Source organism: Apodemus sylvaticus, chromosome 15 (assembly GCF_947179515.1).
Source record: "Apodemus sylvaticus chromosome 15, mApoSyl1.1, whole genome shotgun sequence".
Taxonomy (NCBI): Eukaryota; Metazoa; Chordata; class Mammalia; order Rodentia; family Muridae; genus Apodemus; species Apodemus sylvaticus.
Window position 1 is genome coordinate 7,601,980 of NC_067486.1, and position 280,937 is coordinate 7,882,916.

At 46.4% G+C, this 280,937-nt stretch overlaps 1 protein-coding gene and 1 long non-coding RNA gene across 2 annotated transcripts; both read right to left on the reverse strand.

Moving 5' to 3' along the window:
* Nucleotides 1–107,754: 107,754 nt before the first annotated feature.
* On the reverse strand, nucleotides 107,755–226,830 carry Hunk (hormonally up-regulated Neu-associated kinase). Its single transcript, XM_052158547.1, has 11 exons — nucleotides 225,729–226,830; nucleotides 177,240–177,532; nucleotides 157,764–157,819; nucleotides 151,742–151,877; nucleotides 141,711–141,838; nucleotides 132,929–133,064; nucleotides 129,166–129,328; nucleotides 123,864–123,947; nucleotides 119,297–119,344; nucleotides 113,636–113,816; nucleotides 107,755–111,174 (listed from the first exon to the last, which is right to left on the reverse strand). Exons 1-11 carry the CDS (start codon nucleotides 225,987–225,989, stop codon nucleotides 110,516–110,518), a joined length of 2,145 nt encoding a protein of 714 aa, XP_052014507.1. The 5' UTR covers nucleotides 225,990–226,830; the 3' UTR covers nucleotides 107,755–110,515.
* A 46,086-nt stretch (nucleotides 226,831–272,916) lies between these two features.
* On the reverse strand, nucleotides 272,917–276,646 carry LOC127666089 (uncharacterized). The gene is made up of 3 exons (XR_007973540.1): nucleotides 276,541–276,646; nucleotides 275,037–275,156; nucleotides 272,917–273,896 (listed from the first exon to the last, which is right to left on the reverse strand). It is a non-coding gene; the product is annotated as an uncharacterized LOC127666089 (long non-coding RNA).
* Between the last annotated feature and the right edge of the window lie 4,291 nt (nucleotides 276,647–280,937).

The window sequence follows — 280,937 nt, forward strand, 5'->3', positions numbered from 1 at the left end:
TTCCCAGAGTGAGGCTGTAGTGTTGCATGCGGAAGCTCTTTGGTTCCCGCCATGACCGTGGGACCCTGTCCTCTCTGCACCGAAGTCCCAGTGACTCGGGCTTCAGCACACGAGGCTGTGCCCACAGGTGATGATTCAGCCCGTGTCCAAATCCCACTCTGCATGTGTGAGGCCTTCCTAGCCTGCTCATGTGTCCTCTGAAAAATCTAGTTTCCACTGGTCCATTTTTGCTTGTCTCTTTTCTTCTTTTTGGGGTGAGGTTTCAAGTCCCACTTGTCAATTTTTACTGAAAAGGGATGGGGGTGCAGGGCGGGGCGCACAGGCACCGAAAGGAGCCCATGAGGTGGTGAAACTTCATCGTTACTAGCATCCCACAAGGCCACGGTGGTGCATTTTGGTGTGATATATTTTCAGTGCTCTGAGGGCAAAGGGGGAAGCTGTTTCCTTTGATTTGTCAAACTGACTCATCTTGTTGACATTGTTGGTGAGAGCTTGGTTTGTGAGCTTGCTTTTATGAAGAGGCAAAGTTTTGAACAAACCTGACCTCAGAGGGACCCTGAGTGTCTGTCACAAGGGATACAAGATCCTGAGCCCGGAAAGAAATGAGGGTTCAGCTGGGGTCTTCTGAAATAGGTCTCCTGGCTTCCCCAGGCCCTGGGGTCAGATGTGGAAGAGCCTTGCAGAGTTGGAGGATGGGCAGATGTTTCCTAGCTAATTTAATGTGCAATTCGGAGTCGTCACTCTGTTCACTCTCTGTACTTCCTTTTGTGTAAAATCTGGAGGCATCGAGTGAGTCTCAAGGTGGATTCTCATGGTTTGAGGTTTTGAGGTTTGAAGAGTGGTATACAGTGTACACTGGAGCAGGCCGGAGTGTCTGCAAAGTCAGCGGTTACGCTGGCTTCTAATTGTTCTGCTTTCTCGGTTTCTCCATTGGCTCACGCTGCTGTTTTGCTGCTGTTTTTGGAGATGGGGTGTTGCTATGTCTCCCTGGCCAGCCTCGAACTCACAGCACTCCCCCTGCCTCATCTCTAGAGTGCTAGGATTGTAGGTGTGAACCATCATAATCACTGCACTTGATCACTGTTACCATCAACCTTCACTCAAGCCCAGTTTGGAAGACACGGACGACCTGCGTGTTATGTTTGAGTGATGTCTTGGCTATTTATAATACCAAACGTGTGACGTGGCTGTCCTTATTACTATTACATGATTCTTTCCCACATCGAAGATTGAATGCCCAATTAGGTTGTGTGAGTCATCGATGGCCAGATATGACACTGTGTCCCCACCACCCAGGTCTCCTGATTCCCAAATCTGTCTTGCTTTCCTGTCCTAGGACAAAAACAAGACAGAGGTCTACTTCTAATACTTAGAACAAAATTATGTAGTATCACGGAGCTTGGGCACTGGGGGGTACCTGGGTCCTCCTCTCAGACCCCTGGGGCAGTTTCATCTGCTTAAAAGAGAAGGTTCTAGTCCTTGTTATGTAACAGCTGCTGAGTTTCCCAGGAAAATTACGCTCCTTTCAGCATCTCAGCTTTGAAAACTGCACTGGGAATGGTCTGCTGGATATTTTGGGCCAGATCTATACCAGGGGAAATAATCAGAGTAATTTGAATGAGCTTTTTTTAAGTCCACTAAGTACTGTGGAGCATCTGTGCGTCATCAGACACGTCACCTGCTTCTCTGAGGTGGCTCTCTATGGCTCCCACCATACCAGAACATCCCAAGCTTGCGAGCCAACAGGCCAAGCCAGGAGCTAAAGGAGCCATCGGCTGCATCCGATAAATTTAGAAGGATCCAATAGCTTCTACCATTAGGTCAAGGAGCTCAAACGAAGGAAATGACAGAGCGGAAGGTATCGGCTAGATGCAGGAAACGCTGCACTATTGCAGGGCACGGTGGCTAGAGAGAGCGATCTGGGTGCAAGTCACTTGTTGCTGTGATGACCTGAGCAAGCTAACTTCAATGAAGGAAAGCGTTATTTCGGCTCAATCTTAGTGAGCTCAGCCCATGGTTGTTCTGCCCCTATTGTTCCCGGGCTTTAGTGTCTTAGGGTTTTACTACTGTGAAGATACCATGACCAAGGTGACTCTTCTAAGGACAATATTTAATCGGGACTGACTTACAGGTTCAGAGGTTCAGTCCATCATCATCAAGGTAGGAACACGGCAGCATCCAGGCAGGCATGGTGCAGGAGGAGCTGAGAGTTCTACATCTTGTTCCGAAGGCAGTTAGCAGAAGACTGGTTTCCAGGCAGCTAGGGTGAGGGTCTTTTTTTTTTTTTTTTTTTTTATTATTCGATATAATTTATTTACATTTCAAATGATTTCCCCTTTTCTAGCCCCCCCCACTCCCCGAAAGTCCCGCAAGCCCCCTTCTCTTCCCCTGTCCTCCCACCCACCCCTTCCCACTTCCCCGTTCTGGTTTTGCTGAATACTGTTTCACTGAGTCTTTCCAGAACCAGGGGCCACTCCTCCTTTCTTCTTGTACCTCATTTGATGTGTGGATTATGTTTTGGGTATTCCAGTTTTCTAGGTTAATATCCACTTATTAGTGAGTGCATACCATGATTCACCTTTTGAGTCTGGGTTACCTCACTTAGTATGATGTTCTCTAGCTCCATCCATTTGCCTAAGAATTTCATGAATTCATTGTTTCTAATGGCTGAATAGTACTCCATTGTGTAGATATACCACATTTTTTGCATCCTCTCTTCTGTTGAGGGATACCTGGGTTCTTTCCAGCATCTGGCAATTACAAATAGGGCTGCTATGAACATAGTAGAACATGTATCCTTATTACATGGTGGGGAGTCTTCTGGGTATATGCCCAGGAGTGGTATAGGGTGAGGGTCTTAAAGCCCATGCCCACAATGACCCACCTTTTCCAACAAGGCCACACCTGATAATAGTGCCACTCCCCAAACCAAGCATGTACAAACCATCACAGTGAGGCAGAAGGTCATAATGGGAATCATGTGTTAGAATGGCGGGCGGGGTGGGGTGCGGGGAGGGGAGGGAGCCAATCCCAGATAAAGGTGTTTCTGAGTGACTTCCTTAGTTGTGTCTCTCCTACTAACCCACAGCTATGAATTCACAATGAATTAATCTATTAATTAGGCTAGTATCTCTCTCTAATAGTGCTGCCAGCTAGGGATGAAATCTTCAAAACATGAGCCCAAGGGCTGTGGAAACAGCCCAGGGGTTGTGAGGGCTTTTTCCACCTACAGAGGACCAGAGTTTAGATCCTATACCTTCAGCTCTGAGAGATCCAGCACCCTCTTCAAGCATTTGCACTAACAAGCCCATACCACCACACACACAAGCACACACACACACACACACACGCACATGCACACAAACACACACACACACACACACACACGTAAGTCCTTTGTGGGGGATACTTTAAATCTACATTTTAACAGCCATGAACCCTACATTTCAGAAGGATGGTTTTTTAGAAGTTTTCATCATAAAGAAATGATAAATGTGAGCATATATATATATATATGTATATATATGTATATATATAATATGGGTGTGTATGATGTCTATGTCTATGTAATTTGAACTTAAACATTACACATGCTTATGTGTATTGAACATGATGTGGAACTCCACTAGTCTGAACAGGTTTTATGATTTTATGAACCTACATCAAGAAAAAGATTGGATTCTCTAAATTATAGAACCAACCCAGGTGTCCAACAGAATTGGTGAAGAAAATGTGGTATGCTTCATATGTATGCTATGGAGTTTCTTCATATATATGCTATAGAATTTATTCATATATATGCTATAAAATTTCTTTCCAGCCATGAAGAGCAAAGTTTTGATATTTATGAGGAAAATGGTTGCAACTGGAGCTAATCATGTTAGGTGAACTAAGGCAGTCTCAGAAAAACAAACATTGTAATTTTTCTCATTTGTGGCTCCTAGGTTTTATATAGATACATACAACACGTGTACATCCATGAAACTGCCTAAAGGAGCAGAAGGGACCAATGGGACAGGCAGTAGAGAGCAAGGGCTTATGGGGGATAACCTTGATGTTCATGCTTCCATGAGAGCAAAAAATGATTCCTTATTTTTCAACAGAAAAAAAGATTTTTATTTATATATTTTTATATTTGATGTGTTTGAGTATTTTATGAGTTATGTCTATGTGGTGTGCTTGTGGTATATGTGTGTATAGTGTGTGGTGTGTGTGGTATTTGTATGTGTAGTGTATGTGGGGTGTGTGTGTGTGGTGTGGTATGTGTGTGTAGTGTATGTGGTGTGTGTGTGGTGTGGTGTGTGTGTGGTATGTGTGTGTGTAGTGTATGTGGTGTGTGTATATGTGTGTGGTATGTGTGGTATGTGTGTGCAGTGTATGTGGTGTGTGGGGTGTGTGGGGTGGGGTGTGTGCATGGTATGTGTGTTTGTAGTGTATGTGGTATGTGTGTGGTGTGTGGTGTGTGTGTAGTGTATGTGGTGTGTGTGTGTGTGTGTTGTGGTGTGTTTGTGGTATGTGTAGTGTGTGTGTGTGTGTGTGTGTGATAGAATCCTGTTCATTCCTGGTGTCCTTGGAGGTCAGAAGAGGGCATTGGATTCCCTGGTACTGGAATTAGGTATGGTTGTGAACCACGGTGTAGGCACTGGGAACTGAACCTGGGTCCTCTGCAAGAACAGCAGCTGGTTTTAACTACTGAGCCATCTTTTCAGCCCCAGAAAACAGATTCTGTTGTTCTCAACTGTTCTCTGCTGGGGTTGTCAGAGAGTTGCCATTAAAAGGTAATGGCAGGGCCTGATGCTAGTTTTAAGAAATGATCATGTGAACATGTTAGAATCAATATAATATGGGAACCATAGGCTTTGGGTCTAATTATAAATCTGTTCCATTCACTTAGGTGATTTCAAAGATTCCACCTCTTCGCTCTTGCCCTCAATTTCCCCGTTTGATTAGTTTTGACAGTTTGGTATGGTGAGCTCATTTTTTAAAGCATCTGTAATTGTCTTGCATGGTTAATCCTATTGCTAGTGAGCAGAGGGTGTTTGCTGCCTCTCCACACCAAGTCCATGGGGGAAATCATTGTTTTACTGACCCACATAGTTCACACTCAAGGGGGCATTTCTTAGAACCCTCCTCATACAGCAGGCTGTGGACTGCATACTGTGCTCCTCACTCCAAATTCACATCCTGAAATCCCAACCCTGACATAAGAAATGGGGACTTTGAGAAGTGTCTGAGTCAGGAGGGCAGAGCCTTCAGGCATGGGACTAATGTCTTTTTAAAGCCCAGAAGCTTCCTACACTCATGTCCAGATTAGATGCTTCTAGGTTCAGGCTACTGATGGACTCAGAAGGAAAAAAGTAGCCAGGAATCTCTCTCTCTCTCTCTCTCTCTCTCTCTCTCTCTCTCTCTCTCTCTCTCTCTCTCATTCTCTCTCTCTCTCTCCTCCCTCCATCCATCCTTCCCTCTCTCTCCCTCCCCTCCCCCTCTTCTATAACCACCCAACCATCTACTCATCTACTCACACAGTCATCTACCCATCCATAGAACAATCCATCTATTTACTCACCCATCCATCCCTCTGTTCATCCATCTACCCAGTCATCTATCCATCCACACATCCATCCATCCATCCACCCACACCCATCCATCCATCCATCCATCCATCCATCCATCCATCCATCTATCCATCTATCCATCCATCCATCTACCCACCCACCCACACACACACCCATCCATCCATCCATCTATCCATCCTTCCTTTCTTCCTTCTGCCTAATCCACATGTCTACTTATCCATCCATCTACTCAGCCATTCACCTACCCAGCCATCCATCTATCCACAATGCTTCCAACCAATCATATTTTTTCTCCAAAAGTACATTTATTTAATACTAACTTTATTTATGGGGACAATGGCAAGCCCTGGGTGAGAAAGAAAGGCATACTGAACAAGAGTGCTTGTCATGGGAGAAAGAGAAGTACACTCAGCAAAGGTAGAATAGCTGGAGTGATTGGAGCTGAGGAGTAAAGAGAGCTGCTGGGTCCTCTTCACCCTTCCTCTTTACCCCACTCATTTTCTTGGACACCTGGGTACCAGGCCTATCTTTGTGAGACTTGTACCCTAGCTGAAATGAATTATGTGGTCACACTTACACAGTTGGGGAAGAGAACACTGTGTAGCAACTCCACAAAGGCTCCCAAAATGAATGGCTTTATTATACACACCCAGGCTTCCTAATCACCAGGGAGTATCACTGTGGCAAATGTCTCATTTGCAGAGCATATTCATACAAAAAAAATGAAAATTGGATGTGCTTTCTTTTGGATATAGTCTGACAGAATGATTTCTATTCAGTCACTGTTATTTTATTATTATTATTATTATTATTATTATATAATTTTATAATTAAAAGAATAGTATAGTTGCTGTTTTACTCTGACCCTGTGCCTTTGAGGGTGACTGTGGTGAACTAGAATTTGAAAGAGGGACATGATAGCACACCACGTGAACATTAGCAGTCCAGCATGGCTACACTTGTAGATGGTTAGCATGTGAAAGAACTTCCACACACTCTAGGAGCTGCCATACAAAGAAGGAGAAGGTTTGTCACACACCAACCTCAAAGGTCAAATCTGGGACACAATTTAAGAAGAATTTTAGTTCAATGTGAGATGCTGCTCTTTGAAGCCACTATTAAAGAAGTCAGCGGCAAAACATGCAATGGAATGTTGTTTAGCAAGAAAAAGAAAATGTGTGTGCTGTGATCAGATGAGCCTTAAACACATCATGTGGTGTGATAGGTCGCACACCGTACAATTTCATCTGTGTGAGATGTCCGGAGTGGGAAAATCCGAAGAGACAGCAATTAGATCAGGGCACCTGGGGGTGCGTGTTCTTGCCAGTTACTCGTTTAGACACACCAACTGTTCATCTGCTTTCCACCTGCCTAGATAGACATTCACCCACCCATCCATCTATCCATCCATCCATCCATCCATCCATCCATCCATCCATCCATCCATGTGTCCATCCATCCATACCCTCCCAATCACTTATCCAAATCACTTATCCATCCATCTACCTACCCGTCCATCTACCTGTCCAATTGTCCACCCTCCCATCCATCCATCCATGCATCCATCCATTCACCTACCCACCCATCCATCATCCACCCTCCCATCCATCCACCCACCCATCCATCTACCTGTCTGTCTACCCTCCCATCCACCCATCATCCATTCACCTATTTGTCTACCCTCCCATCCAAACCACCCATCCACCCACCTGTCTGTCTGTCTACCCTCCCATCTACCTACCCATCCATCCACCTGTCTGTCTACCCTCCCATCCAATCCACCCATCCACCCACCTGTCTGTCTGTCTACCCTCCCATCTACCTACTCATCTATCCACCTGTCTGTCTACCCTCCCATCAATCCACCTGTCTGTCTATCCTCCCATCCACCCACCCATCCATCCACCTGTCTGTCTACCCTCCCATCAATCTACCTGTCTGTGTGTCTACCCTCCCATCCACCCACCCATCCATCCACCTGTCTGTCTACCCTCCCATCAATCCACCTGTCTGTGTGTCTACCCTCCCATCCACCCACTCATCTATCCACCTGTCTGTCTATCTACCCTTCCATCCACCTGCCTATCTACCTTTCCATCCACCTGTCTGTATGTCTGCCCTCCATCCTCCCACCCATCCATCCACACCCACTCACATGCTTAGCTACTCCCTGGATCCATCTAGCTAACCACTCACTTTCCCATGCATGCATCTAGCCATTCCTGGTTATATGTTTTCCTGATATATTTATTGAACAACCATTTTATTTGTAGGGAGTATGCAGAGAAATAAGCTACTGTTGATGGTGACATGTTTTCTCTTTAGAGTGATGAAATGTGCTAAAATGGATTGAGGTGATGGTTGTACAGCTCTGAATTAGAAAAAAATGCATTGAATTTATTTACATGGTCAAATTTTGTATGATATGGAAATATTTCAATAAAGCAATAATAAAAGTAATTTGATTATTTTAAGCTTTTAAAATAGAAACTTTTTTCATTAATTAATGTATTTATCTAATCTTCTCCCAGTCTCTCTGTCATCTCTCCTCCCTTACCCCTCCCTTTCTCCTCAGAAAAGAGGAGGCCTCCCACAGATATTAACCTGCTTTGGCATATCAAGTTACAAGGACTAGGCATATCTTCTATTGAGCCTAGACAAGGAGCCCAGTTAGGGGAAAGGAATCCAAAGGAAGGCAACAGAGTCAGAGACAGCCCCTACTCCTGCTGTTAGCAGTCCCACAAGAAGACCAAATTGTACAATTGTTACATATGTGTAGGAGGCCTAGGTCCATCCCATGCATGCTCTCTGGTTGGTGGATCAGTCTCTGTGAGTCCCCTTTGGGTCCAGGTTATTTGATTCTGTAGGTTTTCTTGTGGTGTCTCTGACCCTTCTGACTCCTTTAATCCTTCCTCCCACTCTTCTACAAGATTCCTCAGGCTCTGCCCGCCTCTTATTTGGCTGTGGGGCTCTGCAACTGCAGAAACATTCTTAATCAGAATGTAAATGTAGAAAAGTGCTTGCCCCAGGGAAGGGTCGAGATATCTCATTTGGCTCTCTTTATTGGCTACCATGCTTTGCCCAGCAATGGACATATGTAATTTAAGCCATAAAACTGATCTTCCCTGGAAATACCAGAAAACACTGGCTAAGCAAATGAAGAGAATTGTAGGATAGATGGATGGATGGATAGATAGATAGATAGATAGATAGATAGATAGATAGATAGATAGATATGACAGATAGATAGATAGATATGACAGATAGATAGATAGATAGATAGATAGATAGATAGATAGATAGATATGATAGATATGATAGATAACAGAGACAGCACAGCTATTGCTCTCCTGTTGGTTGGGAACAACTCCTTAGGGGTTACTTCTCCAATATTGTCAGGTTACACTTATGTATGAGCTAGGAGGACACTCATAGTTTAAAGTTTGATGCTTGGAGCCTTGTGTTCTGTGTTTGAAGGGTGTAGAGGGATTTTTTTTAGCCCAGCAATATGGCTACTCTGGCAAGGGATCACATCCAAAGACCTAGGTCTGTGTGATCCAGATGGAATACAGACATGTCCTTAGTACATGCCTTTAATCCCAAACAATAACGTCTAATTGAGAGGCAGACAAAATGAGGAATCAAAAAAAGATTAGACAGAATGAGTCAGAGATGGGATATGCCCAACTCTTGTGAGAACAGACAGGAAAGAGAGGCTACTTAAGAGAAGTGCAGGAAGAGAAGTTGAATTGAGTTGAGTTGAGTTGAGTTGAGTTGAGTTGAGTTGAGTTGAGTTGAGTTGAGTTTATGGAGTCCAGAGGAACATTTTCCAAGCAGAGCAATTCAGCCAGAAGCCGAGAGAGAAGCCAATCAACTCCTTTCCAGTCGGCTTGCAGAGGAGTTTGGGCCAGAACAGTTGAATTGAACCAGCCAGCCAGAGTTCAGAAAGAGCTGGGAAAAGTGAGTTTATTTAGCAGTAGTCTCAGAGGCTGAAAGATTCTAGGTCTAGGTTAGCAGATGGAGGAAGCTGAAGCCTCCAAGGTGTAGGCTTGCAGAAGATCAGATTGTACAGAGGAAAGAAGCTTCCAGGTCTAGGCCGAGGGGTGGATAGAACAGAAAAAGAAGCACTCTGGGCTCAGCCGAAGCCGTGTACCCAAAGCTTGGGTACAGGTCTCATCTCATCTGAGGAAATAGAAGGGTCATTTACAAATGGGAATGCTGTGGGGAAAGTGATCTTGGGCTCACAAAGAATGTTCTGTTTTAGCTGTATTTTGGGTGCCAGAGACAATTTTGTGTATTATGGGCACCAGGGACAATTTTGGCTCAGATGAGCAATTTAATGACTATGAGCAATGCCGTAAAATTGAAGTAAAATACAGCAAAACAAAGCTTTCCCAACGAGTTACATTTGAAAAGCACAACACAGGCAGGTTTGGTTTTGTTACTTGCTAAATTATCTCTGCACACACGCAAACATTGGGTTATGAGCGAAGATGTGTTCATTCCCATGGTCTGGAGTGAGAAGGGATACCTGGCTGATGCGTCTCTTCTTTCAGACAGTGAAGCACATTTTAAGATGTTTTTAGATCGCAGCTGAGCGGTGAAGAGCCATTCCAAGGGAGGGAAATGGAATAACACGTTGAGTCAGAGGAGAACTGAACTCTGGTCTTGCCTCTGTTTCCTGAGGATAATGTGACCTAGGACTGTGTGCCTTCAAGAGCCCTGAGGTTAGTTAAGGTCCTCAGTGGAAATAGAACCAACAGGATGCATAGGTATGTAAGTGTAGATCAGTAAAAGGTAGATAGATAAATATAGACAAATAGATACCCCTTCATATACATCGCTTCCATGTATATGAATTCAACTAAATATGGATCAAAAATATTAAAAATAAATGCCTATACTGAATATATAGTCTTTTCCCCCCTCATAATTGTTCCTCCCAAACACATGACATTTGGATAGCATTTATACAGCATTTGATGTTATACAGGATAATGTACTTAGATCATATGGAAATTCTTTTTATTTGTATGTGTATAGATGTGTTTTTGAGACAAGGTCTTGTGTATTATAGGCTGATCTAGAATCCTCCTGCCTCAGCCTCTCATGGTCCTGAAGTAATAGACAGTAAAGGGTGATTTAATATGTTCAGCGTGTATACAGACTTAGACAAGTAGGTAGAGTAACAGAAAGATGGGTGATTCATAGATGTATGTATGGATAGACAGACAGATGATAAATAGACAGACAGACACAATCAGCTAGGATCATGCATGATAAGTAGAATCATAGAAGATAGATAGATAGAGAGAGAGAGAGCATGGATGGTAAAAAGGATCATAGATGATAGATAGATATAGATAAGTAGGTATATAGATAAATAGATAGTATGGATGATAAATAAGATGATAGATGATAGATAGATACATAGATAGATAGATAGTCAGACAGATAAACAGACAGTCAGACAGATAAACAGACAGACAGTCAGACAGATAAATAGATTTGAAGGAATTTCTTTAGAACCGACTCCGACTCCTCACAGGGGTGGAGCTTCTGCCTCCAAGCCTGACAGCCTGAATTCCCCATGGGCCCCACATGTTGGGAGAAGAAAACTGACCCCAGAGCTTGTCATGTCACCTCCACACGTGTACTGTAGCATGTTTTGGCATGCATGTAAGCGAATGCACATATACATGCATACAATGAATAAATAAATAAAGTGTAAACAAAAGATTTCAAGAAATTGGCCTGTGCAATTGCATTGCCAAGCCTGATGGGACACTGTACGGGAACCTGATATTTCAGTCCTGAGGCAGAATTTTTTTCTTTCCTAGGAAATCTTCATTTTTCTCCAAAGACTTTTTTCAACAGATTTGATGAGGGACCACCCACATAGCCAAGAATAATCCACTTTACTTAAAGTCAACTGACTGTGGGTGTTAACCATATCTATAAAATACCTTTGCAAGCAACCCTGGGACCAGGGTTTAATTAAATCCTGCAGGCTAAGGCCAAAGCAAGCAGACACCAGAGAGAGACCTCCACTCGGCCACTGCGAGGATGTGGTCCAGGAGCAGCACAGGTTCCTCTCAATCCCTCCACATTTCCTGGATATGGCTGCATTCCTGGATTGCAGCCTGAGCCCCATTCTCTGTTCCCAGAATTCTGGGAAGCTCAAGCTAAGCCCCAGGACCTAGGCTTAGAGAATGTGACGCTGTGGTGGGCCTGTGTGGGCTCGAGAGGAGCCCTCGCTCTGAATGAAACATCTCATTATTCTTAGAGGGCCAAAGGCCACGAACTGGAGGTGGGAAAGGGAATACCTTGTTTAACCAAATCTCAACTTCACTCTGAGCGGTTCTTACTCTCTTTCTTAGAAGCCAGTGATGTCTTCATCTGATAGGCAAAGTTTACAGAGCACATCCCCTACAGAGCACAGGCCTGCAGCCTTTTCCCTTGAGAAGGATTTCTTGATCGGGAGACAAGGGGAGCAGCCTTTATGCAATTCAACATTCTTCTTGAACTGTTTTCAGTCAACATAACCAGACGTCCATATGTGTCTGGGACTCTCCACTTCTATGCAGGCTGACCAAAGCAAGCAGAACATGACTTCATGTTGGGAGTCTGCTTTCTCCAGTAAGGAAGGAGCTCTGTAGCTGGGAACACACTGAATGCCTCTTCTCCCAGCCCTCTTTGCTCCTCATTGGCTGGTCTGTTAAACCATGTAATCATGGGATGGCTAAGCTCAGTGGAAGGCTCCCATCTCTGGGTGGACATGTTTCCTGTTCTGGTGATGCTTAAGCGACGTTTGAGCCAGTGAAACCCCTCCCTCCTCTGTGGCCTATGGAGGGCTCTGTGGAGGTTCTTGTACTTTCTACACTGCAACTGTGCTTGCCATTTTACTTGAGAAAATGTCCCGTGACTGAAAACAATCTAAAAACTATTGCTGAGGCAACAGGAGACAGGCTATGTAAGACAATAGACTCAGATGTGATTGTTGTGGAAATTATTTAATCCCAATTTGGGGTTTCTACCCCACCTTGAAAACACATGCACAATCTTTATATTTACAATAAGCCTTAAACAAACAAGAGCTGGGCAAATATCTACACTCTATACTATTAGAATCTACTTCCCTATCTATAACCCAGAGGTAATACTTACTCTGCCTCATCTGGGCTGCTCTTAACTCCCTCAGGACCACGTTTGCATGACTCATTTAACCCATGGATGCTTCTCTCTCCCTCCTCCACCTTCTATCTCCCCTTGAGGTCCTCCTCCAACCCCCAGCCCAGGACCCTAAACCCCACCTATGTCTCTTCTGCCCAACTGTTGGCTGTCAGCATCTTTATTTACCAATCAGAAATAATTTGGGGGCAAGGTCACACAGTGTCTATGTGCAGACGCTGGGGCAACTAGTCTTGAGGAACCAATATTAGCATTAGAACACAAGCAACATGAGTCCAGCCCACTACATGTGATGGAAAATGGTCCTGTGCTAGAAGCAAGCAAACACACTTCAGATAACAGAGAAAGGATCTACGTTTTGGCTTTGTTTGGTTTTTGCTTTACAGTCTAACATAACCCAGGATGGCCTCAAACTTGCTGTGAAACTGAGGATAGCTTTGGACTCTTTTGTGATCCTCCTGCCTCATCCATTCCTCGAATGCTAGGGTCATAGACCTATGGTATCATGCCTTTGTGATTAATTTTGTGGTTAGCATACAAAGAAGTGGATTTCATGGAGATATTTTTATACATGGAGAAAATATCGCTTTGTCCTTATTCCTTTTACTGTTCCCATCCCTGAAAATGATCTCCCTCTGTCCTTCCTGTCACATATAGTCCATCCCACCCCAGAGAGACTCTGAAGGAGAGAGCCATTTGTTTGGGAGTCAACAGAAAGAACAGTGACAGATCAATGCACAGATACTCAAGGGACCGGGGTAAAGGACTCCCTCAAAGGCAAAATGCGGAGGAGCCTATTTTTTGTAATCCTTGGCCACAATGATGAAAAGCAACAGTGATCAAGGACAGGTAGCAAAGGTGATTCCAGTCCAAAGTGAACAGCTTTTAGACAGATGGCCTTACAATGTCTGTTTGCAAGGCTGTGGCCACACAGAGTCTCCTGTGACAGTTCTTGCTACTGGGCATGTATAATTGAACCTCCCTCCTTTGCTACCTCCTGATTTTATTGTATTTTTATGTTTTCACATGTGGGAGTGTGGCCCGTATGTGTATCCACACGTGTGCTCACGTGTGTGTATAGGCCTGAGGCTCGCAGGCAGGGCAGGGGAGAGTCGTCTTCAATCTTTCTTCCACCTTATTCACTGATGCAGGGTTTCTCTATCAAGCCCAGAGCTTGCAAAGATGGCTGGTGTCCTTGGACAGCTTGCTTAGGGGAAGGAAGCTGGAATTAAGGGGTGCCACCACACCTGACAGGCATTATTCAGGTTCTGGGTATCTGACCTCCAGTCCTCACACTTGCCCAGGAGGCTCTTTTACCATCACGCCCATCTCCCCGACCCTCTTTTAGATTTTGCCAGGGACCTGACACAAGCAACTCCATTTCGATTCTGAAAGTTTTCACTCATAAAGTCTTCTCACATATTCCTTCCAACTCTTTTGTGGCCGGCCCCTTCCGTGGGTGTCAGAATTAAACATTTCTGTCCTCGCACACAGTAGTGGGGGGGGAGGGGAGGGGAGCATGGCACTGGGCCAGCCATGTCTTTCTTGGAAGAAGTTAGGATGGGCCCTAGGATCCCTGTCCCACATGTAGACATGAGGAGAGAGCCACTCAAAGCAGAAAGTGACTTGTGTTCAAAACTAGATCGACTGTAGGCCCATCTGTTTCCAGAAAGTGAAGAAAGAATTGGCCTGACCTAGAAGCCTCAGCCGAGGCTTCCAACACCTGGCAGCCTGGCTTTTCATCAAATGGATGGTAATTTCCCAAGGCAATAGCTTCACACTCACAGAGCAAAATGTCAAGCCCAGAGTGCAGCCCACAGTTTAGATGAGGAAGTCCTGTTTCTCATAGAAACCCCTCTTTCTCATTTTCCTCTGCACATAATTAAACAAAATTAAAAAGGAATGGCAGAGCCTCAGAGGAAAAAGAAACACCCTCTGAAATTGTAAGAGCTTGGTGTGAGGTTGCTTTTTGCTGTGTTTTTGTTTGTGGGAAATAGTGCTTCATTGCACCGAGGCCAAATGTATTCTGAGAGGTCATTTCGGTGTTCCTGCCCAACCAAAAGGCACTGTGACCAGATGACATTCTCTTCCAGAGCTGCACTTACTGATGGGACAATGACCAGTAAGTAGATATACAGTTTACATGTCAGACTGGAAGGAAGACCTAGGGGAACCTGGGACAAGATGTGCCCTCATGATAGCTGGTGACAGCAGGCATGGTTGAAGGGCCTGGCTTCTGGCGAGCAGTTGCAGTACTGAGGTGCAGCCATGCTGAAAACTCCATAGAATGCAACAGGTGAATTTGTGAGTCTTGTCCTCTGGGCTCTCTCCCTAGGACGCTGTGACTGTCAGTTTGACAGACTCCAGAATCACTTGGGAGATGGACCTCTGGACGTGTCTGTGGGGGAAGATCTTGATTGCATTCATTGAGGTGGGAAAACCTGCCCACTGTGGGTGGAACCATTCCCTATTTAGGATCCTGTCCTGTGTGAATGGAATAAGGAGGTTGACTTGTAACATGTTTTCTGACTGTGGATACAGTGTAACCAGTTGTTTCAAGCTCCTCCTGTCTTCCATGATGGGCTGTACCTTGAACTGTGAACCTGAATAAACCCTTTTCTCTTAAGCTGTTTTTGTCAAGACGTTTTATCACAGCAACAGGCAAAGAAACAGGTCTTCTGTTGTCTATATCCATTTCAGACCCTGGAGTAAAAGAAAGCTCTCGCCTTCTCCCTGTTTGGGCTTTTTCTTTTTTTTCTCATAGACATGGTTGTGTCAACCCAAAGCTGCATATGACTTGGCTCAGGCTTCCTAGTTTTCCAATAGTTCTTCTATGTCTCACTTGAGAGAAACATTCCTCCATGGTGAGGGTCTCTGGGCATGGGAATTTGCACCCTATCTCTGGATCTAAACATCTCTGCTTCTGCAGGAAGGCGGAAACCTGCTGCAGATGTGGATCTGGAAGAGGACCAAGATGTTGGAACATGGTTCAATTGACAAAGAGGGGTTCGGGCAGAAGTCAGGGTCACCAGATGGGATACATCAGGGTTCTCTACCTACTTTTGCTTGCTTACCTGGGATCGACTAAAGGATTCCATCTTGTTTTTCAGGTATGCTGTCTGAGCAGTTCTGCCCTGTTCCCTGTCATGGGCGATGCTTTATCTTCAACATCCGCCCATCTCTGGCTGTAGGCACTACCAAGAGCCATTTGGACAAGATCCAGCTGTCACTGCTAATATATGTCTTCCACCTCCCAAGGGCCTTACATCCATCATCACCTACATCTACCCTGTAAGGTAGGTCTTCTGTCTTTCTCACCCTGACCATGAGGCAACAACACTCTAATTAAACAGTTGACAGGGGTGGGGGTGTGGCTGGTAAGTGGCCGATGGAGGCTCCATCCAGGCTGCAGTTGTCATCCCTGGCAATTTTATAGTTTTGCATTTCATATTTAGTTCTGCGACTTAACTGACATGTTTCTAGAGGGTGTAAAGTCTGTGTCCAGGTTACTGTCTTTGCACACAGGAAATCCAGCTGTCCCTGCACACTGATTGAACGGTCTTCAGGCCTTTATCAAGCACCGGTGGAATTTACTTCTGGGTCCCATTTCAATCTTCTCCATCCATCCGATGTGGGTCTTCTCCCCAGGTCTACACCGTCTTGATTGTGAGAACTTTACAGCAGGTCTTGAAGTCTGTTGCTACCTGTTTTCCAACTTTCCTTTTGTCTTTCAGTATTGGTTGGGTTCTCTGGATCTTTTGTCTGACCATGTAAACTTCAGAAACAATTTATCAATATCCTCACAAGAGGCTGCTGGGAGGGCTGATTGATTTTTAACAAAGACACAAAAACAATGCAAGGGAGAAATGAGAACAAATAGTTTCCTAACGACTGGACATCAATAAACCAAAAAAAAAAAAGAAAGAAAAAAGAAAAGAAAAGAACTTTACCTAAGCATATCATATACAAAACTGACCCTGACTGGATCAGAGATTTAAGTGGAAAACATGAAGTTAAAAAACTTTTAGAAAATGTAGAAGAAAATCTTGTAACCAGGGGTGAGGTATACTTCATTGACAGAATGTCAAAAGTGTGATCTATTAAAAATACAAGTAAATCTGCCTTTATCAAAATTAACATATCAGATGGTACAGTTATCTGAACTATAGTTGGGCTGTTTTTATTTTTTATGGTTGTGAGCCTAGCCTTTAACGGCTGAGCCATCTCTCCAGCCCTGTTTTTATTTTTTTAAGAATTAAACTGATTTACCCCATTACCTTCCATTTGCCTATTTGGGCGTGTCTGCCAAAGAAATGAAAATGTGTGGCCACACAAAACCTATGCTTTTCATTGCCAGGTTTATTGGAAACAAAACCCTAATTTCAAAACCCTAAGATGCTTTTGAATAAGGGAGTGGCAAGCCGTGTGGCGGAACCTCTCACTGTGGGCAACTACCTAGGCCTAACTGGAAGACACAGCTCCAACGAATGTCAAAAACATTAAGCAACATGAAAGAAGATGGCTCAGGGGTTAGGAACTCTCGATTCCCCTATAGAGAACCCATGCTCCGTTCCTAACCTCCATTCAGAAGGCTCACAACTGCCCATAACTTGAGGGCCAAGGGTACTCAGTACTTCCCTCTGGCTTCAGTTAGCACCTGAACATATATGGCATACATATACAGAGGCACATATAAAAATATAAATATAAATAAATATAAATAAATCTTTTAGTTGAAGAGAAGGATCCAGAAAAATGACCAAGGGTCCACTTTCAATTAGCTGGTCAGCAGTTTACACAGGCTGAGCAGGCAGAGAAATTGACTATATCTACCTGGGAAAGCAAGTGCCCTGTGCCTGGATTGCAGGTCCGAGAGGCAGACCTGTGTTCTCTAGCTGTATTTTTATTCCAGACAAGAGAAGAGATGTGAAACTATAACGAGCAAGGGAATGACAGGGTTGTTTCAGATGATTTCTGATTTTAAGGATTTTTCTCTGTTTTCCGTGTACACAACGACCTGGAGGGGTCAAGAGTGGGAATCCAGAGACGGGCTGGAAGGCCATGGCAACCGACCCAAGGGTGAGGATGGAGGCGGGACCACCAGAAAGACGCAGAGGACAGAGGTGAGGCCTGAACTCGCGTGTAATCTGACCCTTCTGTACAGCACACCTGCTCTTCTGGAACACGTGCTTTAGAGCTCAGAGAGAGCCTCTGTGGTGATGGCTTTAGACGGGAGAGTGTATTTATACACCAAAGAACAAGGCTTTCTCCTCAACCTACTTTAAATTGGAGACTGTTCATCATCCCACAGCTTCCTTCCAGGGAGGCCTGTCTGGATGCTGAAAGAGAAAGATGGGAGAATTTGGCCTCTGTTCTAAAGAACTGATGTGGGGGAGAGAGAGAGAGAGAGAGAGAGAGAGAGAGAGAGAGAGAGAGAGAGAGAGAGAGAGAAGCTCCTTCCCTCGCTCCACCCCGCTCCGCCCCCTCTGGAGCTGAACAGGCTTCCAAGGCCAGATTACCAGGGTCCTAACTTGTGTCTGACTCAGCACACGGTTGAGAAAATCTCTCTCGTTCGCTGAGTCCACAGATGGCACATATGTTGTGCTTGGAATTCACTGTGAAAACTATTTCCACAGTGGAAAAATAATCGCCCATGCAGGGGATTCGTGGGAAGAGTAATCATGGTTAAAATGTTTTCCCTAAGGCACGTGAGAATGTTGCACTAAATGATAGGACCCTGGAGTGGAAACTTGCCTACATTTGGGCCTTGCAAGGAGAGGGGTAAAGAGCTCAGAACCACTTTAAGATGTTGTTTATTACACTTAAGATCCTGGGATCACTGACAGGGACAGATGTACAGAGTCACAGCATTTGGGTAATGTTTAAAAATGTCTTCAACAGCAGAGCAGCAGAGATGATTGGAGCTGATCACCCTGGGTTGGCAGTTGCTGAGGCGGTCCCTCCGGCAACTTGCTGACATCCGGGAACTATCCCTACCCAGTGGCTGGCTGGTTACAAGATGGTTGTCAGAACTCCACTCTGTCTGCACACCACACAGCCCCCACTCAGCGTCTCTCTTAGAAAACTTAGTACGTTTCTCCTTCACCTCTTTGTCCAAAATTACATTTTATGCTCACCCCTAAACCATTCTTTTTACATTCTAATTCACACTGTAAACGTGTGGTTTGAATGAAGGCTGTCTCTCATAGATTCATTTGTTTGAACACTTAGACTCCAGCTGGGTGCATCATTTGGGGATGTGGTAAAACCTTTAGGACATTGGTTCTAGCTGGTGGACATAGGGCCATGGCTTAAACCTTGGGAGTTTTGGCCAGCTCTCCCTCCATGACCCGGTCTGTATTAATGTAACAGGCTAGACCAAAAAACTATTGCTACCACAGATGAAACCCACCGTGGTCACTGTGTGCTCCCAGATATGAGTCTAAACCAGGAGCAAAGACAAATCCTGCTCCCTCTAAGTTGCTTCTGTTAGTGTCTTAGCTAACTTTCTAGTGCTGTGGTGAGGCACTATGACCAAAAACAACTTGCGGGAACAATGTGTCACCTCTGGGAAGCTGATGAGGAGTCTTCTTGTTGCCGGGTCCCTCGGGAACTGCCTGATTGGCAACATTGTTACAGAGTTTCTTTGGGCTGTCTATAGATGTGCCTGATTGCTAACAGACTAACAACTTGAGCTGTTAACACTACACTATGAAAACATGTATGAAATACATATTTTGTGTGTGTGTGAGGGTGATGGTGACAGTGAACTCTCTGAAAGGCTATTTTTTAAGTCATGCAGATGATTTATTTTTGAAGGAAGCACACAGTAGGTGTGACTGGACTAGGCTGGCATGAGTTGTCTGAGGGGAGGGATAGTCAACCTGGAACATCTTGTGATGGTGGTGTCTCTTGCACAGTCGCAACTGTCTGAAACAACGTTATGTGTGAGGACCCACAGTTCTCTCTCTATTGACTCAAAAACAAATGAATGTACTCACTCCCTCAGGCTGCCACGACAAACCTCCACAAGCATGGAACCTTCACACAATGGAAATCCATCCTCTTGTAGTTCTTGACGCCAAATTTCAAGGTGTGGACAGAGCTCCTAAGTCCATGCAAGGTTCTATTCTTGCCTAGTCCAGCTTCTGATGGGTGGTGGCACCCCCAGGATGTGGTTTCATGGATTCTTGCTGCTACCTCTGGGTGGCTACCCTCCCCCTTTTCTTCCTTGTGGCTTCACAAGGGCACTCACCATTGAGCTTAGTGCTACCCCAAGTAATCCAGGATGATGTCATCTCGACATCCTACATGAAGTAGATCTGAAAAGTCTCTTTACCAAAGTGTCAAGTCAGAGGCTTACATCTTGGCCACAGTTTAAACTATTGTTAAGAGGCACAGATCTTAGAGTATTATCCAAATATAGATATATACAAATAGAAAACAAAACAAACAAAAAACCCAAAAACCAGCCAAAAGGAATTTAACCACTCTCTGTCTCTATCATCTATCCATCTATCTACCTACCTATCATCTCTATCATTTCTCTATTGTCTATCTATCTATCTATCTATCTATCTATCTATCTATCATATACCTACCCACCGTCTATCTATTTATCTCAACAGGCTTTCATTATGTATCTTAGGCTGGTCTTGAGCTCACCATGTAGCTCAGGTTGGTCTCCAACTCCTAATCCTCCTGCATCTGTCCCCTATGTGCTATTGCAGACCTGTGCTATCACTCTGAGTAAAGACGGTTACATTTCCAAAGGATCTAAGAGAAGGGGTGCTCTTCCACTGTTTTTCTCGCTTTTGCTGGTTTTAGTTTGTTTAATTATTTTTTTTCCTAAATCCTTGTTTCCCTGTGATAAGAGTTACTGGAAATCTCACGCACTAACTTTATTGTTGAAAAAATTACTCCTCCTTCAGAGTTCTGCAGTATAAATTCCCAAGGAAGACTCAGATTGGCTAACCTGGGTCCCATGTCCATTTCTATAGAGGATGTGCTTCTGTGGTGACTTCTTGACAGTGAGTGAGACACCATGAGAACCAGAGGGAAGAGACACAACCCCGGGGGAACAAATATGCTACTGAAATATGTTCTTGTCCCCCCCCCATTACTATTGATATACAGTTTTCTGTCTAGAGGACTCCAGCACCCCTGACTCTGGAAGACATTGAGCAGAGAGCACACAACACTGAAACTTATCACCGGGATGTGCTTTGAACAGAGTGTGGTGAAAGGGGAAGAGCTAACTAATGACCACATACAAGGGGGAATGTATAGAAACCTCCTCAGCAGCTGCAGAGGAAGACGGTTTGGGAGACCAGATCCTCTCTACACATTTACCTTCAAGACCTGCAGATGATGAAAAAAAAGTATTCATAAATGCCTCAGATGCTTAAAAATTAAGCAACATACTTCCAAATAGTCTATGAGTTCAAAAAGCGATTACAGTAGATATTAGGAAATACCTTAAACTGAAGCTTAAACTTAATTGAAGCTTGTGAGGGTGCAGCTAAAGCCTTGCTTAGAGGGAAATTTATAGCCTTTATTGCACATGCCAGGGGGAAGAGCTGAGAATGGCACAGAGATGACGAGACTCTGAATACAGAATGTCCCCTAAAGGACCTTGTTCTAATGGTTTGGTCCCCTGTTGGGTGACACTGTTGGAAAGCAGGACTTTTAGGGTGTGGGTTATTGTGGGTCTTTAATGCACTGAGAACACACCTTTGAGGGGGGGCTGTGGAATGACTGTGTCTTCTTCTTTCTCTTTTCCTGACTCCAAGGTGATGTGCTGCCCTGACAGAAGCAAGGGTCCACAAGACCTTGCACTTGGGCCAAGTGTTTTCTCTGTAAGTTGACTGCCTTAAGCACTTTTTTTATAGAGACAGAGAGCTAATTAATATATACAAATTTCAAAAAGTTAGAGACTTTTTTTTTAAAATGGGAGAATTTTTGGCTCCCATAACTGAAAATTTCAAGTGAGGTTTTATTTTTGAAACCGTGTTAGAAGACTTGTAACCTAAATGTCTCAGGAAATGACCTCATACGCGCACCCAGTTTGTGCTTTCCTGACACCTTACGCATTCACCAATGTGACGCAGCTGCCAACCAAGATTAACCATCGTAGTAGGCAAGTGGCTGTCCACCTGGAATAGCCACAGTGTCTCCTCCCTCATTCTCCGAGCCTCTTGGAGAAGGAGTGACTACATTCACACCACCATGACTTGCTTAGCAAATTACAAACATGGGCCAGGTTCTGCTTAGGGGGAAGAGACACCATCAGCTACTCAACCAGAGCCAGTGTGCAGTGACCTGTTTCTGGGACCAGCCCAGTGGTAAATCATGCTTTGAGTAGGAAGACCCCTGGCTCTGTGTTTCCATTGCCAGATCAGATTATCAGAGACCAGATAATTTATAAATAATCATAGTTTGTGTACTGTGTGGTTCTGTTCTGGAGACTGTGAGGGCCTTTTCTTGGTACTGCTGAAGGTTCTATGGTCCTTTGTGACACGGAGAAGGGCATTACACAGGGAGAGACATCAAGTGTGCCCATCCAGGTCACTTCCTTATAAAACCACTATGGTAGGCCTCAGGGCCCTCACCTTGTTAAATCCTTAACTACCTCTGTCTTAGGGTTTTACTGCTGTGAACAGACATCATGACCAAGGCAACTCTTACAAGGACAGAATCTAATTGGGGCTGGCTTACAGGTTCAGAGGTTCAGTCCATTATCATCAAGGCAGGAACATGGCAGCATCCAGGCAGGCATGGTGCAGGAGGAGCTGAGAATTTTACATCTTTACCTGAAGGCTGCTAGGAGAATACTGACTTTCAGGCAGATAGAAAAGACCACATTCATGGTGGCACACCTACTCCAACAGGGTCTTACCTTCTAATAGTGCTACTCCCTGGGCTGAGCATATACAAACCATCACGACCTCCCAAAGGCCACGCCTCCAAACAATATTGACTTGACAGGCAACCAGAAGATAAAGCCTACAACACATTAAATTTAGCGGGTACACTCAAACTACACCAACTTTCTAGACTAGTAGCAGCCGACAGTGTCCAAAAGAAATCTAGACCAGCTGTGGAACCCAGCTCCAATAGATTGCACCAGGTACAGGCACTCTCTGTGCCACTTAACAAAATAATCTGGGTGCATAAAAAGAGGAGGCTTGGCTCAACTGGGTCCTTCACTGGTCCCCCTGAGCATGTGGAGGGGTCTCTCACCTGCTCTCACGGGTCCACCCTACACCCTAACTTCTTCCACCTAGAGGTTATACTCTGGACACAGGAGGGGAAAGAACTGTAATCAGCTTGTTTGATTTCGATAGTTTATACAGATGTCTATGGACTCCTAAAAAGACTGTGAAAATGGTCTTCTAAGATCTGATGGAACAGTGCAGAGAGGGAGAGGGTCACTCCTCTTTTAACAACATCTCATTAGGAGTCAGATCTATCCTCGGAAGTTCCTCCCATCCTCCTCGTTCGTCCTCTGGGGTTGAAAGAGCAGGATAGCATCCCCTTCGCCTGCTGCCTTTACTGTTGAAGAGCAGCTCTTCTTTTCTCTCACTGGCCAATTCCTTGGGCTAAATATATCTTATTTTCCCATTCTTCCCTTCAGGATGGTCTGAAATCTCTTGCCCTTCAAAAAGCCTTGATTGGAGAACTCCTGAGATTGCTAATGCCCCTCTTCAAACGCAGTCCCAGGGACTGAAGCCAAGGTGAGAGCTTGTCCATGGTGTGCACTGCGGAGGATGGGGCGGTCCTGCTGTGGTCAGGCACACCCCCGGATGGGGCGGTCCTGCTGCGGTCAGGCACACCCCCGGATGGGGCGGTCCTGCTGTGGTCAGGCACACCCCCGGATGGGGCGGTCCTGCTGCGGTCAGGCACACCCCCGCCTGGATGGTTCTACTTTCCTCGGGATCGGGTTGCCCTTGGCGTGCTTGGAGCTTGTCTTCCCACATAAGCCGGTGCCGTTCGTGTTCCCTCACATCCTAAACTCAGACAGGAGGTTTTCCCCTAATGTAGACTCTCATAGTGAATACTATTCCAACCCATTTTAATCCTTTAAAGAGAAAATATGCTTTCCTGCCAATAGCAACTTTATCCATTCCAAAACCAACGACAACGACGACGACTACAACGACACTTAACACCTTTGTCCAAGAGAAAAGCTAAAAAGAAATCCCACAAGAGGAAGAAGGAGGAGGAAGAGGAGGAGGAGGTGAGGAGGAGGGGAAGGAGGAAGATAAGCAACTGCTTTGAACTAGGTATTAAAGAGAATTCTCCAGAAAAACAAAAGTCAAGAAACATTCATTAAAGAGATAATTCTTCTTATGCACCTACCATGCTAGTCAGCAATGAATTTTAAGCAGATGGTCTGAAAATAGTTACAATAAAATGAGGGAGAGAGAGAGCGATCATTCGTCAACAAGCTGGTTAACAAACAGCTATAAATACACTGAGTACAATTCTGTCTCATTCACAAAGACAATCATGAAGACTTTGTCAAATATTTTGTGGAAATCAGATCAAGGATTAAATACTATTTCTAGTTTTTAAAACTGAAGTTCTTAAAAGATAAAAATAAATGAAACACTGTTTTCTAATTATTACTAAATAAAAACGTTCCACAAAGCATGGTTTTAAATTATTATTTTGTGTGTATGCAAGCCTCAGATGTGTGTGTATGTGTATTTGTGTGAGTATGTATGTGAGTGTGTGTTTGAGTATGTGTGTGAGTGTGTGTGTGTACATCATGGTACACATATGGCAGCCAGAGAAGAACTTTCTTTAGTCAGTTCTCCCCTCCAGCTGTGCACAGCTTCCAGGGACGAAGCTCCAGCCGTCAGGTTCATGCTGCGGTACAGTGACTTTGAGTCACTGAGCCATGTCACTGGCCCCGTAATGTCTACATAGCATCTACTGTATCTCACGCCAGCTGAAAGTATCTTTTCTCTATATTCATTCATTAATTTAGTTGGGTATGAGACCAAAGCCAGAAGAATCAGTTAGTTCAGGGAGCTTCACTGGCACACTTTAGAAAGAATCCTCTTCACCATAAAGTAACAAATTGGAGGAAAGAATCCAGGCATATCAAAAGTCTAAGTCCTCTGGATACGGCTGGAGTTAAAGGTGGTTATAATGTATGTATGAGATCAACCAACCCAGGTCTCTGTAAGAGCAACCATTGCTCTCAGCTGCTGAGCCGCCCCTCCAGCCCCTCGGTGTATCTTATAGACCACATCATGTCCTGTATCCCTTCCTTCGCTTCTCGGCTGCCGTGATGTGAGCGGCCCCACCAGGATTGGTTGAGCCCCTGAAACCGGGAGCTGAGATAAATCTATTGTTCAAGTACTTTGATCTCAGCATGCAAAAACATGTAATTATCCTCCACAGAAACTCAGAGCCCTGTGTGAGGTGGGGACGCACACAGGGAGAAGAACTTCCAGGAGTCAGGAGTGTGAGTGAGAGTCGTCTGTGCTGCTCAAGCCTGCATGCGCCTGTGCAAAGCTCTATTGCTGCCCCATCTGCCTGAGGCAGGGTCTGAGATGGGTGAGGTGAACCAGTGCCTGAGTATTTGAGGAGTAAGGAATCAGGGTAGTTTTACCCGTTTTTGTTTTTTGTTTTGGTTTGGTTTGGTTTTTGGTTTTTCTCTGTGTAGCCCTGGCTGTCCTGGAACTCACTCTGTAGACCAGGCTGGCCTCGAACTCAGAAATCTGTCTGCCTCTGCCTCCCAAGTGCTGAGATTAAAGGTGTGCGCCACCAATGCCCAGCTCCTGCTTGTTTTTAAAGATTTATTTATTTATTTATTTATTTATTTATTTATTATATGTAAGTACACTGTAGCTGTCTTCAGACACACCAGAAGAGCGTGTCGGATCTCATTTCGAATGGTTATGAGCCACCACATGGTTGCTGGAATTTGAACTCAGGACCTTTGGAAGAGCAGTCGGTGCTCTTAACTACTGAGCCATCTCTCCAGCCCCTCCTGCTTGTTTTAAGATGTGGCTTTGAGGCAGTGTTTTCTCTTTCCCCGGCCTTGGCATCAGTGACATGAGAATAATAGTAATGACCTCATGGGCTACTGAGTTGACTGGGATTTCCGTTTGTGCTGGAGACCCTTAATCAGGTTCCCTTCAATGAGCCACACGCCTGGTGAGGGAAACAGCCCAGGTCTGGGTAGTGCTTTGCCTCGAGCTCGCTGACACTGAGAAGCTATAAGCGCCACAGCCTTCCCTCGCTGAACTCATCCACACCAGCATCCGGCTGCGTGTGGGGTAAAGGAGGAACGAGACCACAGCATAGCAGATCAGGGGCCGGCAGGATTTAATTCCCGTAGGACAGGGGACCATCCCTGCAGGTTCCGGAGCGGGATAGGCAGGATGCAAAATATACACACAAGCTCTTGGGGATCCACAAGGAATGTGGCTGGTGTTTTAAAGTAAAGTGAAAGTGCAAAGGAAAGTCTACAGTGACTTTCCTTTGTGGTTCTGAGTTGTTTGTGATGGGGTCAGGGCCTGGGACGTGAACTTATCAAATGAAGACTTCCGTTAACAGACAGAACGTTAACAGACAGAACGCTAATGGCTTCTGAGATGTGCCCATAGGATGCTGTGCTCCCACTCAGCCTCATTCTGCGCAGGGAGAAAGCAGATACAAGATGCGCAGACAAGGAGAGGTCACCTGAGCAAGGCCAGCAACAACCACAACTCCCACACACAGGAAGGAGAGTTGTCCTCAGTGTGCAAAGGAGAGAATTCAGGCAAAGTGTTGAAGCAGCTTTTGGGAGCCGGGAAAGTGGCTGAGGCGGGATGTGAACCTGAGCAGTTTGGTCCCAGCACTCCTCCCCATTTGATGCGGAACTACTGAGGACCTACACTGGCTTTCAAAGCTTCTACTTGAGAGTGGTACAAGTCATGTGACCTTGACTTGCATTTGCTGATCAGAGCCAGTCAGTGTCAAATCCTATGTCAGCGGGTAAAGGCAGGTAAGCTGGATAAAGGGTAAGGGATTATCATTCCCTTTGGGAGGGGCCAGTAAACACTGGAGCATAATAATATCGGCTACAGCAGGCGCAAAGCATTAAGCCCTGGAGGATAGACAGAGTTCTCTGCCTCTAGCATGGCGACCTAATAAAATGTCCTTTCCCTTGATCCTGAAACATCCTAAGGGGAAGAGGGAGGGTGGGGAGCTGAGGGACACGGGGCGGGGGGGGGGGGGGGGGGAAAGGGGGCAGAAAGGAGCCCCCTGGAGGCCAGCAGCATAAATTATCCAGGAAGGGGAAAGAGGCAGCAAGCTCCAGGTGGCATGTGACAAGGGCAAGAGCCCTTGGCCCAGGGGAGGACAGGGTCTCGCTACCTGCTTCCGGGGTCACGTGGGGTCACGTGGGTCAGCAGCTCCCCAGACTCCAGCGGGGAGCGGAGAAGAGCAGAACCCTGTCACTGCCTGAAGCTATTGTCTGGTTAGAAAATGGAGCAGGCATGTCTCCGTGACCCAGTTCTAATTCTGTGGCGAGTTTGTGTGGAAGCTGGGGGAACAAAACTTTAATCTGTAAAGGAGCTTAATTTTTTATTTTTTTAAAGGAGATGAAGTTTCACCGAGGATGAGTGCAGTTCAGGGCACATCCTGGACCAGAAACAGTCGGCGAGAAGGTCACGGGAAAGAGTCAGAGGAAGGGGTCCCTCTGCGTTTAGACCCATTTGGATTGACACTCAGAACCAGCGGCAGTGACACATGGCTCAGGAGTCCACCAGAGTTATGAGCATGTTTCTCAGCAAATGCATACACACACACACACACACACACACACACACACACATATATATATGTGATCTGGGCCAGAATATTTTAAAAGTAAGTTGTCAGTAAAAATCTAAGATAATGTCAAGCAGTCTGCAGGGATTCTTTCAACTGTCTGAACCAAAGTTTTCTCTCTAGGGGTGACTCACCTGAGTGGACCTTACTATTAACTTTTTGAAAACTAGAAAACTTTAACGGCTCTCTATTGTCATCGTGGCGAGAAACATGCTGGCATGGAGGCAGACATGGTGCAGAAGGAGCCGAGAGTGCTACATATGGATATGCGGGAAGAGAAAGTGAGCCCTGGGCCTGGCTTGAGCCCCTGAATCTCTAAACCCTATCCCTGTGACATGCTTCCTACAAAGGCCACACCTACTCCAGTGACACACTTCTTACTAAGACCACACCCACCTCAGTGACACACTTCCTACTAAGACCACACCTACTCCAGTGACATGCTTCCTACAAAGACCACACCTACTCTAGTGACACACTTCCTACAAAGACCACACCTACTCCAATGACACACTTCCTACAAGACCACACCTACCCCAGTGACACACTTCCTACTAAGACCACACCTACCCCAGTGACATGCTTCCTACAAAGACCACACCTACTCTAGTGACACACTTCCTACAAAGACCACACCTACTCCAATGACACACTTCCTACAAGACCATACCTACCCCAGTGACACACTTCCTACAAAGACCACACTTACTCCAGTGACACACTTCCTACAAGACCACACTACTCCAGTGACACACTTCCTACTAAGACCACACCTACCCCAGTGACATGTTTCCTACAAAGACCACACCTACCCCAGTGACACACTTCCTACTAAGACCACACCTACCCCAGTGACATGCTTCCTACAAAGACCACACCTACTCTAGCGACACACTTCCTACAAAGACCACACCTACTCCAGTGACACATTTCCTACAAAGACCACACCTACTTCAGTGACACACTTCCTACAAGACCACACCTACTCCAATGACACACTTCCTACAAGACCATACCTACCCCAGTGACACACTTCCTACAAAGACCACACTTACTCCAGTGACACACTTCCTACAAGACCACACTACTCCAGTGACACACTTCCTACTAAGACCACACCTACCCCAGTGACATGTTTCCTACAAAGACCACACCTACCCCAGTGACACACTTCCTACTAAGACCACACCTACCCCAGTGACATGCTTCCTACAAAGACCACACCTACTCTAGCGACACACTTCCTACAAAGACCACACCTACTCCAGTGACACATTTCCTACAAAGACCACACCTACTCCAGTGACACACTTCCTACAAGACCACACCTACTCCAATGACACACTTCCTACAAGACCACACCTACCCCAGTGACACACTTCCTACAAAGACCACACTTACTCTAGTGACACACTTCCTACAATAAGACCACACTTACTCCAGTGACACACTTCCAACAAGACCACACTACTCCAGTGACACACTTCCTACTAAGACCACACCTACCCCAGTGACATGTTTCCTATAAGACCACACCTACTCCAGTGACACACTTACTACAAGGCCACACCTACTCCAGTGACACACTTCCTACAAGACCACACCTATCTCAGTGACACACTTCCTACAAAGACCACACTTACTCCAGTGACACAATTCCTACAAGACCACACCTACTCCAGTGACACAATTCCTACAAGACCACACTTACTCCAGTGACACACTTCATACAAGACCACACCTACTCTGATAAATTCAATACCTTCCAATAGCGCTATTCCTTAATGACCAAGCATTCAAGTATATGAGCCCACAGGAGCCATCCCTATTCAAACCACCACATTCCATTCCCTGGTCCCCAGAGGTTTGTAGCTGTATCATTTATATCTGCGTTTGTACACATTTATTTATATCATTTATATATGCATTCATATGCATTTAGTCCCAAACTTCAAAAGTCCCAGTAGTCTCTTACAATCTCAATACTATTTAAAGTCCAAAGTCCAGTTACTTTTGAGACTTAAGGCACTCTCGAAACTGTAAACCCTTATAAATAAAACTAAAAAAGTAGATAACACACTTGCAACTTACAATGACACAGGATATGTGTTACCATTCCCAAAGGGTAAAAAGGCAGCATAGTAAAGAAAGTGAAGAAATACAGAACCAACACGAAGCTAAAAGCAGCTTGGCAAACTCCAACTCTGCATCTCCATGTCTCATGCCAATGTCTTCCTAAGATCTCCAACTCCTTTCAGCTTTGTTGACTGCAACACAATTCTTTTCCTTTGGCTGGTTCCACTCCCTGTTAGCAGCTCTCCTCCTCAGGTATCTCAGGCCTCTGGCATCTCTAACCTCCTGGGGTCTCCAAGGCAACCCAGGATCCCCCTTCACAGCTTCACACAATGGCCTGAGGAGGCCTCCCTGCAGGTCACCCCTGCCACATGCCTGACCTCAGCAACTTTTAGAGAGATTTCATAAGCCCTTTCTCCCTTCCTTGACTGTAAAGCCCAAACTGCCAAATTCTGCTGCTTGCAGGGCTGGAACATGGCCCCTTGTTCAATTACATCTTCATCAACTTTCTGCTTTCCATGGTTTCCTTCACAGCTTAAACTTGGTTGTCTTGGAGCTAACTCTGTAGACCAGGCTGACCTTGAACTCAGAGAGCTGACTGCCTCTGCCTCCCCAGTGCTGGGATTAAAGGCCTGCAATACCATGAGAGACCCTAAGGTTTTCTTTAATTCCTTTCTACACATTGGAAGTTTAGCTGGGTGGGGTCTTGCTCTGAGGTCACCACTCCCTTTATTTCATTTAATATCAGGATTTTCTTTCAACTTTTTCCTAGTGCCTCTTTACCCTTCAGACTGTACATGTGTATTTTTCCTTTTTCAGTTTGCTCCTTTTCATTATAGATCTTCATAAGAATGAGCACTAATAACCATGCAATACAGTCAACGCTAGGCTGTTTTGAAATCTTCTTTGCCAGTGCTGTTAATCCAAAACTTTTCAATTTAGCCTCAGGCAAACTTTTTGGACAAGAGCAAAAAGGCTACAAGAATGGTCTTTAGGCCACACACTGATATTTGTCTCCTCTGAAACCTCTTGAGTCAGGACCCCACAGTTCAAATCACCCTCAGCGCTGTAGGAAGCTGCTAAGTGCTGCACCTTAAAGTTTCTGCCTTCTGTCCCCTCGCTGGCAGAAGGCCCCTGAGTATTTAGAAAGCCTGCTACTTCTTGCCCCTTCCGCATAGAGACAGCCTATCAGCAGGTCCCACGGCGCCTAACCTGATTTGATCTTGGGACAGCATAAAAAGGGTTGGTTGGCACTCCCCAGGGGAAGCAGAAGCTTTGTTCAAGGTTCCAAATAAACTGCTTGGAGGAAGAAAACTCCCTGGTGTCGCGTTATTTCTTGCTGGACAAGGGGGGGTCGCGACACAGCACCACTGTCTTCCATGCTCCTACTGGTGTGGCCCACTAAGACCCAGTTAAACCATTCCACTGCTTTCCTAATCTACAATCCCAAACTCCATATTCCTCTAAGCAAATGCACAGTCAGGCTATCACAACAACACCCCACTCCTGGTACCAGATTCTCTCTTAGTTAGATTTCTGTTGCTGTTAAGAGACACCATGATCATGGTGACTCTTATAAAAGAAAACATTTAATTAGGGCTGGCTTGTAGGTTCAGAGGTTTTACCATTATGGAAGGAAGTGTGGCAGCACACAGGTAGACACTGTGCTAGAGAAGGAGCTGAGAGTTCTACATCTGGATTGGCAGCCACCACTTTAAATATTTGAAACCTCAAAGCCCACCCCAGTGACACACTTCCTCCAACAAGGACACGTGTCCTAATCTTTTCAAATAATGCCACTGCCTATGAGCCTGTGGAAGCCATTTTCATTCAAACTACCATAGCCAGCTTGCTGAAGTATAAAAAAATCTTTGGGGGAAAGTGACAGTTTCAGTGTCACTACCTTCTATATATCTACTAGTATGGCTCACTAAGCTAGTAGGGTTAGGAGGAAAAAATAAAAATAAAACAGGCCACTAGTGAGAATAGCCAAGGGTAGGTTTAAGTGTTTTGGGTGTATTTATTTATTTAATTTTGGTATCAATACACAGGTGTGACAAAAGGCCAAATTAGTTATCGACCTTGTTGGGATATGTTAGTTCAGTTGCTTTAACATAGCTAAAAGTCCAAGTGAAGCAAGCAAAGACAATAGCCCCGCCCCCTTTACACTTTGAGTGATCCAGGACAGTGGTTTTCGAAGGTGAGATCCCCTAGTTCGGGCAAGCAGCTCAGCTCCTTCACTGGTGGGCGCAGAGGGTCCCGGGAAGTGTGGCCTTTGTTTGGCTGGGTCTACAATCAGAAGAGTGTGGGAGGAAGAGCAAGAGTGGCCGGAACCACACTGAACCAACAGTAGTAGTATTCATCTGGCGTATCAATACACAGAGCCCAGGGGTCATGATTTCTAAATGCAATGGAAGAGCTGATCAGTTTTCACAGCAGAAGTAGTTCTGTCCTGGGATCTCGTGCAACATCTCTATGGGCTTCGTAACTGTTCACTCAGCCCGACAAGGAAGGGAAACTCACCCGCTATGCACGAGGCATCCTCCCCACATTCTCTGAAACCAAAACTTGCAGAGATCCTGAGATGTACCATAACCCAGGGAAGAACTAAGAGGAAGTGGGAGTTCGACAGGACCCACTCATTGCCCCTTGTGTCTACTTATCTCCATTTCACAAAGGTGCTAGGCTAGGTGATTCCCCATGAGGGAAGCAAATGAAGACCCGGGAGAGTGGGAGCTGGTCCTCAGGGCACAGACAAGACCTGACTTAGAAGGCTGGTTACTGTCCCTTATCCCTTGACAACACATCAGGGCCTGTCCAGTGGGATCAGCATCCCCATTAGGGCCCCCACAGGCACCCAGGTTTCCACAGAAACTGCAGTCCTGTCCTCAGCAGTTCAAGCAGATTCCTCACAATGTCAAGAAAGCAGGGCAGAGAGTGTCCCGTGACAGCGAGGAGGGAGAGTCTTGGCATCAGCTGCAGTCTGGATGACACTGTGAGGGCTGAAGCCGTGTCCCTGCAAGTTAAGCCACTGCTAAAAACGGCCATGGAGACAGGGCTGGCGAAGCAGAAGGGCACACAGATGGAGCCAGCCACCTCCTCCCCATCCCTAGGGCCCCGGAGCTGTCTGCAAGCAGCCACCCTAATGGTGCCATCCTGAGATGCCTGACATTCTTCATCTGCATGTTAAGATTTTCCCGCGGTTGCCGCTTAAGGAGACAGACAGATGGACAGGTGGGGAGAGGAGGACATGGGGGCTAGAGTGATGGGGAGGGGGGAAGAGAGAGGACAGGAGAGAGGAGGAGCTGGGAAGGACACAGAAGGAAGGACAGAGGATGGAGAGAGGAAAGGAGAGAGAAGAAAGGAGGAGGAAACAGAGATGGGGAGGCAGGAAGAGGGAGGGCAGGACTATGTGCGACTACAGGGAAATCTTAACGTGCTGGTACCCAGAGGATGAGCCTGGTTGGAAGCAGGACCACCGCAGGTATCACCCGTGGAAATGCAAGCACACTGGGGTAGGATGGGGTGGGACAGAGTATGATGGGGCGGGTTGTGCTAGTGGGGGCCGAAATCCAATCAGACTAGGCACAAATCGATGTCTGTGTGAAGACAGGAGTCAGAACTACGCCTTCATGAGTCAGCAGTATGTGAAGTTACCACCCGGTAGGGGCAAAGGCATCATCATCCTTTTCTGAGGACAGGGAGGTGAGGTGGGGGGCGTTTCGGAATCCTTACATTTGTGGGTATGGCCCCAGGATTTATTTAAAATGCTTGGACCTTTCATCTCGATAGAAACTGTGACTTCGAAACCAATCAATGTTTATATTTATTAACTCTGCTTCTAGACCGGGTTGAAAACAACGCACATGAAACAGGAGGGAGGGCGTGTGGCGCTGGCTGATGCCAAGCATTCTAGAGGCCAGGACCAAGCAAAGGATTGTTGGTCTCTCTCCACGAGGACTGTTATTTGACTGAAATCTGCCATCAGAGTATGAGCCAAGATGGCATCTAGAATGTTCTCTGAAAAAGACTGGTTTTAGTTTTTTACTCAAAATACCAGTCCTGGGGCTCTGCTTCTGATCAGTTGATCTAAATGTCCTGGGCAATAGGACACAGGATCTGAACTGTCTAAAAGCACTCTGACATGATCAATAATGAGAGAGATATGATGGTTTAGGTATGTAGACAGAAGCCTAGACAAATGTCATAATTTAGCTCATATGTGAAACCTATCAAGAAACAAACACACATACATCAACAGAGAGAGAGATAAAGACAGAGAGACAGAGACAAGACAGAGAGGAGGGAGAGACACAGAGAGAGACAGACAGAGAGACAGAGACAGAGGAGAGAGAGGAGGAGGAAAACTGGGAAGAGAAGGGCAGACAGGTGGGAGGGAGAAAGGAGAGGAGAGGAGGTGAGGTAAATAAGGTCAAAGTAAGCGGTGTGTTGAATAATAATGTCATTATGAAGCCCAGTGCCTCATGCACTGAATATATAATAATGTTATTTAGAAAAGAATAAATACAAGGAGAGGAAAGACTTCCTCATTTAATAAGATGATTCTTTCTAGAACAAGAGCGGGGACGGCAAACTTGCCAGCAGGTGAAGTGTTTTGGCCTTCTGAAACCTATTCCCTTTTCCTTCCTTGAAGCCTGAGTCAGGAAGTCTCTTTGCCAATGAGACAGTAGGACCACAGGCCTGCAGGTGAAGACAGTGTGTCAGTTTGAAGTGCAGCCCTCACTAGAGCAGGAGGAAGCCAGCTACGACACTTCCGCTGAGGGAATCCATGTGTGCACAATGAACCTGACTGAGGAAACAGCTGGGGCTTCTGTTGAGTGGAGCAGCTCACCTGACCCTTCAAACTCTCTATAAGTCAGAGACATGTGTCTTGCAGAGCCCCAGATATCCAGGTAAGTACCAGTATCCTTGACCTTGTCCAAAATTGTCTCTTTCCTTTGCACTGGGATTTGGGTTGCAGGGCTTGGGTTTATTCACAGAATCCTCTCTTATGGTTTTTTCAAGAAGAGGAAATGGCATTGAAAACTCCAGCAAACTGGAGAAAGGAATGGAGCTGCAGACTTCACTTTCAAGGACACCTGGGTGGGCTGGGAACTACAGCTTTCTTCATCCTGGGTCCTTCCTGACAACAATAACCACTGTCAGGGCGTCTCATAACGTGCCAGACAAACTGAGTGCAGATACCCCTCCACCTATTGAGAGAAGTTAAAAAGGCTTGCTCAAGCCCATATAATAGATGGTACCCAACGTCCCAACCCCATACCTTGTACTACTAAGGATAACATGCTTGGATTTTGCTCTTAAGGGAGCAAAATTAACATCTTTAGTCCTCCATAGACTATTTCATTGTTGTGCACTGGACTTCCATAACAAAATTTCCCAAAATGCAATGGCTTAAATGAGACAAAGAGTTTTCTATGTCATGACAAAGTCTAGGCTGGTGATCCAAATCACAGCTTAACTGTATGTGGAGCAATCCCCATTTCTTATCATTTTACCACTGTAGAGATGTAGAGTTCTTAATCATTTCACCACTGCTAAGCAATTGGTTAAGGATAGCTCTCCATCACCTCCACGTTTCAGACCACAAGAAAGGGAAGAGGAAAGAGGAAAATAGCTACAGAACACTCACATATTATTTTTGCTAACACCCAAGTGACCTGGATCTCACACATAGCTGCAAGGGAGGCTGAACACTAGAGTCTTGAACTGAATTGATGATACTGAACTTTCTATTACTATGAGGAAAATGGAGGATATTGTGAGAGATGACAGCACCTTACCACCAAATAAAGATAAATCTCCTTAGGGCATTAGCCAGAAGTTTGGGGAATGACCAGGGTGTGAAATCTCTTCCAGCTTCACTTGGTGGCCTCTGTAGTAACCGCTGCTCCTTCAAGCCTGTAGCATTCCATCTGTCCATTTTCTGTACCGTTTTTATATGCCACTTTCTGTGTCAACAGTAACACTCTGAGTTGTATCCATGTATCCAAAAATATGAATCTAATGATGTCACTTTCCTGCTTACATTTCCTTTGTTGGCCATTCATTGCCTATGGGGCAAAACCTACTCTGCTTATCAAATCCTTAGAACCTTAACAAATGTCTTTCTCACAACTGCTGTATCACTTTCCTAAAGATTGAGCTCTTCCAAATGCTACAACATCACACTTCTCTGACTTTGTAAGCCATGAGTTTATGATATGGGAAGCCCTGCCTTTTGTGAGTAAATATAGCTCATTCTTCAAACACTAAGACTCAAGGCATGGCTAATAATTTTTTTTCTTCCTAGGTAAGCTCTTCTGTACTCCATACTCTCCAAAGACAGACAAAAATCAAAATTAGAGCTACCATATGACCCATATATAACACTCCTAGCTGTGTCTCAAAGGACTCAAATTAACATGCCACAGATACACCTGCACATTCGTGTTTATTAGAACACAAGTCGATATAAACAAGTTATGGAATCATTCTAGACAGGTGTGGTGGTTTGACTATGCTTGGCCCATGAGAAGTAACATTATTAGGAAGTGTGGTCTTATCAGAGGAAACATGGTCTTATTAGAGGAAGTGTGTCACTGTGGGGGTGGGCTTTGAGGTCTGCAAGTGCTTAGCTCTGCCCTGTGCAGAAGAGAGCCCCCTTCTGGTTGCCATCAGATCAGTTTGTAGAAAGAACTCTTGGATCTTCCAGCACTATGTCTGCCCACATACTCCCATGCTTCACTCTGATGATAATGGACTGAACCTCTGAAGCAGTACGCCAGCCCCAATTAAATGTTTGCCTTTATTTATAAGAGTTGCCTTGGTTATAGTGCCTCTTCACAGAAAAGAAACCCAAAATAAGACAAATGGATAAAGGTGTAGGATTTTATTCAGACATGATATATAAGAACAAAATAAAATTATGTATATGTACAAAAATTCCCTTATGAAACCCATGCCTTTGTATGCTAATTTAAAGATGAGTAAGCCAAATTTTTCACCTTCTCAGTGTACCACACATCTTACATACAGATATGAAACAGAGCTTATGTAATGGCTACTCTATATAGCACTGACATTTCTAGGTATCTTTCTATTGCGATCATAACAATACACTGCCATATTTTCCATTTGAGTTTGTTATATATAAGCACACTTTCTATGTTCTAGAACACCTCCTCAGAGTGGGACTGCTGTATAGAAATTTACATCTTTAGCTCACATCTAAAAAAGTAATTTTATTCATATGAGCTGTACCAAAAATATTTGTCTCAGATTTTAACCAAACAAAATAAAAAGAAAGAGAGAAAAAGATTATTATCTCATGCCCAGTTTGTGCAGTTTTGAAGCCTAGGGCCAGTATTTACTTAGCTTGGGTTAGAGTTGTGTAGCTGACACAGTGAGAACTCATGTGTGCTCAGGGATGCCCAGTGCTTGTCATTGCAGCAGTGAGTCACAGAGGAGTGGGGGGGATGGGTGGAGAAGGTTTCAGGGGAGGGGCCAGGCTGGTTTACACCACTTCTTCTTTCAGAAACTAATTCAATCCTACAATACTTACACACTTCCATGGGACAGTATTAGTGCTTTCATGAGGGTGGCAGTCCCTTGGCCTAATTCCCTTTCTCTACACCCCTGTTCTTAAAGGTCCCACAATGTCAGTGGTGCTCAGCTGTAGGCATGTGAACTGCTTAGAGGCAGGTTATAACCAAACCAGAGTCAATGTATATGTAACCAGGAAGATTCTGAGTTCAAGGCCAGCCTTGGGATACATCGTGAGACCCTGTTCCAAACAACAAAAAAGTGTTTACCTCCTAGAACTATTCTTAAAGTTATTTCTCTGTATACTAGTTAGAGTAAAACTAAGTTGCTATAGAATAAATAGCCTAATAGATCTTGAGAAATGGAGTAGTGTAGTCTCTATCTGAAGAGAGGTGTCTGTTATATGGGCACGATATTTCTCAAACTCAACAAACACACATCTAAGATTTGTGTATTTCATTATGTACGTTTTATCTAATGAAAAAATTATTGAGTCAATTTAATAGTATATACACCGAAATGTTCAGGATAAGATGTCTGCTATTCTCTTGGAATTCTCCCAAAAATGGAAGAAAAATTGATGGTGGATAGGCAGGTGCAAAGATGGATAGCTATGTGATTGTCTTAGTCAGGGTTTCTATTCCTGCACAAAAATCATGACCAAGAAGCAAGTTGGGGAGGAAAGGGTTTATTGAGCTTACACTTCCACATTGCAGTTCATCACTAAAGGAAGTCAGGACTGGAACTCAAGCAGGTCAAGAAGCAGGAGCTGATGCAGAGGCCATGGAGGGATGTTTCTTACTGGTTTGCTTCCCCTGGCTTGCTTAGCCTGCTCTCTTATAGAACCCAAGAACCTCAGCCCAAAGGTGGTACCACCCACAAGGGGCCCTCCCCACTTGATCACTAATTGAGAAAATGCCCCACAGCTGGATCTCATGGAGGCACCTCCCCAACTGAAGCTCCCTTCTCTGTGATAACTCCAGCCTGTGTCAAGTTGACACACAAAACTAGACAGTACAGTGATTTTAGAAAGTACCATGAATAGTTAACAGTATAACTCAGCCTGTGGATATATATATGCACTGTATAATTCTTTTAGCTCTACTGTATGTTCAAATTTTTCACAGTAAATATGAATAAAAAGATCTTATCATAAAATGGCCTTAAAATTATAGTTGTTTTTTTTTTTTAACCTCAGAAATAACAGCTCAAAGGAAGCATGGCAGGTTTGTGGGCAGTTCTGTCCCATCTGTCCATTCAAAGGTGCCAGGCCTGTGGGCAAGGACTCTGTTGCTTCCAGATTGTCAGATCGTTGTTCCATCATTTTCTAGGCTCAACGGCCTTGTTCTTGTCTCTAACCAAAGTTGGACCGCTGTCTTTTGATTGATGGTTGGGCCCCATGCAGACTGCAAAACTTCCCAGTACCAAGGCTTTCTGGTTCACTGAATATACATTAGCCCTCCGTTTGAAGTCCTGCAGACAGAGTAAACTTCTTGTGTTGGCTTTTTGTTAGCAGGATTTTCCTGCACCTGTGTATGAGAACTTATTTTTGGTAGGCTGAAATGAAACAGAAATATTAACCCAGAAGGTGTGGTGAGTTTGGGAGGAGGCAGGAGAGATATTGTCTTAGTCAGGGTTTCTATTCCTGTACAAAACATCATGACCAAGAAGCAAGTTGGGGAGGAAAGGTTTATTCGGCTTACAACTTCCACATTGCTGTTCATCACCAAAGGACGTCAGGACTGGAACTCAAGCAGATCAGGAAGCAGGAGCTGATGCAGAGGCCATGGAGGGATGTTTCTTACTGGTTTGCTTCCTCCTGGCTGGCTCAGCTTGCTTTCTTATAGAGCCCAGGACACCTGCTCAGGGGTGGCCCCACCCACCATGGGCCCTGCCCCCTTGATCACTAATTGAGAAAATGATTTACAGCTGGATCTCATGGAGGCATTTCCTCAAGGGAGGCTCCTTTCTCTGTGATAACTACAGCCTGTGTCAAGTTGACACACAAACCCAGCCAATATAGATATGTATCTCCCAAGGTACAGACCCAGCAAGCTTAGACATAGCTTCTGTCTATATTTTATTGAAAGAGCTGAGTCTCGGTGCCACGTGTGACCTTAAGGGAGGCTGAGGAGTAAGAAGCCCCAAGTTCGCCCAAAACAAACTCTCCTCCACCCCCATCCCAAACATCCTGGAACACCATTTACCCTGGGAAATCTGGACACCTCCAGTGATCCCAAAGCCGTGTAGCCAGAGTGTGAGCACTTTATACACCTTTGAACTGTTGAAGCAACACATGGGCTCTGAAATGAAAGGTTTATTGAATGAATGCATGAGTGCGTGAGTGAGAGCACAAATGAATAGTAGAATCAATAGTACATTTATAGACCATAGAGTTCTCATGATGTATCTACTGTTAGGCATGGAAAACAAGTCACATCCTGAACATATATATCTACAGCATGCCAACTCACCCTACGGAGTAATTCAAGCCATCTAGTATATTAGTTCAGGTTTCTTTTCCATATTTATTCTTTCTATGAATTTTGAATTTGTTAGCATCAAACGTCCGCTATTTCAAAATGTTTACTAAACAATCTTAGATGTCTAGGAAGGGAACCACTTAACCTGGTTAACAGTCAAAATTATTTTGCTCTTTGTTAAAGCAATGAAGTAGCGTAATTTAGATCAAAATAATATTAGATTGCTTACTTAGTACCGGTGGCCCATAGACTTGCATTTAGCGCTCATTTTCTTTTAAACCTGCACGACTATCTGGAAGTTAGACAACTGTATTTCTCCCAGTATAGTCTGACAGTCTAATTTTATTAACCCATGTTTAGCCTTCGATGGATTGATTCAGACTATGGACTCTTCCCTGGCCTTCTCTGACATTTAACTTGGGATGTAAGGAAGCATGGCGCTGTTCTAAGTGGGCTTCAGTTCAAGCATTAACTCCATCATGACTGAACACTGTATCTAACTCCCTGTCTCGTGTTCCATGGTTTATTCTCTGGAAAGCTACAGAACTGTCCTTTCTAGTCCTTCCTGAGCCATCAGAGGCCTTCCTGCTTTTCCTCATTTCAATCAAGGCCTCCCCTAAAGCCCACAGGTAAACAGTGGATTTCTCTGGCTCTGTTACCTGGATTCATTTGCTTTTGTGTGAAAGCACTATGAGGTAACACATAGAAAAGAATCGTTTTAAGCCTAGGCAGCCAAGAAGGGAAGCATCAACTGGAATGGAGCAAGAACAAATGTCTGTGGACGTTGGGACGAGGTGTTGCTTGTTGTTTCTCGTGGTGGCACTCTTGCTTGGGAGGTGGCAAAGTTCAATGTCCTCAAGGCCATCTTCATTTCTGATACTGGAAATCACTGGGATGTCCCCAAGGCCACCCTCGGTTTCCATAGTGTGCCAGAAGGATTCATGGAGCTCAGAAAAGTTGCTGTGGTCACAGTTGGAGTTTTTTACAGCAAAGGTTCCAGATCAACCAAGAGATGCAATATCCTCAGGTGTGACATAGAAAAACACCTGTGTCTCCACCAGTGCAACTGTGTGTCCCCAGGTGTGATTAACCAGGAAACCCTCTTTCATCTTGATGCCTTGCAGTCATGTAGAGGTGTCTTACACACTCAATTGACCATTTGTGAAAGGGAAAGAATGCCCTGTTTCCACAGGTCAGGCTGATACTGAGCTAGCTAGGGCTCAGTTGTATGACAAGAGTTTTCCTAATGAGATAGGAAAACAACAGGCACATACACATGAAATCACATACACAAACACACACACACACGCTCACTTGTGCATGCATGTATGCACACACATCTACCACACCAGATAGGGAGCCCATGGTAGTCAAAAGTACAAAAATCACTAAAGTCAATTTGATGAATCAATGAGTTTTATTGGGTGAGGGGTTAGTTACAGGAGCAGAAATGATTCAAAGACAGCTGCATCATCATAGCCCACCCCAGCATGGGTAACAGTTCACAAGAGCTGGGAACCTGGAGCACACTACATAGCCTGAAGGCAGCTCACCGGTCCTTTCCAAGTGACTCAGTTAATATAAATCTCTTCCAGCCAACTCAGCTGGTCCCTACTTCTCCAGGGCCCCTGGTCTAGTTTCAGAGTCTTCTTGGTAGCTTGGTGTGTCTGAGAGTGACTCTTGGCAGCTTCTATAGTTTACTCTCATGAGGGGGAGGACCTAGTCAAACTGGTTAGTTTCAGGGAGTTCCTGAAGCTATTTTGTTTACCCACTGGTTTAAGAAGCTTCCCTGGAGTATAGAGTATTTCAGTCTTGAAGGAAACTGCTATCCAACATGCTCCCACCATAAATCACATTACTACCATGGGCTCTTGGGTACAGTTCAGGGCCCCTCTGGAATCAGTTACATTGTTATGTCACAGACCCTTTGTGTACTTTAGGGATAACTTCTCATAAGCCAAGGGCAAAGGTCAAAACTCTTCTCTGAGATTGTCATTGTGTACGTAGGAGTCCTTCTGTATCACAGCACCTCCCCTCAAGTCTGTCTTGTAGATCAGAGGGTTGAATCTGTGGTCTCGAAACCGTGAAAGGAGACAAGGATCCAAAATCTGAGCAGAAGTTGGGCTACAATGAAGAAGAGTGTCACACCCAGAGGACTCAACTCCAGGAGCTTGTTTTCATCGAGTGCTTAGTCAATCTATAGGAGTGGTCCAACTAAAGCCACTTAAAATGCTTTCAGCCACATTGGTACTTGAGTCACATTGGTTATGATGAGTAATAGGGACACCTGAAAGTTGCCTGGTTATATATAGCTCGGCCTAGTTGTAGAGAAGCTAATCATATCCAGAATAACTGATGCTCTTCATGTGATGATGGACATAACAGTAGCCAGGTGCCCAAGCAGACAACACCCAGATCACATTTGAGAGGACAAGCTTCCCTTCTTCTTGAGGTGGGAAATGGGAGCATCCAATGGAGAAGCCAATGTTACTCATAAAGAGGTCTCACATGTTAAACCACGAGTAACAGGGCCTGTTCCCATCCCTGCTTTGCCTGGAGAAGAGTTGCATCCAAAGCCTTCCTCTCCTTATTCCTCTAGCTAAGTCATGTTAGGTTGGGATGGGGTTGCTGCTAATTGAGGATCTTTAAGGGAAAGATGGAAGATTCTTGCATATAGACTTTGAAAATACTTGTAGCTAATGCTCTAGTTAATCTCCATTGGGAATTATGTATTTATGTATTCCTGATGATGGAGTGAGTTCTAGAGACAGCATCCTAACACTCTTAAGAATCGTGTGTTTTTATCGTTAATAAAATATCCACTCTCCATGAAGGTTGAAGTAACAGAGATACAGCTCTAGGGGATGACAAGTCCAAGATCAAGATTCTAGCAAATTCAGCATCTCATGGGAACCCACTTCCTTGATGGCTATCTTTCACTCTAGCATCTCATAGCAGAATAAGTATTTCTAGAAAGCCTGCTTTTAATCCCAAAAAACCCACATTCTAATGCCTCATTTCTCATTGTTACCTACAGTGGCCGGATTTCATCCTTATGAATTTGGGGGGTGGGAGCACAGTTCAGACCACCGACTTTAGTAAACACACAAGTGCAATGTGCATGTTCTCTTGTATATACAGATCTGTATGGATCTCGTGAAGATAGCATCTAGTTGTACCACGAAACAGAGGCGATGGGATCCAGTGATCTATTTATCTCCTCTTCTTGGACACTGAGAGTTTCTGAACATTTGAGAACCTAGAGAAGTCTGGGTGATGAGGAAAAGTGATTGGGGACAGAGCTGAGAATCAGAAACACAGGGGACACTCAGGGGATTGTTGATGTCAACTCTGTTCCATCCCATTCGTTCGGGTTGTTTAAACAAAGACTATCACCCCTGGAAAGTTCCTTGTCTTCCCCACTGGGGGTTTTTCTCTCAAAAGGAAACCTTTGGCTGACCCAGTAGAGAAGGATCATTTCAGCAGATAGTTGACAGAACCTTTCAGTCTCTCCTCTGGTGCTGAGTCACACTCCTCAGTCTCCAGGGGCCTCAAAAAGCTCCACAGAATCCACTCAAGACAACAAGTAAATCTCCAGAACAGGCCTCTAGTTTTTCTGGACCTCAGTACCCAGTGTGGTGTTTGTTCCTGAAAGGGTCCCTTCCCGTGTGAGAGCTATTCTGAAGCCAACCAGAAACACAGCAGTATTATACAACATTGTATGGGAAATCCACACCATTCCTCCCCTGCCTAGGAAGGCAATCACTGCCAATTCAGGGCGCTATTGTATAAATGAGTCATTTGGGAGGGCGCCAACTCGAGCAAACAAAGGGGGAAAATGAGACAGGCTGATGGATTTGGTAGCATCAAATAACAGGTTTAAATATGATGCACTTCCTAATGCCACATTTAGTAATCCTTGCTGGGAAGGCTCATTAAGGAGGGACTCTATCTACATGTTTGACAGTTATATGATTGTAGTTCTCTTAAAATTTTCAGTTTTGATTTGATAATTCATGCACGCATTTTAAAACTAAAACTGGTAAGTCATCATGTACATTAGGAAATCTGATCTCTCTACTCATCTTTCCCCCTCCTTCCCTCCCTCCTTCCCTCCCTCCTTCCTTTCCTCCCTCTCTCCTTCCTCTCTTTCTTCTTTGGTTTGAGGGATCCCACACCACAGTGAGGAACAGCTCCCTATCCTACAAGCTCAAATACAGTGAAATGGAGAGACATTTCTATCATCCCCCACCCTCCAAGGGACAGAGACATCTAGGTCCAGCTATAAACTTGCTCCACAGGCTTTGGGTTGGAAGATGGTGACACTTAGGAGGGAACAGGAGGAAGGGGCTCTCCTTGCACAACAGTAGGTAACCAGTAGAACACTGTGGTTCAGGGGCTTCAAGCTGAAGCATCTTGGGTCTGGGACACTGGGGCCGTGCACACACTATGTGAAACATTTATCAATCACTTCAATGTTAGGTTCTCCACAATGTGATCAGTGTACTTGGAAGAAGACCTAGTAGACACACTCTCTATGTGTGAGGACATAGCCAGAAATTAGCCACCTCCCAGACAATAGCTTCTCCTACTTTTGGTCTGCCCTGACCTAAAGCAACTGATAAGGAGGTTTTATTTCACGGTGCCCATCACCCATGCAAGTCACGGCAGGAACTCAAAGAAGGAATCTCGAGGCAGGAAACACAGACAGGCACTGGCTGCCAACTCTCCTATGCACAGGCTTCTGTTTATCCAGCTTTTTCTTCAAACCATCTCCACCTGCTCAAGATTGTGCTCCCCACAACGGGCTGGGCCCTTTTCCATCAATTGTCAATTCAGACCACTCCCTACAGATGTTCCCTCAGGCCAATCTTACCTAGGCAAGCCCTCAATTGAAGCTTTCCTCTTAGGTGACTTTAAGCCATGTCGAGTTGATAATTAAAGCTAGCTGGGGCACCTTTCAATAACGACCAAGCAAGCTGAGACACTAATCTCAGGGCCCAGCTTCCAGAACTGTGAGTTAGAAATGTTTGTTGTTTAGATAACGCTGTTCGCGGTCTTTGATAACAGCAGTTCAAGTTGACTGATGCAGCCAAACAAACAAAAACAAACAAAAGCTCCAAATGAGTCAGGCAAAGCATTGAAATGCTATTTAATATTTCTAAATGTTATAGTGTTCTGGTATTGGCCAGATTGTAAAGGACTCGAATTATTATACATTTTTCACCCTAATTTAAATTTTTACTAATCTTTTCTTCATGTTTTACCTTATTTTTCTGTAGAATGGTCCCTCTCCCCTGCACTTGTCCCTAGCTGTTAGTGCCCAAGAGTAGCATCACGAAGTCACATCTACTGAACAATATGGACATGATATCAGCACAAAGCTATCAAACCTGGCTGCCTTCCCCCTCAGTGTTCAAAGGCATGACTTTGGAGACCATTTGAACTAATCAGTTTAAATCATTCCTAGTGTGTTACTGTCGCCCATTGGTAAGAGTCCGATGAGAACCTTAGATATTATTCAAGCTAAGCACTTGAGGAAGTGAAGGATGCAGAGGCCTGAACTATTCTGACATCCAATCCCAAACAGCTAAGATCGGCATCTCAAGGACAGGGCTTCAACATCATCTGTAGCTGACAATTATCTAATCCCCAGATAACTCTGATATTCAGCCTGGGCTAACAGCCACTGGAGAGTCTGATTCGAGAGTGATATGCTATAGTTTGGACATTCAGTGCTCCCAAAAGCTGGTATGTCAAATGCCTAGCCCCCAGCCCATAGTGCTATTGGGAGGTAGTAAAATCTTTAAGAGGACAGACATGCTGGGAGAAAGCGGGGTTCAGTGGGGTATCTTTTGAATGGAATCTGGGGATCCTCACCCCTTCCTCCTCTCTCTGTCACTTTCCAGATGTTGTGAAAGTGAGAAGATTCATGTCTCTCCGTGGTGCCCTTCCATGGTCCCAAATCAGCAGAGCAACAGACCCCGGGTAATACCTGTAACACTATAGCCAGAACAATTTCCTCTCTGAAGTTAGCTATCTCAGATAGTTTTGTTATAGCAATAGAAAGCTAATACTCAAGCCAAGTAGATAGTAATTTTACATCTTCACATTGGCTGCCATTCTTTTTGCAGACACAGATTGGTACAAAGATCCAAAGAAATAGCATTTACTTAGAAAACTAAGAATTGTGATTTGGAAACACTGTGTCGGGGGAGCCCTAACTAGTGTCTCAGAAAGCCATGAAGGAGTACTGCCTACTAGATTGCTTACCCTGGCTTGCTCAGCTTGCTTTCTTATAGAACCCAAGACTGCCAGCCCAGGGATGATAACTACCCACAATGGACTGGGCCCTCCCCTCTTAGTCACTAATTGAGAAAATGCCCCATAGCTGGATCTCATGGAGGCATTTCCTCAAGGGAGGCTCCTTTCTCTGTGATAACTCCAGTTTGTGCCCAGTTGACACACAAAACCAGCCAGTACAATCATTTCTAGAGATATTTAGAGCTTTGAAAGGAGAGTTATCCTAATTTCCTGAACGGAGAGTTGTCCAAGTTCCTAGAGGCTTCCAACCAACTTGAGTCTATGAAGAACCTTCTAGAAAAATCCTTGCTCAACTGTGATCCTAACAGGCCCAGGCACCCCTGCTGTCATGGAGGAGGATGGATTGACAGTGCTCGTAAGTGGTTAAGGATGCAAAGAAGGGAAAAAGAGATTCCTCTCACAATGGCAACAAAATCATAAAATACCAAGGTGCATGCGGGAAAGGGTGTGTGGGCTCTGAGGACAGAACCTGCAGACTACTGAATGAGTGCTTTAAAACTCACTTCACAAATGAGGAAGAACAGATGTGAGGGAGTTGAAGACCATAAATGTGTTTATTTATCCCAAGCTAAAGGTAACCATGTGTGTCCTTTCCATTCTTGGCCTCTGTGTCAATAAAGTTCTTTTTGGAACATGACAACAATTAAAGTGGATTCCATAGAATGAATGCTTCTGGTCAGTTGTTGTTGTTTTGTTTTGTTGTTTTTGTTGTTGTTATTTTGGGGTTTTTGGTTTGTTTGTTTGATTTTTTAAGAGAGACATCTGTGTTTCTCCATGTGTTAAAATACATTTTCAAGGGATCAAACTCTAGACAGAAGGCCATCTCAGAAAGAAGACTGAGGACACACAGACTAGGATGCATGGCTCCAGCTCTAGCTGAGTCTCAACGATCAGATACACTCACAGTGGTGTAGACACGGGGGAAGAATTATCTCCATCCATGGTTTGTGGATAACTTTCTAAACATTTGGAAAAAATAAAGTTGGGTTCCCTCCCATCACAGCTATGGTAATAATGTGCATATGGTTTGGATCTATTCAAAAACATAAAAGCATTGGAAGGAAAGAGAGGTAAGATTTTATATAAACTAATAGAAGGAAAAATTTGCTAAGTGTAACCCCAAAGGAAAAATCAATAAAATGACACGTGGAAATATAAGATGATAAAGATAAGTTTCATGCATAAATTTTTTTAAAAATGAAAATAAAAACATGCATGAAGGGTTGGTTGCATCTGGGAACTAGTCATGACAAATCTCCTCAACACAAGGATTCTCCATAAAATACAAAGAAATTTGAAAAGCAGTTGCAAGACAAATAGCCAAGCGTAAAACAAGTGGGAGAAAGGAAGAGCCTGGCATTCTTATAATAGGTACAAGTAGCCAACTAATGTATGAGGGGAAGCTCTAAGCCTCTTCAGTTCACAGAAACCAAAAGAGGCCAGATTTTTGCTGAACACGTGGGCAAAGCAGGAAACTGGTTTGCCTCCGACAATATAGGCTGATGGGTCATTTCTGGAACAGTCTGGCATTAAACCTTTACGACATTGCAAAGATAGATATCCATGAACCATCTATCCCATTCTGTGGGAGTTCACCTAAGAAATAATGGCTTCCAGGGTTGGGGGTGTAGCTCAATTGGTAGGAGGCTTGCTCAGTGTGCCTGAGGCCCTACGACTGAACCCCTCGACCACAGAAACAGGACGTACTATACAGGAATGTAATCTTAGCTTTGGGGAGGTAGAGCAAGGAGAATCAGGAGTTGTCCTTGGCTACATGGGAGAGTGTGAGGCTGTCTTGGCCTACGTAAGACAGAGAGGATGAATAGGGAGAGATGATGGCATCCACAGGGAGGGATGGCCAATCCATGAGGCCTGAGGAAGCTTAGAGGCCTGAAGTGTATTTCTTTGGGATTAGTTGTCCCTGGGTGCTCAGAACCCCTTGAATTGATAGAAGCAGTCTGTTGGTGAGGCTATTGGCTAAACTGCTAGACACACATGGCCCCAGAACCTGAGCATCTACCTCTGTAGACTGATTGGCAGATCTGTCAGAGAATTAAATGAACTCAGTCTTGTCAAAGACCCAGAAGACAAGAGGCTTTCAATAGATCCCAGTCACCAGTGACGACTCAAGAGGCATCTTTCAGTCACAAAGTCCAGTGCTTCCTATGGCCTTGTTAGCTCCTCTAGAAAGACTTACAGGTTGTCCCATAACCTCTAGTGATCACAGCGGGGGAACCTGGGGTGTCCCAGTGGATGACACCAACTCCAAATTCCCCTCTCTCTGCTCTTCCTCTACTGTGACTGCTTGGGTTTATCACTCTTCAACAAGGCATGAGTCTTCTAGCATGGAGACAGGTAAACCTATGGCTCCTGGAGGAAGCAGCCCATCCCCTGAGGGCTCCCACCTAGAGCCATGTGTAAACTGCTGAGACACACACGGTTCCAGGACCTGAGCGTCTCTGTCACCATCTACCTCTGTAGACCAGGTTGGCAGATCTGTCAGAGAATTGAATAAACTCAGTCTTGTCAAAGACCCAGAAGGCAACAGTCTTTCAATAGATCCTAGTTACCAGTGAAGACAAAGTCTCTCCCTCTGGAAAACAGGAATGTTGGTGGGATAGCTTTGGCAGTGTCAGCCAGGCTGTGAGCTGAACACATGACAACCTCCCTCACCTCATAGAACTAACTGAGTCCCCAAAGAAAGGCTTTGCACATTGTCACTAATTTTCCTGAAAAGATTTTTTTATAATATCCATTTTAATACTATAAATAGGCTGGTATCTTTTGTTTTTTATAGAGAAAAATACAGCATTGTATTCTGGCATTGATATTGTTCTTTTATTCTTGCTTGAAAAAAATCTTTCCAAGTGCTTGCCTTTCATAGAAAAATAAATGGTATATCATTATTGAAGGACCTTGTGAGTGGTTTATTCCTCAGTTTAAAACAAATTTAGAGCCAGGCAGTGGTGGCACACGCCTGTAATTTTAGCACTCTGGGAAGCAGAGGCAGGCAGATTTCTGAGTTCGAGGCCAGCCTGGCCTACAGAGTGAGTTCCAGGACAACCAGGGCTACACAGAGAAACCTTGTCTCAAAAAAAAAAAAAATCCAAAAAACCAAAAATAAATAAATAAATAAATAAATAAATAAATAAATAAAATTTAGTGCAATTAGATGGCGGCCAAGTTAACGCCGGCATTGCTTTTCCTCTGGCTTCTCGGCTACTCTGAGAACATCTTGTCTTGACTCTGTTGGGCTATAGAAACCTCAAATGCGAAACCCAAGTAGGACATTGAAGTCCCTTGGTGACTTCCTGAAACCAACAGGTTTTCAGGAAGAAGTTTCCCTGTCCGAGGATGGGGACTGAAGGAGGGAGGGTCTCCTATGTGGAAGGTGGGGGTCCCTGTGAGGCTCTGAGCTTGAGGTGTGCAGAGACAGAGAGGGACAAATCACAGCAGAAACTCATAGCTGGACTAGGAAGTCCAAGCAGAGACAACAGGAGAAGATGCTCCCTTTTCCTCCCACCGCTGACTCTTGACCCCCTCCAGTGATGCCCTACTCCTTATGGCCAACCCAGGAATATATTGAGAAGTCCAGTCACCCACTGATGGAGGAAGGAAAGTCTTCCATGGCTTTCCACATCACATCCTTCAGCAGAACCAAGTCCATATACCTCCACCTAGGGGAGAAGGAGGGACTCGGAAGGAGGTGGGAACCTGCCCACGTGTCAGAGGTCACCGGCAGACCTTCCTAACTACCCACACCTCCAAGTATAGATCAGACCCTGCTGATACAGTGTCCTCAAGAATCCCTCCCCTCACCCCATGGATGCCACTCGCACATGTACGTGATCCAGCCACTTAGACCACAGAGCTAGTAAATGGGAGGGAGTCCCGGGCCCCACCTCCTTCCTTCTGCTTCTGTCCGCCATGCTGTTCTGAGGCCATGCTGTTCTGAGTGTCGACTCAGGCCTATCTACTTGTCAACCACATCTTTCTCTTGATTGCTCACATTACCCTTGTGTTAGCTTTCTGTTGCTTTAACAAATACATGAGATTTGTTAAGAACTTAAGAAGAGAGGTTTGGGGCTGGTGAGATGGCTCAGCAGTTAAGAACACTGACTGCTCCCTCTTCCAGAGGTCCTGAGTTCAATTCCCATCAACCACATGTTGGCTCACAACCATCTGTAATGGAATCTGATGCCCTCTTCTGGTGTGTCTGAAGACAGCTACAGTGTACTCATATATATTAAATAAATAAGAAAGAAAGAAAGAAAGAAAGAAAGAAAGAAAGAAAGAAGGAAAGGAAGGAAGGAAGGAAGGAAGGAAGGAAGAAAGAAAGAAAGAAAGAAAGAAAGAAAGAAAGAAAGAAAGAAAGAAAGAAAGAAAGAAAGAAAGAAAGACTAAAAGAAGAGATTTTAGCCAGGTGTGGTGGTATACGGCTTTGATTCCAGCACTCAGGAGGCAGAGGCAGGTGGATCTCTGTGAGTTCAAGGCCAGCCAGTTATACAGAGTGGGTTTTAAGACAACCAGTGCTCCGTTACACAGAGAAATGCTATCTCATAAAACAAACAAACAAACAAACAAACCAAAAACAAAACAAAAAAGCCCAAAACCAAAACAAAACAAAACAAAAAAGAAAATAAAAGAAAGGGGGGTTTTATTTTTCACTCAACTTGGAAGAGTTTCTGTCCACAATTGATTGGCCGGCCCATAGCTTTGGGTCTGTGATGAGACAGCTCCATCATAGCAGCCTATAGCTGGGTAGGCGAGAGGTAGGCAGGGTTAAGTTTCTGGGCTTAGAAACTTCATGGTCTCATGAAGTCTTCATGGTTTCATGGTCTGAGGAGAGACCATGAGAAGACAGAGAGGAAGACACCCTGGGGTAAAGGATCATGAGAACTGGCCATGAGGGCTGGCCAGATGGATTAAGAGTAACCCAGGTGGAACATAAAAGTCCTATCTCAGAGTTATTGGCAGAGAAGTAGGCATAACAGCATAGCAGGGTGATATCTGCCCAGCTCTAGTGCTGTCTAAGGCTTGTTATAAATATACAAGTTTTATGCCTTTTATCTGGAGACTGAATGATCTAAGGCAGAGGAGAAACCACTTATTGATATTAAATACTTTCTCCAACAGGAGGTTGCCAGGGTGGAGGGCTGGGAATGGGGAGATGAGTGGTATTTGAATGTGTGATCTGAAATTCACAAAGAACCAAGTGAACATTTTTAAAAAAAAATAATTAAGAAAGAGATGCCAGAAGCCTGAAATACTGACCTTTGGGTATGACCATTGCCTCGAAAGCTTCCCATTGTGCCTTTTAGTGTGATGGAAGGAGGAGGCCACATGGGAAGAAGAGACCTAAAGATTAACTAGGATATAAGCTCCTTCGGACTATGTAGCCTGCTGGTGTTTCTAGGGGGTCTCAGCCTCTTGGGAGTTCTCACAGCCTTGTCCCCAGATTCTTTTATGTTAGTTACAGGTTACTGCTGTGAATTACAGGATCCTAGCCTAACACTGGTGCAGCGATCACGTCCCTAATTCTATGCCAAGCGACCTTGTAACTTGAGAGTAACTATGATGACCTTGAGAGTAACTATGGTGACATACCTCTACCACTCACTCCTATATTTAGAGCCTCGAAGACTATCCAGGTGGAAGACGTGCTCAGATGTTTTAGAAGTGGCTGGAAAATTAAAATTAGCCCCTCTGTAGTCATCCAAAGGGGCAGTTAGAGGTCTCTTTGTAACTGGATGAGAAGAAATGAAGATACTTTGAAGAGACACTTTCTCTCAAACAAAACAGTGAACCCCAAAGAAATTGGAATTTCTGTCCCCCGGCCCCCCCCCAATCTCATTCTAGAAGAAGGAAAAAGTACCACGTGGAGGTGGGGCTGGGGGAGATTACAGGGTGAGACTGAAACCCAGGCTATGGTGGGTTGATGGTGGGTGGGCTACATCTTTACTGGGCCTGCTTCCATGTGAATATGCTTGGCCCATGTTTAAATTTAATCTCACTTCAGGACCCCAAAGATGGACTGGAGGGATCTCTCTGTCTCTCCTTTCAATGTAGCCATTAAATAAATCCCCTTTTCAATTTTCCATCTTTAACTTGGCTCTTTTAACTGACTTATTGAGGACAGTGTCTGGGTCACAAGCTGTGTCTCCCAAGCCTGACACTATCTTCAGTCTTTGGTTAACCTTGCAGATTTCTCCAGTGCCCACTGTAATGATCACAGAGAAAATGAAAGAAGGAGGACAGAGAGCATTCAACATGTGTCAGCTTTCTGTTGCTGTAACAAAACACCCAAGATTATCAACTTAAAAAGCGGTAAGGTTTATTTGGCTCCCAGCTTCGGAGGTTACAGTCTGGCTGGTTTGCCCATTGTATCTGAGCCTGTAGTGAGGCTGTATCCATGATTGTGTGTAGCACAAGTTGCAAGCCTCCGGGCAAAACAACAACAACAACAAAAAGCAGACAGGAGGCATCTTCCTCCCCTGACATGCAGTGCTCCCTCATGCCTCTTGGCCTCTGGTTCATGCTACAAGGTGACGCCATTGGAACTCCCAGAGAGGACACTCTATAGACGTTTGTCTTTCCAGTCTTGTTTTTCTCTTCCTCTCCTCCCAGCTCCTGGTTCCTCAGTGCTTTCTGATGTTGCTTTTCTTAGTCCCAGCAGGGCTCTGGCCTCCTTCCATCTTATGGCTGAGGAGCGCCCAGCTGCAGCCCACTGGAGGAGAAGGGCCTGTGCTGTGGAAATGCGTGCAATGAAAATGTCCTCCCCACAGACCCTCCTGCACTCTAAGGAGTTTGGGATGTTTGTCAGCCCTCACAGACAGTGGAGAATGTCCTCTGGTGCTTGTCTCTGCTTCTGCCATGCCTGGTGATTAGACAGCAGCCTAGTTTTGAGTAATAATCTCACCTCTGTGTTTCTGCAGATCTGTTCTTTCCAATTGTGCTGCTGGGAACCGATGACTGGACTTCTCCGTGACTCAGCTTCCATATCTGTGTAATGGGAACAACAGCACTGTCTTCATCAGATGGTCTCTGAGACAGTGCATGTGAACTGTTGTAACAGCAGCTCACGCGTAGTAGATGTCCAGAAACCAATGGTTGTAACTAAAGGTGTCACATTTTCTCTTTGTGACAGAGAAAAAGCCAGGATAATCTGCTTGGAGATGCTCTCCGAAAGACATGGGGTCTGTGGTTAAGCTGTCCAAAGAGGCAAAAGGAGTCAAAGATTTCTTCTTGATGTTATTCTTGTGGTGGGTGATCACCAACATGGATACTAGAGATGCCACCAGCAACAGAAAACAGATCATCTTGACCTCCAAGGCTCTGTGCAGAGGCTCTGGAGGCATTTCTACCCAATCCTTAATGGACTAACAGTTGTGGATTAAACTGCTTCCCCAATAGGACATTCTAACCCCCAGCACCTCATGGTGTGGCCTTACTGGCAACAGGACCACTATAGATGTAATAAGTTAGCCTAACGCCACACTGGAGTTGAATGAGTCTGATCTAACAGGACCAGTATCCTCCCAAAGGGAGACATCTTTTGACACAGATAGACAAATGTGATGATGATGATGATACCACATAAAGAAGGCAGAAATCATGGGGCTATTTCTTCAAGTCACACACAGCTGCCAGAAGAAAGACTAGGACCAGGTCCACCTCTCTGCCCTGCAGGTACCTGGGTCTTGGCCTTTGACCCTCCTGAGCTGGGGCAATGTGCCTCCACAGCCTAAGGCTCCCATGGTGCTATGCTGCAGCTGCCCCTGGTAGGCTGAGCGGCATTCACAGTTCCTCTGCTCACGGCAGTGCGACAGCTGCTCTTCTTCCTCCGTGAGTGGACAGCCCACTTTGCTGCCTTGCTGCTGGATAGGAATGGAGTTTGGCGGTCTGAGGCTCGCTTATTAGAGACAAAGCTGTTTCAGGATGTTCAGATGGGGAGCCACCACCTACTCCACGTCTCCTGGTGCCAGGCAACACCCATGGTCTCTGGAGCCCAGCCTCTGCTGCAGTCTTAGATTGCTGTCAATCATTTCTCAGTGAGTGCTCAGAACTCTCTTCTCAGATAGGAGTATCCACAGAACCCTAAGGACAAAGAGAAGAATCAGATCAAAAGGCACGAGCCAGAAGAAAGCTGGGAAGGCCCCTGCTTCACAGCCTTCTGTGGGGGCTTTGAGAATAGGTCCACTCTTGTCTAGACAGTGTCTGGCTTCAGGATGCTGGGGCTAGCTGTCCTCGGCCTGAGCACTTTCCAGGAGCTTGCATGCTGAGCGTGCCTTTAAAATCTAGAACCTCTGGATATGAGTCCTAGCGCTGAGGAGACTCTGGAAGATGCTCAAAAGGATGAGGGGATGTCTTATTAGGGATTCTGTTGCTGTGAAGAAACACCATGACCATCAGAGATTTAGTCCATTGTCATCATGACAGGAAGCATGGCAGTGTCCAGGAAGACATATGTGGTGCTGGAGGAGGAGCTGAGAGGTCTACATCTGGAACGGAGATAGAAGACCAGGATACACTTCTTCCAACAAGGCCACACCTCCTAATAGTGCCGTTGCCTATGGGCCTATGCAGGTTATTTTTATTCAAATCACCACAGGTGCCAAATTAAGGAAAAGCTTCCACCATCAGGAATCCTACTAGAAATACCATGATCGTGACGCCCGTCTCTTGCTCTGCAGTACCCTGTGATGGGTACTTTATGAGGACTGGGCGCCATCTTTCTCTAACTGACCCAGTAAGTCAGTCCTTTAGCCATCCTACTGTATTCCCACGGGAGAGAAGTAAGGGTCAGAGATCTCGCCTGTGTTAGTTGGCTTTTGCAGTGCAGGAAAATACCTGAGAGAACAGCCTAATGGAGGAAAGATTTATTTTAGCTCATGGTTTCAATGTTTGCAGTCCACGGCGTCAAGGAGCGTGGGGCCGAGCAAGGCAGCTCACAACACAGCAGCAACAGGAAATGGAATATCCACACCATCTGGACTTCATCCAACTGGGCCTCCAGCTTACAAGATGGAACTACCCACACTCAGGGCCCATCTCCATCCCTCAGCCGACCTCTCCAAATGCACTCACAGGCATACGCAGAGGTAGGCCTCGCTCATCCCTTGGCGTACTTCGATCCAACCAAGGCGGAGATCATGATTAGCCATCAATGTCCAAGGCCACAAAGATAATAGAGCCAGCATTTTTTTTAAAGTATTTAAAAATATTTTTAAAGGTATTTTTAACAATGTATTTACTCTCTGTCTGTCTGTCTGTCTCTCTGTCTCTGTCTGTGTGTGTGTGTTCATGCCCTAGTGCATGTGTGGAGTTCAGAGGACAACTTGTGGCAGTCACTTCACTATTCCCTTTTCGTAGGTCCCAGGATCAAACTCAGGTTATCAGGCTTGGCGACAGTGTTTTACCCACTGAGCCATTTTGTTGATCCAGAGCCTAGCTCTTTGCTGCTGAACAGCCGCTGCCAGGGTGGGTTCTTCTCCTCATGGGAAGTCCCTGGGAAGGCAGCAAGGCACACAGCAGGAGGCCTAGAAGAGAGAAGCCTCTGACGTCATAAGGGGCAAAGTTAAGGGCCAGGAGTCTGCTGGCCTTGTAGAGCTAAGTGGGCATTTGGTGTTTTTGTGGTTCCCCCTTCCTCACACAAGGAGAAGAGTTACCCAAACTCAACAGTATGACAAGGCCAGGAGTAGATGTCCTAGCTTCTAACTCAGTGATCTTTACTAAGTGCCATGTTCTATATGGGGAAGAAGGATTGTGTCCCTCCACATTCAAGAGATTCCCAGCAGATACCAAGGTGTGTTTTCTGATCACCATTTGGCTGTGATGCAGTTGCTTGTGTTTAGCTACACCTATTTTCCCAAGGAGTGTAAAAAGTCGGCTGGATGTTGCGACTTCCTGCTGCAGGCCAGTCTTCTGAGGCTGGCTAAACGCAGGCTGAAGCACCCAAGTGTAGTTAAGGGAATTAATCTATTTCTAAAAATCCATCCACTTTTCTCTGCTAGTTGTACCAGTTGCTGATACACATTAGATGAAGATACATATTTTGCTAGTGTTTTCAGACACCCAGAAAATGCCTATCAACTGTCAATCATTCATAAGACATGTCTACAAAATCCTTGCATTCATTCAACGTCTTATCCATCAATTACTATTGGTTAATACTACTATTATTGCCTACTGGAACTAATTTTCCATCCGTCTGCTCCCTATCTCCTAGCCAGCCAGCATTTATTCACTGGCCACTGCTGTAAAGTATTTTCCTAAGGTCTAGAATTTGCATGACAAAACCTCTCATGGAAGAATTCAGATTCATATCATGGAATTGGGAATGGCAAACTGTATCCACAGCTCTGTAAGGGAAATCTACAAAGCTCTGAGAAGTTGGGGAAGGCTTCTGGAGGTCATGACCTTTAACTGAATGAGAGAGAGAGAGAGAGAGAAAGAGAGAGAGAGAGAGAGAGAGAGAGAATATGAGAAAGGACATTCCTGGCCAAGAAGCGAGATGAACAGAGCTACATTGTGGGGTAGACAAGCACTTATTATGCAGCCCTGGCACTCGTGAGGAATTTGAATTGCACCAGCAGTGTGTATTCATAATCTAACTGTGATTAATTCTTCAGCAACTCTGTAAAATCAGTGCTAGAAATTAAACCTTACAAGATGAAGAAAACTTACAAGATGAAGTCATTTGTTCAGAATAGAGAAAGACCAAGTGCTAAGTAAGCGCTGCTGTGGTCTTGCTCTTTGCCTGGCCCTTACTAGCCTTCCTGGGGGCGGTATTTCACCTTGTCAGGGGCAAGACTGGAAATCCCAGAGTCTAGCAAGCCTGCGCAAGGCTACCCAGCCAGTGGGAACAGAGATGGCACAGGTCTCCCAAGCCCTAGTGCAGGGTAGGTGTGGCCTCTCTGACTGATGGGAGAAGCTGGGGGAGGAAATCTGTGGTGGCCTCAGCATTGATGTTCAGTCCTGGGTTTCGACTTCCTCTTCTACTGAATGTGTCTCTTCCTCACTCACCAACAAGCAGCCGCATTGACCTGAGCACTTGTGTGTGAAGAACCATTCAGAGCAAAATCCCAGACCCACAGAGATGCTGCTTGGGAAGAGCATGAACCTGCGGCTGCCTTAAGTTTGAACCTGCAGCTGCCTCAAGTTCTCTGCTCCCAGCCCTGCCCTTTCCTTCTCCTCCATACAGATTGTACAAGCAAGATCAGAACTTTAAAACTAAATAGACTGTGTAAAGCCTCCTTTCAGAGGCCAGGCATCTGTTTCCAGGTCTGGGGAAGGCCGGGTATGAGAAACGAGGGCTGGCTACGAGTGAGAGGGTCCGGGAGCCTCCTTGTTGGAGCCCTCTAAGAACAGTGCAGCAAGCTGGCAGAGTCCTGCGGCTCAGCTCTGGACAGGCTCCCATAGGCCTGTGTCTTTGAACATCTCTAGCAGGGATGCTGTCTCTGGAAGGCACAGACCACAGGATGCAGGACTTGAGGCTTACATCCTGACCTTGATTCTGGTCCTGCTCTCTCTCCACTTCCTGATCTGTCAATGTGTGAGTGAGCTATGCTGCAGCTCCCACTGCCGTGGATTCTGAAACCCCAACCATCATGATGATCACTGTGATGGACTGTATCACACAAACCATGAGCTGAAATAAACCTCTCACCATTGAAGTTGCTTCTGTTAGGTATTTAGGCTTAGCAATGCAAAAGTGACTAAGATGGGTAGATAAATAGATAGATGATTGATAGGGAGATAGATGATAGACAATTGATATATGAGAGATAAATGATAGATCTATACATGTCTCTATTTAGCAATCATATATTTAGGAGCTAGGTATATAAATTATGTGTATATCTATCATTGTATAATACTAAGGGCATGCCAAAATCTGTAGATTTGGGGCTTGGAACTCCATCAAAACTGTGCTACAAGAATTCCAAGGCAGAATTGCTTCTTGCCTCAAAAACCTATTTGTTAATGAGGCTTCAAAAGACTAGATCAGGGCTAATACTCTTATTATCAAAGATAGTATCCTTTGCTTAAAATTTATTGATTACAGATGTCAGTGACATTGTAAGAGCCAAGGTTATGTTTTGTTTCAATTACTGTGCCTAAGAGAACCATGGAACAAAAATATTCTGACCTGTAAGCCCCTTGTCCAGGATCAGATGCTTTCTGAAATGCTAGAGACTATTGTTTACAGGAGATAGCAAGCTACATTTTCACTTCGCTAAACAAGTTTGCTTGACCCAACTACACAGGATGTGTTTGATCACATGTGGAAGGGAGGTAGGCAGGAAATACGTCAGGATGTAAGCTTGTCCCTGATTGGACATAATGAGAAATGTGGTGAATTTTGGGTTTTCCCTATTTCCCTAGGAAATTGACCTGACCAGGGTCTATCAAGCTAGCCAATATTTAGTTAAAGCTTGCATCAAATTTGACTTTAAATTGTGGTAGTGGTCTCATTCTTGACCAATGAGATTAACAACATCTGCAAAATGCCTTCATAAGAGTACTTAGATTTGCATTTGATTAAATAACTGAGTTTGTAGGCTTGTCATGTTGGCATATAAAACTAACCATCACATGATTTCTAACTACTTAATGTACTTATTCCCAGAGCAGAATCACGGGGAGAGAAACATTTCACAGTAAGTCAATTGTGAAGATTATGGTAACACCTTGCTTCAAAGAAAAATCAAAAACCATAAGGCCCACATCTTCTGCTGGCCAGAATATTCTTCCAGCCACGAAAGGCCAAGGATCACTGGTTAAAAACTGATGGCCTTGCCTAATCCTGAGGGTTTTCTGCCTCCCCTTGTTTCCTGGCAGCCCTGAGCCTTGCTTGCTTCCGTAATGAGCCCGTTAATTAAGACGGATGTTTGTAAGTATCAAAGCACAGGAATCCAGAGCCTTCATGGCTGACTCCAATCAAGTAAATTTCCTAGGTGTGCTTTCTTACTGAGAATTTTACAAAGAATCAAGGTGTGTGTTTGAGGACAGAAGAATGGGTTCTGTCGGTTGGGGCTCTTAACTCGCATCCATGGGGTTCCAGTGTCCCTGCTGTTAACAGCACGGGGAATGCTGAGTGCAGTTTGCTCTGTGGGCAGAGTCCAGGCTTTCATTAGATCTTTCAGGGACTGGGGCTCAATCAGCAACGTGCCTGGAGTGCAGCATGGGGGCTGAGTTCAGATCCCTGGCACCAGTGACAGCATACGCTTGCATTCCTGGCACTGGGAATACCGGAGAATTCCTAGAGTTTGCTGGGTGGCCGATTTGCTGAATGAGTGATCGATCGCCAGTGTGAGACTGTCTCAAAAACCCAAGTGAAGATCAACGGAGGAAGAAATCCAAGGTCAACCTCTGACCTTCAGTTGTGCAAGCACACACATGTGCACACATACTCACATACACATATGCACACACACTCACATACACACATACACATCCAACACCTTCCATTCTACAACAAACAAGCATTCTTATTGAATTTTAGAAAATAATTCTGTCATTTAGAGGCTGTCAAGGTGGTTACTGAACAAGAAATGCTGTGACACAAATTTAATTACTGATATTTCCTTTTTGCCTATGCCTTGCAGATATGCATTTACTAGCCTGCAGGGTTAAAAAGCCATTTCTGAGAGAGGCCAGGCTTCCCCCATCCAAGATAGCAGGTGCTCGGATTGACCTGGAGAAGTGTTCTGGAGCAACTCAACCTGTCCTCAAATCCTGGCTCTCCAACTTGAGAGCTGTTGTACCCTCTCAGCTGGTTTTCTTTTCTGGAAAATGAGGGTGATTGTGGTGTCTACCCCTTTGGACTGTGATGTCAAATGAGTTAACATGTGCAAAGAACATACTGCAACCTTTGGCACAAAGTCAAGAGTCATCAAATTTTGGGGTGTCTGGACCAGCTTCTGGACTTTACTTGCATTTCTTCACATCTCCCCTTATACTTAATACAATCGATGATAATTGGAACAAAGGATTTGTTTCCTAACCACTGCACACACACACACCCAAATCCCATGCTTTCTGCAGACATTTTTCCTCCAAGAGTGTCCAAGGAAGGTTCTGAATTTCTACCTCTAGGTCTATGTATCTCTCTAAGTTATGTGGAAAGTGTCTGTCATCAGTTCACATTGTCTCCATGTATAGAGGGAAACAGATATCATTTTAGAAGGTGTTTTCTTGTTAGTGGAGTCGGGTCCCACTGGTCTGATCTGTCTGCCTCTCACTCTGTCTCTCTGCCTTCCCCTGAGGGGTCAGGTGAGCTCTGATGGCCTATTATGATGCTAATGTGCATCTCACAGCAGATGTGGCCTCTCTATCGAAGGCTGCTTCCAGGTAAATATCCCCTATTTCCAGTTATACATGCCATATGGCTGTGCCCCTTGGGGATGAGAGCAAAGATCTTCTTGTGCCAACTTCATACGTGTTCATGTGGAAGGAGCAGAAGGCCCTCGGGACCGGGCAGACAGTGGAGGAAGAAGTAGTGGAAAATAACTGAAAGCAAGAGAAGACTCCTGAGTGTGGCCTTCTCCAAAACTCCTATTGTCATCAGGCACTGTGACAATATCAAGGATGATTAAGTCATAGCACGCCACCTTCATGAATCAATTAAGATGCCATCTTTGGTTCCCTCCTGGTCTCCCTCTTCTGTTCTTTGAGGACCAAATTGGCTATCACAAGACTGCACTCTTGATAAAAGAATAATTTTGGCTCCATTCCCCTCCCCATGTTCTCCTCATCATAAAGCACCCTCTACCATTGTCTTAGTTACTTTTCTATTGCTGTAATAAAACACCATGACCAAGGCAACTCATAAAAGAAAGCGTTTAATTGGGCTTGCAGTTTCCGAGGATTAAAGTCCGAGATGGTGGAGTGAGGGCATGAGAGCACCCTGAACACTCACATCTCCAATGCCAGGAGGAGGAGGAAGGCACACTGGGGACGCCTCAAGTCTTTTGAAGCCTCAAGCCTTGCTCCTACCCCAGCAAAGCCACACTTCACCTTTCCCAAACAGTTCCATTAACCGGGGACCAAGCATTCAAACACCAAGCCCACGGAGATTATTCTTATACAAGCCAGCACAACCACAGCAAGATGCAAGAAGACCCTGCTAGCTGTGAGGTCCCTGATGTTAAACTACCCAAGTTCCGAGTCTGTGAGGGATAAAGTTCCTTTCCTTCTACATTTCCAAGCTCCTAGCATTCTCTCAGAGCCACAGAAAATGAACCAAGACAATGCCTGTAGCATGCACAAGAAATACTACTGCAAGATGATGCGTAGATTAATACATTGGAGAATGGACCAAAAGGAACGGAATGATGCCTCGTGATGACTGGCATGGTGAATCACTGTGAACATAGGGGAAACTGAGGCAGGATGCCTTCACAGGAGCAAGTAGGCTGCCTTGGGGTTGGCTGACTCTCAGGGCTGCCATTTCCTGAGTGAGACTTAGAACATGGCAGTTCAACCGGAAACCTAGTCAAGCAAGCATTATTCCCCCTCTGTTTTCCTATAACAAAATTAAAAGCAAGTCTAATTATAGGAAATTTTATAAATTCACATATTTATAAAATGCTTGAATTCTTTTTCTCACCTTAATCCCTCCTGTTCATTTATATTACAGAATCTATTATGTACATATATTAATAAATGTTCACAGGATCATGAGTGAGTTCAAGGTCACAGTCTCAGGCAGAGACCCCCATGGGCCTTGTGGCTTAGGGTAAAACACGTAGGTCTGCCTCTGTTACTATGTCGGAGATCAAACTGTGGAAAACAGACCCTCAACAGCTCTCACCTTGAGAGTCCACTGACCTTTAGGTTTACAGCTGAACCACCCCCTTCTTCACACAAAGCTGATCAACTGGTTCTCATCCTGGCCGAACACCTGGGGTTGTCTAGGCGGAACCAGCATTCCAGAAACGCTGCTGGATGCCACAGCCAGCATCCTTTCCTCCTTCTGTGCTTTTAGCATCCCCCTTAGCCCCTCCCTACTTCCTCTCCTGTGTGTTCAAAACCAGGCGTTTTGCTTTTCATTAAAGAGGCTTTGACAAGACCCCCCTTTTTGCTTGGCCTTGCTCCTTTTTCCCCCGCCCATTTCTCTTTCAGGCTTGGGTTCCCCTCGGCTCCCCGAATAACTAGGTCCTGTGAGTCGGGACATTACTATAACAAATAACTAAGGGAAAGGAGTTAATCAATGCTCAAGAAGAAAAGGCTCATGAGAGTTCACAACAGAAACCCTCCTAAGTTCTAGAAGTTTCTGTTCACCACATATTGCTTCTCTTCCCACCCCCGCCCCCACTTTGAGCCTCTGTGAGAGGTTCCGACAGTAAGAGCAAAGAGCCTGGGGCAGAGCAACTTCACTCACCTTATGGCGCGGAAGAAAAAGAAAAGACCGGGATTCCATTACCCGCTTTGAGGGCATGCCCTATGACCCGAGGACCTCCTGCTATTCTCCACCTCTGGAAGGATCCACTGCCTTCTAAGATACTATGCTGGTAAGTGAGCCTCCCGCCGCAAGCTTTGAGGCCCGTTTTGGGTTGAGTGACACATGACTGCTCATTGTGCACTGGTCCCCAGTTGGTGCCGCTGTTTGGGGAAGTTACGGAACCTGTACCAGGTGTAGCCTCGCTGGAGGAAGTACATCACTAGGGGAGGGCTTTGAGGATGCACGGCTTCATCCCACTTCCTGTTTCTTCTGTCTACTTCCTGTGTGGATGGATATGTGACCAGCTCGCTTCTTGCTTCTAGCTCTTCGGTTACCATGCCTTCCTTACCATCACGGACTCCGTCCCTGTGGATCCATAAGTCGAAATAAGCCTGGCCCTCTCCTAAGTTGCTTTTGGTCACGGTGTTCTATCACAGTGGCAAAAATCAAGCCAGAACAGCAACATCTAGATCTATACAGAAGTTTTGATTGTAAGTTCCTAAAAAGCTGGGAGGGGAAGTAAGTGCATGTCCTGGCTGGAATTTTACTCTGATCTCAAAGTGAAAATGCAGATGAATAACATAGCTTAGCGGGAAAGCATCAAGGGAGGGCAGAGCCTTAGTATAAGGAGGCCAAGATGAGAAGATACAGCCTAAGGATGAACATCCCCAGGGTGGTGTGTTTACATACCCATGGGAAGGGGCTGGAGGGCACGCTTCACCCGTAGATTCTTCCCTAAAATAACCTGGAGCCCATGCACGTGCCTAAGAATGAAGCACCTGCCTCTCACCTCTGAGCTGGTCATCTCTTGTCAGCAGTCAGAAGCCCCAGAGTTGGAACCAGAGCTGACTCTAGCCAATTCTTTGGGTCTGGTTGAAGACTGCAGTTCTGGGATTGGCAGTGTGGGTGGAGAGTTTCAGTGCATCATGGGAGATCATGTATGTAGGTCACTGCACCTGGGACACCTCTAGAGCATCCGCTGCTGTACAGCTTTGCTGCATAGCCAGCCAATCTCCCCTATTTTTTCCACATCCCTTTGCCTCCTCCCTCCCTCCCTCCTTCCCTTCTTCCTCCCTCCATTTTGCCTTTCCCTCCTCCAGTCTAGTCTTGAGGAATAGGAGGAAGTCACACACATTAGGAGTTTGGGGGGAATTAGTGAGGAGCCAGATCAAATGGACGGCTTTGCAGGGCAGAGGGGATCAGATCAGATCTTTGACTTCAACTTAGACCAAAATTAATTCCAGATGACTTAAAGAATTAAACATAAAACAGGAAGCCATCCAAAAAGAAACTTCAAAGGTGCCGCGGGTTAGCGGATGATCCAGCAGATGAACTTCCCAAACATGAAAGCGAGGGAAAGAGTCAAAGAAATGCGCTTGCTGGCTTTGGGGGGCTAAAAATAAGGATGTCTTCGTGCCAGAAAGACACACCTTACCAGGTAAGTCACAAAGGTTTGCATCAGAGGCAATAGGTAGCTGTGAAATAATTTCACACTGCCAATATTTAAAGGATCCTTACAAGGAAATGCAGCTAAAACCAGAATGAGCAAGGAAGACAAATATATGCTTCATAGAGTAAATCGAGTGGAAAGTGGACATATATAAGGATGAAAAATGCCGGTAATTATATCCATATTATTTCAACCAACAGTACTGTTTTACTTATCAAAATGAGCAAACACTTTTGGATAGCAGTTTTCCTAGGGGTGTGATTGCAAGCGCGCCAGCGCACTGCAGTGACTGGACGCGGGCTTTCTGGAAACAGACATGCCTGTGGGAGGCTGGAAACTCACTCGGCCTTGGAGCAGCAGATCCCACGATGGAGCCTTAGGAAGGATGTAATAAAAGACGTGAAGACATTGATAGAGACACTCGTTATGTATAACACAGGGAAACTGAGACAGGCTCGCATGCCCACTCACCGTGAACCGACTTGAGAGCCGCACAGCCTTGTGCTAGAGCGTCAGCCATCACACCTGAACTGAAGAGGAAAGAGAGTCCCCCTCCATTATGCACAGCTTCCCCAGTTTTGGACTGCCTCTTTCTTCCCCTTCCTTTGTCTCTAAGCTCAGCTTCTACAAGAAACTTAACCAAAATATTAATACAAGTTGTTCGTCTGGGTGAACGTATTCATAACTAATTATCTTTTATAATTATGGAACACCTATATGGAAAGATAAAAACAAATCCTTCATCCCATAAAATAAACCGAGAATGAGCCCCGTAGCATGACAGCTAGTATGCCCAGGCTCCCAGTGACAGACTTCTCCTTAACCCTGAGAACAAGTTCACACGACGCTCCTGTAAACAGCCAACATTACTCTGAGCCAATGGTGTTTTTTTTTTTTTAAATTGGCTCTTTGAGAATTTCATACTATGCATTTTTTAAAAGATTTATTTATTTATTTTGTGTATATGAGTACACTGTAGCTGTCTTCACACACACTAGAAGAGGGCCTTGGATTCCATTATAGATGGTTGTGAGCCACCATGTGGTTGCTGGGAATTGGACCCAGGACCTCTAGAAGAGCAGTCAGTGCTCTTAACCTCTGAGCCACCTCCCCAGCCCCATATGATGCATTTTGATCATATTTACCCCCCCCCAAGTCCTCATACAACTGCTTTCCTACCTACACAACTAGGTGTCCTTAAGTCTGTCAGGTCTGGTTTGTGCAGCTCCTACCCTCTTTCACTGGTCTTACACTGGAGCGTAGACATATGCTCTCAATTGCCCGTAACTCCTCAGCTAACAGTGGGACTTGATGCCCTTAATGCTGGGGTTTGGTGTGGCTTGAGCTTGCACATTTCTTTTCTTTTCTTTTTTCTTTTTTTTTTTGATTATCTATTTATTATATGTAAGTATCCTGTAGCTATCTTCAGACACACCAAAAGAGAGCGTCATATCTCATTAAAGATGGTTGTGGTGGCTGCTGGGATTTGAACTCAGAACCTTTGGAAGAGCAGTCAGTGCTCTTAACCACTAAGCCATCTCTCCAGCCCCAAGCTTGCACATTCCTTATGCATACTGTCACAAGTGCTGTGAACCAGTGTGTAAGTACCCCTTGTGAGAACACCTTGTAGGGTAGCCATCACTTCTGGCTCTTAGGATCTCTCCCAGTGCCTGGGAAGCAGGGGGGCCATGTAGAGGGGGTAGGGGTGGATGTAACATATATGCTCACTTAGTTGGGGGTACAGTTGTAACATAGATGCCTCATTTAGAGCTGAGCAGTTTGCAGTTGCTTCTTCACTGCTTCTTGACCAGCTGGGAGCCTCTACTACGAAAGGAAGCGTCTCTGTGAAGGTTGAGGGGTGCACTAATCTGTGGGCATGTGGTGGCTTGAATGACAAAAGCCTCCAAAGGCTTATGTGTTTGAACGGTTGGTTCCCAGTTGCCAGAATGCTGAAGAAGGATTAGAAGGCGTGACTTTGTTGGAGAAGGTGTGTCAACAGGTGTAACTTTAATTTTTTCAAACCTTAATTTTAATGATGGTTCTTAAATGCTTTAACAGCCCTTTTAGTCCGCCACCTACCAGAGGTAGTGGGAAAGAAAAGATACTGGGGGTTGGGGCTGGTCCTGTTTAAAAACGCTCCCTGGACAACTCCTGTCTGTGTTGCCTGCAGTTCGACAGTGCAGCTCATAGGTCAGCAGCGGCAGCTCGATCCGCTCACAAACCCCAGCAGTCTAGTTCGATAGAGTCATGACAGCAAACACGAATCAGCAGCAGCAGCAGCAGCAGCAGCAGCAGCAGCGCTACCTGGCAGAGACAGCCAGGCCTCAGCCTCCACAGGAGGGGCCTGCAGGAACTAGGAGAAGATCCCAGCTGTGCCTCTCTCAGGGAAGCAAACATCAGCCATGACACGAGACCCAAGCATTGCACAGTTAGCTGTACCAGCAAGCCGAGCTCTGACTCCGTCACTCTGTCGAGTCTGATTTATACTCTCCAAACATGACACGTCCTCCATGGGCCTTGCCTCAACACATGCGTCCAAACAGCCTCAGAGTCTGGACTAATGGATCTCCTCTACACAATGTAAGGTGGACCAATACACGTGTGTCGTTAGCAGAGACTCCTTCATCACGTGTCCCTTCACTTTCCCGTGTTTGCTGTAGCAGAACATCCTCTCTCCTGTGTCTGCTTCAGTGACACATCCCTTCATGAGCCTGCCTTCGCCTTTTACCTGTGTCCACTTCAGGAAAACACTCCTTCATGTGTTTGCCCCAGCAAAACACCTTCCGACACAACTGACTCTCCAAAAAACCCTTAAGTTTCCACTTCAAATGGGGGTCAGCTTCGAGGTTTCAAAAGGCAACTCAAGGTTTAGTTTGTCCATCCCCCAAGCCTTCTTTCTCCTCTGCCTCCTGCTTGTAGATCAGACCTAAGCTCTCAGCTAGTGCTCCAGTGCTGTGCCTGCCCGCCTGCTGCCGTGCTTCGTACCACAGTGGTCATGGACTCACCCTTGAGACTCTAAGCAAGCCCTCAGTTAAATGTTTTCTTTTATAAGTTGCTCTAATCATGATGTCTTTTCACAGCAATAAAACAAACAAAAACCAAAAACAAATAAATGTGACTCTTTAGAAGTTGGTCTAATACTATGCCCCATTAGAAGAATAAAAGTAATAGGTTCTCCCAGAGGCCCATGACTTACGTAACCACTTATTTTCAGCACAAATCACCATTTCAGTTATAGGTTTCATGTTGTGGAATAGACCCTAAGTTTAATCAGAAAGCAGCTGGTTACTCCCACACATTCAAGCCACTGTTGAACCAGTGGGTGTGTCTGACCAGTGGGCGTGTCTAAACCAGAGGGTGTATCTTGCCAGGTCAGCTGTTATTGTACCCTGCAGGATTCCCGGTTTCTCATATTGCTGTATTCTGTCTTTCCTCCTTTAAATTCTACCCCCTACTATGACCTCTTGCTAATTCCCTGACCTCTGAGTATTCCAAATGAAATACAGGTATCTGAAGGTTTAATGTTAACACCCACAAATAAGAGAAAAGCAGAGATGTTTGTCTTTCTGAATCTGGGTTATCTCAGGCAGAGTGACTGTCTTCAGCTCCATCAATTTACCAGAAATTTTCATAATTTTGTTTTTCTTATCAGATAAATAATATTCCATTGTGCAAATGTATCACATTTTCATTATCCATTCTTCAGTTGATGAACATCTATGTTGTTTCCATTCCCTGTACACTGTGATTACAGCAGGTGTCTCTAGAACAGAATGTAGCATCAGGGCACATGCCCAGGAGCAGCAGAGCTGGGTCATATGGCGAGTCTAGTTCAGCTTTTTGTAAAAGCTCCACTAGCTTTTTCTGGTTGAAGTATTCTTTAGTAGGTCCCACAAACCGACAGCCACCTAGTAAATTCTTCTACTGGGGACTGCTTTCTAAAGTCCCTCCATGAGAGTGGACAACTGGGGTCTCACCATGCTGGATTCTCAATAATAACCCCAGTGAAGTGCCCACAGATGGGCAAGGCTTCAGGGCAGCGAGTTATCAGTCTATAGGTAATGTGCCTGCCCCTACAAGTTTTCAGGTTTTTTTTCTTTTTTTTCTCTTTCTTTCTTTTTTTTTTTTTTTTTTTTTTTGGTTTTTTGGATTTGGTTTTTTTGAGACAGGGTTTCTCTGTGTAGCCCTGGCTGTCCTGGAACTCACTCTGTAGACCAGGCTGGCCTCAAACTCAGAAATCCGCCTGCCTCTGCCTCCCAGAGTGCTGGGATTACAGGCGTGCGCCACCACCGCCCGGCAAGTTTTCACAGTTTTACAGGGTCATATGCATCTGTGCACAGTATTCTTGCCTTTGGTGGCTGTACAACAAAGCCACTAAACCAGCTGGTCCTATTCTGTAACTTAGGGTGTGATTGTTAGAGTTTGAACTTACATGTTTTTCTCTCTCTCCCCTTTCCCTCCCCTTCCCCTCCCCCTCAATTTTAAGTCTCATGTGTATGGGTATCTTGCCTGCATGTGTGTTTTGCACCCTCTGAGCATAGCACCCATGGGGCCCAGAAGAGCGTAACAGAGTCCCAAGAACTGGAGTTACAGAGGTTTGTGAGCCACCATGTGGGTGCTGAGAATTGTATCAGAGCCCCCTGGAAGAGCAGCTGGTGTTCTTAACTGCTATGACATCGCCCCAGCCAAGCCATTCTCTTTTAACAATTTCCACAAAACAGGACCTTCTTTGAAGAGAAAAACCAGAGTCTGTACTCACAGTGAACCACAAACAGTGAAAGATGTTCTTGTGCCCCTGAGGAGGAGAATTTTCATTTCCTTTCTTGAGAGTAATTTGAAATTTCATATCAAAAAGTCTTTCCACATGTGAACTTACTGTGAACTTACTCACCAAGCAATTCTTTTCAAAAATGTACATTCTGCTTTTTAAATATGTGCGTTATTTAGCTACAGAGATGTTCACTGGAGTGGTCATTATGAGGTTGACATGTTGGAGCCAGCCTCGGTCTGTGGTAGTAATGAGTTTGTTGAACAAACACAGGGACATCCATTGATATCCGCCCAAGCAGCCGTAATCCATGTGTTCTGATAGACATGAAAAGTATTCACGACAAAGTGTCCAGTCAAGGAAGACTATACAGAAGTCATACAATATCGACACTTTTTTTTATGATTATCAACAACATAGGACATAGCAGGCAGCCAAGAAGAATCTAGACAAAACTGGAGTTGCTGTGTGATGGGTCTATGGGTAACTGTTGCTTTATTTTATATAAATATATAATATAGAATTTAAATATAAATATATTTATGTCCTATGCCATTTTTCATTCCTACACCAAAGTGGATCCAAATACAATGATGAATCTGTTTCAATGGCACATCTTACACCTGACAGAAACGTGAACAGTCTTCAGGATTAATTTTTGTCTAGATGAATGTCAAGGATCTGTGTTCATCCTTCTGTCTCCCACCAGCAGTTAGCCAGATGGTCCAGCTATGTAGACTAATCTTTCCCAGAATTCCCTTTGCACAATGCCCCCAACAACTCCCACCTCTGTTCTGCATAGTTTGAAGTCTCCAAAAGATTTATGTTTGCTGAAGAACAATGCTCTCGTAACCTAGTGTCTTTTAACAGCTGTGGCCTTACTATTTGAATAAACCATGTTCTGTGGGGACAGCCTGCCTGGGCTCCACCAGGAGTCACCTTGGATAGCTTCAACAGCTGGAGTGGCTGGAACAGGTCAGCCTGGGTCACAGGCCTGGGCTCACAGCTGTCGCTGTTGTAGGGACGAAACAGGCCTTTGGTTCTTGTCCATGTATCTTCCTTCTTCACATGGCCAGCCCGAGTTTCCTCCTGGAGGTCATTTCAGGACACCTGGACTTTCAATATGTCAGCTGACTTCTCCAAGATCACACAAGCATAAACTGTTGGGCCTTTTAACAAAGTAGGTTCAGAAGAGGGGGAGCATCTGTTAGGCCACACTTGACTCAGGCACAACAAAGGCATAGGTCAGTGGCCCAGGTTCGTAGGATATAAAAGCTGGGAGGTGCAGGAAAAAAAAATCTGTTATACCCAGTACTTGCAGGAGCGTTTTAGCAAATTATCTGGAGATATAGGCAGACTGACAGCCCAGATAATCATCACAGACATAGGCATTCCTCTGCTATAGAGTCCTTAAATTCAGCGATACCTATAAAAGGATGGTTCATAATTTATACTTCTCAGTTGACACAGTGCATGGACAATCTCTCCAAATACCTTAAAATGGTTACTCTCTACTAGCCACTCAACGAGAAGACCCCGATTAAAACATCAGCACTGTTCTTACCATTCCCTTAAGTGCGGCCAGTAACAGTAACATCATTCATTCATTCCCTTTGTGCTCAAAGACTGCTCAGGCCTCAGGACCCTGTGCTAAGGTAACAGTGAGGTGAAGCGTTTTGGCCACACTTTCCAGCCAGATCAGCGTCTAGCACAGCCTTGAAGGAATTACTGGAGGAGCCACAGACACTCTGCCACCACACAGAAGTGGTGTGGGTTATGGCGAGCGCATGGAGTATTGTTCAGTGAGGATAGGAGGGTGTGGAAACTCAGGGGTTGTGCAGTGAAGTTCCCACTGCTGTACTCACTCCCCCACCACCCTGCTCTACCGTCTGCCCCCCCTTCTCCCCCACCCCTGTCACTCTGCATGCTCCGCCCCGTATCCTCCCCAATCTGCATGCCCCGCCCCCCGTATACTCCCCAATCTGCATGCCCCGCCCCCTCTGCGCCATTGTCCTTGGTGTTAGAATCTGGTCCCTCACTTTCTCTGCCTTATTCTCTCTACTTTCCATCATCTCCCCATTGCAGACCTCAAGTCGGACCCTGAGAAAGACAATTCCAGCAATGCCACTCACTGGCCTCGCCTCCATGCCCTCAGCCCACAACTGCGCCTAGGGTTCCTTTATCCTTGCGCCAGAGGATAAAGTGCCTCCAAGGGGCCCCTGCACTCCTGCTCTTCCTCGCTTCCCACTGCGCAGGTCACCCTCTTACCTCCATCCTTTCCTCCCCTTATGTAAGTCAGCATTCTGTTACTGTTCCGAATATCTCAGACTTGTCAACTTTCAAGGAAGAAAGGCTGGATTTGACTCACGGTTTTACAGATCCCGGGCCTCCACTGAGAAGGTCCTTTGACTTTGGGCCTGTGGCAGCACAGGACGACATGGTAGAGGCTGTGGCAGAAGAAGCTTGTTTACACCACGGCCGAGTATAAGGAAGTGATGGAGGAAGGTGCTGGGTGCCAATATGGCCTCTGAGTGTGTGCCTGCTGTGCCCTGCTCCCTCCCACTGGGCCTTGTCTCCTAAAACTTCTCCCACCTCCTAAGAGCACCATGGTCTGGGACCCAAGGCTTTAATAGATGGCCTTTGACGAGATACTTAGCCAAACCATAGCACCCAGGAAGTTCAGGGAAAGCTTACTCACTGTGACCACCAACGCCCCGGAAGCACCCTCCCCTCTGTGCTCTTCCTTCTCTGTAGCACAGGAGGCTGTCAGGCCTCACATCCTTTCATGCAGCCTCCACCTGGTCTCAGTTCCCAGAACACCCCAGCTCTCTGGCCAGCCCTTCTTACACCACAGGACCCCCATCTCTACCCATGCCTTGGCATGCTGAGGTAACCCAAAAACCTATGCAAAGCCCCGAATTGCTCTCGAGTTTTACTCTAGGCCATGCGCTTCTTTATGTCTCTAGGAATATATATGAATCCAGAAGCCATATAGGATTTTGTTGTTGAAATATGTTCTCACCGTGTAGCTCTGGCTGGCCTGGAACTCACTACGTATACCAGACTGGCCTCAAACTTGTGGAGTCACCTGCCTCTGCCTCCTGAGGATTAAAGATGTGTGCCCCCATGCCCAGCCTCATAGGAAGTGGCATAAAAAAAAGTTTTTCTTTTTGAGGATTTTTATTTATGTGTTTGTGTGTGTATGAGTATTGTAAGTGTGTGTGTACGTGTAAGTGTACAGGTATGTGTATGAGTCTGTATATGTATGTGTATGTGCACATGTATGCAAGCATTCAAACAGCTTAGAAGAGAGTGTGAAAGCCTGAACCTGGAGTTCTAGGTAGTTGTGAGCCACCCAACATGGATTCTGAGAATCCAGCTCCCATTTTGTGCAAGAGCATAAGGGCTCTTACTCTCTGAGCCCTCTCTCTCCAGCTCTGTGTGGAGATTACTTTCCCCAAAGGATGGCCAGAGCATTTACTGAATCCCCTGAAAATACTGTCACACATAAAAGATGACAAGCCAGTGTCCTGGACCATTTCATGCTGTGGTTGATTTTATTCTTTTTCCAGCGGAGGTGTGGTGTCTTAGGGTTTCTATTCCTGCACAAACATCGTGACCAAGAAGCAAGTTAGGGTGGAAAAGGTTTATTCAGCTTACACTTCCACATTGCTGTTCATCATCAAAGGAAGTCAGGCCTGGAACTCAAGCAGGTCAGGAAGCAGGAGCTGATGCAGAGGCTATGGAGGGATGTTTCTTACTGACTTGCTTCCCCTGGCTTGCTCAGCCTGCTTTTTTATAGAACCCAACACTACCAGGCCAGGGATGGCATCACCCACAAGGGGCCCTCTTCCCTTGATCCCTAATTGAGAAAATGCCCCACAGCTGGATCTCATGGAGGCATTTCCTCAAGAGAGGCTCCTTTCTCTGTGATAACTCCAGTCTGTGTCAAGTTGACACAGAAAACCAGCCAGCACAGGTGTAAATCCTTATCCTCAGCCTAACTTGTGATCCAGCAGAAGTGCCTCAGTTTCTTAAACTCATACACGTCCAGATCCCAGATGGTTAACCCCACCTTGTTTTTTCTCTCCCTTATCAAAATTCTCAAACTAAAGAATTACTTTCTTCCCCTTGCCCAAAGCTAGATAGGGGATAATTAATTAACCAATAAAACCAATTAATCCCATTCCTTCCATATTGTTCACAGGTCCATAATTTTCTTCTATCCCCACCTGTGTTGTCTTGGATTAAGTATAGAATTGACTTAAATATAAATATTTATATAAAGGAGCAAATAACAATTATTTCGGGTTTTGAAACCCATCTGGTCTTAGTAGCAATTATGACTTCACCATAACAGTTCAAAACAGGCCTAGACAGTCTGTGAATAAATGTGACTGTGTTCCAACTAGACTAGTTGTAGATCTTGACATTTCAATCTTATATACTAATATTTTTTACACATCACAGTTTATTGTTTTTCTTTGTTTTTTTTTTCAACTATTAAACACAAGCTGTGTTTTTAGCTTTCAGGGCAACAAAAGCAAGCGGCAAGCTAGATCGGGGCAGGAGACCCTGGGGCAGGAGACCCTGGGGCAGTGGTGGCTTTAGTCACCCTGGCCTGCCCTTCCTCTGATGTGCTTCCTTCAAAGTGCTGCTGTATGCTTCCCTGCAGAAGGGAGATGTGGCTGCTCCCTCCCTCTGAGAACTCTCAGAGCAATCCTTGTTTGCTTAGAATAAAGGCACTGTTGGTATGAGACTGGACGGTTCTTTGCTGATGTAGGATATCTTGTATACTTACAATGTTGAGCAGTGCCCCCCGGCCTCCTCCTGAAAGGCACCATTAACACTATCTTCTGGACGGTTACACTTTTTAAAATGTTCATGGACAGCCAACATGGATGAAGCAGAATCCAAGCGCCTCCCACAGCAGGTTCTCCCTCCCCAGCTCCTCCACTGGCTCTTGCTACTCACCTCCAAGTCCCATGACATTCCGGGCAATTTCCCAGAACACCATGATGATACGCTTCAGGGCATCTGCTTCTTGGCTTCCTCCAAAGGCTCCCGTCCCATTCTGTCCACCGAGTAAATAACCACTCTCTTCTCAGGACTCGGCGCACCCCTCTGAGATGTTTGGAGAATTGTCCTGCCCCCACCCCAGCCCGCACACCCTCACAGCTCCCGCACATCTCTGTCCGAAGGCCTAAAACTCCTTTGCAACGGTTTCCATGCCTGTGTCCATTTTGTCCATAAGCCCCCAGGGAACTCCAGCTACTCTCGATGTCCCCACAGTCCCAGCAATCAAAGCGGGACCCAGAAAGCCAGTGCCTTTGAAGGTACAGCTCAAGGTGGAGAAGCTAGGGCTGGCAGGAAGTCTCCTGACTCCGAATCTCTGTTATCCCTTGACACCTGTACCTGGGCCTGGTATTTGCTCTGCCATCTAAAAACTTTACAACACAAAGTGATACTTCTGGGAAGGAAGGGGAGCAGGGGAAGACAGTTTCCATCTGTGTTACCTCATCCTGTGGACACTGATCTTCTATTTTGCTGGATGCTTTTATGTCAACTTGACATAAGCTAAAGTCATCTGAGAGGAGGGAACCTCAACTAAGAAAATGCTTTCACAGCTGGGCGGTGGTGGCGCACGCCTTTAATCCCAGCACTTGGGAGGCAGAAGCAGGTGGATTTCTGAGTTCGAGGCCAGCCTGGTCTACAGAGTGAGTTCCAGGACAGCCAGAGCTATACAGAGAAACCCTGTCTCAAAAACAAAAACAAAAAACAAAAAACAAAAAACAAAAAAACAAACAAAAAACAAAAAAAAAAGAAAATGCTTCCATAAGATGGGGCTGTAGGTGAGCCTGTAAGGCATTTCTTATTAGTGATCCTTGGGTGAGCACACACACACACACACACACACACACACACACACACATTGTGGAGTCCTGGGTTCCATAATAAGTAGTCTGAGTAAACCATGAGGGGCAAGCCAGGAAGCAGCACCCTTCCATGGCCTTGAGTTTCTGTCCCGACTTCCTTCAGCAATTGACTGTAATGCTGAATAAACCTCTAACCCCCAACTTGCTTTTGGTCATGTCATTCCATCATACCAACAGAAACCCTAAAATGCCCCTGGAGAGATGGCTCAGCGTTTAAGAGCACTGACTGCTCTTCCGGAGGTCCTGAGTTCAAATCCCAGCAACCACGTGGTGGCTCACAACCATCCATAATGAGATCTGATGCCCTCTTCTGGTGTGTCTGAAGACAGCTACAGTGTACTTACATATAAATAAATCTTTAAAAAAAAATACCCATTAAAGCTCTGGGATGTGTTAGCTGCACAGAGCTGGGGACTGACTGCTTTACAGTGCATAACAGCCCCATGCAGAGGGACCCAGAGGAATAAAGACATGCTCTCAGCAGAGGCCACAGAACCAAGGACAGAGCCTGGAAATCCAGATCCCCAACAACCCGGACACTAAAATGCCAGCGGATTATCCAGCTGCCTTAGGGAGAGGGCGATTACTGTAATTAACTCAGGCCGGACAATAATATTGAGACCTTGATTTTTGCCGTGGGCTTTAAGCACGTTCACCCTGCTGGCAACCACAGGATTGTTGCAGCCACCTGAGGTTTGAGAGGCTTGAGGGGGGAGTTTTAGAAAAGTACTCACTGGACTGAGCTAGAAAACATCTGGATTTTATTTGCAGCAAGGAGGTCACTGAGAGGATTGTGAGAACAAAGGCAGGCCCCGGGAAGGCTCGGGTGGTGAGCCTCACTTCCACGGGACTCCAGGCTGCAGGCCCAGGGCATCTGGCAGTCTCTGCCCAACATCACTGAGCATCCAACCATCTGGACTTCATTCTGAGACCTACCCTGCCCTCTTCTCTGCCTTCTTTCAAATGATTCTGGATCTTTTATTTCTTACAGAACTTCCTTCTTCCAGTCCTATAAATCTCACTGTCAATCTATGACCTGGTCAAGGAGCAAAGCAAGTCAGGGCCACCCTGGCCACAGAGTTCAGAGAGCCTGCAGAACAGCAGGTCCTGAAGTCAGGCATCGGCCATCTCCTAACTTCATGGAGGAGGAACCAGAGGCCAGCACAGGAGCAGCTACTCAGAAGGGCCACTTGACTCGGAAGGACTCCTCAGGCCATCAAATGCTTAGCAATAGACATAGCCCCAAATGGTGGTATTCCCCAACTAAATAATATTTCACACCCACTGAGAATGCAGGGTCTCTAAAAGCACTGAGAGGAAACAATGTTTCAGACATTTGCTAAGTGAACAAGAGAAAGGTGAGAGGGGTGACCTGGTGGGTGAGCCTGGGAGTCAGCTTTCTATTACTGTAACAAAATGCTTGAGGTAACCCACTTACAAGGAGAAAAGGTGCACTTTGGCTCCTAGTTCTGGAGTCCCAGTATAGGATTGCTTGGACCCATTGTTTTGCTGGCTTTATCAGCACATCACGGTAGGAGAATGTGTTGAAGCTACTTTTCTGTTGCTGTAATAAAAATACCCTAAAAAAGCAACTTAAGGGAGGAAGGATTTATTTGGGCTCACAGTTGGAGAATGCTATCCATCCTCCATCGTAGTACAGAAGTCATGAGGCAAGAACTTGAGGAGACATCTGGTCACATTGTATCTACAGTCATGAAACAGGGAACAGTAAGTACTATGACCACTTACTTTTCTCACTTTTAAATTACTTTGTGTATGTGCATGCACACCTGTGGTGATTTGAAAATGCTTGGCCCAGGGAATGGCACTACCAGGAGGTATGGCCTTGTTGGAGTGGGTATGGCCTTGTTGTGGGCTTTGAATCCCTCCTCCTAGTTGCCTGGAAGCCAATCTTCTCCTGGTTCCCTTCAGAACAAGATGCAGACTCTCAGCTCCTTCTCCAATGCCATGCCTGCCTGGATGCTGCCCTGATCCCACCTTCATGATAATGGACTGAACCTCCGAACCGGTAAGCCAGCCCCAATTAAATGTCATCCTTATAAGAGTTGCCTTCATCCTGGTGTCCCTTCACAGAAATGGAAACACTAACTAAGACAACCCCTGAGTATGTGTACATGTACCATGTCATTGCACAGGCTTGCAGAGGCCAGAGGCTTGCACTGGGTTCCTTGGGACTGTCCTTACAGGAGATTATGAGCTAAATGTGGTTTTCTACAGAAGCTGGGTCCTGTGGAAGATCTCTTATGAACCACTATTGTCTCCTGTCTCTTCACTCCAAGATCCCAGCCTGTGGAATGGTGCAGCCCACAGTTAAGGTAGCTCTTCCCACTACAGCTAATGTATCAAGATCATCCCTCACGAACATTCCCAGAAGCTCATTTCCTAGGTTCTAGATACTGTTAAATTGGCAACATCAATCAGGAAACAAAAGGATAACGAGGGGCCAGATTGACAGCTCAGTAGTTAAGAACAGATGCTGGGCCATCCAGAAGATCAACACCCACCTTCATAATAATCCCGGTGTCCATGCATGCTTATAACTGCAGCTATCACCCTGGAGAGGCAGAAACAGCAGGATCCCTGAGACTTGCTGGCTTCCAGCCCAGCTGCAGACACAAGCCCCGGGTTCAGAGCACAATTCTTTCATAAAGGAAAATCCTGGAGCCACTTTCCATCCACACTGTCTGCTTCATGCTTGTGGTTCAAGATGTGAGTGCTCATCTCTCCATTCCTGCCAGTCACACCTACTGCTTGTTGCCATGGTGGACACTGATCCCAGATAAACCCTCCTTTTATACATTGTCTTGGTTGTGGTGTTTTATCATGGCAACAGCAAAATAACACAGGCATAAATAAACAAATTTCTTTAAAAGGGGAAGTAGATAAAATACTGCGGTCACACAACCTTCTTTAAAAGCGTGGCCTGGGGGACCAAGAACTTCCCACAAGGCTTCACTTCCTTGGGGTTCACTCCTTTACAATATCACCCTGAAGACAGCCTTACTCACTGGGTCTTCGGGGCATGATCAATTATAGCAGTGAACAGTGGAATATATACATAAACATATGCATACATGTATACATACGTGCTTGGATGCTATTGTAGACATTCACAAAATGAATTCCCAATATCTGGGAATGTGATCTTACTTGGAAAAAAGGACTTTGTAGATGTAAGCAAGTCAGGGGTCTTGAAATAAGAATCATCCTGGGTTTGAAGGATCCACAATCCAATGACAAGCATGTCTATGGAAGAGAGAGGTGGTGCCTGAGACAAAGACACATGGAAGACACTGTACAGAGACACAGAGGCTGTAGGTGTGATTTCACAAGCCTGGAACCTTAAACTTCATTCTTCAGCATAGGATCAAATCAGAGAACATTAGAAAAGCCTCCATAGGACTGGGAACCCTGTCTTAGGAACAATGTTTTAAAAAAAAGATACATAAGGCCTCTATATGGAAACTAGAAACTGTTAATACAAAGTGAAATCTGCACTAGTTTATAGAGTGGAAACATCTAGGGCAGTATTTCTCAACCTGTGGGTCACGACCCCCTCAGGGGCCTAATGAGTCTTTCAAAGAAACCACATTTCAGATATCTACATTATGATTCATAACAGTAACAATATTATGAAATAGCAATGAAAATAATTTTATGATTGGGAGTCACCAGGGGGTCACCACAACTTGAGGAACTGTATTTAAGGGTCACAGCATTAGGAAGGTTTGAGAAGCACTGTTCTAGTGTGTAAAGGTGCCAAGACTCCCCTCATAGAGCAGTGCAGTTATTGCATGGATTAAATGTAATTTCAGGAAAAAGCTAGGCTGGGACTTGAGAAAACATGTAGGGCTGTCTCTCAAGTATGCACTGCAGTTCTAGAGGATAGTAAAGAGGCACAGAGAGAGCTCTGAAGGCTGAGGCTCACGCTACAGGCCACCGAGCCTTACAGAGACACAGCAACTGAGACGCAACAACAGACGGACCAAAGGGACGGAGTGGAGAGCCAAGGCAGGCCACGCATGCACACACATGCATGTATGACATGATTTGTATGCAGTATTTCCACCACAGAGCAACATACAAGAGGCCGCTCAGCTACTATTTGAAAAGGATTTGGCCTTTTTGACATTGACTGCCATTGTGATAGGGTTGGGAGGCAGGGCCTTGCAGAAAAGATTCCAGTTTTCAGGTGGATTTGTGAGTTTTCCTGCAGGTCTGGGTGAAGAAGTCTCCTGGGGCTGGTCAGACTCCTTGGGGTGCACTGTTATACAGCAATGTTGTTCTCTGCGTTTGCCTCATGCCGATCAGCCCACATCTCTCTGCTTTGTGAGTTGCTGCAGCTCAAGACACTTAACAGCCACAGCTGCCTGATTCGGAACCTCCTGACCTCAGAATCATGAACCAAAACAAAAACAAAAACAAAAGCAAAACAAAACAAAAACCCTCTCCTCTTGTTAAAGGACTCAGAGGTATATGTCCTGTTATAGCAATTGAAAAACAGAGTAAGACAAAGTCTGGGTCAATGAACATTTCATACAGATGTATTTCTCTTGCCAGCACCCCAGACCATACTCAGAAACCAACTCTCTATCTGTTGTAATCTAAATGGGATTAATAAGGCATCCCTGGTTCTATAAAAGCACCAGGGAATGTTTTCCTGACCTAAGAATGAAGATTTTTGAAGATGTGTCAGACAATAAACTGTGGGAAACATATACAACACAGTGGGAAACTGTGTGTGTCTGTGTGTCTTGTGTGTGTGTGCCTGTCTGTGTGTGTCTCTGTGTGTGTCTGTGTGTATGTCTTTTTCAGTAAAGTGGATGTACTGGTGGACTTTGGTAAAGCCTTTTGGTCAGAGGATGAGTGGACCCTTCGCAGTCCGGATGCTGTGTTCACAGCCTAAGGATCCAAGGGAACCTTGATTGTTCTGTTCTCAACACAGTACACTGAACTCCACAACGGCATCATTAAAGGCAACCCAAGCCCAGCTGATTCATAAAAATGAAGGAAATAAGAAGAGGTTGCTGCCAGGGAGAACAGGATGGTGTAGGCCGCAGTGAACAGATGAAGGGGAGTCAGGAGCAGCCATCCTGAGACACCGTGTGACAGACACTGCTGGCTGAGTCATAAGCAGTCCATTTCCTCCTGTGAAGAACAGTAACAACACTTGATGTCACAGGTGTGTGAGCGAGCATGTAAAAAAAAAAAACCTAAGACGAGTCATGGTTGGCCACTGTCCCTTTGCTGGTGATTGTTCTAGAAATGTGTGGGATGCACTACCACATGAAGACAGAGGAAGAAGCTGGATGGAGCTTTCTGAGGTTTTGTTTTCATCTCAGATCAAAAGTAGGAGACTCCATGAGGCACCACGCCTCCCTCTTCTGTGTGGCCACAAGGATACATCCCTTCATAGACTGCAAGTCAGCAAAGGGGAAGCCAGCATTTCAGCCCTTCATATTTCTTCCCTACTGTTTCTTGTTTGCCTGTTTGTACGTTCTGGAATGTTTGGCGATGTCCTCAGGCTGGACCCACCAGATTCCAGGATGTGACCGCTGCTCACCTTTGCAGCATGGTCTGGGTGGATTTTGGTAAAGTGTGGCCCACAGTTTCATGTGTCCGAAGCTTGCTCCTTGTATGGTGGGGGAGTCTCCAAGTGATGGAGACCAGCCCAACGTAGTTAGGTCACTCCTATCCTGACAGTCACAGAACCCCAAAATGTCTGTAGATATTGCCCAATGTCCCCTGGGAAGAATTGCCCACACCCTTGAAGGCCCTGCAGTGAGTTCATATGTTAGTTCAATATTCCAGGAACCATTGCTGGGGCGCAGTAACTTGCAGAGGCAAGGAGGCCTTCTTCATCCAGACTTTATGGCTTTCAGGCTAAAAGCCCTTTTCTGCCCCTCCTCCCTGGTCCCTAGAGACGAGTCACCTAATAAAGCAGCCAAACTACAGCTTTAACGAGGTCATGCTTCCTTCTCAGGGGACTGAAAGTGAAATTCTAGACTACGCTCTCTGCCTGTTCTTACTCCTGGGAACCATCGTTTCCTGAACTTTCTAATCCATGGAGTGTCTGTTTATCAGATCTGCAGCACACTGCCGTGGGAGTGGAAAGGTCTTACTTTTGGGTCTTTGAGGAGATGTCTGGCTACAATGGCCCTGAGTGGGCCTCACTTCTAAGAACTCAAAAGAATTCCATTATTCCCTCAGTGGGGCTCAGTGGCCACCAGTGGTTGCCACTAAAGCTCTGGCTGTGTCCCAGGTCTGTGAGCTCCTGAAGGTTGGGGATGGAGACCTGTGCGGCTCTTGTCCTTTCTCGGTGAGCCAAAGGATATGCAGTACAAGTGTATAACCCGGGGGGTGGGGTGGGGTGGGGTGGGGGAGGGGCACCTGTGTATTTAACACCTCCAGCTCAGAGGAGCAGGTAGAGTTCCACAGACCTCCTTGAGAGCACTCCAGATGGAACATCTTAGGGAACAGATGTTGGCCATCCTCCTGAGCTACAGACTGGGCTGCACATAAAAGCTGGGCGGCACCTGAAAACTTGGGCTCTCAGAACCCTTCCCTTCCACCAGGTACGTGGTCTTCTGGAATACTCCAGGATATGTGGACAAGCTGAATGCTTCCCATCTGGCCCCTGTCCTCCTCCCATGGGCTCTGCACCCTGGAGGGCAGCTGTGTGTGAAAGCTAGCCTCCCTCTGCTCTGACCTCAACGGGAAGCAATGGTGTGGTTGGGGGTGGGGCGACATGTTTGCTTTTCTGGATATTTATTTTCCACTTCTTGTTCTGAAGAGTCACTTGGGTTGACTATGTCTGTCAGACAGTCGTCAAGGTCCCCTCAGGGGGAATTTGACATGCACTGCACTCTTCAACAAGGGTTACTGGCCCTCTCAGATCTTTCAAATAAGGAGGTAAGAGCTCCAGTCTCGATAGGTCCCGGCTTTGGCCATACCTTTATAGGTAGTCCTTTTATTTGTCCCTGAACAACCCAGTGTGATGTTGGCTGCTTCCTGCCAGAACCCAGCCAGGGTGTAGAGAGGAAAAAGGCTGGGCCCTGGGAGTTTGCTGTGAACCGTTACCATGATTAATGTTGAATGTCTCTCCTCTGCTCTCTAGAAACCCACCTCCTGACACTGAACTGGCCACAGGCTTCTGTTTTGACTTTAAAAAAAACAAACAAAACAAAAAAACAAACCGACCCTAACAGGTTAGCCTAGCAGTAGGGTTGCACACCTTTAATCCCAGCACTCAGTTGGCAGAGGCAGGTGGATTTCCACGAGTTCAAGGCCAGCCTGGTCTACAGAGCTAGTTCCAGGTCAGCCAGGGTTATGTGTGAGTGAGAGAGAGAGAGAGAGAGAGAGAGAGAGAGAGAGAGAGAGAGATTTAACAGGTCACACATTTTTGAAGCCGCCCCAGCACCTACCCTGACCCCCACAAGGGGCTGAGATGTAGCACCAGATTCTCACAGGGGTAGCAAGTAGCCTCTGTCCCAGCTCCCCAACTGTAAAGAGGAAAGATTTTAAACAAAGGATGACAATGTTCTCAAAGACATCTGTTTCATTCTTAGGGCGGGGAGGGATCTGCCTATCAGTCCTGGGCCTTAACGCCACCCCCTCCCCGGAAAAACATTGTCTTTCTTCCTTCACTGGCAGCAACTTCGCACAAAGGCAAAGCTGTTTAACTGCGCTGCTCATTTACATATCTCCATTGTGAAAATCTTTAGTGAGTAAGGAGGGGGAAGGGGAGGGGAGAGAGGGAGGGAGAGGAGAGGGGAGAGAAGAAAAAGGAGTGAGGGGAAAAAATGAAGGGGGGACTGGGAGAGGCAAGGAGGCAGGCAAGAATGAGAGAAGACAGAATGAACAGACAATACAGTCCAGCCCCCTTATTTCAGTTACCCCAAATCAACCACAGTATGAAAATACCGAAAACTGTCTTGACTTTTCCAAGACAGATGCTATTCCTAACCACCCCATTCTGTTCTCTCGCGGTGCCTCATCTACCAGCTAAACTTTGCCTTAGGAGCAAAAGACAGTCTGCTCAGGCTTCGTCACTACCAGAAGTTCCTAGTCCAATAGAGTGCATCCCCTGGGAAAGAGGGGATAGCATGCTGTACCCTGTCCTGGGAAAGAGGCCTCACATCTCACTAAGGTGTGGAGGAGGCAGACCAGAGAGAGCCGAGGCTGAGGGCAGGTTCTCCCGTGTGTCCTGTCAGTGCAGAGAGTAACCACGTGACTTTGGAGAAATGGTCACCAGGAAATGACCCCACGACCAGGCAATCAGGTAGAACTTCTCAGTCTGTTCTTAAGCTCTGAGGCCTTTAGTCACTCTAGTGGGAGAGGAAATCTGGATTACAATGGTGATTCCCAAGAATCTACCTTACAGAGTCTGGATTAAGGGGTGGGATGGGGGGGAGGTCCAGGACCCCGTACTTAAGCAAACATTCATATGTGGCTCAGAAACAGGAGCTCCCTAACCCAGACCTTGAAAATACACCCGTAAAACAGAGGATATTGCTTCTAAGTGGGGCCACAGAAAAAGGGTGACTTTCCAGTGAGTTGCACGAAAGGACCTGCAGGTGTGACGGTTAACATGGGCTGTCAGCTCAACAGGGTCTAGACTCATCTAGGAGACAAGCCTCTATGAGTGTTAGTGAGGAAGCCATTACTGAGGTGGACTCACCCTAAATAGGTTGCAGCGATCTGTGGTTGTGGTCCTGGATGCGCGAAAGCGAAGGAAGACAGGAGGCTGAGCATCACCTCGCCCCCGCCTCTCTCTCTCTGGGGTGGAGGCAACATCTTATTCCTACCTCCAGGCCTTGCTCTACTCTTCCCTTAAACTGAGAGCCAAATCGAGCCCTGAAAGAGGCCAATGAGCGCTGTTAACCCGACGCGAGGTCCAGATGGAATGGCTCCAAGTGCAGAGCGTGGTTGGAGAGCTGCGGGCGTGGGTGGAGACCTGCGGGCTGGTGTGGAGAGGGAGCAGAGCCCCAGGGCATTCAGGCAGGGACGCCCTGTCTGTGAGGAGCAACTTCTGATGGCAACCCCACACTCTAGCTTGGAACCGCTTCAGCTGTTATGGCCGGTCAAAGTGTTTCAGGAGTTCTGAAGACACTTGTTTGGGCTCCAGTTTTGGAGATTTCAACTCAATGACCACTCTTCTGACACCAAGCACAAAGTTCATGGGGCAGAGGCCCTGGTCTGAGACCTGAAAACTTACTAGGAGGATTCACCGGAAACGTGACCAGCTAAGCTTCGGTGACAATAGGGAGAGAGCATGTGAGAGCATCCTGTCGCTGGAGCCCAGTGGGACGACTTTCCAGTCAGGCTGGATGCTGTTGAGGGTATGGCTACCTACCCCAATCCTCACCCCAGCTTCTTACCATAGGTTATACGTGGACTTAGCAAACTGCCATATACCATAGGTTATATGTGTGGACTTAGCAAACTGCCATATACCATAGGTTATACGTGGACTTAGCAAACTGCCATATACCATAGGTTATACATGTGGACTTAGCAAACTGCCATATACCATAGGTTATACATGGACTTAGCAAACTGCCATATACCATAGGTTATATGTGTGGACTTAGCAAACTGCCATATACCATAGGTTATACATGGACTTAGTAAACTGCCATATACCATAGGTTATACGTGTGGATTTAGCAAACTGCCATATACTATAGGTTATACGTGTGGACTTAGCAAACTGCCATATACCATAGGTTATACGTGGACTTAGTAAACTGCCATATACCATAGGTTATACGTGGATTTAGCAAACTGCCATATACCATAGGTTATATGTGTGGACTTAGCAAACTGCCATATACCATAGGTTATACGTGTGGACTTAGCAAACTGCCATATACCATAGGTTATACGTGGACTTAGTAAACTGCCATATACCATAGGTTATACGTGGATTTAGCAAACTGCCATATACCATAGGTTATATGTGTGGACTTAGCAAACTGCCATATACCATAGGTTATACGTGTGGACTTAGCAAACTGCCACATACCATAGGTTATACGTGGACTTAGCAAACTGCCATATACCATAGGTTATACGTGGACTTAGTAAACTGCCATATACCATAGGTTATACGTGGACTTAGTAAATTGCCATATACCATAGGTTATACGTGGACTTAGCAAACTGCCATATACCATAGGTTATACGTGTGGACTTAGCAAACTGCCATATACCATAGGTTATACGTGGACTTAGTAAACTGCCATATACCATAGGTTATACGTGGATTTAGCAAACTGCCATATACCATAGGTTATATGTGTGGACTTAGCAAACTGCCATATACCATAGGTTATACGTGTGGACTTAGCAAACTGCCACATACCATAGGTTATACGTGGACTTAGCAAACTGCCATATACCATAGGTTATACGTGGACTTAGTAAACTGCCATATACCATAGGTTATACGTGGACTTAGTAAATTGCCATATACCATAGGTTATACGTGGACTTAGCAAACTGCCATATACCATAGGTTATACGTGGACTTAGCAAACTGCCACAGTTTAGCTTCTCCCTTTGCTCTCCATTCCCTCTGGTCCAGGACCACTGGGATTGACTTCAGGATGTACACTGGGTTATGGCCACAGCGAGCTATCTCCTACATGTTAGCAAGAAGTAAGTGTTACAAACCATTAAAAGGGAGAACTAGAGGGCTGGTGAGAGAGTTTGGCTGAGGAAGCCACTTGCCACCAAGCTCAATCTCTGGAACCCACACAGGAGAAGGAGAGAACTGACTCCTGAGGGTTGCCTTCTGACCTTCATATGTGTGCAGAAGCATGCATGCCCGCTTGCATACAGACACACAGATACACATACAAACACATACATACATACATACATACATACATACATACACATACACACATACACACATAAATACACACACATACAGACACATACATACACACAATTGTGTTGTTGTTGTTGTTTGTTTGTTTTATTTGTTTCTCTGTATAGCCCTGGCTGTCCTGGAACATACTCTGTAGACCAGGCTGGCCTCGAACTCAGAAATCCGCCTGCCTCTGCCTCCCAAGGGCTGGGATTACAGGAGAGCACCACCACAATGTTTAAGAAGGAAAACTTGGCCTATGAAGCAGCTGCTGCAAGTGGCGCTTACCTTCCTTCAGGTACTTACCATCCTTCCACCCAGGGCCGGCCCTCCCTCAGCCCAGGGAGGAAATTCACCAGAGGGTTGATCCACCCAGTACCATGGGCCTCCAGGATTCCCAACCAGGAGAAAAAGAATGAAGATCTAAGACAATTTCAAATGAATGAAAATAATTAAACCAAACTACAAATAGTTGCTAACGGCCATGGTAACAATGTATCCTTTGGTTTCAGGGGTAATTCCACCAGAAAGGGGCTGGGAACCAGGACTGCGTTCTCTCTGAGGAGAATGAGTAAGAGGGGCTGTAGGCAAAGGCTGAGAGACAGTGAGGACAAAGCCTTGGACAGAAGACTGTGGAGGAAACCTGGCCTGGGTCAAGGGGTGCTTCCCGGAGTTGGGAGCTCTTGAGAACAATCTCCTTTCCTTAGGACACACCCCTTTTTTCTTCCTTAGTCATGTTCCACAATTATAAAAATGAGACCAGACAGGAAATAGATGTGGGCTGAAAGCTTTGAGGATTTGCAAATGACCAGTACATATCAGACGTTCAACCTCACCAGTTACCCCAGAAATGGGAGTCAGAACCAGAGGTGTCAGCCCTCGAAGGGTTAAATGAATGCCGGGTTTTGACCTCACGCCAAATGGGGAAGGGGGGAACCTTTGCCCTGTGCCTCAGGGAGAATACTCAAGATGCAAAGATTCTGATGACCACACTTAAAAGTGATTGTGAAAGAACTGTTGTACCAAACATTGCAGGTGTCTGGGGATTCAAGACACAGGGCCCTCGCTCAGTGTGGTCCCCTAAGCCACAGCCCTTTCTCTTCATCTTGGGCTTCATCCAGAGAAACCAGGACTGACAGGTTTGTTACTGGTGTTTTTGTTATTCCCAGATTCCCTTTAGACATCCTACATCAGATGCCCTCTAGGCTCTCTTTGGGGTAAGTCGCTCACCTTTCACTAAGATGTAAATGGCCATGGTCTTTGTAGAGTGTGACGGCCTCTCCGTGACACTTCCCTATCTATGCACAGGTCACTTGCTTTTCTTACAGCACTGAGTTTTGTCAGAGTATTCAGTTCCCATGTCACCCAGGTTCCCATGTCATCCAGACACCCACTCTTTTTTTGGGGGGGGGTTGTTTTGTTGTTTTGGGGGTTTTTGTTTTTTGTTTTTTGTTTTTTTTTTTGTTTTTTTTTTTTGGTTTTTGTTTTTTCCAAGACAGGGTTTCTCTGTATAGCCCTGGCTGTCCTGGAACTCACTCTGTAGACCAAGCTGGCTTTGAACTCAGAAATCTGCCTGCCTCTGCCTCCCAAGTGCTGGGATTAAAGGCGTGTGCCACCACCACCCGGCCTCAGACACCCACTCCTAACCCTTGCCCTGAGTCCAGGTTTCCTTCACCCCATTCCCACGCAGCCCTGCTGTTGATATGTCCAACCAGCAACTGAACAAGACCAACGAAGACTTTGTAAGTACACATCCAGGTATTTTCATCATTGGCAGCTCTTCTTCCCTGGCGGGGGCGGGGCAGGAAAAGATGTGATTTGGAGGTGCAGCCGCAAGGCTGGGCCCCTCTGAAATGAAGCTACAATATAGCCTTATTGTTGGTTTCTGCGCTCAAACGTCCTGTCTGCTCGCTGCGCTCACTCGCGCGCACGTGGGGATGCGGTGGAGCTGTGAGCTGCAATGAAACACGCTAGGCCAAAGGGTTCCACGTGGGATTTTATTTAAGACAGGGAAGGGGTAGCAGGCAGGAAGGAAGAAGAGAAAGAGGGAAGAGAAAAAGGAAAGAGGAAGAAGCACTGCCCGGTTATATACCGGTGGTGACGTAATTACAGGTAAAGGTAGGCTATGGAATTCTGGGTAAACGGCAGCTGTTGCCTTGGCAACAGACCCATACACTGTCTTAATTGTCGCTTGTATGGCGTCACAAGCTTTGCAGGCCTCGGTACCTACACTTATATTATGCAGGAATGGAAATGCTAGATGGATTGTTCACGGTGCCCCTGCACTCCCTGCTTGCTGACAGACTTCATCCCACATGCTGGAAGGAATTTCCTTTTCCCTTCCTGTCTTGAACTTCTCCGGTGCTGTTAGGCAGCGGGTGTTTGTTGAGACTTGAATCTTCTGCACTGCAGAAGACACTGTTCCAGTCCTTGGTCCATGCGTGTTCTGCCTCCAAGAATAGCAACTCTATAACAGGTCAAGAACAGCAACTCTGTAACAGGTGGGGAGGATGCTAGTCCGGTGATAGGTCACTCTTTCCCCCAGGGCACAAACAGACCCCCCATAGCCACTTTGGACCAGCCCTGAATGTGGAGGGGGAGGATCTGACATTTACATTTAGTCTTTAGTCATTCTCTGACCACTTTGTAGATGTAGTGAGTTCAGGAGGCGTTGTAGGTTTTAATGCCCGTGGGAAAAGTTCATCAAAACATCTAAACCAAACAGCAGGACCCTGTGAAAAAGAAACACTGTCTGAACCACCTGTCTGTGGAGGGATATACTGCCTCCAGTCTTTGAAACATAAACGTTAGGGTTTATGGACTTCAGGAGGACCCCAGACACAGGCTGTGTGTGTAGATCCAGGAGCTACTTGGCACCGTGTGGATGGGGACAGGCAGGATGCCAGTTCCATGTGCCTGTTCCCAGCTGCAGATTATGATGTCTTCACGGCTGCCTTTCATCACAGCTTCCTGCATGTGCCAATGTGAAGCCCTCCAGGAATACACACACACACACACACACACACACACACACACTCCAGCACACTGAAAAGGGGGGCAATGCCTGAGACGTCCCGCCACCCATGCTCTTGGCTACAAATGCACTGCAGTCAGCAGTCCTTGCGGGAGAGTTGGAACTTCGGTGAAGTCCATGGGGCCTTAAGGACCCCAGAGCCCTTCCTCGGCAGTGACAGGATCATTAGTAGCAGCCACACCAAGCTTTCTTTCCCAATCCCATCACCTCTGCAAACACAAAGGCACTAAACCAAACATCAGAAGCAGGATGGGTGCCCAGGAAGGCTACCTTCTCAGTAATGGAGTCTGATTGAGGTATCTGTGACCAGTGGTCTTATCAGGTGACCTCACCTAGAGGCCCCCATGCCCTCTATCACACATCCTACAAAGCCCAACGTGTCAATACAATAGACCCTATTCCACCATAGGAAGGCCAGAACCCCATCTTCCTCCTTGTGTGCAGCTTCTAAAGAAGGCTGCAGGTAGAAGGTGGAAGGAAAATGCAAAGTGGAAAATACACTCCAGGAGGTCTGGACCAGGCACTGAGTAAACCCTGAGGCTCTCTCCAGCCAGTGTGCATTAGCAACCCGGTGCAGAGTGATTGAGGACCTCACACAGTGTTCAGCACTGTTCGAGCCTCGAGGCTGTTTCTAGCCTCTGGCTATGGGAGAGTAAGCATGGAATGTTCTAGACCATTTAGTGTGGGAAGTTTTGAAGTCACGGCCACAGGAATGTATTTGTGGGGACCTGTGATTATGAACTTCCGGGAAATGGGTCAGAACACTGGGCAACAAATCAGAGATTTGGACAGTTAGGGCAACTGGTAAGGTCCTGAGGTCCCATCACCTCCAGTACCCTGAGGTTTGGCCAAGCTGAGTCCCCTGAGAACATCTCTACAATCAGTCCCTGCCAGCGCCAACCTCGGTCCCTAATTGCTGCTTCCTATTCTGAGCCTTCGTGGTGGTCCCCCTTCCTGATACTTTCAAGTCTCGAGCTCTGGTCCCATAAACAGAAAAGAAGACACGAAGGCCAAGTGCATTCCAGGAAGTCTCTGAGCCCTAGTTGGTACGCCATTCCAGTCACCCGACTCAGTCACTGTGCGCACAGGAAATCCAGTAATGTGTTGGACGGCCCAGGGAGAGTGAGTGCCACCGGTCCACTTTCAGATCTCCTCCCTGCTCCTGACAGGTCAGGGCACTCCTGCAGGGAAGCCATGACACCTTCAGGGAACAAGAGGTCTCCAAATAAAGTGAGAGTCTGTTTATCCGTGGAGTCTGGCGACTGGTGCCAAGTAGTTTTTGCTATGTATATGGTTTTTGTTAAATCAGTAAAGCTGGTGCCAACTGAGATGCTTTGCCATAAAAAGAGAAACAAAATATTCAAAATGCACATATTTGAAGCTTAAGAGACGACAGCTTAGTGGGTCAGAGTGGCTGCTGCTCTTGCACAGAAGCAGATTGGGATCCCAGGACCCACCATGCCAGGCAGTTCAGAATGGCCTGTGGCCCACCTCCAGGGGATCTGACACCTCCTTCTAGCCCCTACAGGAGTGTGTGCACAGACAGACAGACATACACACACACACACATACACACATATATACACATACACACACACATACACACACATACACACACATACACATAAACACACATACACACATATACACACACATACACACATATACACACATACACATACACACATATGCACACACATACACACACACACACACACACAAGCTCATCCTTGACTATATTGTAGGTTTAAGGCCAGCCTGGATCATGTGAGTTCCTGTCTCAATTAGAAAGAAAGAAAAGAAGGAAGAAAAGAAAGGAAGGAAGGAAAGAGAAAGAAAGAAAAAAAGAAAAGAAAGGGAAAGGCAAGGAAAGGAAAGAGGAAGGGAAAAAAGCAGAAGTGGGAAGAAGGCATGGGAAAGTTTTATGCACATTTTACAACTTGAATGTGAGTCTAACATTATATCAAAATGAAAATTGAAAAGTAAGGAAAGGCGGGACCAGGAGATGGATCAGTGGGTAAAGGTGCAGCTGGCAGGTGCTCCTGGACCAGGAGACGACTCAGTGCATAGAGGCATCTGCTGCTAGGCCTGGTGACCTGACTTAGATTCCTGGGACCCACTTCGTTCTCCGACATTTGTGTGCCGTGGCATGTATGCATCCACACACACATACACAGGTGCATATGCACACATACAAGCAGGTAAAAGTGTAACAAAGGTATTTTAAGTAAAAAGTAAAAAGTATCTGAACAAATCATATAAAGAGTAACAAAGATACTTTTAAATGTATAAGAAAGTTACACAATATAAAGGGTAACAAAGATACTTAAAAATGTATAAGAAAGTTACACAATATAAAGGGTAACAAAGATACTTATAAATGTATAAGAAAGTTACACAATATAAAGGGTAACAAAGATACTTTTAAATGTATAAGAAAGTTCCACAATATAAAAGGTAACAAAGATACTTTTAAATGTATAAGAAAGTTCCACAATAATACTACAAATATTTTAGGTCATGGGTAGGGGTAAATGGTTTGTTCCACTTATTTTCTACTCTACTGGGTTTACAAAACACACCTTTATTATCACAACTACAAGGAAAATGGCTTTGCTAACGTTGCCTGCTTCGTTTCTTGTGATGTGGAGCTGAGACGCTCCTTTTTACGGTCAAGAATCAAAATCATCTTGTCTTCGGATTTCCAACAGCTTCCCTATCCCTAGGTTGTAATTTACAGTTGCAAAGGAATTACTATCAGCACCTCTACTGACAGCGGAGATGGAGCTCAGCCCCATCAACTGCCACAAAGGGAACAAGGCCTGGGCAACATTGGCGCTCTGGTGCCTTCCTCAGACTCCAGCACCGCAGCCATACTACCCCACAGCCTGCCACAAAGCTGCAGAGACAGCATCTATAGAGCAAAAGGGTCTATGGCACATTTCGAACACAAAGCTGTTTACCAGGCTAGTTGGTAGTCTGAGGTTGGATTGTACCTCCTCTTTTTGTGTGTGTGTGTGTGGGGGGGGGTATGCATATATGGTAGTAGGGGTTGGTATTCCACTATTATATATATAAAATATATATTATATAAAACATGCTTATATATATTTATATAAAATAGTGGAATACAAACCCCTACTGCCTTACCTCATGGGAGTTAGAGACTGAATGCCTCATGTCTCCCCTGCCAAAATTCAGTTTCAAACCCAAAATGATCCTATTAGAAAAGTGTGGGGCTGGAGAGATGGCTCAGTGGATAGGAGCACTGGCTCCTCTTCTAGAGGTCCTGAGTTCAATTCCCAGCAACCACATGGTGGCTCACAACCATCTGTAATGGGATCCGATGCTCCTTTCTAGTGTGTCTGAAGACAGCTACAGTGTACTCATATACATAAAATAAATAAATCTTAAAAAAAAAGAAAAGTGTGGCCTTTGTGGGGTGCTGTGCTTAGGATGTGTTTCCCCCAGATGTGTTGGGGACTTGTCTCCGGGTGTCAAACTATCAAGAATGACTGGATCACAATGGCATTAAGGACACTGATGAACTTAGGCCACTGGTGAATTCAAAGCTGAATGAGCTCTTAAGAGGTCACTAGGTTTCACTGATGTTTTGCGGGGGTCGGTGGGGCAGAGAGATGTTTTGAGGGGACTCTCTCTGTCCCAGCACCTCTCTGTTTCTCTCTGTCTGCAATGAGATGAACTCCTTTTCTCTCCTATGTCACAGTGTACACACACACACACACACCTCAGAGCTAAAGCAAACAATGGCCAGACACCTCTAAAACCATAAGCCAAGATAGACTTCCATTTAACTTCTCTCCTGGGTACTTGTTACTAGGTCTCTTAGGTACTCATTACTAGGTATTTGCCAGAGATAAAAAGAGCTAATAGCAGAGGAAATAGGTTCCAAAGCTGTTAGAAGGATTGGCCCGCTGAGGTGGGTCAATGCCTTTGTAAGGAAGGGAGGCACCAGTTCTCACTCAGTTTACCATCTGAGGAGTCAGGGAGGAGGTAGCTCGGCAGAGCTCAGCCACGCCAGAACCCTGGGCATAAACATCCCACTCTCTCCTCATGAGGATCCGGCATTACGGCAGCCACACAGACCCAAACGGTGTCTTACTACAGACATCTCCAAGTTAGGATGACATGTTTAAAGTGGATCCTGCTACAGTATAACTGATCTCCTTGGAAAAACAAAGAGAAATCTGAATCCAGAGACAGACGTGCAGAGCAGAGAGAAAATGGTACAGGAGGAAAACCGTCTACAAACTAAAGGAACGCCCGAGGCCGCCAGAAAGAAGCAGGAGAGTCTGACTCCAGCATCCAAGAAGACCCAAGTCTACCTACACACACTCTGGGCTTCCAGCCTTCACCACTGGCCAGCGCACCCTCAGGCCTGCACTCCCGCTCTCTGCTGCTTGACAGACGAATAAGACAGAAGGCGCCAGTCCAAGATGAACTGAATATTAAGAAACGAAGGCAGTGGCTTGGATTCAATATGTTTCATTTCGATATTTTCAGTAAGATTTTATAAGTTATATGAAGAGAGTGAGTGGGGATGCCAGCCTGAATTCTGTTGGGTCAGGTCATGGCAGAGCCGGAGTGGCTTGCCTCATTTGGGGGAGCATTGTGAATGGATGGGGAGCACTATGGACAGACAGGGAGCACAGTGGATGGACAGAGGAGTGCTATGGATGGATAGGGGAGCACTATGGATAGGGAAGCACAATGGATGGATAAGAGCACTGTGGATGGATGTGGAGCACAATGGATGAATAAAGGAGCACTCTAGGTGGATAAGAGAGAATTATGGGTGGATAAGGGAGTACTATGGATGCATAAAGGAGCACTATGGATCATAAGGAAGCACTATGAATGGGTAAGGGAGCACAATGAATGGGTAAGGGAGCACTATGGATGCATAAAGGAATGCTATGGATGCATAAGGGAACACTATGGATGGGTAAGGGAGCACTATGGATAGGCGAGCATTATAGACTAAAGTTTTATGTGGGGTCTCTAGATATGCTTCCTTTGCTGAAGGATTTGCAATTCTGCCATGGACAGAATAAACATTGCTAATTCTTGGTGCCACGGCTTTTCTCCGTCAAGGTGAATTTGGATGTGCCAAAAACATTGTCTTACACGACTTGTGGAAATCAAAAGCTTAATTATACAGGACCGCGTGCTAGAGACAGGAACAGCCTGTAGCTTCACGCCTTCATAGAAAACATAGGAATGTCAGGATCAGAGTCCCAAACTTCATACGGAGCAAAAGATTTGACAAGTGTGGCCCTTGTCATGTGACAGGGAACATTTGGAGAAGAGACAGAGAACAGATGGCAAAGACAAAAGTCGACGGTGGTCACAGAAGTTTTAAATAAGGTAAGAGACGGCTCAGCCTCAGAGCACGAACCGGTTACTCTGTCACTCACAGATGTTAGCAAAGCCATTTTGCTGGACCAGGTGTTGAGAGCACAGTGGCTGACGTGTTGTATTCAGATGGAAGAAAACTTTGTCCTCTGGGGGAACACAGTGGCTGACGTGTTGTGTTCAGATGGAAGAAAACTTTGTCCTCTGGGGGAACATCTCTGAAATTTTGCCAAGGACTTGGATCATGAACTTCAACTACGAAGTCTTGGCATTTGTTCTGATTTTTCACGGGAGGTTTGGGGTGGTTGGGAAGCACACATGTTTTTGAGAAAAATAATAACTGATTGTGGAACATGGTGTTTCTATTATAACCCTGAAGCAAAGCTTCGACCTATCTCAAGACTTTGGAGGAGGGTACCCATTCAATGATGATGTCTCCAGAAAGGCTAAGTTGGTCAGGTTCCTTCAGTCACAGATACCAAAGCAAAAGGATAATGCCGACCAGGTTGAGAAAAGATCTGGCTGGCAGCTAACTTTCTGTGAGAATTTTTTGATGAAAGAGGTTGTTTAATGTGTTTGACTATTGAACTTTTTCAGTGGATATGAGTCTAAATGACTTATGACTGTTAATCTATTTTTTAAATCCCCCCACAAAAGAATCGGATTTGCTATTATTGCTAACAGTCAAAAGAGCCTAATGAACTGGGCTCCTTGGAGAAATTAGCTAATTCTAGGGTAGAGCAAGGACTGTTCTAGATGATTCTGCACATCTGGCAGTACTGGGAAACAAGGGAGCGTCTGAAGGCACCAGGAAGCGAGCGTGGCGAAGAAAGTCAGAGCCGGGCGGAAGGACACAAAGCCAACTCCGGAATCAGAGCAACAAACTAGACAATGCAGTATTAGATATAACCCGGAGAACAAAATAAATACCCGTGATTCCATGTGGATATAAGGGACGCGATCATGCAGATAACGTAATGAGGGAGAGGAGTTACGTGATCTATGTAAACATCCCCTCTCCAGGAAGTGGGCTCCATCCCCGGCCATGTTTAGCTTGAGAGTGGACTAGCCTTGGTGACTTATCAAGGCTATGGAGTAAAAGAAAGTGGAAAGGGAGAGTTTCCAGTAGAGAAAGATGCAAACTGTATTTCAAGTAAAGGATGAGGGAGCACACCCACCCCGACGGCCTGTGACAGCCTGATGCGGTAGGCTGGGAGGGGTGCTTCTTCTCGGCTGTTCTCTATAAACCCTGTAACTCTGTCTGACTGTGATGAAAACAGACACTCTCAGATAAGGACACGAGACAGGACCCCAGCTCATTCCCCTCAGCATTCCCATGGTGATGAAAACAGCACAGGGACAGGCCACAGCAGACAGCGTGTTGAAAGCACAACAGCTAACTAATGGAGCAGGCCTTGAGGGTATGGATAGGGCTTCACACCGTAAACCTCAATGCCAGGGTTTGGGTTTGGACCAAGGTACAAGGGTCTCACAAGATGTAAAGTCGGTGAGGAAACAAGACGGGGAGCGTTAAAGAATTGTCTGTGACTTTTCTGAAAATTAAAATTATTCAAAATCGAAAGCTGATTAAAAAAAAGGAAAGATTTCTGTGTTAATGTATCATTATTGTTATACATGTTTGGGGCACACATTAGTGTTTTGCTATTGTTACATGTTTGGGACTGTCAACTTATAAATAGCAAAAGTTTATTTTGGTTCACAGTTTGGGTGATTTCAACCTATGACCTGCTGGCCCTGTTGTTTTGAGCCTGTGGAGGCGTGTCACATCGGGTGTGTGTGGCACAACAAACTACTATTATTATGGCCCGGATGGAGAAGGGAGAACTCAGGACCCACAGCCTCCTTCAAAGGCAGCCCCTAGCTCTGACTACTGCTAATGGGTTCAACCACCTCCCAGTAGTCACAGGCCAAACGCCAAGCCTTCAGCACATGGGATATTCAGGATCTCAACTAGAAAAGATTCTGGGACAAAATGAAATTCCACAAAAGCATTTTGAAAAATGCTGGTAATGACACAGTAACATAAGTGCTCAGTCTCCCAAGAATATGCACTCCATTTAATTTTCTTTCTTTTTCTTTTCTTTCTTCTTTTTTTTTTTTAAGACTTATTTATTTATTATATGTAAGTACACTGTAGCTGTCTTCAGACACTCCAGAAGAGGGCATCAGATCTCATTACAGATGGTTGTGAGCCACCATGTAGTTGCTGGGATTTGAACTCAGGACCTTCAGAACAGTCAGTGCTCTTAACCAACTGAGCCATCTCACCAGCCCTTCTTTCTTCTTTTTGTTTGTTTTAATTTAATTTCCTTTTTCTTTTTCTTCTTCTTTTTGTTTGTTTTAATTTAATTTCCTTTTTCTTTTTCTTCTCTTTCTTATTTTTGTTTGTTTTAATTTAATTTCCTTTTTCTCTTTCTTCTCTTTCTTCTTTTTTGTTTGCTTTTAAGTTGTTTTGATGTGAACCTGTCCCTCAGGAAGGCAACAGCTTGCATCCAAGTCCCTAACAGATCAAGACTGAGCACTGAGGCCTGGCTTCTCACACACCCCCATGATCAGCCATCTCATCACCTAATTACCCAGTAGAATCAAGACTCTTAAAGCTTAACCAAACGGATTTATATATCAATAAAATTACAATGTACAAGATGCCAATACAGCAATTTAAGAGCCACTTGATAATGATAAAAGCTTTATCCCAACATTTCTAACCTTGTGAGAACATAGATACTGTGGCTGGTAAATGCCATGCAGGTACATGTCTGAAGCCATCTTGGTTCTGGTCCTTGACAATAAGAGGGAACGCAGAAGATGCTGGGCTGGGCTGGGGGATACGATCACTAGCTTGGGTGATAATGAATTGTGTGTCTACTTCCCTGGGATTCAATAAACACAGATGACACCACCGAGTATGCCCTGTTCTAGAGATGAGTGTTTGCGAGTCAGAAATATGCTGCTGATCCGTGTGCTCCTGAGTGGGAGAATATGACAGATTACATCAAGATTTCATAAGCTTTCCGCACAGCACTCCTATAATTAGGTGACTCTGGGCGTCCCAACTGTCTCTCTGGTTTGTTTGAAAAAGTCTGTGTTGGAGGTCAGACCATCAGCCTGGCCCCATGGTCTACCTCCCTTGGAGAGAGCCTTCCCATCAGTCTGTTTAGCTAGACGTGCGTCTCTCTCTCCTCCCATATGTAAAGACCTCACAGTTTCTACCCAAAAGGTTACCTCTTAACTGTCACCTCCCTGAACATCTTAAGTAAGACTTTAGAGTTAAATCTCCTACCATGTCTAAGGTCCCATGCAAGCTCCAAACTCAGGAAGCCTTTTAGACATATCAACAGTAGAAGGGCCCTTAACCAATAGAATCAGTTGGGTAGCATCCGTGCCCCTCATAAAGTAACCTTATCTGTAATAGTGTTGTTGCAGGAACAGTTGAGGGGATACTGAAGCAAGGTGGACCCTAAATCCAGTTACTGATATCCCTAGGAAAAGGCTGTGAAAAGACTCATACACACAGATGTCATGTGAAGTTAGAGATAGAGAACAGACCAAACAAACCCAAGGTTGCTGGTAATAGCCAGAAGCAGAAGAGGAGGGGAGAGCCATGCCCTAGAGGCTTAGGGCGTGGCCTTGATAGTTTCATTCTCCATAGATATTTTTCTTTTGAACCATAGATTTGGGGTAATTTTCTCTAACAGACCCAGGAAGTTACTACAGCCAGAAAAACATAGATGAGAAGTTATCTGACCCCCCTATGACACACGGACTATCCAAAGAGGCAATGGTTACATTCTAGTGACAATAGAATTCAGACCCTCAGCTTCTAAGCTAAATAACTCATGAAGCAACACTTTACAATGTTTCGAGAAATATTAAAAATGACCCACTAACTCTCTAGATCCCACCAGGCCATCTCTCTGGCAGAGGTCCCAAATACCTCTCACTTCTACACAATGCCTCTCCACACCCCACACACCTCCATGATCAGCCATCTCATCACCTAATTACCCAGCAAAATCAAGACTCTTAAAGCTTAACCAATCGGATTTATATATCAATAAAATTACAATTTACAAGATGCCAATACAGTAATTTAAGAGCCAATTGATAAAAGCTTTAGCCCAACATTTCTACCCTTGTGAAGACATGGATACTGTGGCTGGTAAATGCCTTGCAGGTACATGTCTGAAGCCATCTTGGTTCTGGTCCTCAACCTCTATGACACTCTTTCACACTACAACTCTTAACTCTGCGCCCCCCCCCCCTTCGCTGTGCAATCACAGACCTCCTTTGCACTAATGTAATTGGACAGGGAAAATCATGCGACATTACAGCAATGAGTCTAAATGGCCTCTGTTTGTTCAATGGCTACAGACTTCCCTAAGTAGTAACTGCAGGTACCTAAGTATTAACCCTAGTATACAACTCCAAACCAATCAGAAGCCAGATAAGCTCCTCAAACCAGTCACAAAAGATGTCCTACATCTAGCATCTTAGATATTGTTACTATTGCTATAACAAAACAATAAAAAAACCAAAAAAAAAAAGTTGGGGAGGAAAGGATTTATTTGGTTTATAATTCTACATTGTAGTCCATCACTGATAGAAGGCAGGACAGGAACTCAAGCAGGGCAGGAACCTGGAGGCAGGAGCGGATGCAGAGGCCAAGGAGTGATGCTCTTTACTGGCTTGCCCAGTCTGTTTCTCATGGAACCTGGAACCACCAGCCCAGGGATAGCCACACCCACAATGGGCTGGGCCTTCCCCCATCAATCACTAATCAAGAAAATGCCCTCCATCTGGATCTGATGGAGGCACTTTCTCAACTGAGGTTCACGCCTTTCAAATAACTCTAGCTTGTGTCAAGTTAATACAAAACCAGCTACTACATCTAGATAGGTCACCTCCAGGTTCCTTGTGCCAAACAGAGAGCATCCAAAGCCTTTCTCTTTCCTCTCAACAGCTTCCCACACTCTGCCTGCCTGAGAATCTGGTAAATGGGAGTAAGCTCTACCTTACTTCAGAAGCTTTGAATAAGCACCCTGTTTCCCTTGGCCGGGTTTCACTGACCTGCATCTTGTGTTTGTAAGTGACTGGTTGGCTAGAGAAGAACATGCATGATGAAACACCACACACACACACACACACACACACACACAGAGAGAGAGAGAGAGAGAGAGAGAGAAGCGTGAACAACAAGGTATTGTTATAGGAACTTTCCTGGAACATTACATCAGGGCAGAGAGGGTCTGTGATTGGACAAAGAAAAAGGAGGCAGAGCTAGGAGGAAAGGCACAGATGCGCTAGGAGTCGGGGCAGGAGGCAATGAATCATGGCTTGTGACATTTTTTTCTGTGTGTTTTGTAAGGTTAGAAATATTGGGATAAGACTTTTATCATTGTCAATTGGCATCTTGTAATTGTGATTATAATATACATAAATCGAATTGGCTAGCTAATCAAGCATTGAGAGTCGTGCTTTACTGGGTAATTGGACGGTGAGTTGGCAGACCGTGGGTGTGTGGGGCGTTTTGTGGTAGCAAGAGGAACTGGGGTCCCCCACCGGAGAGATGACCAACAGAGGGACCGCCGAGTTAAATAGCCCAGTGGAGGCCCTGTGGCCCTCCCGGGCTGCAGAGTTTGTGGGCCAAGAGACCAGCAGCCCCAGAGAGCCCACGGCGCCGCGGAGTGTTGGCAGGGATTCTTTTTTAAATATTCCCACAACAAGGAATGACCTACAGTTCTGGAGACTGAGGTTCAAGACCAAAGTCTTGTTGAGTGGGTCCTTAGAGGACTTAGCTTCAGGTCGCTGCCTTCACACTGTGTCCTTGAATTCCTGGTGTCTCTCTGAGTACACACATTTCTTCTTCTTACTAGGATCACAGAGAGGCCCAATGAGGGCTCATCCTATGGACCTCGTCCTAATCATCCCTTTAAAGGTCCAGCCTCTAAATGCATTCACGCCCATCTGTGTAACCACCGTTCACTAACCCTCTATGGCGGTTAAACTTACTGCCAACCCGGCTAGCTTTATATTATCTAGGGAACTGCGGGTGCACATCTCTAGGTGTGTCTGCTTGAGCATTTAGGAGGGTTAACTAAGCAAGGAGGACCTCTCATGAATGCGGGCATATAATCCTCTGCGCTGAGGGCTCAAGAGGATAAATGGGAAGGGAGGAGAAAGGTGGGTGAGCACGGCCGTTCTCTTCACTCCGCACGACCCTCAGCCAGGACGTGGGCTTCTCTGTTCTCTTTCTACTCTGCTCTCCCTGACATGATGAAAACTGAACCAAAGTCTTTACAATTCTTTTCTGGTCGGGTATTTGGCTAGGGTGATGAGAACAGTAACTAATACACCATCCATCTGCCCACCTGCTTGGACCCTGCACATAGACACAAGAATACGTAAGGGGTTGTTTCAGGCTCTTCCCAATTTAATGACTGTCGTGCAGTATATTCAGGGCCACATCACAAAACCAAGAGAGCTCAGAGGAGGTAGGACAGATCCCACCCACTGGCCCTTCTCCTTCCAACCCTCCCAGTCTCCTATCATGTCCACTCTCAAGTCCACTTTCTCTGAAGCCCAAAGTTCTGCCAAAGAGAATGAGTAGACTCCAGATGCCATGCTCCCCAAAGCACCCCCAGTGCCTCTTGATTCTAGAGTCCTCGGGGGTTAGCGTTTTGGGAACCAGGCTCAGAGACAGCTGCTGTTGCCCATGAACCAAGAGTCCTTGAGGCATCATTTCTACGTCCCAGCCTTAAAGAGAAGTCCAGCTTGACGTCACCTTTCTACCATGGTTTGCTGACAAGTCTCAAAGCAAACAGGATGAGGAGAGCCGTACTGAGAACACTCACTCTTGATTTTCTTTTTCTTTTTTTCTCTTTTGAATCTGAATAGAGGACAAATTAAAGTTTGCTGAGAAATCAGCTGTGAGTTATAAAAACTATAAAATCTCCAAGAAGCCGGTCTGTGCTCATCCTGAGAATCTGTTTCCTGGTGACGCGTCACACTTCCAAGGATTGCAGCCCAGAGACAGGTCAACTTCAAGGTCGCTGTGATTCTCCAAGATGGACAAAATGACAGAGAGAATGGCTCATGTAATTGAAGTGGCTGTGGGTGGGAAGGACACTTGAATGGGCTATTTGGAACTGTGACTCAGACGACACAATTTGTCTTTCACTGGCAGGGATACTTAGCCATCCGTGGCCCCGCGTCATATGGTTCTGACTAACGGTCATGACTAGCCCAGGAGTATCATTCTGATTCGCACCCATACTCCATTTAGACTTTGAGTAAAGCATCCCCTTTTGATATGCAAATGAGAGCCCATATTTGGGGGTTCTTTGCAATAGAGAAGTGGGAAATGACTTGAAATGGAAAGCAGCTGAATGATAGGGCATTGACCCACTCTTCTGGAGACAGGAATGGAGCTCAGCGTGGGGTGCCCGACGGCATCAGCAGCCTGACGTCCCCACGGCTCTACCCAGGCTTTGCTGTGCTCACGAGGGCAAAGGACCCTGCACATCTGTCGTGGTTTGTGTATGGCTCGCATGTGTGTCCCTGAATGATGCATGCACTGAAATTTGATCCCAGTTGTGAGGGTATGAAAATGTAATCCCACCTAGGCTAGAGGTGGGGCTCGGGGAGCTGATGGAGACTCCGTGAGGTGATGAGGATGGAGCCCGCCATTGAGTACCAGTGGCTCCATAGGGAAGAGAGACCAGAGGATGGGCATACACAGCTGCTCCATGTCTACAAGCAGGTGCCAATCTGGGACCAGAACCCTGAGCTAAGTGAACTCGTTTATTCTGCCTAAGGCACTTGGTTATAATAATGAAAAAATAGGCTAATACAAAAGCAAAATAAGAAAGGACGATATGCTTGAAAAATTGGGGATCCTAACCTCTGCTCCCCCTTAGGTTAGATCATTTTCCAAACCCTTACCAAGTGAGCTTATACAGACCCGGCTAAGTGCACAGGAAGCCCATTGGCCCAAGCATCATGAATGGAGAGCCTCCCTTCGTGTGTGTGTGTGTGTGCATGTGTGTGTGTGTGTGTGTGTGTGTGTGTGTGTGTCCTCTCCCTCTCTCCTTCCCTCTTTTCTTTCCTCTTTTTCCCTCTTTCTCTGGACCTCTCTCATAGGGCAAACCTCTTAAAAACACGTTTTTTTTGTTTTTCTGGTGTCTGACTACAGAAGTCCTGGCTCAGCAAAGGTCAGAGCTCCATCTGTGAGAGACTCTGACACCTCACAGTGTCCTTGTGAAGACAAACTCAGGGCCCAGCCAACCACATCCTAACTAAGGGCTGAAGCAGCTGTGGCTTGCTTTTGCATATCCACCCTGTAAAACTAATGTTCTATTTTAGATCCTTGCGAAAGGAAAACAAAAATTCAATGGATGTTTTTGTTTGTTAGTTTGTGGTTGTTGTTGTTGTTGTTGTATAAAAAAACAAAGCAAAACAAAGAAAAAATAATCTCTAAACTGAAAATATTGCCTGTGTGGTCCTTTGTAGAAAGGGTCGGCAGACTCTGTGTCAGGGGGATTTATTTCTTTTTAATTAGCTGAGCTCCCAAGGAGCACATGGAAAAGGTGGAAGTTCTACTCCTAAACCAGGGAACTTTCTGGAAATCATTTCACGGTCAGAGAAATGTTAAACGAGTATGGCACATGGGTAAATATCGTAAGCGTTGTAGACTATGTTGAGCATTACTCTTTGGCTGTCTCCAGGTTAGTCTGCAGGGTACCATTAAAAAATATCCTAGACTAGGTGACTTCTACAACAGCTGTCTGCTGTCCCACCTTTCTCCAAGTGTGAGGTGGTTTCAGGCCAGCCTCCAAGCCTCTGGGGCAGTCACTGTTCTCTCCCCTGTCCTAGAATGATCTTTGCTGTCTGGAGTCCCTGCTGTGATTAGATCAGGTCTCACCCCAGTGGCCTCATTTGAATTTGTCTTTAAAGGTGTCACATTCTGAAGTAATAAGGATTAGGACTTCAACATATGAATTTTAAGAACACAAATCACCTTAATGTGCTCTTGGCGAATGAGACTAGAATTTAGCAGTGTGGTTTCTTACTTTAGAAAAAAAGCCCTTGGGCTGGACTGATAACACCTTTGGTAGATTGCTTGCCCTGTAAGCATGAAGACCGGAGTTCAGTCCCCCAGTACCCGTGTTGAAAACAACAAAACGGACCACAAACAAATTTGTATGTGATGACACAGTCATCAGTCCCATTCCTGGGCTTGTACAGACCAGAAGGTCCCGAGGTTCTCAAAACAGCCAGCCCAGCTACTAGGAAAAATTCCAGGTTGGTGAGCAATCCCACCTCAAAGTCCAAGGTGGACAGCGATTGAAGAACAACAGGCAAGGTTGCCCTCTGGCCTAGACACACACACACACACACACACACACACACACACACACACACGCGCGCGCGCGCGCGCGCGCGCGCGCAACTAAATCCCTCACTAAGAGCTGCCATGGTTGTATAACTGTGGAATGAGCCTTGTTGGCAGATTTTAGTGATGTTTATTAATAGAGCCTTGCTCTCTAGCCCAGACTAGCCTTGCACTTGCAGTCTTTGGCTTTCCGGGGACCCCCCTCCCCCAGTAAACAAGACAGAGCCGAGAATTGATGCAAAAAGCAAGAGGAATTTATAATTCCAATGCAAGTTGGGGTCGTGGTCCTGCACTGTAAGGAGAAATGGCAACCACACACACCCCTCCCAAGCCTATTTGATCAGTCTTCATACAGTTTGTCCTGTGGAATGTGTTTACCTGCTCCAGACCTCCCCCACCCCCAGGAAGCCAGCTACAGACCTTCCCCCACTCCCAGGAGTGTGTGTTTACTGGCTCCAGACCTTTCCTTTCTGGAAGGCAGGGGTCTCTTTAGGGTCACTCCTCTGCAGCCACCTGGGGATGGTTCCTGAACCCTTTAGTTAACGCCCTGCCAGTTCCCAAACCTCAGATGCTTCAGTCCCTTATGTAAACTATCCTAGTATTTACATGTAGCCAACACACGTCCAGATGCACACACATATGATCTCCGAATAGCTCTCTTCAGTAGCTGTTCCTTCCAGGTTGGACACAACTGCTGCTATCTTGAAGTCGATCAACTGTGATGATCTATCTGCCCAGGACCCTTGAGATCCTAGGAGAGGAGAGGATCTTGAGACTCTCGAGGCCTTTGCGATCCTTGTGAGGACCTTCTCCAGGGCCCCAATCACCACACTATGGGAGGTGAACAACTGGGTAGGCATTCCTGCTGGGCTAGCTGCCTGTAAGTCACTTAATGGGCTTTTTGCTGCCATGAGTCATTCACACTTCTGTTAATAACCCCAATAAGTTCCTTGCCTAGTCTGAAATTTGCTGTAGTGACCAGGCTGGCCTTGAACTCACAGAGATCCTTCAGGATATTGGGATTAAAGGTGTGAGCAACCACATCTGGCCAGAAAACATTCTTGGATGAAGAGATGTGGTTTTGGTGTTTGTTTTACATTTCCCAGGAAATGCAAAGCAACAGGGTCCTTCAAATGGTACATCTCTGCACCTTTCTATATCAGAAATACTCATGGCAACCCAGAGAGCCAAACTGTGCATTTTACAGCCTCATACTCAAAGGCAAGGCCCAAAGCCCAGTTCAAGACCTATGATTTGCCCCTTGAAGAGAACCAGCTGAGCTGGTGGGACCGTGCTTGTTGTCCCTTCCTGGCTGTAGCTGTGCAAGAAATGTGGTTAAACACGAGAGAGAGAGAGAGAGAGAGAGAGAGAGAGAGAGAGAGAGAGAGAGAGAGAGAGACAGAGACAGAGACAGAGAAACAGAGACACAGAATTTCATATGATACATATTTTGATTATACTTTCCCTCTCCAGGTCCATCTCTGCTTCCCTACCTGCCCAATTTCATATCCTCTTTTAAAAATATATTCTTTTTAAGTAACCCACTGAGTCCAGTTTGTGCTGAGTTTCTGGGTATGACCTACTAGGAGCAACACCCTTAAAGAAAACTGACTCTCCCTCCCCAAGAATCTACCTGTTGTCTACAGTTCCTCAGGACAGGGAGCTTGTAGGCCCCTCCCACTCCATGCTGGCCTGACTGACTTGGTCCCATGCAGGTGACTGCAGCTGCCACAGCTCATGAGCACAGTGGTCCAGTCATGTTGAGAAGACAAGGTTCTGCGCCCTTTGTCTCCAACCTTCTACAATTCACTCATCTTCTCTGATGGTCTTTAAATGAGTGTCGTTAACATCTGTGTAGAAAACAAATCTTTGCTGAGAAAAGCATTAGGCTTTGGGGGATTGTGTGTTCCGCCAAGTGGAGACCAAAGGATCCCACACATGGGCTCATGGGGAAGAGACCAGTGAACCTCTCGGCCCAACTCTGGATGAAAATTATGTTCCCACTACAAGACTCTACCTGCCCCTTTGTCAGCTGTCTGTGGGGCGATGTCTAGGAAAACCTGGTTTTGTTATTGTATAACGCATATGTATGAGTTAAGAGTTAAGGCCTTTGCTTTCAATATAGGCCATCTTCTCAGTAGGAATGCCAAGGAGCCTGGCTGGGACGCCAGTGCCATCTCTTTCTTCACCTGTGACTCTGTTTCCTGGTGGTTTCTCTGTCATGTGCCATCTTTCATCATAAGTTGCTTAACTCCAGTTGTTCCCCGTGGCTCTCTTTGGAGCATCCTGGTTGGTGACCCCAGATGGGATTCCCGCAAATATCTCATTGCACGAGCACCAACTTAGATGAGGTCTCTGTGGAAGGTAAGCGGCAGGGCGGAGCCTCTTGTCCAGCCACCCTCCCCCACTGCTGCTGCATGCCTGCGGACGTCCTAGAACAGAGCGCCCTGAAAACACGTCTCTAGCAAAGAAGTACAAACATGTGCCCCGTTTGTCTGTGGAAGCAGATGTCTGAGAAGCTCCCTTGAGCAGAGAGCTGCCACAGATAATACGCTCATTCACCACTCAGGAAGCACGCTCCTTCCATTGGAAAGTGATGACATTACGTTGAACCAGCTCCCAGCCCTGCTCTGAATTATCCTCAGTGTGTCTGTGGCACAGAGGCTCATACACAGAAAACAAATACAGTAACCAAGAGGCTTTCCAGACCCTGCTTAAAAAAAAAAAAAAAAAAAAAAAAAAAAAAAAAAAAAAAGCCAGTCTTGCGTTCTTTCTGAATCTGTCTCGCTCTGTGATGTGCCTCTGTGTAAATGTTCTATAGCTTTAGTCTCACAAACCCCAGTAGATGACAAGGGGTTCCCATTCACATCAGATCTACTGAAGAAAACCAGAAAGTACAAAAAAACAGAAGCGGTCTATCGAGCTTCGAGAACCAGAGTTGGGTAGCAGAGAGGACTCTGCTTAACAATCTGCAGGATCTCCAGAAGCTAGCCATTTTGAGGATGACTCAAGGATGCAGAGACGGTCCTCCCAGGAGCCTCGGAAGTGCCTGCTGCAGTGAGAGCCCCATTGGCCCTCAACTCTCCTCTAAGCCCAAGGCAGCCAGCTCACCCAGGGATTCTGGGTATCATCCTTAAAAGGGCTGGAGTAGCTGAGCGAAGTGGGGGCCTGTCTATAATCCTATCATGAAGAAGGTTGAGTGGGGGGGGGGATTGTGACTTCAAGGACAGCCTAGGCTACATAGTAAGACATTATCTAAACCACAAAGCAAGACACAAACCGAGACAGTTGGTATGGTGGTAGCACATACATGTGTTCTCTCAGCATTCAGAAGGCTGAGGCAGGAGGATTATGACTTCATTGCAAGCCTAGACTACATGAGACCTTGAAGAAGACAAGAAGGGAGAGGGGGAGAGAAAAGAGAGGAGGAAGAAAAGGAGGAAGAGGAAGAGGTTAGACCACAGAGTCTCAGGTTCCTTCCTGCTCTGATATGTTGTGATTCTTTTTTTTTTTTTTTTTTTTTTTTTTTTGGTTTTTCGAGACAGGGTTTCTCTGTGTAGCCCTAGCTGTCCTGGAATTCACTTTGTAGACCAGGCTGGCCTCGAACTCAGAAATCCGCCTGCCTCTGCCTCCCAAGTGCTGGGATTAAAGGCGTGTGCCACCACCAACTGGCTGATATGTTGTGATTCTTACAAGAAAAACATCAAATTACAAACTGCTCCTTTATCTCTAACTTCAGAGTGAGCCTGAGTAGTGGGAACGGGGCCCTGCCATGCAACCTGCTGAGCCTGAAGTCCCTGTGGAAAAGGGACACAGGAGTTGAGGGTGGCATCTATAGAACAACATTCTGTGAGCAGTGCACTGGCATCGCGCCCAGGAAAATCCAAACGAATCTACTCCTGACCCAACAGATATCCACCCCTTTCCCTGACCCAGGACCTAAAACAAGGACAGAGTCCAGAAGCAAGATTGTTGGACATCATCTCTGGTTCTCCTTGGGAAATCCTGACCTTTGTATGTGAACAGTCTGGTGAGCCATGCTAAGCTATCACCCAGCACACAGCCACGGCACCCTTTTTTGTTGTTGTTTTTTGTTTTTTTGAGACAGGGTTTCTCTGTGTAGCCCTGGCTGTCCTGGAACTCACTCTGTAGACCAGGCTGGCCTCAAACTCAGAAACCCACCTGCCTCTGCCTCCCAAGTGGTGGGATTAGGCATGTGCCACCTCCGCCCAGCTAGCCACGACACCCTTTGTAAACACCCACGGGGGAAACATTAACCAGGGGCTACCATTGTTGGAAATGCTCCAAAGTCTCCATTTGTATCTGTGCCCAGGGTTTTAAGAAGACAGTGGTACCTGGTACCTTACACTCAATATTTTAAGATTCATCAATAAACAAAGCAGCAGCCATAGTGAGGAAAAAGTGTATTCCACAGCCGTTATAAAAGTACACATATTCAATAGTGGTGACATAAATATAGTCCTTACTTATGACCAAACCATATGAATAAAATAGACTCTTCTTCCTGGACTTCACATGATGACAGATCAGTCCTTCCCGTCAGTAGCCACAGGCCGACTAGAATCACAGGCAAAGACTCATTCATGAAGAACAGTCATGGGTCAAACAGACAATACACTCTGCACTTAACGAAAGGATAGTCAAGTTTTCCATATAAATATAATAAAACAATAAAGAATTTAACATTTCTTCTTTCACTCGGTTTCCTAGGCTTGTCTGTCAGGTGTTTATCTGCACCCCAAAACACAGCTTGTCTCCCCTCCTGCTCTCCTGTGCCTCCCAATGGGTCCACTACCCTCTGAGCACTCAGGTGGGTAACCTGAGTTCAGAGTCCAAGTGTCCAGTGGCAACGCAGGCAACTCGTTGTACATCAGACGCTGTTCTTGAAGCGCTTGAAGAATGGGAAACCCTTTCTCCATGAGCTAACACCAACACAGGCACACAGACGTGTGAGCAAAGCAGACAGCCAGAAAAAGACATAAGGGGCTACGAGAAAGGGGACGGGCACAGCACACAGGTACACATCCTCCCAGCCTTGCAGGGCCAGAGGCCTGCAGTGGGCAGTTATCTTTAAAAAGGACTCTTCACCCATCGAAACTCAAACATATCACGTCAACTAGAGACAGTGTCTGTGGATGATTCTCCTCGTCTCTCTGCTTGAAGAGTTCTATTTTCAGTGGTAAGTCCTGGAAGCTGAACGGAAGCCACGCTGATTGAAGGGCACCTTCAGCTGCTGGGAGGGAAGACTGACCTCCTCCTAATGGGAGGAGGGTGTAAGTAGTCCAGGCTTTCCAAATTCAGCCAAGCCTAGAGCGACTTTCTTCCGGGGTCAGCCAAATGTGTGCTCTCTTCCTGTCCAGTCAGAGCTGCGAGAAGCCAAAGGAAGCCACCACGGGTAAGTGAGAGTCGGTTGAAGCTGAGTCCCATCCATCACTGGCAAAGGCCGGCTTTGTGATTTCACAGAAACTTGCCCACTTTCGAATCATGGACCAAGGATGAACCTGGCTTCGTGGCTACAGCTATGGTCTCGGATCACATCTGAAATAGTCAAAGACCGGAGATTCTGGGCTGTTCCATAACTCATGTCCTAAACTAGCTGGGGTCCAGCCTGTGCCAAGTCTTCCCTCCCGACAATGGTACGCATGGTCCTCTGCTAAGTACCAGGGCCCAGGATGCACACAGAGACAGTCCTCCATCAAGCACCATCTGGACGTGATCAGACAACACCAGGTACCACAAAAAGACACACGGGGTGGCACAGTCACAAAACCGGAAATGCATCTTTGGTTCATTCCTGGAGGGGGGGAGGCGCGGAATACAGCGTGAATGGAAAGCCTGTTGGGGGGGGGGGGGACACTGTTTTTCTTGGGGATGAACCTGTTCGTGAGCGTGCTCCCAGGGGGCAAGCCTGCCCACAGCCCCCAGCAGAACAGCTAAGTTCTAACCGCAGCAGAACAGCATGGCACAGCCAATTCCCTGAATCTCGACGTCTCAACTCTGCCTTTAGAATCCTTTCCCCTTCTCCAGAACCATCTGGAACTGAGTTCTATGCCTTCTGCTGCTGTCACAGGATAAACACGGGATGGCTAGGCTGCCGTCCCTCAGACACTCAGGCTGCTGGGATCCAATGTGCCTCCTGTTACCATCCAAGCTGGCTTCTTGGCCATCTGAGCTGCAGCCTCTCAGAAAAAACAAAAAACAAAACCAAAAAAAAACATGGATTTGGTAAAACTACTTTTCATCTGGCCAACTAGTTTTTAAAAAAATGCTATTTTGAGCCAGACATTGGTATACACTTGTAATCCCAGCACTTTGGAGGCTGAGGCAGGAGGATCGTGAATTTGAAGCCAGCCTAGGCTACATAACGAGACCCTGTCTTTTAAAAAAGTTACTTAAATTTAATGACTTCACATAAAGAAAGATCTCTTTGGATAAGTTCATTCAATCCTCAGCAAGTTTCAACCCAAAAAGAAGAAAAGGGCGGGGAGGGTGGGGGAGAGAGGAAAGAAAAGAGTCTGTCAAAACATTGCACGGGAATGAGCATTCGCTTGAGTCTTCCGCTTCCTCCTGAGTCCTCACTGTTGGCGTCCACCTCTGCCTGAGGAGCCATCCCATCTTGCTACGGGTCCAGTACTGCGGCTCACCACTCTCCTGAAGAGACTCACTGTTAGAGGACACTGGCTTGCTTCCCTCTGTGGAGGGATCCCCAGGCTGGGTGGACGTCCTTATAGTGAGTGGTAGGGTCCCCGTGAGACTGTCACTGACCATTGAACAGAGCCGTCTGTGAGAGGTACACATGGAGCTGAGGGAGGGAAGGCCTGGAACCGGTCTGGAAGTCTGAGTGGTCCAGCGGATGGAGGTGTGGGTGTTTAGCTCTGAGCCCACTGGAGATCCTGGAGAGGCCTTCAGGCTGGAAGGTGCGGATTCCCACAGCGCCCCCTCCCCTTCCCTCTCCCCCAAGTCTCAGTTTGTCAGGGGGTCCCTAAGTGAGCGTGTGGACTGAGTCTGTGGAGTTTAGCTGCTATGAGCTACAGGACTAAAAGAATAAAGGATGCTCCTGTGAGAGCGTTCATTCATGCCCTGGTGCGTGTGTGGGGCTCTGTTCCATGGCTGAACTCACAGAGACCCAGATTCTTGCCATCACAGGTTAACACTGGCCCTTGACACCATCGGCCATGTCAAAGGAGAGGCTGGAGGGGGCCGTGGGCTGCAGAGGGGACATGCTGGCCTCCAGGGCCCTGTCTGAGGAAGGCTGCAGGCTCTGGTGCCTCTTCCTGAGCATCTGTCCAATGCCCATCATGGGGAACCTTCCCCTGCTTTTCACACAGTTGGGGCTCCCCAGAGGCTGCAGGAGGCCATTGCTGGGAACCGGAGGTGGTGAGCACACACCCTCCTCTTTCGGAGGGCTGTTCTTTTCTTCGTGGGCAAAAGAGACCAGCGTGGAATGCAGTGGAGTTTGGAGAGGTGATGTGCTTCCAGACAGCAGCCCCGGGGAGAGTGTCCTCTCACTAGAATTCCTACGAGCCAGGCTCACAGGTGAGCTCAGGATCCTATAATGGTGGGAAGGAGACAGCAGTTCTATGTGGTCCTCTCGATCCACGGACTCAAAGGAGCGGACCATATCCAGCAGTAGGGGCTCTTCCTTGGGGACGATGCTGGCACTTGCCGGCCCTGGCTGGTGTGGCTCTAGTTTCTTTACAATCCTTGGTGTCCTGGGAGGTGGGACAGGGATGAATTCCATGGAAGAAGAAGTCACGCAATTGGAATCAGAGGTTTTTCGAAAAAGATTGCGGCAGCCGAAGGAATCTACATACAAGGGGAAAAGACCATGAAAATAGGTTCAGAAAGAGCCCACACAGCCAGTGTGCTCAGCAAACCCACGCAAGGTAGGAGGAAGCATTGGCCAGAGCACCTGAGGCCCCACAGAACCACACAAGTCTTATAGGTCCTAGGGTATAGGAGGCACCAGGCTAGCCCAATTCAACAGCTTCTCCCCTTTGGTAACTGACAATCCCAGAGACACTGTCAAGAGGGCTTTGCCTGCTCAACAGAACATTCACTAAAGACTAAAATGTCCGCAGGGTCTGACTTACTGGACACCCACATATCTGGTCTTCTGACTGCTGACTATGGAAAGACTTGTTTCCCCTCAGATACGTTCTTACAAGTTTACCATGGTGAAAAATAAAATGTAACAGAAAGTTTACCAGCTCCGTTTCTTTCGCTCAACAGTTTGGCAAAGACACACAGCTACCTCATCCTACAGAAATAACGCTGCCTTTGAAGACGTGTCCATTCCGTCTTGTTTCCCTGTCCTCCGACAACCTCATGCCGCCTGCAGCGCCACCGACTTGGCCATTTTAGGGACACACACAGTCTCGTGAGTATCTGAACGTTGAAGACTGCTTCGTCCCCTTAGTGCAAAAGCTTCTGGGGTCATGCAGGCCATGGGTGGCCCTCCTTTTCCAGACCTCCTTTGTGGCTTTAAACTCATGGCAGCCTCGTCAACTTCAAACAGAACTGTGTAGTGAAGGCAACTAGCCAACGGCCAGACTTTCGATCTCGAGTTGGTGTTGACCAACATCCGGGTTTGTAAACTGTACCAGGAAAGAGAGGGAAACCGCCTAGAGGCTCAACACTTGGGGGAAAAGGAAGCCAAATTTATGGAGAGTAAGCTCTATCTCAGGGTCTTTTGTTTTCTTCTTTCTTTTGTTTTTTAAAGATTGATTTATTATTATTATATATAAGTATACTGTAGCTGTCTTCAGACTCACCAGAAGAAGGAGTTGGATCTCATTAAGGATGGTTATGAGCCACAATGTGATTGCTGGGATTTGAACTCAGGACCTTTGGAAGAGCAGTCAGTGCTCTTAACCACTGAGCGATTTCACCAGCCCTTCTCAGGGTCTTTTCACTGAGTAACATTTTACAGCCCAGCTGCAGGAGCAGGCTGCTGCCCAGTGGGACTGGCTTCGGGAGAAGCCATGGGCTCAGAGAAGCTTCCTTCCCCACATAAATACTCAGACACGGAAATAAATCTCTTCAGGCAGCAGATGCCAGGGATGTGACAGCAGGAAGATGTAGGATTTCATTAATGGTTAATCTTGTCAGTGATCCGGCTGGCACATGAGCATTGTCTCCTGTCCTAGTGCTATGTTCTCTGCACCGAAACAGGCTGCTCTGGGAAATGAAGGGCTAGCAGCTGCCACCCCAGAGTCCCACAGGCAACAAGTCTGAGTTGACCTCAGATGACCACACCCCTCCCCAAGCCTCAGGATCAAATGCTTTGACTTCTATGAATAAATAAATAAATAAATAAATAAATAAATAATAAAACCTCTGCGACCAACCTATATAAAGAGAGCCCTCTTGTCTCAGGATTCCATGTTAGGACACCCCCAGTCTCCATCCCAGAGGGATTTCTCTCATGCATCTCAAACCTGTGCCATCCAGGGATGATCACATGTATTAGTTATCAATGGAATGGATTCTGAAGTGGACACAGTGGGTTTATTTAGTAGCTCTAACAGCCAGTGGCTATTACAACTATGGGACTCAAGGAAGGCCTCTGATCTACAGCAAACAGCAGAGCTGGGACTTGAACTTGGGTCGGGGAATCCTACCACCACTCCGGAACCCAGACACAGTCACACTTGAATGTCTCATGGAGCCATGTTTCCAATGAGACTACAACCCGGCGCCTGCTTCTGCCTCTGCCTCCTGCTCTTGTCAATCTATCCCATTGATTCCTGTAATCTTGTGTCCTCATCCTAGCCCAGAATGCAGTGTGTGCCAATCTCTCAGGCTGCACATCTTCCTCTATCCCTACAACCCAACCTACCACCTTATACCCTGACCTCCAGTCCCACAATACCATGCATGTAAACCTCTGCTCCTGCGTGCCACTGACTGGCAGACTATGTGCCAGCTTCTGCTCCTACAGCACTAAGTTCTGTTCTAATGTCTGTCTCTATAGCTCTTTATACCTCAAGGCTTCTTCCACAGTCTTGAGCACCCTGATGGCTTACGGCCACATCTCTGGGTCTGCGTCTTTTAACACTGTGTACCTGCAGCACAATGCACCCCATCTCTGTTTTCCTTGTACCGCATGCCCACCTCTGTCTTCTCAAATCCTACACAGGTGGTCTGCCCCACTGCTTGGCCTTAGATGTACCAATGGTACCTTTCCAGAGGCACAATCACCTCTGTTCTGAGCCCACACAGCCACCCACATGCACGAGTGAGCGGAACAGTGGAGCTGACCCACCTTTGTCGGGGAAGCCTGACTTGGAGGCCTTCCGGTCTCTGAGCAGGGCTTTGGTGTTCTGAATCTGTGTGATCAGGGAGGGTGACGGCTGTTTGTGAGAAGGCAGGTTCTTGTCCAACTTCTTGGAAAACGGGCGATGAAGAAAATCACCTCTTTTTTCTTGTTCTTTGGGCTTCTTGTCCTTCAAAACAAAGGGAACACACATCTTCAAACACCCTCAAGAATATACTTGAGGATTCATCTCCGAAAAAATCATCCAAAGAGATGAGAGAAACTCATCTTCTAAATGTTGTGTACTTACCAGTGTGTGGACTGAGGGAAAGCTGAGGCCTAGCCTGTGCTACAGAGAACCAGCTCCCTCTGCCAGGGAGCAGTCAAACCTGGCCTCTCTAACTCACTTACACTGCACTGAGTCAATACGTTCCAGAGTGGTCAAGCCTGCACTATGTGATCAGGTATTCTGGAAAAATCTAAAGGAACTAAGATGCAAACAATCCAGAGTTTTATGCGTTTGAAGTGTTGCCATGGTTGGGCTTGGTAGTGCAGCCCTAGGTTCAAGGCTAGCCTGACCTACACAGTGAGGCCTGGTTGGGGTTAATCTTGACCCTCAACCTGACTGGATTGAGCAGCTTGTAAGGGCTTTAAAAAGCCTGCTCCTGGGGCAAATCCTGAGGGCCTTAGCTCGGTGCATCAGTTGATGGCTTCCAAGTTGGAATGGACAGGTAGGGAAGAGGTGAAATTTAGGAGGGTGGGGCTTGGTTGAGAGAAAGCCCCTGAGTGTGTGTGATTGGCAGTTACATTTGCCTTGGCCTCTTTCCTAGCACTCTTATTTACTTCAATCTGCCATGATACATCCAGCTCTGAAAACTCTGAAATCAGAAGCAAAATGATTTATCCTATAAGTTGTTTTTCCATATAGATAGCATAACAATGAAAAATTCCAAATAGACCATGTCTCAAAATACTAAATCCATCATCCATCCATCTACCCACCCACCCACCCATCCATCCATCCATCCGTCCATCCATCCGTCTGTCCATCCATCACCAAGTGTACCCTGAGATTCTAACTGCAACAAAGACTTGGCAGACACAGAGATAACTGCTTACATTTGACATGAGACCCAGCATGCTCAGTCTAAATGCTACAGAGCCAGAGAAGTCCTGCTGAGTTTCTAATCCTTTCTACCATCTAAGCACGGGAGCATTTATGTATAGATCTAAAACTCGCATGAATATTGCCTTTTTTTTTTTTTAGCTGTAGATTTTATCTTTATAGAACCAGATCCTAATCCCTCTAATGGGAGTGGACGTGACTGTTTGATTTGCCGTCAACCCCACAGCCTCTGGCATGGAGCCAGGTGCTTAGAACCAGCATTATAAGCAGCAATTGGGAGGGAGAAAGGGCCAATGGAAACTGAACTGATTAAAATTAATTGAGTTCAAGTTTCTGGGAACGGTGGAGCCACTAAGCAACTGCAGAAGGAGAAACGCTTGCTCTGTTCCTGGTGACTACACTGATATTTACTGTTAAATATGAGCAAGGCTTCCCTGAGCTCACCCTGGGTGAGGGAAAGGCAGCTTTCTACCTTTCTTTCTTTCTTTCTTTCTTTCTTTCTTTCTTTCTTTCTTTCTTTCTTTCTTTCTTTCTTTCATTCGTTCTTTCTTTCTTGTTTTGTTTTTGCCTTTAAGTTGAAGAGGATTTGCAATTTAAGGGAGCTCATCAATTTTTCATTGATGTGCTGAAGAGCTTTGCAAGGAAGTGTCTCTTTGCACTTTGCACATCACTAAGGTCACAGGCTCCCTGTGATGACGGAGGAGCCTTGGATGGTCCAGTGACTCCTCCTGAACAGAAAGTTCAGTGATTCCCAGCCCTCATCAGTAACTATTGTCTCCACGTGGCCTGAGGGCAGGGTCAGGTGGTGGCAGCTGGAAGAGACTTAGTTACCATAGGAACAGCCTCCCCATAAAAGAAGAATCTCCTCCGTACTTCCAAACACTGCAGTCCCTTCCACTACACTGTGATTCAGCAAGAAGGCCCTCCCTCCCCAGACACTGGCATCAAATCCTTGGACTTCCTACCATCCAGAAATGTAAGAAATAAACCTCTGTTGTTCATAAATTATCTGCCCTCAGGCATTCTGCTGTAACAACAGAAAATGCACCAGGGCATCCAGAATGCTACGAGATGTGTTCCAGGTGACTGTGGGAAGGCAGGCAGGAGATAATCACAGGGCTCTACTGCTCTCTGCTCCTCTGTTTCCAAGAAACACAAATGGTCTGTGTTCTACCTTTTCTAAAGCAAAGGAGAACAAGCTTTTATAGCAAGCACACAGACACATACACACACACACAGAACCACATGAATGCATAGACACAAATAGGACAACACACAGACAGAACACACATATATACACAGACAGACAGAACCACATAGATAGACACAGATAGGCACATCTAGAACCAAACAGACACATAGCCACACACACACACACACACACACACACACACACACACACACACCTATAGACCTCTATGGAGCATGGAAGAGGATATGATAGGCTTGTTCTGAAAAGTCTGAAAGAAGTTCTTCCTTTCTGCCGTTTATTTTTTAATCTCTGTTCTTCCACAAAGTCACCATTTCTATCTGTTCACACCTCAAGGAGGAAGAAAAATAAACCTGATGAGATATACTTTTGTAATGCACTTTAAAATAAAACTTGATAAAAAAGATCGAATTGCATTTACCCTTTTCCCATTTTAGAATGAGAGGGAGAGGGGGAGAGAGACAGAGAGAGAGGAAAAGGCCCTTTCTGGTTGCTCTCTACCCCTAGGCAAAGGAGAGCAGCCAGCAGCTGTGGGGCATTACTGTGGCTCCTTTCCAGCCCCCTTTCAGAGTTTCAATAGTTTAAGAATCAGGTTATGAAAGCTCTGGGGCCAGTCTCACTTCAGACTGAACTTAGTAACAAGAAGTAGGTAAGACGTGAGTGTCTGCTGGAGAGGGAGGCCAAGGCTGGTGGCCTGTAAGAACAAGTTTTCCTGTGCTCAAGGGAGGGATACTTGGCAATGAGGAGAGGGCCTCATTGTGCGAAGGGGAGACTTCTTGCAGCCAAACACCTCCAGGTAGCCCTGCTGAGGCCATCCCTGTTGGACCTGTGCCCCAGCATGCCCTGCAAACCTTCAGAACAAATGTCTCCATAGAGATTTCATAGCGACTCTTTCCAGGGAGCAGTTGAGAGCTCAGTCTTCAACAGTCCTTGAAGGGGGTGAACCTTGAGCTGGCTCGTGTGGAAGTTCAGTGATACAAAGGAAATGTGTTTATTTAAGTAGCTGATCCACTGCCCCACGCACGCATGTGCCCACAATCACACAGTTAGACCTCTGCATCTGCCTGTTTTCTCCAAAAGAAATCCCCTAGGGAGTACCATGCTAACAATATCTTATGTAACAGGAAGTAATCTTCAGAGAAAAATAGATGGTACTCTTCCTTCTGAGGGCATGTGCCCCACCCACTGGAGCTGAAGTTGGCAGGGACCCGCTTTCCCTGACTCTCTTTGGTCAGGGTCCCCAAGCATCACTGAGGACTGAGGAACTGCTAAGGAAACTCACCATCTTGACTCTAAGCACTTTTCCCTTTTAACCCAGGAAAGTTTCATATCATTAAGTCAGACCAGAGAGGACCACATGAGGTGGATACAAACAGCTCTGTGAGTGTGTGTGTGAGTGAGTGAGTGTGTGTGTGTACATGCATGTGCAGACCAGAGAGATATCAGTTGATCTTATTGGCTGCTTTCAATCACGCTCTATTTTATTTATAGATGCAAAGTCTCTCATCGAGCTTGGAGAGCAGAGATTTGGCTAGGTTAACCAGCTACCTCTGAGGGTCATCTGTCTGCATTCTGAGGTTACAGGTGGGCTGCTATGCCCCCCCCCCCAGTTTTTATGTGGGTGCTAGGGATCTGAACTGAAGCTTTCAAACTATAGCACTATTACCCTGTCCACTGAACCACTGTTACAGCCCTACAAGCAGAATCTTGACCTCTGGCATCCAATTATACCTACCAGAGATATGTAAAATGCATACCAAAGATTTTAGTGTGGACCCAGAAAGGATGGTTTACCATTCAGTCGAAGAAACCAACATCAACCGAGTGTTCAGAGACAGATGTGAATCTGCTCCTGCAGTCAGCCTAAGGAGGAAGGCCCGTTCCTCAGACTCTAAGCCCTGAGCTCCAGAAAGCTGGGCCCCTTTAAGATTCTTCCTTTCTGACTGTCCACAGAGGCATGGCAGTCACCAGTGAACGGCAGGCAGGGTCGTTGAATCCATCTCTGGCTTTCTGCAACATGATATGACCAGGAGCAACTACCTCTGTGACCAGGAGCAACTACCTCCGCCTACGCATAGCCCTATCTTTAACCAGAAGTGTGGGTCCTTCTCAGTTCCATCCTGCACCCGCATGCTAACCAGATTGGCAAACAGTCTGACTAACACGGACAGACCTCCTATCACGCCAGGCTGAAGGGGAAACTACCCCTTAGGAAATGGACTTCTCTCCCATACTGAGGGTGAGTCCCGGTGGCTGATGGCAGCTGAATGAAGAGCTCCCATCAGTGTGTGAATTCAAGTGAAGCTCACCAGGGGCTTAACGGACAGTCACAGAGCGTCACCTGGTTGCTTACAGCGTGACAGCCAGTTGCCCACCCTACATGGCCAAGTTCCCAGATGTCATTAGCCAATCGGTATTGGTTTCTTGGAGCCTATCATGCTAGAGGAAAGCCAGATTTGACTGCAGAAAAAAAAAAAAAGCAACTCTAAGTGAGTTTATAAAAAGAAAGGCTGGTTCATAAATCAAACCATAGAGCCAGAAGAAAAAGGCAGAGAGGCAGAGTCAGCTCTGCACAGAAGGCACCAAGCCGCCATCTGAGGGGGATTCTACCAGCTATCGACAGGATGCTGTGCACATCCATTTAGGATAAGGAAAGGAGATTGCAGGGGTTGGTTTGGGGGAGACAGGCTGATGATACTCAGGATCATGTGACAATTAGCTCCATGTGTCAGCTTGGCTAGCGTGGCCAACCCCAGTGTAAATGCTGCTGCAAAGGGTACGTTTAGGGTCTTCAGCATTCACATCAGCTAAGCACAGTCGATGGTCCTCCTAATGCGCTAAGTACATCCAGTCAGTTGAAAGCCTCAAGAAAAGAACAGCCAGACTTGGAGAGCTGGCTTCGTGCCTCGGAGCGCTTGCTACCCAAGCACCCGGACCTAAGTTGGGATGTTAGCACTCATGTAATGAGCCAAGAGTGGTCTTATGCATACCTGTAACTAACCCTGGCATTTTGGGAATGCCAAGACAAGAGGATTTCTGGGGCTTTCAGCCTTTCTGAAAAACCAGCGACAGGCTCAGGGAGGGACTCTGCCTCAAAAGACTAAGGCACAAAGTGACAGAGGGAGACACCCAGTGCTCTCTTCTCATATCCTTGGTTATACACATACATCCACATACACCACACACACAAGAATTAAACACGGTTCTTTGTCTGTCTGTCTGTCTGTCTGTCTGTCTTTCTACCATATCTCTGTTTTCATATGTGCATTCAGGTGAGAGAGAATGCATCTCTCTGGAGAGCCTGCTAACCCCTCAGAAACCCCCAAGTTCTTACCTGCACAGCATGGAACTCAAAGTCCCTTGTCCAGGTATCCAGGGAGGCCTGTGAAGGACACCAGTTCTCATCAATTCAAGGAGCTATATCTGTCCCTTCTTCTCAGAACTCTACCCCCCCCCATAGCGCCCCTGATGGAAAATTAATCATTTCGATGCTCACAGAAAGGAATCAACTTGGATCGCCGTGTGAGGAGGGAGCAGGTATCCTGACTCACACGCAGAGATCTTGGAGGCAAAGTTATTAAATGCTAAAGCTCAGAAGGGAGGAGAGTTCTCCCGACAAAGCGACAGTTCACCGTGTCTCTCCAACAGTGAAGACACCCATGGACGCAGCACCCAGAATCAAGAACTGGTCCCACCCAACACCTGAGAGGCTCTCCTTAGACTCCCCCTGCCCCCACCCCGCTCAAACTCTCTTTCTAATTTATTAATTAAACCCTGCCTGTTAATTATGCAAATGGAGGCACACCACGGTATACATGTGGAGATCAGAGGACCCCTTGTAGGGCTGGATCTTCCTTCCACCATGGGGGCTCTAAGGAGCAAACTCTGGTCCTCCACTGACAAGCACCTTTACCTGCTGGGCCATATCTGGCTGGCCCTTCTTCCAGCCTCTTTGTCCCCAGGGTAGCTGCTGTTCTAATTGCCAGAAGCACAAACTGCTTGACCTGACTCCACGCTTTCTTTTCTCTTATATATATATACACATATATATATATATATATTTACATATACATATATATATACATATATATATAATGCATGGCAGTATGGTCATGTCCCCCTCTTCCTCAGCTCCTATCCACCATAGGATTTCATGTTCCCTTTCTCTTAAAAATCAAAACAAACAAACAAGCAAACAAACAAACGCACGTCACAGAGTTCATCTTGTGTTGTACCACTCCGTTGAAGAAAACAGATTTTCCCTTTGGCAATAGGTATCAACTGCAAATAGCTCCTCGGCTGTATTTTATTTTTATGTGTATGTGTATGTATATGTGTCTGTGAGAGTTCATATGCACTACGAATGTGCAGGTGGTGCCCATGGAGAGCAGAAGACAGCTTCAGAACCTCTGAGACTGGGGTTACAGGCTGTTGTGTGACTCCCCACCACACGCCTGCTTCTAGTTCACATTTTATAAATCAACATTTTAGTTCACATTTTATAAATTAACATTTTAAAAGACATTTCAACAAAGATTGTTTTTGCACCATCCTTATTTTTAAGATAGGTTCTCTCTGTGTAGCCCTGGATAGCCTGAACTCACAGAGGGTACCTCCTAAATTCTGTGTTTAAAAGCATTCTCCACTATATTTAGCCCATTTGAAACTATTTTTAATAAGTTATTTAAAATGATGACTCTCCTATCTCCATTTACTGGGCTCAGGGGTCCGTTGGACACCACACATTGGTGTTTCTAAATGAGATACATGACTTACCTACCTTTTTCTTTTCTTTTTTTTTTTTTTTTTTTTTTTTTTTGAGACTGGGTCCCTCTATACAGTCCTGGCACTCACATGTAGACAGGCTGGCCTCCAATTCACAGAGATCCCCCTGCCTCTGTCTCCCACGTACTGAGATCAAAGACATGCACCCACACACCCGACTGTATCTTCCAATTTTACAAAGCAGCCTTTGCCTTTCTACATGAAGAGGAAGACTAATTCTCAGCAGCATGGCACTGTAATCCCCAAGGGGAAGCTCTGAAAGCTCAGTCAGGCTCATTTGTCCTCTAGTAGAGAACAGAACAGAAGTGAGGAAATAAAAGAAGCCATCCGCACACTCAGGGCACAGGACACAGCTTCATGACGTCCTAGAAGGATGTGACCCTCCAGCCAAGCCCCCAATGACCTGCAGCCTCACATCCATGGCCTGCCCCCATCCACCCTCACCCCAGCATTTTCTCCCCCAACTCCCACTCATTCCCATGCCAGCCAATGGCAACTACAGTGAAACCCAGGGCCTCCGAGAGGCCTCAGTGAAGCCTGGGCCATGGAAGACCTTTCTAGAACATTTTCTAGCCAGCCCCACTCTACTCTCGTGGCTCCAACAGAGATGAGTGGGGTATCTAGTAATAGCCTGTGATTCAATTAGCAGAAGTAATACTGCACATTGGAGAAACAAATGGATCATAGAAAACTGAGATGCAGTTTGCCCATTAGTGCTCCTATTTAAATCCTAACTGTTCAATATTTCAACAAATGTTTCAAATGTTCGCCATGTGTTCTCTGGCCAAGTGGAAATAACTGTCAGAGAAAAGGAGTCTGAATGAGAGACAGGCCTCTTTCCCAACAGGGCTCTGGCACTTACAGACACAGTCGCAGAAGGCTGGGTGCGAGAGTGGTGTAGACAAAGACGGGCATGCACAGGAAGGCATGGGGACACTCAGGGTACATGCACTTTTCTTTAATTGAATGCCTACCTAGACGTGAATTTTGCATGCTGCAGACTCCAGCAGGGTGGCCAGCCACCTGATAGTGCCTGTTGTCTATGAGGCAGTGACCTAAGTGATGCTCTTGGACTGTTCAACCTCTCCCGTTCTTGCCTCAGTTCATTCTGTTCCTGACACAGGTCAAGGGCCGTTTCATTCTTTCCTTTGTTCACTTAGCAAATATTTACGGAGTACTTCCACCGTGCCAGGAACCATGCAGGCTCCTGGGATGCTAACATAGTCCTTGCTTTCGTGGGACTCATGGACCAAACTGGGAGAGTCATTTGTTCATCAGGTGATTCCCTCAAACAAATGAGGAAGTGCCGAGACCAGCTCTGTACAACAGAACGTGGTACAACAGCTGCACTGGGACTGAGAATGGGGACCAAGTGACAGAGGTCAGGGAAAGCCAAGGGTCCTGGGGATCTGGCCATAGCTCCATATTTGAAGACACACAGACACTGACTGGGCAAAGAAAGTGGGGAGAAGGCCCAGGAAGAATGAACAGGGTAGGCACAACCCTGGTAGGTGGTGAGGAAAACAAACCTCCCAGGCCTGGGGGAGTGGGCACAAAGCAAGAAAGAGACTGCGATTGTACTGGGTGTGAGGCCAAGCCATGGGGCCAGGGCAAAGCAAATGACTCCCACCTAGGTGGCCAAAGGCTTCAAGAAAGACAGTGACAAGCCCACTCTGGCTACTGTGTGGAGAAGAGAATGAATAGCTATGAGGTGACCAGGGCACATGGAAGAGCCTCGGAAAGAAGAGGGGAGGAGGCTGGGAGCAGGTGGAAAATGAGGAACAGAGAGTTGAGGGTTTGAGGGGCTCACGAGTTACATAGCAAGACTTAGTGAGGGGCTGTCTTTTCAGATTGATACTGTGTTTCTACTCTATGAGGTGGAGGGAGACGAGACTTTTTCTGAGGATAAGGAGTTACATAGCAGGACTTGGTGAGGAGCGGTCTTTTCAAGATGGATACTGTTTCCACTCTATGCCCCTGCTGATGGATACTCTGTTTCCACTCTATACCCCGGCTGATGGATACTGTGTTTCTACTCTTTGCTCCCAGGGAGGACACCCCCTCCTCTGAGGACCACAGGAGAAAGTGTTTATGTGCAGATTAACCAGGGCAACATAGAGTAGGAACTGGTTAGCGAGGCTTGGAGCTCAGAAGCACCTGGCTCTCAAGTCTACTTTCCTACCCTCAGCCTAAAAGCCTTGCATGGGTCCATTGCTCAGGACCTGCTGGAGTTGGCCCATCCTCTCAAAGGCCTCTTTCTCCATCTTTTTTATCCTAGAGCCTCACAGCTGGTCTCAGACAAAGGAGGCAATTAATTAATTTCCTCTGCCCCAATCCTTCTCTGACTCATTCCCTCAGCCTGTCAGCCCAGCCCTGTGTCCTCCCGCAGAGGCCAAGTTCTCTTTCCTATCCCAGCACTTCTGTTATATTCTCCATCTCTGCCTTTTCTGCCTCTCCTAATCCATGCGCTGGGTGTCCTGCCTTCTCTGCCTCCTCAAAGCTGCTCACCCCAGCATCCTCAGGCAGCTGCACAGTTGGCTCTGCAGCTTCTGCCAAACCATCTTCCTAGTTCCTCAGTCATCCTCTTCAACACCACCATCCCCCCCCCACCCCCTCCATGCCCTGGAGCTCCCTCTTCCTCTGTTTTTCCCCCTCCCCTGCCCCCTGGACAGCCAACAAAGCCCCGCCTCCACCTTCAGTGTCTGGCCCATTCCTGAGCTCGGGTAACATTCACACTCAGCCCTTGAAGTGTTGGCCTTAGATGGAGCCAGGCCAACCCCAGAGGAAGGTCTCCCTAGCAGCAGGTGAGCCTCTCACATTGTCAGGATGAGAATTTGATGTAGAAAAAGAGGGAGCAGCCACGGTCTGGGGGAGGTGCCCTTTTTGATTGCTCTTTCAGTGAATGAGTTCTCCACCCACCCCCTTGATGATAATGGACTGAACCTCTAAACCTGTAAGCCAGGCCCAATTAAATGTCCTTGTTATAAGAGTTGCCTTGGTCGTGGTTGTCTCCTCACAGCAGTCAAAGCCTAACTATGACATACAACAACTGACTGACTTTCCAAGCTCCCCTAAAGCAAATTAAGAGCCCCTGAATTTGCTTTGGGGCCACTCACCTCATAGGGCTCCTTGGTGGCTCTGCACTTCTCTATCTGGTAGAGCTGGGTCTTGTAGCAGATGCTATCTTGAATGTCTGATTTCTTCCGCAGAAAGAAATAAGAAGCATAATTTAAGTCTTAGGAAACAGACACGTCCATTACACAGTCAGAATTTTTTTCAACCAGTGCTTAGCTGAGAAAATGTCAAAAATGACTGAAACACCAGTGAGCTGCGGTGTAGCGTCTCATCCCAGTACTGAGCGTGAGGAGAACCCAGAGCCCGGGAGAGTCAGACAGCCCTGGGCAGGGCTCTGCTCTCTATGGGGCCTCAGTTCTCTCATCTGCCCAGTGTTTACCGTCAGAGGGGAAAGCAGAACCCAAATCGTTAAGCGGGGAGAACACTCTACCTACCATAATGAGTAGGAAGTAGCGTGCCCGCTTGCCTGTTGTAGAGCAGAGAGGGCTGGGGATGAGGCTCAGCTGGTGGCGGGCTTGCCTAGGACTGGGAGCTCTGAGTGCAATCTGCAGCACAGTGACTACACCTGTAATCCCAGGATGTGGGCCATGAGCAAAGGGTCAGATGTTCAAGGTCATCTTTGACTACATAGAAAGTTTGAAACTAGGTTGGGCCAGGAGACCCAGCCCCAAACAAACAAAACAAAAATAACTTGGGGTGATGGAATTACATCACTCCAAGGAGAGCCAGAGCAAGCCACAGTGGAAGCCAGCGAAGGAGGCAGCTTACAATGTGTAGCTCTTGATAAGGAAAGATAAAAAGAAAAGTGTGGAAGAGAAAGGAAGACAAACATGGGGAGCTGGATACTCGATTTCACTGGACTGGATTTGAAAACCACACAGAGTTTGCTGGTGATTGGCCAAAATAACTGGGGCAGTGCCTCAGGACAGTTAATGAGCCACATCTGGATCTCCACACGAAAACCAGCTGCAGGCCCAGGCAGAGACCAGTTCACGCCACCTGCCTGGAGGTTGGGTTCTTATACTGGACAAAGTTTATAATCAAAGAGTTAAGTGTTACTACTCGGGAAAACCAAACCCTACTCCCACCAGGACTGACTGCATGGTCTGGGTTTCCAGGAAATGCCTTCCACCACTCAGCTTTGCAACACTTGAAACTCACGCTGGATGAAGTTGAAGAGAGGAAAAGACAGCAGAAGACAAGGAGCTCAGGCTAAGCAAGACACAGCCTCAGTTTCTGACAGGATGAGAAGTTTCTGACATAAGGTCCCTCTTGCTTGACATTAACTATAGTACAGGGTCAAGATAGTATGAGTGACCAAAATTCCTAGGTCTAAATGTGTAAGTAGGCACGGGATGCTGTCCTTGGAACAAACACCCTTCCATCTGTGATGGTTTGTATAGGCTTGGCCCAGGGAGTGGCAGTATTAGAAGATGTGGCCTTGTTGGAGTAGGTGTGTCACTATGGGCATAGGCTTTAAGATCCTCATCTTAGCTGTCTGAAAGCCAGTATTCTCTTAGCAACCTCTGAAGATGTATAACTCTCAGCTCCTCCTGTACCATGCCTACCTGGATGCTGCCACACTCCCACCTTGATGCTAAGGGACTGAACCTCTGAACCTGTAAGCCAGCCCCAATTAAATATTGTCCTTATAAGAGTTATCTTGGTTATGGTGTCTGTTCACCCTAAAACACCATCTAACCTTGAAAAACACCCAAAAACCTAGATCACCTGAGTCCGTAGCAACATTATTCAGTAATACATGACACTAAGACCTTCCCTATAAATCATCTCCATCAAGACACTCTGAAATTTCTAAAGAGCATTCATCATTTGAAAAATAAAATCATCGTGCACACACCCTCCTTATTTGGGAACCATTCGAAAGATTAACTTTTAGCCTCTGGAATGGTGTCCAAATGGTATCACCCAGAGCCTCAATGAGTGAAGAATTTGTATGGAGGCATTCTACAAGAATGTGCATATTTATGATTCATCAAGGACCATTGTACTAATGTGTCATCTGCATTATAAAATACACAGTAAAGCAGGAATTTAAAAGGCTAAGATGAGATAGAGACTTGGAAATGTGCTCTTTTTTATAGAAGAGAAATAAAGAACAGACTTAAGTCTCTCTTAGGTTCTTCTGATGAGAGCAGAGAACCACTTATTATTGTTATTATCACTTAATAAATGAACAGAATATTACTGCAGTGGTTTGAGTGTGCCTCCCAGAAGTTTGCCTTCGGAAAGCCTGGCCCCTCAGGTGTCAGTATTAAGAACTGGTAGAGCATTTGACACAAAGGGGACCGGCACAAGATAATGAGGTCATCAGGACCAACATCCATGGAAGGGGCTGATATTGTCTCATCAGACAGCAAGTCTCACCCAGAAAGTGTGCTGTTAGAAAGGGAGGCCACCTCACTCAGATGGTTCTTCTGCCTGAAGTTATTCCCCTTCTCTGGAAAGTCATGACAAAGGATGGGGAAACACCACAGAGGCTAGGGCATGAGCCCACTTTCACTTTCCAAAGTATGGGTTCAACCAAGCCTTTTTTATAAAAGATGCACACACATGCATACAACACAAACATTGCATGAGTGTGTCCTCACAGACACACACATACACACACACACACACACACACACACACAGTCCTCCTTGCATGTATGTCTGCATACCAGAAGAGGGCATCAGATCCCATTACAGATGGTTGTGAGCCACCATGTGGTGGCTGGGAATTGAACTCAGGACCTCTGGAAGAGCAGTCAGTGCTCTTAACTACTGAGCCATCTCTCCAGCCCCCAAGCCTCTCTTATTAAGTGAGCTTATAGCCCCTGGAGTATTTGTTTATAGTAACAGAAGACAGAATAATATATATGTATTGTGTACACACATATTATATATCATATATTGACATATATTACATATTATATATATTTTACATATTGACATTACATATTGAAACTTGATTACAGATCCTTGTCTTTCTAGTTAGTGTTAGCTGTCAGCTTGGCACAGCCTACAGGCACCTGGAGAAAAGATTCAACTGAGTAACTGTGAACCAGGCTTGTCTCTGGGTGTGTCTGTGAGGCACCATGTTGATTATTAATTGACGTAGAGGGCCCAGTACACTGTGGGGAGTGCCTCCCCTGAGCAGGTGGTTCCGAACTCCGTAAGAAAGTTAGCAAGCTAGAATACAAGACACAGGCACCTACCATCCCTCCACTGGTCCTGCGTCCAGCGCCTACCCCGACTGCCCTGCATGACGGACTGTGACTTGGAAATATAAGCCAAACACACCTTCTCCTCCCTGAGTTGTTTTCAGAATGGTTTATCACAGTTCCACAATGGGATAACATGTCACCTGGTGTCATTTTCCTGTGACTGATGGCTGCCACACAGGTACTGTCTCAAAGGCGCAAAACCCAACATGGGCCCCCATCGGAAGTACAAAGCACCTATCTCCTCATGATATTGTTCTTGTTTGGGGAAGCTTTTTAGTGTCTCTTCTCACATATGTCTTTCCTTCTCTCTCTCTCTCTCTCTCTCTCTCTCTCTCTCTCTCTCTCTCACACACACACACACACACACACACACACACACACACGAAAGCTCTGGGTAAGTTTTCCTGGGAGCAAACTCTAAGCCCAGTCAGCTTGGGAACACCTGCACTTCCACACAGATGTCTGGCTGAGCTCAATCAAGCTTCCTCCCACACGAAGCCACGTGATCTAAGTGCTTCCCAGCCTCTGCTAATAAGAGCTTCACTGGGACCCTCATGCCTTGTGGATATTATTTTGTCATTTCTGCCCCGTCTGGGGGATGGTCATTTCAATAGCTACAGGTGGATTTTCATCTTTCGCTCTGAGACAGGAACTCTAAAATGTTTCTAATCCTACGAGTTGGTGGAATTCTGTGACACCTTAGGCTATTGTGTGACTTTAAACAGCACTGAACTATCTCTAGAAGTTTGATCTTAGCATCTCCATTCTGTCCTCCTAACCAGACACAGACACACCACCAGACCTCAAGGTACAATATACTCAGGGTCACAGTCATCTTTAAGACAGTGTCCTATGAAAGCTCAGCTGCGCTTCTGTCAGTCCTGGTTTCTCCGACTCTGTTGGAGCTGGTCTGTACTGTACCCATGCTTCCACACCAACGCAGAGCAGCATTGTATAGAATCCACATACTGTCTCATAGCATTCTCCTTGAGAGAGTGTTTATATGGCGAGACTGACATATGAGCTACTGTGGCTAAGATGATGAAGGTGTCATAATATCAAAGCACTACTGGTCACCAGACTGGCCTTCGCGACTGGTACAGCGCATGTGGACTTGCTTTATTTAGATTTTTCTAAAGCTCTATTTTATGTGCAGGAATGCTTTGCCTACATGTATGTATACTATGGGAGTGGAAGAAGAAGAGGGCATGAGATCCTCTCAAACTGGAGTTACAGATGGTTGTGAACAACCTTGTGGGTGCTGGGAATCGAACACAGGTCCTCAGCAAGAGCAACCAGTGCTCTTTACTGCCAAGCCAACTCTTCACCCTGTCACTCGGGTTTCATAACAGCTAGCCCGTGCGAAGCTGCCGGAGTCAGCCTAGCGAGCCCCGATGTGTTCTTATTTTCTGCAGTCGTAAACCTAAACACATTATTTTTTGGTCTTGGAAGCCTAACATAACTGGTTCCAGGGCCTCCTACAAATCCCAATTTGTATTAAGTTTTATGGGAAACCATACAAAAGTTGCCTATAAACTGTGTTCCTCTCCCAGACACTTGACATCTCTGACTTACTTACAGTACCTAATACAAGGCAAAGGCCACGTAACTATTATTTAGGGACTAACAGCAGAAAGTTGTACGTGTCCAGCACTAATACAATATTCTCCTAAGTATGTCTGAGCCATGGTTGGTTGAATCCCACAGACACACACTGTCAAGACAGAGGGCTGACCAGTGAACAGCTTTCCTGTACCCCATCCTTTATAAATCCAGGCATTGCTACCCAACGTCTACTAGCAATGAAGACTCCAGTTCCTCTAAAGTAGAGAGCCCAAAGAGCTAAGAGGTGACGGAATACGGACAGACATCTGGGAACAGAAGACAAACAGAGCTAAGCCCCTCTGGGGTCCGCCAAGGCTAACAAATTAAGCTCCTTGGGGGTGGCCAGGGCTAACTTTTATAGGACAGCATTTGGACCACATCTCCAACCAGCAGCACCATCTAAGAAATGACCAGGCCTCACGTTTTAAGCTAAAATAACAGCACGGATCAAGCGTGGGCAGCTTCGCAACACCGGAAGCCGCTGCTCCGCTGCTCCGGGACGTCCCACTTACCCCTGACAGATAGCGCTCGAGTTTCTTGTTCAACAGGAAGTAGATAGCCAGGATGTGGCAGGCACGGTTGGAGAGCACCGTGTTGATGACATCACTGTTCTTGTAGCCCAGCTTTTCAGTCATGTGCAGCACCACGCTGGGACTCAGGTCTTCCAGAGAAATCCTATGAGGAGGAGACACACGGTCACCTCTCCACCTTCTCAGAGTGACTCACAGATGTGGCAGATGGAAGGGTCCACACAGGGACAACTGAGTTCCCCCATCACTCACTCATTCTCATTCTCTCTCTCTCTCTCTCTCTCTCTCTCTCTCTCTCTCTCTCTCTCTCTCTCTCTCTCTCTCTCTCTCTCCTCCCCCCCTCCCTCTTCCCCACCACTCCCCTCCTCTCTGAAAGAGAGTCTCACGCAGCCCAGGATAATAGCTCACACTCTCTGAGTAGCTGAGAGAACGCCAGACCTGCGTGTTTGAGTGCTGGGACCGGAGGAACACGCTTTATGTGGTGCGGGCAGATGGAACCCAGGGCTTTGCTCAGGCGGGGCAGGCACAGTCTCAACTGAGTGACATCTCCAGGCCCCCCAGCTTTTTATTTTGAAAATGTTCACATATGTAGAACAGCCGTGAGTTTACTATATAACCTGCATGTTCCCCATCCATAGGATTCAATTAATCTTAGACAGAATATTTCAGAAAAAGAATTATAACCGTACTGAGCGTAAAGACTTTAAAGGCTTTTTTACCGTCATTATTCCCTGAGCAATACAGTATAACAGCGATTATAAATCAACTAGAGGTAATTCAGAGTGTACGGAGGAGTGTGCATGGCTTATGTACAAATGATACCGTTGTGTGCAGGAGACTTGAGTGTCTGTAGATTCGGGTGGTAGAGGGGCTGAAAGCAACTACCATGTAGCCCAGGCTGTCCCAGAACTCACCATGTAGACCAGGCTGTCCCAGAACTCACCATGTAGCCCTGGCTGTCCCAGAACTCACCATGTAGACCAGGCTGTCCCAGAACTCACAGAGATCCCCCTGCCTCTGCCTCCCCAGTGCTGAGAGCAGAGGCATGTGCCTCCACACCTGTGGCATCTGTAGATGTTTAATATCTTCTTTTGGGGGGAAGATCATGAGAATGACCCCCCAGATACAGAGAGACGACTGTGATCAACACGTGTGACCGTTAGCTGGGTGTGCTTGGCCATGCGTGCTGCATTTGGGGTTGTTATGGTTGTTGCTAAAATATTTTAAATGGTAGACACTGTGCCATGTCATTTCTAAACACTTCAGTGTGTATCTTTAAAAGCAAACGATTTCATAGGAGAAAGTGGTGCGAAAGAGCAGCGTAAAACTCGGGGCTGTTTTCTTGATGTTCCCAGAGGGAAAGAAGCACTGGCAATATCCAAACTAATTAAACAAGGAGATAGGGAGATAGCAGTGTTGGGAAACTAGGAAATAGATTTTACAAATATGTGTATATATATAGTTATGTATCTTTGGCTGTCTGTTTCTTCACCTTTTATTTAAGGGCCGAAAAACAATTACCAGGAATATATATTATTTTTGCCTTGAAGATTAACAATTTTTCAAAATAAAACTATAAATAACACACACCTCCCCTCAATATTTTAGAATTCTGCTCTCCTATCTTATAACAGATTTATCTTCTTTATCCAATAACTTTAAGTAACAGAAGACACCAAGCTGCTATTTTCTTTAAACAAGACCTTTACCACTTTTACCATCTATTAGCTAGTTGTTTACACAAACACACCCCTCACACACACAGTCACATTCACACATACCCTGGAATGCACACAATACACACAAACGTACACACCAACACACACACACATATACCCTCACCTTGACACACAAATTCACACACACATCCTCAAACACATATACACAACTCTCTCTCTCTCTCTCTCTCTCTCTCTCTCACACACACACACACACACACACACACACACACACACACACACACAAACCCAAGATGGCTAAAAAGTGTAAGAAACTGAATTAATGTTTACTTCTCCAAACCCGGCCTTTTGCCCCCTGAAGAGAGGCTACAAAACTATAAGCCATAATGTAAATCTTCATCACCACAGAGGTAGCTAGACACAGAAAGGGCTCTCTGTGTCTCTAGGGCCAGATCCACAGGCCTTGACAGGTTCTGTGTGGAGTGGATGGGTTGTGCTGGCCTAGACATCCACCTGATGACCGCGTTGGTTGTCACCAATGCTACACACTTCTTACCAGAAGCAGCCTGTGTGCTGTCCCGTGGTGATAAGACAGTGTCCCTCAGCTCTGTTTGCAGGCTCACAGGGGGTAACTTTTCTGGTGTCTGTTTCAGTACCTGGCCCAAATTGAGCAGGTATTGGAAAACAGTGTCTGTTTCCAGGTTCCCATGACAACACAGGTATCGTAGACTTTGTCTAAATTACTACCTAAGAGCCAAATGCTAGAACTCTACATGGTGACTATGTAGAACTCTCCTCCTCTATGCCCAGGGTAAGGGTAAATGTGGGCAAGTACCATAGATTCGGATCCTACAGATGCCCGTCCTGAGTGAGAGCCCTGTTGAATGTCATGTTTAAGAGACTCCGCCCTTCAGCCTAGTGAATATTTCTAGACTCTCTTGGCCCAAGACTTGGGGATTTTCAAAACTATGGCTACAGAGGATGCCCCTTCCCTGCTCCTGTCTGTGGTTCTCTGGTCCTTATCCCAGCTTGACAGAGCATCGAAGGCTTTCAGAGGTTAAAAGAAGAAGGAGGAGTTGAGCTATCCGGGAGGGCTGGAGTCAGGTGGTCTCCATATGTGCTTGAAGAAGCCCAGGGGAGGGTCCTTATCCCTCCATCGGAGTGGCTCAAAAAATGACAAACGAGTCAAAGAGAACAAGGAAGTGTTTCTGGTGCTGGTTTTCTGATCCTTAGTCTGCAGAGCCAGGAAGTTTGCCTCTTGGGGCACTCGCCTGTCCCCTCCCTCAAGGACAGCAAGCCCACAATATGGCGGCTGAAGTGAGTGATCTGACTGTCCTTGCTCCCATTCCTGTTACTTTAAGGCAAGGGACTCGGGGCTGAAAGACACAAGAGTCAAGCAACAGGAGGCAGGTCTGAAGGAGATTTGAGAGACTTGGTTCCATGAGATTCCAGAAGCTTAATGCTGTCAGGAGAGCTTACTGGTAGATCTCTCCAACCCCCAACACCCCATATCTACCTACCTATCTATCTATCTATCTATCTATCTATCTATCTATCTATCTATCTATCTATACGTCTGTCTGTCTGTCTGTCTACCTCTCTCCCTCTCTTTCTCTCTCTCTCTCTCTCTCTCTCTCTCTCTCTTTCACACACACACACACACACACACACACACACACGCACACGCGCACACGCACACACACACACACCCATATGCCACAGTTCATGTAAATGAACCCTTTAAGTGAACTACAAGGAAGATAGGGAAGATGCAGTCCCTCAGAGCGAGGCTTGGTGAGATGTGCTATACCTCAGCTTCCATCCCTCTAACCAGACGCCCCAGGACCAATTTGGCACAAACCCATAGGTCAGCCCTGGCTGCATCTTCAACGGGATGGGCCTGTCTGTGGGTAAGAGGTCACAGAGGTGAGCACAGCCAGGCAAGGGGCACAGGGTATAAACAACCTTGACTTCAATCACGCACGGCTTCCCGACCCGAGATTGGAGGGCCCCCGGGCAGGCCCCATCTCACTGGAGACGGCGTTCCTCCATCTGCGCCACGTTACCTGTTGGGGTAGGTGACGTTGCAGGGCACCTTCCCAGTGTAATTCTCATTCAGCCAGCGATTGGCCAGCGCTTGCTGGATGTTTGGCCTCTTCGCGGGGTCTGGTTCCAGGAGAGAACGCAGAAAGCTGATGGCCCCTGTGAGACAGTCCACAAAGAACACACCTTATAGAGGGAACACGGGTCAGACACTGAAGCTGCAGCCCGAGGCCTTCACCTCCTCAGCCCTTCGGAGCCTCTGCTCCTGGGGTCTCTGGCAGGGCTTGGATTCCATCAATCACAGAACGTGAGTTCAGCCCCACCTTCAGACACTAGGAGTTTTAAATTGCATTTCCTCCCGCATTTATCTTTCAAAGAGCTGCCGTATATCCAGGGAGCTTGAGATCGGCCCAAGGAGTGCACCGGGTACCCAAGACAGCAGCAATCAGTTTGCTCTCCCTGGGCCAGGCATTTCTGGAATAATCTGTGAGCTCTTGTAGTCACTCAGAGATCAGACAGAGATGTACTACTATTACATGTGGAGGTTGAAAGAGTAGAGACTGAAAAGAATGCTCAGTATCATCCCCTGAGCAATCAAAAGGGAAAAAAGATGAATGAATTTAACTTTGATCCTTACCATGGTGCACCATGTCTCATAAAGTCAATGAGGTGCTTTCTGGTTGATTGGTTAATTGATTGATTTGTTTAACATACCAGGGGTTAAGCCTGTGGCATCATACATGTTTTTATCCCTATTTTACTTTTTATTTTGAGATAGGCTTTCACAACGTAGCCTAGGCTAGCCTTGAACTTGATCTGTAGCCCAGGCAGACTTCAAACTTCTACTTCCCCACCTTAGACTTCTGAGTAGCCAGGATCACATTCGTGCCTCTCCAAGGCACCTTTCTTTCAAAGCAATTCTCTATGCCTCTCACATTTCCCCCAGACTCTGTCAGATTATAATGTAGTACCCAGGCTAGCCTAAACCCAGGCTAGCCTAAACCCAGGCTAGTTTAAATCCAGGCTTGCTAGATAACTAGGCTGACATGACAAAAAAAAAATAAATAAATAAAAAATAAAAAAATAAAAATCATGTGCTTTTGTTTAAGTGTTAGGTCAACTGTAACTTGTGTCTTCAAATCCTACTTTGTCATAAAGTTCTAGCAAGTACCTCACTAAAAAATCCATTAAAAGGAAGGGATGTCTGGACAGAGTGTATGCCAATGGTATTTGCTCTTAGTGTCAGCCCACAGACCTGGTATAGAACATCAGCCACTTTGAGCCAGAGAGTAAGGAAAGGAGTGAGAAACCATTGGCCAAACTACAAATCCTCACCACCTCGCTTACCGCTATCACTGCAATCCCTACCCAAGTAATTTGTACCCTGGGTCTCCTTCCATAAAACAAACATTTACAGAACACCTCTGATCTACCCAAACACTAGAGGCAGGAAGCTGTATCCTTTATGATCATAACAGGAGAGACAACTGTACAACGTGCATAACTATGTTTTAGAAGGTCAGAGGTACAAGTCTACAGAGCGTGAGTCTGCACACAGAGGCCTGGCTTCCCTGAGTTGAGATGTTTTCTCATTCTATTGCATCTTAGCAAGGGGCTAAGGACACAGCTCATTTGGGCAGTGCTTGCCTTAGCTTAACCCCTAACACCAGAAAAGCAGGTGTGAAGGCCCATGCCCATGATCCTAGTGCCTGGGAGCTAGAGGCACATGGGTCAGGAGTTCAAGGCCATCCTCCACTACCTAGCAAGTTCAAGACTAGCTCCCAGGGTAGGATAGTAAGATACATCCTCCACCCTGTCAGATACAGAAAATACTATTCCTTGCTTTTTTTATGTATGTAAGCATGTTCTTGTCTATACAAGTGCACACGTGCATGCAGGCATGTACACGTCTATATATGCATGTATGTGAGGTTGGAAGACCAATTAAAGTGCCATCTGAAGGGGATGTGGATCTGGGGGGAGGGGAGCCAAGAATGGGGTTAATTTAACAAATACATTGTATGAAAATCTCCAGAATCTAATTTAAAACGAGGAAGAAAAAAAGAGAAACTGCCCCACCTGGGGATTCGTTCCACATACAGTCACCAAACCCAGACACTATTGCCGATGCCAACAAGTGCTAGCTGACAGGAGCCTGATACAGCTGTCTCCTGAAAGTCCCTGCCAGTGCCTGACAAATACAGAGGGGGACACTCTCAGCCAACCATTGAACTGAGCTCAGGGTCCCCAATGGAGGAGCTCAGAGAGGACCCAAGGAGCTGAAGGGGTTTGCAGCACCATAGGAAAAACAATAATTTGAACCACCCAGTACCCCCAGAGCTCCCAGGGACTAAACCACCAACCATAGAGTACACATGGAGGGACCCATGGCTCCAGCCGCATGGGTAGCAGAGGATGGCCTTGTCGGACATTAATGAGAGGAGAGGCCCTTGGTCCTGTGAAGATTCATTGCCCCAGTGTAGAGGAATCCCAGGACAAGGAAATGGGAATAGGTGGATTAGTGAGCAGGGGGAGGGGGGATGGGATAGGGGCTTTGTGGAGGGGAAACATGGGAAGGGGATAACGTTTGAAATGTAAATAAAATATCTAATAAAAATCAGTAATCATTAAAGTATAAAGAAATACTATATTTCTTCATGAACTTAAAAAAAAAAAAAGAATGTCATTTTTTTTTCATTAAGGTTTCTCCCTGGCCTGGAGCTCAACAACTAGACTAGACTGGCTGGCCCGTTAGCCCTGGGGATCACTCTGTCTCTCCCTCTCTAGTGCTGGGATTACAAGCACAAACTATGGTGTTCACCACACCCAGCACTCTACTGTGGGATTTGGGGAATCAAACTCAGGACCTTGTGTTTACAAGTCAAGAGCTCTACCAACTAAGCTACCCCATCCTCCTAGGCCCCCACCAAATAATTCTTTCATTTAGCTTTCTATACATCCAGTTTCTGTCGGATCAAATAATAAGTCCCAGACGATAATCTCCACTTGTTTTGACTTCACATTATTCCATCTTTCTGTCAGGAGCTCTTTGCCAGTTTTTTTAAATAGAACCCCGCTTAGTCAGGAGCGGTCATGAAAATTCACTTTCTCAGCTGTGTTCAGGTGTCGGTTTATATTGCGCTTACAAGAGTGATGGTCCTTCTGTGAGCCATGGTTCTATGGCGGAAATGAAGCCATCAAAAGAGGGGCCAATTGTGAGACCAGAATCAGCGGCAGAGAAATCACCCTTTGCCAGGTCACATCCTTGAGGTAACTCATGCAGGGAGAGCCCCAGGGTGTGGCCTTCTGTCTTCAAGAACACAGATTCAGACTGAGTATGTGGACGCTGTAATAGCCACGGGGTACATTTAATGCTGTCAGGCGTTTTTAAAAGATTCATTTCTTTTTATTTTATGAGTGGTTTTGCCTACGTTCATGTAATTGCACTATGCACATGCAGTGCCCACAGAGGCCAGAAGAGGGCGTCCTCTGTTAGCCAGCACGTGTGTGCTGGGAACTGAACCTGGTATTGAACAACAAATGCTCTTAACTGCTGAGATATCTTTCCAGCCTCAACATTAACAGTTTTATAGCTAAGTCTCCAAATAAAACTTTCCTGACATCTTCCCCAAAGAGTGGCTCCCGGTTTTGAACAAATATTTCCCTCCCTCTGTACCCCTACACTGCAAGAGTTGTTTGAGTGCTTTTTGGTCTGGTTTTGTTGTCTGGTGTGTGCATTCACGTGAGTTCAAACACAGTAGCCAGAGGATGGCGTCCAGTGTCCTGTTCTATCACCCTCCATGACAGGGTCTCTTCTCTGAACTTAGAGGCCAATAAGGCCCAGCAAATTCTGTCTCTCCCTCCACATCAGTGGGCTCACAGGCCATACACAACTATGCAAGAGATCTTTAATGTGGGTGCCTGGGATTTGAACTCAGGTCCTCCTGTTTGAACAGCAAGTCCCCCTACTCACTGGGCCATCTTCTCAACCTATCATGTGGATTTTAAACAGGGGCATCTATTGTTCAAGGGCAAAGGGGTTGGTTTGATGAACTGAACTGGGGGGTACTGAGTTAGGGTGCTTTCTGAGATCTCTGATGTACATCCCCAAAAGTACTCTAAAGCTTCACAGATTGCTGATGAGCACAAGTGATTTTAGTTCTGCTGACGAGTCACGTGCCTCTGGACATCACAAACATCACGTCACTATCCCGAAAAGACTTGGTGAACATCATGAGAGAGCTATGAAGTTTGTCCTTGGATCTTGAACACATCTGTGTGTCTCTGGGGCCAAGAGGGGCTACACCATCCCAGACAGTGGAACCTAGTCACAGGTCACAGCTCCTTCGAGCTGACTCTCGGGCTCTCTACTCCAGCCGAGAGGGTTGGAGTGAGCTGAATAAGGGTTCCGTCACTTGCACATAACAGGAAGTAGGCACCGCTGTGATTCCAACACCCTTTCTTTCAGGAGAAGTCAGACTTCTCAAGTCTGAACTGGCCTATGTGAGCACTGGACTCCGCCAAAGGCAGGGGCTGCAGGCAACAGACAAAGCCACCTGAGTCTAGAGCAGCCAGCCGGATGCAAGTAGAGGCCTGGCCTGGCAGGAGGCTGCTCTCTCAGCTCCTCCGAGCGAAGGATCCATTGGCCATGGACGGTTCAGCCTTCTTGGAAATCTTAACCAGGCCCAACCTGCAGCAATGCCAATGCATCTTCAGCTTCCCTGGTGAATCTGTGGGACAGAATCCTCTTAACTGGAAGCGTCTGCTTGGAATGTATTATAAATGCTACTGCTATGGCGCCCGCGAGGACAGAGTAAACTGTTGGAAAAAAAATCTCTCAGCTGCGAAAAGCATTTGCTAACTCTGTGATGTGCAAGAGCCAACTTGCAGACAGCGGAAACCAGCTAGAGGAGCATTGGAAAGGCCCCCAAAGCTGAAGGCCCCCAGCTACGTGATGGGGACAGGGAGGTGACACTCTGTGCACGTCATAGGCTCGCAAGGACAGGAGTGCTGAGATTTGTTTCCAACTGAACTTGGCTAAAATAAAATAAAACTTTGAATTCAATCCAAATGCAATAATAATAAGGTTTGACTGATGCAGTCAAGACTGACAGAATACCAAATTAATGAAGATAGGCGCTCCTGATAGAGAGTAACACTGGTGGGTTTCAATTGGCAATGACATCACTCAAAAGACAAGGCCTGAAGACAGAGATAAGCTTGCACGTTCAGTTCAGGGGTGGTAGAGGCGATAGGCTGTGTGTTGAGGAAGGGAAGGGACAGAGGGCAGGCTCAGCAGTTAAGAGAGAGTGCTACTCTTGCACAGGACCTGAGTTCGATTCCGGGCACCCATCTTAAGCATCTCAGAACTACCCACTAACTCCTGCTCTGTGGGCATCGTGCACACGAGTGTGAGCATGTGTGAGCACGTCTTTTCACAATAAGGGAAAGAAATAGCCGAGCACAGAGGAAAACCTGGGGTCTTAGTCAAACCAACTTCCTCACACTGAGACTCAGTTTCTCTCTCTCTCTCTCTCTCTCTCTCTCTCTCTCTCTCTCTCTCTCTCTCTCTCTTTGGTTTTTTAAATTTGATTTTTTTGAGACAGGGTTTCTCTGTATTGCCCTGGCTGTCCTGGAACTCACTCTGTAGACCAGGCTGGCCTCGAACTCAGAAATCCGCCTGCTTCTGTCTCCCAGAGTGCTGGGATTACAGACGTGCGCTGCCGCCACCACCTGCCTTTTTTTTTTTAAAGATTTATTTATTGTTATATGTAAGTGCACTGTACTTGTCTTCAGACACACCAGAAGAGGGTGTCAGATCTCATTACGAATGGTTGCAAGACACCATGTGGTTGCTGGGATTTGAACTCAGGACCTATGCAAGAGCAGTCAGTACGCTTAACTGCTAAGCCATCTCTCCAGCCTCCCCAAGACTCAGTTCCTCGTTGGTTAACTGGGAACAATGGCATTCACCATGCCTAACTGTGTAAAAAGGAGGTAATGGAAAAACACCTGCATTCAGAGCTTCTCCTGTTACTGATAAACTAGTATTGCAGGATATAACGATGACATCGGAAAAGAAAAAAGCAGGCTTGTTTCACTGGCTTGTTTCTCCTGCAGCCTCTGTGAGGCTCACACTAATGCTGTTCACACGTATCTCTGCCTTTCCACCTTCAGCATGGTGGGGTTGCACTACCCCATTCCCACTACATGACTGAGGTCACGTGCCATGCTTACATACCATAAGGTAAGTATGGCTTTTACTGCTGGGCAGAAAGGCCCATCCCCACCCCTGTACCTTCCCTGCATGGACCAGCAGTGGGTTTGAGATTCCACTTGGGCTCAGAACTCTTCTATTCTTGATCCAACTTTTAATTAATATAGGCACCAGCAAGCATTCGTGGCCCTAAGCCTCTGGGAGTAGGAACTGCCTGCTGTTATTGTGACTTAAGGGAGAAAATAGGCCTGAACTGTCTAACTTCACGGAGTCCCACTAATAGTCCCCAGCACCTGCTTGCTCTTTCCAGGCAATTTCCTTGTACCCCGTGTTATGGGTCATTTAGGACAAAGCAAGCTCTAAACCATCAGAAGCATGTAAGATGACAACGTTTAAGACTATATAATGAAGCTGCAAATGGAGTATTCGAGGGAGAACACAACAGAAATCACATTCATACAAACATCTGGAGGTAAATGTTCACAGCACCTTCATTCACAGTAGTCCCAAACTGGAAGCAATCCAGCGGTCCTTCAATGGGTGAATGGTTAAACACAAACACACACACACACACACACACACACACACACATACATATGCACGTGCACACACACACACATGCACACACCTGTGGTATGTCCATTCACGGGAACACAACTCAGCAGTGAAAAGAGGCAAGGTTCTGATTCATCCAGCAACCCAAATGGATCTTAGCTCAGTTACAGTGAGACAAGGGATTTGTTCAGACTTTGTACATTTGTCCATCTCTATAATTCCTCCATTTCAAAAAAAATGCTAGAGGGGTGGGGAAAGGAGAGTGGCCTATAGGGCTTGGTAGAGGGGAAGGGAGGGAGGTGATGATGGCTATAGAGGGAGGGGCCATGTGCCCTGATGCTAGTGGCGTCTCGAGCACAGTGGTAATTTGCGCCTATGATAAATTCATATGGTCCTAAATACACACCGGCAGGGTAATAGGGGGTTTTATCGATGTCTACTTCTTAATGGAAATTACATCAGTAACTAAAGATATTACCGTTGTGGAAAATGGGGTGAAGGATGCATGGATTTCTCCATTCATGTCTTAAGCTGTGTGTGCATCTAAAAATAGTCACAACAAAAACTATTTTCGAAGACATTTTATTAGTTAAAATTTTTTTTTTACTTTCTATGCCTTTATCTGAATTATTATCTGTTACTTCACTTAAAGCACCAACACTACCAACTATCTGACATGTGTTTATATATGTGTGTGTATGTGTATGTATAAGTGCATATGTATATATGTAGGAGTAGCAAATGTATACATACATATAATATACATATCATATACATATAATATACATACACATACATATACATGCCTTTCCCATAGACTTGTGCACTCTATAGGAGCCAAGGCTGTGTGTGGCTCATTCCCTCTCTTTCGGGCACATATCTAGGATGTCATTAGTTGTCATGTACAGAGGGAATGGATATGAAATGATGAATAAATGGATGGATGGATGGCTGACCACTTCCCATAATGCTTTGCAGCACTGCCCGACTCTGAGCGTCCTAACACATCGATGTAGTGATCCCTTCAATATGTTGTGCACTTTCTAATTCCATGAGGTAGGGACTCCCGTTGAAGAACTGTTTGTTCTAGAAGTCAGTACTGTGTCTTCTCTTCCCAAGGACACAATGCCTTCCCTGGCTCTCAGCCTTCAGAGATTAGATATGACTGGCAAGGTCAAAGTATAGCTGGATTAGATAAGTATGCCCAAGAACTGATTTCAAGTTGGATCCACTGACAAGACTGAAGCTCAGGTTGGTTTCCCAGACGCTCATCCACCCAAGGGAAAAATACTTAACTGTGGCAAAATGAAATAAAAGGCTCCATTCTATCCACGTATCAGGAAGGAGAATTAAATAATTATCCTGTCTTGGTCTAAAGCCTCGTTCAGTTGAACCTAGATTCTTTCTAACAGAACAATGAAATGACCCTCACACTGGCGTGTAGACCAGGAACTTGATGTAAATTGTGAAGCAAAGAAAAGATCAGATTCAATTCATTTACTGAGTAAAACCAAATCTTCACTCAAGGCTTTTACTGCCATTTGAAGCTGCTAAAGTTTGAGAGAATTTCTCAAACACACGTTTGATAGAATGTTTTGAAGTAACCCAACCTGCCTATACCTGAAAACTTCAAAAATTCACATAATAAAACAAATCATAGACCAAATACATGGCTGAGACTAATATTTCTTTACAATAAACTGACTAAAGGAAATGTACGCACATTTACAACCCTCCTTTCCAAGGCCACACTGTAAAACAGTCGCGCCTGCAGTGACTCCCCAAGCAAAGAACACAAGGCCCTCCTGATTTAAGTGTTTTGTACCAAAGACAGAAGGAGGGGCTTAGAGCTTTCAAATTACAAGGAAAGAGAACACCGAAGGTCAGGCTGCTTAGGGACGGGAAGCCCAGTGATGTGTTGTTTCTACACAAGGAAGGAACTCACATCAAACCAACGGCACTTCTGAAATGAGGCATACTCTGCAAGCACAGGCGACAGAGCCTCAACCCACAGCAGCAGATGCGTTTGTTACCTGTGGAGAGCTGGGTCGGGAGGGGGTTCATTTCTTTGTCCACCATCTTCTGGTACAGAGCCCTCAAGCTGAAAGGCTCCACGGTGAAAGGCAGGGTCCCGGTCAGCATGGCGTACATGTTCACACCTCTGAAAAGAGAGACATCAAAGTGTGAGGACAGAAGAGGCCCCGGGTGCAGAGGCCACAGAGCGTGCAGACAGAGCCGGCGTCCAGCCTCTGCCTCCGGCTAACGCATCTCTCCAGAACCCTCACATCATGTCACGGTTGGTTGAGGTGCTGACACTGGAAGGCTGGGGTGAGAGCACTGTGGAGATGTACCGAGGGGTCGGAGACGAGCGGAATGAGCGCGGGAAGAGCTGCCGCCAGAGGAGGAACCACACTCTCCTGCCCATGAATTCAAGCTGAGTATTAGCTGGACAGCCTAAAATCCTCCAAATTCTGAAGCCTCTTGAAAATTGCATGTCTGGCCTCATGGGGCAAGTGGTAGTCACAACAAAGGGCCTGTAAACTCACCTTCTGGCTGTGCACATCACGTGTGTGCGAGACACCGATTTGGGTCCCATACCCAGGATAGTTCACTCCATGTATGCAAAGATTCCAAAGCCAGAAATAGTTCTGGCCTTAAGCATTTGAGCAGGGGACATTCAAGTTGTAATGGGAAGATGTCAACAGCAAGACCTTCCAGATAAAGGGACGCGCAACAACATCTCGAGAGCATCAAGAGCCACCTCGCCAGCCTGTGATCTTTCCAGATGCAATGCTCGGAGCGGGACTTAGGCGCCAGATGAAAAGACCCAGGGCCAGAGCCACCGGTGCCGGGCTCATGAGGTTTTCTGCCCGAGACCAAAACCCCACACCGAAGCCAGGCTTTATGAACTTAGTCTGGTCTGTCCTAAGGAAAGTCCTTCCCAGTCTCATTTCTCCTTTGATTGTTCGTCATGAGACTCGGCTACCAGACCCTGGCCCAGTATCAGGGCTGTGGTTGCCTAATTGCTTATATCCAAAGCCAAGCCAGAGGACAGCGACGTCTTCTTGGAGGATTTTATTTCCTGGATGTATAAACCTACTATCATGTTGATGAGATTTCCTGATGGGGAAGAAATGCTTGCTTGTCTTGCCTGTCTTGCCAAGAGGCCCCCACTGTTCAAAGGCAGTGCCGGGGCGGATGTGTTTTTAAAAGCAGACAACGGTATTTCCAGTCAAAACAGAGCCAATGAGACTGATTGAAATTAAGACCCTTGAGGCCTAATTCCAGAGAGGCGCCTCCGAAGTATGCATTCCTTATAATGACAGGTACTGGAGCCCACAGCTCAGCACAAAGCACTCTCGGATTTCAGACGTAAGCTGAGGCCCAGTTCTCTCTCTGGACTCAGAATGGCGTCAGGGAGGCAGACACAAACAGTCATTCCACAGATTCTTGCTGGAGGCCTCTCGAGGCCTGAATACTGTCCGCCAGGCAAGGACGCTGCCATTTTGGAGGGTGAGCTGAAGAGAAACAGGCAACGGGCAAACCCACAAACAAACAAACACAGAGAGCACTGAGTGTGAGGGAATGCTGGGCTGCGCTGCTCCCCACAGGAGTGCTCAATGAAGCACAAGAGGACTTTTGAGACCAGGAGGCTTCTCAGGTGAGTGTTCTCACGCAGGAGGAGCTGATACATCTTCAGGTGGCTGCACAAGACCGTGTGAGAAAATTACATAAGCCAAGGAACAAGAGTCAGGAACAGACGAGGCACACGCACAGCCACAGACAGCAGTCACTCTGGGTGTGTGTTCAGCAAAACTCATTCCTCCAGTGTGACTAGAGATAGGAATGTAAAGTTCCACAGCCGAGTAAGTTACTTACACGGCGAGGCGTCATCGCACATAAGTGAACCACGGGGACCAGCGTGGAGAGCTGGGGACCAGGGCAGCAAGCATCCACATCCATACCAAGTGATAGGTCACCAAAGAAAGAGAGAGGGCTGCAGAGGCAAGCTGAAGGAGGCAGCTTAGAAGGGCAGGGGAGGACAGGTGGGTGGGGACCTGCCTTAGGAACCCACTGTGCAGTGTTCAGTCTTCGATGTGTTTTAGATTAGAGCCAAACACCTCGGCTTGGGGGGAGTCTTCAACAGTAACAGAAAAGAAAACTAAGCAATCTCAAACTGTAAGAGCTGTACCTACGGAGAGGCCTTAATGGGTGGGGAAACCTCTGGCCTCTTCCTCAGTGACTGAAGGCCACAGTCATCCTCCGAGATAAACCATACCAGCAGCCTGCAGGCAGCCTGTGCCCTGCAGGGCTGAATGAGGAAGGGTGGCCAAAGTTAAGTCTGTGTATTTTGTGCTGTCTGTGTCGTGGCTTCTGGAACGTGACTGGGTACTCTCCCATAGCGAGAACTGCACTATTCACACCATCTAATGAGGAAGTGGAAAAATGGACTTAGCCTGTGAGTGATGCCCGTGTAAGAGTCCCGATCATCGGGCCAGGACTCCACTCTCCAGAGCGCTGGCATCGCTCCACCACAGCAGCAGCACCCGAACACTTAACTGCACATTCCTGCGACTGGCCCCAGACTTGGGGAGTCAGAGACTCGGGGGACAGGCCTGGTAATATGTGGCTCCTCACCACCTCTGGGTCCAGTGAGAAGGCTCAGTGCATAATGGTGCTTGGCAGACAAGTGCTTGAACGCTGAAATGCGTGTCAAAGTTAAAGGAGAACTGTCATGTCCTCTGACCACCATGTGCCCACTGAGGTGAGAATTATCTTTCTCTTCTTTCTCTAACACTCTCTCTCTCTCTCTCTCTCTCTCTGCCTGTCTCTCTCTCTTTCTCACACACATACACATACATCACACACAAACACAGAGCACATCATATACACAGATGCACACATGGACAACATTAATGATTTTTTTTTAATCTCTCTGAATGTACTCAGTCTAGTTTAAGAGCCATTGGGAAGATAAAACCTAAGCTATGGTAAAATCAAGTCATCACAGTAGGGCTGCAGGGCTCCGAGCATCCCTTTCTAGCAGGGAGTGCTGCACAGATTACAGACAGCCGCCCAGTTCCTCTCCAGCATTGACCCCACTGTGTTATAGTAATGTGTTCACTGGAATAGGCAGGGGCTCCTTAGTCTTGGTAAATTAGTTTAGGTATTTTAGTCGTACCAAGTCATAAATTTACCCCACCTAATTCTGGATTCATGTGCTCATAACACTTAAACAACAAACAAACCTCACCTAAGCCAACACGTGAAGACCTCAAGACTGTTCTTCCTCTCAGAGGGCAGCATACAGCACTCATGCCTAAAGACACGGCCCTGTCACCTTTCAGGTTATGTCTTATCTATTGGGGACTTGTGGCTTCTTTGCCACAATGCTCTGAATGCCTCCAGGAAGTCTCCAGAAGTAGGAGACAGGGAGATGGGGGAAGGAGCCGGCTGAATGGGGTTTGATGAATGGATGAAGCAAGAATAACAACTCAAAACCTTTGCAAAACTTTCTTCTAGGAGATCTGAAGATACCAAATCACTTGGCTTCAAAGAATGAAAGAAAAAAAAAAAAAACAACCTTTCATAAGTCACTGCTTAATACCCTGGTCTCTGCCCCTCTCCCTTATCTACTTCAGTCTTCAGGTAAGGATGAAAGCTACTATGTTCAAGATAGGGAACTCCTGCCTTACCCAAAGGCTTCCAGTTCTTATCAAACGGTCAATTAAAAACCCACACACCCTCACGGATGATTTCTCTCACTTCATCCCAAGGTCATTTATCGTTGAAATGTAGATAATCTGAGGGCTACATAGCTGAACCCACAGGAATGCTGTGTCTGCTGTAAATCAAGCACCAAATAATCTTCTCTGTTGTTTCATTAAAAATAAATAAATAATGAAACTTTTTTTTAATAAGACAAAACAACAAGAAAAACTACAATTGTGTTTGGGACCTATTGCAATTGAGAACAGAAACCCCACATTAATAGTCAGATTGCCCTAGGAGATTTTCAAAGAGAAACCAGATTGGACATCTTAATTCCTCTCCCCTAGAGCTTTCATCCGTGTTTAATATGTGGATAAAGAGAGACTCAGCCCCTCTGACATTTCACAAGTATGCAAGAATACCAAGGGAGACTTGTGGAATGCGGTTTATAAACCTCTGTAATCCCATAGAATCAGGCGGAGTTTCAAAACATGCTCAGAATTTCCTGAAAAGCCTTTTGAAATATGGCCCAGGGGTTTCCTGGGTTCTCTTCAGCAGACAGCGAATCTCTGTGACTCCGGGATAGCTAGCTTTGAAGAAAGCCAGCAATTACAGAGCCTGGGAGAGTCACAAGGCAATAGTGCTAATGCTTTCAAAACCAAGAGGAGGGAGAGAGAACCTGGGGGGGGAGGAGGAACCCTCTGGGATAGCGGATATTGCGCAATATTCTGGTGTCAAAAGAGAAGGACTGGGTGACAGTGAGGAGCAACCTGAAGAAGGGAAGTACCCTTGGGGAATAGCCTGGGATCTTTAGCACTGAGTCAGAAGGCAAACGCTGGTCCTGATAGTCAGTCCGACACATTAAAAGTCTCTAGAGGAAAATTCCTCCGAGAGGAAAGACACAGAGCCAGCGCTCCCTGGAGAAGTTGCCAGAAACTTTACCTAGATGCAAGGGACAAAACAAGTGCCAACTCTGCAGGACAGGTAGCCAGTGAGGTCCCAAGTGCTGGGGCCAGGCTGCCAGGAGCCTCAGCCACCACCTGCTCACACGAAGAACAGCTGAGGGACCACATGGGCACCTTGGTTCCACACCGTTCTACCAGAAAGGAATGACCTTCAAGATTTTAAAATTAACCTCCTGCCAGAAAGTTATATCCTTCTTTCTTTCTGCACTGGCGTTCAATACAACTCCCAATTTAAGGTCCTCAAAGGAGACTAGGAATAGTTCACTATCTTAAAAGTATCCTCTTCCCAGCCCTCTTCCGTTAAATTGGAAGAAAATATTTTCTGGTGTTTGTTCTTTTTGCTTCTGTGTTCTATTTAGTAAATGTGCTAGCTACAAAGTGGGGGGGGGGGGCAGGGGTTATATACCCAGGGAAACACCTTTTATCAACTTAAAAAGTCCCCAAGCAGGGCAGTGGTGGTGCGTGCCTTTAATCCTAGCACTTGGGAAGCAGAGGCAGGAGGATTACCTGAATACCGAGTTAATACTGCCCAGCTGGCACTTTTAAAAGTGGAAAGATGTCAGTATCCCCAGATGAATACAGACGTCCTCCTACCCCTTTCCCCACCATCTTTTTAGATGAGCGGGAGAGAACCCTCTGTGTGTGAGCCCTGCCTGCAGGGGTGGCATCTGGCATTATCTCTGTAAAATGCAGAGCCGAGGACCTGGCCCAAAGTTTGTCATTCTCTTCCTGAACACTTCTCTTTAGAGAGATGAGAGCATGGTGCCTCTCTGTCTCCCAATGTATCCACCTGAAGGCACGGCAAAAGACAGGGTCCCTCTAATGTGAAAGAAGGGGCAGGGAGCTCAGAAAGACCCATGGACTACACAGAAGTACACCAGACAGCCAATTTTCACAGCCACAGTGACACACTGGGAACACTGCCTCCTCTCTCTCTCAGGGAACAAGGCTCCTGGTGTCTATTTTTCCTCCTTAGAGAATCATTGAGGTTCTCAAACAAGCATCGTAATATCCTCGAAGTTAAATTCTACTCAATCAAAAAGTACATCTAGTTCCGGGCAGTGGTGGCACACACCTTTAATGCAAGCACCTGGGAGGCAGGAGCAGGCAGGTCTCTGAGTTCGAGGCCAGCGTGGTCTAGGCAGTGAGTTCCAGGACATCTAGGGCTACACGAAAAAACTCTTGTCTCAAAAAACAAATAAAACAAAAACAAAAACAGAAACAAAACAAGAAAGTAGATCTGAGCCTGGTGGTGGTGGTGGTGGCGGTGGTGGTGGTGGTGGCACATGCCTTTAATCCCAGAACTTGGGACGCAGAGGCAGGCCTGAAAAAAAATACATCTGCATTAAAGTTATTTTCAGATTAGAATATATGCCACTCTGAGAGAAAAGTCACGAAGCAATACTAAAGGTTTGATGCACTGGAATGAACATTCTGGTTTTGTGTCTAAAATCTCAAAGTTTACTGGAAGTGGGGGGTGGGGGGAAAAGGAGAGAGAGAAATAGAACGAACATGTGTGTGTGTGTGTGTGTGTGTGTATGTGAGAGAGAAAGAGAGAGAGAGAGAGAGTGCGTGTGTGTTTGCATGCACGTGTGCTCAAGCACATGGGCATAAAAAAGTGAAGGAAAAAGGTGAACAGGATTTTAAAGATAATTTGTATCATCCTGAAAATAACACCACTGACAACAGTGACCACCACAGACACCATCTCCCTTCCACTAGATAATGTTCACATGACCAGAGGGATGTGCCAGCACTCCAGGCTGTCTCAAGAGTTCTCCGAGCCTTCCTATGGAAGAAGAGGGTTTCCTCCTCACCAGCCTCAGACGCCTCAGTCAGTTAGTCCCTGCCACCCAGCAGGCTCACAAGCGTCTGCAGAAGGAGTTTGCTTTTGATTTCAGAAGTCGATTCTTCAGTATGCTGCTTCACAGCAGTAAGTAAGAAGACATTTCATAATAGCAGCATTGGAACAGGGAGAACGTGGGCTCCATTTCCACTCTCAACTTTAGCAGCCTTGAATGGAATTCTCTTTGGGTTTCCATTTGCCGGTGCCGTCCACAAAGTCACGGGTACCACACAGAAACCTAATCCCAGCCTCAGACACAGGACACCAAAGGAGTGGAAAATCCATCGTGTAAAGGAAGCGCTAAAGTTTCGTGTTCTCACCAAGACCTTAAGAATTGGCAGTGATCAGATGCCAGCGCTGCCTGCATGGTACACTCTGCCCGGGGCTTTCCCCCGCCTCATCCCTCCCTGGTCAGCTTCGCTCAGCTCTCAGGAGGGGGTTAAAGGCCCCTCCTCTGCTTCCTCAGTTCCATGCACACACCTCCTGAGGTGTTTCATGCACACACATGCCTCCACACTGCCTGACACTGCATCTATCTACAGGGGACTTATAGGTAGGTGTGTCTTGTCCAGCCCAGTCTATATTGATGCTGTGGTTTAGGCAGGTCTCCACCAAAGAAAGGTTCATGGCCTTTTAAAGGCTTGGCTCCCAGGATGACATGATTGGAAGCAGACTCTTCAGGAGTAAGGTCTACTGGGAAGCCGTAAGCAGCAGGAGCGTGCTCTGGAAGGGACCCTTGGGCTCTGTCTACTGTTTCTCTTTGTCCCTGGCTTGTAACTTAGGCTGTTCTGCCCTGTCACATGTTCACGACATCCCTAACCCTGTGCCTCACCACAGACCCCAGTCAACGAGGCCAATCATAGACTGGAACCTTCGGAGGTATTTGTCAAAATAAACCTTTATCATGAATTAATCACCTCAGGTATTTAGTTCTGACAATGGAAAGTCTGCTAACCATAACAAAGTGCCATGGAACAGGAAACTCAAATAACAGGCAATGTCTCACAGCTCTGGAGGCTGAAAGTCCAAGACAAAGATCAGGCATAGCTGGGCTCTGGTGAGAGTCTCCTTCCTAGTTGGACAGGGCCACCCTTGTCTTGTGACCTCACATAGCACCCAGATAATACAAACTCTCTGTGTCTCTATCTCTGTCTCTGTTCTCTCTCTCTCTCTCTCTCTCTCTCTCTCTCTCTCTCTCTCTCTCTCTCTCTCTCTCTCTCTCTCTCTCTCTTTCGGCTTTTTGAGACAGAGTTCCTCTGTGTAGCCCTGGCTGTCCCAGAACTAACTCTGTAGACCAGGCTGGACTTGAACTCAGAAATCTGCCTGCCTCTGCCTCCCAGTGCTGGGATTAAAGGTGTGTGCCACCACTGCCTGGCTCTCTGTGTCTCTTATAAGGACACTAACTGCATCATGGATCCCACCCACCCCATTTCATCCAATCCTAACACCTCCCATAGGCCCATCACCAAATACCTTGACATAGGGGGTTAGGGCTTCAAAATATTGGCTGGGGACTGCGTGACATGATCCAGTTCTTAGAAGTGGACAAGTGAGTCACAGTAGCTGGCTCTACCCCCAATGGCAGGAAAGGAGGTCTCTCCTCTGTCTCAAGGTTGGGTAATTGGCTCTGCCTAGTGAGGCCCCAGCAAAGGAGACACAGAAGCACTCAGCAGAGCCTTGGGTACTACAGCTTGCCATCTTGCTCCTGGGAACTCTCCTACCCTGGCATGAGTGGAATTCTCCACATTACATGTTCTGCTCCTGTCTCCCCACCAGCAAGCCTCTGAGAAGGGTCTCTTGGCCTCGTAAAGATTTTGTGAGCATCTACAGTGTGTGTTATCTTCGTAGAGAGAATAATTCCATCACGGGGACACTAACACACGTGTCGAGCAACCCGGGAACCCCAGGAGTGACCCGTCTATTCTGGGCTGCGTGGAGAGGATATTTGCCGGCTGCAGAAAACAGCTCCAGATCTATCCTGGCAGCGTGGCCCAACAGCATCTCCTTCGTCTTCCCCAGGGTCACTTGCCACCATGACCCACAGAGTCCTTGCTTCTTGACAGACAGAGAGCTGGTGACCATGGGCAAGGGGAACTAGAGAGAACCTTCCCTTAGGAGCAGGACCCTGTATCTCGGTCACATCACTGAGAGATGGAGTATCAATGGTTGCTAAATCTGAATTCCTCTCCCTGGCCAAGCAACTTGGCAAAAAGCCCAAAACAAAGTTGAACCCTCTCAGCTGGTGCTTTCTTCTCCAGCTGACTGGCTTCTGTGTCAGAGGAACCAAAGCCTGACACCCTCCTCTGTGCACTTTCTCCACTCAGGAGATCCACGCTTCATCTCACTGTGTGGACGCGGAGCAACCGATACCATCTGTTTCCTTAGGAGGAGCCTGATCTCGGCAGCAAACTGTCACCCAGAGGTGGAGACTACGCGAGCACAGGGGTCCTCAGGAGGAGACATGCAGAGCCCACGAGGGGCTGCTGGAGTAAAGACTGGGCATGAGATTGGAACGAGAGATGGAAGAATGTTCCAGCAAAGTTAACACAGGTGGGAACATGGGAGAAGAGCCAAGATGGGGGTGGGGACCAGGCAGGTATAGAGGTGAGGGTAAGCAGCGTCAGACCGACTTAAAGCTCGTGCTTAGAAAGCTATGGTAGGGTCTGTTTGTTTGATTTTGTGTGTGTGTGTGTGTGTGTGTGTGTGTTGGGGGAGGTATGTGCTGTGTGTCTGTTTATATGGCATGTATGATGCATGTCTATGTGGTCTGTGTCTCTGTACATGCTGCATGTGTGTATACAGGGAGTGTGCATGTGGTATGTGTGTATGTGTGTCATGTGTGCAGATATGTGTAGATGAACATTCACAGGCCTATGTGTTTGTTTTGCTTTGCAGTGTGTGTGTGTGTGTGTGCGCGCGCGCGCGTGCGCGCGCACGTGCACACAAGCCTGTATGGTATAAATATGTAGTGGTATGTGTGTGTATACATGTACATGTGTGTGTGTTTGGCTTGCTTTTGTGGTGCAGGCCATGACCCTAGAGTTGTGCCATGAGCTTGGCCAGGCTTGAGCCCCGGCTGCGTTTCCGTCCACTTTCTCCTTTTGTTGTGAGGCAGAGTCTCACTCAGTTGCCCAGGGGGCCTTAAACTCACTCTGTAGGCCAGGCAGGGCTTGAACTTGAGATCTTCCTCCCTCAGCCTCCCAGGTAGCTGTGACGTCAGCCCTGCACCCCAAGGCCTGGCTTTATGAAAGTTTTACATAAGAACATGTGGTTCCCAGAACATCAATTCAAGGTCTCTGAAGACTTGGCTGGGTTTTCTGCTTTTCCAAGCTCCTCAATGAAATGTTTGCAAATGCCATTTTGAAAGTTTATAAAGACAAGTCTGGAAAAAGAAAGGGAAGCCGGGCTCTCAGAAACACCGGTGAGATATCCCATGGCACACAGGTAATTCCTGTCAGATTGTGAGAGACTGCTTCACGAAAAGGGGGCACGGGACCTCAGGAGGGAACACCGACCCACTTTTACAAGCTGGATAACTCACATTGACCAGACATCAATTTTGGGACCATATTTCTTCCTGGCAAGCAGTTCCGGCGCAGCATAGGCAGGGCTGCCACACTGGGTGCTGAACGGGTCCGAGTAACCCAGGATCCCCGCACAGTTGCTCAAACCAAAGTCTGCAGAGAAAACACAAACATGAACTCTGAATTAGAAAATAGCAAAAAAAAAAAAAAAAAAAAAAAAACCAGAGAGCAGGAAAGGAAACGTTGTCTCAGGCTAACACATAATTTAACATTCAGCAGGAAACCCGCCAGCTGCAAGCCATAACTCTGATAGACTTCTCAAGACAAAGGCGTGCCTGGTGGCGGCTCCCTCTCTGTGGAACGTTTTACATTTTACATCAGCCCTTGCCGCACAATCCAGCTAGACCTAACAGTGTGACGAGCCAAGACATATTTCTACCGAGTCTTGTAAATGAGTCATGCAGGGTAAGGAGAGAGTGTTAGCTTTCTAGGACTGAGTCGGGAAGGGACAGCATGCTGAGATCCCGGCTGCCCGGTGGTCAGGCTGGGAGAAACTGAATGGAGGCTGATTTTCTCCGGCTGGCCGTCTGCATCACTGACCATGAACAGCTGACTTCCTCAGCTCAGTTTCATTTCATTAAAGTCTTAAGAAATTCCTTCCAGAGGTTTACCATAGTTTGAAGGGGCCGGTGGGGAGGAAACAATTTAAACAGCCCCGCATGCTGGCTGGAAAAAGAGCGCCCAGTGGGTCGGTGAAGCCAACCAGACGACGTGACCTCGTGGCGTTGCTTTTCTTAGATTAGGAGGGCATCTGGGAGGCCAGCAGGAAGGGCCCAGAGGGCCTCGCAGCTCCCTTGGGTCTATTAAGAGTTTTGTGGACTCTTTACTTTTGATCTTTAAAGATCCTGCAACAGGAGGGTAATTAGAGAGCTGTTAGTGTCCGTCTGTCCCTCCTATCTTTCTTCGATCTTTGTTGATCTCAGAATTAAGAGCTGAGATCCTGGGTCATCGTTTGAACTTCTCTGCAAATACTGAGCTCTTAATGTACAGACCCAAGACTCCCAAGCTCCGGGCAAGCCAGAGCTTGGCTCTGAGGCTGGAACCTAGCCCTATCCTTCCTGCAGTATTCCTGTCTTTCGCTTGGCTCTAGCGTGTCTCCACCCACAAATGCATGCCCACCACAAAAGTCATGGGAGAAAGCTTGGGAAATGACAAAAGGAAATGACAAAAGGTACGGGAGAAAATGGGAGGGTGTGAAACCACCCACAAGCCACAGGTCACGAGACTAGAAAACTTCGGAACAGTCACTGGCGGCAGTGAACTGAATAACGGAATGGCTTGTTTAGAGAGAAGCCTGGAACTCTCTCAGGCTCCAAAGAACACCGAGCCCTCACCTCAGGTCCGGAGGATGAACCAGAGTCTACATTAGGGATCTGATTGAACAACCAGCAGGAAGTCCGTATTCCAACACTGAACTTTCTCTTCTTTTGTTTTGACTGTATTTTCCCCCACTGATCCCACCTCCTGACTCCTTCCTTACCTTTACCCTGTACCTGCCCATTTCCTTTCCCTTTGGTCCAGTCTGCCCCATAAGATACTATAAGATCTGCACAAAAAAGCCTTTCTGCTGTTCAGATGACAAGTGGCCTCCCATCTGAACAGGCAAAGGTGAGGGGCCCTGTTCTCAGATCTCAGCGTATACTGAGGCCCGTGAGCAGGGGAGGAAGAGAGGAGCCATTGGGTTAATCAGCTTCCCTAACAACACCTACCATGAAAGAGTCTAAGTTTTAAGGAAAGTTGCCTATCAGAGGCCCTATCTGAAATCGGTCCCAGAAAACATCTCTCTTAAATTTCCAAGATTAAAGGCAAAGATCCCATTTGTTGGGTCAACAGGGGCTCTGGTACAGCAAAGGATGGCCTCTTTCAGACCACCCCCTCCCTTCCCCTACATCTGGTCCATCAGGAAAGGCAAGATAAGAGGCCAGATCACCCACTACTGACCCAGGCATGTTAGGGAACAGGGCCTGGCCTTATCTTAAGAGCGCATTTCAAGAAGATAAAATCGTGCAGGACTTGGGAATCGGAAAGGCTCAGAACCTGCATTTAAAGTTCTCACCATCTCGGCCAAGAACACTTGATTTTAAAAGACATCATAGGGAAATAAACGGCAGAATATTTCACATTCATAATTATGGTTATTAAAGTTTTACACACATGCCTATAATTAGAATGGGGGTGGGGCTGGAGAGAAATCTGCCTCCCAGTAACATCAGATAGCTTGGCCTCAATTAGATTTGGTAAATACATATGCTAATTACAACTTGATTTTCTGAGAGCTGCAAAATGCAGTCTCAAAAGAAGCCCCCTCCCCCGTGATTCACCCCCCCCCCCGAAGTGACTTCCTAGTTCTTCTAAGCTCTAGCTAGGGTGAGAGAGCATCCCCAGACATCAGGCCGCCTTCTCTTTCTCCCCATTCTTCCTCTCTTCTTTTTGTAAGAAGAAAAATATATGATCGAATCAAAAATCTTACTCCTGATAACTCTAGCTAATCTGAAACACTGGCGTAAGTTTATTTGAACCAAATGGCTTCCAAAAACAGGGAAACTTAAGAAATGGTAATAGCTATAATCCTCTTTGAAAACCACCTAAATAAATCCTTTGAAGAAGAGAGGTTCAAAGGGCTTTCAAGTTAACATAGTAATAATAAGGCTTAGTAAAGACCTTTGATCCTCACTGCCTGGCCCAGAGGTAAGAAAACCAGGTAAGACACCAGCTTCTTCTCCTGAACTCCAGGGAAGCAGGCCGAACGAAACACCTAGTTACCTTTTAAGCTATACAATGTATCTTTCATTTATAGTATTATTTAGGTCATTAGGCTTCTATGCTATACAATGTATCTTTCATTTGTAGTATTATTTAGGTCATTAGGCTTCTAGGCTATACAATGTATCTTTCATTTATAGTATTATTTAGGTCATTAGGCTTCTAGGCTATACAATGTATCTTTCATTTATAGTATTATTTAGGTCATTAGGAAGTGAGAGAAGGAAGAGACTAACAGAAACCCAATGAGCAAAGCCTCCTTCCTCTGACACCAGGTCATTTTCCAACAGGCTTTGCCCACCTAGAACTACCAAATTAAGTTTGGCCTAGGATGTTTCCATGTTTTAAGTTTGGACTAAAGACCTTCCCATGTATAGTGAATATTCACCCACTGTGACAGGCGAACAGACTGTAATCTACTCTTACAATAAGGAGCGAGTCTTTGCTCATCACAAGCTGTCCCATGCTCTCGGAAGGCCCCTCTGAATTATAACCAATCAGGTTCTCTGTCCCTCCATTCTGCTTTCTATACATCATTTCCTTTACTTCAGCCACAAACGGCTAGGGCAGGGTCTTCCAAACCATGCTCAGGACTGCTGCCCCACTTCTAGAACCTCATAGGCAAATTTGATCTGAACAACTAGTTGTAATTTGTCTTTTATACAATTGAAGACTTGAAATATTTGTTTAGATGTTAACCCCATGGTTACCAGTCAAGAGGTAAGAACACAAGGAAGGTGACTGAAGCAGTTCCTGGTCTAAAAGCAACGTCACACTTCCTGAGATGAGAATTCCAGGCGTTAGCTTAGGTGTGCGGTCCCTTCAGACTGCCTGTGTACCTTGCCTCTCAGAAGCTTTTTCAGACATCTCTAGCTACTCATATAAGCGACTGCTAGTTCAGTGAGTGGTCCTCAGTGCTGTGGATGCAGCCTTTGGGAGATTGCTGACCTATCATGACCATGAACAGTTCATCTGAGGAAGGCTCTCATCAGTACAGAGGCCTGGCTTTTGTGACAGTGTTGCTTGCACAACAGAACAGCTTTACAAGTGGTTATCTAGAGCTACCGCTTGACAGAAAGAAAGGCACTGGGGCAGAGAGTGAGGGAAAGAAAGTGTGGATGGTGAACTGACAGGGCCCAGAACCTCTTACACGGGCGGAGTGCTTTGCTTGACTTGGTGGCTTGTCTACAAGGCGTCATGAACTCTTCCGCTGTGACTGTGATATCAGTCCTGCCCTGCCCTGCCAAGCTCCTTCTCTCAGAATTTCTGCTGTTGAGGCAACTGACACGTCACCGCTTCATTTCCCAAAGACAAATCATGCCTTAGCATGAGTGAAGGGTGGGCTGGCCTTCCCTCTAACCCTGACCCTCAGGGGGCTCTTTTGTTAAAGGCCAGAGATCCCAGAGAGCTGGGCTAGAAAGCTATCCTGCAGGCCTCTCAGCGGGGCCTCTGCTCACTGCTGTATCTGTCTCTCAGGACAGCCACGGGGCAATAGTAAAGCAATTTAACAAAAAGAAAATCATTGGTCTGGTCTAAGAATCTGCTAAAAATAGGGTCCTTAAAGGGCCTTTTTAGGGTGGGGAAGATTGGTTTCCTCATAACTGTTAATTTTCCACTAATGGGAAAATCCATCAACAGCTGTCAAGACTGCCTAATCTCCAGGGAAAATGGGTTGGAGTTCCTCTAGCCTGCCCCTTACTGGGAACTGGGTTAGATTCAAGATGCCAGTGGGTCTTTTCAAACCGTCTAGGCAGAGGAAATTACTTGCATTTGAAGTAGGAAAAGGAAGGAAATGGAGATATGGCGCTGGCTGCCTCACGGCTGGGGCATGGTGAAATTGACAGCCAAGAACAACTACACACATACACACACACACACACACACTCTCTCTCTCTCTCTCTCTCTCTCTCTCTCTCTCTCTCTCTCTCATCAGGAAGAAAAAAACCAGTTCTTCCAGAAGAATCATGGGGAATTTACTTAGGATCCTGAATTAGGGACAGATCACTGCCTCTAAAAACCGATGAATACCCTGCCGCCTCCCTTCGGTGAGTCCGGACTCCACTTACTCCTCTTCAGGCCCCTCTCTCCACAGCCCCTACCCCGTCAACCACTACATATGGGTTAGGTCATATTAAAAAGGGAAGGCAGGTTTCATTTTTCCTTGTTTGGGGCTTTCTCAGATACACAGAAAAGTGGAATAAAATTCAGGCAACATTTCTGAGCCAAACTATTTTCTACTAACAATAATACATTTTCTTGTTAATTAATATTTTAAAAAACAAACAAACAAACTTCTACAAAGTTGAAGAGTGTCAGGAGTTTAGAGCACCAACTGCTCCTGCAGAGGACTCGGGTTCAATTCCCAGAATCCATACAGTGGCTCACAACCATCTGTACCTTCAGTTCTAGGGAATCCAGTGCCCTCTTAAGGCCTCCATAGGCACCAGGAACACACATGATGGACAGGAATACATGCAGGCAGCATGTGAATACTTAAAAACAAAAATATCTAGGGAAGGAGGGAGGGAAGGAGGGAGGGAGGCAGGAAGGAAGGTCTATCAATAAGAGCCATTTGGATCACAGTTTGAGGAGCTCAGAGGATGGCTCAGTTCGTGAGTGTGTGCCCTGAGAGCATGAGGACCTAAGTTTGGATTCCCAGCACCCAAGTAAACAGCTGGTCATGGTGGCACATATGCTCCTACGTGCTCCCTGGTGTTCCCTGGCCACACAACCTAATCAGCTGGGTTAGTTCTGCATCCAGTGAGACCCTGTCTCTCAAAAATAAATGGGAAAGGGACTAAGGAAGACACCCAATACTGACCTCTGCTCTCAATGCGCGCGCGCGCGCACACGCGCGCGCACACACACACACACTCACTCACTCCAAGCATATTCCACACACATAGAAGAAGTCTTTAAAAATCCAAAGAAATATGTGACCAGCAAATATTTACTTGGAACTATAAAGTTCATCCCACAATCAAATGACACTATTTTCATCTTCCTTGTATTTTCAATTTATTATTTAAATAAATTAATACGTTCCTTTTAAAATTAATTTTCATAATTAAAACTATAAGTGAACATTAGAAGTACAGGGGATAATATAGAAAATCTTGTTTTAGAATTAGACATAGATCGTGGGCAACCTTCAAAGTTACTAAGTGACAGCACACACTTAATGGGGAATCTTGCTTTATAAAAAAAAAGTCCTACCAATCAGCTTGATGTTGTTGTCTTCATCTAGTAGCAAATTCTCTATCTTCAAGTCTCTGAAATAAACAAAGCCACACATTTCAGATAAGCATTTGAAAGAGCAGAATGTCATCTCACTCCTAAAAGCGAGAGAACTTTTCTACATCCCCCTTCAACCCTCCCTTGACCCCTTCTGCTGAAACCTGGTCACTGAGTAAACGTTCGGAAGACATGACATAACTAATTGCCATTGACTATAAAAGCCGAAAGATTTCAGGGAATACAGAGTGCAGTGAGGATGGAGAAGCCAGGGAGCAGTCTCCAGAAGTGAACCTAACATCGGAAAATTGAACATAATCAACAGAAGAAATAAAAAGTAGGGATCTGATGTTCCACACAGGTGCTGCCTGAGTACCAGAGAATAGAAAGACTGTCATCTGTGACGGTATGAACAGCAGCAATCCCCGCCACCAGTGGATCTGAGGAAGTGCTTAACAAATCAGGGCAAGAGGGCTAAGCAGGTAAAGGCACTTGCAGACAAGCCTGACGACCTGAGTTCAAGCCCCAATACCCACATGGTGGAAGGAGAGATCGGGATCAACTCCTGCAAGCTGTCCTCTGACCTTCGCACATGTGTGACAGTCCACCCCGCCCTTCCTCACACCAATAAAGTAAGTCTAAAATAAAATCAATAAAAACTGAAAGCAGATTTAATTAATCTTTTCCACAGCCTCCATGGGCTACCCTTTTAGAGTAACTGTCACGGCACGCTGGCAGATGAGAACATTTTCATCTATTTAGCAAGCAGATGTTATCACAGGTGGAATAATGGATTCCACAGATGTTGGTGGCATCCTGGTCCCTGGTGTTGTGCCTGAATGTTAACCTGACAGGAAGAAAGGGAATTGAGTTTGCAGATGGAAAGTGGAATTCCTCTGACAGTAGGTGATGTCACTCATTGACGGTGGAGACCCAGAGCAAGCAGAGGCAGCTGTCCCAGCGGGACATTTGAGCGCTGTGTCAGCTGACTCTACCCTCGTACAGGGAACAGGCCTGCCTTGCTCTCCATTGCACCATGGGATCCTTGTGCATTGCAGGCTAGTTAGTGACTAACACAGAGAGAAGCTAAATTACCAAACAGATCATCTGGGCTCTGGAGCTGTGGTGTGGTGGCTGCCAAGTGTGCAGAATGCTCCGAAACAATCCCCAGCACTACAAAACAACAACAACAACAACAACAACAACACAAGCCACAACCAAACAACCAAACTAACCAAAACAACAACAAAATTAAACCAAAGAGAACCACTTGGGTTTCGGAGGCAAAATCTGCATTTGTACAATGAAAGTATATATATATGTGAGCTGTCTCAAAACCATGTCAGTCAGCACATGAATTCTGGAATCTTAAATTGCACTATCAATTCCAACATACACTGAATGCTAACTAAGAATATGTTTCTAGGGGCTGGAAAGATGGCTCAGCAGTTAAGAGCACTGGCTGCTCCGGCAGAGGAGCCAGGTTCAGTTCCTAGCACCACGTGGCTACTGGGACTCACAGCTTACTGTTCCTGACTCCAGTTCCAGAGCTCTGACACCTTCTCCTGACCTCCTAATGCTCCATGTGTGCATGCAAACACACACATAAATGTAGAATTTAAAAACTTATTTTTAGCAATGCTTCTCCATGAATGCACATATGTGCACGTGCTTATATATATCATTTGCTAGGACTGGCTCTGATTTAATTTCCCTACAGTGGAATAGAGAATTCAGAAGGTCTGATATGAAGAACTTGACAATCTAATAAAGAAACAGAAATAGCAGCTGACACCTTACACCGATGTCCATAAACAGATGAACACCATCAACAGGGCAGTGATGTCCCACTGAGAGGGGACAGTTGCTTACAGCCCAGTTCCAGGGCTGCCAGACTCTCCGTTTGCAAGAGAAGCCAGAAGTCTCCATTCGGTCACAATTTTTAAACACTAGTAACAAACTTGAGTGTAAGACAACAATAACGACGTATGTAGCCAAGCCTGAGTCAACATCTGGCATGCCAGCAGACAATTCTCAACTCAGTATGAAAAAGAGATGAAGCTCGAGAAAGAGATGAAACTATCCAGGGACAGGGTGGAAAACTGGAGGAAAAAAATCAAATCAAATCAGCGTGTACAGGCTCCCCAAGGAGGACAGCCATTTGCAGCAGGACTTGGCAGGAAGGAGCTAGAAGATAGCGTCTTTAGAACACCTGAGGGTGGATTTCAGAATGGGAAGAATCGACAAATGGGGGGAAAATGTCCAGTAGACTCAAAACCAGAAGGCTTCAGGGAGCCTTGGGGCCTAATATGTGGATGAAGGGTGTGTTAACATCCATTCAAGCAGAGAAAACACACACACACACACACTATCCTCTGAATGCATACTGGAGAGAAACATGGCATCTCTTCAGCTCGAGCAGAACAATGCACAGTCCACTTGAAACTGCTTTTAAATAATATCACCCAGATCCAAATACAAAATCACCCTAAATGTAACACAGCCCCACCCACATCTCCAGTTGAGGGGCCTCACCCCTTTGAGTCGGGATTTTAGAAGACACACATGTGAATTTTCAGGAATGGGATGGAACTACCGATGGCTACTACTTAGCTTTGAAGTTGCAGTATCACATCAGATGAAAGTTGCAAGAAGCCTTGGATACAAGCAGCCCCAACACCACAAGAACAAAAGACAATACACTAAAACATTCACAGGATCCACTGTCACCCTGGCTGGCTGAGAATTCTGTATGTAGACCACTCTGGCCTAAAACTCAGAGATCTGTCTGCCTCTGCTTCCCAAATTCCTAGAGTAAAAGTGTATGCTACCACATCCAGCCCTAACTTTAGAATTATCATACACACACACACACACCTCATATTTCATGAAACAATTTCACTACCATTTGTCAAGGTAGAATCAGGGGCTCCCTGGGGCAACACGGTAGCTAACGCTTCCTGAAGCAGCCATTTACAATGGAACACCTTGCTTTCCTTTTTCACTGTGCTCACATCTGAGCCTGGGTCCTCACACTCTCTGGCAAGCACTCTTCTACTGAGCGACATCCCTGGCTAATGCAGTATAAATGTATGTCCGTGTGTGTTAATACTGGCTTGAAATGATAACCCATAAGCACCCATTTAAAATCTCCATAAATTAATCACCCGACAGTTCACTGTCAATGTAGTTTCTCAAGCCGTCACAACTGGAAGCCATTCTTCCCGAAGTTGTGCTGAATGTCCAGTCCCTGGTCTTCATTTCCCCTTCTACCAGATTCCTAGGATGACGACTAAAGCCCCGGAGTCATTGGAGACTCTTGAGTGTTCTATGTCTTCTCACTACAGCTGGGTTGAGGAACACATCACGGCTTACACAGTGCCCCTGTGACAAGACATTTGCAGAGGCTCTGCAAGGGATGGTTTCTTTCCCGGAAATAATTAAGACTTTACATACATCTAACTTTTACTCAAGCATTTATGGTAATTCCCCCTGGCAGGCACACACACACACAACAGTAAGAGAACAGCCCAAAGAGTGATTCCGTGACAACAGACCACACAGCTGCGGCTCTAGTTCAGTCTAAGGCAAAGCCACGGTTTGCTCTAAGTGAACTTAAGCCTCCTTGCCTAATGGAAGTCACAGTTAGGCATTGGGGGTGGGGGGTTGGAGTGTTCAGAACAAATATTGTGCAGCAAAACAGCTTAAAGAGTCAAGGTAAAAAGAAAGTAATTGCTACGAATAATAAACCGAGGCTGAGAGTAACTCAGGAGCCGTGAATGCCTAGCGGAGGAACGGTGCAGAAAAGAAACACTACAAAAGAGGAAAAAACAAATACAAAGCCCGGGGAATGTTAATACAACCTAGAGGAGTGTAAAATAATTATTCAGTAAACGGAGAATAAAATCTCAGCTCGCTGTCTTCCCTAAGTGACCAACTCCAGTCCCCCGGAGGCAGGGATAGAGCAGACCTAGGCTGTCCATCCAGACTATGCCCTTGTTCAGCGCTCTAGACGATTCCAGTTAGCACCAGTTTCACTACCAGGAAGGCCGGAAGCCAGTGGTGGGGAGATGAAGTCTGCCTGTGCTGGGTGATCTTGATTGCCAAGGTGGTAAAAGCATTAGCCCTTTTTGGACATTATTCCCACTGCCTGCTTTGAAAGAAGACTGTTCCCCTGAGGACTCCAGCGACAAAAGGTCATATGTCCAAATTTGGGGGATGGCTATTTCTTTCTTTGAGATGAAGTGGAGTGGAGGGTTGAGGGGTAACAAGGTGTCTTGCTGTGTAGTTCAGTCTGACCTTAAACTTCTGGCAATGCTCCTGCCTCAGCTACCCAAGGGTGGGATTATAAGCACACACTACCCCCTGACTTAATAATGTCCAGTCTTTAAATGTTGTTTTTACCTGGCTGCCATAAGTCCTCTGTATTCACAAGGTTTCCAGGCTTACACCCAGAATATCTGAGATGGAGAAAGAATTTCTGGTGCAGAGTACACAGACCCTTTCCTTGCTGTTGACGGGCAGTGTAATATTACCATGGTATTTGCATTGGTTTAGCTATCATTGTAAGTAATCTAGAGATGTCTAAGAGTTCTATGCAAACACTAAAGAGGTCATTTCAAATAGGAGAGTGGAGGATCTGAAAGATGGGCTGTGAGAACTGGCTGGTAGTCAAACGGCTCTATGTGGAGCTATGTTGCTGTGTGCAAAACATCACAGATCTGCCAGGGGCCACAGAGGTGTACGCTGTGGTGAACCCTAACATCAGCCACAGCCTTCGGTTAATACTGATGTCTGCATACGAGTTCCCAACTTAAACATGGGTGCTATGGATACCCGAGACCTGTAAGTAGATAGAGCATGGAAAGAGAGGGAAGGGAGGAGAGGGGAAGGGAAGAGAAAGAAAGGGAGGAGAGGGGAGGGGAGAGGATGGAAGGGAAGGGAATGAAAGGGGAGGAGAGGGGAGGGGAGGGAGAAGAGGGGAGGGGAAAGGAGGGAAGGGAGCGGAGGGCAGGGGAGGGGAGGGCAGTGGAGGGGAGGGCAGGGGAGGGGAGGGAGGAGAGAGGAAGGGAAGGAGAGGACAGGTGAAGGGAGGAAAGCAAAAACAGGGGAGGGGAGGGATGGAAGGGAAGGGGAGGACAGGTAAGGAGGAGGGGAAGGGAGGGAAGGGGAGGACAGGCAAGGGGAGGGAGGGGAAGGAAGGGGAGAGGAGGGAGGGAGAGAGGGAGAGAGGGAGGGAATAGAGAGGGAGGTAATAGAGGGGAGGGGAGAAAGGGAGGGACTAGGGAGAAGGGAAGGGAGGGGAGGAGAGGAGAGGATGGGGAGGGTGGAGAGGGGAAGGAAAGGGAGAGGAAGGAAGGGAAAGAGGGGAAAGGAAGGGGAAAACAGGTAAGAGAGGGAGGGGGAGGGAGGGGAGGGGAAGGGAGGAGAAGGGAAAGGGAGTGGAGACCTTGGAGTTTCTGTGAAATTTTTCTACAAACTTATAATCTTTTCACAGTAGCCTTTATGCTTTTGTGTTAAGAACACACCAGGCCTCTCTCAGGTGTTCACTGAGGCGCAGCCTTCATTACCTGACATTATTATCCAAGTCAGTTCTGAACAATGGGCCGCCCAAATACTGTCCAGCTGCTCAGCCATAACCAAAGAGGCCACAAGCGATGCCAAGAAATCACAAAATCAAGGCATATTCTTGAGCAAAAGAGAAGGGTAAATTTATTCATAAGGCTTTTTTTGCATCTTGTGTCATAATATATCTTTTAAAAATGACTGCCATTGTCCAGAAAGCCCAGGTCCATCCGACTCCTATGGCCCAAATGCAAGTGCGGCACCTTGCCTAGGTCCATCACAAGATGTGAGAGCCTGGTTGCATTCTCTGCCAGATGTTCCGCATGGGAAGAGCGACTCCAGCAGCAGACAGGTCAGGAAGGCCTGGGCACATGTTAGTGGCCCTTGACTGGATCCATCACTTTCTCAACCAGAGGGGAATGAGGGAGACCTCCCTTCCACCTTACGACATTAATAAAACATCAACGGGTTCACTTCACACAGCAGGTGAGCCTAAAGCCGGCCTGGCCAGGGACAGTTCACGGAAGTCACCTTTCCTGGGCTGCAGGACTTCGAAGAGGAGGAAGGCTTATTCTGATTAATATGTCCGCAGGCTCAGCCTGTCGAATAGAGTGTCGTTGGCTGTGTGCCACATTGCTTTGTCCATCTCCGTAGATGGACAGGTAGGCAGTACAGGTCACTGACTGCTCATTATTTTTCCTTTGGATATGTAACCACAGGGAGTGTGTGAAATAAGCCAAACAAAGGGAAGAGGAATACCGTACATTCCCGCCATCGATCCCGCCATTTGGGGATGCAAAAAAAAAGAGGCTTCCTCTAAGTAGGAGTCAGAGCAGTGGTTGCCAGAATCTGGGAAGGGATGGGGAAGGAGGGCAGGGATAGGTCAGCGATACAGGTACATCGCAGCAAGGGGGCTACAGTTGACAACAATCTAGTGTGGACTGAAAAAGAGCTAGAAGACCAGCTTTGGAATCTTCCCCCCACAAGGAAATGAGTCTGAAATGATGATTGCTAATTACCCTGATTCGACCTTCACACACTGCATATACCTATAAAAGCATCACACCAATTAAAGGGTCATCGAAACCTTTTGTACTAAGTAGAGTGGGAGTGCTTAAGAACACCAAGATGGAGGCTGGAGCAGGCTGTTACACCAGGGGAAGCCTGAGATGGGTTTCTGGGACGGGGCTGGAGAGCAGTAGAGTCTTCAGAACAACAAAGAGCAGTACTGAAAAGATGCTGCTGGAGCTGCCTTTTGTCAAGGCCCAGGGAGAGCCAGCGAGGATGCCCCGACAGACCCAGGACACAGACAAACAAAAGGCCCCTGAACCCATCTGCTGATTGGTCAGCTCCAGGGAGAAACAGCCACAGGCCATGCCTCATGCTGAAGTGAGTGGTGGGGTTCACAGAGCTGCACAGTGGATTCACAGGAAGCCTCTCCACCAACAGGCCCTTTGCTCTAGACCCTTTACAAAAAATAAGCCATCCCTAGGCATTAAAAGCTCTGTACAGAGAAGTGTGACAGGGGAGAGAGCCAGAGAGGACTCCTGTTATCCTAGACATCTGGGTACTGCTTGGGTATGGAAAATTATACAGATCCTGTGGAACAAGGGGACACACGGGAAGGGTGCTGGGGAGGGGGAGCAGATGTAGATGTGAGCATGCATGTGGCCACTGTGTGCTTGTGTGCATGAGTAAGTGCATATAACATGATGGTGCAACATGTACATGCATGCATGCCTGTGGAAGAAAACAAGCATGCATGGGTACACATACACGCATGACACACATATGTGTGTCCTAGTATATATACAAAAGTGTGAATGCATCACATGCATGCGTGTACATGAGTTCATGTATGTACATGGCCATGTGGACAGAATATGTATGATTGTGTGCATGTGCGACTGTGTGTGTATGCACACACGCATGTGTGCATGTGTGAAAGAGAGAAAAAAGGAAAGAAAAGAAAGGAAAGGAAGAGAGAGAAAGAAAGAAAGAAAGAAAGAAAGAAAGAAAGAAAGAAAGAAAGAAAGAAAGAAAGAAAGAAAGAAAGAAAGGAAGGAAGGAAGGAAGAAAGGAAGAAAGAGAGAGAGAGAGAGAGAGAGAGAGAGAGAAAGAAGGAAGGAAGGAAAGAAAGAGAGAGAGAGAGATGGTTCCAAGATCCTGGGATAAGAAGAAAGAAAGATCTCTGTCCTGACCCTCAGCAGAATGAGCCTATAACAAAGTCAAGGCCTATACTGAGTGGTAGGAATTCAGGAGAAAGGCCGGGGGCTGCTCAGAGATGAGACCTAAATGAAGGAGAAGAGTAGCAGTGCAATGTGCTGATGCAGCAGCCAGAATTCAAGGGCAGTGAGGGGAACCTGAGACCGGAAGAGCAGCACCTCCCCAGAGCTGGGGCCTGGAAGAGCAGCACCTCCCCAGAGCTGGGGGCTGGGCAGACAGGCAACAAACTCGATGGTCTCAAAAATGACTGAGGCAGGGAAGGGCCCCACACGCTCTCCCTGGCCCATTGCCAAGCCAGGGATTCCAGCCGCTGAGCTTTTTATTCTTCCTCTAAAACAAAACAAAAGATAAACAGCATCCTTCAGGGCTGGAGAGACAGCCCAGAGGTGAAGACCACACGCTACGCTTGCAGAGGACCGTGATCGGTTCCCAGCACCCATGTGAGGAGCCTCACAACTGCCTGCAACTCTGAGAGACCATTAGTCAAGGCTGTTAGAGGAGTCAGGAATATGGCAGTCCTGAGGGAGCAAGCACTTCGGAGGACTCTAGCCATACCAGTTATAAAAAACAGAAGCTGGAGTAGATAGTCATGGTAAAGATTCTAATATTGCATGGGTCATCTTGAAGATTTGGGGATTTTGAGCAGGGCACATGCCTACCTTCTCACCTATACACACACACAAACACACACACACACACACAAAACAATGTGGAAGAAAAGACAACAGACAAACTATTTGGCATGAATGATCAGTATAAAGGGCATAACCCTCTCAAACAATGTCAGAGGGATGTGATCCGGTGAGGCTAGACCAACCTCAGGCAAGGTAAAGTCTGTGGGGACAGCCTCAGGTGTATTTCAGTTCTAAGCTGAGACTAAGAGTGAGAGAAGCTCCCAGCTCCCCGAGGCAACAGGCACTTTGTAGTGACCTTCAGTCTTTATGGTTAGGTCTTACCTTTAGAAGCACGGGCACTAAGACCAAGGGATTTGTAAATTTGGTTGCTTACAGCATGGCGGCACAGGTACAATCTGTTAAACTTGATCTATTTATTTTGAGTGAAAATTTTATTTCCTCTAATGTTCCACAAGCAAGTTGCTAATCAGCTAATAATAATAATAATAAAGATCAATAAAATAAAGTAAATAACTCCACACTAAATAAACCAAGAAAATCCCCCCCCCCTGAAATCCTGGGGAGACTATGGAATTGTACTGGCTGGTTTTGAGTGTCAACTTGACGCAGGCTGGAGTTATCACAGAGAAAGGAGTTTCAGTTGGGGAAATGCCTCCATGAAATCCAACGGTGAGGCATTTTCTCAATTAGTGATCAGGAGGGAGGGCCCCTTGTGGGTGGTACCAACTCTGGGCTGGTGCTCTTGGGTTCTATAAGAGAGCAGGCTGAGCAAGCCAGGGGAAGCAAGCCAGTAAGAAACATCCCTCCATGGCCTCTGCATCAGCTCCTGCTTGAGTTCCAGTCCTGACTTCCTTTAGTGATGAACAGCAATGTGGAAGTGTAAGCTCAATAAACCCTTTCCTCCCCAACTTGCTTCTTGGTCATGATGTTTGTGCAGGAATAGAAACCCTGACTAAGACAGGAATATTCCAGAAAGAACCTGGGACTGCTCCCCTAAACGTTCCATTCCCATAAAGAAAGCTGACACTAGTTGAATTCATTCCATTGTCCTTCCCAGACCCCTGGGACGACATCCGATGGATGTCTTGGAGTTCAGGTCTGAGCCATAGCCTGGCAGACGACAGAGACCAGGCAAACGGAACCCAGGGCCACGAGTGCGGGAAGAGGCAGGTGCTTTGCGTGCATGTGACCTCGGTGCAGGCCCGAAGGGCTTCCCAGAGGATTAACTTGACTTGGGAACAGAGAAAGACTGCGGAGACAGCAACCATCTAAGGACAGTGGTGGACATGATCAACCGGTGGTCATCATGGACTGGGACTAACACTCCTGCAAACTCAGCCCTGTGGAGCAGTTTGCTCAGAACATGGGATACAGGTCAACCGGCAGAATCTCACACAGTGGATGATCCAATCGACACCTTTAGAGAGCGGACAGGAAAAGACAAAGGAAGTCTGAGGCCCCGCCCACCATGCTCTGAGGCCCCGCCTACCATGCTCTGAGGCCCCGCCCACCATCATCTCTAAGCAGTGAGACGGTATAGAGAGAGGTGGCCTGGAGAATCTGAGTCCAGGCTGCTGAGCGTGCACGTCAATCTACAGAGGGCATAGACTGCAGTTGTGGCAAGAACGTTTGCGACTGTTTTTTCAAACCCAACTATACACACACAACCTTGGCTCCCCACAGAAGGCCCTGGGATCCCCTGCAGTTCCCGGATGGGAGCAGACAGAATTCCACCTCTCACCTGCCTACCCTTTTCCTCTGCTGAGAAACAACTCCCAAAAGTTAAAAGGATTTACGCAACCTGCCCAGGTGGTGCCTGCCTCTTGTCAACCTCAGGAGAACAAAGGGCCTCTCTTTCTCACTGCCTTCCCCCTCGGTGGGGGGGACACCTCTCCCGCTGTTGATGAATGAGGAGGGTCAAGGCCCTGGGCAGGGAGGGGCTAACGCTTGTCTAAGCTCCGGTCGCAGTTCTCCTTTGATCACCGAGCCCTTTCTTCTGGTCCCGCAGGCCTGTGGCTGGTCTCCTGTTTAGGGACAGGCGTTGTGGTACTGCTCTGGAATGCCGCGTCTATAGACTTTGATTGGAATCTGTTACTCCGAATGAGCAGATGAGTCTCACAGCGTTCTCAGGGCTCAGGTGAAGAGTCAAGCTCTGTGTACAACAGGCAAACTGTCTGATGGTGGCTTCCCGCTGGGATTGCATTTTAGAGGAGAGGAAGAAAACAAGCTGGGGGCTGGGTCACGTCTCCGCGGCTGCAGCACAGTATGAGGGTCCAGTCTGAATCTTCAGAACTCCGAGAGAGATTACAGCACGCTGCAGCAGGAGGACCAGGAGCCCAGCATCTGCACCGCCAGCGGCGTTCCTCCCTCCCGACGCTTCAATCTATTCGCTCACAAGTCTTTCCACCAGAGACTCCGAGCCTTCTCTGAAATGCTAACTTCTCTCGTTCGTTTGAAAATTCTAACCTCAGAATAATTTATGAACTTTACTCCCCCACAAGCACATGAAAAAGAGAATTCTCCACCACTAGGGTAAAAGGGGGACCAAAGAAATGACAGGCAAAAATATGCCAATGGCCCCTAAATAAAAGAAAAAAATTAAAAGTTGGCTCTGTGGAGTTTTTGAAAGCCAAGACATTTGAATAAAAGCCACCTGTGAATATAGGATAAGAAATATTTTAATGGTTGCCTCAACAACCCATCCCACACGTCCGTGCAGGGTGACACCTTCTCACATGACTTCCAGGGGTCTGCGGAAATAGCTTGGTTACTAGCATGCTTGCTATAAATGCATGAGGATCTGAGTTCAGGCTCCCAGGACCCACATAAAGCCAGGCACAGAGGTGCACGCCTGTAATCACGGCACTGCAGAAGAAACAGAGGCCGAACGATCCAACCTTATCAGTAAATTCAAGGCTGAGTGAGAGACGGTCTCAAAATTAAGATGGAAAGGCAGGTGAAAAAGAGCCACTGCCAACTCTGACCTACACACGCATGTGCACACAGGGACACACATGCTCACAAACACATGCAGATGCTCTCACACATACACACACATCCTCTCACACACACACATGCAGATGCTCTCACACACACACAAACACATGCACATGCTCTCTCACACACACAAACACATGCACATGCTCTCTCACACACACATGCAGATGCTCTCACACATACACATACACATGCTTTCTCTCTTACACACACACACATGCATATGCTCTCTCTTACACACACACATGCACATGCTCTCTCACACACACAAACACATGCACATGCTCTCACACACACATGCACATGCTCTCACACACACATGCAGATGCTCTCACACATACACACACATGTTCTCACACACACAAACACATGCAGATGCTCTCTCACACACACAAACACATGCAGATGCTCTCTCTCTCACACACATGCACATGCTCTCACACACACACATGCACATGCTCTCACACACACACATGCACATGCTCTCACACACATACACTTACACATGCTCTCTCTCTTACACACACATATACATATGCACATGCTCTCACACACACACAAACACATGCACATGCTCTCTCACACACACATGCACATGCTCTCACACACACACATGCATATGCTCTCACACATACACACACATGTTCTCACACACACAAACACATGCAGATGTTCTCTCACACACAAACACATGCACATGCCCTCTCTCTCACACACACATGCACATGCTCTCTTACACACACACATGCACATGTTCTCTCACACATTGCACATGCTCTCACACACATACACATGCACATGCTCTCTCTTACACACACATATGCACATGCTCTCTCACACACATGCACATGCTCTCACACACACACATACACATGCTCTCACATACATACACTTGCACATGCTCGCTCTCTTACACACACACATGCACATGCTCTCTCACACACACACAAACACATGCACATGCTCTCTCACACACATACACATGCACATGCTCTCACACACACACAAACACATGTACATGCTCTCTCTCTTACACACACACATGCACATGCTCTCTCACACATATGCACATGCTCTCACACACATACACATGCACATGCTCTCTCTTACACACACATATGCACATGCTCTCTCACACACATGCATATGCTCTCACACACACATGCACATGCTCTCACATACATACACTTGCACATGCTCTCTCACACACATACACATGCACATGCTCTCATACACACACAAACACATGTACATGCTCTCTGTCTTACACACACACATGCACATGCTCTCTCACAACATACACACATGCACATGCTCTCACACATACATACACATGCTCTCACACACACACAAACACATGCACATGCTCTCACACACATGCACATGCTCTCACACACACAAACACATGCACATGCTCTCTCTCATACACAAACACATGCACATGCTTACACACACATACACATGCACATGCTCTCACATACACACAAACACATGCACATGCTCTCTCACACACATACATATGCACATGCTCTCACACACACACAAACACATGCACATGCTCTCTCTCTTACACACACATGCACATGCTCTCTCACACACATACAGATGCTCTCACACACACAAACACATACACATGCTCTCACACATACATACACATGCTCTCACACACACACAAACACATGCACATGCTATCACACACACATACACATGCACATGCTCTCTCACAAACACATGCACATGCTCTCACACACATACACATGTACATGCTCTCTTATACACACAAACATATGCACATGCTCTCTCTCTTACACACACACACATGCACATGCTCTCTCATACACATGCAGATGCTCTCACACACACATACACACATGCTCTCTCACACACACATACACATGCACATGCTCTCTCTCTTACACACACATACATGCTCTCTCACACCCAAATGCACATGCTCTCTCACACACACACATGCACATGCTCTCTCACACATACATAGATGAACATACTCTCTCTCACACACCCAAACACATGCACATATTCTCTCTCTCTTTCTCTCTCTCTTTCTCTCTCTCTCTCTCTCTCTCTCTCACACACACACACACACACACACACACACACACGCGCGCGCACACACACACACACTGACTTCCAGAGAGGAAAGCTAGCTATAGTTGTCTGTCTATCTTTCTGCCCTCTCCCTCACCAGTATTGGATTATAAAGCTATTTCTAAGGAGAGAGAGGAAGAAGGAGAAAGCTACAGATGAGAGTTTGTTTTTTTTAAAGCATCCTGTCTCTGCTATCAAAACATTATTAAATTCCTCCCTTTAACATTCTGACAGTAATTGCACTGAGGGATTGGATTTTGTTAAAATTGCTTCAGAGGGGCTGTTGAGCGTTTCCTGCGCGGGAGACCCTTGAGCACCTCACAGGACTTGCTGGAGCTTCCTTTGTTGTCCTCTGATCCTGAGAAGCTTGTCACTTGTCACTTGTCTTATTTGCGATAGCATGGAACCCTGGGAAAAAACACCAAGTCCCGTGGAACACTCAGCCGCTTGCACCCGCTGTGACCTGTGGAGTCTGTAATCCAAGCTGATTCCGTCATGATGGCTCTGCCCCCTGTCAAACCAAGAAGGAACCGGGCACCATTCTGACCTCATTTCCTTATACAGACAGGGGATGACACAGCAGGACACACAAGCCGAAAATGGTGTCACACACTGCAAAGTTACGCCTTCCCTTCCTTATTGACCAAAAGTAAAGAGTTCTAACAACGCACGGCTGCCTGATAGTGTGTGACTAAGGCTGTGTGATGGAGTAGATTCTCACCTCAGCAGGAAGTGATCGGACTGGGCGGTGGTGAGCTCCAGTCTGCCCACAAAAGCCATAAGCAACAGGACGTCCTTGCAGTAACCCTGGGTTCAGACACCACAGAGCAGGGCATCCCACGGTGCCAATCTCCCTGGGAGGACAGTGCCCTGTCAGCCTGAGAAGTGGACGGGCTAGAGTTTATTAAGTAAAGTCCTTCACTGGTCGGACAGGAATGACTTTCAGAACATAAGAGGAGGCACTCAGGATGAACGTTAAGAGAATGCATGTTTCTGCAAAGAAAGGACACTTGACCAGTAACTCCCTGTGTAGCAGAACTCTCTAGAAGCAGCAGACACGGAAACACATGGCTACAGAAAACTCCACTAGGAAGACTCATCAGAGCATTATTCACAATGGCCCCAAAGTGGAAGCAACCAAAATGTCCATTAGCATATAAAGACAATGATAGACTGTGGTATATCCATACACTGAAATATTACTTAACCTGTGAAGAGAAAAAGAAAACTAAAACAAGCTCTGACATGGAGGAGTCTGAAAAGCTAGGTTGTGTAAGAAGCCAACAACAAAAGACCATGAATTTATGGCTCCATTGCTGTGAAATATCTAGAATAGGCACAGAGACAGACAGTGGATAAATAGCAAGAGGTGGCGGGAGGAAGAAGGCTAAATGGCTGTCACAGGAACAAGTGAGGAATAAGAACAAATCTAAGAGTTTCTGTCTGCTCCTAGAGCTGATCCTGGGTCACAGTGCCCAGAGCTGATCCTATGTCACAGTGCACCATACCCAATTACCGCTGAGAGAGAGCTGGTCTCCAGGAGTGCAGACACGCCTGTAAGCACAGGAAAGACCACAACTTCAACTCAGAGGGACCCACGTGGAGCCCTCATGACATAGGAACAGAGGAGCAGCCCGGGACAGGATCGGGGCAGGATCCTTCTGGTTTCCATCTGCACCTGGAGCTGATCCTGTGCCACAGCTCTCCATCCTCAAATCTGCCTGGAGAGAGCTGGACTCCTAGGGCTGTAGATGCACCTGGGAGCACAGGTAAGACCACCACTTCTCTTCAAATTCTTGCCCCAAGAGGGACCCTCCTAGAGCCATCAGGGACCAAGGAACCAAGAACAACTGGGGGGAAAGTTCGAGTAACATATAAAAGCAGACCTATCAGAATTCCACCAGACTTCTCACCAGAGACTATGAAAGTTAGAAGGATCCTGGGCAGATCTCATGCAGACCCTAAAAGAACACAAATGCCAGCCCAGGCTACTATACCCAACAAAACTTTCAATTATCATAGATGGAGAAACCAAGATATTCCATGACAAAACAAAATTTACACAATATCTCTCCACAAATCCAGCCCTACAAAGGATAATAGATAGAAAACTCCAACACAAGAAGGGAAACTACACCCTAGAAAAAGCAACAAAGTAATCTTCCAACAAAGCCAAAAGAAGATAGGCACACAAACATAATACTACTCTAACAACAAAAATAACAGGAAGCAACAATCACTATTCCTTAATATCTCTTAACATCAATGGACTCAATTCCCCAATAAAAAGACATAGACTATCAGACTGGATAAGTAAACAGGACCCAGCATTTTGCTGCATACAGAAAACACACCTCAGTGTCAAAGACAGACACTACCTCAGAGTAAAAGGCTGGAAAACAATCTTCCAAGCAAATGTTCCCAAGAAACAAGCACTAGTTGCCATTCTAATATTGAATAAAATTGACTTTCACACAAAAGTTATCAAAGAAGATAAGGAAGAACACTTCATACTCATCAAGGGAAAAATCTACTGAGATGAACTCTTAGTTCTGAACATCTATGCTCCAAATGCACGGGCACCCACATTCATAAAAGAAACTTTACTAAAGCTCAAAGCACACATTGTACCTCACACAATAATAGTGGGAGACTTCAACACCCGACTCTCATCAATGCACAGATCAGGGAAACACAAACTAAACAGAGACACAGTAAAACTAACAGAAGTTATGGACCAAATGGATTTAACAGATATCTAGAAACTATTACATCCTAAAACAAATATATATACCTTCTTCTCAGTACCTCATGGTACCTTCTCTAAAACTGACCGTATAATCTGTCACAGAACGGGCCTCAACAGATACAAGAAGATTTAAATAATCCCATGCATTCAATCAGATTACCATGGACTAAGGCTGGTCTTCAATAACAACAAAAACAATAGGAAGCCCACATACACATGGAAACTGAACAATGCCCTACTCAATGAAACTTGGTCAAGAAAGAAATAAAGAAATTAAAGACTTTAGAATTTAATGAAAATGAAGGCACAGCATACCCAAACTAATGGGACACAAGGAAAACAGTGCTAAGAGGAAAACTCATAACTCTGAGTGTCTCCAAAAAGAAATTGGAGAGAGTACACACTAGCAGCTTAACAGTACACCTGAAAGCTCTAGAACAAAAAGAAGCAAATACACCCAAAAGGAGTAGATGGCAGGAAATCATCAAACTCAGGGCTGATAGCAACCAAGTAAAAACAAAAAGAACAACAAAGAAAATCAACAAGATAGATAAACCCTTAGCCAGACTAATCAGAGGGTACAGAGACCGTATCCAAATTAACAAAATCAGAAATGAAAAGGGAGACATAACAACAGATACTGAGGAAATCCAAAAAATCATCAGATCCAACTACAAAAGCCTATACTCAGCACAACTGAAAATCTGGATGAAATGGACAGTTTTCTAGACAGGTATCAGATACCATCAGATAAACAATCTAAATAGTCCCATAACCCCTAAAGAAATAGAAGCAGTCATTAAGTCTCCCAACCAAAGAAAAAGCACAGGACCAGATGGGTTTAGCATAGAATTATATCAGACTTTCAAAGAAGAACTAATACCAATAATCTTCAAACTATTCCACAAAATAGAAACAGAAGGAACACTACCCAATTCATTCTATGAAACTCCATATTCTCCCTTGGAGATGGAGTGATTTCTGTCTAATCTAGAACTTGTCGCAATATCCTTTCATAGAGGACTTCATAAGAGGTTTTTTTTCTACTTCCATCATGTTTAATATTCCAAATAGATTTTTAAAACTGGCTGAGTGTATATTACTTTTAGCTTCAGAAGATATCTTGTATATTTAAGAGGCATTTAACTATTATAAATTATTTTGATGACTTAAAAAATGTCAATACTGAGTTTTATATTTTAAAATAAATTTCATTAGTTTAATTAAAAAAGAATGAATCTAAAATAGGATGTAGGGATGGTTGCAGGACACTGAATACACGTAATATAAGTAAAATGTGAGTTTTATATTGTGAACTTCACATCTCAGTTTTACAGTGTCTAAACATGCATTTAAAGGCATGTGTGTGCATGTAAAATATATATACATGCACATTTTACCCCTTGATTTTGCTTTTTAAAATGAGAGTTAAATGATTTTCAATTTTTCTCAACAACATAGGAATTACTTACAACTCCATAAAATAATAATAATAATAAAATAACACCAAGACATGTATTAGAGAAGTTCTCTCTTTCTCTCTCTCTGTCTCTTGTTTTGTTTTGTGTTTTTGTTTGTTCATTTTTATTTTTGTTTTTCCTTTTGAGACAAGGTCTCACTGCATTCCCGGCTGGCCTGGAACTCAGAGTGTGAATCAGGCTGGCCTCAATTCCCAGAGATTTACCTGCCTGCCTTCTGTGTGGCACCACTCCCAGCACTCTTTTAAGATTTTTTTTTTTTTTTTTGGATTTGGGTTTTTTTGAGACAGGGTTTCTCTGTGTAGCCCGGGCTGTCCTGGAACTCACTCTGTAGACCAGGCTGGCCTCGAACTCAGAAATCCGCCTGCCTCTGCCTCCCAAGTGCTGGGATTACAGGCGTGCGCCACCACCGCCCGGCAAAGATTTTATTTTTAATAATGCACATGCGTGTATGTGTGGGAGGCGATGTGGAGGAGGATGTGTGTGTGTGTGTGTGTGTGTGAGTTCCATGTCTCTAGAAGCTGCAGAGGGTATCAGGTCCTCTGGAGCTGAGGTTGCAGGTAATGTAAGCCTCCTCCTCCCCCCATATGGGTGCTGAGAACCAAACCTGGGAACTCTGCCGGGGCCGCAAGCACTCAGTATTCTCTTGAAGAGATGGGGAATGGGAATCCAGTTTAAGCCTGTTTTTGTACAAAGACTTGCACACCAGCAACACCAACTCTGCTGTGACTCTCCATCTACTCCCTCCCCACCTCCCTCCCAAAAGAATGGGCTGGTGTATGCAAGCCTCATCTTCATTATTATCACGAGGTTTGTTAGGTTTCCAGGAAACACCCCTCATTTTAAGGACAAGTTTACAATCCGAATGGTGAGTCCTCTCAGCGGAACAAAGCATTTACAGAGCAGCTACCATCAGATGGCGCACAATGAAATCACTGAGCGAAAGCAACGCACGCGGCCACCTCACCCACTGCGAGGCACCTGGGTAGCGCAACCCTTGTTCTGTGGTTCCGTTTTTTTTTTGTTTTGCTCTGCACACTTACTATTTGTTTTTAAACAGCACTTTTGTTTATTCTTTGAAATGTTCACACATGATGCAATGCATTTTGTCTTTATTTGTCAACCTGACACGATCTAGAACCCTCTGAGTAAAGTCTCAACGAGGGATGTCCTGAGTACTGGGAAGACCCCGCCCACTGTGGTCGTTTCCATTCCCTAGGCTCTGTGAGTGCTAAGTGTGTAGGGGGAGCTAACCACTACCCTACAAGCACTCACTGCTCTCCACTGTGAACGGAGTATTAGCTACTTCGAGCTCCTGCCATCTTTGATGGCTTCATAGTGACAAAATATATCCTAAAAATTTGAGCCTTTCTCCTTTAAGTTGCCATGGCATTTTATTACAGCAACAGGAAGTGACGCTAAGACAACTTCCTTTGGAAATGATAAGAACAGGGAACACTTGCCCGGCATTTACTCCAAGCCAAGCACCTTTAGTGTTCTTGCCTGACACTAGCTCACCAGAGAGACATGTACCTTCACTCCCATTTCACAGATGAAGAGACTGAGTTCAGAGGGATGAATCCCCATCTGACTCACAGAACGAAACCTTGAAGTTGTAAATGGAGTCACAATTGTTAAGCCCTTGCTCAGGGTGTCTGCTCAGTGCAGACTGAGGGGTTTGGGCGTGCCTGGCTCTCACCTGTGGACCACCCCGACACGGTGCAGGTGCTCCACCGCAGAGATGAGTTGCCGGATGTATCTGCGGGCCTCTGCTTCATCCAGCCGCTTCTTCTCGTAGATCTTGTGCATGAGGTTACCCCCGGGGCACAGCTCCATGACCAGGTAGTAGCTATTCTCTGTCTCCAGGATGTCCAGGAGCTGTGTGATGTTGGGGTGTCGGATCATCTGCTGGATCTGCCCCTCTCGACGCAGGTTTTTGGTAACGTAGGTGTCTTTTTTGGCTCTTTTCTTATCGATGACCTTGATGGCTACCTAAGGTGAAATGGAAAGTGCGGCTGTTATCAGACACCCCAGACAAAGCTCTCTCCCCAGGGCAGCTTAGGAGCTGGGACTCGCTGAGCTACACAGCTCCTGCCTAAGACGCTGAGATGTGCGAGGCCAGGCATTCCATCCCAACACCATGAATAAAATCAACGAAGCCGTCCAACAGCATCAAATGAAAACAAACAAACGACAAACCGGAACATCAGAAGAAAAATGTTCTTGATGAAAGAAGAAAAATAAGATTAACTTAAGCAAACCTGAACCTGGACAACTCGTCAAACTTATCTCCCGTAGGGAGGATACAGAGATGAGACACCCGTTTCTTCTGGAACTGAGGACTCTGCCACTTGCTCATAGGACCCGCTGCCTTCCTTCACGTGACCCTGAGCCCTCGCGCGCGCGTGCACACACACACTTCAGGAACGGCTACACTGTACCCCCATCTCAGTTCTAGGCAGTTAGAGAACCTGGGGAGGGACCGCCCACAGATACAGCTCCCTCGGCCTCAGTTCTGAGGTTCTGCGACCTGCGTGATCCAGGTCAGACTGTCTCTGGCCTCCAGGGGTGGCTCCTTGTCCTGGCAAATCACCTTTCAGGTGAGTTCTCACCCCACTGTTGAGATCCAGCCTCACATGTCAATCCCCCATAGACTTCCACATGTCTTTGTCCTAAACATGGGAAGGAAGACAGACAGGAAGGAGGATTCTATCCATGCATGTCTGCACTACTCTCTGCTCTTTCTTTTCCTTCAGAGAGTTTCATCCTTCCATCTCCTTGTCTGTCCTTCCTCTCAGCTCACTGACGCGCTGCCTCCCTTGTGCCCAGAACTGCCACCTCTGAAGGTGACTCTAGAATAGAGCTCGGAGCCCCTGGTTGCAGCAGAAACCCAGGAGCCTCCCCGTCACTCCTCTGTACCCAGCACAACGTCACATCAGAGCAGTACTACATATAAGTGCAAGGTAAGTCCGCAAGCAAATCGGGAGGCTTGTAGTGAGAGGCTCGGATAGTAGCTTCTGGACGTAGCTCCCGATAATTCAAACCTGAGACCTCACAAACCTCAAAGTGGCTGTGGTTAGTGGAAATGCACTGTGGACTTCCACACATTTGCCACACTGGACCTGCTCGTCGGGTGATGGGATGTTAATGAACCTGAGGGTGGAAATCATTTCACAGTATCCGCACGTATCAAAACAGCACACTGCACGAAATAAACACATACACATTGCAGCTGTCAGTTAAACCTTGATTGAGCTACAAAGATACTATTAATAAAAAGAAAATGAGGAAAAGCACAAGCCAAAGACTAATTTAAATTAGCCAAATTCTGGCCATTAGCACACAGCCTGGCCTATGGTATCAAAGCGCTTCCAACTTCATGATCTTTGTCCAGGCCTCCCCTGAATTCAGTCTACACTCCACCTAGAAATTGGGTGCAGGGGGCTGTAGTGCTGGTTTCTGAGTGAAATGTTTTAGGGTTCACTCACATTCTGTCATTGGCCCCGCCATGAACTACCCAGGGATACAGCCTGTCTCTAACGTGTGTGGTCAGAGACGGGTCCCCAACATCCTAAGTCCCTCAGCCACCCTCCCTGCCATTCATGTCCCTGAACCCTGACAGACCAACTCAAGAGAGGGCTACAAAGAGCCACCCAAAGCTCCTTTATTCACATCCAGCAAACTGAGGCTCCGTCAGATGTTAAGATGCCCACTGCTAATGAAGGTAAGGCCTGTTCCCACTGCACCTCGCCCTAAGTTATAAACAGTAGTGGCTGAGAGGCTACTAACCACCGAGAGGGCTGAGGACCCTCGAGTCTAGTACGGCTTCCTGAGAGCCAGCTTCCTCCTAAGAGGGAATTCCAAACCCTTTATCCAGAGATGTGAAGAATAAACCAAGGGCCACAGGCAATCAGCAAGAGGAAGACACCCTGGAGGAGGCTTGCTCAGCTCTCTGTCACAGCAGGTCACCTTCCGGTCCCATTCTTACCTCCCAGGCCAGGGCTTGCAGCCCACTGGGGCAGAAGTTACACCCTGGCTATGGCTCATCTAAAACTCACGCTAGATGTTAACATCACAGCCTTATCAAGTGTACTTCTTCCTGGCTTGTGCGTGTGTGTGTGCGTGCGTGTGTGTGTGTGTGTGTGTGTGTGTATGCGTGCGTGTGTGTGTGTGTGTGTGTGTGCATGCGTGCGTGCGTGTGTGCATGCGTGTGTGTGTGTGTGTGTGTGTGTGTATGTGTATGTGTGTGTGTGTGTGTGTTTCTGGGACTGGAGAAATGGCATTTGCTTTGTAAACTGAGGACCTGGGTTCAATCTCCAGAACCCTTGTGGGTAGGGTGGGGGGGAGCCAGGCATGGTGGTGCATGCTTGTAATCCCATCAACAGGGAAGCGAGAGGCCACCCACGGCTCCCTGGGGATCTCTAGCTACTCACGCTTGCCAACCTGGGGACCAAGGCAGCTAAGAGACCTTGTCTCAAAAACCAAAGGGGTTAAGATCTAAAGAATGACGGCAGGGGTTGACTGTGGTCTCCATGCAAATATGCACACATATACAGGCACCCGTACATACATGTACACCCTATGCAAATCATATATGCAAGTACATATTTGTATGCATGTACATATTTGTATGTCAGACAGACAGACAGACAGATCTATCTTTTGGAGGGATGGGAGGATGCTGAAAAGCCACAGCTGAGTGCTGCCTCTGCTTGACTCTGTCGAGTGTTTTAAAGCCCTTTGGCAATGAAGTCTTGAAAGTGCCGCATGTAAACGGTAGTCTTAAAAGCTAGCAAAAATATGACCTTAAAAAAAGAAAGCAGCGTGCGGTTACTGTTGAGATAATTTATTTCACTCATTGACTGCTTATCCTGGGCTGAATAATGACCATCCAAAGACATTAAGTGCTAATCCCTGAATCATATCAATGTGACTTTGTTTTGGAAAAGAAACTCTGTAGACATGGTTAAGGGATATGAGGAGATTAGCCTGAGGTACCAGCGTGCACCTACACACCCTGCGAAGCGTTCATTTGCAGTGAAGGCAGAGAGAAACTGGTGCATGGCTCAGCAGAGAAGGCCTGAAGGAGGTGGGTTTTAGAGAGATGGGGCCACAAGCCAAGGAACATGAATGACTGCTAGAAACCAGGAGAGAGGAACAGAGGGGCTTCCTTGGGAGAGACAGAAGACTTTGCCGGTGCTTTGACATCAGACTGCCGGTGCCCAGAACTGTGAGACCTCATTACAGCAGCCACACCACGTGTCACTAATAACTTCCCAGAGGATGGGGAGGGGTATCTTTACGTGATACAAGCTTTTAAGAGTACGTTTCCAGGCTCCATGACCATCTTCCTTGCTAGTCCCAGGCCAAGCTGCCCTATTCCTGCACCCTGCTCTCTCCTTTCCTTCCCTGTAATCCCAGCAACCCCTGACAGCTCATATGCTCCCCCACAGGCAAGGTCAGAGGCCAGTCTCTCCGGCGACTCTGGATCCTGTCAAGTTGACAGCTAACACTCACCATCACAGACTCCTCTTTGTATTTACCCTTGGGTAAAAACCCAAGGTAGCCCCAAAACCCTGCATAGAATATACACAGCACGCCCTAATACGCCATCCCTCCTGGCTTGGGAGTACAGCAGGATGTCAAAATGGATGGTCATGCCCACCACCGCTGACCGGAAGGGGTACTGCACTCCATACTGCCACTCAGGAAAGGACCCAAATGCAAAACGGCGAGGCATACATTTTTACTGAATGCAGATCCACTTTGACAAATAATCCTAAACTGAACCAATGTAAGCCAAAAAATGTCTACATTTCCTAACTCTCTCCAGCTCCCTCAACTCCTTGGAAAGGGAAAGAAGCCACAATATGACTCACAGTAGGGAGCACCTCGGATGACTCACTGCAGGGAGCACCACAGGACTTCCCCTGGAACCATCCCTTCAGCCCGTCCACCCATGAGCTGCCTCACAGAGGTCCAATGTAACAATATAGTGTGGAAACTGGAGTCGCAAAGACTAGTTTCTATTCAGAGCCCTAGAACCTGCAAATGTTGTCTGATGAAGACAGGGGTCGAGAGCAATCTACCCAACCTACCAAGCACCCTGCAAATGTCCATCCTGAGATTGTAGATCTCGGTTCTGTGGTTACTGTGAGCACATCACAACATCTGGAAGAAAACGACTGAAACCGTCGCATCTTTGTATTTATTACTTAATGAAATAAAGCTTACTTTCATTTAAAAAAAGACAGGGGTCTTCATGGGCATAATGGTCTTGAGATGGGAGGATTCCCCTGTGTCAATGGAATGAATCCCAAAGACCATCACAGATGACCTTAGAGGACGAAAAAGATTAGACAGAAGAAGAAGGCGGGTCCATGAAGAAGGAGACTAGTACAGCCACCAGAGAGCAGAACAAAGCCAAGCCCTCCCCAAGGGTCCCAGAGGGAATGTGGTCCCGTTGTCTTCTTGATTTAGAACCGATAAGGTTGATTTTGGACTTTGGATCTCACATACTAGAAAATAATTTCCCGTTGTTTCAGGCTAAGTCGGCAGGAATTTGTCACAGCAGCCCAGGAAACTAACACCATATGTCACCAGCATACGCTATCTTATTTCCCTGTTCTGGTCACCCAGCTGCCCTGTGAGAACATCCTGAAGGGTTAAAGCTACCTCAGGGAGAGAGGGTTGCCTATTCAGCTTCCTCTCCATCGTCAAAAAGGCAGCCTCATTTCCATTTTGTCTCCACAGTGATAACGCTTAAACATGGGACGCCATTCTGATTACACAGAACCATTTAATCAACTGTGTGTACAACAACTGAAGTGGGAACTGAACGGGGATTAAGGGAAACACAATCACTGATCAACACCGGGAGGCCGGGGGTTTACTAGGATGGAAATCAGAGAAAATCTGCAGCAAAATGTCTATAACACCCTTTCCATCCAATGTGGATGCTGGTCTCTGCCTGAAAAAGAAAACTGTGTTAGGCAAGAGAGTTTTAGAGGAAAAACATGTCACCAAAAATCTGTAAAATAAGCAGCTTTAGCACCGTAGGAGAGAAGACACTGGTGTCTGAGATTATTGCTACAAAGCCACTGAGAGTCAGCGTCGTGGCAATGCTGTGTAGGAACTCCCAATTAGGGGGGTATGGGGAGTTTCAGTTCTTCCGTGTTAAGTATGGAGAAGGTTGGATAGGGGACAGTCTAGGCCCACATGTCTCTCTGAGAACATCAAGAGAACAAGTTCTCTGAGGTGATTGAAACCAAGGATCTGAGTTGTGAGGCTTTGAGAATTTTACAAAAGTGTCTACTTCAGCTCTAGGAGATGATTCTGTGATTAAGAGTGCTGACTGCCCTTCCAGAGGCCCCCGGTTTGATTCTCAGCACCCACACAGTACATCACAACCCACTTGGGGCTACTCCAGTCCCAGGGGATAGGACACCTTCTTCTGGCCTCTGCAGGCACCAGGCCCACACGTGGTACACAGGCATATCTGCAGGCCACACAGCCACTTTAAAATTTTAAAAATGAAAAGAGGACTGACTCTATTTGCAAAGGTTGCCCCATATTCGCGGCATGCTTAGTGGCAGAGCTGTGTACAGGTCTGACGTGCAGCAACTGAAAGCAGGTTCAAGCAGGTTCATTACCAGCTTCTGTGCTCATAAGAAAGAGTGTGGCTCACAAAACTGTAACTCCCCACTGTCCATGCTGTTTCCCTGTCCAAACAAACCCAGAGCTGACCCAAGACAGCGGAAACTTATTTAAATAATGAGATGAGTGCACCGTGAAGGATGGAAGTCCCTTGAGATTAATAAAATTAATTATTAAAGCAGGAAGACCTAAAGGAGCACGAGAAGGCGTTGCCTTGCGTGGAATGCCCCTGTTGTTCTCCAGAACAAGGCAGAAGAAAAGGACGCTCATGGGTTCCGTATCCAGGAGAAACGGGACCTGGGACAGAGAGGAAACCCAATGGCTCCCCCATACATTTTAGGGGATAATATATTAGTATTAAGATGGTATGGAGTGTCACATGTGGATGCAGCAATAGTCCACAGCTTCCTAAGCCAGGTGGTTCCTCAGTGCACAGATCACTTAGTCCTGCGCCCTGCGCCTTGTGAGAACTCCTTGTATTATGCCAACATCCCCACACCATTCCTTTCGAAGGCTCGGCCTATAGAGAGTGAGAATGCATTTGGTTCCAGTTAGCCAATGGAACAACACCCACACTTGTGGCCCTCAGACAGGAAGCACAAGCCTCCTCCCGGGGTTTTGAACTCCCTGCAATGGTATTACTGCTGCTCAGTCCCAAGGCAGTGGTCTACCAGCCTGGTCTCTCTCGTCTTTAAATATTGACTTGGTTGAGACTGTCTACCCAGGACCAGAGTTAATAACATTTTCAAGTTGTCCCTTTCCCCTTGATTCTGGAGAGTCTTTAAAACTCATCCTTCTGAAAGCCGGATCCAGAACGATGTATAGGTTCCCTAAGTAGGAAACTAGGGTATTAAATGAGTCTTCTGTGCGGCTGAAAGAAAAAATAGACTCCTTTCAACATCAGAGAAGCATACACACATTTTACAGTGGGGGCTGGGTTTCCAGGAGTTCATGCCTTCAAAGCACGTTGTATTATAATGTATAAAGGGGGTCTAACTGCTCAGGGAATAGAAGCCCTAACTACTAGATTTCTTCTGAATGTGGAAATGGGCCCCAAAAAGCTTTCTGCTCAGAGCACTTTGGTTTCTTAATGGATATTATCTGCTAAGCTGAAATTAATATTCTGTGCTTTAATGAACAGGCATTCGGCATTAAAGCTCGCCAGATACTGTTCCAGGTAGCAACTATACACCATGACTGAATCACGTTTCTCAAGCTTGTGTGGAGGGAGAGGTTCAGATTATTTGCAGCAGTTTGAAATTACTAACTCTTATAAAACAAATTGTCGTTCCTTAAGTGCAAACGCTGAGGCCTTAACTCCAGTGTTATTATTGAAGACAGGGCTTTGAAAGAAGAGATCAAAAGTAAAGGCCGGCCACAGGGGCGGGATGCTAACCCAGTACCGCAGGTCCGCATGAAAACAGAGAACAGAAGGTCAAGTTTTGTCTCTTTCTTAGTTATATACAAAAAACCATGGGAGGACACCACAAAGAGAGAGACAGGCCTGAGGTGAAACCTGTCAGAACTTCCAATCTTAACCTTCTAGAACCACAAGAAAATAAATGTGTGTCATTTAAGCTCCGTAGTCTATGGGATACCGTTATGGAGCCCGAGCAGACAAATGGGCCACCAAACATGTCACTACAGGGTTCCCCACAGTAAGAACAATGGCCTGGGGCTCAGTCACCAGGCAGTTCTCAGAGTCCCTCTCTTGTCCTCAGCCTGCTTGCCGCCGGCAACACAGGTTCAGCGCTGGCAACCATCAGGACCCAAGCTGGGCACAAGACTTCAGAACTTCGGATTGTGTACCACCCGGGGGCTTGGGCCTCTCAAGCCTTCCTCGAGGATTTGAATAACGGAGAAGGAGTTCAAACGCCTGCATCTAGGATGCTGGAGAGACAAATGAACCCTTGACGGCACAGCTGCCAGATTCCTGTCATGGCTCTTGTATTTTACTCAAGAGAAGATTAAAAAAAAAAAAAAAAAAACAGGAGGCAGGAATCCCTTGCAATCCAAACCTCATCCCTGCAACTGTCCCCCTCCAGTCCCTAGTACCACTGGGGACCTAATCCAGGGTCCCAATTCTCTGGGACCACACATCCTCGTCCCCGAGCCCAGTAGCACCTCCTGCTTCCCCTCGCACCGGAGCCTCAGGTCTCTGGACCTGGGATCTCAGATCACTTTTCTCATCTAAGAGAGGTGCATGTCCCCGTCCTCTGCTGCCCTGGGTCTAATGATGTCCACACACTGTGACTGACAGCGCTGGTCTGCTTCTCATGAGCTGTAATGTGCTTGCAGCCATCTGGGTGTGGATCATCCAAAGGCCACTCAGCACCGTCTGTCACCTCTGTGTATCTTCAGGCTACACCTCTGTGTATCCACAGGCTGTTCCACCTGGCAGCCTCCTCCACCACTCTCTCCACTCTCCCTCCCATCGCTACCTCTCCACCCCTCATTAATCATCAAGGCCTACCAGATCCACCTCCTAAGTCTCCCTCCCTCCACCCCTCACCACCACACTGACCTGGGTCATATTGCCCTGATCACATCCTTGTCTCCGGCTCTGGTTCCCACTCACCCTGGCCTGGAAATTCCTCCCACACACTTCACTCCCAACTCCTACTCCACTCTCAGACTCAGGTTACACTCTCCTCCCAACACTTCCATGCCACACACAGAGAGAGGTCAGGGAGGGACAGGGAGAGAGGGAAAGAGGGACTCAGAGTGAGAGGGGGAAGAGGGAGAGGGAGAGGGGAACGGACAGGGAGAGGGAGAGAGAGAGAGGGAAAGGGGCAGAAATTGTGTTTGGCCTTCTAGCACTTAATAAAGTCCTTAGGGTCAGCAAGAACTAAGAATGGGGGAAGACTGGAATGTGAGCATGGATAAAAGGATGCTGTGGGTAACAAAAAGTGTTTATGGGCAGATGGATGGATAGATGATGGATGGGCAGATGAATGGATTGATGGATGGATAGATGGATGGATGGATGGATGGGCACATGGACAGACAGATGGATGGATGGATGATGGATGGGCAGATGAATGGATTGATGGATAGATGGATGGATGGGTGGGCACATGGACAGACAGATGGATGGATGGATAGATGGATGGGTAGATGGATAGATGGGCAGATGGATAGTGGACAGATGATAGATGGATAAATAGGCAGATGGGTGATGGATAGATGGATGGATGGATGGATGGGCACATGGACAGACAGATGGATGGATGGATGATGGATGGGCAGATGGATAGATGGGCAGATGGATAGTGGACAGATGATAGATGGATAAATAGGCAGATGGGTGATGGATAGATGGATGAATGGATGGATAGATGGATGGATGGATGGATGGGCACATGGACAGACAGATGGATGGATGGATGATGGATGGGCAGATGGATAGATGGGCAGATGGATAGTGGACAGATGATAGATGGATAAATAGGCAGATGGGTGATGGATAGATGGATGGATGGATGGGCACATGGACAGACAGATGGATGGATGGATGATGGATGGGCAGATGGATAGATGGGCAGATGGATAGTGGAAAGATGATAGATGGATAAATAGGCAGATAAGTGATAGATAGATGGATGGATGGATGAGAAAATGGATGGATAGGTGGATGGTGGATGGGTGGATAGGCAGGTAAATGAGTGGGCAGATAGGCAGATAGATGGATGGATGGATAGTGGATGGGTAGATTGAAGAATGCAAAATTCTACCAATACTCCACAGGCAGCGAGTATGTTCTTGGTCATCTCTATGACTTTCTGGAGGAAAGATAGCATTTGAGTTCCCAACTTCCTAGGCTTTAACAGAGCAGAACAACACCTTTGCTGCATCGTTGGATATGGGAATAGTAGATGCAACCTGTGGATACAGACTCAGCTGGTGAATGACTGTGATGAAAATGTCACAGAGCCCCCTCTAAGAAATACCCCATCCTGAGTGTCTCCTACAGTCTATTAACTGCTATAACCCCACCAATATACCCACAATCCACTTAATCAGATATACTTTCCCCATAAGTCACCGGACTTGGATAAAGATGCCTCCTTTAAGGTACACAATGTTCCCACCTCCACCTCTCCCAGGCTCTGGGGTCAATCCTACCCTTCTTCAGAGTTCAACCTTTCCTTCAAACCCATTTCTAGCGCTCACACATAGCACCACTCCCCATGTCCCCAGTGCCCAGCTGTGTCAATAATAGAAAAGAGGCTCAATAAACATGCTCTCGACTAGAGATGTGAAAAGGGAAAAGAGGAAGTATGGACAGAAAGATGACCCCATCCCAGCCCTTTCCCAATTAAGAGTGTGCTCTGTGGCTCTACTTCCAACAGGACAGCAGCTATTTACTTAGGTTAAATGTTCATTCTAGAAAGCAGGTACGCAGGAACAGATCAGCTCTGGATGAGTGTTACACTAGGGACCACTACCAAGTTCAAGTGTGGACCCAGCCATCCTTCCTGAAGCTCAATATCTTACTCCTGAAAGCGTAGTTGAGAGATTTGAGGATGGGTCACAAGAAAATTCATATCACCAGCATTAACATAGAAGCTCCAGGAATCCCCCCAATGCCAGAGAGACCCTCAATATTTCCATCATGTCCCCCTTGTGCCCTCCAAAGCCCCTCCCTCATCAATAGTTAACTCTGGATTAGTGGGTGGATGGATGGACAAATGAATAAATGGATGGATGGATGGATGGATGGATAAGTGGATGGATAGATCTCAGCAAAGTAACTCTTCTACACCCCAGACTTATCTGAGTCACCTGCTACTTCTCAAGAGCACCAAGTCCATGTGAACACTCACAGACTCCCCACTTCTCCCAAGAAGAAGAACCGACGTCCTAATGTTGCCTGCACAGCCCCACCTCAACCACTCCTATCTGTCCTTGTCTCCCCCAGCCTCCATACTCACTGACTGACTCCTGCTTTTCCTCAGGCTACACAGGAACACTGCTCCAGAGGCCTTGACCAGATGCTCACTCTCAAACCTCAGGAGACTTTGAGCAAATGTTTCCTCTTAGAGAGGCCACCTGTGGGCTCAGAGCCCCCTACCTTTGTCCTATCCTCCCACCCTGCAAGGAGCTTATCACCTCTGCAAGCCATTGGAACTCACTGAAGACGGTGGCTCTCACAGAGCCACACGAGCCTAGGAAAGAAGGTGGCCCCTTCCTTTCCTGCCATATTCTTAGTATCCTGCCACACACAGAAGGCACTCAAGTGAATGAATGAATGAATGAATGAATGAATCCAAGTGCACTCAGTTAAAGGGATAAAATTCTGAAAACTCAAACTCATATAGGTTGAACCTGTCCCTTGAGTAATATATGGGCTGAGTGTCCAGTGTGACTGTATTTGGGAGAAGGGCCTTACAGTGGGAACTCGAGATTAAAAGAGTAGATCTTCAATCCGAGAGGGCTAATGAGTTCATAAGAGGGAGACACTGGTCGTGTGCACAGATAATGTTACAGTCAGGGTCACAGCCTGGGTCCTGGTAGCCCTAACAAGCTAGCCCCGTGTCCTCAATAGGCCAATTGAACCATAAAGAGCACAAAAAAAGAGACTTAATCAATTTGACCACGTTAGACAGGGGAAGAAATAAAGAGTTCCAGTGACCTCCATGGCCATCTGGGAGGTCCTGAAAGAGGACTGGGTTAAAATACAAGTCAAGAGACATGCCTAGCAAAGCTGTCCTGGTCACGAGGTGGGCCACCCCTGTCTCAGCTCCGGGTCTCTCCTGCAGGGGATCTGATACATAGTCAGATAGTCTCTGTCTGGGAGACAAGCTTCCCCTCTGGCTGGCACAGGCTTGCAGATCTTTCCTTTTCTCAGCCTAAGACTCCCATGGAGACGCCGGTGTGGAGGAAACCATTGTGGAAATTGTCTGCTCACCAAAAGGAGAGGCACTGATGTCTCTTTACAACATCGTCATCCCTGTCAGGACAGTCAAAAAGAGGCCATGTAAGGACACGCAAGGAGACAGCCATCTGCAGGACAACGGGAGGCCTCGGGAGAAACTGAACCTCTGAGCCTAGACTTAAAGCAAAGGCTAGGGCTGTTTACCCCGCCCGCCCCAGGCTTCTTATGACCCCTAAGCAAACTAAGGAGTTGATGGTGGTGCCCTTGTAAACTTCATTACACACAATAGAATCTGGGTGACCATGCGGCATGAAATCAACAAAAGAGCTTTCCCACCCCATAAAGAGGCCAGAACAGGAAAGTGACAAGGGGCTTGGGGCGCCGCCTCTCCAGCCGCAGCCAGAACTCCGTAGAAAAGGACTGAACACTGGCATGAATAACACGACTGACCCGGTGGCAAGTTTTGAAAAATCAATTGACTTCATGCCTTCCTCCCCAGAACCTGTGTGTACATGCATCCGGCTGGAACGTGCCCCTGTGTGGGTGAGAATTATTTAACAGGAAGCAGAAAATATCCTCTGCTGCCTTCATAATTAATTTCAATGTTGCTTGGATTCCCAGAGAAAAGAGATGCCAGACAGAGCACACGCGTGACTGTCTTTTGCAGGGACCCACTAATTGCTGCTGTTTATGTAGCTGGACACAACTGCTCCTGACCCCCTGGCTCCCTGCTGGCCTCCCCCCACTGCGGCTGCAAGCTAAAATTCATCTCTCTGTAAGTGGGGGGGGGGTGGATAAGTGTCTTCTCTCCCCGTATTAAAAATGAGTGGGGAAAACGTCCTTCCCCAGATGAAACCGCAGAGCTCATTAGAGCAGATCTCCCGGACAGCTGCCACACCTGGCACTGGGCAAAAGCAAAAGCAAAAAACACCTCGACTCTATTTTAAGGGAGAAAAAAATAATCAGCCACTGCAGGGCTGGCTGGGAAGCCCTCCCACGCCCACCCTGTGGCTTTCAGAAGCTACTTTCCCGGGGTTACTCTGTACACAGTCCACTGTGGCTCTAATTTATTGGGCAAATCACCCTGGAAACACACCCTGCTGGTGGGAAAGAAGAAACTAGATCCTGCTGAACTGGGGGAAAAAAAAAACCAAAAAACAGAGCAGGCCGGGCAAAGGTTGGACTGCAGACATGGGTGCCTACATGGTGCTTGTAATTCTTACCCAGAGCCTGCCCTCTTCCTTGCTTATGATTGATCATGATGCCTTTGTAAGCCATGATAAAAGAATGCCAAGTCAACCCAAGTATGCACATAGTAGGACTCAGGAACCTGGAGCGTCTTACAGGGGATTGAGGTACTGATGAAAAAGACATGCAAACATTATTTCTTTTTCACAGTGCACATTTGGTGGAGGCCATGTGATCTCTCTGGGCATTCCCCACACTTGGCCTCTGAGCCAATCCATAAATACCATAGCTAAAATCTCCATGGCTCCCAGCAGCCCCCATCTTACCCAGAGTCTACACCAATGGCTACAGCCTAGATTATAGGAGCGGAAAGCAAAGAGACCCAAGAAATGCAAAGAGCAGTGGGTGGGCTTTGCACAGCTGCAGTTCCCAGGCCACTGAGCAGCAACCCAAGGCTACCCCAAGGTGTGTACGCTCAGGTGTGTGCGCTGCATGCCACACTCCCTATATACCATCCCTAAGATGGTGACCGTGCCTGACCCTCCTGAGAAGAGTTCCCTGGGCTCTCTGAGACTCCATGTTGTTCTCATCTACTGCTTCAGCGACTGAATCCCCCCCTTCCTTCCCCCTGCTCACAACCAAGTTTCTTCTTCCAGAACATTCCATCTGGGCTAGCCTCCTGCAAGGCTGCAAGCATAGCATTTGCTCTGAACCATCTCTGTTTCCATCCATCCCATGGTGAGGATGAAGCATTGTCCCTAACCGCTGGTGGCAGGACACCTCTAAGAAGATCCCTTAAGAAGATAATTAAATTCTTCATCATCGGGTACCAGCCCCGCTCCCTGCTCCCTGCACCCTACACTGTAGCTTTCTCGGAACACATCTTATTTTTGACGACGTACAGTCTATCAACTTCTGTTTGCCCCCCTCATTTTTGTTCATATAAAGTTTGCACTTTTAAATGCTTTTGAATAATAGTCATTGTGAAACATGGACTCCTTTATTCTGCTCATTCCCTACTCTCATCATCATCATCATCATCATCATTAATATTGGGGAGGGGTGTCACAGCCTGCATGTGAAGGGCAGAGGGCAACTTTGCAGGCCGGTTCTCTTCCGCTTTGATGTAGCCCAGAGACTGGACTCTGGTGTGGCCAGCACTCCTTACTGACTGGACCCCCTCGCTGGCCTTCATATCCTCCCCCTCTCCCCTCCCCTCCCCTTCCCCCTCCTTCTTCCCCTCCCCTCCCCTTTCCCCTCCCCTTCCCCCTCCCCCACCGTCCAGGCTCCTCTTTCTCTCATTTTCTCATTTGTTTTTTCAGGGTTTTTTAAAAAGAATGATATATAGCAAAACCATCTTCATCATTTTTATGTATTTGCATTTGTGTGTGTGTGTGTATGTGTGTGTGTGAGTGAGTGTACTTGTGTGCATGGAGTGCACACTTGAAGCGGGAGTATGCCTACATGTGTGTGAGCGTTCATGTACAGAGCAGAGGTCACCTAAGCAGGCGCCATCTAGAGCATGTTTTCTAAGATAGGATCTCTCAGTCCAGAGATAAGGTCCAGAGCTTATCAATGGGCAAGTCAGTGAACTCCAGGGACAGGGTGTGTGCGTGTGCGCGTGCATGTGTGTGTGTGTGTGTGCGTGCGTGTGTGTGTGTGCGCGCGTGCGCGTGTGCGTGTATGTGTGTGTGCGTGCACGTGTGTGTGTGCGCGTGTGTGTGTACAAATTTTGCCTATATGTATGTATATATGTGTGTGTGTCTGTGTGTGTACAAATATTGCCTGCCTAAGTGTGTGTGTGTACAAATTGTCTCCATATGTGTGTGCATACAAATTTTGCCTGAATGTATGTATGCATGTATATATGTATATGTGTGTATGTCTGTGTGTGTGGTGTGTATATGTGTGTGAATGTATATATGCATGTATATATGTATATGCGTGTGTGTATGTGTGTGTATGTGTATCACATGCATGACTGGTGCCTAAGGTCAGAAGAGGGTGTGGGTTCTCTTGAAATTGGAGTTACAGGTAGTTGTGAGCTACGCTGTGGATGTGACGAACCAAACCTGGGTCCTCTGCAGGAGCAGCAGGTGCTGATGAGCCATTCCCTTCCAGCCTCTGCATTCAGAATTCTTAATGAACTCTCTTAGAAGCTCTTCATCGTACAACGCCTTAGAACTCTTCGGACACGTATTTCGCACTTCAACAGCACGTCTTTCACACCTGGCTCACCTCTAGGATTCAGTAGCCACCGCAGTCACAGGCAACTCCAGCAAACTGTAAGGAAGTTCTAGCCGTGTGGCTTTGTTCAAATCAATTGTTCTCTAAGCACAGTGCCTGCCTGAGACCCAGAACTCAGCCAAACAGTCAAAGTGCAGCTGGACCTACTCAGCGTTCACAGCTGAGCTGAGGGTCCCAGAACTGAGAAATCTCAGGCAAGAAGCTTCACCTCCAGTGACTTGGGGATAATAAAACTGACCATGGTATTCCATGCTGTGCTTGGCACAGTGACCATCATCCATGGCCCCTAACTGAGTAACTGTTAATGACACACAGCTCTGTGTGGGCACAGGCGTCCACACTGGGAGGCAGAGAGGACAAGGCCCCAGGGGAGTGACAGGCAGGATGGCTCTAGGGGAAGAAGGATTAAGTCCACACAGGACTCCAGTCTGCATTCACACAAGCTCCCTACAACTCACTGCGGGTGGCTTCCTTCTGCCTAAGTCCCACCTAAATCACCTACTGTCAGGCCAGCCCCAGAGCTGAGTTCCTCAGAATCAGAATCGGAAAAGAAGGCCCTTCCCTCGGACTCTGCTCTGATATATCCGTGTGCAATTATGATGTCAGTGTGAATAAAGCAGAATTTGTGTTCCTGCAAGGCCTCCATAAATCCTCCTGGCGTCCTTTCCTCTCCATGGAAGACTAAACGCTCTGCTTCAGAGAGAAGCAGATAACAGCTCAGGAAGGGCACAGAACCCACAGGCAGAAAGAAGGGGACTGCGGGCGGTGGACCTGTGTTTGCTTCTGTGAACAGGCAGAGCTGTGTGAGGACCCGATGGCTGAGATCCTAAAACTAAGGTCTCTCTTCCTCTTCTTTGAACACAAGTTGTTCATCCAATCTCTCTCATCATCTCCGGGCATATTCATTCATTCATTCATTCACTCATTCACTCATTCACTCACTCATTCATTCATTCACTCATTCATCCATCCACCCATTCAGGCTAGCCCACAACAGCTGCCTCAATAACAGAAATCTGTGACTTCGAAATTTGAAAAGTCAGAAGTCCCCTCAACAGGGGCAGTTTCACTGTGGCTGGCAGAAAGTCTCACGGTGGGGTTGACACTCTGACCTCAATAAGCCCACGCCTGTGTTCAAACTTCCTCTCTGTTTCTTTTTTTTCTTTTTTGTCCTTTTAACTACATGTACTTTTGAGGGGTGCATAGGTATGTGGTTGCAAGTGCCACTGCGGACATGGGGAGGTCATAAGACGACTCATGAGAAGAGGCAGATCTCTCCACCTACAGTGTGTGTGTGTGGGGGGGGGGAACTCCAACGCAGGCATCAGTGCTGGCCGCAAGCTCCTTCACCCGCTGAGCCATCTCAACCAGCCTCACTTGTAGATATGTCTTTGACTCCCAGGAGAGATAGATCCTCACTCTCCTGGCTCCCCTCAGCCTTCGTGGGGGCAGCTCCTGCAACCCTCCTACCTGGCCTTTCCTCACCATGCGTGGACTCTTTATAGAACATTTGAATGCGGTACCCCCGATCCTCCCCCATCTCTTCCGGGCCTGCCTTTCTGTGACCACTGCCACACCATCACTTAAAAGAATACAAACTCCTCAGAACACAACTCAGGCTGGACCACGGGCCATAATGAGGGTGTCAGTTCGTTTTCCTCTTCAAAGACTCTGATGGCAAAAACAGCCATCTTCCGGGTACTGGGAGGCGGGACTCTGACATGTGCCCTGGAGGGCTCAAAGAGTCGATACACTTCACATAGTTTAATGCTAAGAAAGGATGCTCTGAAGGACAGGAGGCCCAAAACCTAGGAGGAAGGATGCTACGGGGTAAACCCAACCCAACCAATCACAGGACACGTTTTCCTAGCTGGGGCATTTCAGTGTCTTTCCTATTAAGTTGTTAACTTCTTTATCGACACATGTAACGCTTGCACCTTAGCTTCGGCTCTTTATCTTTGAAAAGGAAGTCACCGTGTCTTTATGGGTCTTTGCCTCGCTGGGTTCTCTTTCCTCGGCTGCTTCCAGTGATGAACTAAGTTGAGGAGATGTCTTAGTTAGGGTTTTACTGCTGTGAACAGACACCATGGCCAAGGAAAGTCTTATAAAGGACAACATTTAACTGGGGCTGGCCTACAGGTTCAGAGGTTCAGCCCATTGTCATTAAGGAGGGAACAGGGCAGCATCCAAGCAGACACGGTGCAGGAACTGAGAGTTCGACATCTTCACCTGAAGGCTGCTAGCAGAATACTGGCTTCCAGGAAGCTAGGATGAGGGTCTTAAAGCCCACACCCACAGTGGCATGCCTACTCCAACAAGGCCATACCTCCACCGACAAGGCCACACCCATTCCAAGGCCACACCCATTCTAAGGCCACACCTAACCCAACAAGGCCACACCTACCCCAACAAGGCCACACCTACTCCAACAAGGCCACACCTACTCCATCAGGGCCACACCTTCTAAAAGTGCCAATCTCTGGGCAGAGCACATACAAACCATCACTGGAGACAACAGGTTAGTATTCTTTATACTTTTTCATTTAAAGCTCAGAAGGGGGTTAAACAAAGGAGGAGCTAAGTAGCTCAGTCAGTAATGGCAGAGACAGGATCCTGGGGCTCACTGGCCAGCCAGCCTAACATCAATTGGTGAGCCCTGGGCCAGTGACAGACCCTGCCCCCAAAAACAAGGCAGGTGGCTTCTGAAGCCTGAGAGTTGAAAAACCAATAAAGAAATATGAGCTGTATCGGGCCAGAGACGGCTCACCAGGTAAAGGTTCTTACCACCAAGCCTGAGAGACCCAACTCCCAAAAGCTGCCCTCGGACCTCCACACCCGTGGCATGCCACACGTGGCCTCCCCTACATACAAAAGAGATACACAAATGTACACAACTTTAATTAAAGAAAAGGAAATGTGAAAGACAGACATCCTAGGATATGAATATTTATATAATCAGATTGATAAAAAAGGAGACCATCATAAACTTCAAAGAAATGCTTTCCACTTAGAAGACTGTGATCACTAATGGAAAACCCTGTAAATTCTGAGGTTCTGCCTCATTTTTGTTGTTGTTGTTGTTGCTCTGTTTGGTTTGGTTTTTTTTTTTTTTTTTTTTTTTTTTGAATTTTGAGGCAGCTGTGATCGGAGTTACCATTTTCAGCTCTCAAATGCCCATCCCCCTGGGCCTCATCCTGAGAATCTGGGTTAACTACTAGTTTATCTATTTCCTTCATCGCAATTAAATGGAGCTTTGCTAGGTCAAAATCAGGTCGGAAAGATTTAAATGTTGCTTTCATGGGAAACAAGATGTACTGGTTACGAATCTAATCTCCCACCCATTAAAAAAAGAAAAAAAAGATAATAAAGAAGATACGTTGATTGCTATCACACTTTCAAAAAAATGACCAAGAGGGCGGCTCTCATTTTACCATGAACTTTTGTTTTCACTCACGAAGAAATGAATGGTCAGGGGACTGGGGAGATGACTGAGGCGGCGAAGCACTTGCAGTACAAGCGAGAAGACCTGAGTTCAATCCCCAGAACCCAAGTGAAGTGCTCAGGTGCGGGTAGTGGTCACAATCCCAGCACCAGGGAGGCAGGGATGAGCCAGTGGATCCCTGGGGCTCATGACCAGGCAGATGAGCCTAATTGGTGAGAGGCTCTGGTACCAAAACAAACAGGGTAGACGACTCCCAAGGAACAGCATCCAATATTGGCCCCATGACACATGTGTGCACCTGAACATACATATGCACCCACACCAACATACACACATACAAAGAGAGAAAGAGAGAAAGAAAGAAAGAAAGAAAGAAAGAAAGAAAGAAAGAAAGAAAGAAAGAAAGAAAAAGAGGAGAGGAGGGGAGGGGAGGGGAGGGAAGGTGAATTCATTGTGTTCACTTACAATTAAGCAACCCTAGAAGCTAGAGCTCAATGGTCCAGATACAACCAATCATTCAATCCAAACAACTGTCTGATTAACTCCAACTTTGTAAACACAGTCAGCCTTCCTCGGCTCTGAGGTTTTCATCCAAACATTCAACCTGTTCAAAGGAAAATATGGGCACAGTCAGGCATTTCCCAGAGGTGTGGAAGCAGGAAGATTGTTTCAAGTCCCAAGCCAGCCTCGAGCACCACACTGAAGCCATGTCATGGGCAGGCAGGAGCCCCACACTGCACCACACCCTGCATCCCACCACTGTGCAACAGCACTGGTCCTCCACCTCAGTCCAGCACCCACTGGAGCCTCACTCAGGGGTGTAGTTGGACCTAGGATTCCTGTATCCATAATAACATGTACTGACTATATGTATATAATGTACATATATAAGATACATTTTATACATATGTATACACATATATATGCCTTAACCCTTAAACAACCTAATGTAGCAACTATTTACAGAGTATTGAGTTAGATGTACAAATAAGCTAATGCTAATTTAATGTATTTGGAGGAGTGTGTAAGTTATATGCAGATTGCTGGGTCATTTTATAGAAGGGACTTGACATCCTTAGTTTTTAGGACTCTTTGGGGATCTTGGAACCAATCTCCCATGGCCTAAATTATCTAGTTTCACAGTCAATAAGGGTAACACTGATTTGTTAACTACATAGTGTGAAAGGGGCACACATGGAGACCAGAGCCATGAATGAAGACAGTCTGCAGTGGGGACCAGTCATAGGCACTAGACACTAGGCATGCAAGGTCCAATAAGCCGCTTTCTACATCCTGTGTGCACGCTGTCCTTCTAAGGAAGACACCAGCCCTACCTACACAGAGGGAAACTCTGGAGTGACACAGATTAAGAAACTCACCCCAGGGTCCCCTACCTGGGACATGGCAGGATTATGATTTGGGCTTGACTGTGGCTAACTTACTTCTTGAAACAAATGGGAAAGGTGATTGTGGTTCTGCCCTGAGTCTGACCACCCATGGGGCTATCAAGTATTATAGATAACCTAAAGATGATAAGGTAAGCCAACGTACGTAAGGAAAACAGAACATCTTACCCTCCATATTGGGCATTTCAACCAACAGCCTAATTGTCAAATCTCCTCACCATCAATGTCCAATCACCCACCATGAGAACGCAATCACAGACTATTATAGTCAGGGTTAACTGTCAAGTGGCTGATTGGAATCACACCTGTGGGTGATTATGTCAATGACTTTAATTGCAACGAGAAGATCCGCCCACTATGAGCAATAGCATTCCCTGGAGAGATCCTGTTTGTATAAACAGAGAAAGTGGCCTGAGCCTACCAGGTATTCATCACTCTCTACGGCTTGACTGTAGATGCAACACAAGCAGCTGCTTCATTTCCCTGCCACCTTGCCTTCTCCATCCGCCATGATGGGCTGACTGTACCTTGAAAAGTGAACGGGAAGTCTATCCTTAAATCCCTTTCATCGTCTGAGTCCTTTAGACTTTAGGCATCAGAAGTCAACCGCTGACTATCAGTACTTGGTCACCAGCCATCAGAGTTCATTTACCAGCCTCTAGCATTTGATCACTGATCATCACTTACCAAACGCCAGGACTCAGTCACGGATCATCAGAACTCTGACAAAGCGTTAGGCCTCAATCATTGGCCATTAGAACATCTTCACTAATCATCATAGCTCAGTCAGCAGAATTCACTAGCAAGACTGTTTCAACCACATTCAGAACTCGGTCACTGGTCATCAGAACCCAGCTTACAGGGGAAATAAAACAATACAGGCAGAACAGGGCTCACTAGACAAGGATGATGGGCGACTTGAAGCAGCCACTGAGCAGAATGTGACTAATGCAGGTCTTGGACTCAGATCTCAAAGGCTCACTCGGGAGCAGCCCTCTCGCCTCTGTACAGAGCCAGCAGGGTTGACGTGGGACCGCATGCTCAGCCCAGGCTGACTGCTCTTGGCTATCAGTCCAAGGCTCCCAGAACAGAGTGCCGTTAGCAAGGCAGCCAGAAGTCTTCCGAGGGACTAGACCGAGCAGGGTGCATGCAAGTGTCACTTCCTCACATCTTTACCTACAGGATGTAACCTTCTGACCTGACAAACTTTAATCATCCACCCAGCCGCCATACTTCAGGCTGGATAGGGAGTCTATGCTAGCAATGGCTGCCGTTGAGATGTGTCTTCTAGAACATTTAAAGTCCTCCTCCCAGGACCTTAACACAATAGATTAAAGAGATTCTTAGAACGCTGGGCTTATGAGAAGATAATTGGCACAGGCGACTATACCACGTAAAACCTTTGTTTCTCTCACCATCTACTGTGGCATCCTTTAATGGCAGACCAAGGAATCAAACACAATTTTCAGGGGTTCCCTCCACTGAGGTCAGCCTTAAACCCCACTGGGGATTTCTTCCAAACACTCTGCGCCCAACCCATCAAGAAGTTAAAACATAAGCCGCCACACAGCCGGTGTCCTTGTTGAAAGGCTGACTCATAGATACTGATTAACTTGGGTGTCACTGTGCACATAGCACTGGAAGAGGAAACCTCTGGGCCATGCAGAGCCTCCTGAGTGCAGTCAGAACTTCCCAGAGACCTTTGTTCCACTGCTTGTGAACAATGAGACTGGCAGATGAAAGTATATATTTCAAAGTTTCTAGGGCCTGATTCTACCAGGAAAAAAAACCCAAACTCCTAGGAGTTGATAAGGAAGCCAGCACCCAATCATAAAGGCTCACGTCCTGTGAGCAGCGTGACATGGAGTTCCAGCAGAGATCTAGGCAGATGATAACAAACTCTGAGGATGAATGCTAGCACTCCGGAAGTGTATGCTCACCGGGGACTGGTCACACAGGAAGGCAGAGGGAGCCAGCCGGTCCCCACAGACGACAGAGCTCTCATCAGAAGAACTGAGGATCATGGAGACTGGCCCCAATGGTCTTGAAGGCACAGAACCAAATGGAATCCTCTCAGAGATCCTCAAGCTCTGTCAGCAGGACCGTGGCCTGACTAGAGTTTGTATCTAGACAGGATGGATTATACCACGAGGCCCTGGAGATGGGAGGACCCTGGAGGACTCGGCCAGTCTTTGGTGGACACTGATCAGCCTGAGAGAACTGAAGGCAACTCAAACAGACCAGCGGATAAGGGAGGGTGGACAATCAAGACAATGGCAAGATGCTGAGATGGAGCCCTGGCCGATAGCGGAGAGGGAGACGCGGGGCCGGGTCCTCCATGGCAACACATTAGGGTCTGAACTGTGTTCTCCAGAAAGATGTGAAATCACAGCCTACCCAGGACATGCAAATGTGACCCCACTTAGAAACACAGCCATTACAGATCTAACTGGTCAAGGCAAGGCCATTGATGTGGAAGGACCATGGTGTCTAAGCCATGGCGGCCTTACAAGAAGGGTCACAGGCACACAGGGGAAAGGTCCTATGAAACCTCACACAAAACTGAAGAGGCACATATGGTCTGAATCCATTGTGTGCCCCTACAACAAAACACCACAAAAAGATTCTTTAACGCTGTCTGGAGACTGAGAAGTCCGAGAGCAAGAGGGTGGCTGGTGTCTGCTTCACATCCAGTGAGGGCCTCATGCATGTATGGTAACATGTCAGAAAAGGTGACGGACAAGATGTCACATACAGAAAGACAAATTCACCAGAGCAGCTCACTTTATAACAGTCTACCTTTGTGGTAAGTAACCCAGTCCTGCAGGAACAGCACTAACCTCTTTGTGCGGACAGTACCCTATACCCTGTCCTCTCCTACCCCGTCTGATGTGCTAATTTGCAAATCCATGAGAACTTCTCCACAACGCCACATGTAGTTAAATGCCAAAGAGGACTAAAGATTATAGGCAACCCCTAAAAGTTAGCACAAAGCAAAAAGTCCCTCCTTACAGGGACAGGCAGACAACTCCATCCCCTGGGCTAGATTCCGGGGCAGTGAGAATAAATATCTCTCACCTCCAGCTCCAGGTTTGTCTCCTCTCTGCCACCACAGGTCTAAGTGACACTGGAACTGCAGCAACTTGTCAAAGCCTTTCCTCTGGGACTCCACGACAGAGGCTGCTTCCCCCTTCCCACTTCCTGTGAGAACTGCCAGGGAGCCCCAGCAAACCCACTACCACGACATGTATTGCAAACGCTTTCAACTCTAAGCCACGCAACACGAGAAGCCTACACACGGAATTCCTTAAGGAACTCCTACAGACAGCTCCACTTGCTCCCTCGGGTACGTCGGTCATGAATAGCAAAGGCTGCACCTTCACCTACCTCAGCTCTTCATATCACTAGAAACTAACCTTCCGCTCTTCCACTCAAGTGTGCCCAGGAAGGGCTGGTCTGGCATTAGGCATCCCATTACAATCCCATGCCATACTTCTGGAAGCTTCTACCCCTGCCCACCTTGCTCTCTCCACATCAAAACAACACTTCTTGTGGGAACGAGAGAGAACCCACAACACCAACTGGAAAATTTTTCTAGCCGTAAGAAGCATGTTCAATACACCAAGCTTTGCCCTAATTTTAAAACCACGAAGCGTAAAGCTTTTGGGGGCTCGCTCACACAGGGCACTGGGTGAGGTATAAAGTCGTGTGGTGTTGCCGCATGGCGTTGCTCCACCCTTCCGGAGAAGTCATACGAGCTAAAGACATCACAGGGCCAGAGTGCGGCCAGGGTCTACTCCAGCGGAAGAGCACCCTTCCCCACCTTGTCTCCATTACACATCTCTCCTCCACAGGGCGCTGTGTCTCTCCACATTCTGACGCTGCACTGTTAGCCTAAGGTCCCCAATGGTGAATGCCTCCTAGGAGGGAGCTATGGGTTTGATAGCATCTCCCACAGGCTCATAGGTTTGAAGACTTAGTCCTGGGTGGTGGCGCTGTTCCTGGAGGCCCTAGCTGAAGACATAGGTATCTGGGAGCCAGGCCTTGAGGACACCCCAGGCCTTCCTCCCTTAAACTGTTTGTATTAGATACTATGTCGAGACAAGAAACTAACAAACTGAGCATTCAAAAATCCACAATACAAATCGAGGCAGCCAAGCCACCCCTAAAAAGCAAGAAACATGGAGGTCCTGGTCTGCGTCCATTAATTCAGCCATGGATGAAGGAAGATATTTGGGAAAGGAAAATCGGGGTCTGCCCTAGACTTGTTCAGACTTCTCCTAGTCATTATCCCTTGAACAAGTATAGAAATGATTTGCATGTCATTTGCATCTTATTAGCATGATAAACAACCTAGAACTGATTGGGAGTGTAGGTGCCTAGGTTAAATGATGCAGTGCTTATAAGGAACTTAAGCACTTGACATTGTTGGTATCTGTGGGGGATCCTGGAACCGAATCTCTGCAGACCTGTAGAACAGCTTCTGTGTACCTTTTGACTGTGACTACCACACTCCTTCACAACCTCTTTCACTTTGCCTGGATCTTACTCTTCACTTTGTGAGACCAAGACCTTTGGGAGGAGTATTAGTCAAGGTTCTTTGGAGAAACAGAAATGACTGTGTGTGTGTGTGTGTGTGTGTGTGTGTGTGTGTGTCCTGTCAGAAAGACAAAGAATTCCAAAGTTATTGAGTCCTTGAAGCTGGATTTTTCAGCTAGTCTTCAGTCTACCCTGGAACCCTGAGGAAGTAGGTTCTAATCCCAGCAAAGAAATGTCTCAGCATCAGAGTAGATGAACGTGCCAGCGAGAGTGAGAGCAAGCAGGCATGGGCTTTTACATGGGCTGCCATCAGGTGTGGTCCAGATTTAGGGTAGGTCTTCTGACCTCAGAGATCCAGCCGTAGGGTGAGTCTTCTAATCTCAAATGACCCAATGTGCCCAGCTGCTTGGGTTTTAACTGATTCCAGATGTGGCCAAGTTGACCAAGATTAGCTAGCCATCATGGGAGGTCATTAAAGAAAACCGGAACAGGGCTGAGGAAGATGGCTCAGTAGGAAAATCACTTACTGGGCAAACATGAGGGCGTGTGTTCGAATCCTTAGGACCCCACATAGAGCCACTTGGTAGCATACCTATAATCCCAGTGTTCTAGGTGAGATGGGAGTCAAAGACAGGAGAGTTCCCAGATGCTCGTGGGCCTGCTCTCCCAGAGTGTACAGCAGCGGAACAACAAGAGATCTAGTCTCAAACAAGATAGATGGAATAGCTGACACCTGAGGTTGCCTTTGACCTCCACACGCCTTGGCATACACATGCCGGCACATGCTTAGATGTCATATGTGTACAAAAGGAAAATCAGGACACACTCATATGAATTGAACTGTGTCTCCACAAAAGAAGCTGGAGTCATTACCCCCAGTATCTGTGAACTTGATCCTGTAGCATGTTTACAGGTGGCCAAACTAAGATGAGGCCAGGCCAGAAGGCTGGACCCTCATCCAATGCAATGTCATAGTAGTCTAAATCTGGGCAGGAGACAGACAGAGGGGAGACAGTGAAACAGACCGTTACAGACCCAGCATCGTCTGAGACTGCCAGAAGCCAGATGAGAAGTCTAAACCAGTCTCTTCCTCAGAAGGTACTGCCCGTGACACCCTAGAGACAATATCTGTGGCTTAAGACACCAGGCCAGCGGTACTTTGCCACAAGCAGATCAGGAAAGAAAGGATAACGCACCAAATGCTAATAGCAAGAATCCGTTCTTCTGAAGAACACTTCAGAAGCCGCACGGAACAGCCTTTCTCTTTTACACATCTCATAGGGAAATTACCAATATCCATGGGCCACATGAAAGCATCCTGTGATCAAATCTAAACACTTCTGTGGGCACCCTAATAATTTCACACATGTGCCCTTCAAGAGTTTCTAATTGGAACTTAAAATTGTATTCTTTCAATGGTGATTTTCTCCCGAGGTGAGATAGGGAATTCACCATGGAGCCTGGTCTGGTTTAGCATTCCTGGCAATCCTCCTGCCTCAGGCTCCTCTCATTCTTTACAGAGTAATTCCTCCCCTTCCCTCCCAGTCAGACAGCCCTGTGAGCACGGTGTCTGTCTGCTGCTGTCACAAAACCCCACAGCTGAGCAGCTTATACAGCAGAAACGCACTGTCTCCCATGAAAGGTCAGAAGCCCACGGTGTGGACAGAGTGGGTTTCTGCTGAGCCCTCTCTCCCCAGCTGTAGATGGCCGTCTGGTGTCTCTTCTTCCTCTGACTTTGTCTGTGTGCACACATCTCTATCCAAGTTTCCTCTTTTGGAAGAGAACACATTGCATTGATTAGGGCAACCCATATGATTCCAGTTCTCCTTCCTTCTTAAAGACACACAGAGATACATTCAGAGGTACTAAGAATTCAGACATTAGCGGGGTAGTGGTGGCGCACATCTTTAATCCCAGTACTTGGGAGACAGAGGCAGGCGGATTTTTAAGTTTGAGGCCAGCCTGGTCTACAGAGTGAGTTCCAGGACAGCCAGGGCTACTTGGAGAAACCCTGTCTCCAAAAAAAAAAAAAAAAAAAAAAAAAAAAGAATTCAGACTTTAATAAAGCAATTTTAGCAGGACCCTACTCAGCCTTGGCAAATGCAAGACTGGACAGGTCCAGTGACCCCATCCTTCATTTGAGCTTCCCTACACACATACCCAAAGTGACAGCTCCCAGCAGCCCCTTAAGCACACAAATCCCCAGCTCACACGCCTTTCTGGAAGGCAAAGCCTTGCTGAGCAACTGGACTTGCCCTGGGCATGGCGGACGCACCATGGAGACTCAGCCCACCCAGCTGCGTGTGATAAATCAGAAGTTGCACTCCCAACGCCCGAAATGTTCCTCTGTCACAAAGAGATGGATGAGCCTCTCAGGTTACACACCGAGAAACCCAAAACCACCGAATTCCTTTCCCAGAAAGAAAAAAAAAAAAAATCCCAGTTCAGAGTCTCTGGCTCTCCATTCTCTCCCCTTGCAGGTCACCGTCACAGCCCTGATTAAACTGTCACGCTGTTCACTCATCCATGAACAGAACTTGGGGGGGGGGGGCACTGAACAGCCAGCACTCTGAGGTTTTTCTTCATCAAATATACAGACTGAGGTCTCTCGCACCTTGTTTGAACAGTGTCTGGAACTCTTGCCACACTTCAAATCTGAGCCCTGAGTCTTTCCAGTATCCAGATGAGGGAAGACTCTGGAGACAGAAGGCTCCAGGTCATGAGGCCCAAGGCAGTTTCTTTTAGAGTCTGTTTGTTCCAGAAGATGGGGCATGTCCGGCCTGCTGGGCAGTGAGCCACACACACTGAACATCATTCCCTTCCAGAGTCTTCCCCCTCCTTTGTTGCCTATTCTAGAGGAAACCATAAAATAGACTTTGTCAACGCAGAGAGAGGCTGGCACTGATGTTGGCCGGTTTTTACTTACAGTTCGCTAGACCTGTGTTTCTGAGCTGTCTCTAATTTGTACAAAAGCCCACACAGGTGATTAGCACAAACTCTACATGTAGAAAGGACCTATAGATGTTGGAAGGAAGGAAGGGAAGGAGGGAGGGAGGGAGGGAGGGAGGGAGGGAGGGAGGGAGGGAGGAAGGGAGGGAGGAAGGGAGGGAGGAAGGGAGGACTGAGCTACAGAGATGGCCCAGCAGAGAAGAGCACTGGCTGTTCTTACAGAGGAAGGGCCTGAGTTTGGTTCTCAGCACCCACACTGGAGAGCTCACAGGAACTATAATGTCAGCCCCAGGGGATACAATGCCCCTTTCTGGCCTCTGCAGACACAGGCAGGCACATGCACAAATCCACAGAGACACGTATGCATGTTCACAACCACAAAAACAGAAAGGGTGCTCATCACCATAGCTGTGTGTCTTGTTTTTAGCTAATTACAATGGGGACAATTCCCCTGCCGTTGAACATTCTGACTCTGCAGTCTCTCTACCAAATGATTTTTCACTTTAAAAAAATCTATACATTCTATATATTAAATAGCATTCTATATATTAAATAACATTCTATATATACATTCTATATATTAAATAACACTATAGCAAAATGATCGATGTCACTTTAAACATAAGAAAAGAGGGAAAGAGTTCAGGCTACTTTATTGTAAATGACTTTTTGATAGAGAAATATTAATACAGAAGACTTAATCAGAAGGGTGCATTTTCCGTGAGTGTAGACGGAGCAGTGTGGTAAAGGGTTGAAGGAACCAGTTCTTTCTCCCATTTCTTTCTTCCCTTCCCTCCCCCTAGGCCTTGGATGACCTTCCTTTCTACAACAAAGAAGTCTTAGACATGTTCTCTTTCAAATTTGACATTTAATACTTCAAACTCCAAAATTAGCTTTAATTCAAGAAGTATTCGTGTCCCACAGGCAACAGGAAACAATCAATATCCCGTCTCCATCCTGGGACAACTGGCGGCCACATGCAGCTGGAGAGGTAGAAGAGCAAAATGGCCTCCCGGGAGGGGAGGATGGAGGCATTGTGGGATTGGAAACAGAACTCCAGGAAACTCTAATACGAGATCACATTCTCCTATCCAGGACCGTGCTGTCAACCGAGGCCTCAGAAACTCCAGAGGCTTCTTTTTTTTTTTTTTTATTCGATATAATTTATTTACATTTCAAATGATTTCCCCTTTTCTAGCCCCCCCACTCCCGGAAAGTCCCGTAAGCCCCCTTCTCTTCCCCTGTCCTCCCTCCCACCCCTTCCCACTTCCCCGTTCTGGTTTTGCTGAATACTGTTTCACTGAGTCTTTCCAGAACCAGGGGCCACTTCTCCTTTCTTCTTGTACTTCATTTGATGTGTGGATTATGTTTTGGGTATTCCAGTTTTCTAGGTTAATATCCACTTATTAGTGAGTGCATACCATGATTCACCTTTTGAGTCTGGGTTACCTCACTTAGTATGATATTCTCTAGCTCCATCCATTTGCCTAAGAATTTCATGAATTCATTGTTTCTAATGGCTGAATCTCCAGAGGCTTCTAAGCAAGGGTCAGCGAAAGGCAGCACACACTGGATATGTCCAGCTGCCTGTTGAGGAAAGAGGAAGCCATCTAATCAAAATCACATCGGACGAAGCATCCCCAACCCTACCGGTCTGGTCACTGGTGCAGAAGTGTCTATAAATTTCATTCTTAATTTCTTTTTGGAAAGAAGTCTCTACCGTTAAAGGGGCCATAAAGGTCAGTAGAAGGTAAGGCCAGGAAGGTTCAGGATCATTCCTGGCATGGTGTCATGAATCCTAGAAAGGTGAGGGACACCACCTACCCACACACATGAGCAGAAAGTACAAGCCATGGGACAGAGAAGCCCCCTCCCCAGGCGGAGAAGGAAGACTTCCAAGACGCTCGTGGCACGGGCGGACATGATGGGTGTGGAAGCTGAGGAATGCAGGCATGTGTGTCCCTGCACGTCCAGAGGCATTCCTGCCCTGGGGAGGTAACTGCTGCAGAGGTGTCCCATGACCCTCCTCGCCCCCTCACAGCTCTCCTCAGAGGTCAACTCCATCATCCAGATAAACCAAGTGGGCGGTCTCTGTCTTGCTAGCTCAAGGAATCTGACCTCTACATACCTTTAAGTACAAAAACAGGTCTGAGGATCTAAATGAAAAAGCGTAACTGACGGCCATGTGTTCTCCAACACAATGATGAATACGCTTTAAGCTAATCAAGTGCCCACACACACAATACACTCACACACACACACACACACACACACACACACACACACACGCTAAGCATCACACATACCATTTACATATACATATGTGCATGGTTGTCACTGAATATTCATGAAGTAAATTTCTCTATGCTACAGATGGAGAAACGGAAGTTTAAAAGGGCTTCAATACCGAACCCAAGACCACACAATCACTGAGAAGCAGAAAGTTTGGAGGCAGAAGCTGAGCCCCCAAAGCCTGCAGAAAATAGAGTCAAAGGTGTCTGCCTACCCCAGCACAACACAAGAAACTGGCAAGTCACTGACAATGTATAAAGCAAAGCCAACAACAAATCCTTCCCTCTATATACAAGCTTGAAAATAAGGAGACACTAAAGAAAAATATCAACTGGTTGGCTAAATAAAACAAAACTAAACCTAAACCTCAGTGTGCCTTTGCAAAAAAGTCATAAAATGAATCACAAAGAAAGTAAGCGACTAAGTAGGAGATAATATTTACAACGTAATAAAGATAAAGCTAGCATCCTTAATATGGAAATATCCAGTAGGCGATATGGGAGAAGCATGGTGGAAACCAGTAACAATATACCAAGACACATATTCTAAAAATCAGTTTCCTACAATGTTGTCATGAAGCAGAATCCTTCTGAATTGCAATTTAGTAATATGCCAAAACTCTTCAAGAAATGGCTCAGAAGCTGGGCGGTGGTGGCGCACACCTGTAATCCCAGCACTTGGGAGGCAGAGGCAGGGAGATTTCTGAGTTCGAGGCCAGCCTGGTCTACAGAGTGAGTTCCAGGACAGCCAGGGCTACACAGAAAAAACCTGGTCTACAGAGTGAGTTCCAGGACAGCCAGGGCTACACAGAAAAACCCTGTCTTGAAAAAAACCAAATCCAAAAGAAAAAGAAAAAAAGAAAAAGAAATGGCCCAGAGAGACAGATACAAGGACAGTCACGGCAATGTTGTTTATACGGGGGAAATCTTGAAGCAATCCCAACTTTTCAATACTAAAGTAACTTTGAATATTTAAATATATCACAAAATATCACATTTTAAAAGAAGGTTTAACAGTGTTGGAAAGCATTAAATTTTCAGTAAAAAAAAAAGGTTTCAGTAAAATATGGGGTACTTACAAAATAGTATGAACAGTGGATGTCAATGTTGTAATCAAAGGGGAAAGGAAGGTCAGCAAGATCCATAACTAGCACATGTGTATACATGTAACCACATGTAACTAATAACATATGCTTGTACATGTAACTAATAATACATGCATGTGCATGTAACTACATGTAACTAATAATACATGCATATGTATGTAATATAGACATGTACATGTAGCTACATGTAACTAATGCATGTGTGTATGTATATACTACATGTAACTAATAACACATGCATATATGTGTAACTCCATGTAACTAATACATGCATGTATATATAACTACATATAACTATTATGTGTATACAGCACATGTGAGCTAAATGTTCACACTGATTTTCTCAGGACTGTGTGACTCAAAGCGATTTTTAATTAACTTTGTGTTTATTTCCAGCAAGAAAAGGGAGTTGTATTTAATTAAACAGGAGGAAAACATTAATGTTGTTCCTAAAACAAAAGGAGAATGGATCATGAGGTTTAAAGTGCACAGCAAAAGGAAGAGTTGACATGATGAAAACAACATGCTACATGCCTGTGAAAGAAAACCCAGGTAGCCATTAGGCCAAGACTTACCGCAATGTGCATGCTAAGAACCTCAAAAGGTATAAAGCACTCCCGTGACTCAAGTCTAAAGCAGAGAATGGCTTGTCAAAAATGGCCTCCAAGTATTCTTCTTACAGTATTTAGGTGAAAGACACTAATCTGTGTTATCACATGTAGCATGTACTTAGCATGTATGAGTCCGGGGTATACTCTCAATCCCATATACACAGTTGATCATAAGAAAAAGAGAATTAGCATTTGGCAATTTGCACACACACACACACATTCTCACATGCCATACACACATGCACACAGACACACATTTTAATAAATACGTTGTTGAGTAAGAACCCCTTTAAAGACAGGGAGCCACTGCCGTGTGTCACTGCCTGGATTGCTGCGCATGCTCTCTGGTTCTTTATCTGCTGCTTTAATGGCTCTCTGTGATCAGAAAGGAAAAAAAAGGAAGAGAGGGAAGGGAGGAGGGAAGTGAGAAAGAACAAGACAACAACTCACTTCCGATCGGGAAATAAAGTAATGAATTAGGCGGGAGCGCACTAGCCACAGCGCTTTCCCTCCAGAGGGAAATTGGAGTTTTATTACTTCAAATTGGCCTTGAAATTGCAACTACTGCTCACAAATGTTCGTTTTTAATAGAATAAAATGTCATCCTATGGGAACAACACTTCACAAACCTGCAGCCGTGTTTTCAAAACAAGTCTTCTTTATTAGTATTATTAAATGTAAATGTTCGACTGAGAGCCGACTCGGAGACGAGCTTCTCTAATTAAATTTTAACCTGGAATAAAGAATGCACTCAGAAGGCCCACTTGTGTGTGGGAGTGGGGTGATCCCAGCTGGAGAGCAGATTACATGGATTACATGGGTGAGGACAGTTATCTTTGAGGCATTGCTTCCACTGATCCCACCCCACACCCCAGACACACACCCTACAGGCAGCCTTCACCTCTAGGGGCATTCCTAGGCCTCGTTCCTTGGGCCTTGAAGTCCCTTCTTAACTAAGGGAGGCTTCACAAGCTTGGAAAGTGTGTTGGCCCCAGACATGAAGGCAGCAGGAGAAAGGGAAGTAGGGCAGTTCCGTCAGAATATACACTATTCTAGGAACGTAACAAGAACGCGGAGGAGAAAACACATATAAAAGAAACCAGACAGGAAGGCCCCATGCCGAAGAAACACATAACAGAACACATACAAAAGGGACCCATGCTTTCTGAATGATCTGTGCAGGGTCCAGGCCACCAGAAGCGGTGCCACAGATGCCTTAACTTTTTCTCTCTGCTCTTGCCCACTTCTTCCTCAGAAGCGCCCTGCGAATAATTTTTTTTTGGCTGCTCCTACTATTCATGTGTCCCTCTCCATTTCCTGTGCCAGGACACAGGACTTGGAAATCCCAGTGGTACCCAGCAGACCCTAAGACTCCCGTGAAACAGGAGAGGATATACTGACCAGAAACTTCCAGGGACTTTTCTGTGTGCTACTCAAAATATGAGCCCACAGCTTTGCAATTTGATTTGAAAACTTCACCAGGTGTGGTCTGAGCCCAGCGCTGGAGAGGCTGGGGAGGTGGAGCTCTGTGAGTGCCAGCCCCGACAGGATCACAGTGGCTGCCACCCTGCTCACATACACAGGAGGAAATCAAAGGCGCAAGGACACCTGCTCCTCTGGTTCCTCTCCTTGTCTAACCTCACTACTGGAAAATTTGATCCCCGGATTCATAAAGACCCAGGTAACTTCCCAGAGCACAGTGGCCATCGGGACAGACTTCCCCTGGGAACTTTTGTGTCTTAAAAAAAACAGCTTCCTTTCAGCCAGATGCCTGCTGTTTTCTAAATCCAGTTACTACAAACTGGCTCAAAAAAGCTCCCAGCTGGCCCAGCTCAGAGCAACTTTCCCCAGGTGATAATAGGACTTGTGCCCCCTGCCACCGTCCTTCCTAGCTAGGTCCACTCTGATCACATGACGAGTGCCCAGCTCCTCCATGGCATCCAGGTTCTCCTGCTTAGGTGACACCCACACTGCGATGGCTGCCAGTCTCCTTCCCTCTATAGCTCATCCCTAAAACCTTCCCATTTCTCTCGGCTTCCCACTCCTGCCCCACCCTCACCCCGCCCCGCACCCCCACTTCCATCCTCACCCCCACCCCGACTCCTACCCCTGCAGTAACTTTCTTCTCTTGGCTGTTCCTCTCTACACGGGCACCCTGCCGGGATCATCTCCAGGGCAGTACGCCCCAGGAAACAGCCACTGTTTTCTCCCAGTGAAAATCTCCCCAGGCCTCCTCCTACAAATGTTCAGCCCCTCCAAAATGGTGGGTGTCCCCACCACCACCACCACCACCACCACTGACTCTGTAGCTAAAGTAAAACCAGATTTCACTACCAGTCAGACAAGAACACACAAAGGGGTCCCTTGGAGTCCAAATACTAGAGTTACAAAAGAGGTGTGGAGGGAGTGCGGAATGGAAGTGGGGGTCGGGGGACAGGAGAGGAGGGGAGGGGAGAAAGGGAAGGGAGAAGGAAAGCTAGTTAGCTTGGTCCTTGTGGGTCTTGACGCTTGTTGTGAAAATCCTTAGTCCTCACCGAATAAGAGGTCTGTTGGATCAGGGCGGGCATGCTGCCCCAATACCCAGTAAGTTTGGGGGCCTTGGTCCTTGACAAAGTAACTCTAGGATTGAGCAAGGCCTGCTTCTGCTCATTCCCAGGCAACCTGATATTCTGGGTTCAATCAGAAGGTTAACCAAGCTGCTTTCCTTTAGCCTCAAAAATCCTTTCAGCCGCAGATTCTTCCCTCCCCCGTCTGGGGCTACACACCTGAAAGAAAAATGTTCAATCTCCCACACTCCTCCCGGACCGGCAGCTTTCAGCCCCAAGCAGCAAAAGCTTCCAAGAGAATAAAAGTTTCAAACCGCCCAAACTGGCTCCTAGCCACTCCTCCCTTCTGAGGCTGAGCTCTTCCCAAAGACTCACTGTCTGCCCAGATATAAACCTCCACTCTATCTCCATCTCTGCGAAGCAACTCTCACTGGTTAGACGAACCATGATACTTCAGTATATGGTCACTTTGTATATATGCTGCAGCGGTTTGCAAATGTTTTCATAAATGTTGCAAGCAGGTAAACTGTCTATGTTCTAAAGAGAAAAAAGGACTAAGACCCGTGGCCATTGTCAAGGTGATAGAGTGCTATATACCTGATTTTAAGATGTGTGCACATGTATGAACAGGTATATAAGGGAAAGAAGGCTGTTGTTGGTTTTAAGATATACAGGGATATCTTGGAATCTACCAATAATATCAATTCATTTTAAATATCAACGTCTTTTGACAGTGTTACAATGTATCTCTGCAGTGCACTATCATTTCCTAAGTTCTCATTTGTGTATTAAGAGATACATGCATTGTAAAGTGTGCCTTCACTAAAGAAGGTTAAAGAAAGAAAAGGCTTTGGATACAATAAATTTATGTGAGGAATTATAAACAGATTATTATATCAGTTCTAAATTAATTATAATTCCTATGGCCAAAATTCTATTATACTCATATTAAATTGATGTCTGATGCTGCTTACAATAAAATGTTCTGAATTACAGATCTGCTCTTAAGAATGTTTATAAAAATGGGCCTAGAAAAATAATTATTGTGTTGGATCCTTTTACTAAATGAGATATATAAAACCTGAGATTAAATTTCTCCAAATTGTGCTAGTATGTAACTCTGAATGAGCAAAGCTGTCCTTTGTTGAATAGATACTGTCTAACAGTAGGACAAATCCTGTTACAAAGAATTATGCCTACTTGAGACATTCCTGCTAAATTACAGTGATCATAAAACTTATTCTGCTGGACAAATAATTCACTCTATTTATAAATTTGGCTAGTTAGACAAAATCCTCATTGTGCCTACGACTGTCAGTCCTCTGGATTAAATAAGTGATTGCCATTAATGATCACGAGTTCATCCCAGTTCCTTCCAAGAAGAGACAAGCAAATGAGTTCATTTGTTGGAGGACTTCTCCAGCCTAGAAGAGAAGACCGTATTCAACATTTCTTCAATCCTGCTATACTTAAAAGATGTGTAAGATTTTGCTGAGTTGTTCCTCAGCATAAAATGATGCCAATCTCAGTTCTGACCAGACTGTAGAAAAGGACAGCTTTGTGTCCTTCCTTCAGCCCTGGTCTTCATAAAGCTGTCTGCTTACCCAGAGCCCACTCTGGGGTCTAAAAACATTTGACTGTGTCACTGTATTTGTGAACGTATTTTACAATTATACAGTATAATTTGTATTCAAAGAAATCTCATTGAAATAGACAAAAACTTATTTTAAATATCCAAAAAGAAATCCCATTTGGGAATTTATTACTCGCACACGTGTGTGTGTGTGTGTGTGTGTGTGTGTGTGTTTTCATGGAGCATGTAGAAGTCACAGCACCACTTGTGGGAATCAGTTTTCTCATTTCTTCACACAGGTCATGGAGACTAAACCCAGGTTGGCAGGCTTGGCAGCAAGAGCTTTGACCCACCATTTTGCCAGCCCAGTTCCTGTATTTTTATATCCAAACTCTTACAGCCAAAAACCTTTTCCTATTAAGAAAAGTCGTAAGCAGGTCCAGGCCATTTCCTACAGTTAGGGATATAAAAGATCTCTCCTAGTGTAAAGTAGAGGCTGTTTTTAGACCTTTGACATGCACTATACTTTTATTTGTTTATTTATTTATTTATCTATTTATTTATAGTATTAGAAATAATACTAACAATACAAAAATCAGGCTGGATCATGAAGGCTAACACAGGAGTAATGAGCCAGGAAGTCCTTCCTCAATGGCTTTGGTAGCCATTTCTCTGTCCTGATAATTCAGCTTCATCCTCATCAGATCTGAGAAATGAGCTTTCTTGGCAGCAGGACATGGGACAGGCTCTGTCCTGCTGGGCCAGCAGAAAGCGTCCCAGGAGAAGCTACCCCAGCATCATCCGTCTGTCCGTCCGTCCATCCGTGCCCTCCGAAAGCTGCCTCCTCCTCAGGGCTGCCACGGAGCCTAGAACCTTGAGCTACCCTAGCCTTAAAACAAAGTAAACAACAACAAAACTAGTCCATCTATTACCTTTATCATCAAGTGACTTAACAGTCTTGTAACCAAATCAAAATAAGTTAATGATATCTGCTCTAAAGGGAGCTATGACAACCGTAGAAATCTACCTGTTCCCAGAAATAGTTGGAGTTCAAACGCTTCCATCACTCTCCTGTGTCTATCTTCTTCCCACACGTCACAACAAATACAACTCAATTTGATTTCACAGCTCTTCACAGACATCCTGGCACACCTGTAGTTATTTGTTTACTAATAATTTCTATTTTCACGTCTGTCCACCCTTCTCCTGGTCTATAAACATTGGTACCAGCCTCTGAACCATCCCTCCAGGCTGGGGAGGCTTCCCAGATGCCCCAAGAGTTTCAAGAAGCAGTTAGAGATTGACTGTGGCACTCATTCTCTCTCTCTCTCTCTCTCTCTCTCTCTCTCTCTCTCTCTCTCTCTCTCTCTGTGTGTGTGTGTGTGTGTGTGTGTGTGTGTGTGTGTGTGTGTGTGTGTGTGTGTCTGCCTGCCTGCCTGTCTGTCTGTCTGTCTGTCTTTCTCACTCTCCCCTTTCCCCCTCTTTCCTTTTATACAGACAAACACAGTAGAGATGTTAGAACCCAGGCCAGTCACTGCTAAAGCAATGCCAAAATGCATCTGTGTCTCCTCACTCACAGCTGTGTTGACATCCAGCCTAGGGCTATGAGACTCCATTCTCTTGGCCCCTGGGATCCACATGCATTAAATAAATGAGACCCTCCTTCACACTTCTCTACAAATCCTCAAGACCACACATTTCTTCCTCAAAATACAGGGGTTCCCATGCCCCCCAAATAAGAGCAACCTGACTGTGGACTACTCATCAATCACGTGGCAAGAAGCCGCCATCCTCTGGATCTGTAAGGAGGGACCCTACTCTGCCATGTGAGCCTGAACCCCTCTGCCTCCCCCACACACACACATCTGCTGTCCACGGCATTAGTGATTCTTCCTGTAAGTCTCTTACCCAAGAAGACAGCCTTCCTTGGTAAATCCCTTGGACCTCAAATCCAAGACTTCTAGGGGCCACACTGGGAAAAGGAACACCTATGTCTACCCAATCCATCCTTGAGGGACTGTTCCTAGGTTTGGATTTAAACAGAGGGCAAGAGTCATGCATCAGTCTAGTTCAGGTGTGGTCTTTGTGACCCAGGGTTGACCTGTCACCGTCTCAGCCCCAGACTGATACTCTGACAAGTTATCACAACTGGTGAACTCTCTTCCTGGAGACACTTCCTCCTCTGGAAGGCAGCTGGGCTTAGGCCTTCCCCCTGGGGCTGAGATGACTGGGGAACTTTTAATCCTTGGGGGTCTATTGTTTCACAATCAAACAATAGAAGGGAGAGATGTGGTGTCTCTCTTCAGGGTATCTCCTCTCCTGGGGAACTTACAAAAGTTGCTAGCCATCCTGTCTCCTCCCCCCAACCCCCTCCACTGCTTCCTTCCCTGAGAAACTCTGCCGCCAAATAGTTACATTTGTTTATGTCTATCCCCAGTATGGTATCATATAATTTATATTTAATATTATATCCATACATGTTTTTATGTACACACACACACAATCTTACGGTGAATCTGTAAAGGACATCGGCTGGGTATTACAGATGTGGGAATTATCCCTTCCTCCCCAGGACCACCCATGAAGGTTTCTACCCACCAGCACTTCAGCTTGGCCTGGAGCTCTAAGCTTTCATCCCTAACTGCAGAATCTGGTTAGCGGCCTACTGACCGGCACTTCCCTTCGGAAGCACTCAGCTAACACTCGGAACACTAATGAAATGTTTTCTTGGGTGAATCTGGCTTTGTTTTCTCTGATGGGTTTCCCAAGCTTTGGGTTTTTATGTGCTAAGATCAATAGATCCCTAGGGCGCTAGTCAAGGCGCAGGAGGAAGTGAAGACAGCAGTAACTACCACAAAATGCTCCAGGGCATTTGAAGGACCTGGCCTGCTGCTGCTGTGCACTAGAATGTTCACCCTTTTTTTTTTAATCCTGATTCCCACTCATTATTTTTTCCCAACAAGTCTGCAACTCCAGGAGGCCATGAAACCAGGGAGCTGCAGGATTCAGACCCCAGTCCTATCATGGCTTGAAGACTAAGCCTCTTCAGTGGCCCTTTGTACCCAGTGGATGGACACTCATGCTTCCTGCCCACTCTAGAAACAAAGATCAGGTGATCCACAGAGGTGCCTCGTGGAAAAACAGAGATCAAACAGGCGACTGGGGAGATGGCTTGGAAATTAAAAGAATGTTGTAGCTCCTGCAGAGGCCCAAAGTTCGGTTCCCAGTACTGATCTGGAGGCCTCTCCTGGCTTCCATAGTTTTCTGCACACACATGGTATGCATAAACTCATGTAGGCACACACACGCACACTCACACACACACACACACACACACATAGACACACACACACACCACATTAATTAATAAATACTGTTCCAACTGTTGCAGCAATGTGCCCTGACAACAGAGCCACAGACAGGCTGGAAGACAAGAACTCAAGCCAAGGATGAAAACCACAGAGGTCGCACAGCAAATGAGACCAAATCTCATCAAATGGCTCTGAAAGCAGGCAAGCAGCGCCTGCAGGGTTACAGAATGCTTTGTCAAGAATCTGGGTTAGGAGACTAATAAACTTAACGGAGAAAATTATAGTCAAAGAGACAGACTCCAAGCCTACGTATATCTCCGTGGGAGACATCCAAAAAAAAAAAAGTATGTTTGCAAATAGCAGCCTCTTTCATTGCTGCAGCATTGGTTCATATTCTCTGGGAAGAGCCGAGGGTCAGAGAACGGTGCTAAGACACTGCAGAACGGGTGTCTCCTGTCTAATCCTGTCACACTAATAACCAACTAATGATCTTAATGAGTCTCTATAGAAAGCCCAGTATTGCTGGGCCAAGGTTTTCTTCAGGGTGTCAGCCCAGCAAACTGATCAACCCCAGACATGCCCAGAAACATGGTGGACAGGGAGAATGGCCATGATTGACAGTTGACAACATGATGGATCGGAAAGCCCTCCCCACATTCTAGTTTGAGGTAACTTTTCCTCAGGTTCATCCTGAGGTAACATCAATTCACCTTAGATGGACCAGTGAGAGACCAAAGTGCAATTTCACCAAAGCCTAGTTTAGTAAGATCAAAGAGTCATGAGTCAGGAGCTTCTTACGGGGTGACCCCCAAAACAGCAGCATCGCTGAAAAGCCCCATGCCATCACAGATGGTGACCCCACTGAAGCTACACCATGGAGTCCTGATTTTTAATTAACCCTTTCTTTTTTAATGAACCCCAGATCTCCTGGGATCACTTGCAGCTCTTGGAAGGGGACAGGGAACAATGGCTGAGGTCTCAAGGGAGTCTCCTGACTCTCCTCTCCTACAGATTACACTGGTGAGTGTTTGTTAAAGGTTCTATTGCCATTATCTCGGGCCTGGCTTGCACTGTCTTGTTCTGCTCTAGTTGCTATGGCTACCGGGCAAAGTCCAAGATGGCATCTTGTTATATCCAGAAGAAAAGGTGCTCTACAACACCCAGGAAGATCAAAGTGTTCTTCCGTCCATCATGAACTCTAGTGAACGTTTTGTGTGTGCCCAGTGCCCGAGGTTACCCTTGGCATCAGGAACAGGGCAGTGGGTCTCCTCCTCAGGAAGCTTGTTATGGTCTAGTGGGGAGGAGGTGAGCTCAGGAGAGCATCCGGGAACATGGATAATGTGAACGCATCACTAAGAGCCCCGCCGCGCCCCTCCCATTCACAGCTGAGAAGCTGGGCTCTCCACACCTCTCAGAGACAAGGTTTTTAGAGATGTAATGGAGTTGGGGTGGGGTTATTAGAGGGGAAGCTGACCTCTTCCTTCTTGGGGTACCTTACAGAACATGAGTCTGGGGCTTCTTACAGAATGACCCCACCCCAAAAAAACCCAGCAAGTACACCAAGAAGAGAAAGGTGATCAGAGACACAAATGACTAAAACTCAGAAAGACACAGTGGGAAGACAATTGTCTACAAGGGGCAAGGTCTGAGAGAGACTCTTCCCCACAGACCTCAGAAGGAGCCTCTCACCAGCCCTGACCTCCAGAACTGTCTTTCTCTTCGAGTCCCTGGGAACACATTCCTGCCTTGCAAAGGGCCAGCATGCCAGGAAATCATCCATGACATCGTCAAGGACCTAAGGTGTAGCAGATTGAACTATGCCCCCCACACAGCTTCAAGTCCTGACCTCTAGGCCAGTGGTTCTCAACCTTCCTAATCCCGTGACTCTTTAATACAGTTCCTCATGATGTAGTGACACCCTGCTCCCAACCATAACATCATTTTTGTGGTTACTTCATAACTATCATTTTGCTACTGTTATGAATCATATTGTAAATATCCGATACGAAACCCCTGTGAAAGGGTCATCAGACCCCACCAAAGGGGTCAAGACCCACAAGTTGAGAAACAGCGTTCTAGCGGCCTGCGAATATGGTCTTATTTGTAAATGGCATCTTTGTAGATGCAATCCAGTTAAAAGGAGGTAAAACTAGATTAGAATGGATTCTAGACCCAATGCTGGGTGCCTTTATCGTAAGAAGAGAGCAACTCAGCCAGGAGACATACTAAGGAACAACACCATATGAAAAGGGAGACAGAGAATGGTGGGCCATGTTAGCAAGCCTGGGCTACAGAGGATGCTCCCAGCCTGGGCTACAGAGGATGCTCCCAGCCTGGGCTACAGAAGATGCCCCCAGCACCTAGCACCAAAGAAGCAAAGAGCCTCCCGGGGGCTCGTGGCGCTCTCCGGGCCTTCATTCTGGACTCTGATCTCCAGTAATACGACACAAAAAAATATCTGTTGTTTAAGCCACCTAATCTGTGTAACTTGCCACTGCTACCCTAGCACACTAATGAATAAGTCAGAAAGAAAAGCTGCCCAAGGCATGCCTCTGCTTCATCACTGCAGTTAAGGATGCTGAGATGGCAATGCTCACCCGTGCAGAGTCGCTGTAGGCATCTAAGGAGAAAATGCTCAAAAGATCCCGAATCTACCAGCACAGGTAAGCCACAGCGCTGGTACCCAAGACAAGGACTCTGGAGTTTTCCAGCATCACCCAGTGAGCATGATAGCTGGGCTCTGACTTTCTACACTTTGCTGCTTGGTCTCTTAAGGTAGACTAGAACTGGGGAGACTGGAGGATATTGGGAAGAATAGAAGCCCCACCTGGGAGTCGGGTTGAAACCTCTCGTGGGCTCAGAGTCAAGGATGTCAGCAGGGTTAACATTTGTTGCGAAGTCTGTCTGCAAACAAGTAAAGTGTCCCTTTGCAGAGAGACCCTTTAAATCAAGATGTTAAGATAACAATGAACTATTGAGGGCTGGAACCTCCAATGAACCATGGAAGGCTGGAGAGTGATTAAGAACCCTGGCTGCAGGCTGGAGAGATGGCTCAGCGGTGAAGAGCACAGACTCCTCTTCTGAAGGTCCTGAGTTCAAACCCCAGCAACCACAGGGTGGCTCACAACCATCTGTAATGAGATCTGACGCCCTCTTCTGGAGTGTCTGAAGACAGCTACAGTGTACTTGCACTTAATAAATAAATAAATCTTTAAAAAAAAAAAAAAAAAAAAAAGAACACTGGTTGGTCTTCCAGAAGACCTGGGTTCAATTCCCAGCACCCACATGGCATCACACAACTGTCATTAACTCCAGTTCCAGGGAATCCAACACCCTCACACAGACATACATGCAGGCAAAACACCAATGCATGTAAAATAAAAAGAAATAATTCATTAAAAAATAAAATGAATAATGAACCATACTTAAGGTCTAAACACTCATGGCACATAACATGAAAGCCGCCAGAATCCTATGTATGGCTGTTGCTGAGCCGAGCTGTCCCTTGAGAAGCCACACACTCACACACACTCACATAGGTGTGCACCAGCACCTCTCTGTTGACCTCATATTTAAGACTTTTGCATGCGCATTCGCATGGGTGTATATGTGTGTTGGCCTGTGCGGGCGCGTATGTGTGGCTATGCATGTGCACATAAAAGCCTGGAGTGGATAGCAACTGTTGTCTCTGTCATTTTCCACTTACTATTGAGGCTACAAATAAGCTCATGTCTTCAGCTAGCCTGGCTAATAAGCGTGCCCCGTGGAGTCTCTGTCTCTGCCTCCTCCGTGCTAGGATACCAGAGGACCTACCATGCCCACATAGCTTTCAGGTGGGCTCTGGGATCCCAACTCTGTACTTACATTTGCACAGCAAGCACTTTCTACACTGAGCTAACTCCCTGGCCCTAAAAATTTAGAGGAGAGAGAGAGAGAGAGAGTGAGTTTGGGGGCACATGTGCCCAGGTACACCTGTGGAGGTCAAAGGACAACTTGCAGGAGTCCGTTCTTTTCTTCCATCTTGTGGACCCTAGAGATTAGACTGAGATCACCAATCTAGGCATCAAGCATCTTTACCTACACCCGAGCCCACCCCCAAGCCATTTTCCAGCCCTAAAATCTCCTAATGAAGTTCAACTCTGCTTCTTGTTCATCCTGAGACTCTGTTCTGCACTAATGCCAAGAACCAGCATCTGGATTGAAGCCTCAGGATGCACCCGTCTACTGCTGGGGATCTCACCATCCAACCACACTCCCATGAGAGCAGACTCCAGAGCAGGACAGCATCTGGGTGTGGCAGAGCCTGGGCAGAGCAAAGGGTGAGGCTGGTGTGACTCAATCAGTAGAGGCTTACCTACTATGAGTTTGCTCACTGTGGTGGTTCGAGTGAGAACGGCCCTCACAGAATCATATATTTGAATGTTTGATTCCCAGCTGGTGGAAGTGTTTGGGAAGGATTAGAGGTGCATCACTAAGGTAGGCTTTTGAGGTTTCCAAAGCCCAGACCCAGCGCGGCCTCCCTCTCTGCCTCCTGATTGTGGATCCCACGTAAGCTCTCAGCTACGCCCCAGCACCACGAATGCCTGCATGTCACCATGCTCTCCGCCATGATGGTTATGAATTCATCCTCTGAAACTGTAAACAAGCCCTCAACTAAATGCTTTCTTTGGCCTTGTTCATGGTGTCTTTCACAACAATATAACAATAACTAAGACAATCTCCATCACTAGATAAACAGGCAGCAGATACACATAATCCTGTACTGTAGAGGTGCAGGAAGGAGGGACAGCAAGCAGCTCAAGTCACTCTTCCCGATGATGTACGACAAACCAAAGCCAGTAAAATAAGGCTCAGTGGCTGGGCACAGTTAGGCAAGACAGCAAGTTTCTCAGTTATCGTGTATAGTTGAGAGGGGCAACAAACTTCAGTACAAATGCTACTGTATACCCACGCCATCAACCCAACTCTCCCATCTCGTCAGATGGATGTGGCTGGTTCTCTCTACCCCTTCTGGGAAGATAATCACCACTCTGGATGATTGCTACATCCCTGGAATAGCCAGCCACATGCAGACATGGATGGGCCCACAGACCTGAGTCAGATTAGTAAGTAGAGCGAGACACCTGCAGAGAAAATGCAAGGTGTGCTCCTCCTTGTGGGCACGGTCTGCACGGCGGCGGTGCTGACTCACGGCGCCCTTTGAAGTCCCTTGGCCCTGTGTCAAGGAGCACTGAGAGAGAAGCCATACATGCCAATTTCCATCATCCCTCAAGGACTTCAAAAAGATGAGGCAAGGCAGGAAGTTCAAAAGAGTGTGCCCACAACCGCACCACCTGTAATCCAGGAAATTATAGGCTCCGCCTCGCACACAGGGCCCACAGGGCAGGTGCCTCAGCCCCTGCTGCGGGTCAATAGGAGCTTACAGTTCTCCACGCTTCTCCACGCGTGCCCTGTACCTCAGAACCATCGCTCCCGAAATTTCTCTCTCTTGAAAGGAAATACAGGATTTAGCACCTGTTTGTTTCAGAAATACTTGCTAAAAACAGATCTGCCAAAAGGCCACCTCTAAAATTAGTCATATTTCCTGCTCCGCAAAAAAAAAAAACCACGTAGTAAAGGGTAATTTTAGTAACATCTTCACTCCAGGTATCTGGTGCCGCTGCGCTCTGTGCGTGATGACTTGCAACTTACTAAGCAGGCAACCCTTGTTGTTAGCCCGGAAATAGCTCTAATAAAATGTATAAACGGGCCTTTTAAATAAAAGTCAAAGGTTAGACTGAGTTCCTTGAGTGCCTCCACAGACTGTTTAATGTGCCCGCCTTGGTCTCTTAACCGAAGGTGAAGGTGGCATTTCGTTTGCTCTGCCGATACTCCAGTCGGCCTTCCGAGCCAGCTGTGCCCGAGATGTCTTAGACTTTCTCCACTGAGTCTCCTTGCTGTGTTCATAAATATTTTTAATATTATTACACTTACTGGCACACACGGAATTGCATTCGTGGAAGTCTGGGGACTCAAGGAGAACTTGCAGGAGGAGTTGGTGGTTTTCTTCTTCTACCCCAAGAGTACCGGGGACAAAACTTGGGTCCTCAGGCTTCCTGGCAGACACTTTTAGCCACTGAGACATTTCAGTTATATTTTATTCAAGTTTTAAAATATGATGGTAACTTCTTGTGGGCCCACCGCGGTGTGTCTTCCCTCGCCATCTGTGAAAGTCCCTGGTCCATACTCCTGCCCGACAACTGTTCTCTATGTCAAGCCGCAGGGAATTACATTTTCAGAATCTCACAATGTCTCCTGGTCCAAAGGCCATCTCAGCCATGACTGGGAACATCATAACTAAGAACCTCGCGTGATTGAGTGGAATATTTATTTTTATAAAGCCAGATGGGCAGAGATTGTCTTTACTTAAAAGCTAAAGGAAAGCAAGACTTAGGTCTCAGTCCTAAGCCACCCCTTATGTTCAGCAGTAAAGAGGCCATCTAGATTTGGAATCTGGAACAGAATCTGAGATGGTGCCCTGTCTTCCCTCCATCCTCTGTTCCTCAAGATGAGCTACTCCAGGTCCTTCTGCCCAGGCGGCTTGGGGAGGGCTTAGGTCTCACTACAGGATTCATCCTTCCTCCTAAAAGAGAAAATCTGCACCCACTAGCTTCCAAGAGAACAGCTTCAGAGGCCACTGGGGTAAACCAGGGACCGGCCCTGCAGGTAGCAATGGCAATAGGAGTCTCTGGATGAGATAGGACTGAGTCCAGAATGAAAGTAGGGAAAGGGAACTTGTTCGTCTTTTGGACTCAGCCAGGAATTCCCAGCAGACCCTGGAGGATTTTAGCCAAAGTATTCTGGAAATGTGCACCTTACCAAACACACCACCACCACCCACACTGCCTCAAATGCCTTCAACTAGCAAGAGTCTAGATTTAACCACAAATCCACCAAAATAAAACACATGCTCTGCTAAGAGTGGCTCTGGAACAGAATCTGAGATGGTGCCCTGTCTTCCCTCCATCCTCTGTTCCTCAAGATGAGCTACTCCAGGTCCTTCTGCCCAGGCGGCTTGGGGAGGGCTTAGGTCTCACTACAGGATTCATCCTTCCTCCTAAAAGAGAAAATCTGCACCCACTAAAAAGAAAGGAAAAGGAAATGCCTTAACAAAACCTATGTACCCTAAGAAAGTTGTGATGGGGGTGGGGCATGCCTGGAGAATCTGCCTCTCCTAAGGTGAAGTCCCTGGGTGAAGTCCCTGGGCCTGCAGTTTAGTTTGCAAATAGCTTGAGGTTGCCTCCTCTTTTCCTCTAGCTTTGCTTAATAAAGCAAAACCCAAAACAAAGGAGGGCCTGGGACTCGGGAACTCACCAAAGGTTCTCCCCTTTCTCCCAGCCCCTCCCCCTTTCCCCTCCTCATCTCTAACATCGATGATCGGGCTAAAGCCCACATCTATTAGTTAAGCATTAAAGGTGTAGGGTTAGGGAGATAAAAGCTATGAATAGCACCACTGTTTCTTTAAAGCTCACCATTGAAGAGCTAAAATCCAGGTCCCTCCCTGATACTCTGTTGCCCCCCAGAGCAGGGTTCCTCCTGGCTACGGAAAAGCATAGCAAGAAAGACCAAGGTTTGCAACATAAGTATCCTTCCCTGGCCTCTATGTCTGCACTGAGGACTAGGGGCTCTAACTAGATCAGATCAATTGGTCCAGGTGGGAAAAATTTATATTCAACAAGCCTCCTTCCATTACAAAAATGAATTGAGCCGTCGTAAAGACAAGAGGAAAAGGTTCCCTTCATCTAGACCCGAGTTGGGCAGAAACTCCTTGTATGTATTCCTGCTAGGCAGGAGTTAACACAAGAGTCCAGAACTGAATCAGGGCTGAACTCTGAATACCCCAGGCAAGTGCAACCAAGGACAAAAGTCTTACTCCATGGGGCAAAACTGCCCTAGTGAGGGGCTGAGGTCCAGCCCATCGAGGCAAGAAGCTCTAAGGAGTTCTGATCTCTTTGGAGCGGTGATGTGCATAGCCAGACTGAATCCTATAGATTATGAGAGCAAAGCCCTCCCTGCCAGACAGAAATGAGTTCACTGAAATCCGTCTGCATCACAGCATCCTGACCGGACCCCCGGTGTGTCAGGCAGACAGCCCACTGCACACCATAGAGTAAAACTTTCCCTTACTCCAGGTAGAACAACTAGAGCCGGGTCTAAAGAGTTTGTTCTTCTTTGAAGAGCTAATGTTAGTGCGCCTGAATGTTGGCTGTTTGCCTGGACATTCAGGCAAGAGACACTTTTGAAAATGACTCGAACTAACCCTGCTCACCCAGTATAAAGGGGCGCCCCCACTTGGAATGGCTACAGAAAAAGAAGAAAAATTCTAAGGCTGATGGAACCCAGTGCTCAAATGTAGGGGTCTCCAGGGCAACAGAAACCAAAGAAAATCAAAGGCGAGGAAATGGCTTAGTGTGGCAGCCCGGGCCTGTCACCAGACTTCTCACAATTCATCACTGTCACAAACTACTAGGCTAGGTAAGGGAACCCAGAGCAGGAGGCACGAGAGTTTGGCCCTTGGGCTATTCGCTGCTAGGACCCCCTGAGTTCCCCTCCTCCGCTCGCGTGGACAACCCCAGCCTGGGTGATTGGAGTATTAGGTCCCTGCAAAGATACCAGCTTGGCAGCCTTGAGCCATTCCCTGTCTGAGGCCACCCAGTCTCAAAAGTAAGTCAGCTTCTTGGGTTTCTTCTCACAAATCTAAGTTAACACCTGAGATCTGCCCGCACCTGGCCTGGCAAGAGTTCACTCCCTAACTTCTAATTAGGTCGAAGTCTTGTCCCTCCGGGCGTGGGGGAGGGGCGCCTTTCCTCTACAGTCTTGTAGAAAGATGAAAAGGTATCTCCAAACTTCTAAAGTCCAGGGCCTGAGTAGTTCTGCACCTGCCAAAAGCAGGATCGTTACTGCAACTCCAACAGTTGCCCCAGCCCACGAGGGTGGAGACCCCACGGGACCACAACTCCCCTCCACATCCCCGCCTGAGCCCAGAAGGGACGAAACTCTAAGGAGCCTCAGATTAGCTGTCCTGCTCTCCCGCCGCACATTCCATAAGCAAGGCTGAACCCCAGCCTGGACCTAGTTCCCGCCTCTGCACTGATGCGTGCCCCTACCGCAGGACCCTCCATCGCCACCTCTCCCCTCCCTTCCCTGGCGTCCGCCAGGCGGCACCCTTCCAAAACAAAACAGAAAGACAGTGCGGGGTAGCTTCGCGGGTACATCTGTCTGCCCGGGTAACCCACCCCACGAATGAACGAGACCCCACCACTACCATCACCCATCAGTGGGTGCCCGGCGGCCCACTGCGAGAGTCTGAGCGTGCGTCTAGCTCCCCTGGGTTGGAAAGCCAGGCTGGGTGCTCGCGGGACAGTGCTCCCGGGTCCTCCCGCCAGGCCCGCGCACCCAGGCTCACCTTCTCTCCGGTCAGCACGTGCAGCCCCTCGCGCACCTTGGCGAAGGAGCCCTCTCCCAGCTTCCTGCTGCCGATGAGGTAGTTGCCCACGCGCTTGTGGTGCTGGAAGTCCCGGAGCCGCTCGCGGGACACGCCGCTCACCCAGGCGGGCAGGAAACTTCCCTCGCAGGCCGCCGCCGGCCTGGCCGAGTCCTCCGCGCCTCCATCGCCCCCCGGCGCCGCCGGCTCGCCCAAGAGCCCGTCCCCCGCCGCTGCAGGCATAGCGCTCGCTCGGCTCCCGCGCTCGCAGCCGCTCCTCCTCCGGCTCCCGGAGCTGCCCTGGCTCCTCCTGCCGCCGCCCTGGACCCGGCCCCGCCCGGCCCGGGTCTCCGCGCTCACGCCCCCCGCGCCTCCGTGCTAGCGCCGCGCGCAGACAATAGCTGGCGACGGGGCGACCGGGGACCCGCCCCCGAGAAGTTCGTCCTCGGAGGATTGATCGCCCAGATCGCGCCCGCGGTCCCGTCTGGTGCCCGGATCGGGCGTGAGAGAGAGCGGCTTCTGGTCGGAGAGGGGCACGGTCCGGTGACGGAGTCCCCCAAGCCCGGGCGCCGCCGCCCTCTGGCCCGCCCGGTCGTCAGCGGTGCTTCCCGGGGCCGCTCCCGCCGGAGAGGAGCGCGCGGCGGGCTGCAGGCGCCCTCTGGAAGGCAGCAGAAGAAAGCCCCATTCAGTTTGAATTTGCAGAAATTTAATCCGCTCGCGGGCGGCGGGGACAGAAGCGAGCTCCACTCCGCAGCCTGAGCACTTTCAAATCCCTCGTAGCCCCTCCTTCCTTCCCCGCGCGCAACAGCCGAACTCGACCCTCGCTGGGAGAGGGGAGGGGAAGGGAGCGGCGGAGTGGGCGGCGAAGCCACCTGAGCGCCAGACAGGGGGACCCCGCGCGGCCGCGTAGACGCGCGCTCCCGGGCTGCCCGAGACCTGCCGCCTCCGGGGGTGTGCGGATCGCGCAGGTTCTGAGCTTGAGCTTTCTGGGGTGAATTTCCTCACCAACAGCACCCACCATGGGCAGGGGAAAGAGAAAGAGAAGTCTGGACTGCAGGAGAGTTGGGTACCCAGCCAAGAGCCTGGCACACAGTAGGGACTATGGAAGATGGGTGGCTGGGTGGCTGGGTGGGGTACCTAGCAGGCTGCGTGTCAGGGCTCTCAGAACGCATATTAGATTGCTGTCGTCCGTGAAGAAGCAGCCGCCACAGCTAACAGTAGTGGCGGCAGCATAGGAACCAGGGCGTTTGCTGCCTGTGCGTGTCCGTTGGCCCCCTCTCTGCTTTCCTTGGCGATGATGTATTGCAGGGTGAGCCGGACCGGAGCCTCACCGCTCCTGGATGCTTTTGTTCTGCGGCCTCTGTGACTGTACTGAGCTCATATAAACAATAAACATAGACAGCCTGAGACACCTACCCAGCCTGAGACACCTACCCGGTATCTCCAGGATCCCCCAACGTCTTCCTGAACCGAAATGAGAGACACAAAAAACGATGCGGAGAGGGTTTTCCAAAATGCGACCTGTTGAGGTGCCCGCCCGCGTCTAATGCAGATTTAACCTCTGATCACACATCATCCGAGCTCAAAGGGAGGATTCGGTCCTAACAAAGTTCCTTTCATTGTTTACCTCGCAGTAAACAGGTATGACATCATTGATCCACATTAATGCTCTGAGGTGGGGGAGGGGATACAGCTGTCACCCATCCAGCCTTGGGGCGGGGGGGGGGGGGGGAGGTCCCTGGCCTATCTGGAAAGTAACCCCCAAAATGCCCATTTTCGAGTTTCAGCATCTGTTATTTTGAACCTCGCATGTGCTGTAAGTCTCCACCCTTGCTATTATGACCAAGTCCAGTCTTGTCTTGGGCTGGGGTCTCATTGCTCTGGATTTCCTACACTGAAGGCAAGCTTTCCACAGCTGTACTTAAGGGACTCCTGAGCTCCCACAGGTTCTGCAGGGCTCACCCAATCACTTTCGCGTTTCTAATTCAGTAATTGAATTTTTAAAAGGCAGGAGGTGGGGAGAGGGAGGAGATGCAAGGTTCAAAGTGTGGGGAGGATAAGGCCCATTTCAGGGTGAAGCCCATTTCCGTCAGGAAAGGATTTCAAGTTTCCCAATGTTGCATTAATTTAATTTTAGGAAGTTAGCTCTTTGTGAAAATTTAGAGATTCATTTGTTGCAATTTAAGGCAAATCCCAGAGAGTACTCATCATTTATGGGGGGAAAGGCTTCATAAGTGGTGGAAGTCACTTATGATGAAATAGAGACTTCCTTTCCTTTTAATGTTTTGATTCTACCCTCCTAGGGTAGAGGTCAGGAAATGGGTGAAGAAGAGAAAAAACACAGGCCTATTAAATCTTCAAGTCTGCTGCTGCCTGGGTCTGGTCCAAGCACACTGCTAATTCTATTGGCTGGGATGGATGCCAAAGAGAAAGAGAAGTTCAAATCCCACCCCTGCCTGAGCTTAGTAACTGGTTTGTGAACTACAGTTTCCTCTGTCTAAAGTGGCCTTGCTCAATAAGGAATGACTCCGAAACTTCATGTCATAAGACAAATAAGCACAGGAGACACTGCATCGCTCTCCCATGAGGTATTCCAGAAATACCCGGCAGAGGACCGGTCACCTGTCATTGAAGAGCTTCTACTAACCACCACCCAAGCTTGTAGGATTCTTCTAGGCATTAAGGTTATCAGTCTTTGGAACAGAGGGATGGCTCAATGGTTAAGAGCCTGCACTGCTCTTCCAGAGGACCAGAGTTCAGTTCCCTGCATGTATGCTGATCTGCTTGCAACTGCCCGTAACTCCAGCTCCAGGGGCTCCAATGCCGTTTTCTAAGCTCTAAAGGCACCTGCACTAGGATGCACATGCGCCACACACACACACACACACACACAGAGAGAGAGAGAGAGAGAGAGAGAGAGAGAGAGAGAGAGAGAGAGAGAGAGAGAATTTGAAATAAAGTACTTTTTTAAACAAGTTGTCTGTCCTTGTCCAGGCTTGGCTTTCCTAGCTCCACACTTCCAAACTGCTGCTTCTGGCTGGTTCTCACCCAGCATTAGGAGAAGCCCTCCCCACCCAACGACCTGCCATAGCTGATGCACCCTCTGTTCTGCTCGGGGTATACCACTCAGCTTCCCGGCTGCCTTCTATCCTTCATGTTGCTGGAGTCTTTCTTTTTAGACTCGGTGGACAGGGGCTGTCCCTGTTTGGTTTGCATTTTGCCCTTCAGTACCCAGCATAGTGCTGAGCGGCAGACTTGTCTAAAGAGTATTTGTTGACTGAGTGCAAAAAAGCAATCAGTCACTGAGTGTCCAGTGATGGTTTCTCGCTTGAGGACAGCAAGACCCCATCTGCCCTCAGTTAGATGTTACAAATGACTTTCTAAAGTTACTGCTACATTGTTGCCTTTGGGGAATCAACAGATTTAATCATTTATCAAAGAGAGGCCACTCTCAAACCTGGCGGAGTTAACGCTTTCAACCCATCATCATCACAAGAGGCCTCGCAAGCCCGGGAAGCGGTTTCGGTTGACTCGTGCCAGGGGCTTCCTTCTTGCCCTTCCTTCTCTCCTTTTCCTCCTTCCATATGGCTGAGCTGCTGTCTGTGCCCCCACGGTACGCCAGCTACAAGACGCAGCTGGAAGCAGTCAAAGACAATTAGAAATAATCAGCCTGGCACTGCCAGGAAATGAGAGTTGGCTAGAAAGGGTTAGGCTGGCAGAGCTGGCACGTAGCTGGAGAAGAGACAGCAGGGCAAAGGCGGAAGGCAGGAGAAACGATGCCTGAAAGACAACCTGAGAAATCTGCGCGTTGTTTATTCTCCACAAGCAAAACCGGCGAATAGCTGACTCTGGATTTGAACCGTGTCCCCAGACTTTGTGGCCACTGTGATTCCTGTCACATAGCCAGCTGTTGACTGAACTCAGTGCAAAGGCTGAGGAATAGGGGTTCCTCGGTCACAATGGTGGGTGCATGGGCAGCCTGGCATTACCGGTACCAAAACAACAATGACTTCTCAATGGGGAACGGTGTCAATGCACCTCTGTGCCTCAGTTTCCTTACCACGTAAAGCAGTGTTTTGCTCAGTCCCTGGTATATTATAAACTTGTCTGGTTTTGCTCACACTTTCATTGGTCTGCGTGACTTTTCCACTGCTGTGAGGAGACGCCATGACTAAGGCAACTTATAAAAGAAAGCATTTCATTTGGGGTCTGTGGTTCCTGACGGCAGTAGGACCTGTGACCACGCTGGCAGTAGGCATGGCGCGGCAGGCAGGCGTGGCTCTGGAGCAGCAGCTAAGAGCTTGCGCGTGAGATAAGAACCGCAAGGCAGAGAGAGAGGCTAACTTGGAATGACAGGGCTCGTAACATCTCAAAGCCAACCCTCAGTGACACTCCTCCTCCAACAAGGCCACACCTCCTAATCCTCCCCAAGCAGTTCCACCCGCTGCAGGGGCGGGGCAAGCAGTCAAATACCTCTTCCCTCATTCCAAGTCTCATGGACTGACTTCTCCATCTCCACAGGCCATCTGATGAGACCTCAGACTTCATCTGGGGCCACCACCCACACCTCTCCCTTTCCTTTTCTTGGGCTTCACTCAAGTTCACCCAAATATCAAGTATCTATTCTATGAGAAACCATGCCACCTGCGGCTCTCCTGTCACTCTATTCCAACCACCGCCATTTCACCTCCTCACTGGAGTCCCTTGCTTCTACACCAAGCCAAGGAAGTCAGGGGCTGGAGGCATAGCTAAATGGTTAAGAGCACCTGTTGTCCTTCCAAAGACCCTGAGTTCACTTCCCAGCATCCATATGGGTACCTCATACTAACCTGTAACTCCAGTTTCAGGGTATCTGATGCCGCCTTCTGGCCTCCTTGGGTACTGCACACATATGCTACACACGCAGATGAGCAGGCACACATACAGATTCCCCACACCTGTGTGTGTGCCTGGCTCCTTGCAGGTGCTCAGCCTGGCACATCACCTCAACTCTTATCTGTGCGGGAGGTGAGGGCGGTTCTGGGCTTTGGAAGGTGGTGGCAACTTCAATGTGATGGGAAGTGAAGGGTGGTGATACTGCCCCCAGCCCCACAACTGCCTCCCAGCCCCCACAATGACATTCTGTGTGGAAAAGATTCATTCTTTCACCCAAGACGCAGGTCGCCCCTCTAGGGATGCTGCACTCTCAACACGGTTGTGCCTGCCCCGGTCCACAGGAGCCGAGGGATCTACTGTTGCAAGACCAATTATCCTCCACCCCCACCGTCAGGGAATGCAGGATTCTCCGATTCTGAGTCCCAGGTGGAGACACTGAGGAGGAATGACATTTGAAACATTCTGCAGGGAAGACATCATCCTGCACAGTCCCCTTGCACGTGTTTGTCAGGTGGAAGTGGTGTCCCGTCATCAAAACGGATGTCAGCTTGTGGCTTTACAAGGCCCTAAGATCTGCACCTCACCGTGAGGGACCACACTCTTCCCATGTCCCCCATCACGTCTCTATCCCCTCCAGGTGCAGAAGCCCCCTCCCCGGTGGGCTCCCTGCAGTGCCTGTTCCTTAGAATATCTAACACCCCTCACAGAACAGATCCCCCTCCCTGCGACCCACCTCCTTAATCATCCCCTTTCTTTCTTTTTCTTTATTTTTTTTCAGCGTTTATTGCTGACCGAGAAATTACATTGTGTCCTTGTTATTTGGCTTACTGTTTATTTTCCTTTCAGGAGCTACAGCCCCACAAGAGCTAGGATTTTCGTTAAGGGTGCTGTGCATGAGCCTGAGTCCTGGGAGGAAAGCAATACGAATTTGTGGTGGTTGGATGATTTTAATTTTTTTCCCCGAGACAGGGTCTCCCTGACTCTGTATCCTTGGCTAACCTAGGACTCACTCCGTAAACCAGGCTGGCCTCGAAGGCTGGATGAATTTTTAACTCACCATAATAAACAAGACAGAAAGAGAGAAATTGCAGGAAAACTGCGTCCTGCTGGAGATTATGTGCACCCCAAAGACACATTGGAATAAAATAAATATTTCTGCTACAGAGCTAAACCTCCGCGGTAAACTGCATGTGTGCACTATGGGGAAAGGTTATTGACCGTGCCTGGCTGGGTGCTGCCACTGTCCGTTTCTGGACATAGCCTGCGGTAGCGAGGGAGTTACAGAGTGAGCACGCGATGAGCAACCCTATGTGGTTGCGAATGGAGGCACAGAGATGGTAAGAGAAAAGGCACTGTGGCATTGAGTCAATGGCCAGAGCCCAAAGTGATGGCGGAAGGCTGCCTAGAGCAGGTAGGTGGACGGACGCAGACCAGAAGAGGTGGGCGCCCCCTGCTGGCGGAGACGCTCTTTTCTCTGCAGTCCTAACAAGGGATCACAAAATAATTTCTCACCTCTGAGGGTCAGCTTTCTTCATCTGGAAAGGGAAGAATATTTTTGCGTGTTTTGTTGTTCTTAGCACAACAATATCACATCACAGTGTGTTTATCGTTAAAGATGTTAACGATAAATTTCAATCAAGAGTGAATGTTTTTAAAGACATGACTGTCTAACTCCCCTTCGATGGATGCCTTCCGGAAACATCCTGGAGTAGAGACAGCTTCATGCCTTGTGCTCACTGCGGCAGCAGCCCACCCACAAGCCTCTGCTCCTGCATCCTCGACCCTGAACTTCCGGTTTGTCTCTTTCAAGGCTTTTGTTACTGCCAATGAACCACTATGTTCATTCAAAACTCTAAAAAAATGAATGCTTAAAGCAGCCTTATGCTGGGAGGTGGTGGCGCACGCCTTTAATCCCAGCACTTGGGAGGCAGAGGCAGGCGGATTTCTGAGTTCGAGGCCAGCCTGGTCTACAGAGTGAGTTCCAGGACAGCCAGACTACACAGAGAAACCGTTTCTGCCTCGGAAAAACAACAAACAAACAAACAAACAAAAAAACCAAAAACAAAAAAAAAAGGAGAAAGATCAAAGATGATAGATAAATCACTAGATAGGTCAATTAATAGATAAACTAGACAGACAGACAAAAATTCTACAAAAATAGTAAGCAGATGATTGAAAGATAAATTAATAGATGGCAGATAAATAGATGCATTGATAGTAATAATGAGGATGACACATGATATTTAGATAAAGCTTAACTGGACAATATATAGCTACAGAAAGAGGCAGATAGTTGAGTTGGCCTTGAAGTACTCAAGTTAAGGTTAGTAGTTCAAGACCAACCTAGGCTTCATAGTGGGTACCAGGCCAGCCTGAGCCACATGTGTACGACTATGTCTCAAAAATAAAAAAAGATAGATAAGAGGTAGTTAAAGGATGAGTAATAGATGGTAGGCAAATTGATATGAATAGATCAATAAACTCTCAATAAATAGATGATGAATAGATAACAGTAATAAAAATGGCACCTAGATAGATGCAGTAGAAAAATTAAGCAACAGATAGCCTTATGATAGATAGATTCATCAGCAAAGGGCAAGGTGAGGAGAAGGACTCTGTCTACACAAGAGAGATGAGCTGTACAGTGAGGCTCCGCCCAGTGAGGCTCCATTGCTGACCTCAAGCCTCCCCCGAAATGCAGCTACAATCCACTCACTGATGGCTTGTGACTTGTACCTTTGCACAGTGTCTGCTTTTCCTTCCATTAGTGGGTCGTCAGTAGACCCTTTTACCCACAGCCACCTGTGTGAGCTAAGGTGTGACTATGCAGTCATGGTGGAATTGAGACATCCTGGGTGTCTTATGTAGCTGCCTCAGCCCCTGAGGCACTGAGGATCATGGGACTGAGAATCCACTCTGTGTCTGTCTGCCTTCCTGTGTGACAAGAAACTAGCTCCGTGCTGACCGTCCAAGCTGCCTCAGGAGACACCACTGCAGGGTTTGGCTGCTTGATAATTGCTGTACCTATTCTTGCTTGCTGACTTGAATACATCTACAATTACTAAAAGCCAGGAGGCTTCGTCCACCTGTGAGGGATTTTTTTGTAATTAAATTATTTGATGTGAGAAAGTCCACTTTCAATCTGGATCTCTTTCTTCTTCTTCTTCTTCTTCTTCTTCTTCTTCTTCTTCTTCTTCTTCTTCTTCTTCTCTTCTTTGTCTTCTTCATCGTCTTCTTTTCTTCTTAAGATTTATTTGTTTATTTATTTTATGTATGTGAGTACATTGTCACTCTCTTCAGACACACCAGAAGAGGGCATCAGACCTCATTACAGATGGTTGTGAGCCACCATGTGGTTGTTGAGAATTGCACTCAGGACCTCTGGAAGAACAGTCAGTGCTCTTAACCACTGAGCCATCTCTTCAGCTCCTAATCTGGATCTTCTAAGGTAGAAAGACCTGGGCCACACCTTCTGCTGACAGCCTCAATAAAGGACATGGAAGAAGGAATCTCTCTTTGTCTCTGTCTCTGTCTCTCTCTCTCTCTGTCTCTGTCTCTCTCTCTCTCTCTGTCTCTCTCTCTCTGTCTCTCTCTCTCTGTCTCTCTCTCTCTCTCTCTGTCTCTCTCTCTGCCTGCTTGCTCTTGCTGGCAAGTGCATTCCTGCACCGGCATCAGAGACTACTCTTGCAGGATCCCAGCGTACACTGAAGACCAGCTAAGCCATCCACCCTCATGGCCTGAACAACTTGGACTTTCCATTGGTAGACAGCCATGATTAGACTGACTGACCACAGCCTGTAAACCATCCTAATATAGCCTCTCTGTGCTCATTATATTAATTCTATCAGTTCTGTTCCTCTAGAAAATACTAATCCAGTACTTATGTGTGTGGGAGGATCTTGAGCTAACAGAGGCCAGATGGAGTGCTGAACCACCAGGCAGGCAGGCAGCTGAGGGCACCCTCGTAAAGGAATACATCAATAAAGAATACAGTATCTCGAGGGGTGAGGCAGATGGCAAGCAAACAAGGATATTGGTTCATTTTATACACCTTTAGGAAGCCAAAGGTGGATGACCAGGAGATCAAGAGCAACTTCCCCATCAACAAATCCTGATCTTTTGCTCAGTTTCCGATCCTGAGGCCCTCTAGTCCCTCGAGAGGAACATCGGCCATTGCTGCTAAATTTTGAGTGTTCATGTCTCTTCCAGAATGCACCTCAAATCCAATGTACAGTGTTAAGATGTGTATTGGGCTCTGCCCCTATGAGCAGGTAGATCACTTATTAAAAGGGTGTGACTCACAGAAATTGTTAAAAAGATTTCAAGAGAGAGCCATGGCAGAGAGGCTCTGGAGATGGGTCAGTGGTTAAGAGCACACACTGACCTTGTAGAGGGTCCAGGTTTGATTCTTAGCACCCAGTGAGTGCTCTCAATGGCCAACTCCAGAGGGAATCAATTCCCTCTTCTGGACTCAGTGGGCACTTACATTCATACGCACACACACATGCCCACACATATATACACATAGTTTAAAAATAAATGAATAAAAAGATTGTGATTTAATTTTAAAACAAAAACAAAAACACAGAGCAGAGAACTAAGCTGACAACAGCGATGATTAGTACCCCGAGGACATGGACATGAACCGTTCAAACCATGCATTGCCCCCAACTTGAAAAGGAAATCATTCGGAGACTGAACATCTAAGATTAGGCAGATACAAAACTGAGTCGTTGAAGCGGAGTCCAGATTTGCACAGAAGAACTCAATGAGATCTGCCCTAATTCAACTCAGATGATGGCTTTTAGTGAAGCAGTATATGACACGATAGGAAACAAATACAACATGAAGACTGGTTGACCAGTGGTGCTTTGTCCTGCAAGGTAACCCTGAAGATTCCAAGGAAAAAGCCCAGCACCCAGGTAAAGCAACTCCATGGGAACGGACTGGAAGGAACCAGTTTGATCCAACCTAAGGGGAAAATGCAGGAGGGAAGGCCCTGTCGTGTCATTTGGGAAATGAGTCTGTAGAGTCCAATGATCTCCATTGACCTCCCACTGTGCTGATTTGCCAGACTTCCAGGAATTAGAACTAAGGATTCAGACATCCTAAAGCTGTTTTTCTCGATGTCTGTGGATTTGAGATGGGACCCGTCAACCCTGATGTGGACCTGTACCTCCATGGGACACCCTTGAAAATATCTGACTGACTCTCTCTGGGGTCCTCTCTTTCCTGGCATCGTAAGTCATGAATACAACCCATCACTGAGAGGAGCCAGATTCTGTCTAGGGAGCACTGGTGAGCAAAACATAAAATAGTATGTACACTTTCAAGGGTCCATGGTTGCCCTGGAAGGCTGGCTAACCCCACTCAGTCAGAACCTCATGTTTGAAGCTTGTGGTCCTTGAATCCAAAGCCATGCCTTCGGAGTCCGAGCTGGTGGCTGTAGGTCCCGTGTACAACAGAAATGTGTTTGGTCTGGAGGAAAAAATGCTGCTCTTACCTATTCAGTGAACTTGCATAAACTAATTGCACATCTGGAAATCTTTGTGCTTATTTGGGAAGAATGAAAGGATCTTAAGTCTTTCTTAATATAACTTACTTCTTTTATTTTATGTACATTGGTGTTTTGGCTGCATGTATGTCTTTGCAAGGGTGTCAGATCCCCTAGAACAGGAATTGAAGACAGTTGTGAGCTGCCATGTGGGGTCTGGGAATTGAACCCAGGTCCTCTAGAAAAGCAGCCAGTGCTTTCAACCTCTGAGCCATCTCTCCAGCCTCCAGATCTTAAATCTTAAATCACTGGTTATTCCATCTTTTCAAGCTCATCTTATAAGCTCTTGCTTGTATTCCTCCTCCTTTTCTTCTTCCTCCTCTTTTTGTCTCCTTTTCTTTCTCCTCGTCCTCGTCCTCGTCCTCCTCTTCCTTCTCCTCCTCCTCCTCCTCCTAGTCCTCTCCTTCTCCTCCTCCTCCTCCTCCTCCTCCTCCTCCTCCTCCTCCTCCTCTTCCTCCTCTTCCTCCTCCTCCTCTTCTTCTCCTTCTTCTTCTTCTTCTTCTTCTTCTTCTTCTTCTTCTTCTTCTTCTTCTTCTTCTTCTTCTATTCCAGAGAAACAGATAGCAGGAAATATTAATGTTCCCAAGGCAGCAATGGGGAAAGGAAAAAGCAAAGTTTAAACTCACAGTCACCCAAATGGGCAACCCTGCAGGTGACATGATTGGAAAGTACCTCAAAGAATTCTTCATGGCCAGCCATGGCTGCTCACACCTGTCACCCCAGTCCTCAGGAGGCTGAGGCAAAAAGATGACAAGCTAGAGACAGGCCAGGAGTCTGTCCTAGTACCCATTCCAAAACTTAATGCGATCTCTCACAGTGATCTCTCATTTAATGGACACAGACAAGGGGGCTAGTGAAAGAACCAGAGCTTGAATTCCACAAGTGGCCATTGATTTAGAGATAGTTACTAACAATAACCGTGTTGCTGAAGATGAGTTCTGCTCTTGGATGACAATCTGCTGCCACTGCATTGCTTTTTTTAAAAAATAGTGATATAAGTAAATTTGCTTTCAATCTAATCTCTTGGATCCTTTATTATTTTATTTCATTGCCATACTCTAAGAAAGATAGGTAGTTATGTAAATACATACACATTCACACACATATATAAGTACTATGAACATATATATGTATTATATATGTGCATATATACTTATACAGTACTATATAGGGATATATAGGTATGTAGGATGTATTTGTTTTGTTACTTAAATTCTTTATATATATCTTATGTGTAACTGTGTGCATGTGTGTGTACCTGTGTGTAGATATGTACATGTGAGTGAAGGATGCCCCTGGGAGTCCAGAAGAGGACATTGAGTCCCCTGAGGCTGGAGTCACAGCCAACCGTGAGCTTCCTGATCCTGTGCTGGGAACCAAGTTTGGTCCTATGGAAGAGTAGTATGTGCTTTTTACCACTAAGCCATGTTTCTAACCCCTAGTTGGTTGGAGTTTTGAGATAGAGTCTTATATATAGCCAAGGGAGGCCTCAAACTAGTGATCCTTTTGCCATAAAGTCCTGTGAACTATGACAACAGTTAAGCCGGGCAGTGATGGCACACACCTGTAATCCCAGCACTCCGGGAGGCAGAGGCAGGCAGATTTCTGAGTTCAAGGCCAGCCTGATCTACAGAATGAGTTCCAGGACAGCCAGGGCTATACAAAGAAACCCTGTCTCAAAAAAGCCAAATCCAAAAAAAAACCTAAAATAAATAAAAACAAACAAACAAAAAACACAAAAAAAGACAACAGGCATACGACACTATGCTAGCCTTACGTAAATAGATGTTGTAGAGGTCTCTGACCTCACACCAAAGAAACTAAATATTTACTACTATAAAACCACATGCAGAATGTGCGACTTTCCAGTTACACTTTGTGCATTTATCTTGTGCATGCAGGTATAGGGGTGTATGGGTGCATACATGCTACAACATGAATGTAGAAGTCAGAGAAGTTGGTTCTCTTTCTCCATGTGGGTTCTAGAAACTGAACCCAGTTCATCAGGCATGGAGACAAGTACTTTTACCCACTGAGTCACCTCCACTGGCCCAAAATTCAAGGAGAGGTTAACTAAATGTTATAAGTGCAAGAGTTGTTATTTATACTCTACAATCATACTTTTTTCCTTGAAACTTCAGTGAGACTATTCAAATTAATTCATGTGTCAGTAAGTGAGTACTCATTGTCAATATAACCAAAGTTGTGCAAAATGGCAAGGCACGATATCTTAGTTTCCTGTTGCTACAACAAAATATCATGGCACTGTTCTTTATCAAAGAAAAACGGTTATTTGGCTCAGAGTTTAGACTCCAAGATTGGATGGTATCAGCTCCACCTCTAGACGGGGGCCATTTTGCTACATCTCACTATGAGAGGTGACCGTGGAGATGGGGATCCCATATTGGAAAGACACAGCAGTTTCCTGGCAACACAGGAAGCAATCTGTGGAGATCCAGAGGCCAGGCTAATTGTTTTTTTTTTTATAACAGTCTACTCTCACAGGAACTAACCAGGACCCAGTGACCAAATGTCTTAGGGTTGCTAGTGCTGTGCTGAAACCCCATGGCCAAAGCAACCTGGGGAGGCAAGGGTTTATTCAGCTTACACTTCCACATCACAGTTCATCACCAAAGGAAGTCAGCACAGGGCAGGAATCCAGAGGCAGGAGCTGGAACAGAGCCAAAGGGGAGCACTTGCTCTCCACGGCTTGTTCAAGGGGAGCACTTGCTCGCCACAGCTTGCTCAGCCTGCTTTACCATAGAACCCAGGACCACCAGAGGGGTGTCCACATCCACCATGGGCTGGAGCCTCCCCATCAGTCACTAATTAAGATAACGCCCCTATTGCCTGCAGACCAGTATTCTGGGGGCATTTCTCAGTTGAGGCTTCCTCTTCTCAGATAACTCTAGTTTGTGTCAAGTTAACATAAAACTAACCAGCCAACTAACTTCCTCCTATGGGACACCATCTTTTACAGCTACCACTGTGTACACAGTATGACATTAGAGGCCAACATTCACTCGCCTGAGTCTCTGGGAGACACACTAAGCCACAGTCAAACCATAGCAGACAGAATCATCCCTTACAAGGTTTAGACTTATAAGGCTAGATGGATGGTTTTATGGTTAAGAGCACTGGCTGGTCTTCCAGAGGTCATGGGTTCAATTCCCAGCACTTATGTGTTGGCTCATAACTGTCATAACTTCAATTCCAGGGATCTGACACCCACTTATGGGCCCCTGCAGCACTGGGCATGCATATGGTGCACAGATACATGTGCAGGCAAAACATCCGCACAGCTAAATAAAAATAATTTTTAAAAATTAGGAATTCAGAAGATGTTTTTGTAAAATTATTAAGGCTTACAGAGCACTGTTATTTTAAGGCATACAGCATGGTATCACATCGAAACTAAAACTTGAATTTCTTTTCTCTGGTTTTTGTTCAACTGAGTTTGTGAGTCGAGGTGACGTGTGGCTGTCACGACTCTTGCCGTGCAATGTTCTTCACTCCTTGAAACCGAGATGAATTGGTTTGCAGCGGGATTCAGTTCCTATGGGCACACTTCATTTTCAAATCTGAACACTTTCACAGTGATGTGATATTTTTAGAAACCCTCTGATATGTCTTTTCAGTTGTACTGATCTTATTGACATGCCAACTATAACAAAGCTAAAATCATAAAGGTAAATATTTAGAAGGAAGAACACATTTATTCCTGATTTTTTTAAAGAAAGTAAGTTAAATTTAAGTTCAATGAAAAGAACAAGAACACTGTAGAATGTTCAGTTTTGGTTCCTTAGAAATGAAAAAAAAAAACATATTGTGATATATATATATATATATACATATATATATATATATACAAGACTATATACATACATAAAATCTTGTAACTGTGTCGCTTTTATTCCAGCAGTTTTAGCTCTAGAAATTCCTTTGAAGGTGTGAGGAGCAGGGTAGAGTCTCAGTGGCGGGACCTGCCAAGCATGAGCAAGGCCTTGGTTTTATTCCTAATACTGTGAAACAACAACAAAATAAGATTTTATTCTGAACATGCAAAGATTTATACAGCAAAAAGCAGTCCCTTGTGTCATTTTCTTCAGTGATGTAGCCAACCCCCAGTGCCCATGCTTGTAAACAAGCCCTCACCACACTCCTGTAAACAACTCTAAACCCTGATGAAATACACTGGGTCATCAGAAACACATACACATGCACACATGCACATGCACGCACATATTCACATACACATATGTACACACATGAACACACATGCACAAAAATGCACATGTGCACACACATATACATGCAGACACACACATATATTCACACATATACATGCACATACAGATACTCACATGCATGCACACACACACATACATGCACGCACATGCACACATATGCATACACACACAAAAAAAAACTCATGAAGGCAGAAGGGGAAGTGTCTGGGAAGAGGACAGGGATCAATAGATGGGAAGGAGGTAAGAGAGGGAAACGGTACAGTGAATACTATCAAAACGCATTATGTGCAGGGCAGTGGTGGTGCAGGCCTTTAATCCCAGCACTTGGGAGGCAGAGGCGGGTGTATTTCTGAGTTAGAGGCCAGCCTGGTCTACAGAGTGAGTTCCAGGACAACCAGGGCTACACAGAGAAAGTCTGACTTGAAAAAACCAAAAAAAGAAAGAAAGAAAGAAAGAAAGAAAGAAAAAGAAAGAAAGAAAGAAAGAAAGAAAGAAAACAAAGAAACACATTATATATGTGTATGAAAATATCATGATGAAATACATTATGTATTTCACATCATAACACATATGATTAATTTGTGTTAATAAAAACTTTTTAAGAGGAAGTAGGAAATGTGACATGCATGGTGGCACATGCCTATAATCCCAGCGTTTACAGGAGTTCAAGGACAGTCTGAGCTACATGGTAAGTTTAAGGCCAGCCTGGGCTATATGAGGCCCTGTCAAGAAATAAAATCAGAAAGTGTCTTAATCAGGTTTTACTGCTGTGAACAGACACCATGACCAAGGCAGCTCTTATAAGGACAACATTTAATTAGGGCTGGCTTACAGGTTCAGAGGTTCAGTCCATTATCATCAAGGTGGGAACATGGCAGCATCCAGGCAGGCCTGGTGCAGGAGGAGCTGAGAGTTCTGCATCTTAATCTGAAAACTTCTAGCAGAATACTGACTTCCAGGCAACTAGGATGAGGGTCTTAAAGCCCACACCCACAATGACACACCTACTCCAACAGAGTCACACGCACTCCAACAAGGCCACACCCACTCCAACAAGGCCACGCCTACTCCAACAAGGCCACGCCCACTCCACACCTTCTAACAGTGCCACTCTCTAGGCCAAGCATATATAAACCATAACAGAAGGGGAAGGGGAGGGAGGAAAGAAGGAAGCTCTGGGCCTAGATGAGATCACCTAGGAACTGAGTGAGAGGAAACACGGTGTCTGGATAAACCCTCCAGCTTTTCCACAGAGAGCCTCTTGTTTCTGCCGTGTGCCTCTCATTCCTAAGGCCTCCGCAATAAACAGTCAGAATTTCGGTTAAAAGGAGAAGCAAAGTGTTGTCCTGTGAAAGGCACTAGAGCATCCCATGGAGGTCCCTTCTCATTGGAACCAGAAGAGGCACTTGGAAGGGAACGCGAAGACTAGTCAATGAAGTGCGGACTGTTCATCCAAGTGGGGCGCAGCTCCAGTCCTCTGGGGCTGGCAAGAGTGAGAAGTTCTGCATCCTTGGAGAAATCAGAAGGGAGATTTTCTGAGTTCAGGACCAGAGGCCACGAGCAGAGAACAGCCCAGTGCACAGACAACCAACTGGGTAGATAGAGATGCTCCAGTGACTCTTCCCATTCATCCTCCGCTCAGGGGCATCTGAGAACAGCGATCTAGGCGGTTGCTACTGTAATATCATCCCCTGTGAGGTCATTTTCTCCCAGCAGGGAGAAAATATAGAAGGCACTCTTGGAGAGGGCACGGGGGCAACTGAGATCACAGTTACCTCCCCATGCACGGGAGAGCTGAGAAGCAGCTTGAGCACTTGGTTTTGGTTGGCTCCTCCCTCCTCCTCCTCCCCCTCTCCTTCCCCCTCTCCCTCCATCTCCCTCCCTCTCCTCCTCCCTCTCCCCCTTTCTCTCTCCTTCTTCCTCTCTCTCTCTCTGCCTCTGTGTATGTCTCTGCCTCTCTGTCTTTCTGCCTCTCTGTGTGTATATGTGTGTGTGTCACTCTCTCCCTTGCTTGCTCTCTCTGCCTCTCTGTCTCTCACTCTGTCTGTGTATATGTGTGTACATGCACACATGTGTGTACAGATCTAAGCCTGTGCATGGAGGAACGGGCACCCCATGAATGTGCACTCAGAGGACAGAGCAGGATGCCAGGTGCCCTCCTCTATGGTCTCCATCTTAATCCCCTGGAAGGAAGTTCTCTTGCTGAACCTGGAGCTGTTTTTCAGCTTGGCTGGCTGTCCAGTGACCCTCCTGTCCCTACTCCTGTCCTCCAGAACTGTACTCACATGATCACAGCCACATCCAGTGTTTTGTGCAGGTGCCAGGGATCTAAACTCAGGTCTTATCCTCTGAGCCATCTCCTCTGCTCTAGCATGTAGGCACTGTGCCACTGTAGGCTAGGAACAGTGCTCTCTGTCCTGCGTGGAGCCTCTGTCCTCAGACCTGGGATGGAGAGCAAGTGAGAAACCTCTACTTGGAGATAGGAGAACCTAGAACTCACCCCAACTCTCTCTAAAGAAAATCTTCTAGCAGGGCGGTGGTGGCGCATGTCTGTAATCCCAGCACTCTGGGAGGCAGAGGCAGGAGGATTTCTGAGTTCGAGGCCAGCCTGGTCTACAGAGTGAGTTCCAGGACAGCCAGGGCTACACAGAGAAACCCTGTCTCGAAAAACCAAATCCAAAAAACCAAAAAACAAAAAAAAAAACAAAAAAAAAACAAAAAGAAAACAAAAAAAAAAAAAAGAAAAAGAAAAAAGAAAAAAAGAAAAGAAAATCTTCTGAATTCAATACACTGTTTTTATATGTGGTCTAGGCATCACAGAAGCCATTTTGAGACAGCTTTCTTCCAATCCTTCCCAATGCTTTTGATAGAATGTGAGCACAGTATCTCCTCTTTGGCGAAAGTCCCACTCTCTTCCTGCTGTGTATTTACATGGGACCTTTGATACAGTGAGGTGGAAGGAAAAAATACCCATCCAATAAATAATGTTGGGACTTGTGGTTAACAACCAAGGATAAACACTGAGTCAATCACCATACCATGCCACTAATATAAATCAGTTCCACCATGTATGAGGATTAAAGCAAGCCCTCAAACATTAAAAAACATGCACCAGATAAGGCTGGGAGATGGCTCGAGTGAAGCACTCCCTGCCTAAGTCTGAGGAGTGAGTTCTCCAGAACCTGTATGAAAGTCAGATGCAGCCACTCACACACCTGTAACCCCAGTGTCCACATGGAGATCAGAGACGGAGACAAGAGCATCCCTAGACGTTTGTAGGTGGGGTAGCCTGACATACACAACAGTGAACAAAAGAAAGACCCTGTCTCAGACTAAGAGAAGGGAAGGACTCACAGCTGAGGCTGCCCTCTGACCTCCACCTCTCTGTCTGTCTGTCTGTCTATCTAGTTTCTCCCTCTATCTCTCTCTGATACTCTACCTCTGTCACCCTATCTGTGTGCCTGTCTGTCTTTCTAACACACAAACACACACACACAAACACATACACACGCACACACCATACACACCAACAAGAAAAAAAAAAAAAACCTGTGGACTAGAAATAGAAAATAACATTTCAACTCAGAAAAAAATACACATGTAAAACTTTTCCCAGGCCCGGGGACCGTGAGAAAGTGCTTTGGAGATCGACTTCAGAGACTCTAACTGCTGGGTTCTGAGGCCTGTCAGTGTGTCACTGAGGTCACACTGCCCAGCCTGCTCCTCAGCACAGTGCCACACTTCCACAGCCCACACCCAGCCTCATGCCCATGAGGACTCAGTCTGTCAGTCACACAAGGTCCTGCACAGGTCTGACAGGATCCACACCAGGTCCTGCACTCACAAGGTCGCTTGAGTTTTGTTGAGTGAAAGTCTGACACGGATGTCTTGAAAATATTCATAATTTTCTAACAAGAAACCAAAGTGTTCCTTTCTTGTTGACCCTTGCAAATTCTGTGGTTGGTCCTACCCGGAAACAGGAGCCTCTGGCTGCCAGCATTGGCCCGGGGATGCCCTGGTTCTTTGAAGAGCCGGCCTTCTTAGTACTGCACACCAGTCAAGAACGTTCCTGCCCAGTCTTCCCTCCCGCCTTCTATAACAGCTCTCCCACCCCCTCATGCCCCTTCCACATTCTCACAATCTCTTGCTCTAGTGCATCCCTGTGTGGCTGGTCACATCTCAGGGTCTGCTCCTTGGAGACAGCCGGCAGCTTCCAAGGGATTAGGAGAAATCAGATGATACAGGGAGAAAGATCTAACGATGTTTTACCTGCAGTCGGCTCGTCTATACTCTGGTGGGGAAAGAGAAGATGTGAAAGGAAAGTCGGGCAGTGGCAGCCATCGTCACAGGTAGTGACTCCATCACTGAAGGTCACCGGTGGTGGCCTGGGGAGGGGGGCGTATCCAGTGGAAAGGACTAAGATGGAAGGCACAATGATGTTGATATTTGTCAACTCTTGGGACAACTGAGTCCTGTTCCTGGTGACCTGCTGCAGAAGGATATGCAGACCCACTGGCTGCTCACAGATGTCCATGGCACAGAGTCAAAGCCAGAAGTCCTTGGAGGAACTCACAAGGAGACCTGTCAGCTGCAAAGGGCCGAAGCAACTCAGACCAGCAATAAAGGGAAAGCTCAGCTCTGTTGCGGGTGCCTTTGGAAGCTTGGCCAAGGAAGACATAAGGCCATGACAGCCAAGGCCCTAAGGAAGAAAGACTATGAGGGCAACCCTGCCTGCAGAATAAACCAAACAGAAACAGACAAGAGAGTCCGGGTGACAGCGTGTGGCCTCTTAGACCCAGCTTTGGGTAGCAGGTTGGGTGTCAAATCTGTGAAGGTGAGTCCTGTGTGCACTTAATACCTCCCCCACCACACGGTTCACCCACAGCTTAGGTATCTCTTTCAACAGAAAAGCCTCTTTCCTCTATATATCCCAGCTACTCCAGAAATTCCCTATGCTCGCTTTCATGCTCTACTTCTCCTCCTCCTCCTCCTCCTCCTCCTCCTACTCCTACTCCTACTCCTCCTACTCCTCCTCTTCCTCCTCCTTCTCTTCCTCCTCCTCCTTCTCTCCTCCTCTTCCTCCTCCTCCTTCTCTTTCTCTCCTTCTCCTTCTTCTCCTCCTCCTCCTCCTTCTTCTCCTCTTCTTCCTCCTCCTCCTCTTCCTCCTCCTCCTTCTCTTTCTCTCCTTCTCCTCCTTCTTCTCCTCCTCCTCCTCCTCCTTCTTCTTCTCCTCTTCTTCCTCCTCCTCCTCCTTCTCTCCTCCTCCCCCTCCTCCTCCTCCTTCTTCAGAAAACTGGGGAATTATAGGTTCACACAGAGCGTGGTTCTGTAAGCTGGTCTTGTTTCAATCAAGAAAATCCTCCCAGCAGTCTGGAATCCATTTCATTCCTTCCTACTCTGCAGCCCCCTTCGAGGCTTCCTGCCGGCCTCAAATTTGTTTTACATAGGATGGCTCCAGATTACTTTTAAAGCCCTGTTTGATACAGTCTGGCTCTGGAACTAAGCTCCTCCACTCCTTGGGGAGTTACAGCCCGGCTTTCTGCTGATGTGAGTTTCTTTGTCATCCAGACTTTTCTCTTTCTAACATTTTCTTATACATTTCAAAAGAGCATAATAGATATAGGGACGGAAAGTGGAGGCTGGGGTCTCCTTACCCAGTGGTGGAGAGTGTTTTAAGTAGTTGTGATTTGGATGTGATAAAAAAAAAAAAAACTGTATTTCAAGTTTATTTTAGCTTTGAGATCGTGGGCTTCTGGGAGTGCAGTATGTATGTAGGGTCTCAACCAGATAGTACACTGGGATGTGATTACTTACTGCATAGGAACATTCAGTCAGCAAATATTTACTAAGTGCTTCAGTCTCTACATTATCATTCCCAAATATTTGCTGCTGTTCCCCACGGGAAGATTGTGTGTCTGTGCGCCAGTGGTGTCAGGAAAGCCGCTTTCTCATCCAATGGAGTCAACAGAGAGTCACCTGGAACTTCTAGGCAGAAGCCGTCAGAGCCAATGCTAGGTTCGCCATGTGCTCCCCAACCCCTGTCGACGACTGGAGATGTTCCTGACTGGGTCCCAGGGTTGATGAACGCAGAGTGGAGTCACGGAAGCAGCACGGTGGACATGGGAGTCACCAGCCAATTTCTGTTGAGAGAACAGAATGTATAATAGTTCCAAATTATGCCTTTAGGTCATGGTTTGGAGAATGGGAATTCCAAGATCAGGGGCTGCAAGCCTTTGAGCTGTATCACCCATGTTGGAAGGACAGGCAAACCCATGCAGAGTATGAAGGGCCAGATTTACCTCTGCCATTGCTGCCACACCCTAACCCTCACCCTCCTCCCTTCCCCTCCTCCCTCTCCCCACTCCCCCTTCCCCCTTCTCCCCCTTTTCCTTTCCCCCTCCTCCCCCTCTTCCTCTTCCCTCATCCTCCTGTTTCCACTTTCTCTATCTATTGTTTATTTACTGTGTGTGTGCATGTGTGTGTGTGTGCTCTGTCTATGTGTGATATGTATGTGTGGTATGTATGTGGTGTATGTGTCTGGTATGAATGTGTGGTATGTATGTGTGTGGTATGTGTGTCTGTATGAATGTATATGTGTGGTGTGTGCGTGTGCGCCCATGTGCAAATGCACCTGCATGTCTAAGTATATCAAGGCCTCAAGCCCACCTTAGGTTTTTCCTCAGGCACTCAGATGTCTTCCCTCAGTAACAGGATTCCCATCTCTACCTTTTCAGAATGTGGTCACCGCAGCCAACATTTTTATGTGGATTCTGGAGCTGAGCTCTGGTCCCAGGACTTGCATGAATTCAAGCAATGATTCTGCTCCTGGCTTTAACAGCTGAGCCCTCTCAGCAGCCCCTCTCTTTCAAATAAGCTACTTTGATTTTCCAAATAATGGCATGAAGGTGGAACCCAGCATGCACACACCCTTGTGAATACACACACATGCATTCTTGCAAGGCATGCATGTGCTCACATGATATCGTTACCATTTAAGGGCTCTGCCTCTTTTTTTTTTTTTTCTTTTTTAAACAAGAAGACACTTTTTTCCCCAGCTTTTCGGAGAGGAAATAACAGAACAGGCAAATTGGGATTTCAAATGCTGGGAGGAGAGAGATGGAAAAAGAAGAGAAAAAAAAAGTCACTGCTTTCTGAAGTAGGAGTCAAGACACGGTAGAAATTCGAGCTGGAAGGCGCTGCCTTTCTGGGGAAGGATGAGGCAGTTCTCAGAGACACCAAGAATACCCACATTGTCTGCACAGCAAGCTTCAGTTTGGATAGGGTATAGAGTGGGGAGATGGGAAGAGAGAAAGCTATAGCTTTCTGTGTTAAAACTCAGCCGTGAACGGGTTTAACAAGTCTGCAGGCAGCGGCATGGAGGGAGAGGCTTTGGGGTGCCTGAGTGCATGCTTCATTACAGGGATCGTTTTCCTTCTGCTTTCTTATCTTGGCTTTAAGTGTGCCACGTTCCTTCCCGCCTTGTGGTTTTAGGATGTTTTTCTTCACTCGAATGCTCTTCCAGCTGTGCTACATTCCAGCTCCACAGACTGATCGCCAATAAACCGTAAACCATGATTTTCTCCGTATCACAGGAGATCTCAGGCTCTACTGCGGAAAGGGAGATGCATGCTGTCTACAGCAGAATGACGTAAGCAACACTAACGAAGCTAAAGGGAGCTGGCGTTGGGTGACTGACCAGCAGCCATGCTGTTAAAAAGTGTCTCCACACAGTTAAACAATGGCAACTGAATTCAAACTTGAGTTTCAGCACTAACAACTATTAATAAACCACAGCAATGAGCAGGAGGTTAATCTCTCATAATTACTGATTTTGGGGGGATCATTTATTACAGACTCCCATGACCAGCACAGATTCCATTATGTCCATCAGTGCACTGATAATGTATGATTTACTTACCTCTATTAGATCATAGCCTCAAAAAAGGTCTGCTTTAATAATAAAAAATAAATTAAATTGGGGCAACCCTTATGCTCCATCAGATTCCCAACTTTCCCTTTGCAGCAGAGTGCTGTTACAAAGAGCTCAGCTACAACGCAGATGCTGACAGAGATGTTCTAGTAGAAGTAGTGATAGCAGAAACTTGGCAGATCAACCTCCCCAAGGATCACATCCAACCCAGTGCCAGACATCTGGCTAACAGTCAGTGAATATTGGTTGAATAAATAAGCAGGTATATTAATTCCCAGGAATTCTTTGAGAACTCTCCAAGGAACCATAGAGAATTTTAAATCCTTTTTCATGAATGATCAGTCCCTATAGGGTTCAGATGTGATGGTCAAATTCATGCGTGCCAACAAGAGAATGGAGAGAAGCTGGCAAAGGCCCACGTCTTTTCCAGCCAGTTGTTCCTATATTCCTGCACTCACGGTCCTCTCTGAGACGTTAACGATGGCTATTAACCAGCTCTGTTAAATGTTTCCTGTCACATCTTCTTCCATGGTTCAGTCACCGGCAGGGAAGCTAGTAAGTTGACAAGAGGCACAAGGGCAGATCTGATCGTTTACACATTGGTAATGAGTCCTAAAGCAATTATTCAATCCCTCTGTCTAGGGATGATGCTAAGAAACCAATAACCCTGAGGGAACTGGCCCAAAATTATGATTTCAATGTAAAACTACTTTGGTGGTTTGAATGAAAAAGGCTGCCCCTCCCCCTCCACAGGATCATGCGCCACTCCTGTGGTGATGGAACCTTTAGGAGGCAGAGTAATGCAGGAGGATGGGTGCCACTAGAAGTGGGCTTTGAGATTTCATAGTCTGACTAACCACCGTACCCCATTCCCTACTTTTTGTGTGCTGATGAAATGCGGTAAGTCTGCTTCCAGTCTCCCAGGCGGCCCTTACGTTCCTGCTGCCCCGCCCTTCCCACCATGATGGGCAGTATCCCCTGCAGAACTGCAAGCCAGAATAAGCCCTCTTCTCTCATCTAAGTTGCTTTTTGACAGGATATTCTATCACAGCAAACAGAAGAGTGATACAGTTGCTTCTGGAAATCTCTCTCTTTCTTTCCTCTTTCCTTAAGTGTGACCTGGTTGACAGAACAATGCTACGGCTCATATCACTCTTGGTAACAACACTCTCAGCAGAAGACATTTCTGAGACAATAATGGAAGAGGGGAATTTTGCTAACTGAAGAGGAGACTACGATAGGAGATGACTTTAGAACTCTCCCCTTCCAGAAAGGCTGCCCTAACTATGAGTTTCTCAAATCCATTTCAATTGCGAAGCTGAACACATAAGGAAGGAGGAGCCACAGGGAGCACGGAAGAGCTGAGGAAGAACCAGCGCGCTGGCGAGCTGGCGCTGCTGGGAGCACTGGGAGCACTGGGAGCTTGGTATCAGTGTCATGAAAACTACTCAGGCCCAGAGGAGGGGAAAGGAAGAAGCCAAGCTCACAGGAGGAACTGGGCCGGTGAACAGCGGTAGCTTCAGCAAAAGGACAGTTGCTTAATCAGCTCATGTAGCTGTCACAGAACATCACACCTGGGTGGCTTATAAATGACAGATGTAAGTTCTCACTTTTCTAGAGCTCTGAAACCCAGGATCCTGCTGCTGGCACGATCAAGTTCTAGGGAGGACCTCCTGCTGGGTGGCACACATCAGAGGGCTGCTTGCACCCTTGTGAGCAGAAGGAATGAAAAACCAGAAGCTCTCTGAGGGCTTGGGATGAAACTCACCACATCCATGAGTGCTTCATCCCAGACCTAACCACGCCCGAAGCCTCCACCTCAGACCACAGGATTTGGGGTTATATTTAAATATACGAATTTGAACTCTGGGCTGTGGTAGCACACACCTTTAACCCCAGCACTTGTGAGGCAGAGGCAGGCAGAACTCTGAGTTCGAGGCCAGCCTGGAGTTCCAGGACAGCCAGGACTTCACAGAGAAACTGTGGGTCATAGATAGATAGATAGATAGATACATACATACATACATACATACATAGCATAGCATAGATGGATGCGTGGATGGATAGATAGATAGATAGATAGTACACACAGATATAAACATACACACACACACACACAGCACTGGGGATGGAACTCCAGGCTTTGTGTGCTGGTCAAATGCCCTACCACTGAGTTCTACTCCAATTCAAATAGAAATCTGCAAATTAGATGCATTTTTCAGGCCATGCCTTGCTTTTTATTTTCGTGTGAAAATGATCAGTTTGGTAGCTGGTAGAAGGGTTAAGTTTAGTTCAGCCTAATTTTTCTAATAGTTTTCAGATTTTAAATAAAAGTGATGGTCTGCGGGAAAATATCTTTCTTTTTTCTTAAGATTTTATTGTACACATATAAGTGTTTACCAGCATGTGTGCACTGGTCTCCACAGTTCAGAAGAGAAGGTCAGATCCCCTGACATTAGAGTTACCAATGCTTGTGAGTCACCGAGGTCAATGCTAGGAACCAATCGTCTGCAAAAGCAACTAGTTAGTGCTCTTAACCACTGGGCAGTCTCTCTAGGCCTGATAAGGCATTTCTAAGAACAGGTAGTATATACAATATCAGTCTTACAAAGTTCCAGGGATGCTGGTCTCATTAAAAAGAGACCAACAGGACAGGCAGAGTAAGAACCTCCAGAAAGGGATCCCTCTATTAAAGTAGCAAGAAGCTGGGCGTGGTGGCACACACCTTTAATCCCAGCACTTGGGAGGCAGAGACAGGCAGATTTCTGAGTTAGAGACCAGCCTGGTCTACAGAATGAGTTCCAGGACAGCCAGGTCTACACAGAGAAACCCTGTCTTGAAAAAACCAAAAAAAAAAAAAAAAAAAAGGTAGTAAGAAATCAGCATAAGTTAACAAAATCCACTACGTGAGAATTCGAGAGGATAGGAGAAGGTTTCCAATAATCCATCAAAAAAACAAAACAGTTACAAACACATGCACATCTAATGACAGAGCCCTAACTTAAAGGAAGAAAAGAAAGAAGAGGAAAGGAAAGAACAGCTATAAAAGGAAGATAAATTATCAACAATTTTAAAGAGCTCAAATTTCACTTTCAGTAATAGGTGAAACAGATATCAGATCTTCAGGGGGGTTGAACAATTGGAAGTTAAGAAGGAATCCTTAAAAACCTGTAACTGTAACACAAACAGACATTCCCAACCATAGGAGAAAAATACACACACACATCTGGAACACACAAGGAAATTCTCTGGGAAAGGCATTGTGCCAGGCCATTGGTCTCTTTAGAAGTTTGCTTTCTGAGCACAGTGCAATGGCGTTAGAAGTCTATTAGAGGAGAAAATGTGACAGAGTCACAAAACTGTCAAAATTAAAAAAGAAATTGAGGAATAAACTCGAAAATACTTTTAGAGGAAATAAAATGTCAAGAAAAAGATAAGGCCATAAATTAATTTTACCTTTATTAATTTCTATTCTGTTGTTTATTTACACATGTATATATGTGCAGGAACACCCACATGCTCTGCCACATGCATGCTGTAGCATGCAAGCAGAGGCCACAGGGCAACCTGTGGGGGTCTACTCCCTTCTCCCCACACTCTGCCCAGGGATCATATTCAGTCTAGTTTGATTGGTTTGGATGGTTTGAGGCAAGGGCCTTTATCCATTTAGCTAGGTTGCGGTCCCTAATTTTATTTTTTTAAATCAACCAATTTAGTTTGTTTGTTTGTTTGGATGGTTGGTTGATTGGTTTGGTTTGGTTTTTTGAGACAGGGTTTCTCTGTGTAGCCCTGGCTGTCCTGGAACTCACTCTGTAGACCAGGCTGGCCTCAAACTCAGAAATCTGCCTGCCTCTGCCTCCCAAGTACTGGGATTAAAGGAATGCGCCACCACTGCTCGAATCAGCCAATTTAGAATTGTTTTTTTTTTTAAAGCTCTTTGTTTTTTCTTCCAGAGAGTTTTCAGTTCATATTAACCCTGGCATTTTTATTTTCAAAATGCAATAATACTGGGCAACAGTAAAGCTGCGGCAGTACTAAGCAGAAAGGGATTTGCTCATCTCTAGGACAGCCGCATGGAAACGAGGCATTGGTAGAGAGAAAACTCAAGCCACCTATCAAGGAGGAACACAAGGAATCCCCGAAGCTCAACCTTCTACCCTCTGATCTACGTCCAGGGCCTTACACTGGCCAAACCCAATGCAAGACAGCAGTGAAGGCCATCTACTGCTCTCAGGATGACTTAGTAATCAGGCATCTCCACTGCCTGGCCCCAGGGACCCAGCAACAGCAGATGTCTTCACCAGTTGCCAAGATGTGGCACATTACTGCTGTTGCCAGTAGTCGTTTATTCTCAACCTGCACATGCAGTACAGCTCTTAGAAAAGGCAAATCGCCGGGCGGCGGTGGTGGCGCACACCTTTAGTCCCAGCACTTGGGAGGCAGAGGCAGGCAGATTTCTGAGTTCCAAGACAGTCAGGGCTACACAGAGAAACCCTGTCTCGAAAAAACCAAAAGAAAAGGCAAATCCCTTCTCTTCCCACACTCTTCTCCCTTCCGCCCTCACCCGAAGGCAGTCTCTGAATACCCCTCACCTCAATAAAACTCCCACATGAGATCTGTCGTGAAGTTGTTTCATCCATCCCTTAGATCATAACAATGACCTTCTAGAGCACCAAGGATGGATGGACGAGGCCAGAGTAGAAAAAGTTCAGTGTGGTGGTTTGAATAAGAATGGCTGGGCTGGAGAGATGGCTCAGAGGTTAAGAGCACTGGCTGCTCTTCCAGAGGTCCGGAGTTCAATTCCCAGCAACCAGGGTGGCTCACAACCATCTGTAATGGGATCTGATATCCTCTTCTGGTGTGTCTAAAGAGAGCAGTGGTGTTCTCATATACATAAAATAAATAAATCTGAAAAAAAATTAAAAATGGCCCCCATAGACTCGTATTTGAGTGCTTAGGGAGTGGCAATAGGAAGTGTTATGTTGAAGTGGGCGTGGTCTTATCGGAGGAGGTGTGTTGCTGGAGATGGGCTTTGAGGTTTCAAATGCTCAAGCCCAGTGTCACTCTCTTCCTGCTGTCTGATGATCCAGAGGTGGAGCCCTTGCCTCCTTATCCAGTACCATGTCTGCCTGCATCCCCACGCGTCTGGCCATGATGATAATAGATAAATCTCTGAACCGTGTAAGCCAGCCCCCATTAAACGTTTTCCTTTAGGAGACTAGTCATGGTCGTGGTGTCCCTTTAAAGCCATAGAACACTGACTGGGAGAACTAATAATCCATCTCATGTTGTTTTGCCTGAGATTTAAGTAGAGGGGCAGGCGTGGTGGCTCACATGTATTTAATACTAGCACTCAAGAGGCAGAGGCAGATATCATATTTTTGTGAGTTTGAGGCCAGACTGCACTACCTAATAAAACCCTGTCTCTAAATAAATAAAGTATTGGAGTCAAGGGTCACCCACAAACCACATGAACACCTATCTCAGTCAGATAGGAATGGTTTATTGAATGCATACCCTAAGACTGATTGATCTCATAACTATCTGAGGCTACAACACCAAAATCTTTTTCTGTCTGTTTATAAAGGAAACACACACCCACACATACACACACACACACACCACAATGACCTCATACCCAGGTGCAGGAAGTGTTGCCCAGTGGTCAGCTCTGACTCAAGCCATTTTGGATATGACGATCCACAGTGACCTTTAACTTGATGGGTCCTACGTAAAGCTTTGTGGAATTTCTTAAAATTGACAAACCTCAGAACATACAGAACATAACATGGTATGGGGTCAGCATGACCCTGTTCTGAGTCAACTTATTTCTGTGTGTCAGTGACTGGCAGGCACGTTACAGCAACAATATGAACCAGCTGGCAGGCCTGGAACAAAATGGCTACAGCTGTGTTGGAGGTGGGGGCGGATCGCGACCTAAGAAAGTCAGAGGGAAGCCCACATTGCCTCCTGTAGAACCGATTCTCCTCTCCAGTAGGAAGTCATCATCATGGAGACATTCAGGAGTGTGCACAGGAAACGAGACCTGGCTGCTAGGGTGTGATGGACGCCAGGGATATCTTTTAGCCTTAATTTTCATTTCGGTATCTTTGTGACCCCAGATAAATGCCTACAACACAGAGATGGAGATGAAAAGAGATATCTAACCAGCTGGAACTTGACCACAGGGATCCCTCTCCAGTGTGACACCTTGTAAGGATGGGTGACAACTCAAGTACCTTGCTAATCCCAAGTGGACACACACTTCCAAATCCTCCCTGCTGAACTTTGGGGACTGAAGTCCTAGGAGACAGAGAAGACTCCTTTTTCCTGTGCAAGTCCCACTTAGCAGCCATATTACAGGATAAAACAAGCACAGTATGGGTCCATGGGCCGCAGCCAGCAGCAGCCCCAGTGGGTTTGCACACGGCCCGGAAGAGACTGCGGTCTTCTGGTGGTTCTGTGGCGTCAGAAGCAGCACAGATAGCATCTTGAAAGTGAAACAAGCACTGCTGGTAATTTCCAGAACTTGCCAGTCTGCGCAGGTAGGAACGGGCTGTGTTCACTGTAATTAAGCTTCTTTCCTTCATGCTTTGACTTGTAGAGTCGGAGGCGCTTACAGCGAACGAGAACCTTAGAGATAATAAACGCCCAACGTTATAGACCAGGCTTCATATGCAGTAATTACCCAGCATGCCCGTTTTGCTGATAAGGAACTGGAGCACATGGTAGTTAAATAAATGTGTCTGAGGTTACTCAGCCAATAGGTGTTTGAGTCATAATCAAAAAGAGAAATCTTGCCTTCATCCTGCTTCCTTGAGGCAAACTAGGCAACATTAACTCTGTTTGGGGAGAAACCAGGATGTGGAAAAAAAGAGTTGTCGACCGTCATCCAACTGTTGAGACGCTGGGGTGAGAGATGGTCGACTTCACTTTCTGTCACTCAGTGGATGTCTTAGTCAGGGTTACTATCCCTACACAAAGCATCACAACTAAGATGCAAGCTGGGGAGGAAAGGGTTAATCCAGCTTACACTTCCACATTGCTGTTCATCACCAAAGGAAGTCAGGACTGGAACTCAGGCAGGTCAGGAAGCAGGAGCTGATGCAGAGGCCACGGAGGGGTGTTTCTTACTGGCTTGCTTCCCTGGCTTGCTCAGCCTGCTCTCTTATAGAACCCAAGACTACCAGCCCAGAGATGGTACCACCCACAGTGGGCCCTCCTCCCTTGATCACTAACTGAGAAAATGCCCCACAGCTGGATCTCATGAAGGCATTTTCTCAACTGAAGCTCCTTTCTCTGTGACAGTTCTAGCCTGTGTCAAGTTGACACACAAAACCAGCCAGTACAGTGGAGAAGAGAGAACTTTATTATCTGACATTGCCTGCTGCTCCTATAAGGGAAACCAGCATGTGGAGCAGCTGAGGAAACAGGAGAGAGACCCCCTGACTGAAGACTTGTTTTGCTAAGTCTGTGGGCCTGCAGGTCTCCCCCTCAGCACCCCCAAATACATGGCAGCGAAAGTGACTTACATATCTCTCCATGAACTTCGGTGCCGAAGGGCACCGTGCACAGAAGTGAGAACAGGCACCATCAGGAACAGTATGCAAATTGGGATGTGAGGAAAACTCATTTGATTCTCCATCTGTCTCCCTGTTTAATTACTTAGCCATAAATTAGCACTTTTTACTAGCTATGTTCCGCAAATGTGATCAATTCCCTGACTTTAATGTCAAACCAGGAATATTTTTGGGGCTTTCAAGTGTTTAGCCTTTTAATTTACATTCCCATTCTAAAATATAAATTAGCTGCTGAAATCTGCCCAAATGCAACACTGGGGGATTTCTTCTTTGGTTTATTTTCTCATGAATGACATTTCTTTGATTGGATCATTGATGAGATGTTTTTTGAAACATGTTTTCCCTCACCCCTAAAGGGCAAGAAAAGAAAGTGTCTCCAATGTTCAAAGGACGGCATTAGGGGACACATCATGAAGCCTAAACTCGGGGCCTCGAAACCACAGAGCCTATAATCCTGCAGGCAACTGCACGCAGCTGGCCCAAACGCCTCAGCCTGACTTTTCCATCCTAACCCCCACTAGACTTTAATCAACTTCCTAGCCCTGCCTTGCAATACTCCCTGGCATATGCTAGTCTGTTGGTGAAATCCTTCCATTTTTACTGAGTACGACTGTGCCAAACCACTATCCAGGCCCAACAGAGAAATACAGAAGACGGGATCACTTCTGAGACTCTTAACAATATCAGGAATGAGACAGGAGGCAGAAGGCACATTAGGAGACACATGGTGTCATATGGGAATGTGTGTCCTTGTGACAGCGCTCTGACATTCTGCCTCCCTTCAGTTCTTGACAACATGGTTCCAACAGCATCACAGAAGATTACACACCCAGATCTAGGAAGGGAATTAAAATCAATTGAATCCATGGTGACAACCAGTTCCCTGGAGTCTCAGATATTTCGCAAATACAGGTAGCCATGGAACGCTGTCTGTTCTAGCTACTGAAACGTAATAGGATATTCCTAGAATTCCAGGAACTGCGTCTTCTGTGCGTTAGCTCTGGGATGCCTCTTTCACCCTCTCTGTTATGAGTATGTGTGTAATATTTCGAGTATTGAAGCCATCTTGAGATGATGAACAATACAAAATTTACGAGGCTGCCAGTCCTAAAATCTTTGAGTGATGGAAATAATTCCAGACGCCCACCTACCTACCTTTGGACTTTTTTTTTATTGTGTGAGGAAAAATAAATCTGTTACATGCAACTGAAACCATTCCCAGGATGTGTCTCCATATATATAACATCCTTAGCATATATATTATATATAATATTCCAAGAATATATATATGAATTACAAAACATATTTAGCTACGAAAGTACTAAAAATGCACCCACACCCATAAAGGGGGGGGGGAAGTTGCTAGAAAGCTAAGTTTGAGTTCCAGGCCTGCTTTTCAACCGTCTTCATGATATGCTCAGCCAGCTCTGGGAGAAAGGGTAGACCCTGCGCATCTGAACGGCTTTAATGGCTCCAAACTCAACACAAACAGGGTGCTGAGCAGTTGCTTAGCCTCCTGGGGAAGGAAGTTCTGGTTTGGCATCTGTGAGATCAGCTGAGAAATCTTACTGAGTGTCGTAGCATAGTCCGGGGAAAGAAAGAAGAATTGGACATGAAGCAGTTTAGACACAAGCCCTACTGAAATTCTCCTAGTATTTTTTTTTTAAAAAACCCAAGTCCTCACCGTTATACAGAATTATTAGAGGCTCTGGATAATCAAGTTGTATTTTTAAATAATAACTGAATACTTACACTTTCCAATTTGCATGCAGCAAAATAAAAATAACCAAAACAATGGGTATAAAAATAAACGTTGAAGTCAGGGAAATATAATTTTAAATATAAAAAATAATCTATTTCTATGTGGCCAACTGGTATTTTCCAAGACTGTCAGGATCGTTCAATAGGAAAAGAATGTTTTTAATAGACGGCATTTGGGGAATCAGATTCACATGCTTGAAAAAACGAAGCTCAGCTTGGACCTCACACCACAGACAACAGTAACTCAAAATGATCGCTGACCTAAACTTATGGTCTTAGATTTGGCAACGGATTCTTCATTGTGACACTAAAAACACAGACCACAAAAGAAAGAACAGGTGAGCATGACTTGATCATAATCAGAATGTTTGTCCATCTGTCAAAGAACATTGTCAAAAAAGTAGAAAGACGAGACCGCGAACATAACGGGAGAAAACGCTTCCAAAATAATACATCTGATGTGACTTTAATATCAAGTGCATATTATAACAAGTAGGCCCCCAGACCATAGCACAAGTGACTCCACGATGGAAGTACTATTCAGGCTGTAAAACCCAGCACCATCTGCCAAAAATGAAACAAAGACCCAGTCCATCAAAGCCCATACTGCTGGGAAAGTCTCTAAATGTACTAACCTTGTTTTTTGTCTTCTGTACCTCTGCTTCCTGTTAACTGAAGTACGTCAATCCAGAATATGGTTTGTGTGCTTAAAGGCTTACCCTGAGACAGGCTCGGGGCTACACTGTCAACTCATGTAAACTTTCTGTTGGCTCAAACCCATGTCCAGGTAGTCTTCACTGGTGGATGCCCTACAACAATACAAAGAACTCAGTCTTTTTCAAATGGGTGCAGCGTGGAACAGGCATCTGTCCAAAGGAGCTACATGAATAACCAAAGAGCCCACAAAAAGATTGCAATGTTATTGGTTTGGTTTAGTTTGTTTGTTTGGTTGGTTTTGGTTTTTTGGATTTGGTTTTGTTGTTGTTGTTTCGAGACAGGGTTTCTCTGTGTAGCTCTGGCTGTCCTGGAACTCACTCTGTAGACCAGGCTGGACTCAAACTCAGAAATCTGCCTGCCTCTCCTTCCCAGGGTGCTGGGATTACAGGTGTGTGCCACCACTGCCCGGCGCAATATTATTGTTATTTAGGCAACAGATATGAAAACCATAGTGAAATGTCACTTCACAGGCAGTAAGATGGCCACAATTTTTCTAGAGTGTAAACTAACAAGGGGAACATAATGAAATGAATGTCATGAGTCTGGAGTGGGGGGATGGGGCAGCTATTCAACATGACCCTGCCATGCAATGAAGAGGTATGAGCAACGCAAGATGCATGAAGCTGTTGACAAAGCATGGCGCACTGTATCTGTTGCTTAATTTTTGTCAACTTGACACAAGCCAGAGTCATCTGGGAAGAGAGACCTCACTTAAGAAAATGCCTCTTGGACTGGAGAGATGTCTCAGAGGTTAAGAGCACTGACTGCTCTCTCAGAGGTCCTGAGTTCAATTCCCAGCAACCACATGGTAGCTCACAACCATCTGGACTGGGATCTGATGCCCTCTTCTGGTGTGTCTTGAGACAGCTACTATGTAGTCATGTGAAATAAAAGAAATAAATGAAGAAGAAGAAGAAGAAGAAGAAGAAGAAGAAGAAGAAGAAGAAGAAGAAGAAGAAGAAGAAGAAGCCTCCATCAGATTGGCCTGTAGGCAAGTCTAAGGGAGATATTTCATGATTAATGATGATTGGTATGGGAGGCCCAGCCCACTGTAGGTGGTGACACCCCCAGACCTGGTGGCTATGGCCATGGATTGTATAAGAAGGCATGTTGAGTAAGACATGGAGAGAAAGCCAGGAAGCAGCCTTTCTCCACAGCCTCTGCTTCAGTTCCTGCCTCAGTGCTCCAGCCTTGAGTTCCTGTCCTAGCTTTCCTCAGTAATGGGCTACAAAGCATTAAGCTTCCTCCCCAAGTTGCTTTTAGTCATGATCTTTTATCACAACCACAAAGAAGCAAACTAAGGCACTGTGTTACGGAAGTCTTTCAAAAAACAATAATACTCTCTAAAATAATGATTGACAAGGAGAAGGCAGCATGTGCTGCCCATAGTTGGCCAAAGTGTGTGTCTACAAATAGAGTCCATAAAGTGGGATGGGATGTCCACCTGCAGCTTTGCTGATAGACTCATTTGCTCGAAGAGAACAGGGCAGCCTGCCATCCATCCTCTGGAGGGAAAGGACCTGTTGTTTCTGTATCCCTGGCTGCTACACATGACCCCTTCCTTGCTGCTTCTAGCTCATAACTAAGGCTTCTAGTCCCCTTCCTGTCCGGGCTGCTCTACAGCTAGGACTTCATCCCTCACTGGTCCAAGAGCAGTTTGCATAGCAGACCTAGAGGCCTCGAGCTCACAGAAGGAATGCATAGCCCAATCAGCAAGTAACTTAAAGGAGATTCAGTGCCATTGCCCGGGAAATCCCACATTCGTCCCTGAGACTTCTAAACCCATCTTCACCCTGAGCCCTGGCTTCCCTCCAAGTTGTTTGGGCTCCTTCTTCTTCTGAGAGCTCCTTCCACCACTCGAGAAGCTTCCAGAAATTTGAAGAATCCTGCTACTTAGTTTTGCATAAAACACAATACCATCTTTGCTCACCACCGAAATTTACCTACTGCAATACTTCTATAAGTCAAAATAACAGCTGGGTTTTATTTTCTTCCTTATGGACATGCTGTATTCTTTCCAGATGATGGTTCCTAATGCTGTGATCTAAAAAGCTAAATACTATAAGCGCTCATTTAGAACACAGACCCCTGGGTCCCACCCTGATGCTACTGGACTCAATTGAGGGTATCTGGTGTCTCCTCCAGCCCGTGACTCTAGAGAACTGTGAGGATCACATGGCAGACAAGCACATTACTCAACTTGCTAATGTTTCTCTTTCTGTTACAGCTGACTGGATACCCAGTGTGCGATACATACACTTTTGCTCTGTTTTACCCATTCCTTCTGTTTATATTTATTGAGCGCTGGGATTGCAGGTATGAACTGAGGGCTTTATGCATGCCAGGCAAGCACATTGCTGGCAGGGCTACCCCCTCAGCCCTTTCAACAGTGTTTGCACACAACCTTCCCGGGAGATAAGCCATGTACATAGGTTCTGGTAAAATTATCACACCTCTGTGGAGATTAGAGAAGGGACCACTCACCTGCTCTGAGGATGCAGCCAGACATGCAACCAGACGCATACAAAACAGGAATGGGTCCTGGGCATATACCCAGAGGATTCCCCACCATGTAATAAGGATACATGCTCTACTATGTTCATAGCAGCCCTATTTATAATTGCCAGATGCTGGAAAGAACCCAGGTATCCCTCAACAGAAGAGTGGATGCAAAAAATGTGGTACATCTACACAATGGAGTACTATTCAGCCATTAGAAACAATGAATTCATGAAATTCTTAGGCAAATGGATGGAGCTAGAGAACATCATACTAAGTGAGGTAACCCAGACTCAAAAGGTGAATCATGGTATACACTCAATAATAAGTGGATATTAACCTAGAAACCTGGAATACCCAAAACATAATCTACACATCAAATGAAGTACAAGAAGAAAGGAAGAGTGGCCCCTTGTTCTGGAAAGACTCAGTGAAGCAGTATTCAGCAAAACCAGAACGGGGAAGTGGGAAGGGGTGGGTGGGAGGACAGGGGGAGAGAAGGGGGCTTACAGGACTTTCTGGGAGTGGGGGGGCTAGGAATGGGGAAATCATTTGAAATGTAAATAAAAAATATATCGAAAAAAAAAGAAAAAGCACAGAATAAATCATTGTGGAACTGCTGCTATGCAGATTCCTTCCTCCAGGAAAAAAAAAAAAGAATAAAAAAAATGATGAAAGATTTCCTAGGGAAAAAAAAAACAAAAAACAAACAAACAAAAAAATAAAACAGGAGTAGGTTTATCCTTCCCAATTTCCTCTGTCCAAGAGGGTGAACCATTTCAGCCCTGACTCCAGAACTGAATGTACCTCGTGTTGGGCCCTGCAGTCTCTTCAAACACCCAAAGAGATCATATGCAGGACTGGCATTGGCCATCAAAGGACATTTAACTTCCCACTCACGCAAACCCCACCACGAGTCAGAACCTTTGTTCTCCGAGAGCCAACACCCTGATTTCCTCACTGCCCCCCCCCCACTTTGGAGAACTGTTTCCCATGTTATATAAAGGGGCTCCATAATTAGTCTTTCTAATTTGAATTATTTTCAAAGGATTGTTAACATCCTTACCTTTTTAATTTTAGTTTAATTCCTAGTGAATTAATTCTAAGTGATTTTTTTCTCTTGTGCATAATTAGGTTTTTTTCCTTTTGAAAAAAAGAGTCTTAAAATATTTTTTTAAAGGTGAGGTGGTTATTAGGTACGAACTTAAATTCTTGCCACCTACATCTCAATGTTCGTGAAATGTCTTGAGTTGATGACATCAAATCACTGTTCTCCAAGGAAAGAGGGGACCAGGGAAGGGTGGCGGGAGAGAGGGAGGGAGGAAAGGAAGGAGGGAGAGAGGGGGGAAGGAAAGGAAGGAGGGAAGGAGGGAGGGAGGGAAGGAGAGAAGGAGGGAAGGAGAGAGCTATATATGAAGTTGAACATGTTGGTTTATTCTCTGGGAAAATTATGTACGCAGAAAAGAAAAGAATAGATCTGAGGCTAAGTTAAGGAAATAGGAAGATTCAAAGAGACAGGTTCAGAAAAGAAGCCATCCACATGAGCCAACACACACAGTTCAGATCAGAACTGTGGCTGCGTGGCCTCCTGGGCACATGGAACCCCAGCACCAACATCAAAACCCAACAGGGGATCTTTTCTACTTCCTGGCCGAGGCAGTGAGGTGAGAGATGTATTGGAGCTCTCGCTGAGCCGACCAGCCTCAGCAGCACTTACACACACCCGCCCTGCCCCACCACGACCCTTTCCCTAATTCTGGGACCCCCATGGCTCTGTGCACACCTGCAGCCCTGCTTCCCTGCCCCCCACACCCTTCTCCATCGTTTGACCCCATTGACCCATTCCCAGAGTTCGATGTTTGCCTTCTCCAAGAGCGGTTACTTCTAGAGACATCTTCAAGCATCTTCCAGTGCCAGCCCTAAGTCCCCAAGCCCCCACTCAATTATCCTTTTACATCATGGTATCAGTGACATATGATACTGTTTCCTTTTTATAAGCAGAGTTAAAGACAATTTAAACACATATCACAATGGTTAATAGAGACATCAGGAAACAGCCATGCGTGGTGCGGGCTCCTGAAAGGAGATCCACCCTCAGTGCCTGCGCAATAACTGACGATTTTGTAGGATCCATGCTGCTATGTCATGCCTTATGATATTTCCATAATCTATAATAGACAATACATGGTCAGCCTTTCCCAAGTGATAAGCAATCCCCAAATCCCTGAGCCTTTCAGCATCAAGCCTCTCTCTCTCTCTCTCTCTCTCTCCCTCTCCCTCTCTCTCTCTCTCTCTCTCTCTCTCTCTCTCTCTCTCTCTCTCTCTCTCTCTCTCTCTCTCTTAAATGAAGGGTCCAGATCTACCCGGGCTTTGCTCCAGTGCAGTAGGATGCCTTTGAGTCTGTCTCATGTGTCCTCTCGCTCTGAGAGCACCCAGGCTGGAGGTTCAGCCCCTGTGCACCAAGCTATTCTTTCACAGACAACAGGGATACAAGTGATCAAGTCATTCTCTATAACTGTTTAAAACTTTTATTTTTTGGTGATGTTATTTATTGAGTTAGTTGGATATTTTATTTGCTTACATCTCAAATGTTGTCCCCCTTCCCAGTTTCCCCTCTGGATACCCCCTATCCCATCTCCCCTGACTTCTGCTTCTATGAGGGTGCTCCCCAACCCCACCCACCCACTCCCACCTCACGGCCCTAGCATTCTCCTACACTGGGGCATCAAACCTTCACAGGACCAAGGACCTCCCCTCCCATTGATGACAGATAAGGCCCCTTCAGCTCCTTCAGTCCCTAACTCCTCCATCAGGGTCCCCGTGCTCAGTCCTATGGTTGGCTGCAAGCATCCGCCTCTGTATTGGTCAGGATCTAGCAGAGCCTCTCAGGAGACAGCTGTATCAGGCTCCTGTCAGCAAGCACTTCTTGGCATCAGCAATAGTGTCTGGGTTTGGTGTCTGCATGTGGGATGGATCCCCAGGTGGGACAGTCTCTGGAAGGCCTTTGCTTCAGTCTCTACTCCACTCTTTATCCCTATATTTCTTCACTCAGGATGATATTTTCTAGATCCATCCATTTGCCTGTGAATTTTGTGAAGTTATTGTTTTTAAAAGCTTAGTAGTACTTCATTGTGTAAATGTACCATGTTGCAAGATATTTCCTACCCACTCACATTGAGGCAGTTGAGAAGCCAGTGATTGGAGGGGAGAGGGAAGGAGGCACTAGGGGGAGAGAGAAAGGCAGAAGACAACATGAGTGGAGCAGAGAGAGACTCGCACTGTATCCAGATAGCTTCAGATGTAAACTTAACATAAGGTTAGAAACTTGGGATAAGGCCTTTATCGTTGTAAATTGGCATCGTGTAATTGGGAGTTTCATAAACATAAGTATAATTGGTTGACTATTTAAGTTTGAGAGTCATGGTTTACCGGGTATTTGGAAGGAGTGGGTGCAGGGCGGGAGAGCGGGACTCCCGCCATTTACAGAGTCTATGGCAGAGAGGAAACACAGCTGAGGTGCTGTGAGAGCTAGCTGGAAGACATTGGCTCAGCAGCAACTATGGGAGCCGCCCTGAGCGGGACCCGCCCGGGACTTGGTGCAGAGGCCAGGTAAGGCACAACCATTGTATTAAATATTTCTCACAACAGTACCACATTTTCTGTATCCATTCCTCTGTTGAGGGACATTTGGGTTGTTTCCAGATGGCTATTATAAATATGGCTGCTATGAACATAGTGGAGCAGATGTCCTTATTACATATTCTGGGTATATGCCCAGGAGTGGTATAGCTGGGTCCTCAGGTAGTACTATGTCCAATTTTCTAAGGAACCACCAGACCAATTTCCAGAGTGGTTGTACCAGCTTGCAGTCCCACCAGCAATGGAGGAGTGTTCCTCTTTCTCCACATCCTCACCAGTATCTGCTGTCACCTGAATTTTTGAACTTATCCATTCTGAGGTGTGAGGTTGAATCTCAGGGCCGTTCTGATTTGCATTTCCCTGATGACTAAGGATGTTGAACATTTCTTTAGGTGCTTCTCAGCCATTCGGTATTCCTCAGTTGAGAATTCTGTTTATAAGGTTATTTGGTGCTCTGGAGTCTAACTTATTATGTGAGGGGTGCAGTGTGTGCTCTGAGATTTAGTAAAGTTTCTTTTATGTATGTGGGTGCCCTTGCATTTGGAGCATGGATGTTCAGAACTAAGAGTTCATCTTGGTAGATTTTTCCCTTGATGAGTATGAAGTGTTCTTCCTTATCTTCTTTGATAACTTTTGGTTGAAAGTTGATTTTATTCAATATTAGAATGGCAACTAGTGCTTGTTTCTTGGGAACATTTGCTTAGAAAATTGTTTTTCAGCCTTTTACTCTGAGGTAGTGTCTGTCTTTGGCATTGAGGTGTGTTTCCTGTATACAGCAAAATGCCATGTCCTGTTTACATATCCAGTCTGTTAGTCTATGTCTTTTTGTTGGGGAATTGAGTCCATTGATGTTAAGAGATATTGAGGAATAGTGATTGTTGCTTCTTGTTATTTTTGATGCTACTTTTATGTTTGTGTGGCTATCTTCTTTTGGGTTTGTTGGAAGAAGATTACTTCCTTGCTTTTTCTAGAGTGTAGTTCCCCTCCTTGTGTTGGTGTTTTCCATCTATTATCCTTTGTTGGGCTGGATTTGTGGAGAGATAGTGTGTACATGGAATATCTTGGTTTCTCCATCTATGGTGATTGAGAGTTTTGCTGGGTATAGAAGCCTGGGCTGGCATTTGTGTTCTCTTAGAGTCTGTATGAGATCTGCCCAGGATCTTCTAGCTTTCATCGTCTCAGGTGAGAAGTCTGATGTAATTCTGATAGGTCTGCCTTTATAAGTTACTTGCCCTTTTTCCCTTACTACTTTTAATATTCTTTCTTTGTTGAGTGCATTTGGTGTTTTGACTATTATGTGATGGGAGGAATTTATTTTCTGGTCCAATCTATTTGGAGTTCTGTAGGCTTCTTGTATGTTCATAGGCATTTCTTTCTTTAGGTTAGGGAAGTTTTCTTCTATAATTTTGCTGAAGATATTCTCTGGCCTTTTAAGTTAGGAATCTTCACTCTCTTCTATACCTATTATCCTTAGGTTTTGTCTTCTCATTGTGTCCTGGATTTCCTGGATGTTCTGGGTTAGGAAGGTTTTTGCATTTTTCATTCTCTTGGACTGTTGTGTTAATGTTTTCTACGGTATCTTACGCACCCAAGATTCTCTCTTCTATTTCTTGTATTCTGTTGTTGATGCTTGCATCTATGACTCCTGATCTCTTTCTTAGGTTTTCTATCTCCAGGGTTGTCTCCCTTTGTGATTTCTTTATTGTTTCTACTTCCATTTTTAGATCCTGGATGGTTTTGCTCAATTTCTTCACCTGTTTGGTTGTATTTTCCTGTAAGTCTTTAAGGGTTTTTTTTGTTTCCTCTTTAAGGGCTTCTACCTGTTTACCTGTGTTCTCCTGTATTTCTTTTAGGGAATTATTTATGTTCTTCTTAAAGTCATCTATCATTATCATGAGATGTGATTTTTAAGTCAGAGTCTTGCTTTTCTGTTGGGGTATTCAGGGTTCACTGTGGTGGGAGAACTGGATTCTGAAGATGCCAAGGAGCCTTGTTGCTTATGTTCTTGGCCTTGTCTCTTGCCATATGGCTATCTCTGGTGTTAGCTGATCTTGCTGTCTCTGATTGTGACTTGTCCCTCCTGCAAGCCTGAGTGTCAGTATTGCTGGGAGACCAGTCCTCTCCTGGATGAATTTGGGTATGAAGAGCTGTGGCACAGGGTCAGCTCCAGGATGCTGATGGAAAAGAGCCATTTAAAACTTTTGCCCCAATGGGCCTCAACCACATTAGCTCACATCCCATTGCCGGATAGCATCCCCTTATCTCCTTGGTCCATGTGGGCACTTATAAACCGATCTTCCAGAGATCTCTAATGCATGCTGAGTAACTGAATATTTGGGTTTATTATTTGGACCTAAATTGTACTTCCACGGGTTCATGTTTTAAATGCTTGCATACCAGGTGGAGCTGCTATTGGGAGATGGGAGGCAACAGAACCTTCAGGAAGTGGGGGACCTAGCTGAAAGAACTGGGTCATTAGAAGCAAACCTTTGTAAGCAGCCTCCTCTACACGCTCCCACCATGATCTGAGCCACCCCTTTCAGCTTTTTTTTTGTCACAAAGGTCTGAAGCCCTCACAGACTGTAAGCCAAATAAGTAAAGTTGAGTGACTTAGAAAGAAAAAGGTTTACTTGTATCACAGTTGGAAGTTGGAAGTCTAAATTCTGGTGGCCACATCTGGTGGCCTCTGTGGAGATCCCAAGAGTGTCATGGTAGATGGTCCTTTATAACAACTCAACTTCCAAGGAACTAACCTGTTCTTACAAGAACTATATTAACCCCTTTTGCAGGTGACGCCCCCAGAACCAAATCATTTCTGAAAGCCCCCATCACCTCACTACTATTACACTGGACCAAGTTTTCATAACATAAACCTCTGGGAGACACACCCAACCCACATCCACATCCATACTTTCGCATCATAGCAAAAGGAAAGCAAGATCTTCCATCCTGGGGCTGGAGAGATGGCTCAGCAGATAAGAGAACTGACTGCTCTTCCAAAGGTCCTCAGTTCAAATCCCAGCAACCATATGGGTGGCTCACAGCCATCCATAGTGAGATCTGACGCCCTCTTTTGGAGTGTCTGAAGACAGTACAGTATACTCACATATAATAAATGAATAAATCTTAAAAAAAAAACTCATCCTAATCTCAATGGCATGATCATATTCTGGAAGATAAATAAACATGGGATTCTGTCCCAAAGAAATGAGGGAGGCAATAACTGGGGTGTGTGTGTGTGTGTGTGTGTGTGTGTGCTTATATATGTGAAAGGCAGAGGTCAACCTCAGCAGTCACGCCTGAAGAACCAGCCACCTTTTATTCTAAGACAAGATTTCTTTTCTTACTGGGTCCCAGGGCTTGTTGATTCTTCTAGGCTGCCTGTCCAGTGCAGAGATTACATCTGTGTGCTAGTATACCTGGTTTCTGCACACGGGTTCTAGGATTAAAGTCAGGTTGCCACGTTTCTGCAGCAAGTATTTTGACAACTGACCCCTCTCTTTAGCCCTGTTTTAAGGAAATTAACAGTATCCACCATTGTATAGGAAATATCCTAATCACCTGTGAAATTTGTTTTTGCTGAAGAAAAGGCCCCTGGGATTTGGCAGAACAGGCTCTTTATTGGGGGCGGGATCACAGAAGCTCTGCTGAAGTGGGGTCCGGACAGGAAACAACCTCCTTTTCTCCCTGTCTTTCCACCCTTTGTCTCTGTCATTTTTATAATTGTGTTTCCGTCCCCACCCCAGAGTCCTGAGCATGTCCTATTCTAGGTCGCTTAAGTTTCTGAATCACCACATTCTTTCAGGATGTCTGTCATGTCCTCAATAGCAAAGTGGAGGAGTTCAGACCTCCGCCCTCGAAGCATACTTCCGATGCTGCACGTGGGGCTCGCGCTGGGTTCCAGGAGGGAGGGAGAGAGGTGGAGGCAACCAGAGGGACGCATGGAAAAGGAACGGGGGAAATATGGAGACTTAGAGCTTCGGGAAACTCTTAGAAAACAAAACAATCTGCCTTCCCATCACCTGCATCCCACACTGGCGCGCCTCTGCCTCCTGCTCCCTCCTCGCTGGCTCGTCACAGTAGCTGGCCCGTGATTGGCCGGAGATCAAGAACAAACCAGAACTCCTGAGTGTTCCTGCTTCCTGGTGGGGCAGCTGGCCTCATTCAGCCTCACTCCTTCCACTCTGACTGACGCCCTCCATTTCTTGGCTTTTTATTGTTGTTTGTTGTTTCATGGTCACAAGATGGTTGCCATAGGAATCCTGACTGGATCCCTTATTTTCCTGTCTTCTATCAGGGGACCAAACATATTTTTCACAAACCGTCAACACTGATCAAAACCCACACACACAGTCCCCAGCACTCGCAAAGGGACAGCAATCTGCAAATCCGACAATGAGAGCGACTTACCTGGGACTGATCACAATTCATCTCGAAGAGTCAGACACACTGCTGCCTTTCCTTTCCTTTTAAAAACTTGTAAGACAAGATATGATGGGTACCCAGATCTCCTGGCCTTCTAAACTGATTTGATTCTCTAAGAGTAAGGATCTCATTTTCTTATCTTCCTACTCATGATAAACATGAGTATCATGACTGAGCCAATGGCATCTGTCTCTCAGTTTTAAATAAATAACAATGAGGGCTGAAGAGATACTTCTATGGCTAAAAACTAGTTTTAAAAAAACACTGTCCATTCTTCCATTAAATTCTAGCACTCTCTTAATGGCTCATGACCAACTGCAACTCCAGTTCCAGGGGATTCAGCGCCCTCTTCTGGCCAAGCTTTCACATGCCACACAGACTTACACACAAGCAAAACACATACACGTTAAGTAACAAAATAATTACAATTTCAAAAATATCTTAGGGAAATGATGGCTGGGTCAGTGGAGATCATGCCAACTCAGAACCATTGCGGATTAATAAGATAACGCATGTCGCTCCTGACGCACAGTAAGTGCTCATTAGATGCAGGTCAAAGCTGGCTGAATCTCCACCTACGTCCAAACCTTCAACAGCCACAGGGGAAAGATCAAGTTCAAACTGCTTGGTAGCTTAAGTCACCTAGACTTCCCACAGTCCCCGCGCCTCCCTCTCGCTGTTACAATCATCGTGTCTCCCATCTTGGCACCAAGGCCTGCTCCTCCACCTGGCAAGGACGGAGTCTACTCATCTTTCTCATCTCATGGGGAGTCTCTTCCCTCAGGCTTCACTGCTGATTTCTCATAGGCTGAGCCAAGAAAGGTTCCCAGACAGAGAGAGCGAGACAGAGAAAGAGGCAGAGACACAGAGAGAAGTGCCAGAGTCCGAGTTTCTAAGGAGAACATAGTAAGCAGAGAGAGTTTTCAGAGCAAAAAAGGCAGAACGTGCCCTGCAAGCATGTACCGCCAAGACCCCAGGATCACCCTGCAAGCATGTACTGCCAAGACCCCAGGATCACCCTGCAGGCATGTACCGCCAAGACCCCAGGATCACCCTGAAGCACAGCAGGACCTACTTCCCCTTCTGACTCTGGGAGGTGACAGGAGCCAATGCTGCAGATCCTTCCAGGATACTGAGCTGCACACAAATGCCAAACAGAAGTGGGATCCTCAGTGGAGCACCCCAAAAGAATTTGGAAAGACCCCCAAGTACCTGGGCACTTATACTGCAGTCGCAACCTCTTGAAGTCCCCCATTGTGAAGGGAAGTATTTCCCTGGACACCTTGCACCCTCAAAGTCGAATGGCTTGTTATCTTCGGTCTTCACACTTCCCCCAGCCTCTTTGCTCTCCCCAGAGAACCTCCTTCCATCCTTCATCCTCCACACTCTCGGTCTGCGACTCTGAAGGGATCTCAAGTGCTCACATTTATTCCCAGGGTCCCATGGGGTGCTCCTCGGCCCCAATGGTCCTCTCTGGGCTTCTCCCCACCTGGGCCTCTTCTTGCCACAAGAATCCTGTGTACAGAGCTGGTGCCCTTTAGAGCACGGTGCTCTCTTCTGGCTGCTGTGCAGATGCTCTTAGTCGCTCAAGGTTACCCGTTTCCTCAAGCAGAAGCAGCACCTGGAGCCCTGGGCCCGGCCCTGCTCAGTTGTCTTTCTTATTCTCCTCATTCACTCTTTTTGGTTTTTTCAAGACAGGGTTTCTCTGTGTAGCCCTGGCTGTCCTGAAACTCACTCTGTAGACCAGGCTGGCCTCAAACTCAGAAATCCGCCTGCCTCTGCCTCCCAAGTGCTGGGATTACAGGCGTGTGCCACCACTGCCCGGCTGATTTTGTTTTAATTTCTTGAAAGGCTATCTTACTATGTAAGCCAAGCTGGCCTGGAACTCACTATGTAGCCCAGACTGGCCTTGGAATTCATGGCCTTCTCCCACCTCAGCCTTCTGAATGTCAGGGTTACAGATGAGAGCCAGGCTCGAGCTATGACTCGCAGCTATATTTATTTTAAAACCCATCCTGTCCTCAACAGTGTTCGTAAGATCTGTGTGAACGGTCCTAAAGGAGGCACGAGGGGAGCTGCCAGGCAGTGAGACAAGCATGCTTCAGTGTTGGCTGCTCATTCCTGACTTCGCCCTCCATCGGCCAGTCCCAGATTCAGAGAGCTGACACATCCTGACGTTTCTACACTCGCTCCTTGAAATCTTTGCAGGATCATCCCCGCTTCCCAAGTGACGCATCGCCCGCAGTTGCTAGAGTCAGAAGCTTCTGTAACTTGGACCACTCTGTATTTATTTTTCCATGGCTTACTTCCCTTTTCTGACAGCTTATTTGAGTTGTAATTTACAAACTGAACAAGTCTCCCGCTTTAGTTAAGTGTGTAGACAGCCATGTGTAAATGAGAGGGTTTTGCTAGATGGGTCTTAGTGCAATTTGTCCTGCTATAACAGAATACTGGAATCTGGGTAATTTGCAACAAATGCAAATGTATTTAGTACAATTCTGGAGTCTACAAGGTCCAAGATGGAAGGGCTTGTATTTGATGCCATCATAAAAAGGGCGAGGCTGTCACCCTGAGGAGGGGAAAGGAACAACAGAGACAAAGCTCAATCAGCAGACTCCGGTAGATCAGTTCACAAGGGCAGAGCCCTTCCTTGTCACCTGACACCTCCTGGAACTCTTCTCTTCCCAGTACTGTCACATCAGAGGATAAGATTGCCACAGATCCTTTGGTGGAGATGCATTCAAGGCACAGTGGGATCCAATCAGAAAAGCAATGTTCTCCTTCCCCTGAGACAGAGCCTGCTCCTGGGCCCTGGAGCTTCCTTACTGCTGGATGAAATCTGTTAGGTACCGTATATTTTCATCTTTTCATCCATAGCATGCAGCTCACAGAGCCACCAACCTCCACGTTCAATTCCAAGCCCCTCTTCTGACCAGTCCAGGCCTCTTTAGGAGTCACACTCTACACAGGGGAACACAGACATCCATGCGGAAGGCTAATGGATGCATCACAGGAATGATAGCATCTGCCCGCCATGGCTGCCCTCACAATGTGTCAGAGCAGGTGGCTTAACAGAGATTATTCCAGTCCTGAATGCTGCAACTCTGAGACCCAAAGGTGTGAGCAGGCCAGGCTCATGTTGAAGCTTTTGTAAGGTCAGGGGTGGGATCCTCGTGGTGGGACCACATTTTTATAAGAGGAGGAAGGGACCGAAGTTCTCTCTCTGGTGTGAAGAAGTCTTTGCGAAGACTTGGGGAAACCAGGAAAGACCAGTGGAAACCAAACCAGCAGTGTTCTTGACTTTCCTTCAAGCTGGAGAATTGTCCCTTATGTGGTCTCTGTCTGACCCACCAGAAGCAAACCCTCAGCCTTACCGCCAACACCGCTGGGCCACCCTGGACCCTTCCCAGTGCACAGCGTCTCTGTGCTGTTGTCTCTAGACATCTCCTCCAGTTGGAAGACAGGACTTCCAACTTGACTTTGAAGGTCGCTCACAAAATAAGTGTTTCTCTTCCTGGGAAACGCCCTGTCCCAGTGTTCCCTCAGGAACACCGTTGTATAAACCAGCTCTCCTGAACTTCTCCCTCATCCCAAGTCTTAGACAGCTAATTCCAGCCCAAAGAGACGGAGCCTCCGCCGGAAGCTGGAGCGCAGAGCCTGTCGCCCCGCTCTGAACTCATTCTTTGGATTATTTTCTGGTTGTGTACTTATCGTTTCCACAAGCTTTCTTCTAAAAGGTTGATAATACGCTGTTTTCAAGCAGGCGCCACTCTAATGGCCTATATTAGTTTAAACACACATTAAAATGAAATTGAAATACGATACACCCGTGACTCTGGCGTCTCGTTTTAAGATTTAGCTGTTGCCCTCCTTGGAAGCAGGTAACCCTATTGTGTCAATAAAGAGAATGCATAGCCAGGCGGTGGTGGCACATGCCTTTAATCCCAGCACTTGGGAGGCAGAGGCAGGTGGATTTCTAAGTTCGAGGCCAACCTGGTCTACAGAGTGAGTTCCAGGACATCCAGGGTTACACAGAGAAACCTTGTCTCAGAGAGAGAGAGAGAGAGAGAGAGAGAGAGAGAGAGAATGCATAGCAACTGGAATTTTCTCACCCAGGGAGCTGGCACTTCTACAAGCTTTGCCCAGCCCATCCTCCCGCTCGACTGCAAAGGAGTCTGGGAGTAGCAGGTGCAAGAGGATGCAGAACTGAGCGCTTACTTCCTTGGTGTTAAGAAGCCTAGAGGCAGGGAAGGAGTGGGGCTGGGTGTCCCAACGAAGACATTGAAACCAGGAACCGGAGGAGGAAACACAGAGGGTACCTACGTGTCACGTAACTGTACTGCCCTGTACTGCAACAGCAGGCTCCATGGAGCCATTTAAAAATTTTAATTTGTATAAAATTTAAACTGTGGTTTCTTGCTGGCACTCGCCATGTCTGAAGCACACAGGGATGCCTGTGGCTTCTGTGGACAGAGAACAGAAACAGAGAACAGTCCCATGGCGTCAGAAACGTTCACCGGGCAGGGCTGATCCATAATTGGCTAATGCTTACAATGACTATGGAGATGTGTTCTGCTCTGCAAACGAGGGTTAGGGAAATATAGCCTTGGCCTGCTGAATGTGTGAGAAGAAAACAGTATTTTAAGCTATCGTTAGGAGATTCTCCACCTGCTCAAGTGAAAGGCGGGGAAGGACAGACAGAAGAAAGCAAAACTAATCAGACAACCATGGACAGTAAGGAGGCTCCTCCAACCAAGAGGACTCATCGGCTCTAAAGCAAAAGGAAAGCACTGGCCAGAGGCCAATTGTCTGAAGTCTGCTGGGGGAAGCTCAGCTTCTGAGGTTTCTTTCATGGTTCATCCAGCGTTTGGTTCCATTGATTTCAGGCCATGTAGAGCAAACATGCCCACCCTGTGGTGCCTATAAAGCAAAGGGAGAGATAGGAAGGCACTAGAGGGACATACTCTTTAACCGCATGCCACCATGACCTAGCTTCTTCCAGCAGGCCCTGCCTCCCAGTCTCTACCATTTCCTAATAAAGCCATCAGCAGATTGATCGTTCATTAACTAGGTCACATCCCTCAGAGTCCAGTGACTTCGCAAAGGCCCATCATCTGCCAATTAAGCCTGAATACAGGAGGTTAAGGGGGATAGCTCGAATCAAAGGTGACTGGGGGGTGGGGAGGGCTGGAGAGATGGCTCAGCGGTTAAGAGCCCCGGCTGCTCTTCTGAAGGTCCTGAGTTCAAATCCCAGTAATCACATGGCAGCTCATAACCATCCGTAAGACACCTACAGTGTACTTACATATAATAAATAAATAAATCTTAAAAAAAAAAAGGTGACTAGGGGCTCTCCACAGCTAAAAGACATGGTGCATTTGCCTAGCGGTATCAGGAGAAAGGCCCCAAGCTGTCTTTCTAAAGACTGTATAGTGTTCTGGTTTTAGCTTCTGCATACCCACAAGTACACTGTGCATATGCACATACGCATGCATATGTGTATGTGCACACACACACAGAGTAAAGATAAATGATGCATCTTGTGACTATCACATGATCTATGATGTTACATATATGTATATAAAGAAGGACACAGGAACAGGGTATGTAAAAGGTATCTATGACTGTGTCACAGAGAGAAGATGCAGCAACCTCTCAACAAGACTTCAGCTTGCTGGAAGATGGTCCTGCAGCCCTGGGGTTGGTTTGGAACCAAGTCACATGCGTGATGGGCACTGTGGCTCCTTCAGCTCCAGCTGAAATCTGCAGGAACCCAGCTATTTCAAAGAAGTCTGAAGAAACAAGGGCTGATGGAAGTACAGAAATAGGGTTTAATGTGCTCAAGGTGTCGCTAAGTGGCTAATAATATCTGGGGGGGTGGGGGGTGACATGCTGCCTACTCTCCAAGGCTTCTGCAAACAGCAGCTAATTAACCTGTATTCTGAGGTGGGTGCGAGTCGGAATTGCTGCCGCTTCAGCTTACAGAACCACTTAGCTCCATCACACTTCCTGTAGCAACACGCCAAGTGATCGCTAGAAACACAGCCGAGTTTAAAATACCTGGGTTTGAGCAAGCGGTGCCAGGGATTCTGAGGCAGCTCTGGGTGGCCATCCATTCTTCTCGACTGAACGCCCACACAGACATCTTCTCCACAAAGCTCTCCTCTTCGGTGCTTGCTCCTACATTGATTATTCTCTATGGTGAACCAATTTTTTGTTTGTCCAGGACCGTCTCAGATTTAATTTTCAAAGTCCTATATCCAGTTAACCCAGACTCCTGGGCCAACCTGAGACTCTCATCATCCTAAAGACACTATAGCGACTGCTACACAATTATAATAATCCTTCATCTCTATATAGTAGTGTATGTAACTCAGTCACAGGCGGTATCGTAAGGTAATATCGTAAGGTAATAAAGGGTTTAAGGTCACCTTTTAATTTCCTCAGGATGCCTAATTTGGGTACCAAAAATCATACACTGGGGGCCAGCAAGATGGCTTAGTTGGTAAAGAGCTCTGTGAGCATGAGGCCTGAGGTTGATTCTCTAGAACCTGTGTTTTTAAAAATAATAATAATAACAATAATAATAATAATAATGAGAAGAGCCTCAGCACTTGCTTGCTGGCCAGCCAGTCTAAGTCAGTGATCTCCATGTTCAGTGAGATATCCGGTCTCAGAAACATCAGGTAAAGAGCAACTGAGAAAGATATCCAGCATTGATGACTGTTCTCCACACGCATGTGCACAAACATGTACACACACACACATACACACACACGCACAATCACATGTTCACTTTTTCTTTCTCCTTTGACACAGTTCACACTGAGATGGCTGAAAGGCTTTGCCTTGTAAGCACAGGCTGGGTCTACCCAGTGACTGCCATGTAGACCTCTGGTCTTCAAAGTCTCAAGGTCCAGAGCAAGAAAGGCCCAGGTGGTGGCACACGCCTTTAATCCCAGCACTTGGGAGGCAGAGACAGGCAGATTTCTGAGTTCGAGGCCAGCCTGGTCTACAGAGTGAGTTCCAGGACAGCCAGGGCTACACAGAGAAACCCTGTCTTGAAAAACCAAAAAAAAAAAAAAAAAAAAAAAAAAAAAAAAAAAAAAAAAAAAAAATGGCCCAGAGGATGAGAGAGATAGAGAGACAGAGAGACAGAGAGACAGAGAGACAGAGACAAAGACAGACACAGACACAGGCAGAGACACAAACACACAAACACACAGACACAGGCAGAGACACAGACACAGAGACAGAGACACAGACACAGGCAGAGACACAGACACAGAGACAGAGGCACAGAGACACAGAGCAACCCAGAAGTTTTTTGCCGAGTGGTAAGAGCCAGTGGTAGCCACACTCTGGAGTCAGTCCCTAGGAAGCTAGTCTAGCTGCAGCTGCCCAGAGGCCACTTCAGAATCCCCAATTCAAAACTGCTGTTCCCTAGCAATTCTGATTGAAGAGGTTTTCAAACACCAGGAGAGGAAATCACCTGACCCAGTTGGAACTAGCAGTCCTTGCACAGTAAAAAACTCATTTTGAAAGGGGAAAAAAAAATATTTACCTTAAACGCTTTGTGTAGACATAAGGCCTTCTTTCGGGTCTGTTGATTGAATGTCTTTTTTTTTTTTCTTTTATAAGCTGTTTTCGTGCTTTTCTAGTTTTGATTTTCCTAAAATAGAAGAAGGACTTAAGGACACTTGTGGAGTATTCTGAGAATGGAATCCTTCCAGAACGTTCAAGTATTTCTTCCAATCTTCTTACAGTTGTCTCAAACACACCAAATTAAGCAACAGTTTGAGCAATTTACATATGTTGAGTCTCACCAAAGCATCCAACTGAGCTCTCTAAAAGGTAGTTTGTATCTTCTGGGATAAAGTTTAGGTAATATGGAGAAAAGGTATTTTGTTCTTCGGTTCACTGACTTATTCTGGACACGAAGATCATGCCTGGTATCTATCTGTACACATTCCATTTGTTAAATAAAGCAGATCATGTAATACTTACATGATTTAATTAACTGCTGTTATGAGTACCAGTGGCATAAAGAGAGCAACCGGGCAGTGGTCGTGCACGCCTTTAATCCCAGCACTGAGGAGGCAGAGGCAGGTGGATCTCTGTGATGAGTCAACCTGTGATGAGTTCAAGATGAGTCTGGTCTACAGTAAGTTCCAGTAAATCCAAGGCTACACAGAGGAACCCTGTCTCAAAAAAATAAAAACAAGGGCTGGAGAGATGACTCAGCGATTAAGAACACCAACTGCTCTTCCACAGGTCCTGAGTTCAAATCCCAACAACCACATGGTAGCTCACAACCATCTGTAATGAGATCTGATGCCCTCTCTGGTGTGTCTGAAGACAGTTACAGTGTACTTGCATATAATAAATAAAAAAAACTTTAAAAAAATAAAATAAAAACAAAATAATAAACACAAAAAAGAGGCTCAAGAGTTCACACAACTGACCCTCAATAAGCACAACATGCTATGTGGCCATGTGCCTATGTGCCTATGTACTATGTGGCTATATGTGTGTACTAGACCGAACCAGAAATTCAGTTCACTATATATTTGGAGGGTCTACTGAGTATATTCTAAGTCGGGCAGCAATTAGATAGAATTTTGTTATCTTTCTCTCTCCTGATAACAAGGCTCAGGTGGCGCTGGGGAGGTGGCTGGGTAGTCAGGAGAGCCAGCTGCTCTCCTGAGAACTCCAGAGAACCCAGGTTCAGTTCCAAACACCCACACCAGGAAGCTCTCAACTGCCTATAACTCCAGTTCCAGAAATTTAACACTTCTTCTGGCCTCTGTGACCATCTACACAGAGTAGACACTCATGCAAACACTCACACATATACATAAATAAATCTTTTAGAAATAAAATATTTAAAAAAATATATAAACAATCAGGCTGGAGAGATTGCTCAGCGCTTAAGAACGCTGACTGTTCTTCCAGAGGTCCTGAGTTCAATTCCCAGCAACCACATGGTGTCTCACAACCATCTGTAAAGTGATCAGATGCCCTCTTCTGGTGTGTCTGAAGACAGCTACACACATACTCACATACATAAAATAACTAGTTCCTTAAAAAAAAACAAAACAAAAAAGCAATCATCTGCCAGTGAAGGACCGAGGCGAGAGGCATGTGAGGAACGGGAAATGTTTCTTTCTTCCATTGCTGTTTCCCATGGAGCCCTATTTTGGATTCCAGAGGTAGGAAAAAGAGGCTCTACAAACTCCGCATTATCACTCTGTCTTCTTGCATTGAAGTTCTTTAAAATTTCCACTTGAACTCTTTCAATCTGTTCTAATAGCTAGATGTGGGGGGGGGGCTCCTGTCATCCCCCAAAAGAGAGAGATGTCCTTTCTCCATCTTGATAAAGGGAAAAGAAAATCTCCCATCCTTAATGTTATTTATTTGTATACCAAGAAGCCTTGTGGATAAAAGTCTTACAACCATACCCAGAACAACATCAATGAGCCAGCCTGCTCTGCAGACCACGGCATGACAGCAACAATGTGAAGACCTCTCCTTGTCTTCAGTGTTGGCAGTCCAGAGAGTCCTCGGGAAGATGAGGCAGATGGGATCCATCACTTCCTGACGGTAAGGATGCAACTCCATGGTAGAGTGCTTGCCAAGCATGTGTGGGTCTTGTTGGACACTGTTTCAACTGTTAAGTGGATATAAGTGTTTATATCCATAGCTTGCAGCTGTTTTAGCCTCACTCGCTGAGGTGAGTTTCTCTTCACCGTGGGTGGTACTTAATGCAGAGACTCACATCTGATCAGAGGGCTGAGAGAAGCTGACTTCCAAGTGATTAACCCTAAGCCAGACACCGACATCACCTGTTCAAGGCTCGGGGAACAGACAATGTAAGAGCCGGAGGACAACGAAGAGGGGGAAATGCTGTCCTCTGGACGCGATATGGCCATCATAGAGAGGAATTCATAGAGGTGATCTGCAGCAGTGGAGTAGCCGACGCTAAACTGTCACATGCCAGTAAATAACTCCCCCTCCCCCACCCCGTGCTCATGAAAGCAGTTTTTTTTAAATACATTTATTTATTTACTGTTGTATCTAAGTACACTGTAGCTGTCTTCAGACACACCAGAAGAGGGCATCAGATCCCATTACAGATGGTTATGAGCCACCCATGTGGTTGCTGGGATTTGAACTCAGGACCTCTGGAAAAGCAATCAGTGCTCTTAACAGCTGAGCCATCTCTCCAGCCCGAAAGCAGTTTTAATTGAATTCGGTGGGTCACCAAAATAAATAAAAAGTCATGAAAGTAGGAGGGTGACTTGTGGAGGAGAGAGGGAAATAAGAGGAAGTAAGGGATGTGAGATGACAAAAATACACCATATGTGTATATATATGATCAGTATATACACACATATGGTGTATTTAATACATATATTATATATTATATATATTATATATTATATGGTATGTCATAATATAATATGTAATATATAATAATATAATATAACATATGGTATGTATATATACATACACACATATATATTATATGGTATATGTATATAAGATAATAACATATGATAATATATATTATATGGTATATATACACATACCATATATTATATATGTTTTTATATATACATATACAAATACTCACACATTTACACACATGTGCACACACACACACACATGCACACACACATGACATTGTCAAAGAGTTGTTTCATGGAATATTAAGATCTTTGTTTGTCTCTGTTGTAAACACCATTTAATGTGTATTTTCCCCGCCAATAAATCAAGCTGTAAGGGGCTGGCTGGTGTTCAGATTTGTATTTTTCTGTGCTGTTTATGTTGTTTTGGTGTAGGGTATTGCTATATATTGTAGACTGACATGGAAATCTCTTTGGAACCCAGGCTGGCCTCAAACTCATGATCTTCCTCCTCCTCCACCATCCCAGTGCCGAGACAGAAGTAGCTTAAATAAAGGAAGACTTGCTTCAGCTCACAGTTTGAGGTAAGTCCGTTATGGCAGGGAGGGGCTGGCAGCAAGAGCAGCTGGACTGTTACAGTGAGGATGAGGACGGAGGCAGCCAATCACACAGCAAGGAAATGGAGAGGGATGGAAGCAGGAGGCGATCGATGCCTTCCCCTTTCCTCCCTTTCATCCAGGACCGCAAGCAGGCAGAAGAGCTCCAGAGAGAACTCAGGGCAGATCGTCAGAAAAGTGAGACGGCATAAAAAGAACAGTGGACACGGAGAGGCTGAGAGGTGGTGGGGACTCCAGAGGACGAAAAGCTGTAAGATCTGAAGGTGGAGGGGTGTCACTGCAGGGGGCTATAAAGAGCTAAGGGACTCGCACTCAGCACTCAGGAGCTATAACTCTAGAGGACCACTGGGCATTAGCACTCTACGCCCAGAGTACTAAGCCTCTGCCTCTAGCCCCTAGTATAGCGAGCCTCCTGCTTCGAAAGCTCGGAGCCTTCGGTGTCCAGTTCTCAAGGCCTAACAGCTCTAGGTCTCTGGATTTGCAAGGCCAGCTTGTGAATCTCTGGGACTCAGGGTTATCTGTGCGAAGGGACCTGCCTCTTGCTGTTTATGATTTCTATACAGATAGCAAATCAACCCCTAGCCATCTATGACAAGAACTCAACAAGAGAACGTATGTGGATCCTTTGGGACAGCCTTCCAGGAATAGACTCCACAGGTGATGCTGATGATGATAAATTGTTATCAGTTTCCACCCTCGTTTTGCCAGAACCTAGGATCAGACAGAAGCAAGCAATGAATACTATGCCAGATTTAATTCATTCCCACCATGGAAGAATGCATCCTGATCTATTGCAAGTTATTCACCTTTGCACCCGCAGATCACAGCGGTTTGGAGGACAGTTGAGAACTGGGCAAATAGGGACTGGAGAGATGGCTCAGAGGTTAAGAGCAATGACTGCTCTTCCAGAGGTCTTGAGTTCAATTCCCAGCAAC

Coding starts and splice junctions, on each gene's coding strand:
- Hunk (XM_052158547.1), bottom strand. CDS start 225,989: ATGCCTGCAGCGGCGGGGGACGGGCTCTTGGGCGAGCCGGCGGCGCCG. Junction 177,533..225,728: donor ACGTGCTGACCGGAGAGAAG/GTGAGCCTGGGT, acceptor ATTTCACCTTAG/GTAGCCATCAAGGTCATCGA. Junction 111,175..113,635: donor GTCAGGCTTCCCCGACAAAG/GTGGGTCAGCTC, acceptor CCTTGTATGTAG/ATTCCTTCGGCTGCCGCAAT.